The following is a 245,733-nucleotide window of genomic DNA, read 5'->3' on the forward strand; positions in this document are numbered from 1 at the left end:
GATCTAAATTTGGAACTTCGCATAAGAATGGTCCGATGTTATATATTCCCAGTACTACTTTACGGGGTCGAAGCATGGACACTGACAGAATCGCTTTTAAAAAACCTAGAAGCATTTGAAATGTGGGTCTACCGCCGTATCGTGAAGATCAGTTGGGTAGAAAGAGTCACAAACGAAAGGGTTTTGCAACGTTTGAATAAAAGTTGCGAAGTAGTGAACACGGTTAAAAGGCGCAAATTGGAATACTTTGGTCATATAATGCGTCACCCAGAAAAATATGACATACTTCACCTTGTCATGCAAGGTAAAATAATGGGAAATAGAAGTGTGGGCCGCCGTACAACTTCTTGGCTTAAAAACCTACGCCAATGGTTTGGGAAAACTAGCACTGAACTATTTCGTGCGGCTGTAAATAAGACAATGATTGTTAATATGCTGGGCAACATGAGCTGCCAACGATCGACAAGCGGTCTCGGCACCTTAAGAAGAAGAAAGAAGTCCCCCTGGATAGATGTCTGCAAAAGAAAAACAAAATTAATAACAAAACGAAATATCCTTACACCTAACTCCCAGTGTAAGATACAAAACAGTCACGCGATCAAAATATTAATAATTTATCGGGAGCTCGTTCACTTCACGGCTACCGTTTAATTATGAGCCTGCGAATCACTTCAGTACGGTGCGCCTCGCTGCTCAAGTCGGCCTGCCTCAGTTTGCGAATCAGGTCATTACGGTACACTTCGCTACTCAGGTCGGCCTGCCTCGCTTACTTCGCTTGGCTGGTGTTGGAGCCCAGAGCTTGTCGCTTCAAGACTGGAGAATGTCCGTTCGGTGGCCTCCTTAAGTATCTCTCTGCTTAGGCCGTTTCGGAGAAGTGGAAATGAGTGGGATCTCGTGCAGCGCGGATGTGGGAACTCCCAGGGTTCTAGCTGTCACACAGTGGTCCAAAAACCCGAAAAGGTGGCCAAAAGTAAAAAAAAAATTAACGTTTCGAGAATATTATTACATTTTCTAAAAGAGAATTAAATTCCCTATCCAGTGTTGGCAACCCTAGAGCTATATCTGAATTTCCAGTTCAGTTCAAAGTTGACCTTCGTACGGAACACAAGCGCAGTTAAGAATAACGAATATTTTATACGCACAGTCTTGTGCGTGTATCTCGAAAACGAAGTGTGCAAATTCAATTCTGCAAAATGGAGAAAATTCGTGGAGCCATCTTTAATAAAAGCCGATAATATCAAAATATTTGTATATGTGTTATATTTAGTAGATTTTAAGTTGAAGTTAAGTAATGAGAAAGTATATACATATTTTGAAAAAATTACATTTTCAGATAGCCAAATAGTTATGTATTCCATCGAATTACAAGACGTATTACTACAATCATCTTTTAGCTTTTATTTCGCTCTTTAAGATTCAAAAAAAAATTAGCTGCCACTATCTGCCCCTTTGGTTTTGCGAGAATTTTTTGTACAAGCGTTCTGTGCTATGAGTTTCAATATGAATCGTTAACAACGCAGAATAAACAGATGATGCCGCAACATTCAAGTAGGTAGTTGTTATGACTGTAGATCTTTATAGTTATTTCAGTATGGTATTGTAAAATCGTAGATAAAATGGTCAGGTACAGTATTGTTGAAACATAAAGTAAAAATTAGTTTGACTTTCATATGATTAATAATCGAATTCAACGTTGGAATAAAAAATTAGCAGATTGCATCCTCCATTTTATTTTTTGAAATTTCGGATTCGTAATCAGCAACCTCAAAAACCCCCAGATATCAAATTTCGACGGTATTACATACATTTAAAATACATAAACCCGCCATAGTACATCCGCCATTTTGTTTTTTGCAATTTAGACTTCGGATTTGTAATTAGCGACCTTAAAAACCCTTGGATACCTAATTTCATGCAAATCAAAAAACTGTTTCATATTTTGGCCATGTTTTCGGGTTTTTGGACCACTGTGTCGTTGCGTGCTCGCGGCGTATCATTACAATAGGGACCTGGAAAAATTACTGCTCAGAATTATACAAAAACACTTAAGGCCACGTCCCACCATCAAATAATTTGATCAAACTGGTTTGAGCAAACTGAAAGTGACAGTTAGTGACGTCACATCCTGAGTGTTCATTGTGGATAATAATGAAAAATTTTAATTTTAAATAAAGTACAAACAAGTTAGACAACTCAATACAAAAAATTTGATCAAACTAGACTGATAGTGAGAGCACAGATTTTTAGAATTTCAAAAAAACTGCAATTGTGACGTCACTTTGACGTACTTCCTCAAGTACGTCAAGTTTGCTCAAACTGTTTGATCAAATTATTTGATGGTGAGACGCGGGCTTTAAAAGATAAAAGATCCATCAGTATCAGAACACAAGAAACATGCAATCGAAGAGGCAGAAGTAAAGACGGCCCTCAACCAACTAAGAAACAAAAAACCACAGGGATCAATAGCATATCAGTGGACAGACCGGGGCATTTAGCACAAAATAAATCGATTTTTAACATCAAAATTGCATAAACATGTCAAAAGAGGTTTTTGAATACGCCATCAGAGCCGACCAGCGGAGTACCTGGTGCCAGGTTCACTGCTAAGGCACGTCATCTAGACTTTCAAGGATTTTTGGCACTAAATTGATCTGAATAGATTACTCGTGGTTGCTGAACAAGAATGCGCCATTAGAACCGACTCCCCGATGCTCCAATGTCATCAAACTCTAGAAAATAACATGCCTTAGCAGTTACCTTGGGTACCAAGTGGTCCGGGCGTCAGTTCTGACGACGAATTTGTATTCAAGGATTAGTAGTTTCTTTAAAGATAAAATATTGCAAAACCTCTAAATTTTAAAGAACCGCTTGGATTGACATGAAATCTGGCATACACATGGCTAATAAGTCAAAGAAAAAAGTGATATTGTGCCGATGTGTGCTTTTGCCCTAGGGGTGAGTTTCACCCCCTTTTGGGAGTGAAAAATATATGTTCGAAATACCTTTTGTTTCATAAAGTTTTTTCACCAAAACAAGTTAACACTTTTCGAGTTATTTGCGACTGAAAATGTTAAATTTTCTACAAAATAACCACGTTTTCAGACGGTTTATCGCAAATAACCCAAAAAGTAAGTATTTGGTCGAAAAAAAATTGTCATCAAAAATACAGCACGTAAAAAAGTGAAAAACATGGTGTATATATTAGGCCACTATACCTAGTATAAGCACAGTTATAGTTAATGGAAAATAGGATCATATTCGTCAAATTCCAAATTGAATATTTTAACGTGCCATAACCAAAAAATGAAGCACTTTTTTGGGGAAAACTCTTTTTAACTTTTTTAAAGTGCTTAAAAAATGCTTATTTTTCTTTTTTTAAAAAAATTTTTAGCATCAAAAGTAAACAAGTTACGCTCAAAATAAAGTTAGTCTCTTTTGTTTGTAAGAAATCGGGAAAATCACCCCCTAATTAGCATTTTAAATGAACTTAATTGTTACCACTTCACAAGTTTTTTACTCGCGTATGTATTTATCATATTATGATCTGTAAGTTTCATCGGTTCAAAGTTCTTATTTTTGAAAGAGCTGTAGTTAAAAGGGCTTTAACGAGTCATTAATCACGAGTGTATGCAAATTTAGAAACACCGAATTTTTAAGTTACTTTCAAAAACAGTATTTTTTCAAAATTAAAATTTTTAAAAATTTTACTTTAAAACAAAATTTTTTCAAAAATAAGCACTTGGAATCGATGAAACTTACAGATCATATAAACACAACATAAGTAAAGTAACTTGTGAAGCGGTAACGATTAATTTCATTAAAGTTGCTAATTGGGGGGTGATCTTCCTGATTTTTTTGCCAAAACAAAAGAGACCAACTTTATTTTGAGCGTAACTTGCTTACATTTGATGCTAGAAATTTTTTTTATAAAAACAGAAATAAAGCTTTTTTTAAACACTTTAAAAAGTTGTAATGTGTTTTCCCCAAGAATGCTTCATTATTTGGATATTTCACATTGAATTATTGTATTTGGAATTTTTCGAATATGAACCTATTTTTCATTAGCTATAACTCTGCTTTTGCTAGGTATAGAGACCTAATATATACACCGTTTTTTCACTTTTTTATAGGTTATAGTTTTGTTAAGAATATTTTTTCGACAAAATGCTTACGTTTTGAGTTATTTACGAAAAACCGTCTAAAAACGTGGTTATTTTGTTGAAAAATTAACATATTCACTAATTCACTTGCAAATAACTCGAAAAGTATTGATTTGGTGGAAAAACTCTATAGAACAAAAGTTGCTTAAAATTAGTCAGTTTATTCATTTCGGGACTTATCTTGGACATATTTTTTCACTCCCGAGATGGGGTGAAACTTACCCCCGGGGCAAAAGCACACATCGGCACCATAACACTTTTTTTTATTTGACATGTTAGCTATACGCATGCTAAATTTCATGTCAATCCAAGCGGTTCTTTAAAATTTACAGCAAAAACCGTGAAAGAATGTACTAAATCCCAAAAACCGTCTAGTAATCTATTTGCATATACTCGGTGCATGCAAAGTGCGTCCTTAGCGGTGATGGGGCGCCCCAGGTGCCCCGGAAGTCGGTTCTGATGGCGTATTCGTTTTCAGGAATACCAAAAACTCCCTGAGAAATATGTAAAGATCAATTTAATGCCAAAAACCCTCGAAACTCCAGAATGACGTGCCTTAGCAGTGACATTGGACACCACGCACTCCGTGGGTAGGTTCTGATGGCATATTCGTGTTCAGCGACTCCAAGTAATCTTTTTGTACCAATTTAGTGCCGATAACGCTCAAACCTCTAGATGACGTTCCTTAGCAGTGACCCTGGGCACCAGGTGCTCCAGGGGCCAGTTCTATTGGCGCTGTCGTATTCAGCGACCCCAAAACCTCCGAGTAACAGTATCTGGCCCTTAATATGCTTATTTTGACATGTTCATGCACTTTTGGATGCATTTTATGCACTTTAAAATGCAATTATGCATTTCCACCCATTTTTCTAGAATAGACTCTTTCCTGACATTCTGAACACAATGCAAAAATTTGCAAGTCTCTAGGTGCTGTATTCAAAAATCGATTTATTTGGGTGTTTTTAGTGCTAAATGTCCTGATCTACTAGAAGACTGAAAGTAATGCGTGAGATTGACATGTATTATGTAATACTGGATATCTACGACATGATATCGTCGGGTTACTGTGAAAAATGCACAAGTCCAAAATATTCAATTTTAGACTTTTTATAGCATATCTCAGCGTTATCCAAAAGCTATGTACAGCTCTGTTTTCTTCTCACATTCTATCACATTCGTGAGACATCCCAGAATAAGGTTCAGGAAGTCGCTCACGTGAAAAGTGGTCCAATTTTTTTTTAATCAAATTGCAAAAATTAATATTTTTTCCCGTACAACTTTTTGTTAGGCCTTTTCGACCATTCTGGACAAAAAAGGTCTCTTGTAATTTTTCTCTAAAGTTGATCGTTTTCGAGTTATAAACAATTTAAAATTGAAAAAAACAAAAAATGGCGATTTTCAAGGCTTAATAAATTGGTTAAAAGCTATTATTATGAAAGTCAGAAAGTGACTAAATCAAAGCTTAAAGCCACCCCTACAAGATCCTGAATAAATTTTTGTCATAATTTTATTACTAAGCTGTTATTTTTAAGTAATAATAATGAGCACCAGCACGTATTATGCGGCCGTCTATGGTGAGTGCGAGAGAGATGCCATTCCGGCAGTCCAATGAGGCATCTTACTCGCACTCACATTTACAGCCGCGTCAATACGCTCTTACGGCTTATTGTTAATAATTAATTTCTTCAGGATCATGTAGGGGGGGGGGGCCTTAAACTTTGATTTAGTCACTTTCTGACTTTCATAATAATAATTTTTAACAGTCATTAAGTCTTAAAAATGGCAATTTTTGCGTTTTTCAAATTTTAAATTGCTTATAACTCGAAAACCATCATCTTTAGAGAAAAATTACAAGAGACCTTTTTTGTCCATAATGGTCTAAAAAACCTAATAAAAATTTGTCCAGACCAAAAATAATAATTTTTGCAATTTGATTAAAAAAAATTGGATCACTTTTCTCATGGGTGACTTCTTGAACCTTATTCTGAGGTGTATTACAAATGTGATTATGCAAAAAAATCTCATGGGAATATTTTTTCCAACGAACCCGCCGTTTTCGCTTTATCTAAATAGTTTCCTAGATTTTGCTAAAATTGTGGAAATGAAATCTGTATAAGTCCGTTAATTTTGACAACCATATGAAATCTGCGCAAGTCCGCTCTTATTAGTGAACAAACCGTTCAAAAGTATTGCTGCTTATAAAATAAAAATTGTTTTTATTACAAATGGGTGAGTACAGGTTACATTGACACAACATATTGCTTAATGATTAAATTGATTACTAAAATCCTGAAATTAGAATTGGAGTTATGCACAGTTGGTCTTTTGTAAAATCAGGCATTTGGATTTACGCATTTTTCACATTAGTGAAGATCAAGAACACAGTAATTTGTTCACAGGCATGAGTGGTACGAATCAGCCTTTATTTCTATCCATAAAAAAGGATCACTAACCGTAGCAATTACAGAACCATTGCCGTTATTCATGCAAGCAAAATCCTTCTTGTTCTTACTCCTCTTTACAAGCAATTCTGCTTGTTCATTGGCGAATTGATACCTCTATGGAAGGTAGTCACTCCATCTTTTTGGACCACACATTTCTCCCCATTCTCTTTTTTATTAAGTGTCAATTTCGTTACATTGTATTCACTTCTCTTTCGACCTCTCAGCGTATTTCCTGTAATTCTTCTCAGTACTCTCATCTCTGCCGTTTCCAGTAGTCTTTTTGTTGTGGCTTTATCGGGTCTTGTTTCATATGTCATTATTGGTCTTACACTGGCTTTATAAATTCTTGACTTCGTCTCAGTGTTAATATGTCGGTTTCGCCATATAGTGTCATTGAGACATCCTGCTAGTCTATTTGCTTTTTGTACTTAATTTCTCACTTCTTTGTCCAGGTCTATGTAATTCCAAGATATTTTATTTCCATTACTTGTTCAATACTGATATATCTACAACTAAGTTCGTCACTTGGCAGTAATAATGTATTTCCACCTACCTCTACCGAAAGTATACTTTTCCGGACCTGTTTGTAGGGAGCAAAGTTGTACTTTTCCTCCCTAGGGAGGAAAATATTTTTCCTCCCTAGGGAGGAAAAGTAAAAGTGACGTCATGGTATTTCATTCATGAAATGTAACTTATTGACGCCCTGTACAATATCTATTTTTTATTACGTAAGTTTCTATACATTTTAACGTTTATTTATAAAACACTCTGTATTTTGCATAATGGTAAAAAACAGTAAATTGTTATTTTGATTTAACAATGTTTACATTATTTATTTGACTTATATTTGACAGTTGACAGTTATATATTGTACGTACTTGTTAGTTTTAGTTCTAATAAATTTTGTTGGTTAGTTACATAAATAAACTAAGTAAAAATGAAAAAATGACTTGTTATTTGAGGAAGGTGGAAAAACCATATGTATAACATGGGAGTAAAGTGCCTTTTCCTCCCTTGAATGATTACTGCCCTCCGCTACGCGTCGGGCAGTAAACTTCATTCTCGGGAGGAAAAGTAGCACTTTCCTCCCTTGTTATACAAATAGCTATTACGTCTCTCCCTCTCTCAATACCAAATAAAGCATATATTCCCCTTTTTAAATTGTATCCTTATTTATAACTGTACAAGAAGTGATATTAGATTGGAGAAATTTCCAGACGATAAAAGCGTTGATTGAAATATTATTAATATATCAATCAAAGATAAAAGGAAACTCATCATCATAAAGGCTTTTCATTCAGATTCAGGATGGAACGTTTGCCGCTCTTACTTAGAGCTCCGATTCGCGTATTGCAGTGAATCACTCCGCATTCCACTTGTGTGTTGTCAAAGTTTGTTGTATGACTTGTATGGCTTTCGTTAAAATTTTCTTCCACTCATTTCGATATGTGCATAGTTCTCCCAGTTTCTCATTTTCATATCTCTCATGACCTGATCCTCCCATCACTCTCTGGGTCTTCCCCTTGGTCTTTCAGTTTCTGGTTTCCATCACGGGATCTTCTTAATCAGGCCATTTTTCTTTCTCTCTATGTGTCTCAGCCATCTCAGTCTCTGTGCTTTTAAATCTAACTATATCTTCTCCCTTTATTATGTCTCTTAGTTCATTAATCTTCTCATTTCTCCGTTGTCCATTCTTATCGGGTCCATAATCCGTCTGAGGATTTTCCTTTAGAATAATCTCAATTTTTCTTCATCTTTTTCTGCGAGCCACATTATCTCAGCTGCGTACGTAACTACTGGTCTGATTGCAGCCCTGTATATTTTCAGTTTTGTATTTCTGGATAAGTTCTTGTCCTTCATTGGCCTATATCTTCAGTATGTTATGTTTCCTGCTAGTATACGCTCAGTTACTTCTTCACTTATCTTATTTTGACCATTTATTATTTCTCACAAATATTTAAATTGTTGAACTCTTTCAAGAGTGTAGTTTTCTATCTTGATTTCTCTCGTTCTGTCATCTTCTCTTCTAGAGCAGAGTAGATATTTTGTTTCTCCTTCGTTAGTTTCTAGACCTCTTTTCCGTACTTCCTTTGCCAGGATTGTTACTGCTTCTTTTAATCTTTCCTTGTCTCTTCCCATAAGAACTATATCATCTCCATATGGAACTATTTGTGTTGAGTGAGCAGGCTATAGTTCCTTTGGGCTAAAAGGAAACTGGATTTAGGAACAGGGAAATTAAAAATAAGTACATGCTATTTAAAGAAATATTAAAACAATAACGTATGATTTATATAGTATATTTAGCTGGTTTATGTCATACTCAATTGAATATAATAATATTAAATCTGTCTTCTGAAGTTGTCAGGCCATACACCCACAAATAAGTTTACAACAGAAATAAAGCTTTTGTAGTACTCATCGAATAAAATATACTCATAAATTAGGTATGGGATATACATCACCTCGCTCATAATATTCTTACACAAACTGACAATATTGCACAAAGCGCAGAATCATTCTGCTCGTATGATATTAATGACACAGTGAAGTAAACGCAGAAAGTACCACAAAAACACTTGAAAAAATATCTATGATTGTTTATCTATGTAGATAATGTACGTGATAGCTAGGAAGAACTAGTATGGATTTTGTGTGTTTAATCGATCACTTTGAAGTTTGTTAAGATTATCATTTAACAATAAATTTACGTAAAGAATATCGTAAATACTAAATATCTTTAGTCATGGTTCTTCTTAACCAGGGGTGGGCAAACTTCTATTAGTAAGGGACACAAAATATTTTTGGTCTATTACCAAGGGCTATTTATTACCTTAACATGTTCGAATTTTTAACTTTTTACTAATTTTGTTTAAGGGAGGGGGGCATGGTTTAAAATCAACATTTCAAGCACCTTTTCTTGAATTTTGTTTGAAATTATGGTAGAATTATTTTATTTTTAAATTAAATAAACATATTCAGTACAATTCAAAGATTATTAAAAAAAATTCAAGACCAAATATTGAAAAATAAGCCAACGGTGGCAAGTTTTTACAGGCAGCTTAAAAAAATGGATTTTGCAGTAGAACTCGTCAATGGATCATATTATGAAACACAAAATTCAAAAATATTTTATTAGTTTATGAGTTTCTCGAGGTAACGCTGTTGAGTTTTTTTAGTTTTTGACATCACTCAAAATACGAGTCAAAATAACGAATTTTTTTAAAAAAGGGTGAAAATCAACATATTTATTATTGTTAACCAAAACATATCTCGGCAGAGTTACCTCACAAAGTGTCTAAAGAAAATCTATGAAAAATTTCAGGTGGATCTGTCAAATAGGTAGTTTTTGAGTTACAATGTCCACCGCCTTTGAAAAAAGCAGTTTTGAGAAAAACGCGTTTGGTTTGACAACTTTTATTTCAATTTGTTTTTTGTTTGTCAAATCGTAAAGTGATGCACGCCGGAATATGTTTTTGAATCGCAGAGTAATTTACAAAAGAGACGGGAACAGCTGTTCTGTACGGGAACGTATCTCACTAGGCTCAAGCTACTGCAAAGCGAGTCGAAGGTAGGGATATTAAATATGCTTTTCTTCCGGTAATTTTACTCCGGTCAAGCTGAAAATTTTAGAGAGTATTCTTGAAGTTTATTTATTTATTTATGTACTTTCATTTAAAATAAAGTTTAAAAAATATAGTTATGTACTTTCATTATTTAAAATATTAAAAAAATCAAAAATATCAAATTTTAGCATTCGCACTTAATTAATCATGGTAATTCCCTTAAATATATGTGTATCTATATATTTATTTATTTTTATTTGATCTATGAACCTATTTCTTTTTTCCCTAATATTGTTCTGAAGCAATTTCCTTGTAACATCTTATGCAATTTACTATTTTATTGGGGAATAAGCCACAATTTAAGTTTGAAATTAAATTTATTTGACGTTTCGATTTCCACTTCGGAAATCGTTATCAAAATACAAAACATTAATAAATTAAGCATTTACTTAATTAGTTTAATTTATTAATGTTTTGTATTTTGATAACGATATCCGAAGTGGCAATGGAAACCTAAGATTAATTTAATTTCAAACTTAAGTTGTGGCTTATTCCCAAATAAAATAGTAAATTCTATCTTCACATTGCTATTAGTTATTTAAATATTTGAAGGGAAATTCCGTGCTTAAGTAGATGTAAACACGCATCATACGTAATATGCAACACGCGTCATTTAAATCAAAATAAAAAAAGTTATAAATTTAAAAAATCCTATGCCTGGTTGCACCAACAAATCTTAAGCTACAGCTTAGCCCAGCTCAGCTTCTAAATAGGGCCGCTTTAAGTCTCACTATTACACCGTAATTTTTGATTCTTATCTAAGCATTCTACGTGGCAATCCATTGTAGTCCTGTCGCCAGGGGGGGTACAACGGCCTCCTTAATTCAGATGGACTTACTCAAGTTTTTTTTATATATTTTGACCAGCAGAATACGAATTTTTTGGGTAACAGTCGATCCGGATGTCGATAAGATTGTTATAGACAAAGAACTTGAGGAATTACATAACAGTGATTTCTCGCAAAACAAAACATATTTTTGTATTTTCTGGGTCATTCTAGGCAAAAAATGTTCTGACAAGTTTTTTCATAGGATGCATAGTTTACGAGATAACCGCGGTTCAACTATCAAAAAATAGAAAAATTTCAATTTTTGAACCCGAATAACTTTTGATTAAAAAATAAAGTAGCAATTCTGCTTACCGCATTTGAAAGTATAAGTCAAATTATATCAGTTTTGATTATTTGCATTGCCAAAAATTTATTATTTTATTGTTAAACAAAGCTATAAACACCTAGTGCGTGAGTGATGTTTTCAATGATTTCTCATTTAAAATCGAACGAGTAGGTAGAGTAGCTACAAGTGCAAGCGAGGCAATTTCTACGTAGCATGCGTTAAAACGCATGTATTAGGCACGGGAAACACTATGTGTTTATAGCTTTTTTTAACAATAAAAAAATAAATTTTTAGCAATGCAAATAATCAAAACCGATATAATTTGACTTAACCTTTGAAATGCGGTAAGCAGAATTGCTGCTTTATTTTTTAATCAAAAGTTATTCGGGTTCAAAAATTGCAATTTTTCGATTTTTTGAAAGTTCAACCGCGGTTATCTCGAAAACTATGCATTCTACGAAAAAACTTGTAGGAATATTTTTTGCTTAAAATGACCCAAAAAATACAAAAAGATGTTTTGTTTTGCGAGAAATCGCTGTTATGTAATTCCTCAAGTTCTTTGTCTATAACAATCTTATCGACATCCGGATCAGCTGTTACCCAAAAAATTCGTATTCTACGGGTCAAAATATATAAAAAAAACTTGGGTAAGTCCATCTGAATTAAGGAGGCCGTTGTACCCCCCCTGGCGACAGGACTATTGTGGCAAGCTGAAAAATTATCTAAGACTCAATGGTACAAGGCGTATGTTTCGTAAGCTGAGCTTAAAGCACGTCTTAAGCTTAAGATCTTTTGGTGCAACCAGGCATTTTAGATTCCCTTCATTGTGTTTTTGTTTTCTTTGAACGAATGAAATAATATAAAAATATGCACGATGATTTAATCCTATTGAACGAATAATTAATAACAATATTAGTTAAAATTGAAATGACGTTGGCGTTGACTACTTGCAAAACATTTTTGCACAATATCTGCTCATGGATTAAGCAGTGAAAAATAATAACTGGTGTTCTGAAAATTGTTCATGGACGTAATCTTTAAGTTTTCTCAACATTACAATATTTGCTCCTCTTAAATTTGGTGCTCCGTTAGTTGTTACACTTACTAGGTGGTTACAGCGTTAATTTAAAATTTTCCAGTTCCACAGTTTCAACAGTTCCAGACTACTTAAAAAATATCGTTTCCATTTGTTGAAATTTCATGGATGTCATTCAGGGAGCCGACAAAACTCTGCCGGAAACCCAAATAATTGCCAGCGTTATGTTGAAAATTTGCGGAAAAATCACCCGCTGCGAAAGTGTTAATCAATAGCTTCATTATCTATATTTATTTATTAATATTAGCAATAATTAAAAAAAATCTTTAAATGAAATGATCACTTCTTTTCCGCGGGCCGTAAAAAATGTATAAAGGGCCGCATGCGGCCCGAGGGCCGCACTTTGCCCACCCCTGTTCTTAACTATAATAGTGATTACTACACTCCTGGTCAAAAAAAACTCGTTCATTTGCATTTTAAATGTTTTTAAAAATATTTCAGGGTATAGTAGTCTTAATGCGGAGGAAGTAAACATTACGGTAGGGGAGCCCAAGCAGGGATTTTTGCAGTCACTCGAGCGCGTCAGATTATTACATGGGGAGAAACCTTGTACCCTGAAGATGTACCTCAGCCATATCTTGGCTCTTAATGCAAGGGACTTCGTTAAGGGAGGGGGCGAATACTATTGTTGGAATTCCCGTTTTGGATTGACCCACGTGAATTCCCGACATGAATCCATTAGAATATTTATGGGACATTTTAGGGATAGAGATTAAACAGAGGCAACAATTGCCAGAAACGATCCAGTATCTGGATGTTTTTGACCAAGAGTGTATAATCAAATTCTGGAAGTGTGTATTTTAAAATTGATCAAAAACTCAGTGAGGTCATACTCTACAATAAAGAAGCACATTTATTTGAGTCTTTAAGCTCCTTTTTTTTCAGTTGGAACTGTGGCAGTGTGAAATGTCCGCATACGCAATCCGACTTTTTGTTTTGCGACAATTTTTTATTTTATTTTGATGGGAAAACATTTTGCTCTTAGTGCAATAACTTTGTTTTATTTAATCTGATTTTTAATTTCATTGGATTATTTTTCATAAACTTCTGTATGATTTAATTCAATACAGTGCCGTATATCTGTTTGAATGAAAACATTAATTTTGCTCAGTATGAGTTATTTGATACATGGGGAAGATGTTATAGCACCATATATGAATTTATTTTGTATAATTTGTGGAAAACGAGCATTTTTTTACTCCACACTAAGTTTTGAATTGTGATGAAAATGGTTGATTTTGATAGAAAATGACACGGTAATTTAAATTACACCAGAAAAGAAGTAAGTGAAAGAAGAGGAAAAAGAAAAGAATATCTCATTCTAGTAAAACAAAACAATCAAAACTTCGCTTGAATCTAGCTACTTACCAAATTAGACTCTTAGACGTTATGACCCAAACTCAGATATTTTTTCAAGTGTTTAATTTAATTTCCCTCAAAATTCCGTTTTGTTTATTTCTAGTCAAGGACTAGCTCAATTGTTAAGATAACAGTTCATCTTTTAGACGAAATATTTTCAATGTTCACAAAGAATTTTCATAAATCGAGCACTGTAACAATAGTTATGGTTGCATTTAGGTGCTTGAAATAATTATTATATTAAATGAAAATCGGACGTCTATATTTCTTCTATGATTTGCATAAAATTTGGAATGTTATGTATATTTTTCTACAGTTTATTCACATAAGCTTGGCAGAAGATGTAAACATTAGTTGACAGCGACGTCGTCATCAGCAACATAGAGATGATTATTTCGTTCAGTTTTTGAATATTTTTGGATAACAGTTACTTGTATAATCGCGTAAATTATTCCTTAATTTAATTAATAGAATTATTTCATTCATAGGAGATTCTGACCAAAAGAAAGCTACAGAAATAAAAATTGCAGTGATAATTTTTGTTAACATCCCGTCGTCAAACATTATGTCAGAGACCTTTCGTTACTACGCAAAAATGAATATTCAGTGGAATTAATGTTTTACAACTTGTCACAGAGAACACCAGGAAACAGGTTTAGCAAATATTCAGGTGAAGATATCAATAAAATATTAGTTAAAATGACTTAAAAACAGTTTTATTTATGAAATAATCTCAGTGAGTTACCCTAGATCTCTAAAATTATTATCGATTTGTTGCCCTCGTGCCACTTTGGACATAATCTTACTCCCCTTCGGGTCGTGAAATTAAAACTGTCAAAGTGTAACTCGGGAAACAAACCGATAATTTTAGAGCTCTCGTGCAATGACTACCGATTATTTTTTCACTACCTATGTATTCAGTGATTACAATAATTTATATACTATACAGTAAAAACTAATAATTGAGAAAAGAGAACAAATGGTAAAGTGATTTTAATAATATACCGTTACTATGGAACGAGTAGATAAATTTTGAACATCTTTACAACTAAAATCGTTGTTTACATGTCCTGCATCGCTTAATGAAAGTATAATTATTGCATCTTACACTGTATTCTTAGTTTAAATTGTCTTTTAAACTCAGGGAGAGAATATGCCTGTTGATAAATTGGAAAAGTAGATCTATGAAAGTTCGTAGCATGCTCCGTGGTTACGCTCCTTTTTTTAAAAAACTACTACCCAGAAAAGGTCCGAACAAACAGGCAAGCGGTTACTGGCATATTTGTAGCTATCTGATGCGTTCAAATACGAGAGCCAATTCAAAAGTATTCGGCCTTAATTCAAAGTTCGCGCCAAAAAGTTCCACCACCTTTTGTATTATAGCTTATGTAGAGCGGCAGTTTAATCAATAACTCTTTACGAACTTAACGAACCAGCACTTTGCAGAAAAATAATGGTTCTGGTTGATCTTCTAGCACAACACATGAGATTTCTTACGTGTGAGAGTAGAGATTGAAAATCGTGATATAACTGCCGCTGACAGTCTCTCTGTACAACTGTGCAATGACGCACAAAGTAATAGGTTTGTTCCAACATAATGAAAAAACGTCATGTAACGACGACGTTACTATAAAATAATACGTTCCATGGGTTATTTTTTCGATGTGTTGGAACAAACCCATACAGTCCAAAATGTACACTTTTGTTAATCCTGTACAGATATAATATGTAAATAACATATCAGCAATTAATTTCTAAATAGATATATTGTAATTTTTAAACACAAATACTATTAATACCCTTTAATCCTGCATAATTAAAATTGGTTTGCTAGTTTTACTAGTTTTCCTGTAAAAATTAAGAAGTTACCTCGCAATTTTTCTAGTTATTTAAACAGAGTTTAAACAACTTCTAACGCATTATTGTTTTCACGATAGGTTTTTTTATAGTACTGAACCATTTTTATAGTACACAATAATAACATAAACAGACAGTAAAGATACGACAGATGAAAGCTCTAAATTAGGAAGTCTTTTTTTGGCGCACCTAAATTAAGAGAGAGAGAAAGCATAAATAGACGACAGAAAATTTTTAAATTGTGTATGAGTATTCTGTGTGCATGATAGTTCAAACTTTAGCTATTTAAGCAATATATGCTGTTAAAGTTTGTTTAGCAGTAAATGGTTGATTTCAATAGACGGCCGGAGTGTGACGTCACAGCCAACTGCGGCTATATTCAGTGTTATGATGATCACTTCCAAACAAAGATTGTAACACTTTGAAAAGTAAGGTTTTACCGAATCTCAAGACTTTTTAATTAGTATAAAATCTAAAAAAAATTAAATAAAATATAAAATTTCTAAAAATCAAATAAATTCTAACCTTACTTCACCGATACATACATTTTATTGTTATTTATATAAAACATCATGCTTTATTATTTACACAACCTTCTAAAATTGTTGTAGTAACTATAACAATACTTACATATTTCAAAACTGTAAAAACTGAAAAAACAATAAAAAATACAAATTTGCCACACTAAACAACGTTTGTTTGGAAAACTCTGACATGACATATGTCAATAAAAATTTACACTTCTACGTCATCACTCCGGCTGTCCATTAGTGCGGTCGTAAATATTAAAATTTATCTGACTTGGCCCATTGTTAAGACCGGTCCGGAACGATAAGCAAACGAGGTAGACAGAGTTGGTCTTTTGACAATTAACACTGACTAGACGGTACTCCTATAATAAAGCAAAGGATTCACAAAATTTACAATAATTACAACTACGAAAACAAAACAAAAACGGATGTAAAATATATTGCTTTGCCTTATATACCCGAAATGTTTTCAAATGAGTTTTAAAATAAATTAAATCAACATTAAGAAATGAAGATAGACAAATTTTACCTGAAACCGGGCCTTTTATACTATTATCGGTTAACCCAGGATGTTTATAGCCGGTGCTAATTGATTTCAACCATTTACTGCTAAACAAACTTTACCTTCGCTGATGAATCCTGGTGTATGACGAATATTTTTGAAAGAATACTTCAAAGGATCTATAGATCAGTGAGAACAAGATATTTCGAGGATAATTATAAGATCAAAAATTGATAAGAGAGGAGAAGAGTTAAATTTGTAAAACCGAGAAAACTAGCGTGGAAAGAAGTTAATTCACAGGAAAATATTGTACGAAAGAATGGAATGGGGTGGTACATCAAGGAAGTGATGACTGCAGGACGTGGAGCACGATTTTAGAGTGATGAAAGACGAACGGCGGCGGGAGATTGCTAAGAGGGGAGGAAATATTTATATGGGCATATGAATACCGCATGGTGGAAAATGTGTTGGAAGTGCTAAAAAATAGAGAATCTTAGTTAAATTGTAGACACATAGAGTCATAAGTAGAAGCCTCTCTGCACTACGATCTATAGAGATTTTTATGCGCAACGACTTTATTAAGTAAATGTGTTGAAAGTCAATTTTAATTATAAATTTTTACCAAGTGGGACTAATTGTCTTTACAAAAGTCGTTTAATGACCTGAAATGAATGTTTTCAGCTAATTTCATTTAAATCTTTCCACTTCACGGTTTTGTGCTGATTGTTGCCAGTTTTTACTAATCCATCTGATATCATCTGTCTGTCCATCGTGTAGGCGGCCTTTCTCTACTGCGTTTATCTTCTCTTGATCTCCATTCCATTAGTTTTCGTGTCCATCTTGAGTCCTTCAGCCTGGCGACGTGTCCTGCCCAGTTCCATTTGAGCTTGGTAACACTTTCTATAACATCTGTGATAGCCTAATATGCATAATTGGTTGCTAATAAAATATTTTTAATACAGTGTAATATATAATAATATTATTAGATTAATAATATTTTATATAAAACACTTAGGTCCGGTTGTTCGAACACTAATCAACAATGATCACTATCAAATATTTAATTACTGTCACAACTGTCAATGTCAACTTTGGTTGGGTTGCTGAAAACATAATTGATTATAATTATGAGATTGGTTAATCAATTAACATAACAATTATTAACATAATTGATTAACTAATTTCATAATTATTGTAATCAATAATTATGTTTTCAACAACCCAATCAAAGTGGACATTGACAGTTGTGACAGTAATTAAATATTTGATAATGATCATTTTTGATTAGCGTTCGAACAATCGGCCCTTAGTAGTAGTAATACAAACGAATTAATTACATGTGTTTTGAATGAGTCAACATGACTTGCTGTTAAAAAAAAGGATCATTGAAATATTTGTGACCAAAATAGCTTAAGGGGGAGGGGGTATAGTTAATTCTGCGTTCTTTTTTGCATAATTTTAAAACATTTTCCCTTGAAAGCGGTGGGGTTGAGTTAAATGGGTAAAAGGCTATCTTAGAGAACAACACTTGAAGATTATTCAGTTACATCTTTGTTGAGAAATATTTAAAAATTAAGTGGTGGCGTCATTTTTAAGTAGACGATCCAAAAAAAAAGATGATTTGCGGTGTACACTATATCTTCGGACAGAATCATCCGAAACATACAAACCAAAAAGATTATTTTAGTTTAAGAGTTTCTTGAGGTAGTGACGTCGAGTTTTTATGATTATATTGATTTTTAAATTCATGGTATAACTTTAAAATGAAAAACCAAAAAAAAAACAGTGAGAAGGTGTGTTAGGTAAAAAGAAAAATGGTAATATAAAAAAAAGTTATTAAAATAAACAAAAACTCGACGTCACTACCTAGTAAAATATCTAAAAAAGAAGTGTGCAAAATTTCAGAAAGATCGGTGCATTACTTTTTGAGTTATGATGTACCGCCTCAAAAAAACATGTTTTTCAGAAAACGCGTTTAAAAAAATGTAGTTTTGTCAATAATACTAAGAAAATGTTTGTATATATCCATATCTAATTTTGCTCGGAAAAATTTTAAATTTTAATGGTATACTCTTGAAAATATTTACAATCGAATAAACCAATAAAAAAAATCTAAAAAAATAATCAAAAATACTATACCCCCATTAAAAGAGAACACTGGCAAAATATTCAAGACTATAATCGTGTCCTGTGGTGGAATACTGATCGTAAAAGATAATTCTGGAAGAATAATTGGTATGTACTATAGAAACAAGACGTAGAAAAGATCTACAGAAAGGTCTACACTAGACAGGACAGGTGAATTTATACAATATAAAAAGAACACCAGGAAAAAACTTGATGTAAAAATCAAGATTATAGAAAAATGGAACAAACACGAAAAATCTGCATAGAATGAATTGATACTTAGAAGATTAGTAATAGAGGAATGTGGTGATTAGGTATAGGAGTGTATAATAATGTATAGAAAGAAGGCAGTGTGGAATGATCTGGAAATTTAGTAGTCACAACTCCTGAATAGGACCTGATGAACACCCCAGAAAGACAATCGAAAGCTGGGACTGAAGTAAGACTGGAAACTGAGTAAGTTTGATTTTAGTTTTGACAATAATTTAATTTTAGGTGTAAAACTTGCTAAGACTTAAATTACTAATAATAAAAATGAAGATAATAAATAAAAATAAATGGTTTATTCTGTAATAAATAATATTTTGTTAATAAATAATACATACTTCATTAGAATTTTATAAACGTCACTTCCGTGGACTAGTCTTGAGATATGTCATCCTACAAATGTAGATTTTCTTATGTATTTGCATGTTTTATTAGTGAAAAATACCACTGTACAATGTACTTTTCATTTTACACTCCTTTGAATAGGAAAAAATTTTCTTTGCCGAGTTTTATAGAATTTGACCCCTATTTTTCTTCATTCTTTTGTTTTCTTATTCAATTGTAATTGAGGGGGTTAGAAGTAAAAGGGTTTAAGTGCACTTTTTTAAAATTTTACTGTAAGTACAGATTTGCATACTTGAATGGTATTAGAACTTGGTGGTAAAACGATTTAAGCATATTTCGCCCTACAGTCGCCATCTATCGCCATTACATTTAGTTCACTAAAAACAATTGCAATTTGCTTTGGTAGTAAACAGGTTTAACCGTGCGCTTGAACCGTTTTACCACAAAACTATTTTTAGTATTCTGTAAAAACAAATAATAATAAACGGGTTCAAGTGCACTTGAACCATTTTACCACAAAACTATCTTTAGTTGTCTGTAAGGTGTAAACACATGTTAATACAGGATTAATTTCAAGTAAATAAATATTAGATTTGTGACCAATTTTGAAGACTAATTAAGTATTATGCAACGTGCCAGTTGTAGTTACACTGTGGATAACAGCTGGGACAAAAATGATTAGTAATAGTTAGTTAACATCTGCACTTAAACTGTTTTACCAGTAAGATTTATTAACACCATGTACCGATTCAAGTACATTTTTTTAATAATTGAAAAAAGGAAGGATATAGTAAGAGTAATACGCTGCGTCTAGGTACACGCTAACGTGTACGCAAATAAAAAAGTTAGGTACACGCGAATTAAACTTCATCAAGCCAGTGACGTCATTATTTAGCGTGCGCGGTGACTTTATATTTTGGTACACGCTATTTTGATATTTTTAGTGTTTGTTGTTTGTTTGATAGAAAATATTTTTATTAAGGGAAGATGAAAGGGAAGCCAAACTATTCAGATGTTTCAAACTTTAGAAGTATATATTCAGGTTAGCAAAATAAATATTAGTTAACATGATATATACAAAATACTGCTAAATAATTTTTATACGTAAGTTAATTATACCAGTTTATATTGGTGTTTATTTTTATTTATACAGGGAGTTGAACTTGTTACGTAGAAAATTTTATGTTTTCATAGAAAATTTGGTATAACTTTGTAAATACCCTGTATAACATAATAAACCTTTATATTTTTGTGATATGGAAGTTAAGAAGATTTCGAACATAAAATAAAATATAGGGTGTTCCATTTAAAAAACATAAGTTTGGTCCGCCAGTATATTATCTAACTAATTTTAGTAATTTTGTAATATGAAGCTTAAAGTTTGCTAAAATTTTTGATACTAACTTTTATTGCTATCTATTACTATAGCGGATCTACTGAGCTTTACCACACTAATCAATCGCCCCGTATATTTTATCTTATTACTTCTGCTACCGTTAATCACGAATTTTTGTCTCTTATCTTTTTCATACTGTTTTAGAATGTTGTTAAACTCATTAAAAGAACTAAATAATTGTCCACACTGCATATAGTTAATTTAAAAAAGAACACTAAACAAGTAAAAAATAAGGAAACTCTTTAAAAATCAATATCTATTAAAGTGTAAACATAACGCCATTAGACAAATTCTAACCACACTCTGACACTCGCGATACTTATAGATACTTATTAATACCACAGCATACACGCGGCTCAAATTAGCGTGTACCAAAAAACCCAGTCATAGTACACGCTAAATAATGACGTCACTGACTTGATGACGTTTAAGCGTGTACCTAACTTTTTTATTTGCGTACACGTTAGCGTGTACCTAGACACAGCGAGAGTAATAATATACCCTTAAATTTGAAACATTTTATAGTACATTGTACAGTACACATATTTTAGTTTAATGACTTCTAGAATTTATAAAACTCAAACAACTTTGAAGCTGATTATCTCTGAACTATCAAAACTGCACTTAAACCCTTTTACGTCTGGCCCCCTCAATTATAGAAGCGTTTCTGTCAGTGAATGTTTCCCACTGTCTTGCATTATTGTGTGGTATTCCTTCAGATAAAAGACTTCTACGAATATGATAAAAATAGGAAAATATTTCCATTTTCTGATTTATTTGGTTTCATTCCCATAAAAAATTATAAAATGAGATAAACAGTATTATTATGAATAGGTGTGAAGAGTAAAATAAGCTTTGGGAAGCTGATTTCTATACTAGTCGCAGTAAATAGTATATAGGAAAAATATACAGAATTTTCTACCTATATACTATTTCTAAAAAATTATATTGTCCTTTTTCTTGTTTTTTTTTAACAACAATTTTCAGATTCACAATTTTCTCCCGTAGAACTTTACTGCTGAATACGAAACAATCAACAGTTTGTGTACTTGATGTAGTTTGGACTGTACTAATCATCGAGAAAGAACAGACAAACTACACAAAACCAAGCGGTCGACTTTTCTTACCTTTTATTTTCATCGAAAATTTTTTCGACCGGCCAGGACAGCAAAGCAATTTTAAATCTGTTTTTTTAAGGTGGAGATAATATCGTAGAGCAAAAGATGTGCATTAACACTGTATATATTTGATTTAATTAAATAATTGTAAACTGTTATCTCAACAATATAAATAATCGCATTAAAACGTATAGAACAACACTAAACAAAAGATCGGTACTTGAAATTAGATTATTTTTTGAAACAGATTTGTTTAAAAAATTAAAATAAAAGCGAGACCCATACGTTCCTCTTCTATCGACGTCTCTCTCAACATTCTTGCTGTTTAGTCGCTGTATTGTTCCTGAAGCCCGGTGGACTGGATATCTGTGAATTTATATCATTGCTAAACCAATTCAGATTCTGTTGTGAATTTATATGTGAAAAATTATTGAAATTTGGCTGTAGTTGTTGTGTGAAATTTGAGAATGCGTTATTTGTATACTCGTACGACCGAAGTGGCGGAACCCCGCCGTTCTGTTGTATCTGTTGTTGAGTACCTATTTGTGATAAATTTGTATAATCTCTAAGATGAGGCATATTTGCTAATGGATAATGACGGCTAGACGATAAAATCGCTGGATCTAATACCTTCCAATCGTTACATGTGTTGTTTATATCTAAAACAAAAAGAAAAAAAATTACTACAGCATGGCACCAGAGGTAGAGAAATTAATATCTACATTTTCAAAACGGTTATTACTATGGTCTGTTTTTAACCAAAAGGAATAATTCAAATTTACCGCGCCGTAATGCTTGTTTGTAATTGGTCCAACCTCAGGCAAGTTTACTCCACTGTTACGAAATTTTGACACTAATGACATTTATGAAATTTTGACATTTCTGTCATTTTATAGGTTAATTAAGTTATATCGGCGATTTCTTGTGTTTTTGCGGCATTCCTTTAATTTTTAGATTTTTAGTCTACTTTTATATAAAAACAATTTGTTTAGAACTCTTTAGCGACGTATTATAATAATATAATATGTATGGATTATCGTCGAAAGCCGATTTGATCAACAAAAAAAGAAGATGTATTTGGTGATTTTCTAGTGACTTTCTTGGGTGTGAATCTGTGTGAAGTTATTATAGTCGGTCAGCTGTATGACGGGACAGAGCCGGTCGGTCGGCCCCAATGAATGTATAGAGCTATTCACTATATTTTGACCCCCTTGTAAACTGCTTTATTTACAGAATTAGAAAAAAATTTAAAATACAAAAAGTATTCGATTTTTTAGTTTACTCCTCTTGGTTTAAAAATAAACCATAGTCACGTCGATAAGTTTGCAAACCTTCTAATGAACACAACGAAATGAACAAAGTGTTTTACAAACAAAGCGATTTAAACTGTCAGATTTAACAAAGTTGTGTTTGTTTCATTTTTCAGTATCCTAGTGGAGTTTTTTCATCTTTCATTGGCTTTTTTCACTGCTTCATCTAGTACTACTGAGAAGAGCAGAGGCCTCAGTATACATCCTTATTTGACACCTTGGTGTGTTGTGAATTCCTTGGATTCATTATTGTTTTAATAGAAACAGACTGTTTGACTTGTACACACTTCTATATAAATCAAAACGGGAACTGGTGTATGTTTTCAAAAACTGATAGTGTGAAAATAAATTTATTATAAATCAGCTAAGTACTTTCAGCATTTTTAATGCCATCATCAGAGCTATCCTATAAAACGACTAAGTCGAAGAATCTTATTCATAAAAAATTACAAAGGTGAAACTTACGTCTTATAATTTTGTATATATAGGTCTGGATCCCGCGTATGAAAAAAAAGTTGATTAATAGCAAGCTGAAAATTTGTTAATAGCTTAAGGGTGTCTAGTCGGACAAACTTTGATATATGGGAACACTGGAATAGGGGAAGTTTTAATTGTGGAACAGGTTAAAAATTTGGAACGGTCAGATCACGAAAACGGTACATTTATTTTGTCCGACAGAACAGACTTAAACTCTCCGAACAGAGATTAAACTCTCATGCAAAAATCAGACTGCTATTTATCACCAAATGGGCGTTTTAATGAGTGGAACATATAGAATATGTCAAATGACAGGAATTATGACAGGTGATAAATAGCAGTCTGATTTTTGCATGAAAGTTTAATCTCTGTTCGGAGAGTTTAAGTCTGTTCTGTCGGACAAAATAAATGTACCGTTTTCGTGTTCTGACCGTTCCAAATTTTTAACCTGTTCCACAATTAAAACTGCCCCTGTTCCAGTGTTTCCATATATCAAAGTTTATCCGACTAGACACCCTTAAGATATTAACAAATTTTCAGCTTGCTATTAATCAACTTTTTTTTCATACGCCGGATCCACACCTAATACCTCAAATGAAGAGAAAACTTTGAACAAACACATTCTAATTTTAAAAATTAACCCAGGGACCAAACCACTGGTCAGGGTAAAAACCCTTAAATATATAAAATAATCACATTTAATGTGTTTTAAAAATGGCTACCATTTTACAATCAACAGCTGTTACTGACAATATGCAAAGATGACAAGATGCGGACGGAAACAATCTTCCTAGCGACATCTATGTTATTAAACAATAATTAAAAATTTGAAAATGACTAAGTTGCCATACGTAGGTTAAATTGGTTTGAAGTTAGAAGTTAATATGAACTTAATTTAACGATTTTAATTTAAATTTAACTTTAGAATTTCATATTAACTTCTAACTTCAGACCAATTTAACCTACGTATGACAACTTAGTCATTTTAAAATTTTTAATTATTGTTTAATAACAAATATGTCGGTAGGAAGATTATTTCCGTCCGCATCTGTCATCTTTGCATATTGTCAGTAACAGCTGTTGATTGTAAAATGGTAGCCATTTTTTAAAACACATTAAATGTGATTTTAAGGGTTTTTACCCTGAGCAGTGGTTTGATCACTGGGTTCATTTCTAAAATTAGAATGTGTTTGTTCAAAGTTTTCTCTTCATTTGAGGTATATACAATTATGAGACGTAAGTTTCACCTTTGTAATTTTTTATGAATAAGATTCTTCAACTTAGTCTTTTTATAGGATAGCTCTGATGATGGCATTAGAAATTCTGAAAGTACTTAGCTGATTTATAATAAATTTAGTTACACACTATCAGTTTTTGAAAACAGTTCCTGTTTTGATTCATTATTGTTTGTCCTTACTATATTTCTATAATTTATATACATATTTTTAATAATTTCTATACTCCTCTGAAAAATTTACTCCTCTTTGCTCTAATGTTTTCCATATGCCCTTTCTTCGAATTTTGTCAAATGCCTTCTCTAGGTCTATGCAGTACCTATATATCCCTTTGTTCTTATTTATTATATTCTCATTAATTTGTCTCATTGTGAATATGGGGTCTTGTGTGCTTCTGTTCTTTCCGAATCAACATTGCGTGTCTTCCAATGTTGAATCTATTTTAGCCCTTATTCTTTTACCTACTTATCTTGCAAATACTTTTGCTCGTAAACTTGATATGGTTATGTCTCGATAGTTGGTACAGCTTTTTTGTTTCCCTTCTTATGTTTTGGTGTTATGTCTTGTTTTCTAGTCCTGTGATATTTTCACTTTATTGATTATGACATTGCAAAGATTAATGTAGATTAAGGTGTGCTTTCACTTGATGGAGAGGAGATAGAACGGGTAAACCATTTTAAATACCTTAGCACTTGGTTAAATGTAAATTGCGACTCGGATGAAGAGATAATAACCAGGATCGAAATATCACGCAAAGCTTTTATGACCTGGAAACCAGTTTTATGTAACCAAAGCCTGTCGATGAATATTCGCAAGAAGGTCCTGAAATGCTATGTGTGATCTATATTATTGTATGGTTGTGAGACGTGGACGTTAAAAACTATCACTTCTAAAAAAGATGTTCTCCAAATGATGAATTCAGAACGTCTGCTCATAAACATCATAAAGAGGAGGAAAACAGAATACTTCGGTCATATAATTAGAGGAGCTAAATAACATCTACTTCGCCTTAAAATACAAGAAAAAGTGGAGGCAAAGAGATGGATTGGTCGAAAGATTAGAGAATGGTGTGGTTCCACGGTAGAAGAATTATTTCGCGCAGCAGCCGATAGAGTGGTTTCAGGAACATGTAAACATGATGACAGCCAACGTTTGAATACAGACACAGCACCTGAAGAAGAGAAGATTATTTCATTCATCTGTCCTTTCTCTTCCTATCTTATCATTTCTGGGGTGATTATATCCTTGCTCGCTACTTTATCTAGTTTAATCAACTCTATTGCTTTTTCTAATTCTTCTTTTTTACGAATTCTATTTCTTGCTCTTCGTTTGTCTAATTCTTCATCTAGGTTTTCTGTATTCATGTATGTTAGTTTTTTAAAATATTCTCGCATTCTCGCCATTTCTCCATCGTGTTATATTTTCGTCTTTATCTTTTAGTTTCTTCGTTCTGTACGCCTTCTTTAGTCTTAGTTGTTTTAGAGTACCTTAGAAGAGTTTTTGATTTTCCCTGTTGTTGCAGAATACACAAGTGTATGGCAAATAATTGCTCGTTCCATGTCAGCTGGTGACAGCGCGCATGACAATGTCAATCATAATCATCATGTCGTAAGGTTATATCATATTGTAGCAGTGTACAAATAAAATTCAGTTTTTAATTCAGCATATCAGTTTTTTACCAACATTAACCATCAGAAGCAGAAATAATACTTTGTATAAATAAATACAAAACATTTTGGCGACCGTAGACAGGACAAGAAACAAATAATTACCAGAAAACCAGACAGCATTTTGGCTTTGGCGGCCATTTCGAAGCAGAGGTTAATGACCGGGCCACGCCAGGATTACAGAAAATCAAAGCAAATTATCAGAAAATCATTGGAAATCAGGTATCCTATGTAATATCCTTTTTTATAAAAAATTCCTATGCATGACTTGCATCTAATTTGTGTTGTTTTGTATTGTAACAGTAAATTTTTATAAATCATCAGAATGACAGATGAAAATACCTTAAAAACCACTAAAACTTCCTTAAAAGGTCAGTTAACGAGATTTTTTAATTTTATAAAAGATGTAGAGTCAGGTAAAGCAAACAAAGATCAGTTAGAATGCAGACTAGCAGTAGCAAAAGATTTATTGTCAGACTTTAACTCGGTAATGGTTCAGCTTATGGTATTAGATTTAGATGAGACAAAAAATAAAAGTAAGGAATATGAAGCTGAACTAGAAGAATATGAAAAGAAGTTTTTTGATTGTATATCAAAAGCGGATATTTTAATAAAAAAACAGACATTTAATCAACAAGCAGACACAATAAATACAAGTTGTAGTTCACAGTTACAAGCTTCACAAGACATAAGGTTACCTTGTATTGATCTTCCAAGGTTCAGTGGGGCCTCAGAAAATGGGGATTCAGAAAGTGGGAGCTCATGGCTTGAGTTTTATGACGGGTTCACTAGTTTAATTGGCAATGATCCTAATTTAAGTAACATTAAAAAATTTTATTATCTCAAATCTTGTTTGACAGACAGTGCGGCAGCAGTAATTTCCTCTTTGGAGGTTACGAATGAAAATTATACGATTGCTTGGTCAATCTTAACAGATAGATTTCAAAATGATAAACTCATAGTACATTCTCATGTTCGGGCGTTATTTGAGTTATCCGTGATACAAAAAGAATCACCTTCTCAGCTGAGAAAACTGATTGATGAGGTAAATAAAAATATAAGGGTATTAGAATCATTTAAACAACCTGTAAAGGAGTGGTCAACAATGTTAATATATTTAATAACTTCTAAGTTAGACAATAACACAAGACGTCAGTGGGAATCGGAGAATATAAGCAAAAAGGCACTTCCAACAATTGAAGAATTTTTAAATTTTTTAGGTCAGCGTTCTCGTCTTTTAGAAACTCTTTATGCAAATAATGATAAACAAACACATGGTGCAAACCATAAAAATAATAATCAACCACATAACAAAAATAAAGTACAATCATTCGTAAATCAAACTAATCAGAATTTTAAATGTTTTTATTGTAAAGAATCACACTCAATTTTTTATTGTAATAAGTTTCTACAATTATCCGTAAAACAAAGAAATGTTGAAGTACAAAAAATGAAATTATGCACAAACTGTTTAAGAGGAAATCATTCAATAGAGAAGTGTGTATCAACCAGAGGTTGTAAATTTTGCACGAGAAGTCACAACTCGTTGTTACATTACTCAAATTCTAGATTTCAAACAGATCAGCAACAAAGCCACATCAATATGAACCAAGAATCAGAATCATTTGGGAACTCAATGAATGAGCACAACCAGGTAAATACAGTACAGATTAATTCAGCGCAGCCATCAACATCAGTAGTTCTAAATTCAAGCGCCAATCATCAATCAGAAGTTTTATTAGCAACAGCAGTTATACATATTTTTGACCAGTCAGGTAATACATTTGAAGCAAGGGCATTACTTGATTCAGGATCACAATCAAATTTTATCACAGCAGATCTTTGCAAAAAATTGAAACTTGATAAGTCATGTATAAATATACCAGTATCAGGTATAAATGACAAAATAACTCATATAAACCATTCAGTGACTACAAATATTAAGTCTCGAGTAAATGCATATCAGATTGAAAGTTCTTTCTTAGTTATAGATAAAATTACAGAAACATTACCTACAGTCAATCTTAACAGAAATGAATTTACTATACCAGAAAATGTAACTTTAGCAGACGAAACATTTTATAAACCAGGGAAAATAGATATTTTATTAGGTGCCTCTATATTCTATGATTTATTATGCATTGGACAAATTCGACTTAACAGATTTTTACCTATTTTGCAAAAAACCATGCTAGGTTGGGTTATTACTGGGAATGTTCCATTTCATTCAAATAAACCAACCATCAGGTGTAATTTTACTGTCAACAGCATTAATGATCAGATCAAACAATTTTGGGAAATAGAAAATATTGATAATTCAAAATGTCTAACTAAAGAAGAAGAATCATGTGAAAAAGACTATCAGACATGTTTTCAGAAAAATCAAGAAGGACAAATTGTTGTTCCACTGTTAGCAAAAGACAACATACAGAACTTAGGAGATTCATTGCAAACAGCACTCGACAGATTTTCTAGTTTAGAAAGAAAATTAATCAAAAATCCAGAATATAAAAGGTTATACACAGACTTTATCAAGGAATATCAGGATTTGGGACATATGTCACCTATAACAGTAGAGGATTTAAAGTATCCCTCATACTATCTACCACATCATGGAGTTCTAAAATCAGATAATACTACTACTAAATTAAGGGTTGTTTTTGATGGGTCAGCAAAAACAACTACAGGCTTATCATTAAATGATTGCTTAAAGGTTGGACCAACTATACAGAGTGATCTTCTTTCTATCTTAATAAGATTCAGATTTTTTAATATAGTTTTAGCAGCAGACATTGAGAAAATGTACAGACAAATCTTAGTAAGTGAAAACTACCAGAACTATCAGAGAATCGTATGGCGTACAAATCCCTCAGAAGAGATCCAACATCTTAAACTTAAAACAGTAACATATGGAACAGCAAGTGCACCATTCTTAGCGATAAGAAGCCTAACCCAACTAGCCAATGAAATTGAGGAAACAGATCCAGATGTAGCAGTAGCAATCAGAAATGGATTCTATGTTGATGATTTGTTATATGGATGTGAAACTGCAGAACAGGCAAAACAGTTGAAAAATAAGTTACAGGAAATTCTTAGCAAATCAAAATTTATATTAAGAAAATGGATGTCCAACGACAAAGATATATTCTCACCAGGAGAGCAAGAACAAGTAGGTATAGAATATTTTATCTCAAGCAAAGAGGAAAATAAAACTTTGGGAATAACTTGGCAGTCAGGTCAAGATAACTTGTTATTCAAAATTAAATGTAAAGACACTGAAAAAATTACAAAGAGATCAATTTTGTCAACAATATCTCAAATTTTTGATCCTTTAGGTTTAGTAGGACCTTATGTCATTCAAGCAAAGATAATATTACAGAAGTTGTGGAAACTTAATTTAAAGTGGGATGAATCAGTTCCTGCTGAACTTCATACTTGTTTTGTAGACTTTATAAATCAGTTAACAGAATTAAATCAAATCAGTATTCCACGACATGTTACATTGTTTCAAGGGACATATACAGAATTGCATGGATTTTGCGATGCATCTGAAGCAGCTTACGGAGCTTGTTTATATATTGTTAGTCAGTATCACGATCAGAAACAGAGTCAGTTACTTATTGCAAAAAGTAGAGTAGCACCATTAAAGGTACTTACAATTCCAAAATTAGAGTTATGCGCAGCAATGATATTAACAGATTTAGTAAAAAAGGTAAGAGATTGTTCAGATATTAATTTTGCCAAATTTACATTTTGGACAGATTCAGCTATAGTTATTCAATGGATAAACAGCGAATCTCATGTTTGGAAACCTTTTGTATCAAACAGAATTGCTCACATTCATGAAAACAGCAAGGCAAATGAATGGAGACATGTTCCTTCAAAGGAAAATCCAGCAGACCTTATTTCAAGAGGAATAGACTCAAAAACATTGTCAACTTCTTCCTTGTGGTGGCATGGACCTTCATGGTTATCAGAAAGTGAAGACAACTGGCCTATACCGAAATTTAAATCAGTAAAGGATTTACCAGAAAAAAGACCTAAATACCAGTTATCAGCTCATGTTAAAGAAAAGGAACCATTTAGTATAATCCATAAATATTCTTCAATATCAAGGTTACAAAGAATAATAGCATTGCTTTTAAGATTTAAACATAACTGTCTTAATAAATCAGACAAATATTGTGGCCAAATTTCTATACCAGAACTGGAAGTCAGTTTAAATACTATTGTAAAACTTGTACAGAATGAATGTTTCCAATCAGAAATTTCACAGATTTTGAAAGGTAATACAGTCAAAAAGAATAGCAATCTTATTTCACTTAATCCATTTCTTAAAGATGGTATTCTCAGAGTTGGTGGTAGGATCAAAAATGCAGATTTTTTACCTTTTTCTCAAAGACATCCAATACTTTTACCTTCAGACCATCACATTACTACTTGTATCATTCGGGATGAACATTATAAAAACTTGCATGCTGGTCCACAACTATTGTTATCAACATTGAGAACTAGATTTTGGATATTATCAGGTTTAACTACAGTAAAACGAATTTTAAGAAAGTGCATTGTATGTTTTAAAAATAGGCCAAGTTCAGTCAATCAACTTATGGGTGACTTACCAGAGAAGCGAATTACTCCTGCTAGAGCATTTTTACATACAGGTTTAGATTATTGTGGACCATTCTCAGTTAAAGCTAATAAATTACGCAATTCAAAAATCATCCATATATATGTTTGCATATTTGTTTGTTTTAGCACAAAGGCTACACATTTAGAACTTGTAATAGACTTAACAACTGAAAGTTTTTTAAATTGCTTAAAACGATTTATCAGTCGTAGAGGTAAACCATTGACTATCTCATCGGACAATGCCACAACTTTTGTGGGGGCTAATAATCAACTCAAATCAATGTACGATTTAGTACAGAATTCCAGACCAGAAATTAACAGTTTTTTGACAGTAGAATCAATAAAGTGGCAGTTCATTCCTGCTAGATCACCACATTATGGGGGAATTTGGGAGGCAGCAGTCAAATCATTTAAATTTCATCTTAAAAGAATTGTGGGAAATCATATATTCTCAGTAGATAATTTTGGAACTTTGACAACACAAATTGAAGCATGTCTTAATTCCAGACCTTTAACTCCTTTATCCTCTAACCCATCAGATTTTCAACCTTTGACCCCAGGTCATTTTTTAATCTTTTCACCATTAACAACCTTTCCTGAGCCAGACATACGAAGAATTTCAAATCTCAACACGTTTCAACATATGACTCAAGTGCTCCAACATTTTTGGGCAAGATGGTCAACAGAATATTTAACTCAACTTCAGTCAAGATCCAAATGGAGGACTGTTAGCAACCAAGAAGTGAAGATAGACCAGCTAGTGTGTCTTAGAGAAGACAACTTACCACCTCTACAGTGGAGGTTAGGACGTATTTCAATGGTACATCGAGGCAGAGACAATAGAATACGTGTTGTGACAATAAAAACAAACAATGGTGAAGTGACAAGAGCTCTCTCACGCGTGTGCATATTACCAACAGACATTTAAGTTCATTTCTATGTTTTGATGTATACTGGGCAATTATGACCCTTTATTGTAATGTAGTTTATTGTTTTTTTTGTTTCTTTTTGAAATAGCCAGGGTATTTCAAGGCTGGCGGTATGTTGCAGAATACACAAGTGTATGGCAAATAATTGCTCGTTCCATGTCAGCTGGTGACAGCGCGCATGACAATGTCAATCATAATCATCATGTCGTAAGGTTATATCATATTGTAGCAGTGTACAAATAAAATTCAGTTTTTAATTCAGCATATCAGTTTTTTACCAACATTAACCATCAGAAGCAGAAATAATACTTTGTATAAATAAATACAAAACACCTGTAGTTTCTTGTCATTTTCTGTCCAAACTCCTCCTATGACCTCTCTTTGGCTTCTCTGGCTCTTATTTATTTGACTTTATTTCGTGTTTATTTGTAAGTTTCATAATCCATAAGAATTTTTGTGATTAAGTATCTCTTCCGTTTTTTTCTTCTTTATTTTTGCTTGTATCTCTTCTATTCACCACTCGGTTCTTCTCAAGTTTATATGTGGTATTTTTGTGTTGTCGCGTGTTTCTTTTGCTTATGTTTTTTATTTTTTCAGATTTATTTTATCTTTCTGATTGGTGGTCGTGAGCTGGTATTCTATTTTAGAGTTTCTTCTTTTTGCCAACGCTTCTTCATCTCTAAGTCCTTGCTTTTATTTAACCCATAATGGGTTACCAATCTTCTGAAGGACTGGCTTAGGGTACGAACAGAACAAGTGGGTCGAGGTGGAGGTGTAGGTCGCGGTATATGCTACTAGCTAAGTCGAGGTCGATGTCGATAGCACATAGCATAGAGGTCACCTGCGCTGTCAGTCGAGCTAGAACCACTATTAGTTCTTAGGCCCCCATATAAAATTATTATTTATGACCACACCGTTGAAACTTTTTGTGCTTGTTATTTGGGTGGAGTCGGACAAATTTGGAGCTTAGCGCAACATGGCAGTGGGGCGTTTGTCTGTCAAGCGGTCACGAAGTTGTCAATTTTATGCAAGAAAAAAATTTATAACCACATTGGTCATTTTATTTTAATTAATGGTTTTTATCATATAAACAGCAAAAACAATTTTGTCGGACAAAAATATTGGGGCATATGACGCGTCGGACACGCTAAATATGTAAAATTTATGAAAATAATAAATTTATTACCACATGGATAATTTTAACGGTATATATCATAAAACCTTTTTACAATCATGTGGTAACCTTGTCGGACAATTTTCACGGGGCATATGCGCAGTCGGATGCGCCGAAGATGTCAATTTCCTGGAATTTTTTTATTTATTACCACAGATGTCATTTTTATTTTGTACTGTTCTTTTACATGTGTAATGCATATTGGATCACTTGTCGGACAAAAATAATGGGGCGTTTACCGAGATACAGGGTGTCAAAGTTAAACTTTTTTTTATTTATTATTGAATATTTCCTGACAGGTATGAGATATCAACATGAAATTTGGTATGTGGGGGTTTTTTGGGTCGAGAAAACTAAATTCCCTACCAAAAATTATGCATTACCCAGAGGGCGCCACATACGCCTTTCAGCACTCATTTATTACGTTCAATTTTTTTTATTCCTCACTCTGTATAATTTTGACATTAAAATTTTTATTCTCCTATTAGTTTTACTTAAAAAAGGTATACTTCTTTCATCTCCCTAAACTCAACAGTTTTCGAGATAAACGCATTTTAAATCTGCGATACACCATCATTTTTAGCATAATATCATTGTAGTTAAACCCGAAAAATAATTTAAAACCATAAAATTATCCAAAACTGTATCGCAAATTTCTTCAAATGGAATTTGCGATGCAATGACATAAATTTGAGAACTGGTACAATTATTATGGTATTAAGTTATTTTTCGGGTGTAACTAATGATATTATGCTAAAAATGATGGTGTATCGCAGATTTAAAATGCGTTTAACTCGAAAACGGTTGAGTTTAGGGAGATGAAAAAGTATACCTTTTTTAAGTAAAACTAATAGGAGAATAAAAATTTTAATGTCAAAATTATACAGAGTGAGGGATAAAAAAAAATTAACGTAATAAATAAGTGCTGAAAGGCGTATGTGGCGCCCTCTGGGCAATACATAATTTTTGGTAGGGAATTTAGTTTTCTCGACCCAAAAAACCCCCACATACCAAATTTCATGTTGTTATCCCATACCTGTCAGGAATTATTCAATAATAAATAAAAAAAAAGTTTAACTTTGACATCCTGTATCTCGGTTATTATAAACTTTGTACCAAGGTAAGTTAGCTTAAATCGGTCTATTTTAACCTCAGGAACCTGAGGTTAAGCTATGGCCCATTCTTTACCAAACACCCTGTATATAAATTAAATGTATGAAGTTGAATGTATTGTTTCTCGGTTCCACGTTAAGATAAATGGTCGCCTTTCTATGATTATCTCTCAAATGATCTAGTGTCCATTGAATGTACACTAGAGTTTTTTTCTATTCGAAATAGAATAAAAAATTATTTTAATGGCCGGTAAATGAACTCGGATTGCTCTATTAAATTTAGCGTCGCAAGCACTACAACTACATAAACCATTTCGGCGATAATGGTCAAATGGATTATACTTTTGGAACTGGATACCTTCTAATCGGTATAACCGATTTTGATCACTAAATATGAAAAGTAGTGTCGGATGCATCCAAGGTCAAGTATGATAACTGAAGGTATTATAGGAACTATTGAGCTTGAAAAACCGTTTTTCCCATAGGAAATAGATTTGATCACATTTATGAAGGTTATAACTTAAAAATTCGAATTTTTCCTGATATGAGGTATACACCGTTAGACGCGTCTAGAGTCCTCCTCAGTTATTGGCGCAATTCGTAGGTTGAAATTTTGAGTAATTATCCAAAAACCAAAATTTTAAAAGATTAGTTTTTCAGTTTTTCAGCTGTACTGAGCCGTGTGTATCTCTGATCCTAACCACTTAGGCACTATTTGAAAGCTTAACTCAAAGCTATTAATTTGGTGTATTTGCGGTTTTCCTGTCTCTCCTTGAACCTAAGATATGTATGTACCCCCAAAAAATATGCCGTTTTGTACCTACCAAGTCCTATAGCTGGCTTAAGGGTGGTCGAAAGTCACAAGCTACACCGGTTCTGAATCGGCCCTGACCTCCTCTTAAAACATACAAAAAAAAATTCAGATCGGTGTAACTTTTCCACAAACATCCACACATACAAAACATTTTTCCCTTTTTAAATAGAAATTGAATAAAATTTCTGAGATCGGTAACTTTTGAATGGTATAACCAATTTTCAAAATTAAACATGCATTGGAAAGGTGATCAGTACTATAAGAAGCCGTAAAGGTCGGACTTAAATTTTCCAAATTTTTGGGAGTTTTGGGGACGAGAACGAAAAACAGACCCTAAATGGGAAGGGCCGTAAAATCCACACCCTTGGACCAAAATGGATGGTTGACATTTGGATGGGCGAGTCTTTCCCTATACTTTAAGATTGGATTTGGCCCAATTTTTTAAATTCAGTCACATTTAGAAAATAGAAAATTTCTTGTACATATATATAGTGTCACAAGTACGGGAACAGCCGTTCTCTGGGATATAAAGAAATAATAAGCATCAAGGAGGCCAAAGCGAACTATAAACAATATTTCTCGGTTAGCTCTACATAGATCAAACTGAAAATTTGTAGAAATACTCCTTATAATATAAATGCGTAACGTAGAGAACTTTCCAAAATTTTCGAAAAATTTTCCGAAATTTTCCCTTTTGTCGGATTTTTTTTAACTTCGAAAAAAAAACTACAGAACGATGTTTGTCATTGTTCGAAGAGTATGTGCACAAACTTTCAGATAAAAATTTTTCCTAAATTTTCCCTGTTGTCGGAAATTTTTTTTGGAAAATTGTGGGTACAACTCTACGTCATGCCCTTCTAAGTGTTGTACTTAGTGTGTGTACCAATTTTCAGCTAAATCGATTCAAAAGTAACCGAGAAAAACTGTTTTAAAATATTATTTCACCTCCTCGTCGATAGCCTAAAATAAGTTTTCTTTCGTTTGCCCCAACATTTTTGTCAGACCATTAGATTTTTTGTTTAAGAATATAATTACTTATAACCTACTACTTTTGTCGGAAAAATGGTTGTAAAGATAAGGGATGCACGAACCCAGCATAGTGTCAAAGTATAATTTATTAATAAAAATAAATTTTTTGTCCGACTTTGGAGTTGCCCCAATATTTTTGTCGGACACTTAGATTTTTTGATTTAGAATATAACTACTTATAACCTGATACTTTTGTCGGAAATGTTTTTTTTTTAATTCGAAAAAAAAACTATAGAACGACGTTTGTCATTGTTCAAGGAGTATGTACATAAATTATCAGATCAAAATTTTTCTAAAATTTTCCCTATCGTCGGAAAATTTTTTAAGAAAATTTTGGATACAGCTCTTCGTCATACCTTTTTAAATGTTTTACTTAGCGTGTGTACCTATTTTCAGCTAAATGGATTCAAAAATAACCGAGAAAAACTGTTTTAAATTTTTTTTTGATAATACCTCCTCGTCGATAGCCTAAAAGAATTAAGTTTTCTGTTCGTTTGCCCCAACATTTTTGTCAGACAATTACATTTTTTGTTTAAGAATATAATTACTTGTAACTTACTACTTTTGTCGGAAAAATGGTTGTAAAGATAAGGGATGTACGAACCCAGCATAGTGTAAAAGTATAGTTTACCAATAAAAATTAAATTTTTTGTCAGACTGTCGATTTGCCCCAATATTTTTGTCCGACACTTTGATTTTTTGATTAAGAATATAATTACTTATAACCTACTAATCTTGTCGGAAAAATGGTAATAAATAAAAAAATTTCAGGAAATTGACATCTTCGGCGCATCCGACTGCTCATATGCCCCGTGAAAATTGTCCGACAAGGTTACCACATTATTGGAAAAAGGTTTTATGGTAGATTCAGTTAAAATTATCCATGTGGTAATAAATTTATTTTTTTCATAAATTTGACATATTTAGCGTGTCCGACGCGTCATATGCCCCAATAATTTTGTCCGACAAAATTGTTTTCGCTGTTTATATGATAAAAACCATTGATTAAAATAAAATGACCGATGTGGTTATAAATTCTTTTCTTGCATAAAATTGACAACTTCGTCACCGCTTGACAGACAAACGCCCCACTACCATAATGCGCCAAGCTCCAAATTTGTCCGACTCCACCCAAATAATAAGTACAAAAAGTTTCAACGGTGTGGTCATAAATAAAAATTTTTATATGTGGGCCGAAGGCCTATATCAAGTGAAGTAGTTTAATGAAATTTGCATGACATAAAGACTGTGCTTTTGCGATGTTGTGTCAGTCAAGTGATGGTAGTGATGAAATGTCAGCTGTAAATAATCAGATCCTCCTTCATATTTTCAAAAATTTACTGAATTTAATTACTTTAGAAATTCAAAAATAAACTGAATACAAAAAAGGGATTATATAAAAAGTATCAACTCAGATAGCGCAGGTAATGACAACTTGGCTTTAAACGGACGAATCACACGGAAGCATCCTTGTAGGCCGCGCAGTAGACATCCATGTAAAACAAACTCATTTATTTTCAAAAGCATCGATGTAAACCTCCTGAATGGCATCGCGCTAAACCTCGACCGCGACTTACCTGCTCTGTTCTCTTCCATTCACTACAATGTGTTTGTTTTACATGGATGTCGACATCGACCTCGACCTTCACCTCCACCTCCACAGCGACCCACTAGTTCTGTTCTTACCCTAAGAGTTGCTCCTTTTTGCCAACGCTTCTTCAATCTCTAAGTCCTTACTTTTATTTAACCCATAATGGGTTACCAATCTTCTAAAGGACTGGCTTAGAAAGGATGAAAACTTTGATCTTTGACTGTTGTGCATGTCATTAGCATTTGAAGAAATGAAATATAGAGAAAAATCGGTGTACTGGAAAATTATGAACAATACGGTAGTTTTAGCAGTAGAAACAGATACTTACTTTTCTGTTGTTGCTGCATATTGGAATTATAATTACTAGGCCAATTATTTTGTGTTGAACTATTTATTTGTTGTGGACTATTAGACACATTTAGATAAGGTAAAATTTTACTACCTAAAAATTGATGCACGTCTATAAAATGAGAAAGTAGAGTATAAAAAAATTGGACTTACCAAATGAGTTCATATGTGAAGGGTTTTGTTGAACGAAACCAGGTGGCGGCGGAGGCAGATGCCCATTCTGATTGAGATTTACCCCATTAATTTGACTATGACCTAAAGAATATTCAATATTATAGATTGAAGTGCAATTTTCCCCATAAAAAATAAAAAAAGGTATCTAATATGCTGCGTAACTTAAACCTTGCAGTGAATAAAACAATAAATGTAGAAAAGCAGACCAATAAACTCTTTAAGTTATGTACACTAAGCATCAAAATTAACGCACTAGCTTAAAAATGGGACCTATTTGATGGCTCGTATTTGCTAAACCTGTTGTCCGATTTTATCTGAGACTGAGAAAAATTCTACAATAAACTCAAAAAGCAGACATAGGGAAAATATGGTGATAAAATAATAATAGCAGATTGGAATATAGGAGTAGGTAAATATAGACGAGGGCGCATCTGTAAAAATGTTAGTACATTTGGACGTTGAGAGGTGACTCAAATTTTTTTGCAGAAATTGCTTGAAAATAACTCAACTAATAATATCTGAGTTATCCTCCCTCTCAAAAAGTTCCGGAACATTGTTTAAACAATCAAAATGTCCAAAAACGAAGGAAAAATTCCATTTTTTTCTTCGTTTTTTGATTATAACTTTACAAGTATTCATTTCCGAGAAAAGTTGTACTGACATAAAAGTTGCGTAATTAAATTTCCTACAATATAATATTGGTTAATAGTTTAAAAAATAGTCGTTGTTGCAAAATAGCAATAATTGCGAAAAAAACTATACAAAAACAAGTATTTGCATTTTACGTTTTTCAACCATTTACGCTACACATAGGACCTTCATATTTTACCCAGAAAAACTTTACGATACAGTAAAACAATACTGTAAATTTCATTAAGATCGGTTTAATAGATTTTGCAAAACAAATTTTGCAATTCTGTTTTCGTAAAAAAAATTCATTTTTTCAAAATGTTACAGGACTGAAAATAAAGCAGATAGCAAGTTGAATTTTTTTTTTTGCTTATAGAAATGTACTGTATTTTTCATTTGCAATTTGCAAAATTAAAATTGATTAACTACCACGGCGTCAGGAATTTTTTTAAATAAACATTAATTATTGGTGCTACGCGCAGGAGAGCGGATAGTTTGCTCTGATTGGGCATTCCAATGACCTTTGATAATGATTGATACATTTTAATTTTTATTACATTTCGATATAAATAAACAAATTTGTTTATTGCAAAATAAAAACACATACTCTATCCTTTGAAATAACACTTTTTTTAGCAAAAATTTTCTTTGTTCATAAATTTTAACTTAGAAAATAAAAGTTTATTATTTTTAAACATATGCAATTGTTTAAACCATTTTTCACAAACAATAATAAAATTACTTTGATTTTTTTGGAATTAAAATATTAAAATACAACAAAATATAGAGTAAGAAAATAATATATTAAATAAAGAGTGGAAGAAATTTTGGTGGAAATCAACTTGTGTGAATCGAACACCGCTGTCCTGCGCGTATCACCAAAAATTAATGTTTATTTAAAAAAAGAATGTGTGTGTACTTTGTACGCACGTAAGAAGTTATACTTCTATTATATGATTTAAACGAAATGAATATACTTTTTATTTATATTTTGTTTAAATATTAAACTAATTTATACTTACTACTTCTCAAACATTTTTATTAGAACAGTGCCAAAAATTAAAATAATAAAAGAATAAAACACACACACACACATTAAACAAGCCACAAATGATGTCTGAACATTAATTGTCGAAAATTTTAACTAAATACGTATTTTCTGAAAATACAATTATATAATAAATATACTTACAATCATAAAATGTATTAAAAAAAACAAAAAAGAAAGTTTCTATTGGGACTCGAACCAGCGCTGATAAGAGCGGTTGGTATTGCAATTCCTTCGCCTTCTCCGCTTAGCCACGGACACTATGTGTCATTATTTACGAAGATCGACTAACTAAACGGATTAAACTTGTGATATTTTGATATTTTGAAAATTGATCAAATTATTTTAATTTTGAATTGAAATGATTTAGAATTGAAAAAATACAACAAAACATAGAGTAAAAAAACAATATATTAGGTGAATATTGATAGAAATTTTGATGGTAATCAAATTATATAAATAAAAGTATTACATACTATGTATTTTGGCAGATCAAATAGGTAGGTTTATACCCATGATACATTAACAATTATTACGTATCTGTTGCTTTTAAAAACTATTTAAAAGTCACTACAATATTATAAACTTTTTTGTTTCTGTCCTCACAACAATAAAACTAATATATTATACATTTGTTTACCTTTACCTTTACCTCCAAACCACAGCTGCCATATCGGATAATTTTTGACATGTCATTTGAACATCCAATCAGAACAAAGTTATAATGCGCATGCGCCGGGCTGATAGGCTTTAACATATAAAAAAATCACCCTCTATCGCCGGTAAAGAAGTATAACTTCAAAAATTTCCTGACGCCGTGGTAATTAATCGATTTTAATTTTGCTAATTGAAAATGAAAGGTACAGTACAATTCTATATGCAAACAAAAATTCAACTTGCTACCTGCTTTATTTTCAGTCCTGCAACATTTTAACAAAATGATTTTTTTTGCGAAAGCTGGATTGCAAAATTTATTTTGCAAAATCTATTAAAACGATCTTAATGAAATTTACAGTGTTGTTTAACTATATCATAAAGTTTTTCTGGGTAAAATATGAAGGTCCTAAGTGTAGCATAAATGGTTGAAAAACGTAAAATGCGAATACTTATTTTTGTATGGTTTTTCTCGAAATTATTGCTATTTTGCAACAAGGGTGACTATTTTTTAAATTTTTATCTAATTCTATATTGTAGGAAATTTAATTGCGCAACTTTTATGCCAGTACAACTTTTCACAGAAATGAACAGTTTTAAAGTTATAATCAAAAAACCAATAAAAAAATCGAATTTTTCCTTCATATTTTGACATTTTGATTATTTAAACAATGTTCCGGACCATTTTGAGTGGGAGGATAACTCAAATATTATTATTTGAGTTATTTTCAAGCATTTTCAGCAAAATAATTTGAGTCACCTCTCAACGTCCATCTCAAAACAGATGCGCCCTGGATTAATATATCAACAAATGATTAGGATACATAGCAAAACAGGGAAAAAAGTAAATAAAACGGGATTAAAATGCCAGAATTATGCCAATAAACAAACCTGTTAATGGGAAACATTTCCTGTGAACGAAATATTGTAGACAAATATTAGCCGTTAAAGAAAGCAAGGCAAAAAGTTTAATAGACTAGACAATTTATACGAGAATAAAAAGACTTACTAAGAAAAAGGAACCGAAAGTATCTAGATCTCAGAATGGTGACTAAAACTGGAGCATGGAAAAATGATGATAAGATACAAGTAGTGTTAGGGTGTCTTGCTTTTAATTCTGCAGCATATTATAACATATCGATTGTTAATATTATAAAAATATACAAGGTGATCATCTTATATGTGCAGTTTTACACATGTAAAAATTAAAATAAAAGTTACCTATACTATTATGTGATTTTTGATTCTGTTCTGTAGCCATTAACTCTGCAAATGCTTTTTGTGTCTCTTGGAAAGGATCAAATCCTAAATCGTCTTCTGAAGTTCTTGCGTTTTGTTTAACATTAGATGTACTATTATATAATGACCCATGCAAATTTCCGAATCCTCCATTTTCTCCGTTTGTGTTATATATTGGTGTATTTATGCCGTTCTGATAAACCGAATTGGAACTACCATATCCTAAAAATAAAGCCGGTCAGATTATATCAGATTATTATTATTAGTTAAGGGGGCCAGGTGATATTTACAGTGGTATTTGTTGAATCAAGTTTTACCTCTAAACAACCAATTTTCTGTATTATTTAGTCCTGGGTAATAAGGTTTTTTCCATGACACTTCAACAGCCAGGGTACTGAATCGTTTTTTCGACAGGTAATACCTATAAGAACAAATTGTAACTATTTCCTGCGTAGGTTCTGGCGGCCATTTTTATTTATAAACAATTTAGTGTCAAAAAACGGTATTTTTTCCTTTTTTTTTCTTCAAATTAATGGATAACAGTAAGACTTATGGTTTTCTTAATATAAACATCTTCGAGAGAATGGAAAAAGCTTTAAAGTGGCGTATTACAAAGTTTAATACACTCATCTATTGTTAATATAATTGCGAAAACAGGTCGAAATTTAAAAAAAAATTAATTTCGCAATAACTATTGTAAAAATAAGTGTACAGCTTTGAAATTTTTGTCAAATGAGGGCTCTTTAGTGCTTAATATGTGACAAAAATTTCAAAGCGACTCATTCAATTGTTTAAATTTTATTCAAATTGTTTATCCCAGAGAGCTTTTTTTGCAATAACATGTCAGAAAAAAATTATGTTAGAACCATTCTACAGGTGTCAAATGAAAGAGCATGAGCTAAACATTCAAAATAGTTTTAAAAAGTGAATAAAAAATGCATTTAAATATTAGTAATAAATAATTAGGCAAAAGTATGTTCAATTTTTTCTCATAAACTTTTTATTTTTTTATATAATAAATTATATACATATATTTATTACAATTTTCCATCAATTATCATATACATAACATTACTTGGTAGTTGTGCACCTAAAACACGGTAAAAATTAGATTTTTTTGAAAAAAGTTATTCAAAATGTTTATAAGGAAAAATTGACGATACTTTTGAATAATTATGTATTACTAATAAATGCATTTTTTTATTCACTTTTTTTTAAACCAACTTGAAAGTTTAGTTCATGCTCTTTCATTTGACACCTGTAGAATGGTTCTAACATTATTTTTTTCTGACTTACGTTATTGCAAAAATCAGCCCTCTGGGATAAACAATTTGAATAAAACTTAAAACAATTAAATGAATCGCTTTGAAATTTTCGTCACATATTAAGCACCAAAGAACCCTCATTTGACAAAAATTTCAAAGCTGAACACTTATTTTTTACAATAGTTCTTGCAAGATTAATTTTTTTGAAATTTCGCCTTTTTTTCGCAATTACAGGAACAACAGATGGGTGTATTAAACTTTGTAATACGCCATTTTAAAGCTTTTTCCATTCTCTCAAAGATGTCTGTACTAAGGAAATCATAAGTCTTACTTTTTTCCATTAATTTGAAAAAATAAGGAAAAAAAGGCCGTTTTTGACACTAAATTGTTTATAAATAAAAATGGCCGCCAGATCCTACGCAGGAAATAGTTATAATTTGTTCTTATATGTATTACCTGTCGAAAAAACGCTTCAGTACCCTGGCTGTTGAAGTGTCACGATTTGTATATTTTTGTCTTATTACCCTGGCCTAATTTACATTCTGTGTCATTTGTACCTACCTGTATTTGTAGTAAATCTCACAAAAAAAGCGCCAATAATGGTGAGGTGCCGTCCCGAAGGATTTAAAAATGAACTTACTGAAAAAGGAGTTGTGCATAACACACAGACCTTCAAATATACCGGAAAATCACGATATTATCGTTATGACAATGAAACGGTGACGGTTACAAGTCTCTCTGAATACTAGATAACACCAATAATAGTTCGCAGGTACGCCACTGCATGAATGCATGGCTTCCGATTGTTTCGCGCGCCGGTGGGAAGAGACTGGCAACGGGCTGCAACCTGAGCATAAACGGCGTTTATGTATTGATGGATGTAAAATGTACTAAATGATCTAAAATGTAAATTTAATGTGAATAACACGTGTAACTTGAAATATCTCGTGAAAACATGATGTAAGATCGACTTGATTCCGTAAAAAATGTTAGTCTTTAGGAGGAATTTAAAAAACTCACCAAAATAAAGATAGCGTTAGAGTACGAGGTTTGTCTTTTTAGTTTTGCATATAGCCGCTTAGAGGACGCCACCAACAAAACCTTCAGACACAAATGTAACCTCAATGTTTTGTTGACATAAATCCAGAGTTTCATTCCGATACATGTCGTGTAGACACAGTGAATTTTTTAAATTAGCAAGTCGGTCGAAAAATGGATCTTAGCCAAGAACATTTTTGAGCAATAATTTTTTACAATTTTCGGAGAGGATTGTTCCAATAGCAATGTCTCGCTGAAATGGTTTCTGTGTTTGAGAATGAAGCATCACACCAGTCAACTATTTCCAGCTGGTATTGTGAATTTCAACGTGGTCGCTCCAGTGTCAGCGACGAATCCAGGGCAGCTCCACCCAAAACAGCAGTCACACAGCAGAACATTGATGCAGTTCGTCAGCTAATTAAGGATGACCGCCGTGTAACATACTGAGAGATAGAGGCATCTTTGGGCATTTCAAAGACCTCGACCCAAAAGATCCTACATGAAGAACTGGGTGTTACAGGGTGTTGGTTTCCCGTTGGATCCCTCATTTTGCTCAGAACAGCAAAAAGTGGTTCGCGTCAAATGGTGTCGAAAATCATTGGAACGGTTCAACAAACGTTTATAGTATTGTTAGTGGCGATGAATCTTGGATTTACTCATATTAACTGAAAAGTAAACGCCAATCCGCTGTGTGGGTGTTTCACAATAAGGAAAAATCAACAAAAGTGATCCGTTCTCGAAGTGTGTCAAAGAAAATAGTAGCAACTTCTGTGTCAAAATCTGGTCATGTGGCAACAATTGCTTAAGAAGATCGAAGAACGGTTACTTCTGATTGGTATACAGGGTGTTAGTAAATAAGTATGAAAAACTTTAAGGGCTACATGAAAAAATAATGACAGTTTGCTCTATAAACGTATGTCCGTAAATGCTTCGTTTCCAAGATACGGGGTGTTGAATTTTTTTTTTCAAACTGCGAATTTTTTTTTATTGGTCTAAGACCTTTTAAGCTATCAAAATTAAATTTGGTGGGTTTCAAGAGGTAGTTATTGCGCATTTTTTGGCAAACAAATAACAATTTTATATTCATCATTGGCGCGCCTACGGGTAATGGTCTGAATTTTTTTAAAGAAAAAAATAGTACGCCACTGAAATATTTCAAATTAAAAATTATTTTTGTATTCCACGTTTAATTTATGATAAAGAACCTTTCTTGTCTTTTTTTCATATGGTGCACTGTTTTTATGCAAAAAAATAAAACATCCTTCGCGCGTATTTTTCATTTCGTAATACATTATAAAGTCCACCAATATAATATGCCAAACTAGAACAATAATAGAAAATATTTCTAAAAAGATTTTAACTATGTGCAAGGCTACAACAAATGTTCAAAATTACCTCCTTTAAAGGTGACAGAGTAATTTTATATTCACCATTGGCGCGCGTACGGGTAATGGTCCGAATTTTTTAAAGAAAAAAATAGTACGCCACTGAGATATGTCAAATTAAAAATCATTTTTGAATTCCTCGTTCAATTTATGACAAAAAATCGTTTTTGTCTATTTTCATACGAGGCGCCGTTTTTATGCAAAAAAATAAAATATCATTACGTTTACAAAGTATTTGAAATAAGTTTCTATGCATATGGAATCTACCTCGAATAATTTGTAAGAGTTAAGATGTTTTATTTTTTTGTATAAAAACGGCGCAGCATATGAAAAAAAGACAAAAACGATTTTTTGAACGAGGAATTCAAAAATGATTTTTAATTTGACATATATCTCAGTGGCGTACAATTTTTTTCTTTAAAAAATTCGGGCCATTACCCGTACGCGCGCCAACGGTGAATATAAAATTACTCTGTCACCTTTAAAGGAGGTAATTTTGAACATTTGTTGTAGCCTTGCACATAGTTAAAATCTATTTAGAAATATTTGCTGTTATTGTTCTACTTTGATATATTGCAGAGCTCTTGATAATGTATTTATTTAGCTCCGAATACCCCAGTTTAAAACATCAAGATTAGAAAATAGTTTTAAATTTATGGGAATGAAATTGTACAATAAACTTCCCGATGAAATGCAGGAGATTGCTAGTTTTAACAGTTACAAAAATAAAATCAAAAATTTATTATTAGCCAAATGCTACTATTCCGTGAAAGAATTCCTTGACGATATCCTATAAACTATTTTACACTATTTTATTTTTTATGTATAAATTGTTTTGTATATACAAAGTCTAAAATGTCTAAAAATGTTAGTCTAAATATGTTATTTTATAATATGTGTTAGGTGTTAGGTACCTATAAAAAATTGTGTAGCTAAACAATGTTAGCTTGTAACAGTTATATTACTGTATATGACCTGTCCTATACATTTGTAAAAATGTCTTAAAGGGATGAATAAATATTTCTATTTCTATTAAGAAATGAAAAATACGCTCGAAGATGTTTTATTTTTTCGCATAAAAACGGTGCACCATATGAAAAAAAGACATGAAAGGTTCTTTATCATAAATTAAACGTGGAATACAAAAATAATTTTTAATTTGCAATACCACAGTGGCGTACTATTTTTTTCTTTAAAAAAATTCTAACCATTACCCGTAGGCGCGCCAATGATGAATATAAAAATGCGCAATATCTACCTCTTGAAACCCACCAAATTTAATTTTCATAGCTTAAACGGTCTTAGAGCAATAAAAAAATTGGCAGTTTGAAATAAAAATTTCAACACCCTGTATCTCGTAAAGAAAGCATTTTCGGACATACGTTTATACAGCAAACTGCCATTATTTTTTCATGTAGACTTATCCCTTAAAGTTTTTCATACTTATTTACTAACACCCTGTATAACCCTTTGTTTACCAGAAGTTATCGCAGAACTCTGATAAACCCACACACAACGGCGAATCATCCTATATCAGGACAATGCAAGTGCTCACGCTGCCCAAAAGACAATAGAGGTTTTGGAGCTTAAAAACATGAATTGTTAAACCATCCACCGTATAGGCCCGACCTAAGTCCCAACGATTTCTTCACTTTCCCCAAGATCAACAATCCAAAGCCATCAATGCCATTAAAAGAGCTGGAATATCTGTTTTACGAATTGGTTTTGAACGTACGCAAAAGTGTATCGATCTTGGTGGAGAATACCTATCTTGAAAATCAAAAAATAGTACATTGTTTACCGGGTAGGAAAAGCTTAACATTCCTGGACGACTGTGAAGATTGCTAAGTCGAGGCGCAAGCCGAGACTTAACAACACAGAGTCCAGGAATGTGGCTTTTCCTACGAGGTAAACATACTATTTTTCCGCAAATCGTTTAAAATTCGACAGATATTGATTGATTTAAAAAAAAACGCGATAATTTTATTCCCAAATAAATGGTGCTTTGAAATTCCTAATAAAATTAGTTGGGTTACTATGGAAACGTATTGAGGTTGAATTGTCAAACTTGACGCTTATAAATTTAACACTAACAACTGTACGGAAATATCATTTCCTTACAGTAAGGAAATGACATTTCCTTACAGTAAGGAAGTCCTGACTTTTTCTTCAAGAAATTTTGACAGGAATGTCAAAATTTCCTGGCGATTTGCGGAAAAGTATATATTTTCTGTCTTTATGGCTATATGCAAAACTAAAATGACAACCCTCGTATATAAAAGCTTGCTATACTACTTATTTCCCGCGTTTTGAATAATTACCTTGTTTTAAACTAAGTTGTAAAAGCTGTTCTTCTAATTGTTTTTGTTGTAATAACATTACTCTATCTGAATTGCCCGCTACTCCAGAGAAAAAGCCCGGATGTACACCATTAAATCCATTATTATACTGTTGTTGCTGTTGTCCCGTACTAATATCTGAAAAATTTACAATTAAAAATACGAGGGGGGTTCGATATTAATCTAATATCTAATCTACGCAAACACGCACTACATTTGTTACGTTTCTCATTCATTCTTTAACACCGTCTGTTTTTCACACAGTAAGATAACTTTATTATCCCTCCCGGAAAGTAATTTTGTTGGAGCTCGCCAAATTATTGTTAATTTTCGGCTACGACTTCATCGTTCGTTTCAAAACAGAGTTCTTCGAGCTTTTTTAAGTTTGAAAAAGAAATTATCACACAAGGCTAAATCTGGCGAATAAGGAGGACGACATAGTACACGTCAGTTTTTGTTGTATCCATTGCTTGCATGTATCCTGCGAAAATGTCAACGTCAAATTGAATGACGTACAACGGATTTCAAATAAAAAGACTAATATACAATCATTCAATATCAGCAAATAAAGCGTAAAACAATATAAAGAGTATAATATACATTCTAAACGAAATAATAAAGAATTATAAAGTTAATAATGTTTAGATAGTTACCTTTATTGTTTTTGTGAAATTCCATGAAGAACTTTGACATATTTTGATCTAGGCCATTCATGCCATTGTGCGTATGACTTGGAGGAGCTTGAGGTTGTGGAGGATTTAGTTTATATGGTGGGTAAGTAGGGGGCGCCTTGACAGAGAGCATGTCCATTAAATTTTCATCTAACTTCGAAGGCATTTCATAAAATCCATTGTTATATGGTTCTACTCCTACAAAATTAACATCAAATTGTTTTAATGTATTAAATCATATATATTTAGGTTATACTACTTTAACCTTCCGCCGGTAACGTGAATTCTTGTAACATAGTTGGTAACGTCGGTCTACGACACCGATTTTTTTAATAATGAATATCTTAGGTTGTGATTTTCTGTTAATATTTTGATGTGACTAAATGTTTAATATAACTATATTTAAATAACAATATATTAAGAAATGATCAATATTTATTTATATTCGGGGCAAAAAAATGCACATTAAAAAAATTGGCTTCTTTTAGATACTAACCTAATTGACAAACAATTTACAAAAACATGTCAAGTTTTTTAATACAAAATATCAACAAACATATCGACAAGGGTTAAAATATCACAAAAAAAATAAAATTATTCAACAAATGTCCAACACAAACTGAAATTATTGTCCGCTTGTTTCCTCATTTTCTTATACACTCCACTGCACCGCACTGTACGGTTCTGGTTCGGAATTAGCAACAATTTCGTCAAAAAGTTGTTGCAACCCGACTTGTTCTCTTTCGTAATCAATATTCACATACAACTCCTAAAATTAATATCTATTATTTCAACTGACTATGGACCAAAAACGACAAAAACTTACCGTTAAGTATAACACAAATGGTAACCTCGGTCTCTCACACCGTCAGGTCAAATAACATAAGAACTATCCACACTTGGCCACCGATTTTTCAAGACTGAATAGTGTGATGAGGATTTGAAAGCTACCTGGCCGCGCGGACAAAAAAAAATGCGCATTTGAGTTTTACCGCAAAAAATCCATTACGTCGGTGTCAGGGACCGTACGTTACCACTCGAAGGTTAAATACTAAATTTCTCAATGAAAACACATTTGATAGTATCGTACTCTTGCATAACACTGTTCAACAGCTTGTGGCTCATACAGTTCAATATCTTAGCTTAGAACCTTCATCCACCTTACAGTCCCGACTTATGACTGTGTGATTACTATTTATATGGTTTACATAAAGTCACTAAAAGAGTGAGCCGGATCAATTCTGATGTACTCTAAGAGATTTCTGTTAATAAACGTTATCACAAATAACAGAAAATAGCTTAACAGTAGGCAATTCGTAGGTCTGTTCAAAGCTGGAACTCACGTCTTGATAGTAATGGATATTTCCTTTAAATTTGTTGAATAATATGTGTTTCTATCGAAAAATAATAATACTAATACATAGTTATGTTAAAGTAGAGAGATCTATACAAAATTACAATTATATCATACCTTTACTAAATCCTGTACTGTGGTTTACTACGCCAAATCCTTTCCTAAACGAATCTAACATATCTTTGTCTTCCCTTTTCCCTGAAAAATCAGAAATTTTTAATTTTTCATTATTAACTTTCAAATGAAAAATATATTATTAGACCAGGACTAATCTGTAAAAAAAACGTGTATTTTTGGATGTGAGAGGTGGCATTCGAATTTTTGCAGATAAAGTTAGGTGGCACCTTCAGTAATAATAATTGACTTATGCTCCTTCTCAAATATGCCCGGAACATTAAATAAAATTAAAATATTTAAAAATTTCGAAAAACATCGATTTTTTCTGCTTTCTTTGCTTATAACTTTAAAACGGTTCGTTTTGGAACAAAGTCGTGGGGAAATAAAATAAAGATAATTGAATTTTGTATGATATACGACTGGTAAAAAATGTCTTAAGGTATTACCTTTTCTGCAATATAGCAATAAATACAAAATAAAGGGGCAAAATACGCCTGTTGTTATTCAATGTCTATTAACCACTTTGGTGGCACTTAGAACCTTAGTAATTCGCTTAAAAAATTCTTATAACTTACTTAAATGGTCTACCAAATTTCATTAAAATCGACCTGACAGATTTTGCATAATAAATTTGCAATGTAAATGTTTTTAAAAAAGTTCAAATTTTTTAAAATCTTTCTGAACAAAAAGTGGACCATTTAGAAGTTGGCTAATTTTTTACATATTAACAGGTGCTCTACCTATATAATACACCTCAGAAAGAATTAAAATCTGATTATTTAAGGGGCCTCAGCAATGTTTTAAAATTATAAACAATTTTTTGGCTTATAAACAAATAATAAAAAAATTAATTTTTAATTTTTTTGACTTGAACTTTTAAATGCTGTCAGCAGAATTGCTATTTTATTTTTTAATCAAAAGTTTCTCGTTCAAAAATTGCAATTTTTCGATTTTTTGAATGTTCCACCGCGTTTATCTCGAAAACTATGCATCCTACGAAAAAACTTGTAAGAACATTTTTTGCTTAGAATTACCCAAGAAATACAAAAAAAAAATGTTTTATTTTGCGGAAAATCGATGTTATGTAATTCCTCAAGTTCTTTGTTTATAACAATCTTATCGACATCCGGATCAACTGTTACCCAAAAAATTCGTGTTCTACGGGTCAAAATACATAAAAAAACTTGGGTAAGTCCATCTAAATAAAGGAGCCCGTAGCACCCCCTCCTGGACACAGCACTAATTTGTTTATAAGCCAAAAAATTGTTTATAATTTTAAAACATTGCTGAGGCTGCTTAAATAATTCGATTTCATTTCTGTAAAGTGCATTAGATAGGTGGGGTGCTTCTTTATATGTAAAAAAAAAAGAATGTGTGTGTACTTTGTACGCACGTAAAAGTTATACTTCTACTACATATCATGTGATTTTTAAGTGCAATACCAAAAATTTAAAAAAGATAAAAGAATAAAACGCACACAAACACATTGAAAAATGCCACAAAGAAAAAATGATTTCTGAACGATAATAATTGTTGGCAAAAATTTTAAATACGCATTTTCTGAAAAAAAAATTATATAACAAATATACATACTTACAATCATAGAATATAAAAAAATAAAAACTTGCATCGGGAATCGACCCCGTGACTTTCGGGGCGCTTTGATTCGTAATCGAAGCCTAGACTCACTCGTCCAATTCCACATTATTTGTCATGTGGAAAAATAGGGTAACTGAACGTTTTACTGTTTGACAGTTGTTTTGAATATAATTAAATTATGTAGTTTAAATTTTGTGGAAGAAAATATTAAAATATAACAAAACAGTATGAAAACAATATATTAGATGAAGATTGGTAGAACTTTTGTTGGTAATCAAATTAAGTATGTAAATCAAAGCATTACATACCTACTAGATAAATAAATCTACGCCAAAAATCATAATTTAAAAATAAAAATCGGACCTAATTTGGGATTTCTCTCTAAAATCCCCATTCTTGAGAAAACAAATGTACAGTAGAGCGTCGATTATCCGAACGTCGATCAACCGAAAGACCGCTTATTCGAACTTTAGGCTCCCGCGTCCCGCACTCGAATACCGAGCAAGCGTTAGTAATTGACGCTTAAAATATCTTCAATTTTCTTCAATATTGTATCCAAAAATAATTATGTTGTTACAGACTGCACTTTTTTGTTTAGTTGCTAGTTATCATTATCAAGATATAAATAAATATGTAGGTATATAAATATGGCTTTTATTCACTTGTGGATAAATATGTATGACTATAAATATGTATCAATATATTGTAGTTCGATTATCCGAACAAATCGGTTTTCCGAACACCTATGTCCCCCAATTAGTTCGGATAATCGACGCTCTACTGTATTTCAACCTAATCCAAATGTATAATTACAATATGATTATAATAAAAACTACTTACCAAATTAGAATGAGTTTTCCTTGTCCAAAATAGTCCAAAAATATAGGTATATGAAAACTATTTAAAAAGGCAGTATAACTATTAACTAACTTTTGTTTGTTGTTTCTTTTCACACAAATTTTAAAACGCAACAACCATAAATAATCGAACTACAGCTGTACCACAGCCGCCATATTGAATAATTTTTGACATGTCATTTGAACATCCAATCAGAACAAAGTTATAATGCGCATGCGCCGGGATCATAGGTTTTAACATATAAAAAGTCACCCTCATATCGCCGGTAAAGAAGTATAACTTCAAAAATTGACAAATCTTTGTATGTTCTAGTTTTTGTTGTGCAAGATTTTAAAATTTTTTTAATTTTTTTAAAAAAGTTTAGATTGCAAAATTTTTATGCAAAATCTAGTAAGTCAATTTTAATGAAATTTGGTGGACGATTTTAGCACATTACAAAAAATTTCTAAGCGAATTAGGAAGGTGCCAAGTGTAACCTAAGTGATGGAAAAACACTGAATAAGGACAGGCTTGTTTTGCCCCCTTATTTTATATGTATTGCTATTTTGCAGCAAGGGTGTTAAATTAAGACATTTTTAACCATAATATCGTATCTGATAGCAAATTTAATTATCTTTGTTTTATTCCTATACGACTTTGTTCCAAAATGAATCGTTTTAAAGTTATAAGCAAAGAAAGTAGAAAAAAAAAACGAAATTTTTTGAATTTTTTAAATATTTTATTTTTTTATTAATGTTCCGGGCATATTTGAGAAGGAGCATATGTCAATTATTATTAACGAAGTTATCACCTAACTTTATCCGCAAAAATCCGAATGCCACCTCTCACATCCACCTAAAAACAGATCCTTACTGGTCTATACGCAGATATAAATATTTTTCTACGCCCTATTTAAATTATTTAGTATTTCATCAATTTTTGAATTATATTGGAATAAATGGGTAACACTAATAGAACTACAACGAATACAGGAAAAAATCTAGAACAAATAATACAAGAATCAATGGCAGAAGAGATAATAAAAGTTAATTTAGAAACTGAGATGATTGGGGCACATGTTGCAGATGCCAAAGAAAAGAAAGGTCTAAGGATATCACTGGCGGGAGAAGAAGGAAGAATAACAGAAGGGGAAGCCAAGAAAGAGATGAATGGATACAGTCTAATATTATTGTAATTATGCGAGATAATGAAATAGGGATTCCAACATAAAATATATGATGAATAATTATACATCATTAAAAAAATGAAACAGAAAAACCACTTGGCCCAAATAAAATTCCCAACGAGCTGATTAAAAAGGGAGGGGGAAAATTAATCTATGACCTAAGAGTTAGAATATGGGAAGCAGAAGAAATGCCCGAGAATTGAAAAGAAGGCAGAATTACACCAATATTTAACAAAGGAGAAGGAACGAGACTGTAACATTATAGGAATATCTCTACTGAGTAGAATATACCAAATTCTAATAGCTCTCATCAGACAAAAACTCGCCCAATTCACGGAGAAAAATTGGAAACTACCAGCAAGGATTCAGGGAATGCAGATCCACTACAGATGAGATCCAAATAATTACACAAACAATTGAGAAATGCTACGAACACAAAATAGAACTCAGGTCAAAACTTTTTTTCCACAGAGAAAGAGGTAAGTTTAACGCCTCGTCAGGTGAACATCCGTGGTTGAATTCCCAAGGAAAGAAGTGGCAGAAGCTAGCAAAAGCAAATTAATCATAGCAGAAAAAGCTCCTGTACTTGATAAGGTAGCATAAGAGATAATAAAAATAATCATTGAGGAGAAGATGAAATGGGTACAGGATACTATGGACAACCAAGAAGGTAAGAGTTTTATGGAGATTTGAAAACGACCAATCTCATACTCATCCCGAATCCGAGGAAGGAATTAGAAGAGTCTGGGGCGTACAGACCTATAAGCCCCTTAAATATTTTGAAGAAATACTTCTAATAGGGCTAGCTGGAAAATAATTATTGCCAGACTGCTGGGAGACTTGGGGATATCTCCCTATCTGCAGGATTTTATTTAGGAACTACTTCACATATCGTCTGTATCTTTCTGATACCTTGTAATCCCAAAATCACGATTGTTCAGGAGACAAGAAAAACTATTTCTATTCATACTCTTAGCAATGGGGATACGAGCTCTTAGAAACCCATTTAATAATATAAGTAATGACGTATGGCTTACAAAGTTTTTTGAACATGCGAGTCTAGGTTTACATTATACAAATCTGCAAAAAACGCACTTTCCAATTTTTGTGAGTTACGAGGTATTAGAACGACACAGACTATATAGATATATTAACAATGTGAATGGCAACTCTATGAAAACCACGGCAGGAGTACCGCAGGGCTCCTGCTCCTGCAGAGCTCTGGAATGCTCTGTGCAATAACATTTTGGAGACCGACCTGGGCATTTATGTACAGGAAATAGCATATGTGGATGATCTGGTGGTACTGGTAAAGCACAACAATGAAAACTGGGAACCCTCAACAAAGTGAAGACATGAATGGAAAGCAAGAATCTCAGGCTGGCAACCGGGAAAACCCAAATTATTATCCTCAGGGTCCAAGACCATACAGTTTTTGTCCTGGAGGAAAAGAGGATCTTACCAGCCAAAAAAGTTAAGCAAAGTAAGTCCTAGATACGAGGCAAACTTTTGATAAGTTAAAGAAACACACTACTAAGGGTAACACCTGCATACAGAACATCAACGGTGGCTATACAAATGATCGCGAGTGTGTTACCTATCCACCTGATATTGAAGAAAAGGGTGGAAACCTACGGGAAGGATGAGCACAGATGAAGTGCGGTGACAGATTACTTTTTCACACAGTTTCTCCTCCTTCAGGAAATACCGGGAAACAATAAGGAAAGTTTCGGATATAACCTTCCCCTTGGATAGAACCTTGGCCGTGTCAGCCAAGCACTGTGATAGAAACGAATTACACAGGAGCATAGGTAAGGTAAGCGCAATTTCATAATGCAGGTAGCAAGGAGCAAAAAGGCTGAATACAAGGTAATACTAGAGTCAGTAACTTGAACTGTCAGAAAGAAGGAAATAATAGAGGAGGATCTGCAGCAAAGATACGAGAGAAAGAAAAAGAGAGGCAGATACAGAAAAAAAAAATAGAGAGGAAGAGAGAAAACAGGCTATTCAGGACAGCTTGCATATTAGTGCACCCTAATATGTCTGTGTAGATTTTGGCACTGGATCCGGGCATGATATGTAACACCGTTGCCGTATCCTCTATTTTTTCATACTACCACATTACAATTTTTTGTGATTATATTTGTGTGTGAAATGTATCATTTGTGTATTTTCGGTATGTTCTAATATGCTATGTATAGATAGGTTTTTACTTGATTATTTTAAATCATTGTGAATTTTAACTTGCTAGAAACCTTGTAATATTGTGTAATGTGTAAAAAATAAGTAGTTTTAAAACACCAATTAAGTAAAGTTTATTATGTTGTTGCTTTCACCAATTTTGAAAAAATGTGAAAACGTTGAATTATCCACGTCCGTCTGTCCGTCCGTCCGTCTTGTCTGTATTTGTAAACTCAACTCCTCCGTCATTATACCAGGTAGAATGACAAATGAGGTGTCAAATGAAAGCTTATAATCCAAGGATGGTACTAAAGGTGAGAAATTTAACCTAGTCTGTCTGTCCGTCCGACCACGAATATAATTCCTTCGTCAATATACCAGATAGAATAACAAATAATGTGTCAAATTAAAGCTTATAATCCAAGGACGGTACTTAAGGTGAGAAATTTGACCTAGGCTGGCTGTCCGTCTGGCCGTCCTACCGCGAATATAACTCATCCGTCACTATACAAGGTAGAATGCCAAAAGATGAAAAATTTGACATCGGACTTCCGGTTTTAGATTTGCAACCGTAAGTACTGTTTTAAAGTCACCGAAATAGTATAAGCAATATATCATTCGACGTGCCTTACCAAGATGAGAACAAATGTAGAATTTTGATTTTTTATTTCAGTTCCGGTAAAAAGGTTCTAACCGGAAGTGCCATATTATAGTCGCAGAAATACAAGTAACACATCAATCGAAGCGTATTGAAAATTCGAGTTTGAATCTTTAATTTCGATTTTGAAGTCATTTTTGTTTAGACAATTATGACCCACAGTTTAGTAAATATGACTCAAAATTAGTAAAATCGTATATCAATCGACGCAAAGTTACAGGAAGGGTTCAAATATCGACTTCCAGTTCTACTTTCGATTACTTTGGGTGAAAACCTTGGACTTATTTATCCAATTACGACTTCGTCTAATAGGACGAAGTCCAATTACTTGTTTTTTACAAAGAGCTCAAAAGAGGGATGCTAATTATAAAAAAGTAGATAAATAATTATAATAAATTAAAAAATAGTTTTGAAACACCAATAAAGATTTTTTAATACAAAAAACTCAAAAGGGGCATTTTAGATCTAGGTTACCTTAAAATTGTTATAAAAAAAATATCAACTGATAAATAAAAGAGGTCAATGAAGATAGACTGTAAAAATGTTTTTAAATCGAAGTTAATTTAAATTGTTATAAAAAATTAGATAAATAGATAAATCAAATAGATGAATGATTATAATAAATTAAAAAAGAGTTTTGAAACACCAATAAAGTAAAGTTTTTTTTTTTCATTTGACACCTCATTTGTCATTCTACCTGGTATAATGACGGAGAAGTAAACATTCTTATAAAATTATTTTATTGTTCTTGTAGGTACATTTAACATTGATTGAAATTATGAAACAAATAAAGAAAACAGTGTGGCAACACTGTGACGCACAAGCATAAGATTCAGCTGTGGGTTACATAGGGTGCACTAATACCCAAGCTGTCCGGCTATTCATGTGATGCACTCATTTGGAGAGGACCTACCGTATGAGTATGGTGCTTCTCAGAGGCTTTTTTCAGTGCGACACCAGTGACAGAAAAAAAGGTACGTCCGTGATACATACACATTCATAACATTTATTTCAGTTGTTGATAGATGGCGCTATAATCGGAAAAGAAATGATTTAGGTATTTACCCATTATTTACCTATTTACATATCTATATGACTATAATTTAAAGTTCTTCTCAGTCTTTCAGTGTGTCATTAATGACGTAATATATGATTTTAAGAATATAGAGAATCATAGCATGACATTTTAGTTAAATCTGACAGTTGTCAGAATCGTAATCGTAATTTGGTATAAAAACAAATCCATTGTGTTTATTTCATTTATAAAAAGGTATGTTCTTTGATTTGTATAGTCTTATAAATTGTACAGATTATAGTTATATAATACATAAATAATTTTTTGTTCGATTATAGCGCCATCTATCAACAACTAGAATAAATGTTATAAATGACTTTAATCACGGACGTACCTTTTTCTGTCACTTCCAACTTAATGGGTTAGAAAGAAATCGAAAAACTGTGACGCACTGAAAGCTGCCTCTGAGAAGGAGTATAGTCCCGATGGGGGTGAGGACTTTAGTTGCTATACAGGGAGCTATGGGTGTATCTGTGAGCACGACTCCACTGGGGAGACAACACACGCCAAGTCATTCTTAACGAAACACAGCCTGGTACGGTTTCTAGAAGATTTACCACCTCCTTTCCATAAAAAAGGTATATATCAAATAAAAAACTTGTTAAGATACTGTACAGTAAGGGGAAAAAATATGTATCTAAAAAATGTATATAATTTAAGTAATTAGGTTGTTACAAAAATGTTGTTTCTACATACGCAAACAAAACAAAGGTTGATTGACGGAGTTTGTTTGTGTAACCACGCAGAGACTCACGTATCGTTTACTTTTTAAAGTCCGAATTATAAGAAGATATAAATAGCCCACAGAGGGATTAATATTGGCATTATAGTATTGTTATTATTCATATTAAGATTAAGATCGTTACTATGCTAGTTAGCAGTCATGCGAGAAGGGTGTCCTGAAGGATTACCCCGCGAAACAACATCTTAGTAACCTTATGTTGATGGATGTTGTAAATCATAAATAAAGTTATAAGTTAGAGTCAGTGTTTCAACTCGACATACCAACCCTGCAACGTATCATGGCAAACTACCAACTTAACAATACCTGCATTATTCAAAATTTTAAACCTGGTCTTTTTTACTTGTTTCTCTTTAAAACCAAATGTAATTTGTGTGTTCTTTGTGTACAGTAAAATAAAATGTAAGTCTTACCTAAATTAGCCTCCGAATGTCTAGAAAATCCAAACGCCGCCACCCAGTCTTCTGATGTGTTGATATTTGGTAGAGTATCTGTCAATATACTAGAAGGATGCGCCTCGCCATCTGTTTCTGTCGCGTGTTCCTGCGCCGAACTATTGGAAGGTAATTTTTGAAACGAATTCAGCGAAAAGAAACTAGTATTATCGTCCATCATGGGCGTAGTTAATTTCGGAACAGACAGCTGTGACTCTAGTAACATAGGAGGAGATGGAGTTTCTGCCGGTTCACTGAGAGGCGGAGATGTGTTTTTATCTTTACTGTCAGTCCTAAAACCACTATCGAACTTAACCTCGCTCTTTCCGCTACTGTAAGATTCCTTCCTCTCGCCCTTCCTACTCCCGCTCTCCCCCTTACCTTTACTCTTCTTTCCTTTCTCCTTGTCTTTCTTTTCTTTCTCCGTATTTAAATGCGGCCAGTTCTCCTTATTTGTACCACTACTGTTAGATGTTGTGCTGCTACTACTGCTCACACTACTCGACAGCGCCGCTGTCATATTATCTTTAGAAGACGATTTATATGTTGAATTTGTTGTGGGTATAGGGATAGAAGGTTTAGAATTGTCACAAGTGTTGGATTGGTTGTTGTTGTTGGCGGTGCGGAGGAGTAGGTTTTCGTGGAGTTTCTTTTCGTATTCCTGATGTTTTCCGGCGTGCATCTGTTCCTTGGTAAAACTAGCCTCTGGATCACCTTAAATAAAAAAAATGATAACAACATTGAAAAGATCAATTTTGAGAATTTTGTCAATTTGACTTCTTTTTTGTCTGTCAAATCGTAAAGGGATGCACACCTGAATATGCTTTTGAATAGCGGAGTAATTTACAAAAAAGAAGGGGATCAGCTGTTGAACGTTTCTCACTATGCTCAAGCGCACTGGAGCGAAGCCGCTGCAAAGCGAGTCGAAGGTAGGGATATTTAACATGATGTATCTCAGGTAATTTCTAAAAATTTTCATTAGTAATTACACGAGAGCTCTAAAATTATCGATTTGTATCCCGGGTGACACTTTGACAGTTTTAATTTCACGAGGGAGTGAAATTATGTCAAAGTGTCACGAGAGCAAAACAAATCGATAATTTTTAAGAGCTCAATAGTAATTCAAAGATTATTTCATGAATAAAACTGTCTTTTTAAATCATTTTAAATAATATTTTATTGATACCTTCACCTGAATATTTGCTAAACCTGTTCTTGGTGTTCTCTTTGAGAAGTTTTAAAACATTAATTGTCATTAATGTCACTGAATGTTCATTTTTTCGTAGCAACGAAGGGCATCTGACGTAATACTTGACGACGGGAAATTATCAAAAATTATCGGGTGTAATATCACAAGAGAGTGAGAATAAATTGACAATAATGCGACAGTTTTTCGAAAATTTGTTGTCTGGGAATAGAATAGAAAAAAGCTTTATTCTCAGGATTCACAAGTTACACACAAATATAAATTGTCAATAGAGAGAATGGTGTCAATTACAATTTATAATGGTTGCTGTAACAACCTACACTTAACATAAAAGTAATATTAAAATATAATAATAATAACAGTGACATTTAGATTCAGATAAGAGCCCTCAGTCTCCCTGCGGGTCAGCTTGAAGGTATTTTTCCACTTTGTGGACACGAGAGCCCGCAGGGCTCGAGTGGCTATTGCTCAATGGCAACAAATTTGAGAAAAAATGAAGCATTATTTTCTTATTTATTCTTACTGTCGTGTGATACTCGTAAGATTATTTTTTAATACTTACATATAAAATTCAAGTCTTTATATAAAAACAGTCAGTGACATTGATCCCAATTAATGTGACACACATTTTTCAACTTGTCAAGGTGAAAAGCACAGTTTAGCAAATATTTAGATGAAGATATTAATAAAATATTAGTTAATTTATTTATAACTTCAGTTTTCTTCATGAAATAATCTTACCGAAGTAAATCGAGCGCTTAAATTTGCCTATTTGTGTTCTCCTCGTGACAATTTGACATTAGATGCAGAACTAAAAGTATATTATTGATATTTTCTTAAATGTGACAGTTGTCAAAAATAGGAAACTGGTTGCAATTAAACAGAAACAATCTACTTATAATCGCTGTAATTTTTATTCCTGTAGCTTTCCATTATTCAGAATCTCTATGAATGAAATAATGTAATTTTTATTTCTGCAGCTTTCTATTGGTCAGAATCTCTATGGATGAAATAATCAGAATTCTTGAAATTACATACTTTCATTTAAAATAAAAGAGATAAAAAATTTCAAACTATACCCCCCCCCCCCCCCCGTTGGTGTCATGGTGTGGGAACGCCGTTCCCACACTGGTTAAGAAAAGAAAAAAAATAAATAGAGAATTTAGGTTTTGTAAACAAAAATTAGCAGTGCGTTCCGGCACTGCTAATTTTGCCATGACACCACTGCCCCCCCCCCTTAATAAATACTCAAGGGGATAATTTGTTACTTACCAAAATCATGCAGATACATACAGTCTGGCTTGGGACAGGTTTGGTTTTTCATAAAATGCGAACAATATTTCGTAGTTCCTAAACTTGATTTTATCACTCTACTGTCTATCGTAATATTATTGACACTTTGTATGGCCCTTAAAGCATCATCACTTTTCATATAGGTTACATAGGCACCTGAAATTAAACGTTTTCGAACATTAATCAAATGAAGAAACAATATATAAATGGATGCCACATTTAAAGTACAAAAATCGATCATTCAGTTCCAGAACTTTATAGATTGAATGGCAACGTCGCAACGGAACAGTACAATGTAAGACTGGCATGACTCTGCTGCTGTTTTATAATCCTCAATAGCTTTCTTTTTGACGAAGTTACAATTAAAAAATTATCTTAATTATACCTCCACTAAAAATGCCCGTAACACTATTTATAAAAATATGTTAGTTCCTAATTCACGGCAATCTACTTCTGATACTCAACCAGTTTGGTATCTGCCCATGTCCCAAGATTTTGAATTAGTTGCATTTATTTCTAACTTACAATTACAGTCGACTCTCGTTAATTCGAAACTCTAGGGACTCTTAAAATATTACGAATTATTGAGTGTTTGAAATATTAAATGGTTCGAAATTTGTGAGAGAAAATAAATAAAACTTCGAATAATTAAGTGTTGATTATTTACTAACTGCTACATATTCTATAACGATGACAAAAGTTTAGAGGTCCATTCGTGTACATACATAGGTACATGTATGTATTCCTAATGTGAATTAATCAATCTTTGGAAAGAACTGTATTATATTGGTTTGCTTTAAAGCACATTGCTGCTGCTCAGACTGCTTAATAATTTTTTTAAGAGAAAAAGTGCCTGAAATCACTTTCGTTTTGGACAGAAGGTTTGTAAGGTATCGAATGAGGATCATGCTTTCTTAACTGACACCTTTGCCAAAGGTACTGATGTATCGTACTCATCTTCATCGTTACTTTTTTCATTGGTATCTGTCGCAGATAAAATTTCGCCATCGGTTAGTGAACCTAAGACAGCAACATCTTCATCCACTTGAACAAAGTCAGAAAAACTCACACTGCTGATGTCAACTAATGGTTCTATTGCTGGTTCTTAAGTTCATAAGTAGTGGAAGATCTTCCTGATCTTCTTTTAAGAAACCGGATTTTTTGAACCAGTTGAGAATAGTTATGAGTGTTCAATCAGTAAAATAGCTGTCAGAACCGTGATATTTGCAGTTCGCTGCTTGTCACAATCTCTGCAACTTTGAATTGTCGAGTGTTGGACGCCGATCAGTTCGAATTAATGCGTCGTTTTGTTATATAGCAATGATATTTTTCGTTCGAATTACCAAGTGTATAAAAATGTATTGATTTAGTTCGAAATATAAAGAGATTTTGTAGGGAACTCGTGATAACTTTGAATTATAGAGAGATTCGAATTAACGCAGGTTTGAATTAACGCGAGTCGACTGTACTGCGTTCGTGCTTTTCTAAGATTATAAGTTCGATCTAGTCAGTGCACCAATCGCGACAGACTGGGTGGAGAAGTTCTCATCCCCAGTATAGCATGACCCATGGCTAACAGGAAACGTTCTACGGACATATCGGACTCTAGGGCAGGTATGAATAAGGAATAATCGGTGGAGGAGCAAAATAGATTCTAAAAAATAATTCGTAGAATCAATTGAGAAAAAGAGAGTATTTTGAATGAGTTACAATAGTTTTAAGGGGACATTTATTTTCCAAATTGAAAAAAAGGCAATTTTTACATATGTTTAAAGAAAAAAACTATTATATTTATGGTTATGTGTTATGTTCGAGGAAAAAAAATTCTGGCACTTTTACTTGTTTTTCACCATTGCAGAGGGTGTCTTCCAAAAGATGCATTTTAAAAATACATTATAATAAATTATGTGAACATTAAAGACGGATATTGCTACTGTGGAGCCATGTGATTGCCTCAAATGTGGATTTCGTTTAACACCTTCGAATCGTGTGGCTGGACATTCTTGGGTGATGTGGTGAACTGTTTGCAATGTCCCATTGGTTGAGTGATTTATTGCATACTTCATGATCTACTCTGTTCAGTTCAGTTTAAATCATTCTAGAACGTTAGTGTGGTGACTTTTTAGCCAAATTGATTACCTTTAAATTGTCTTTTAATATGTTTTTTTATGCGTCCCCTTACTTCGATTGACTTAAACGACCACCAGATCCAAACATTTTTTTCGATTTGCGAAACAATTATTTTCGATAATATAAAACACATGATCCACAAGGAAAAGAAAAATTTTTCCTGTAGTTGGCTGTATACCATCAATCACAAAAATTGAAAAAATTCTTTGTAAAAGGTATAAATTTTTTTATTAAAAATCCCTTTAAGGGCTACATCACAACAAAACGTTTTCGATTTTATAAAAAATCATCAGCAGACTGGATGCCAAATTAACAGCTTTGGATGGATGACAGATTGGATGCCAGCTAAGCCACCAAAGAAATATTCGGGTAAAAACCCTTTAAATATAATATGGATGCATTAATTAAGTATGCACCTTTAATGCATCCATATTATATTTAAAGGGTTTTTACCCGAATATTTCTTTGGTGGCTCAGCTGGCATCCAATCTGTCTAACACTGATGATGATTTCTTATAAAATCGACAACGTTTTGTTGTGATATTTTTATACCATTTACAAAGAATTTTTCCAATTTTTTTTTTTTATAAAACACATGCTTCCTTTATAAGTTTTAGAATCCAACTGTCGAGTTGCAGCTGCACAGGTAAGGCGTCGAATGTCTTAATAAAATTTCAGACCAGTCTGGTACTAAGATATGTTTATACAAAAACAACAAAAATCAATTTGAGTAAAAGTCCCTTAAATAAAGTTAAGTTCTGGAATTTCTTGATCGTTACTTGTATGTACTAATCATTCAATAAGTGTACTTATTTTAAACAGAATAAATTTTATTATGTATGTGGTGTGAACGAAAACATAAGCATGTAAAGAGTGATTCAGTGAAACAGTATGATTTGACAACGCTGCTGACGATAAAATAGAGGAGCCGCGGGCTTGCGACGTAAACGTTGTGAATCTAATAGTACATTCTTTCACAGTTTTTGCTGTAAATTTTAAAGAACCGCTTGGATTGACATGAAATTTGGCATACGCATAGCTATCATGTCAAAGAAAAAAGTGGTAGTGTAAACGAAATGCTAGTTGTACACGCTCAAAACTTTCACCATTTTTGTAATAAGCTGTCACAGCAAATGCGTGTTGTTCATAAGACCACGCCTAGCCCGATCAGGGAACAAAAATTTTACGAAAACCTCCAAAAAGATAAAGGAAGGATGAAAATTTGGAAATAGGTAGTTGAAATTGTCTATTATTATATAAGAAAAAGTTTAGAATTCTACATCCCCTCCATTTTACAAAAATTGGAAAATAAGGGGTGAAAAATTTTTTCTCGGGGGTGAAAAAATATACGTTCAAAATAAGTCCGGAATTGGATAAAATGACTAATTCTAAGTAACTTTTGTTCTATAGAGTTTTTTTACTAAGTCAATACTTTTCGAGTTATTTGCGAGTAAATGTGTTCATTTTTAACAAAAAAAAATGTTTTTGGACGGTTTTTCAGAGATAACTCAAAAATTAAGTATTTTAGCAAAAAAAATATTCTTAGTAAAAATATAGCTTATAAAAAATTGAAAAAAATGGTGTATGCGTGAGGTCTGCAGACCCAGTAGAAGGAGAGTTGCAGCTAATGAAATGTAGGTTCTTCGTTAAATTCCAAATAGAATATTTCAATGTGAAATAACTAAAAAACGGAGCACTTTTCGGGGAAAATTAATCAAAACTTTTTTAAAGTGTTTAAAAAAATGTTTATTTTTGTTTTTTAAAAATACTTCTAACATTAAAAGTAAGTGAGTTACGCTCAAAATATTGGTCCCTTTTATTTTTTGGTAAAAAAATGGCGAAAATCACCCCTTAATTAGCTTCTCAAATAAAATTAATCGTTACCGCTTTAAAAGTTACTTTACTTATGTATTGTTTATATTATCTATAAGTTTCATTGGTTCAAATTGCTCAGTTTTGAAAAAAATTGGGTTTAAAATAAAACATTTTTTTTAATATTGAAAAAAATCGTAATTGTTTATGGAATTAACTTAAAAACAATTAGGAATACCAAAAATCTCAAAGAGTAATAAAATGTACGTTTTGCTTTTCTGAATATTTTTGATTTTTTGTTTTCTTGTTAGACAAAAATTGGTTATGCTATGGCTGTTCAAAATTTGCCTAAACTCGTGATTAGTTACTCGTTCAAGCCATTTTAACTACAGCTTTTTCAAAACGAAGCACTTTGAACCGATGAAACTTACAGATCATATAAATAATACATAGACAAAGTCACTTGTGAAGTGGTAATGTTAAAATTTATATGTGATGCTAATTAGGGGGCGATTTTCGCGATTTTTTTACCAAAAAATAAAAGGGACCAACAATATTTTGAGCGTAATTCACTTAATTTTAATATTACAAGTTTTTTTAAAAAACAAAAATAAACCTTTTTTATTAAACACTTTAAAAAAGTTAAAATGAGTTTTCCCCTAAAAGTGCTCAGTTTTTGGGTTATTTCACATTGAAATATTCGATTTGGAATTTGACGAAGAAGAACCTACTTTTCATTAGCTGCAACTCTGCTTCTACTGGGTCTACAGACCTCATGTATACACCTTTTTTTTTTTAATTTTTTATGGGCTATATTTTTGCTAAGAATATTTTTTTCGCTAAAATACTTACTTTTTGAGTTATCTCCGAAAAACCGTCCAAAAACATGTTTTATTTTGTTAAACATGAACATATTCACTCGCAAATAACTCGAAAAGTATTGACTTAGTGAAAAAATTCTATAGAAGAAAAGTTGTTTAGAATTAGTCATTTTTTCCAATTCCCAGTCTTATTTTGAATGTATTTTTTTCATCTTCGAGAGGGGGATAATCCCCTCCATTTTTGTAAAATGGAGGGGATGTAGAATTGTAAACTTTTTCTTATATAATAATAGACAATTTCAACTACCTATTCCCAAATTTTCATCCTTCCTTTATTTTTTTTGGGGTCAGATTGTTCTTTGATCGGGCTAGCCTCCATGATAACTAAACTTCCCAATCTCTAGATTCACAACGTTTACGTCGCAAGCCCGAGGCTCCTCTATTTTATCGTCAGCAGCGTTGTCAAATCGTACCGTTTTACTGAATCACCTTGTATAAATAAATCCCATTATAAAAACCAATGTGTGTAAAAGCCAATCAGTGTGTATCAAAGTTTGAGTTGATTTGGACCTACTTACTTGCACTGGGCCCTTGCGAGCCAGCGTACGAAGTCGATTGATTGATCACCACCTTATGTATTTTGCCGAACTTGCCGAAGTACTCGTGCTTTTTAAGCACCTCGGGATCCGCCAACCTCATCGGTAGTCCCACAACGAACACCAGGTTGCGCTGCACTACTCTCACGCTGGCCAAGTGCTTTCGGCTTTCGGTCAACTTGGCCTTGCGCTGCTGGTCGCGCTGACGCTTCTCCGCTTTCAACTTAGCAATCTATAGAACAATCAAAATTAGTAAAACCGGCTTTCAAAACAAAAACTCAAGATACAATAAAGTAAGTCACGATATTGACATTAGATAGTATCTCAGACAAGATAAGAGAGTAATTCGAACAAAAGAAACAAAGCAACATCGACTGGGGTGAAAAATAGATTGGAAAGGCTCGAAAAGGAATAGAAAGGAAACCATATTGTAGTAACCGGAGTAGAGATTGATACAGATGAAAAGAAAATAAAAGAAGATATGACAAACTTTATAAGAATACACCTAAATGCAGAAAGAGCAATAAAACTAGGGCAAAAACTTGTTTGTTGCAAAAGAGAATATGTAGAAACAACTAGAATTATGCCAAAGTCCATATACACCAAAAACATTTTCAATATTTTTAAACATTTTCTATTATGCTTCATTCCAATGAGCACTATCATGGAAGGAGATTACCAACACCTTTTCCACAACATATTTCGATAATTTTTATACCCATTATTTTTTACAAATCTTACCTGCTCTTGAGATAAAGGAATGAAGTCGGCAGGATCTTCCGAATAAGCCTTACGGCAAGCTGGACACAATCCATTTTCATCAGTTCTAATACGATGCCAGCAAAAACGACAGATCTAGAAATAAAACAGTTTGTAAGTAAAGCGACATTTAGGGCCGGTTGTTCGAACGCTAATCAACAATGATCACTATCAAATATTTAATTACTGTCACAACTGTCAATGTCAACTTTGATTTTGTTGCTGAAAACATAATTATTGATTACAATTATAAAATTAGTCAATCAATTATGTTAATACTTGTTATGTTAATTGACTAACTAATCTCATATTTATAATTAACTATGTTTTCAGCAACCCAACCAAAGTTGACATTGACAGTTGTGACAGTAATTAAATATTTGATAGTGATCAATGTTGATTAGCGTTCGAACAACCGGCCCCTAAGGTTATTAATTTAATTTTAAACTTCAATTTGTTACATAAACAAAAATATTAGTTAGAACGGTTCCGTAGATAAGGAAGATATTGCCTTATCATAACAACTAAAGATAACTTATTACAATCAGTGTAAAGGTTTACGTGAAAATGTTTCAGAGCAATCTGGTTTTGGTCTATCCAGAAATCCCAGTATATTTCATTTCTGCGGCTGTTTTTTTTTGCAATGTCCATGTTTTACTCGTATATGTGTCATGACTGGAACATGTTCAGAGGCAAGAAAATATTACAATGGAAGCCGATAGAAAGACGAAAAAAGGGAAAGCCCAGAACGAGATGGTTAGATGACGTGGAGACAATGGAGGAGAAAGAGCACAACCTAGATCTACATCGAAGGACATAGCCAGATAGGCAAAGTCCCATCCAGGATTATGATGCCAAAAGAAGAAAAAGATCTATTTGTATTCCATTGTTTGGTCCAAAAAAATGTTTCCAACTGTAGGTCATTGTTAATGGATGATTCCATTTCAAATCACTCAATTTTGGATAAAAAAACTTTTGGATCTTCGATTTGTCTGAAAATTGGTATATAGCTTTTGCGGGACGTAAAAATAAGATATTTAAGGTCAAAAAATCTTCCTCTTCTTTTTTTTCTCAAAATGTTATTTTATGCGATTTTACAGTGATTTGGTGTTTATTTAAACAAATTTGCATTTTCTATCGTAAAGTATCGATGGAAAACATAATATTTTAATAGAAGGGACTCAAAAATGTGAGTATATGGTATTATAACAAGTTATTTTGATTCAAAACAAGTTTTTGATCAAATCTTAAAGTGTAGAAAACGTTAAAATACCGTTATTTACATTTTCCTCCATTCCCAAAATACATCTTAATCGATTTGGCTGAAAATTTGCCCACGGATAGCCAAAACATAGCACTTTACGTGGTTAGAAGGATTTGAATTATATTACAATACCAAAAATGTTACATGCAATATCATAGTCAAAAATATAGGCGTTTACTGTAAGTACAACGAACTCGGAAAATATCGACCTCACGACAAAAATTGTTAAAAATAAATTATAATAATTGTAAATACGATTTATTTGGAACAATTTCAGTTCTTACAATTTTTGTCGAAAAGTTAAAAATGGCGGAGATATTGAGCAAAACAGGTTCTCTTTTAAAATCAAGATGGCGGCTAACGTAACGGAGGAATTCATTCGCAATTTTAAATTTAGGCTACTATTGACCCACTAAAGATTAGAGATATAAAATTTTGGGCCGCTCGGCATGCAAGGCTAAATGCTATCCCGACTGGACTAATATACTTTTGAGTCTGATATTATTGCATGTAACTTTTTTGGTACTGTAATATAATTCAAATCCTTCTAACTGCTTAATGTCCTATGTTTTGGTTATCTGTGGGCAAATTTTCAGCCAAATCGATTATGATGTATTTTGGGAACGGAGGAAAACGAAAAAACAGTAAACGTTTTCTACACTATAAAATTTGATCAAAACCTTGTTTTGAATCAAAATAACTTCTGCTCTCTCACATATACTGGCAAAATAACAACAAAAATAACCAGATACATAAAAAAGAAAAGAATAACACCAGCTTTCAGAACTAACAACAACTTAAGCAAACATATTAAAAACAATAAAAGCCGAAAGAGAAAGCAACTACAGAGTGGTGTGTACAAACTAACTTGTGGTGACTGTCCGAAAACTTACATCGGTCAAACTGGCAGAACTTTTGACAAACGGATAGCAGAACACAAAAGGGCTTTCTTTCAACAATAGAAAAACAGACACTTCTACATACGCACTTCACCTTCTAGAGCATAATCATTCTTTCAATGAAGAGTTTCAAATTCTACATATTCAAAATAAAGGCCTTAAGCTATCACTTTTAGAATCAATGGAAATTAATAAATTGAAAAATACAGATATAATTCTGAATGACCAACTCGAGACAAACAGCTCCCCACTCCTCAACCTCTTCAGTTAAAGACTTAAAAAGGCAAACACATTGTAAAATATATCACTTGAGAAAGGCACTTTGCCGAAACAGCTGTAGTAATAACATAGTTGTAATAAATTTTGTGGAAGTGTAGAAAAACAAACGTTTTTCAGTGTTTTATTGTGAGATAAAATGAACTTCCATCAAGTAACGGTCGAATCCATCAATTATTCAAAATAACTTGTTATAATGCCATGTAATGACATTTTTGAGTCCCTTCTATTAAAATATTATGTTTTCCATTGATACTTTACCATAGAAAATGCAAATTTGTTTAAATAAACAGTTTAAATAAACACCAAATCACTGTAAAATCGCATAAAATAACATTTTGAGAAAAAAAGAAGATTTTTTTGACATTAAATAGCTTATTTTTACGTCCCGCAGAAGCTATACACAAAGTTTCAGAAAAATCGGAGATCCAAAAGTTTTTGCCTGAGTGATTTGACATGGAATGTACCGAATACAGCATTCTAGTTGTTCTGAAGCTATTTACTTGTGGCATTTTTGTAATCAACTATTCTAAATGGGAAATAAGCCACAATTTAACCAAAAAAATGATTTTATTAACGTTTCGATGCCCAAATCGGATGTCGTTGTCAAAATACAAAATATTACTAAATTAAAAAAAATGTTGTTGCTTAGTAAAAAATTCTAATAATTTCTTTCATCTGACTCATTTATATCGGCAATTCAGACATATATTATACATTTTAAAGTAGAAGACTTTAAAAAGATATTGCCAATATTTATGAGTTGCGTTCCTGGGACGACTTTACTAAAAGATAGTTCATTCGATTACATGAAATCAACCCCAACTCAAGAATATCCGTCACAAAAAAAATCATAGCATGTGATCTGTCTTTAAAAAGACAACCAAATGCAACGGTGGCAGTAAAATTCTCGTGTTAGAGATTACATAGTAAATCACGAGGGAAAACCAGGAAAAAACCTCGTGATACTATGTGGTCTTACATTTAGTTTACTCTCAAAACTAATACCAAATTCTGACTTTAATATATTCTTGAGTTGGGGTTGATTTCATGTAATCGAATGAACTATCTTTTAGTAAAGTCGTCCCAGGAACGCAACTCATAAATATTGGCAATATCATTTTAAAGTCTTCTACTTTAAATGAGTCAGATTAAATATATTAGAAGAATTTTTTACTCTAAGCAACACATTTTAGTAATATTTTGTATTTTGACAACGACATCCGATTTGGGCGTCGATACGTTAATAAAATCATTTTTTGTTTATTTCTATTTTTTGTGAGACATAGGAATTCTGCAACTCAGAAGTTGCTCCTATGTCTCCATTTTTCTGCTCCTATTTGACTTATTGATGTAGTTAAATTATTTGCCATTTTCGTGTCCATTTCCTGGTCAGTTTTCTTTTGATTTATTTGTTGTGTGTGTTTGTGTTAAGTTTTTTTTAAACTGTTAGTGCTGTTCCTTCCGATATATTTTTATTAATATTCCTCTTCTAAAGTTTTCTATCTATGATAATTATCTTTTGGTAGCCAATTTTTGTCTGTTATCTTTTTGTTTTTTTTTCTGCTCTCGCTTTTTTCTTAAATATGTATTATAAAAACTAATAAAACGAATATTTTTAGCCGGTATATTATTTAAAATCTATCTCCTATAGATTTATTTAAAATTAAAGAAAGTTACTTAAGAAAAATTAATAAAAGAATGGGCGAAAGGGGCCCACAGTATTTTTATTTCAAGGGTACAACAATCGTATTTGTCAATAACCTGTATCATTATTTACCTGTGTGTAAGTTTCCTCGAAATTTCATTGAATACGCCGGTCGGAATATTCTTATCTACAGATAAGTTCACTCACGAATGTTTCTTGTAGTTGTTGTAGGCATGAATTACGTAAGTATGTGGGTTGTGACACAATGATAATAAAGACAGAATACACCGCCTACATCTCTTTTACAATAAAATTCCAAAAAACGTATGTAAATTATTTAAACAGTTATAATATTATGATTAGTGCATGATACTTTTTTAAGAAGAGATTGAATACATATATTATGTACTCTATATTAAACAATGTACATTATTTGAAATAAATAAAAACTACAGACGCTTCTTTTGATAGGATAGAATAGAAATATCTTTATTCACAATAATCGGTTGACGAACAACATTTAAATGACTCCAATTAAAGTGAATATTGTCGACATACAATACTTATCAAAAATATACAATTATAATAGATAGAATAATTCAATTATAATGGTAGTCCAGAGAAATAAGGTTTTTGTAGGGACACTTGAGCAGCCAGGTTGCAAATGGATTTTTTGGGTACTATATACCTAATACATTATAAATACAAAAATGCTCGTCACAGTTCGGACGAGAAACTTAGTTATTAACAAATAAGGGTGCAAAAATGGCAGTCGTTTAAATCGCTACAGGTAAAAATAGGGTAATTAAATATCTCATTTATAATATTCTTCTTTTTGTAGATGAGCCAAGGTTTAAAATGGCACTTTCTGAATTTTCGTCCGATCCTTTCTTGTTTCGGAAAGTGCAAAATAAAACTAAAATTTCAAAAATAAAAAATGCGCTATAACTTTTGCGAAAATGGTCTTAAGACTTTTATATTGCACAAAGAGTACATTCCATATAATGCACAAAAAATTTTAAGACGATTCATCAATTAGTTTAAATTTTATTCAATTTGTTTATCGCAAAGAGCTTTTTTTCGCAATGTTATTGTTCAGAAAATAATAATGACATAGCAATTCTGTGGAAACCTCATGCAAGAATAATAGTTCTATTTTTAAAGTATTGAAAAAAATCATTAAAAAGTCGTTTTTATCACTCCGAAAAAAGTTTAGTAAAATAGAGTCATTTTTGGCTTCTAAACAATTTGAATAACTTTATTAATATTGAACATAGAGTAAATCTACTTTAGGATTTCAAAAGCTGGTATTTTTATACAAATTTTCAGAAAAAAACTTTTTGCCTAGGTTAATTAGGTTCAAAGTTAGCCACTTTTATTATTTAATTCGCAGTTACTTCTATATACATCAAATTCTCCTGTAACAGTGTTAGTTACCATACTACTCTGAAACTGCTTGGCCGATTTTTATAAAATTTTACACGTTTATCCTGTAGGACGTTGAAGAGGTTTCAATCTTTTTTTATACCCATAAGTTATAAGGGGGGTTGCCCCCTGACATTTTTTTTTATTTTTTTGGACAATATTATCTATCTAAATTTTATATGATGTAGAATTAAAAAATACATACAACCCTTAATATTCACTCTTCTATCACCAACCCCTATTTGTTAATAGCCATCTATATATTTACATCTATAAAATTCTCCTGTCACAGTGTTAGTTTCCATACTCCTCCGAGACCGCTTGACCGATTTTTATGAAATTATATATGTATATTCAGTAGGTCTTAGAATCGGTCGTAATCTATTTTTCATATCCCTGAGTGATAAGGGGAGTTCCCCCGAACAATTTGTAATGTTAGGTGGGGTTGTGTGTACATAAAGTACTCTATAAGACTACGAGTACCTATAAATTAAAAAAAAATATGATCAAAATCCATCAAGTTCCACCGATATTAATCGCAGCATATGTTTGCAGAATCAGTTTCATTTATTGAGTGCACGTATTTTTGTAATTCCCCTCCACCGACCACGAATTAATTCCGTTCGGACGCCATTTTTAAAGCTTTATTAACCACTCTGTTGAGGTTCAAAGTTTACTCAAACTTTTACACATAACCTATATATCTTCAACTTCAAAAAGGCTCTAGTTAGGTTGCTTAATTGTTATAAACAAAGTAGCCGTCAATTAAATAAAAAAAGTGGCTAACTTTGACCGTAATTAACCCTATTCGAAAACTTTTTCTTTGAAAATTCGTATAAAAATACCAGTTTTTCAAATTCCATTGTAGTTTTAGTCTACATCAGTCAATATTAACAAAGTTATTCAAATTGTTTATAAGTCAAAAATGACTATTTTAGTAAAATGTTTTCTGAGTGATAAAATTGACTTTTTAATGATTTTTTTAAATGCGTTGAAAACATGACTATTCTTCTTTTATGTTGTTTTCACAGAATTGATGTATCATTCTTTTCTGAACAATAACGCTGCGAAAAAAAAGCTCTTTGGGATAAACAAATTGAATAAAATTTAAACTAACAGACGCATCGTCTTAAAAATTTTTGTGCATTGTACGGACTATTTGACTCAACTTTTCATGCAATATGAAAGTCCTAAATTAATTTTCGCAAAAGTTATAGCAAATTTTTTATTTTCGAAATTTTAGTTTTATTTTGCAATATCCGAAGCAACAAATAATCGGACCAAAATTCAAAAAACGCTATTTTAAACCTTATCTCATCAACTAAAAGAAAAATATTATAAGTAAGACATTTAATTACCCTATTTTTACCTGTAGCGATTTAAACGAAAAAACTCTCATTTTTGACCCTTATTTGTTAATAACTAAATTTCTCGTCCAAACTGTGACGGGCATTTTTGTCTTTATAATGTATTAGGTATATAGTACCCAAAAAACCCATTTGCAACCTGGCTGCTCAAGTGTCCCGAACATGGTATATTTTTGCCTTATTTCCCTGGTGTATAGTTATTTTAAATAAACATGTTGAAATAACAAAACAATAATTAACTTATACATAAACAGGATATAAATTTAAACCAAAATATAAAATAAAACATTTCTTTAGAATAATATAAATATTAAGTAAAATTAAATGCTACAAAAAACATCAAATTTAAAAACTACATGACTATTTGTTTCCACATATTTGTTTGTTTGTATAATACTACATATTGTACATACAAAATATAAATACAACATATTAAACGTAATTTTTTTATTTTTAATAATTATTGTCAAACTGAAATTGTTTAACTCAGAACGCTTTTATTTACTACGTTATTGTGCGTAAACTATTGGGTCTACATGAATTCTGAAAGCGACAATTTAAAAGAACGGCTTATATTATCAAATCAAATAATTGAACGATTAAAAAGTTTACTCATTAGTTTTAAGCTTATAAACATTTAAAATAACTCAGACCCATCAACATGTAGGAAATTAGTTTATTTTTATTCGAAGAAAATGGTATTTTTATACGAATTAAAAAAATACAACATCCTACAACTCATAGAACACGAGTTAGCCCTTTTACCCCAGGCTGTGGGTGAAAAAACGTGATATAATTCAGGAATTTTTGAAACCTATCAGGTGTTGTAAAGGACGATGCCAGGAATAATTTCTACTAAAATGTAACAAAAATATTGTGCGCTTTTTTTTATATCACGATTTTCATTTGTTAAATTTGCAATTTTTAAAGATTTTTAATTTTGCAGCTTAGGATATTGATTTTAGAAAAAAACTTTTTAATAGAAAGTTGTAGTAAATTAAAAAACCTACAATTTGAGCTATGCTAAGTTTAATTTCGTTTATTGGTTATTGCAAACCAACCTGCGAAAGGTCCAAAATGGCCGTTTTTTACAATTACATTATTTACAAATCATTTTTTATATTTTTTAAAGCTTTAAAATGAGAATCTTTCAATTCCAAACATAAAAAAAATTGTAAAGCCAGATTAACGAATCTGTTGCTTAGATATTATAAATTGTTTATCCCAAGAGGTCAAATGTCGAAGGCTATAACTTTTTGAAAAAAAAAATCGTAGAGAGCTGGTGAAACATCCAATCTCCTTCTAAAGAGTTATATTTTCATATTCTGATATAAATAAATCCGTAAAACATTTTTAAACCTCTAATTTTTGGGTTTGAAAATAAGGGGGCAAATTTCGTTATAAACATTTAGAGCTGAAGCGGCCCTGTACATCCTATGAGTTTCTAACTTACAGATTAAAGTTGCTGAAGACGAAACGAAGATTTATAAAAAATAAAAAATTTTATACACTTGTATTAAATTTTGACAGAAAACAATTTAAATTACCATTATAATATACAGTCTGTTTACCACTGTATTTGTTTTTCTTGATAAACTTTTATATGTGAAATCTCATTTCTGAAGAAATAATATTACAAAAATCATACATATATATGAAATATATAACTATATTTTTAATTTTCTCATTGTTATATAAATATAATAATAATGTTACTTCTTATTATACAATATAAAACTTTTTCTTCTTGTAGTGACTATCCGTTTTGGATGTTGACGAACACATAATGACATTAAAAACAAATCGTCATCTGGGACTGATGGCCTCACTCTTAAAATGTTTTCTGCTCTACCTGATTGCACTTTAAACCATCTTACTACCTTAATAAACAGGTCATTCGAAACTAAAGTTTTTCCAAGCTGCCTTAAGACAGCGATAATTATTCCTATACACAAAGGAGGCGATAAAGATCTTGCTTCGAATTATCGCCCTATTGCACTCCTGCCCACGTTGTCGAAGATAATTGAAACTCTGGTAAAAAAAAGAATCTTATCTTTTCTGTTGAAATACAAATTGCTTACTCCACATCAATTTGAATTCCTGAGTGACAAATGCACGAATGATGCTATGTTCTTCCTTTTCGATCATGTTTACTTCAGTCTAAACAACCATCACTCTACAGCAACAATTTTCTGTGATTTCTCTAAAGCATTCGATTGTGTAAACTAACATCTTGACTGACAAATTACAGCACTATGGATTTAGGGGAAAGGCTCTTAAATGGCTTAAATCATATCTTAAATGAAGTCATTACGTATTTTTTATGGGAAATAAGCCACAATTTTACTAAAAAATGAATTTATTAACGTTTCGAAGCCCAAATCGGGTTTCGTTGTCAAAATACAAAATACTATTAAAATAAAACAAACATGTTGTTGCTAAGTAAAAAAATTCTTCTAATAATTTATTTAATCTGACTCATTTATATTGGCAATTCAGACGTATATTATACATTTTAAAGTAGAAGACTTTAAAATGATATCGCCAATATTTATGAGTTGCGTTCCTGGGACGACTTTACTAAAAGATAGTTCATTCGATTACATGAAATCAATCCCAACTCAAGAATATCCGTCGCAAAAAAATCATAGCATGTGATCTGTCTTTAAAAAGACAACCAAATGCAACGATGACAGTAAAATTCTCGCGTTAGAGATTCCATAGTAAATCACGAGGGAAAACCAGGAAAAAACCTTGTGATACTATCCCGACATCGTAAGTATTTGGTCTTACATTTAATCTACCTTCAAAAAACTAATACCAAATTCTGACTTTAATATGTTTAAATTATAAATAATATTAATATTACATAGATATACAATAAGTAATACTAAAATATAAAATTTGTACTAACTCGATATGTTATTGTCTTACTAATCGTGGTATTTTCTTTCTATTGACTTCCTCTTTCAGTATGGGTAACTACATCTTACTGCATTCTACCGAGGAATTTGCGACACAATTGGTTTCATTTAGCATAATTAGAGCCGCTTCTTTGATTTTTCTCTTTTTACTATCTGATCCTTTCAGGACTATACTTGAATCTCTCCACTGAACTCTATGTTCATTATCCCATGCGTGTTGACATATCTGAGATCTATCAAATTCTCTGTTTTTAATATAAGACTGATGTTCACTTATTCTAACGTTTAATGGTCTTGATGTTTCACCTAAATAAAATTGTTCGCATTCACAAGGTATTCTATAAATGCAATTCTTTGTTCTTTCTTGTTCATTGTTAGGTTTAGTTTTAGATAGAATAGATCTCAATGTGTTTGTTGTTTTGAATGTTGTTGAAATGTTGAATTTATTTCCTATCGTTTTAAGTTTCTCGGATAGTCCTTTTATATATGGTATTGTTATTTTCCTCGTATTATTTCTTGTGAATGTTGTAGGATCCCGTTCTAAGTTGTTCTGTTCAAATTTTATATTTTAGTACATATTACTTATTGTATATCTATGTAATATTAATATTATTTATAATTTAAACATATTAAAGTCAGAATTTGGTATTAGTTTTTTGAAGGTAGATTAAATGTAAGACCAAATACTTACGATGTCGGGATAGTATCACGAGGTTTTTTCCTGGTTTTCCCTCGTGATTTACTATGGAATCTCTAACGCGAGAATTTTACTGTCATCGTTGCATTTGGTTGTCTTTTTAAAGACAGATTACATGCTATGATTTTTTTTGCGACGGATATTCTTGAGTTGGGATTGATTTCATGTAATCGAATGAACTATCTTTTAGTAAAGTCGTCCCAGGAACGCAACTCATAAATATTGGCGATATCATTTTAAAGTCTTCTACTTTAAAATGTATAATATACGTCTGAATTGCCAATATAAATGAGTCAGATTAAATAAATTATTAGAAGAATTTTTTTACTTAGCAACAACATGTTTGTTTTATTTTAATAGTATTTTGTATTTTGACAACGAAACCCGATTTGGGCTTCGAAACGTTAATAAATTCATTTTTTAGTAAAATTGTGGCTTATTTCCCATAAAAAATACGTAATTATAAAAATGCCACAAGGAAATAGCTTCAGAACAACATTAAAAGAAGTCAGTTTGTAAGGGTTGACACGAAGACGTCTTCTTGCATGCCATTAGAATGTGGGGTACCTCAGGGTTCAGTTCTAGGCCCTTTATTGTTTCTGATATACATAAATGACATCTCTAGTCTGAACATTAAAGGTAAAATATGTCTCGTTGCAGATGATACTAGTATTACTTGGAGTAACACGGATATTATGGATCTTCGCAATACCATAGCTACAGACCTAGTCACCATTAAATCGTGGTGCGATTCGAATATCCTGTTATTTAACGTTTCTAAAACCAAAGTCCTACCTTACAACAGTATGATGCGACCTGTAGTACGTATTAACAACAGTCTAGAGGTAGTTGAATCGGTGAAGTTCGTAGGGCTTATTGTGGATAAGTCTCTAAAATGGAACTTGCACATTGATGCCTTACACAAAAAATTAAGTTCTGCTTGTTTTGCGCTAAGATCAGTTGCTACGGAAATGAATTTGTCAACATCTAGGACCGTTTATTATGCCCCTTTTGAGTCTCATCTTCGGTACGCCCTTCCATTCTGGGGTTCGTGTTGTGCGACTCAATTTGAGCGTATTTTTAAACTACAAAAGAGAGCTCTTCGCTACTCCCTGAGACTCAATAGCAGAGTTCATTGCCAGGAATTCTTTAAAAAAATTAAAATATTAACTCTTCCTTCTTTGTTTGTTTTTGAATCCGTTTGTTTAATCCGCAAACATGCATCAGAAGGTCCAGAGAGACCCACTCACAACTATCCCCTTAGAAACGTGGAGCAAAATCTTTATCTGCCAACCCCACGGTCTGAGCTGGTTAAGTGCTCTATACTATACAATTCGAGAAAAATGCACAATCACCTGCCATCTAACATCAAATCTATTGCAGCATTTCCCGCTTTTCGCAAGGCCTTGAAAGTTTATTTGCTTGAGAGAGCTTTTTATACAGTGAATGACCTTTTTATAAACGATTTGAATTCAGCAAATTGACTTGCAGGATTATTACTTTCGAGTACTTTTGTACATATTTGCAGCGGCATAGATCTTTTGATTTACTTTCCCTTTTCCTCGTTCGCCTTCTTTTTGCTCTGACGTTGTATACATATTGTTTGCAAAATTTTTAAAATTTTTTAATGTGTACTTAATAACTATAAAATTGTATTTAAGTAGTATAACTCACGCCATTTATTTGGTGTCTGTTTCTGTTTTTATTTTGTTTGTAGTTTTTATTATTTTTTGATTTTTATTGTATTTTTTATTTTGTATAAGCTTTGTCCACAAATTGTAAAAAAAATTTTTGACAATAAAGCATACCTACTACTAAATAGCAAGGAACAACACAGGCGTCGACAAGGGTAAAAAAGGGATATGATTTCGAACTATTTAAACAACCAAATCAATTCTATGGGATTTCCAACACCTTTTTTATCAAAAATTCACCGTGGCTTTGTTTATAAATATGTATTAGAATATTAAAAAAAATCATTATGAAAGATTAAAAGTTAAAGTTTTAAAAATAAGCCATCTATGATGCGCCAAAGATAAAGTGTTCAAAAGCGAAGCGATTTTATAATATAAATATAACAGCTCTTCAAGCCTTGGAGTCTTAAAGTCTTCTATTTTCTTCACTATTTTTTCCAGTCGTCGTGTTTTTCGTCTTTTAATCACATCGGTTTTAACCTCTTCTCTCCTGTCAATACTTTTTTTTGTATGTCTGTGGGCATCCTGCAAACATGTCCCATCCAACGTGCTCTTTGTGCTTTTACTTTTTGTATTATGCTGGGTTGGTTGTAGGCTCCATTACTTCCTTACGTCCTTATTTGTTCTTCTTCTCCATAAGCCGTTGTTGTCCTTTGTCCCTCCATATATCTTGCGTAATATCTTTCTTTCCCATTATTCCAATTTCCGCGAAGAGATTTTACTATTTCAAAAATTGAATTCAAACTTCAAATTTTTAAAAGTCGCAATATCTCCGGTTCTTATTAACGAACATAGTTTTTTGAATTTTAGGGTATCTCGTTGCATATATCTACGGTGACCATATCTTTTTAAAGAAAAAAAAGTACAAAAAACAAAAATGTATTAAAAACGCAAAAAGTATCTTGTTATTGGACAAATATAACTTTTTGGAATTAAAAATAAATTAACTACATAATATGTAGCTAAACATAAAAAATTATATCAATTAAACTAAATATAACACATTACATTAACTTTGAAAAAGTTACAAGCCTGTAATTAAGAGTTTTTAGATGAGAGACCTGGAATAGCCTCATCTTCTTCCGGTTTTTTGCATCATTCATATTCTTCTGAACTTAAAATTAATTTAAGAAGGTCCGGCTTCGACTGAAGTAAATGAAACATTTCATACAAGTCTCATCAAAATTTGCGTACACTAGAATCGCTACCTTGAGAGTGGATATATGGACATTTGTGATTTCTCCGACGTCCAATAATAATTATTTATTACAGAAAATAAACACTCGATAGCCGCACTAGTACCCGGAAGACAAAAAATAAATTCGCATAATATTTTTCAGTTTGAATTGATCTACACACTTAAAAACTTTAAGGCATCGATCCTGACTATTTTTTTCTTTTCTGTTCCACTCAGCAATTTTTTCACTTGTAGCCACGTCTTTCAAAATTCCCAGTTCGTCAAAGAGTTGATCTTCGTTTAACATGGTTGCCTTGATATAAAATTTAAAACATTCGAGAGAATAACAAACATTGTTCCCTGTTATTTCACTTCTTATGCGAGCTCCACACTCTCGCCGAAGTCGATCGAGGTTCAACAAGTACGAAAGTGTAGACGGCCACCTTGTGTAACTTTGCCTCACTTCGTTCTACTTCCATTTTCTGTCGGTCTGGTCAAAGGGATCTTTGTCGGTATCGCACCACTCTTTGTCGGTATCGCACTTCCTCGCGAAGTAGAACGAGTGTGTAAAGAGAATACTTCGGACTTCGGTCAACTTTGGCGAAGTAACTTCGCCGAGAGTGGAGCCCACTTTAGATCTATGCTTTTGAATAGTTTAAATTCATGAAAATTTGTACTTTAGTTTTCTAGGTAGATGACTCATTTTGTGTAAAAATGTTTCACTTGTGCAGTGAAGTTTTGTGTACGACCAACGCACCATAAGCCTGATGTCTCACACACTTAAAATGTTTTTAAAGATAATTCATAAACGCATTTACCAAACACTTGATATGAATATTGAAGAAACCCACTTTGGATTTACACTACTAATCCAGAGATGCTTGGATGTGAACCAGGATATGTACGTCTGTTTCATAGATTACAACAAGGCTTTCGATAAAGTCCGCCACAAAGAGCTAATGGACGTCCTCAAAGCAAAACAATTACAATACAATGGCCTTTGAATTATAACAAATCTATATTATAAACAGCAGGCACACATACGCATTAACGAACACACATCAGAAGAGTTCAAAATTAAAAGAGGAGTGCGACAGAGGTGTGTATTGTCACTACTACTATTAAATGCATACTCTGAAGAAATTATGAAAAAAGTTCTTGAGGGAGAAACAGCAGGAATAAAGGTACATAAATGGAACGCCAATTAACAACATTAGATATGCGGACTACACTATCATAATAGCAGACAACCTCCAAGACCTCCAAAAGCTAATGAACAAGATAGTTGAGTATGGTGAACAATATGGATTATCAGTAAACATCAAGACAACTAAATTTATGAGGATATCAAAAACCCAAAATAATGATAAAAGCCTGACTGTAGAACAAGTTGAAAACTACAACTATCTTGGCACAATAATTAATCACACAAGCGATTACTCCAAAGAAATTAAAGTTCGAATAGAGAAGGCAAGAACCAACTTCAATAAAATGAGAAAGGTAGTTTGTGCAAGAGAACTGAAATAATTAAGACTTGAGAGTTAGGCTGGCAAGGTGTTATATTTTCTCGACTCTGCTTTACGGGATAGAAGCATGGTCAATTAACGCGTCGACTACTAAAAAGTTGGAAGCATTTGAACTGTGGGTGAAGGTACCTAAAGATAGCATGGACCGAGCCTGTAACAAACAACGAAGTCATGAGAAGAGTCAACAAAAGAATGGAAATATTGAATGGATCAAGACACAAAAGCTGCAATACCTGGAACAGTATACAAAGAAATTTGTTTAAAAGTAGTAAAAGATAAAAATATTCATTTTTTAGAAAAAATAAGTACATTCGCGTGTCCTTAGAAAGGTTTTAAAGTACATTAGGACAATATTTAAAAATAAGTACTGTCCTACTTAAATAAGTACATATGGTCACCGTACATATATCATACAAATGTAATTAGTTAGTTTGTGAATTGTTCATAATTTTCAATAGACAAAAGCATAATTTTGTCCGCTTAATATACGCACTGTATCCCGTTTTTAAACTTTCAAATTTACCACGCCGTAATGCTTGTTTGTAATTGGTCCAACCGCAGGTAAGTTAACTCCACTAAATTATGAAATTTTGACACTATTGGCATTTACCATTCATAGGTTAATTAAGTTATACCGGCGATTTTTTGTATTTTCTGCGTTATTTCCTTAATTTTTAGATTTTTATATAAAAAAAAACGGTTGTTTTTAGAACTCTTAGCGACGTGTTAATATAATATTTATGGATTACCGTCGAAGGCTGACATGATCAACTAAAAAAGAAGATGAATCTGGTAATTTTTCTAGTTACATTATTGGGCGTGAATATATCTTTTGAGTTTATTTCTCCTAGTTCAAAAACAGGGTATAACATCTTTTTACGCGGAAAATTATAATAATTAAGAGAACATGCTATTCGTGTTATCGTGATATTATTATCATAGAAACAGATGTGCCATCAATGATAATCAAAATTTAGTTTGTACTGAACTGATGACGTCTACGTAAAAAATCGATACATTGGTACAAAATTTCCCATTTACCAATCAACGATCGGGTAGCAAAGATATGAAACCCTTTTTTTATGATTAAAAACATGGACAATACATAAAAATAATATAATACATAATACTAACATGACTTTATACCGTAACTTTTTTTCATTCATATTTTAACAGCTGCAGATAAAGATGGTCGCCCCCGTTACCTAAATTATTCAGATTCGTTTTTTTTTTTTGTACAAACTTACTCAAAAAGAGGTCCTTATAACAAATCCACAGAGTGCCAGGGGGCACCGCGCTCGGAAAATTGTTTAAACAATTTTTTTTAAATGAATTCAAAAAATCAATTTTTTTACTTCGGACCAATTTTTTTAGATTCTTGTGTGTCATTATGAGCAAAAAATGTCTCTTGTGATTTTTCTCTTAGTCCATGTGGTGAGACCGCTCCCGTCTGAAAAAATTTCTGATTCGGTTTCTTTGTGGATTCCTATTCAAAAATATCTCCCTTAACAAACCTGAAGGGTGCCGGGCGGAATTTTTGGGCAGAAATTGTTTAAACAATTTTTGTTTAAACAAATACAAAGGATCACCTTTTTTTGCCCCGAAGAATATTTTTTTAGGTTTTTTTGGGTCATTCTAAACAAGAAAGGTATATTGTGATTTTTCTCAAAAATTGATAGTTTTCTAGTTGTCGGCCATTTAAAATCTGAAAAATGCGAAAATACGCATTTTCAAGGCTTAAAAGCTCATATTTAAATTAGTATTTATGAGGTTGTCAAGTACTTGAATTGTAGTTCAAACATTCATTTTCAAGATTCAGCAGACTGATCGGGTCTAACTTCAATTTACACAGTTGTTATTTAATTGTTATTATGCGTGTCCATCCGATTTATTTGCCGGTGCGACGCGCACTTTTTCCAAAAATCTCCTATTTTCCTCCGAAAAATATATTTTTAGATTTTTATATATTTTTAGATTTTTCGGGACATTCTAAATAAAATAAGTTTCTTGTCATTTTTCTCAAAAGTTAATAGTTTTGAAGTTATAAGCGATTTAAAACTATTAACTTTTGAGAAAAATGACAAGAAACCAATTTTATTTATAGGTCTGGATCCCGCGTATGAAAAAAAAGTTGATTAATAGCAAGCTGAAAATTTGTTAATAGCTTAAGGGTGTCTAGTTGGACAAACTTTGATATATGGGAACACTGGAACAGGGGAAGTTTTAATTGTGGAACAGGTTAAAAATTTGGAACGGTCAGACCACGAAAACGGCACATGTATTCTGTCCGACAGAACAGACTTAAACTCTCCGAACAGAAATTAAACTCTCATGCAAAAATCAGACTGCTATTTATCACCAAATGGGTGTTTTAACGAGTGGAACATGTAGAATATGTCAAATGACAGGAATTGTGACAGGTGATAAATAACAGTCTGATTTTTGCATGAGAGTTTAATCTCTGTTCGGGGAGTTTAAGTCTATTCTGTCGGACAAAATAAATGTGCCGTTTTCGTGGTCTGACCGTTCCAAATTTTTAACCTGTTCCACAATTAAAACTGCCCCTGTTCCAGTGTTCCCATACATCAAAGTTTATCCGACTAGACACCCTTAAGCTATTAACAAATTTTCAGCTTGCTATTAATCAACTTTTTTTTCATACGCGGGATCCAGACCTATTAGAATGTCCCGAAAAATCTAAAAAATATATTTTTCGGAGGAAAATAAGAGATTTTTGGAAAAAGCGCGCGCCGCACCGGCAAAAAATCGGATGGACAACGGTGTAAATTGAAGTTAGACCCGATCAGTCTGCTGAATCTTGAAAATGAATGTTTAAACTACAATTCAAGTACTTGGCAACCTCAAAAATACTAATTTAAATATGAGTTTTTAGCCTTGAAAATGCATATTTTCGCATTTTTTAGATTTTAAATCGCCTATAACTCGAAAACTATCAATTTTTGAGAAAAATCACAAAATACCTTTCTTGTTTGAATGACCCAAAAAACCTAAAAAAATATTCTTCGGAGCAAAAAAAGGTTATCTTTTGTATTTGTTTAAAAAAATTTTTTAAACAATTTCTGCCCGGCACCCTTCTGATTTGTTTAAAGCAGATATTTTTGAATAGGAATCCACAAAGAAACCAAATCAGAATTTTTTTCAGACGGAAGCGGTCTCACCACATGGGCTACCTAAATTGTTGTCGAGTTATACACGATTTAAAATTTGAAATCGCAAAAATGGCCATTTTCAAGGCTTAATAACTTGGTTAAAAATTACTATTATGAAAGTCAGAAAGTGATCAAATCAAAGCTTAAAGCCCGCCCTACAAGTTCCTGAAGAAATTTTTGTCATTATTTTATTACTAAGCTATTACTTTTAATTATTAACAATGAGCGCTAAACGCGTATTAGGCTGCCGTCAATGGTGAGTGCGAAAGAGATGCACCACTCCGGCCGTCCAATGGAGCATCTCACTCTCACTCACATTGACGACCGCCTCAATACGCGCTTAGCGCGCATTGTCAATAATTAAAAATAACAGCTTGTAATAAATAATGACAAAAATTTCTTGAGGATCTTGTAGAGGGGGGACTTTAAACTTTAATTTGGTCACTTTTGACACCTGCTATTCAGAATAATAATTTTTAATTGAGTTATTAAGCCTTGAAAATGGCCATTTTCGCGTTTTTCAAATTTTAAATCGCATATAACTCGACAACAATCAATTTTAGAGAAAAATCACGAGAGACCTTTTTTGCTCAGAATATAATAATGAGCTCATAAACTTAACAAAAGACCATTCCAGGGTGACGTCATTTGACAGCGTCTGAGGGGCAAACATCATTTGTAAACACAGTACACTTAGTGCATAAACCATTGTTCAGCGTTTTGTTCAGTTATAAAGTGTTCCAGTAGAGGTGAAAGAGATAAAGTGAGTTTTCTTAGAATATCTGCCGCATTTAAAGATCGAAGAGATGTTTTAAATGGACTGTCAAAAGAATGACGAGAGTTGTGGGTCAAAGCTCTAAAAAGGGGCACTTTGTCAGAATGTTTCTTAAAAAATGCGAGAATATGTTCCAGACATTTTATGAAATAACATTATAATATTAAAATTAATAATAAAACGAGAAAACAGCAAAAAGAACACTGAAAACACAATGTTTGCCCCTCAGCCACGTTGTCAAAGTCACGTGACCTGGAATGGTCAAATGAACAACAAGGTTTCCGTACGGGAAGGTCATTTAGAGATTCGTCATAAAACAGATTACATAGAAAGCATGAGAATACAATACCCGCATTCCAACTACCCCACGCACATAGTCTCATGATTATTTGTTTCTATTTTAAAAACTCTTCTCCTGTAACTGTTTCTCCCTTTAAGGAGATTGATTTCATAATATCTGTCGTTAATGCATTATTCAAATTATGTAAGATTGACAGAATGTTTATTTCGGTATTAGCATATAATTACAATATTTGCATATGCTTATGTCGTTCGTTTACTTTGCGACTTTGTCGTATAAGGATAATTATTTAATAATCCATTCGTACAAAGTTAATGAATCATTGTTAAAAGTGATTTTATCAATTATTATTAGGTGTAAATTTTTTTCCACCGGACAAACTGGCATTCGATGTAAAGAACTGTTTAGTTCAATTGTTGAATTTCGTGTAGATATAACCATAATAAAAATTGACCAAGTAACAAGTAGTCCAGAGAAATAAGTTATTCCCAGTCAACACATATATTGGGACCGTGCAAGTTCGGAAAAGCGACACCTGGTTTCATAGCTCGACAACTTTTTTCGCACTTTTAATTATATTGGCCAATCATATTGGTCCTGATTGCTGAACAATTGCCAAGGCCGTAGCCCAAAAAAATTAAGAAGAAAAAGTAAGATTTAGGTTAAGACAATTGTATGTAGTAAATAAAATTAGTTATTAAAATGCAGTACTGCAAGCAAAATACAATTAATTAAATATACTTTTATAATATAATAATTGCTCAATATTGTGAGCAACATATAATTTTTCTTCTTCAATGACAGCAGGTATAAAATATACGTCAATTTGACAATATGAATTATGTAAGAAAGTTGCAAGATTTCTCCGCTATTCGCGCACGATCGTTTCTTGTATCCGCTCCAAGTACTTGCACACCGCGAATAGCAATTGATAGCCATTTAAAAACTAAAATTGATGTGTCTTAAGATTTTTTTGAAAGTCATCTGTCAATGAACAATTTTCCTACGGCGTAACGCAGTACGCACTATAGTCTTTTTACTACAAAAGCAAGATTACGTAGGTCAAAATTTCTGACATAAGAGCACTGTCAAATCATTAGAATGTGACTTTTCATCATGGCCACGTTAATGTCATTACTTGTCAAATAGGTATTTTCTTTGTTTTTGTTTACTGTACAAATAATATCTCTAATTCTTTATTCTAATTAATGATGCCAATCAGTTTTCATTTCTTGCTGAAATATATTAATAATACGCCGAAATATTTGTAATGTTAATTAAAGTAAATAAACACCAATTTTAAAATTCACATTTCTCTAGCATTTCTTACCAGTGTCAACATGGTCACACATGGTATTAAAATAAGAAAAACGTAATCGCGATTATATTGAGAATTTTAGAATTATATTAATTAAATAACCAAAAACATTTTAAATTATTAATAATATAAATACTCCAGAAAATAATAATTTTATTTAAATATATTAGACAATCGTACGCTACTGATGTGACAGTTCTGTGTTGGTATATTTTTACTTCATTTCGTACACAATGTGATTCAAAATAGGGCTTTAAAACACTGTACTGTTTTTAAAAATACCTAATACCTACATATTAAATATAGCTTAATTTAAAAACTATTGTAATTATTGTTGTGTACCTATTAATTGTGTTTGTATTGAGAAACATATGCCAAATCAAAATGCTTCTTTAATAGATTATTTTGAACAAGAATGAAATACTTAATGAGATTCCCTTTTACCATTAACTGCAGATAAGTACATAAGTTAAAGAATTTAGATTTCTTAGATTAGGTTTATTAGAAATAAGACTATTATTAGATTTACAGATCAGAAAGTTTTCTTATGAATTTTAGCGTTTACAGTATATACCTACTTAGTTTTAAAAATATTAAATAATCTGTTTTAATGATTATACCTACACTATGATAATATTCTAATTCAATGTATTTCGGCAAGTAATGAAAACCAATTGACATCATTAATTAGACTAAATAATTATAGATATTATTTTTATAGTAAACAAAAAAAAAAGAAAATATATCTGCCAAGTATTGACATAAACGTAGCTTTGATGATAAGTCACATTCTAATGTTTTGACAGTGCTCTTACGTCAGAAATTTTGACCTACGTAATCTTGCTTTTGTAGTAAAAATACTATACGCAGCCTACATCTATTGGAGACCACAGCCTAAAAGTCATCGGGAAATACACAAAACATTTTTTTAAAGGTGACTAAACTAATAAATTAATAAGTACCTCAATGAAACTAGTAGACATTATCGAAATGATTCATTACTCATTGTAAAAATATGTGGTTTAATCGTAATGTAATAAAGATAACGCTAGTTTGAAAGTTGTTGCAAAATAATTTGAAACTCACAAATTCAGTTGAAATTTACATTTCTTATAGACCATCTTGTAAATTAAGGTCTAAACGAAAAAAAAAAAAATAGAGGTATCTGGGTATCGATCTAGCTTTTACTGTTGTTTTATTGTTGTTACGTTGTTCTTTAACATATGCATGTAGTCTTGTGTTGTCTTTGTTCTTTGCCCGTATTGCTTCCATTTGCTCTAAATCCATTCAAATTTTTCCTTTTATATAGTTTTGCCGCTCCCTGTTTCTTCCTTTTGTACTAATTTAGTTCTTCATCTGTTACGATTTTTATCCATGTCATCCACGCTTGTTTCGTCTATATTTTTGACTTTGTTTTCTTCATCAAACCACTCCTTTGATTCACTATTTTGCCTTTGTCCTCTTGTTTCCTCTGTTGCCTCTATTGCGCTTGTTTTAAAGTTGTTGCAGTTAGTTTCTGTATCTTCGGTTTTGACTGTCTGTAGTTTTCTTATTGGCTTCCGCGTATTGTGGTCTAAATCAGCGTTTGCTCCTCTGTATGATCTGACATCTTGTTTTTTTTTTAATAAGTACATGATCTATCTGGTTACTTTCTCTTCGGTATGGAAGGAGTCATGTCATTATTTTATGTTGTACAGAAGCGTTATATTTAATATAATATTAACCTTCTTTAGTTATATAAACCGACAATATAGGAAGGCTAATGGTCCAGGGAAAACCAGAGGGAAAAATAATTTGAATGTGATCATCAACCAGCTGGGTTGAGGGGAGCACAACGAGGAAATTAGAATCAACTGGTGCACGAAAGATTTCAGCGGATGAGCGGTCAAACTATCTCCTCAATTCTTTCAGCCACAAGGTCTGACGTCTACCTACTGATCGCTTGCCCTGAACATTCCAATATTGTTTGGATTAATTCATATCTTTCACCGCTCAACATATTACCCAAGTATTGTATTTTCCTCTCTTATTTATCACATTTTTTTTTGTTTACTCATCAGATAAAGATGTTTACTCATCGTTGGTAACTGTTTGTACCCATATAATAGGGAACTTGCACTTTTTTTTATTACATAATAATGTTCAGTTTTGTATAAAAATGAGATTTCCAAAATTTCACGCTTCAAAAACTCATGATAACTTAGGAAGTACAAATTTAAAGTCTTCTTTATCTTAAAATAGTTCAAACGACCCGTGACGTCACAGAGTTTAACTATGTGGTTATGGTTATATTTACGTATACTCTTCTTCTTTTTCTTTAGTTTATTGGCCTCCACTTGCTTGGGTATTTAGCCAGCTCGTCATCGGGGAATAAAGGAAAAATATTTATATTCTAATGACATTTATCGTATGTCGTTGTAATAATATATACCAGTTTGTTGAGATTGGAGTTTGATACAATTTTTGAACAGATCAAAAACACTTTTAACGTCACATAACTGTATTTTCTACTGACGTTTATAATGTCTAATTTAAAATTATATTTACAATTGGTGTATTCTCCTTTTCATGAACATTTTTCAGTGCGTCACAAATTATAGAAAAAAAGGTAAGTCCGTGATAATACACATTTATGACATTTATTCTAACGTGACATTTTAGTTAAATCTGACAGTTGTCAAATTTTATTTTCAATTTGGAATAAAACCAAATCAATTGTGTCTATTGCATTTATAAAATGGTATTTTCTTTCATTTGTATAGTCTTATAAATTGTACAGATTATATTGATAATATTATTATTTTATTTAATAAATAATTCTTTTTTGATTATGGCGCCATCTATCGACAACTAGAATAATCACCGAACTAGAATAATTACCGAAGTATTCCCAGACGTGCCTTTTTTTCTGTCACATACAATTTAATGCGTTAGAGAGAAATCGAAAAACTGTGACGCACTGAAAGATGATCATGAGAAAAAGAATAGAATGTAAACATACAACCCCGTGACGTCACGACGCGTTTTGGGGTGGCTGGTATAAGTTGAATTTTTAGTCGTCTTTAGGGGCCAAACGAAAGACAAACGAAACAGGTTCTAAATTATGTTCTGTTGTGATTTATACCATTTTTTTCGAACTTTCGAATTTTATGTAAGTTCCCTATTCTCAGCATCCGTCTGTACATACATCTCAAAGACATCTATTCTTTTTCTGTTTCAGAGTCCATTGTCCAACTTTCACCGCCATTACATACAGCAAGACAGAAAAAACGTAACATCGGATCATTCAGATTCTGAGCTTCAGACTAAGATCTGATCTTGTAAAAAATGTTTTCATATACATGAGTGTTTTCCTCGCTTTTTCGATTCGAAAAAGAAATAAAAAAATTATAATTACTATAGTCTGCTAATAAAGATATATACAACATAGGAATTTTATCATCATAGAAGCTAATAATTTTATGGAAAGTCTTTTAAATACAACGTTTCGAAAAGTTTTACCTTAGATTCGATACCTTTTGAATCTAATTCGCGCCTCTAATACTAACCAGCACAATTTTTGCCAACCTACCGCTATGCTAATCTAAAAACAATACTACTCATACTCTACAACAAAAATAAACTCCTAGGTTGAATAATCCAATGTCATAACATACTAAATTTGGCAAAGGAAACATCATAAAATCATACTACACAATAAAACATTTTTTGCAATATGCGAAAAACTTTCTTATTTACTGTATTTATTTCGGTAACGCTAACGCTCACCCACACACAAGTATTTGCCAAGAACAGTGCACTCCATACAGGTAATTATTAATTTGTAATTATTATTACACTCGATTTGGAAATTATTGATAGCACAACTTGTACGGCAGAAATATGTATATAATGTAGGGTGACCAAATCATAAACTTGAAAAAACGGGACACATCCAAGGAGCTGTAGCGCACCTAAAATGGGAGGGGGGTTGGCTCGGGCACCGAAATTTTTTTGTATTTTTTGTGAAAGACAAGTTACATTTTCCTATTCTTTATATATTTTTCATATGCCCTGGGGAAAGAGGATTTAACCCCCAAAACCCCCCTGCGCCACTTACAAGGAGGGTTTGGGGCGATACTTGGAGCAACGCAACTATCGCGTCTCTTCATGCAACTATAACTTCTGATTTGCTTACGATAAAATCCTGGTCTGACTCTAATTAACTCTTTTAACGTGGATAAGACAGTAGCACTATCCTATAAAAGTGCTCTTCAACCCCTGCTTGTTAATAACAGCCAGATCTCTACGTTGATTCTGTAAAATTTCTAGGTATTTTTTTAGACAGCAACCTCAAATGGTCCCTTCATATCGATTTGTTAAGTAAGAAACTCGCCTCAGCCTGCTATGCTATAAGATCTGTTTCGAAAGAACTCAATTTAGCATCTTCTAAACTAACATATTTTCCTTGTTCGAGTCTCATCTTCGATATGGTCTTTATTTTTGGGGTTCTAGTACAGCTGCTCAATTAGATGTTATTTTTAAATTACAAAAAAGAGCAATAAGGTATCTGTTCGACCTCAGAAGAACACACTGCAGAAGTTACTTCAAAGATCACGGAATTTTAACCCTTCCATCTTTATATATTTTAGAAACTGTTTGCTTAATTCGTAAACACATGCATGTCTTTCCAGCAAGGCCTCATCATGACTACTCCATCAGAAATTCAACTTTTGATGTCTATTTACCGATCCCGTCCTCTGAGTTAGTAAAGAAATCTATATTATATTCCGCAAAAAAACTATACAACCATCTCCCTTTACAACTAAAATCTGCAACATCTTTCCCCAAGTTCCGTAAAATGACAAAAGCGCATCTATCTAAAAGACCATATTATTCAGTAGAAGAGTTTCTTAATGACTAACTAAGAAATTACAGTAAAGTACAAGTAACCAAACTTATCTATATTTGGGTGTCACATGCAGCAGCTTAAACCTATTAGTTCCTATGTCTGTATTTTACTTTCTTGTATGTTCACTTTGCAATTTCTATTAATTTTTGCAATATATCGGTTTTGTTTTTTTTTCTATACTTTATTAACTTATATTTTTTTTTATATTGACGATTTATAAAATTTCAGAAAATTTTATTTGTTATTGTTGTTATTTTTTTTTCTGACTTTATGTTAAGCTTTGTCCATAAAATTTGTATAATTTTCATTGACAATAAAGCTTCTATTCTATTCTATACCCAAACAGATAGGGGCGATTGAAACATTGGTCTTTCAGCTAATTTGGGACCTATAAATCCTTTTCAATTTACCTTTCAATATATAAAATTTACGTACAATCATGACTGCGAAACAGACAACACCAAAAAACTTCGCCAGAATGACATGAATCAACAACCCGTCAGAACAAAGCAGGGAAGAATACAAAATAGCGAGAAACAAAGCAAACTCAACAAATAAAAAGAAGAAAAATGACGGGTTTCGTTGGGGATATTAAAAAAGACAGAGAAAACCATAAAATAAAACAATTTTAAAACAAAGAGTAAGATAGCCTTCTGAAATTTGGAAGAAAAATAATGAGAATAATACTGGGCCATTGTGTAACACGAGAGGGAGAAATAAGAATGAAAACAAATGCCGAAATTGAAGAAAAATTAAAGAGAAAAAATATATGTAGTCAGAAACATAAAATCAACCCAATGCAAATACGGGACATTTAGGCGTCCCGAGAGACTTTTTCGGGACCCCGGGACAAATCGTTAAAAAACGGGACAATCCCGTTTTTACGGGACGTTTGGTCACCCTAATATAATGTGACTTCTTCTTCTTCTTGTGCCACTCCTATCGGAGATTGGAAATCATCACGGCTACCCTGACCTTGTTTACAGCTGACGTAAAAAGTTCATTAGTGGTGCAGCCACTATCAAGTGCTATCAATAATTTTCAAATGAACTATAATATATAGTCTAGGAGCCAGGGGGTCGAGTATGCACTTTTATGTCCTCTCGGTACCTTTATTATAGGCGTTTTTTATGTTCTTGGTGCGTAGATTCGATTTTTCGGGAGTACCAAGCTGAAATCCCAACAGATAAGTTGATATTAATAGAGTGTAGGCGCAAATATTTTACGGCTATTCCTACTTTTTCTTTCTTTACACGATAAATTACGTGTCGTAAAATTCTCGCTGGTATGGAGGTGTCAACATTACTTGACAATGACATTGTCACCATTAACTTAGAGATGGCTTTTGAATATTCTTGGATAACCGTTACTTGTATAATCGCTTTTAATTCAATTAATTAATATGATTATTTTTTCACTATGTGTTCCGTGATTACAATAATTTATACAGTCGAACACGCTTATCAGAATCCCTGTTATAGGAATATCCCGCTTTAAGGAATAGAAATTTGAGGTCCCGAAACGTTTCCACTATATAATAATCGGTTATTAGAATATCCCGGTTGTAGGAATACTTTTGTTTACCACGAAGGCTATTCCAATATGTGGGTTCGACTGTATACTGTACCTGTACAATAAAAACTAATAAGTCATCGAAAAAAGAGAAAAAGTGATAATAGTTATTTATGAAACAATTCGTGAAGTATGCTCTTTGCGAACGCACGCGATATTTAGAGTACGAGCGACAACGGAGCGAATGCTATACATCGCGTAAGTTCGCAAAAAGTACTTCACGCACAGTTTCATACAATATTTTATCTACGATAAACAAATAAAAAAACTGTAACTCTTCGTCACTGGAATTCATTTCTATTCTACAATTTTTAGAACTTTGACATTTAAAAATTCTAACTTCTTTCAAGCCACAAAACTGTCAAATTTTTTGTTGTAATTTATTGCTCATTATGTCATCACCATAACAACGCGAAAGTTAAGGATATTTGATTATATGAAAGTGTGTTAAAAACAGTGCGAAAAAGTAAATCCCATTTAAAATACATTGTTATTTCACGCACACTTTAAACCCTTCACGCACTGCTATCTATAATGACAATTTTCACAAACTAAAAACTTATACATAATATGACATAAAGTAGATAGTGTGATTTTTTTAATATTTTGTTACTATGGAACGCTTAGATTAATTTTGAACATCTTGAACAACAAAATACTTGGATCACAGAGCATACCCTTGTGTATTCTCTGCTTGGATCTTCCGTAAATAATAAACAATAAGTAACTTTTTATTACTCTCACATATTAAATCAATTATGTATCAAATACACTATCAGTATTATTTAACAAACAACTCAAAATATTCCTGAAGCCTTGTCAAATATTTAGTAGCATTGTCAACAGGTTCAGCACATTCTGTTCGACTGAGTGGGTTGTATGACAAAGATAGCAAATGTTCGATTTGGAAAATATCACCGGAAAATATCACCACAGACGTTTAATGCTTTTCGAATCCTAAAAAAAACTAATACATATTTTTGAACAATTTAAACGCAGAATGAAAGACTAAATTATTACCGACTGGTTGTCAAGTTGAATTTAAATTGGCGGCAATGGCCGCTGAAGGAAAAATTTATTTGAATTTATCTAAATAATCCCCAAAGAAAAGTTAATTTTTAGTTTGTTATAATTCGTGAAAGTGAAGTAGCTTAGTGTTGCCTGTTATAGTTATTGTAGTAAAATTATGGCATGTTAAATAATTTTCGAGCATGGTTGCTAATGTGTTTGTTCTTAGTTAAATGGAATAATGGATATTTGAAGAAAAGTTATGTAAGGTTAAAAACGTAAGTTGTGCATTGCTTCGAGCAAGACTCGCATAACCTACATACATGTACTGGGTAAATGATAGCGTATTGCATAATCGAAACCCATAAAAAAAGGAAGAAGAAGAAATTATTACCGACGGCTGAAAGTAGCTTAGAATAAATAAAAAAGAATGTGTGTGTATTTTGTACGCACGTAAGAAGTTATACTTTTATTATATAATTTCAAAGAAATAAATATACTTAACAGTTTATTTGAATTTTATTTAAATATTAAACTAACTTTCTTACCTACCACTTTCAAAAAATTTTTATTAAAAAATTAAAAAAAAAGAATATGAATCGTCCGGGATTTGAACCCGGGATCTCTCGATCTCTGGTCCAATGCTCTACCAATCAAGCTATCAAGCCCCGTGTTATTGACGTCTCGGATATAATTACACACATCACGGTGACAAATAGATCAAGTGAAGTATAAAAATAGATATTTTATTATCTTACGCCCGAGTAAAACAAATTCAAAGACACAAAAATTATAATAAATAATACATTTACTAAAAACACTAATATATTCTTTTAATGACATTTGCGCTGATACATACATAATTTGAAAGATTAGCAACGAACTACATACTGTCTGTCTGCGCATGCGCCAGAGAATTATAAAATTTCACTCTCGATCGTAAAGAAGTATAACTTCAAAAAGTTTCTTTTGAATGAGATATTTGAAATTAAAAATCACTCTAAATTGAAGTTATACTTCTTTAGGCGCGATTGAGAATGAACGAAACACTTATTAGTTTTCTCAGGATTCGAAAAAAATTAATGCATTGGAGTCGAAAGTTTGCGTATATTCCCTTAAACGAAATTTTGCATAATATAGGATAATCTTAAGGAACCTATAAAACATTGCTGATAACAGATACCGTTCATTTAAAAAGAATGCGGAATAATAAAAAAAATATTCGAGCGTAAGCGTAATGCGTACTTATGTAGATTAGTTTTTTACCAAATAAAGCATATCAAACAATTCGTTATCTATAATTTACACAAACAATGGACGGTAATCTTTTGAATACCTAACGTATGGATGTCAACATCAACGAAAAACAATATAATAATCTTTAATGGGCCCTATAAACCATATTAGTGGGAGAAAAAGTAAGAACCCAAAAATTACACCATAAAGGTAGCATAGATAATGCGTAAGCAAGCAATATAAACGAATCCAGCCTGTATAAATGGACTCCAACGGAACGTCGCACGGCAGGCATTGCGCAATAGAAAAATGTAACAGAAACGATAAAAACTGAAGACTGTAATCAAAGCAACGTGAAATAGCGTTATTTCCCTCAGAATTTTGTAATTTACAATCCTTGGACAAAGAGCAAACCCCCTGTTTATGGCTAGAGCGGCCTGGCTTGGTTTGTCCCATCGTTTGTCGGTAAATGAGGCACAGTTCAAAGAAAATCAGAAGCTGTAACAGGACCCTTCCAACTCGGCAACGGAGGTACGGTCAGTTACATGGTAATTTTGTGGTCTAACGACATTATGTCGAACAGCCGAAAATGAAGATGACCTACAAAGATTAATTAAAGAAATCGAAGACACGGTTCTCATATACATGGTGATCTCAATAGAGAAAACTAAATCGATAGTGGTATCACGCGGAACCGAGACGATGTAAATTGGTCGTAAATAACAAAGTAATAGAACAAGTGATGGAAACAGAATACTTGGGAATAAAACTGTCAAGCTGCGGAAAAGTGGAAGAAGAAGTACAAAAACAAGTGAACATGGCGAACAGAGCAGCAGGATGTCTCAACAACACAATCCGGAGAAACAAATACCTCACAATAGATACGAAAACCAGGATATATAAATCAACAATAAGACCAATAATGATGTACACAGCGGAAACAAGAGCAGATAAGACGAAAACACAAAGACTGCTGGAAACAGCAGAAATGAAAGTCTTAAGAAAAATAACAAACCAAACTCTAAGAGACAGAATAAGAAGTGAGGAAATACGAGCGAGATATGGTATAGAATATAGAAGAAATAAACATGTGGGCCAAAAGAAGAAAAATAGAATGGAATCAACACATAGAAAGAATGACAGAAAATAGAAGAGTACGAATAGCAAGAGACAAATCGCCAAATGGAAGAAGATCATTGGGACGACCGAGGAAAAGATGACCAGACAATGTCAATTGAGGCTAAAAACCGAAGTAAAACAGGCATTGAGCCTATTTATAAAGTAGGAAGAAGAAGAAGACATTATGTTATAATTTTTATCATTGTGTAAATTAATCAACCCATTAATATTTTCTAACGCCAACACTTGCGGTGTACATCGAAAATTTATCAGATAGCTCATTGAGTCGAGTATATGGAATAATGAAAACCTTAATTAAGCAATATTTTCATTAATATTATAAAGGCATTTAAAGAACTATCTTATTTTAATAAGGCTCGAGTAAAAATAGTGACCAAACTCTCAAAAAACATTAAAGTAACCTAAGACCTAAAACGGGATTGTTGTATCTCACCAATGCTTTTTAAAACATTCCTTAAACAGCCATTGAAGGTATGGAAAAGGAAATGTGAAGGAATGGACATTCCACGAAACAAAAATATACTGCGCTTCTCAGACAATCGGATAGTGATGCCACAGGACCACAACAATCTGCAATACATGACAAGGAAACTCATAAAATAATACAGTAAGTGGGAACTATAAGTAAACATAAATAAAACAAAAACTATATGCATAGAAATAGATCAAAATATTCTGAAGTTTTGTCCACTGGTTAGTTTTATGAAAAAAATATGCAATGTAATGCAATGCGTAGAGGCGGAGATGGTTTTTCCACTCAATATTTGTTAGTAATATCTGACTCATTGAGTTGACAGATATTGAGACCGATATTTGTGAACAATTCTAAATTCAGCTTGAGGATTTTAAAAAGCATTTTTTAAATGGGATAATTTTAATAAAGGACCCCGCAGAAACCTTATGGGAAATGGCTCTCTGTCAAATGCTCTAAAACTTTGGGTTCTAGTAGTCGTTGATGTGTAGAACAAAAGTCTCAATGGGTCCCTAGCTGCAAAAAATCATGGTTTCAAGATATGAGCCTCCGAGGTTATAGGTACAGTGAGGACATTTGGGTTGGAATAAATTCATTTTCTCGAGAATGGGCGACTCTGGAGACAAATTACGAATCAGGTCGATTTTTATTTGACGTCAACTACTGACGTTATCCATCTGGGCATGATGACGCAATCGATCATTTTTTTTTTAAATTGAGAATAGGGGTCGTGTGACAGCTCATTCAAAAGGTTATATTATTCTCTTTTCACTAATATAAACGTTAACATAATTATTTATACAGGGTGCCCAATTTTTTTTTAAATGTTAATTGAGACAAAAAGAAGAATGTATATAATTTATTTAATGCAAAATACATTTTACTGCTATCAGAAAACAGAAAAAAATGTTAATTTGAAAAATAAACATTGCTTTTCGCTTAGATTAAATGTTCAAACTGCTAAGAGGCAGGTGGGTGGCAGCTTTAATATTGAATTTAAGCGAAAAACAATAATTATTTATCAAATAAACATTTTTTTTGTATTCGGACAACAGTCAAATATATTTCAAATTAAATAAATTATATACACTCACCGGCACACATTTCCGCCACCCAAAATTTTTGATTAAGTTTGACAATCTATAAGTAACTTTATTATTTGTACTCCGATTTTCAAGATTCTTGCATCAGTTTGTAGGTACATATTAATGTCGTTTTTGAAGTTATACTTCTTTACGCGCATATGAGGGTGAATTTTAATAGGATTAAAACCTTTGATCCCGGCGCAGTCGCATTACAACTTTGCTCTGATTGGATGTTCAAATGACATGACAAAAATTATCCAATATGGCAGCAGTATCACAGCTGTGGAACTGTGGTTTGGTTATGTATGGTGTATGGTTGTTGCGTTTTAAAATTTGTAGGAAGAGAAACAACAAACAAAAAGTTAGTTAATGGTTATACTGCATTTTTAAATAGTTTTCATATTATATTTTTGGACTTATTAACATATAAGAGATGATTGTTGCATGTCAATGTGAAAGCCCATCAAACTGTGACTAGTATGAGTGCCGCAAAATTACTGATAAAAAACCTATTAGCTCGAAGGCGTAGAGAACTGTGGATAACAACAATCAACCGGGACGATCTACGATCTCGCTTATTCAAAGCTAAAGAATCTTACACTGGTAAGTGTTTTAAAAATAGTAGATCAAATTTTGTTATGATATTGTCAAATTTTGAAACGTCAAAATATTTATATTTCATTTATTAACATTAATATTAATAATACAACTTGCACAATTTGAAAAATGTGGTTTAAAAGGTTTTTTATTATAATTTTGTGTCTTTGGATTTGTCTTCCTTGGGAAGACATCGTAAAATAATAAAACATCTATTTTTATATTTCACTTGTCACCGTGATGTGTAAATATGTATATCTGACACGTTAATAGTATGTGCCTTGATGGTCTTGTTGGTAGAGCATTGGACCAGAGATTGAGAATTCGCGAGGTTGCGGGTTCAATTCCCGGACGATTCATACTTTTTTGTTTTTTTTTAATATTTGGCATTGTTAAGTTTTGGTTAAATTTTGGTAATAATTATTGTTAATTTTTTGTATTGTAACTGTAAAGTAGGTATATTTATTTCGTTGAAATTATATTATAATAGAAGTATAACTTCTTACGTGCGTACAAAGTACACACACATTCTTTTTTTATTATTCCGGTAACAAAAATTTTTTGTTTAGAAGGCATTATAATATGGAGATGAATGGAAGAGTTGTATTTTCTCTTAACTTTAAAAAATTCTATGGAAAAATTTTGACGTCTGATTTTGTTTCATACTCCTTTTGTATTATCCTGGAAGTATCATTAAGGTTTTGTTTTTTGAATTATCCGAATATCTCTTTTCTTGTAAAAGCTGCAAATAAAAACACTGCTTTGAAGGTTTTTTTAATTAAAAATATCAAACACACTAAAATTAACAAAACAAAACAAAATTAACAACAAAACACAACTAAATTGCGGGTATGTCCACCTCTTGCAGCAACGACTGCTCGCAATCTGTTTGGCATCGAATAAAGATAATGTGTTATCCTTACCTCGGGAATAGCCTGATATTCCTCTACCACGGCCATAACTGTACCAAATTGTCTGGAGGCCTAGAAAGACGGCGAATAGCTTTTTTAATTCATCCCATAAATACTCAATAAAATTGAGATCTGGGCTGCATGCGGGCCATTCTAATCTTATCAATCCAACCTCTATTTTTTGAGTCAATCAGTGTTTTTATTTACAGAAAATGGTACAGCTCTTACAAGAAAAGAGATATTGGGATAATTCAAAAAACAAAATTTTAGTGATGCCTCCGGGATAATATGACAGGACTATGAAACAAAATCAGCCCTTCCATTTTTCCACAGAATGTTTTAAAGTTTGGAGGAAATACAATGCTTCCATTCACCCCTGTATAATGCCATGCAAGCAAAATTTTTGTGTTACCGGAATAATACCAAACGATATCAGTACAATGTACCTACAAACTGGTGCAAGAATCTTGAAAATCGGAGTACAAATAATAAAGTTATGTTATTAAACTTAATCAAAAATTTTGGGTTTCGGAATTTTGTGCCGGTGAGTGTACATTCTTCTTTTTGTCTCAATTAATTTAATTAAAAAAATTTTTTTGACACCCTGTATAAATAATTATGTTAATGTTTATATTAGTGAATAGAGAATTGAATAACCTTTCGAATGAGCTATCACACGACCCCTATTCTCATTTAAAAAATCATCGATTACGTCATCACGCCCAGATGGATGACGTCACTAGTATGATATATCGTCGCCTCAAAGCAACAGTAGGATATGTCATATCCTACTGTTGCACGAGTGAACCGTATATGCGTATATACACACACATCGCATCGGTCCAATATCACTTAACTGGTTGATTGGTGCACTCGTGTAACAGTAGGATATTACATAATCCTACTGTTGCTTTGAGCCGACGATATATGCCAAAAAATACAGTTTAAAAATAAAAATTGACGTCTTTCGGGATTTATCTCCAGAGTCGCCCATTCTCGAGAAAATGAATTTATTCCAACTCAAACGTCATCACTGTACCTATAACTTTAGAGGCTTATTTCTTAAAACTATGATTTTTTGGAGCTACGCGCCCATTGAGTCTTTTGTTCTACACATCAAGGACTACCAGAACCCAAAGTTTCGGAGCATTTGACAGAGAGCCATTTCCCATAAGGTTTCTGCTGAGTCCTTTCTTCTGATCTCAAGAGGAGTCTCAATAGCTTCTACATACAATGGTTGTATAAGGGAAGATCTGATAGCACCCAAACATACCTTCATGACAATTTTGGAAAGTGTCAGCACAATAACACAACAAAGATGTTCCGACACAATGTTGCAACCCCACTATACTTTAGTTGTCATTCTGAGGAAATGACTGCCTTTGTTGCATCTATTAAGCATACATTGTATGTGTTGTTTCTACAGTAGTTATCAACTACAACCATACGAAATATGATTTACCTCATCCTGTCTTTTCTAAAGATCTTATCTAATAAAAGCAAAATATCTAAATAATATTGTGACAAATTGGATAAGATGTAAAGTTTCATTTTGACATATTTTATAAACGTTGTTGTACTAAAGTTAACATACAAATTACTTTTACATGACAACTAATTTTGGATATTTTCACAAAATTTCCCGAACATCATTCATGACCTTCAAAGAAAGGAACCAAGAATGTCATAGAATTAGATTTGCTGTTATTTAGTTATTCTACTAATAATCTATATTTAAAAATGTCTTACCTGATAACCACAGGTACAAGGGAAGAATGTAAGATCATCAACCTCAAGTGGTTCCATGCACAGCGGACACTCCACCTGCTCCTCGCCACTCTGATTTAATACTGACATCTTAATAGTTTCAGTAGTGATCACTCTATAGAAGTCGAAAAACTTCCTTTGCCTGAAACAAAAAAAAAAAACAAGATGATAACTTCATGTTGATTTCATTTTTTGATGATTATGACACAAAAAAAAGAAGACACATGAACTGTAGATATATCAGATTTAATTTTTCAAATAAAGCTATTAACTATAATATGTAATACATATTGTATATGTTATTTAATTTTATGCACTATTTAATATTTATTAGTACGTGTTTTTACCATAAAAACATCCATAAAGCTACATGGCAATCACCAGACAGTCAAATGAAAACTCAATTTACCATGTACTTATTCATTTTGACATTTTTCAGATGTACTGGATATAGAAATCGAAATGGAATAAAAATGCCAAGTTTCTTGTAAAAGGTATATATTAAAATACCCTAAATAAGGGTCAAAATACAAAACGTTTTCGGATTAAGGAATCCATCATCAGTGTTTAAAAGCCAAAATTTGCATGCCTGAGCCACCAAAATGTATAGGGTAAAAACCCTTTAAATGTAAATAATAATATATAAATATGTAAAACATCTTTATTATTTACATTTAAAGGGTTTTTACCCTATACATTTTGGTGGCTCAGGCATGCAAATTTTGGCTTTTAAACACTGATGATGGATTCCTTAATCCGAAAACGTTTTGTATTTTGACCCTTATTTAGGGTATTTTAATATATACCTTTTACAAGAAACTTGGCATTTTTGTGATTTATGGTATACAGCCAGCTACAAGAAGTTTATTTTCCTCGTGGAAATGGAATACTACAACTGATCCTTAACCTTTTGACTGCCACCGGAAAAAAGACGTTATTCTCCATATGCCAGTGAAATATTAGACCCATAAGATGTGTATGAAGAAAACAAGTTTATTGGTGAAAAAACATTTGTGAATAAATTCAGATATCAAACAATTATTCCATACTACAGAAGATTGAGAAGCCTTCGCAATGGTGATCACCAATGTCGGATAATTTTGATATGGCACGTGAAGAAGATGCATTTGCGACCGTGCAAGTTCGGCAAAGCGACACCTGGTTTCTACACTCAGCAATATTTTTCGCATTTTTAATTATATTGGCCAATTATATTAGTCCTGGTTACTGGATAATTCTCAAGGCCATAGTCCAAAAAAATAATAAGAAAAAATCAGATTCAGGTTATGTTATTAAAACGTAAACAATTGTATGTAGTAAATAAAATTAGTTATTAAAATGCAGTACTGCAAGCAAAATACAATTAATTAAATTTACGTTTATATAATAATTGCATATCATATCGATATTGTGGAGCAATATATAATTTTTCTTCTTCAATGACAGTAGGTATGAAATATACGTCAATTTGACAATTTCAATTGACAATATGAATTATTTAAGACAGTTGCAATATTTCTCCGCTATTCGCGCACGATCGTTTCTCGTATCCCCTCCAAGTACTTGCACACCGCGAATATGGAGAATAAGGTTCAACCACGAGTTATACCAATATTACAGAGAACGCTCTATAATAAATTATGCATAAATGCAAAGATTGCGCTGGGCAGGTCACTTTATAAGAATGGATAACGACAGAACACCTAGTAGAACGATTAGCGGAACTATGGTGGGATGTCAGCCAGTAGGAAGATCAAAGAAGAGGTAGATAGACGAAGTGAGAACCGATGCTAAAGAGATATTGAGGATGGATAACTGTGGGAGAAGAGCTAGGGACAGAGATACTTGGAGGTGAATGCTGGGGGAAGCTAGGGCTCGCCTTGGACTGTAGCGCCATAGGAGAGGGCACGTGAAGAAGACTGGATATAAGAGTATGTAGATATGCTAATATAGACCCTGGCCACTACCTTGCTAGGGCAAAACTCAGAGCTCATATCGCCGCCGCCTACGAAAAGTATAACTCCGAAAAATGCCGTTAAGAGTAGAACTTTCAATGAACGCCGCGAAAAATATTATTTTCGATTATATGATTGTGTAAATTATAATTCCTAATAAAGTGTTAGCGAAGAAATTTATTTTTGAGGAGTATCAGCAAAAAAACATCATTTCTGTTTGTGGGTCCACGAAAATTATAATTACTTAAAAGTTCCCAGAAATAATTGTTTTCGTCGGCAGAAACAGAAACAGAAAGGGAAATAATTGTTTTCGCCGGCATCTATTATGAACTAAATCTTTTCGTTATAAATATTTTGGGAGTTATAATCTTCGCGGACACGCATATAAAAAACAATTGTATCGCCAACACTTATCAAAGAGTTATTATTTTCACTGGAAATGTATTAGGAATCACTTAATCATAGGTACCAGCGATTATTTAACTCTAAGAAAATACAATATGGAGTTGTTAAAATTTGAAAGTGTTCTATTGAAGACTTAAGCATAAAAGAATGTTGGACTAAATAAAAGAAGCAATGTACATGGCGCCTAAAGATGTTTTAATACCTAAAGAGGCTAGATGAAATGAAGAGTGATTCAATGAAGAGTGTAGATCCATCAACAGAAAAATGAAGCGGAATGAAGGAAGAGGCTTCACAGGGTAGAATGCCATTAACAATGGAACAATATGAACATCTTAGGTGAGCAGAGAAGATAATTTTCAGATGAAAGAATAAACAACATAACGAAAACACCCTAAACAATATCACAATAGATAAAACTTACGCAAATTCTACAAACAAATATGTATATAGTTGTAGAAAAGAGTTAAAACTTAGTGACAAAGGGAAGATACGAACCAGATGGGTAAATCATTTAGAACAACTATTTATCAAGAGATGTTTACATAGTTGAAATAAATGAAAATGCATAAGAGTCAGTTCTCACCATAGAAGAAATTAGCATATAATAGGTAGAAGAAAAAATAACAAAGCCCCTGGTTCTCATATTCTTTATGTTAAATTATTTGAAAAGGGCGGTGATTCCCATTTGAAGCATAAGCATAAGATAATCATGCCTATTCTGTAACTCATTTCGATGATAGAAGTCAGGAAAATCGAATAGAAATAGTCAAAATCGGTATTCCATAACTCCCTAGGAATCTCTACAATCGGAATAGTGAATAGAAATGACTTCCGACACAATGAACTGTCAATACGGATGGAATGGCCCTGTCCCATTCAAATAGTGAAGCGAGATTGCCACCAACATACAAGAGAGAGGTCCTAGAGAGACACAGAGAATGTGCTGGAAAATTTGACAGGCCGTGTAATTTCAGTTGCCTATATTAACTTAAATCGGGGAAATGGACCTCATATTTTTTTAACTTGGTATCAGGGCTTATAGGCAGTATTTAAAAATTAAGTTAAGTTAATAAAATTTAAAAAATTTGAGGTTCATTTCCCCGATTTAAATTGATATAGGCAACTGAAATTACACGGCCTCTCAAATTTTTCAGTACATTTTCTGTCTCTCTCTAGGACCTCTCTCTTGTATCGTGGCTGCATTAATGTTCTTCGTGCATATTCCATCCGTACTGACAGTTCATTGCTTCGACACCATTTACCCTGTCGAAATTAGATTTCAATATCAGAATTGTGCTTGACGCAAGCGCATTGTATTTTGTTTTGACGTTTACATTTTATATCTACTAAAAATAATTTATTACTACTTATTTATCATTATTTATATTATTTTTACCTTTTGTATCTGCTTAACTTTTAGTCTGTGGTGGTATTTACTTAGGGAATTGTATTATTTAATTTAGGCATGTTGTACGAGTATGCATTCAACCTAATCTTAAAATTTATTTGGCATCTGAATGCTGAATCAGCTGAATGTTTGCCAGCCACAGTGCTGTCAACCTTTTTTTTGTTTATTTCTTGTACAATTTCAATCAATCGCATAATGTACAAGAATATATCGTACAAGAAAGTTTAAAATATAAAGATAGACTTCTAGCATTAATTGATAATTATACCAGTTTACTTGTAATTGTATCAATCAACGCTTATAGAAAAGAAAATAATTATAGAAAAAACGCTATTGTTGGGAAAAGTTGTTTATCAGTTATTTTAGCTGGAATCAAATCTTAAGATTGTATATTATTATAGTAATATCTTACATCATACATCTTATCTTCGTTTATCTTGTTTATTTAGCAGTTTATTTTCTTTTTTATAACAATTTTAATTAACTTTGATTTAAAACCATTTATCATCTTTTGAGGTTTTTTTGTCCAATATTTACACTAATATTTTATTGTTTACTTTTCAAAAGTTTTCTTTTTTGTTATTTCAAAACTATTTTTAAAAATGTAACTGTATGTAATGTGATAGTATGAAAAATTGAAGATATGGCAACGGTGTTGTATTTCAAATTTAGAACCAGTAACAAACAGGTCACAGAACACTAATTTCGCTTGACAATGCGGAGCTGCCACCCCCTCTTGATCGCGTGAAATAGAAATTGCCGATTTCGATTTAACCTGCTTACGATGTGAGTTATAGTAAAGACGGGATTCCGTTGGAAAATTTACGCTAACAAGAGCGGACAAGATACTAGCAAAATGGCAACACTGTTAAGAGTGACCAGGGTGACAATTTAGTGAACAGTAGCGTAGATATCTAATTTAAATTTAATAAAAGCTATTATTTTGCAAACATTTGATTTTAAGTGTAAATTGTAAATGAGACCATCGCATCTCCTCAAATTATGTGGTTATCAGTAAATATTTTATTTTACGAAAAAGTTTAAATAAAAAAATATCGGTGTTATCAACATCTGTGATATACCTAGGTACATAGTGATAACACTAATCGACTCGACTGAACAGAACTTATTGTAAAATAATAATATCTGTATAAAAAATTGTCAATAACATTAATTATCACATATAATTAAACAGTAAGTATGATCAAATTTATACGTTTTAGTAATACAACTGCTCATAAGTAGTAAACCTTCCTGTTTTATCTCTGATAACTTTCATGTTATTGTAATCTTTTGACTAATTGATGGACTTGTTAGTGTCCACGCTTCCAAGCCATAAAGGAGAGTAGAGAACACGTAACACCGAAGCATCCTTAGGCGTAGTTCTAACCTTATATCCTAATAACAAAGAAACTTTTTAAGTTTAATGAATGATGCACGTACTATTTCAATACGTGTCGTAAGGGGCCGTTCAAATATTACGTAAGGGGGAGGGTTAAAAATCTTCAAAAATTGCGTTACGTAATACGTGAACGCCCCATTAAGGTGCTTTTCGAAGGGGGAGGGGGGTCAAAAATCTTCAAAAACCGCGTTACGTAATACTTGAACGCTCCCTAATTTCTTTGCTTTGGTCCACATTTGATGTTATCTACGTTCCTAATTATTTGTAGTATCCACACTCTCAATTACAGTATCTTCAATAGTCAGTTGGATGTTTGCGTGTGCTAATTTAGTCATGGTCATGCATTTAGTTTTCTTTAAATGAATCTTCAGTCCGTACTCATGACAGCGTTCACTAAGGCGTTGCATTACGTTCTCTAAATCATTGTCTTAATCCGTTATTATTAAGGCCGGGACACACATATCCGCACCGAACCAGCACCGTGTGCGCACCGCGCCCGCACCGAGCAGAGACAGCAAGGCTGGCCATGCTGTCTGTGCTCGGTGTGGGCTCGGTGCGGATATGTGTGTCCCGGCCTTTACTGTATCATCTGCAACACGTAAGTTGTTCCAAAATTCTCCATTGATAGATATACCTTTATCGACCTTTAGATTGTAACTCTTTAGCGACGTATTAGTATAATATAATATTTATGGATAACCGTCGAAGGCCGATATGATTAACCAAAAAAGAAGATGTGTTTGGTGATATTTCTAGTGATTTTCTTGGGTGTGAATATGTCTTTTTAGTGTACTCCTCTTGGTTTAAAAACAAAGCTTAGTAATACTTTTCAACAGTCTGGTGCTTATCTATTAGTATCTGGATCCCGCGTATGAAAAAAAAGTTGATTAATAGCAAGCTGAAAATTTGTTAATAGCTTAACGGTGTCTAGTTGGACAAACTTTGATATATGGGAACACTGGAACAGGGAAGTTTAAATTGTGGAACAGGTTAAAAATTTGGAACGGTCAGACCACGAAAACGGCACATGTATTTTATCCGACAGAACAGACTTAAACTCTCCGAACAGAGACTAAACTCTCATGCAAAAATCAGACTGCTATTTATCACCAAATAGGCATTTTAATGAGTGGAACATGTAGAATATGTCAAATGACAGGAATTATGACAGGTGCTAAATAGCAGTCTGATTTTTGCATTAGAGTTTAATCTCTGTTCAGAGAGTTTAAGTCTATTCTGTCAGACAAAATAAATGTGCCGTTTTCGTGGTCTGACCGTTCCAAATTTTTAACTTGTTCCACAATTAAAACTGCCCCTATTCCAGTGTTCCCATATATCAAAGTTTATCCGACTAGACACTCTTAAGCTATTAACAAATTTTCAGCTTGCTATTAATCAACTTTTTTTTCATACGCGGGACGCGGGATCCAGACCTATATAGTTTTGTACTTAAAATTATTGGATTTAAGAATTAATCGAAGTATTGTTTGACATCATCATAGAGTTATTGAAAATGTCGCTTACGTTTTATTACACAGCTTTGTAAATCTTCCAATTGATTAGAGCAGCGGTTCTCAACCTTTTTGAGTGATGTACCACCTACAGTTATTTTTATTATTTTTGGTACCACCTTTAGTTTTAAATTGTATTATCAATACTTACTAAGTACTACTATTTTAATTTTTTCTGTGTTTTGTGTACCACCGCCAATAATGATATGTACCACCAGTGGTACATGTACCACAGATTGAGAACCTCTGGATTAGAGGGTTCCAGTGGCTCTTCAGCTGCAGAATTATTATTGCACCACAGACGCCACATTTGGAAAGTGTCTTCATAAGATGTTAAAAGAAATTTAGAAAGAACACTGATGAAGTCACAATTAAATTTACTTGCAGTGCACTATTTGAATTTAACTCAGTTTCTTGTTTCGCAAAATCTGCTTCGCTGCCGCAATTTAAAAATAAAATAATATAGGTACCTAACCACGTGCACACCACTGGACAGCTGCGGAAGGCCGAAAGATGACACTTTGTGATAAACTATTTTATGGCATGAACTCGCTCAGCCAAATATTGTTATATCTTGAGCGAAGGGTGAGTAGTTCTTCCGATAAAAGATAACGCATTATGATTGGTCATAACAGCAATATCCGATTTTTTGAGTGGCTCTTTGTCCACGTGGACTGATCAACAGTTCGATGAAAACTTAACTGGGTGATTGCCCATATTTTAAAATATCATACCAGGAATATCTGAATGTAGAACCTTAAAACTTTTATATTTTACACATCTTAGTCATTGATAGTTTTGCAGTTAATAACTACTCCTGGTAGGGTACTTTTACTTTCATTTTTATGGCTTGTTTTTATTACAGATACATTATATTTTTACACAGTCTCACGGAAATACGAGGCGACCATACAGAATGCCAATCCAAACACGAAAATGACGCGATAGATATCAAACATTCCGATTTTGAGTAATTACGATTCGACTTGGTCATTTCTATTCGATTTGTTAAAAGTTACAGAATAGGGCTGAATAACTGAAATCTGAAATTAGGCAAAGAAAATAAAAGCCCATGAAAATTAGGTATACTGCATCCGCTTCACAAAAAGGAACACATAATAGTGTTCACTAATTCTCCCTACTCAATATGGTATACAAAATACTATCTCGTATACTGTACTAAACTGAAAGCAGTCTTAAGAGTCGATGGGAGATTAACCAGCGAATATTACATTCAAAGAGGTGTGAGACAGGGATGCATTCTATTCCGGCTGTTATTTAACATTTACTTGGATAAAATTTTCAAACAGGCTTTACAAGATAAAGACTTGGGAGGGAAATCAATAGTGAACTGATTAAAAATCTTAGGTACGCTGATGACATTGTTATCTTATGAAATTTACTATTTTTGTTAGGAATCAGCCACAATTTTAGTGTAAAATTAAGTTTATTTGACGTTTCGATTACCACTTCAGAAATTGTTCTCAAAATACAAAACATTGTATTTTGAGCATAAATAATATTTAGTCTAGTAAAATAAAATTACACTACATGTAAATCAAAATGTAAATTCGTACAGGTTGAAACAAATTTTATATCAAAGTTTAGGTGGGTACAAAAGATATTTTCAAGAAAGTATCCAAATAATACAAAGGTATCATTGTTTAAATAATTAAAAAGGGGTCATTTTTGCAAAAAAATTACTTTTTTAGCTGCCGAGGTCATTCAATTACTAATGAAGGTCTACAGGATTGTTTTCTGCAAAGTTGAAGGGTAAATATTTTACATAAGACTTACTAAATTAAATTTGACCCCCTATTTATTTAAATAATTATACATAAAACTTTAAAAACAAATTTGCAAAAAATTATTTTTAGCGTTTTAAATAAGCACTATAAAATATCTTATTTTAGAGGAGAAGTTGCGCTATGTTATCAGTATTAATTAAAAAAAAATTGGTCCAAAAATATTTAATATTTTTTGAGATATTGAATTTGTTTATTAAATGTTAGTCTATTTTCAATTGCAAAAACGCGGTTGTTGCCAAAGAAATATTCACCTGTATTAAATCTTATTATTTTTATTTTACGTATATTTTCGATAGATGTATTGATAAATTCAAATTTCAATTAAACTTCCCCCTAAAATGGCATTTGAAAATTATTCAAATTTGTTTATAATTTATTTTTTTAATAACGTCGCGGGGATTAAATATTTTGAAATGCCGTTTCGATAATTGGGTTCCTGGGAATTTTTCACTAATTAACAAATTTTTTTGTCTTTTTTTCCTCTTCTTTTTTTTTCTTGGAGTTATATTACTACAGGCCCTTTTAGGGTTAAGTTTAATTAAGAATGTCGAATCTCTAAGTTGTAGATTCTAGACCTAAAAATATTAAGATTGGTCTAAAATCACTTAAATAAAATGTGGCTACTTACTGAGTTACAGGGTGTTTTATTTAAAAATTTTAAAATTATTTTTACCAAGTACTTTCAAACTATTTGACATATCCTTATCATACTTGGCAGAATGTGTGGGTACTATACAGTCTACTAAATTGTGATAAATAAAAGTTTCTAGCTACTACCAGAGGCGTACGAGAGGGGATAGTTAATGGTTAACCATTACCAAATTCTACGCCACTGAGAGAATTACTAGTTTAGCGAAATTTTTCGATTCTCCAATACTTTCTATGTAAATAATATACTCTTTACTGGTAACGATTAAGTCATTAGGTTTCGAGATATTAGACGTTAAAAATGAAACGGCCTAGTTATTTTGATTCATTCATTCATTCATTTTAAACTTCCAATATCTCTCAAACTGATGACTTAATCGATACCAATAAAGTTATTTACATACAAAGTATTGGAGAATCGAAAAATTTCGCTAAAATAGTAATTCACTCAGTGGCGCAGAATTTGGGAAGGGTCAATCATTTACTATCCCCTGTCGTACGCCTCTCGCACTAGCTAGAAACGTTTGTTAATCACGATTTAGTAGGGTGTATAATAGCCACACTTTCTGCCAAGTATTATAAGGATACGTCAAATAGTTTTAAAGTACTTGGTAACAATAATTTATAAATTTTTAAATAAAACACCCTGTAACTCAGTAAGTAGCCACATTTTATATTTAACCCTAAAAGGGCCCGTAGTAATATAACTCCAAGAAAAAAAAAAGACGAAAAAAACGACAAAAAAAATTTGTTAATTAGTAAAAAATTCCAAGGAACCCAATTATCGAAACGGCATTTCAAAATACTTAATCCCCGCGACGTTATTAAAAAAACAAATTTGAATAATTTTCAAATGCCATTTTAGGGGGGAGCTTAATTGAAATTTGAATTTATCAATACATTTATCGAAAATATACATAAAAATAAAAATAATGAGATCTTAAGCAGGTGAATATTTCTTTGGCAACAACCGCGTTTTTGCAATTGAAAATATAGTAAAATTTAATAAACAAATTCAATATCTCAAAAAATATTAAATATTTTTTGACCAATTTTTTTTAATACTGGTAACATAGCGCAACTTAGTCTGTAAATAAGATATTTTATAGTGCTTATTTAAAACGCTAAAATAATTTTTTGCAAATTTGTTTTTAAAGTTTTATATACAATTATTTAAATAAATAGTGAGTCAAATTTAATTTAGTAAGTCTTATGTGAAAGATTTATCCTTCAACTTTGCAGATGAAAATCCCATAAACCTTCATTAATAAGTGAATTACCTCAGCAATTAAAAAAGTATTTTTTGCAAAAATTACCCCTTTTTAATTATTTAAACAATGATTCCCTTGTATGATTTGGATACTTTCTTGAAAATATCTTTTGTACCCACCTAAACTTTGATATAAAATTTGTTTTAACCTTTACGAATTTACATTTTGACATTTTTTTATTTTATTAGGCTAATTGTATTATAATGTTTTTAAATTAACATAATGTTTTGTATTTTGAGAACGATTTTTAAAGTGGAAATCAAAACGTCAAATAAACTTAATTTGAAAGTAATCAAAAATTGTGGTTTATTTCCAACAAAAGTAGTAAATTTTACAGTAATTCAACAGTTTTGTGTCCTCAGCTACTTGAGCAGGTTGGTCTCTATGTACCTCTCCGTAGAACTCGATTAAATCAAACATGCTATGTTCCTATCCATAGAACCAACTATGCATATAACAACTGTTTATCTCGAGCACTAAGATGGGCAAATATTCACCCTGATCTAGATTTCTTTGCACCGAAGTCTGAATTCATCTCTGGCCTCAGACGTATGTTTGTTTGAGTAGTTGTTGGATAGATAGTCATTATTGTTATATATAAATCTGATTTATGTGATTAAGTTTGTGATATTTATATTTTATTGTATTATTGTTTTATTATTACTGTTTTATTGTATTTTAATTATTATTGACACATGTATTATGTATATTGGACTTATAAACTGTAACCTTATTGGGCAGTAGCCCGTTGAAAATAAATAAATAAATTTCATTAAGCTACCACAAGAAAATAGCTTTAGAACAATGTTATCTTATGCGATAGTCTCCAGGCCTTTAAGAATTATTGGATTGCATAAACACTACAGGAAGAGAAATGGGTCTAAAAATGAATGCTTCTAGGACAAAATTTAGGATATTCAGTCACCAACCTGACGACAATGCTTCCCTACAGAACGATCATCAAAATATTCAGTTACTCACTTTAAATATATGGGATGCTACATTACAGACCAACTAGACCCAAGTAAAGAGATCAAGTGCAGAATTGAAACAGCTCACACAATGAGATGTACCTGTCCCAATGGTAACATATATTCAGAGTCATGAATCATATTGGAAAGTGAAGTTGTTAAACCTAAAATTATGTCAAAGAATATAATTGCCAAATGTTAGGGGGACCTAGTATGATAACAAGTCCAACTATGAATGCACATGGCATAACTGTATGGGCCATTCCACGAACATATGCCTGTTTTGGATTACTTCGACAACAAATATTTTACTGTGCAACATAAGAAGTACGAAAGTATAAATGGCGCTAATAATTATTCCAATAAACAACAATGTAATTTGCAATTTACTTTCGTTCTTCTTATTTTGCGCAGTAAAATATTCGTTGTCGAAGTAATCCAAAACAGGCATATGTTCGTGGAATAGGGTATAATAGAGATGCTGTAGCCATTTAAACGAGACATGAGGCAGGTCACAGATATGCTCTCACCAGAGCAGATGCTGGCCTCCGCTCGCATATCACAAGTGCATTCGTTTGAGAGGACATAGTATGATACCGAAAGAAAAAGATACCTATTTCATGATTTTATTTTATGTTGCATGATTTGTTATTTTAAGAGTTTATTATTAAAAAAGTTAACCCTTTCGGCCCCCTTGGGATAAATATGTCCCACTAAAAGTTTAAAAATATTTACTGGCTCAAATGCGTCCCGATTTAAACGTAGTTTTGCTTTAGTGGTTTCTTAGTGCAAAAGCAAGAAAATAAAACTGAATTGACAACACTGCATGACTTCCGGAGTCAGTTACAGATTTATTTTCACAAGTGCTCAACATTTTAATGAGTTTATATTCGCTTTTTACCATTTTCACATCAAGATTTTTGAACAGTAAGTGAATATTTTTCTGCATTTATATCAGTGATACACCATGTTCTAATAAGGTATAGCATTTTGCTAGAAATATTCCTGATTTTCTAGGAATAACCCTAGTTAGACAATAATGACCCACTGGTATTTTTAACTGGGACATATTTAACCCATTGGGTTTTTTTGCAGTAGGTTGAAACGAGGGCTTTCTCAAAAGGAACTTCAATCTTTAGTCGATAACCTTTCAGATATTGAAAGTGAGCCGGACTGTTTTGAGACTGATGATGATAGGGACAAAAATGATGAGGCAGAGACATCTTCTGATTCGTATGATCAAGAAGACGATGCTGAATAGCAATGATGAACAACTTACCTTACCACAGTTCTATGGTACTAAGGCAAAACCCAATATGTCAAAAATTATCGATTTTTCGTTTTTAATGCCAATATTATGAACATTGAGTGATAAAGAATATGATGACAAAACCCTACATGGCTAAATGCATCCATGTAACCAGTATGATAAAATTAGTTTCCGATATGTCCACTATTACAACGACGCCGCGAATTTTTAAACTCATCTGCTGCAAAATCAGGTTTTTGACATATTAGGTTTTGCCTTAGCACCACAGAGTTAAAGCTGTAAAATTATGTTAAATAAATGTTTAGGAACACTTGGACCATTTTTTCATAGGTTACCACTACCACTGGAACATACATGTCCCAGTTAACACACATGTGCTATCTGTTAATGTCAAAAGTAACAAAAAAAATCTTATGAAAATCTATTTGCGTAACCTAATTAGGTACATACAAAAAAGCTCAGAAATTACTACTACAACTCTGTTTATTTAAGTAACAAAAGTGGGGCTAAAAGTGGGTTAAAATAGAAGAAAGCATGAGAAGAACCATAAGGGATGAAGCCAATAATGTAAGGATGAGGGACAAGAAAAATATAAATAAATTGCAAGTTTAGCAGTAAAAGTTTATTATTGTGAGTTAGAAATCCGTTTTTTATTTATTATTACCGCAAAAGCAATTAAAATAATAAACATAATAGTTCTTCTTCTTAGATCAGGCAAGACTTGTTAGTCTCTGTGAATACCTGCCTCACATCACTTAGCACATGTCTTATGACAGTCTACTCTTCCATTTAGCATTATCTGCATCATGGTTCATTCACCTTACAGTGGGAAAAATGAAAGAATACCCATGAACAATCACATCAATCACTTATTTTGTATTTGCTGTCTTTTTCTATAAATAACAAACATTGCTTATAGAAAATGACAGCAAATACAAAATAAATGATTGATGTGATCATTCATGGGTTTTCTTTCATTTTTCCGACTATACCTAGTTTGTATATGTGGTTTCTTAAATAGCAATATCCAGTCACCATTTCAATGACTGCTCTGATCTCTTGTTTACTGAGGTTAATAAATGTTAACGTTAACGTAAGTTACAGTTAAAGAAAAGAAAAATACTAAAGGTGGGAAAAGAATCACTATCGGAACAATGCAACCAATTGGTAAGAATCGTGTTAGAAGAACAAGATGGTTGAACAACTAACAAAACCCACAGTTTGTTACAACACAGTCGACATCGCCAACCATTAGTGTAATAGAAGGTCTATTTGCCTCGAAACCCAGCGAAGGTATTAATTTATGAAACAACTGTGTATGGCACTGTAGTAAAAATAGATCTAAAATTTTCTACATTCATAAGGCAAAAATATAAAATTTGGACATAAAATCATCTAGATATAAAAAAAATAGATAAATTTTTAAATCAAAACAGGTCTTAAAAAAACAAACATAGCAATTTAGAGTATTCGTAGAGTTGTTTTTATTACTGGAGAACAGCCAGGGACAGAGATAGTTGGAGGTGGATACTGGGAGAGGCCAGGGCCTGACTTGGGCTGTAGCGCCAAAGGAGAGAGAGAGTTTCTATTACATTGAACAACAGGTAAAGTTGGGTTAAGTTTGAATCAATTAAATTAAGTTCTGGACAAGAAATTATATTTTTACAACAAAACACTCTGCAGGTACATACCTAATGCTTCCAAATATATGTGCACTAAATCCACAATGAGCCAAATTACATACAATTCAAAAACATTTAAATAATCTTCAATAAACACTTTTTCAAAAAAAAAATAATGGCACTACAAATAGGGAAATGGAACGTGTGTACACTATGGCAATCACTTTTTGGATAATCCATACAATGTGACTAAAAAAATGGAAATTCTAAAAATGTTTATCACTATATCAATGTTATCATTGTTTGAGGTTACAACAGGTAACTAATTATGCCAAATTTATGTTCTAGAAATTATTTTAATAATTGTGTATGTACTTAATTATTTGTGATAGATTGGCACAGTTTTAATAGGCATTTAATAAAAACAAGATAAAAGTTTCTGTATGATAACAATTTTCTAGGTAAAGGATAAAATTCACATAGGGAGTGACTGTTTTCACTTAAATTTTCCAAAATTTCTATTAAAAACAGAACGTTTTTAGATCAGTTAAAAAGCACTTGTCTGCTTTATAATACTACTTTGATTTTTTACTTTTTGGACAACTAGGTATTTAAATACCAGAACATCATTAAGAATTTTCCAATAAAAACAAAATGATCCAGTCCTATACAATATTTTGTAATGCAAAACGTTGACACAATTACAATAATGTAAAACTCCCTTTTGATTAGCTTATCTCTAATGTGTAATGCCGATAGATCATCAACTTCTTGGAATTTCTTTGTTAGTAAAGGGTATACCCCACACTTAATTCCGTGAATCTATGTGAAATATAAGGTTTCTTTATGGCTAATGGCAAAATATACATACTTGGTCAACTCGGAACAAGTCAGTTAACTGTTTTTGATTCTATTTAATGTTATAAATTAGAAAGAATGTCAAAAAAATGGAACATCTGTCAAATAACCTGCCATGTAGCAATTTTCACTGTAGGATTTCTCATAGGTAATAACGAAATTCACAATCCTTCCCCAACGTTTATAACAAAGATATTATCAATGTATAGTAAACTACGTGCACCTTTTCACAATTTTTTTTCAGAACTCTTGTATTTTATGCAATAACTCAAAAATCGTCAAGTGTTTTCTCTTGTTAAGGGACACTAATAAATAACTACATTATACATTTACTTACGAATCACTCGATGTGGAAGTAAAATAAGCGATTAAAAGTGCGAGAAACTAAGTTAATACGTGGATAATCTTATATTTACTTACTTAAATTTCCGAATTAGACAGTTACCAATATGGCGACTTTGATCTTAAATCTTTGCGCAAAATCAGGCGCAGAATAATCTTCTTGGTCAAGGCAAGTTCACACAACACTAAAACGTATTACCGCTTAAATGTTTACCTATTTAAAAATAGAATTTACTTTCTAAACCAAAACTTCTATATAAAAAAATATAAATACCTAGCTAATCTACATAATTATGCAACATTGCAAAATGATTTAGTCCTCTACAAAAGCAATAAACCATTTGATTTTTACATTAATTGAAATTTTACCTACATTTTTTTTATTTACTGTACTGTATAATCTCGTAAATAACAATATTTATCTCCAACTCTTTAAATTTACACAATTCTAAAACACACAAAAACTAATACAAGAACAATTATAACAATATTTTTTACACTTTTAAATTTTTTTCTTTATTGGAAATGGTTATTTTTATAAACGTCAATACAATGTACTGAAAAGTAGGCAACATAATATACAACTGCGTCAAAAATGTCCATCATTGACCATTATTGTAGTCAATGATGTGGGAGATTGTATAGTTAATCTAATGTTGCTTTGATGTTATCAATGTTATTTTTATTACTTTCTTATTTACTAATGAAAAATTGAAAAAAGTATTATCTAAGGATTTTTGGTAGTCGATCAAATAAATAAATACATCCTTTCTCAATCCACTCTGCCTGTGAGACCCGAACCTGTGATTGGAAGTACATACTTCACTACTGATCGGGGTAGTCTCAGGCAGCTTCTTCTGCGGAAGTTTCAGGACTCCTGGGCCAGTTCTGGAGGTTTGAGACAGGCTAGTCTCCACATAGTGCGGCCATCCAAAAGTCTCACAGTCCAACTGCTTCTTCTAGATCATAGAAGATGCCCCTGGTGGTCAGTATGCTCACTGGCCACTGTAGACTCCGACTGCACCTTCATCTGCTTGGACTGGCGGATGGCTCACGGTGCCGTCTATGTAATGAGGAGGAGGAAACCTCCTCAAATGTCCTCTGGGAATGCTCGGCATTGGTGTATCAGAGATGGCAGATCCTGGGATCGGTATCTATGCAGCCGAGCCAGGCGAGGGAGTTGCGTTTTAAGAGACTTGTGGCTTTCTGTGAGTCCATAAAGTTTCTGGGGAATTAGACGTTCGGGTGGCATCGACAGGAGGAGCTCAGATTTGCAGACCCTGTTGATTCTGAGACATGGAAGCCCGGTGCAGCCTGGCCCAAAGAAACGCTTAAGAACCAGGTCTTCGGTCAGTAAGATGGGGGTAATACAATGGACCCGCCGTAGGAGGTCTAAGTGTCTGAAGGGCTCACAAAAGGGCCCTGCCCCGATGTACTGCCACAAACCCATAAACCCGAACTATCTTATGGAGCTAGAATGTAGTAAATCTTCTTAATTACCAGTTGTTCTTTCTGATATAATTGTACCAACATCTCAGCTCTTTCATTTTTTGCTCTGCCCAGACGAGTATATAAAAAAAGGATGTGTGTATTTTGTACGCACGTAAGAAGTTATACTTCTATTATATTATTTCAACGAAATCAATATACTTTAAACAGTTTATTTATATTTTATTTAAATATTAAACTAATTTTAATACTTACTACTTTCCAAAATTTTTTATTAAAACAATACCAAAAATTAAAAAAATAAAAGAATAAAACACACACAAACACATTGAAAAATGCCACAAAGAAATGATTTCTGAACAATAATTGTTGCCAAAAATTTTAATTACACTCACCGGCACAAAAAACTGGCACCCCAAAAAATGGGTAATTTTTGATGGCTCATTTTTCCTAAACCTGTTGTTCGATTTAAGTCATTTTTTAATATGGTATAGCCTAATTCTTTAGCAATATCTCTGTAATAATATTGTTGCTAGACAGGAAATTGTCATTGTATACCGAGTGTACCAATCAAACTGTGTTTTTTTCTAAAAGTTCGGAACACCCTGTGGAATATCCTAGCCTTTATAAAATACTGAAATTAAAACCCAACTATAGCGTCAGGTTTTCTTAACATTCTGATTTTTGATTCATTCACTTATGTGGGATAATAAAAAAGATAGGTACTTTAACAACTAGCCCTGTACTTCATCAATTCAGGGTGTTTCTAAATAAGTGCGACAAACTTTAAGGAGTAATTCTGCATGGAAAATAATGACAGTTTGTTTTATAAACATATGTACGGAAATGCTTCGTTTCCGAAATACGGGATGTTGAATTTTTTCTTACAAATTGACGATTTATTTATTGTTCTAAAACCGGTTGAGGTATGCAAATGAAATTTGGTAGGTTTTAAGAGAAAGTTATTGCGCATTTTTCGACATATAATTAAAAATTGTAGGGGAAAGGCGGGCAAAACGGGGTAGCTGCCTAAAACGGGGTACCCTTTTTTTTCAATATTACTCGCTCCATCTTTACGACGTTAATGAAATTATATTATAGACGCCTGTTTACGCCTTCTGTCATAAAGCAGATATAATTAACTGTTAGTCGATTGTTGTGAAGAGTACATGTGCGTTTTTGGTTAACCAAGTTATAATATCGGCCGAAAAATAATCCATCGTTAGTATTACTAAAACAATTTATTATTTAATATCATTACTTCCAACTAACAGTGAATGTGTTATAGAGTATTCGTTTGTAATTATGTTAAAAAATAAAAACTTGTAATAATATCAAAATCTGCTCTTTGGGCAAAATGGGGTACCACTAGTTAGGGTAAAATGGGGTACCCTTTTTACCATACCTATTGGTAGTCTTTACCCTTTTACCATACCAAGTAAGATAGCCGATGATCAAACTAAATCACAGACGAGTAAGTTATCGCAATTGAATAAAACTAAAAAAGTAGAGTCAGATTCAGAAGGTGAAGATAGTGACACTGACTTGTTCTGCGGAAACTTTTATTCAAGTTCCACAGAAGGATGGATAAGCTGATCCAGTTGCCTTAAATAGGCTAAAAATTCATGTGCAGATCTATAAGATGAGGATGATGAAGTAGTACTTGTATGCGAATTTTGTCAATAGGCTTTTCTATTTTTCAATTTGGTACCCCATTTTACCCTATACGACGGGCATAATGGGGCAATTGGTTTCTGTTTTTTCATATAATAAAAAAAACTTTTTTAAATTTAAATTATATTAATAAATAGTTACTACTATAACAATGATATTTGTCTTATTTTAAGACCTTAAAAGTTACAGATTTTTTTTTAATTCCAATTTAAACCTTAGGTACCCCATTTTGCCCGCCTTTCCCCTATATTCACCATTGGCGTGCATGCGGGTCATACTACCCGGTAATGTTACCCGTATGCACGCCAATGTTGAATGTAAAATTTTTAATTGTACGTCAAAAACTGCGCAATAACTACCTCTTAAAATCTACCAAATTTCACTTGCATATCTCAACCGCTTTTAGAGCAATAAATAAATCGTCAGTTTGTAAGAAAAAATTCAACAACCCGTATCTCGGAAACGAAGCATTTGCGGACATATGTTTACGAGTTTACGAAGCAAACGGTCATTATTTTTTCATGTAGAATTACCCCTTAAAGTTTGTCGCACTTATTTAGAAACTCCCCGTATTGATAAAGAACATGCCGAGTTGTTAAAGTATCTAACATTTTTAATCCCACATAAGCGAATGAATCAAAAATCAGAATGTTAAGAAAACCTGAGGCTATAGTTTGGTTATAATTTCAGAATTTTATAAATGCTAGAATATTCTACAGGGTATTCCGAACTTTAAAAAAAAAACACAGTTTGATTCGTACACCCGGTATACAATGACGGTTTAATTGTCTAGCAACAATATTATTATAGCGATATTGTTAAAGAACAAGGCTATAATATATTAAAAAAATCACTTAAATCAGACAACAGGTTTAGGTTTAGGTCATACGAGCCATCAAAAATGACTCATTTTGTGGGGTGCCCGTTTTCCGTGCCGGTGAGTATAAATACGTATTTTCTGAAAAAAATTATATCATAATATACCTATCTAGATTGGTGTAACAGATTTTGAGAAAAACGTCTCCCAGTTTTGAAACATGTGATTTCGAGAAAAACGCTTTTAAAGTATTTTTGCTGTAATTTTATTGAATAAAATGGTCATATTTATTTTTTTCCTCTAATCAGCAAATCCTGGTGCATACTGGGTACCATGACAGTCCACTAAAAGCTGTAAACAGTCAGTCTAAGCTTTTTTCACAATTTTGTCTTCTGTTGATATCTCGCTACTTCTTCTATTAAAGAATGAAACACCTACTTAATTCAGAATTTATTTCTGCAGTTTTTACTGATTACATACATTTATTTAATTGTCTTTTAATATTATGCTTATTTCTAAGTTCCTTCACTTCGACGGAATTTTGAATGAGCACCAGACCCAGGCAGTTTTTTCGTTTTTCAAAACAATAATTTTCGTTAAAAATTTCAATATATCAATGTTTTGGAACCCAACAGTCGAGTTGCAGCTGCACAGGTTAGGCGTCGCGCTCGCTGGTGTATACAACCGAGTTTTAGATCGGGTAATACAGCTGTAACTTGGTCTTTGTTTGGAATTTCTTAAATAAAATTTTAGAACAGTATTTCTATGTTACTAAAGAATGGTTTTACGCAAAAAAAATAAAAATCGATTTTTTTTAATGTAGAAGGTTATAGTCCCCTTAAATCCCATAAAATAAAACAATGTTTTATACAAAAGTCTTTAATAAAAAAAATATTACACCTTTGAACCTACTAATAACCAAAAAATCATTAAGCAACCAAGCACTTTTCATCATATAAATATTTTAAAATATAATCTACGGACAGCACAGTTATTAAGCGATATTTTTTCACTTTGGTTCATGGGTACACCTCTACATATTAACCTTTTTGGCAAACACTGGAAAATTCCAGCTTTATTCGATGACTCCATTATTTATTTCTCTTTATTAATTTAACATATTCTTGTAAGGTTTAAAGTTTAAATTATTTCAAATTAATGGCAGAGAAATCAGGAATTTATACTATACTTATAGCAACGAATATAGACGCATTATAAAGCACATATCCATCTTTTGGGGTCGACCCCAAACGCTCAACTGTCATCAACACGCTTCACTTCACGCGCAACTTTGATACGAGAATTATAAAAAAATATGCATTGAAATCCAGGTCCCGTAATTTTTTGAGCATTATAAAGTGAGTACAACGACATACATAATTTTTTTTGTAATTCCACCTTAAATTTACCATGCACTTCTCGTAGACTTACTGATAAGGTAGAGTTGTTGATGATTTGCTCCGCAACTTATCTTTTGGTATATGCAGTGAGGGAACATTTTACTTAATTATGTTCCTTCAACACCAGGGAGAGCTCATGTGATTCCCCTTCACCACCGCACCGTCTTTAGTCCACAAACTACTACTGCTTCTGAAATATGAAAGAGTGGGACTGGGAATGCTTATCATTAAATTTTTGCATTTTATAAAATTAGAGATCAAATCCTACCTATGCACCATATTTGATTTTGCAGAAAATAATGTTTATTTGTGTACCAAGGGCATTAAGTAGATGTTCATGACTGAGAGCGACTATCTTGCCACGAGGGCCTCTGGCCTGAGTTTTTGTAAGTCGCCCGAGGATATACACATCTATTAATGCCCACGGTGCATACAAACTTTTATGTCATATTAGTTTGTTAAAGTATCCACAATCTAAATATTTGATTGATGGATTCGACTGTTACTTGATGGAAGTTCATTTTATCTCACAATAAAACACTGAAAAAAGTTTGTTTTCTATACTTCCACAAAATTTATTACAACTATGTTATTACTACAGCTGTTTCGGCAAAGTGACTTTCTCAAGTGATATATTTTACAATGTGTTTGCCTTTTTAAGTCTTTTACTGAAGAGGTTGAGGAGTGGGGAGCTGTTTGTCTCGAGTTTGTCATTCAGAATTATATCTGTATTTTTCAATTTATTAATTTCCATTGATTCTAAAAGTGATAGCTTAAGGCCTTTATTTTGAATATGTAGAATTTGAAACTCTTCATTGAAAGAATGATTATGATCTAGAAGGTGAAGTGCGTATGTAGAAGTGTCTGTTTTTCTATTGTTGAAAGCCCTTTTGTGTTCTGCTATCCGTTTGTCAAAAGTTCTGCCAGTTTGACCGATGTAAGTTTTCGGACAGTCACCACAAGTTAGTTTGTACACACCGCTCTGTAGTTGCTTTCTCTTTCGGCTTTTATTGTTTTTAATATGTTTGCTTAAGTTGTTGTTAGTTCTGAAAGCTGGTGTTATTCCTTTCTTTTTTATGTATCTGGCTATTTTTGTTGTTATTTTGCCAGTATATGTGAGAGAGCAGAAGGTACTGGGTTCTTTCTGTGGTGGTGGATACACTAATTTCAAGGCTTTCTTATGGAGTTTTTGGTTTAAAATGTTGTTAACTGTTTGTTCGTTATAGCCATTGTTTACTGCTATTTGTCTAATGATATTTAGTTCTGTCTCGAAGTTATTTTTTGTCATAGGAATTTCTGTCAGTCTATGTATCATGCTATGGTAGGCTGCTAATTTGTGTTGTGTAGGATGGGATGATGGGTGTATAGTTGTGTCAGTATGGGTAGGTTTATGATATAAGGAGAACTTATGTTTGTTGTGTAGTCTGGTAATCGTTACGTCTAGAAAGTTTATGGAATTATTCTGTTCTGTTTCTATTGTGAACTCAATATTACTATGAAGTGAATTAATCTATGATAGAAATTGGTCAAGTTGTCTGTTAGTTCCTGTAAAGCAGACTAGTATGTCATCCACGTATCTCCACCAATATAAGAACTGTTTAAATACGGGGTGTTTAGAAATTGTTGTTTCAAGTTGGTTCATAAATATATCTGATAATAATGGGCTTAATAAATTGAAAAATACAGATATAATTCTGAACGACCAACTCGAGACAAATAGCTCCCCACTCCTCAACCTCTTCAGTTAAAGACTTAAAAAGGCAAACACATTGTAAAATATATCACTTGAGAAAGGCACTTTGCCGAAACAGCTGTAGTAATAACATAGTTGTAATAAATTTTGTGGAAGTATAGAAAACAAACGTTTTTCAGTGTTTTATTGTGAGAGAATCTAAATATTTTTAAAAATTCAATATTTTTAAAAATTTTAAAAGTTGCATCAACTTTTGTTGGTATTTTTTCCTAGACGAATAGACGGAATGTGACTGCATATTGTAGAGTGCCTTTCGTCTTTCGGCATGGTGGATGGAAGAGTATGTCTGTCAGTTCTCTTAAAATTATGTTGAAAAGGCTTCTGGGTTATATAAGCCAATCTATCAATTAGTATGTTTACGACACTACATACAGTTTAATGTTTTTAATAAAATAAAAAAACAAGTCAGCACTTTTAAATCATAAACTATAAAGATTAAAATAAAAAAATGTTGGTTTTATTTCCAGAAAGGTCAAAGGATAGAGATGTACCCCTTTTAAAAATAAAAGTTTCTCCAGATCTACGAAGTTTACACATTGGCACAATTATTTGGTCATTGTGCGTCTTAAATTTCGGACAAGACAATAAAATACAACATATACTCTAAATACATATAGAAACATATAGAAAGACCATTAAGTATTCACTAGAACATAAAACGCAGGAAAATACATGAGCTACGGTCAAGGAGAGGTTAAAAATAAAGTGTTTTGTCGTTTGGATATATTTTCATAAATAATAACTTATACAAAATGCTTAGAGCTATAAACTAGAATTTTTTTAATGATAGCTACCTTGGAAGAAGGCCGTATCTCAAAATGTGGCAATTTACGCAAGAAATACCACAACTCATTCATCAGCAGACGCTATATAAAAAATGAGTAAAATCCTTTATAATAGGTATATTTATTAAAATTCCCTAAAAAGGGCTACATCACAAAAGCAGAACTAGTTTTCGATCTGATTACAGATCATCATCAATGCTGACATGCTAATCCACCAAAATTGAAAATATTTGGGTAAAAACCCTTTGAACTTAAACAGTCATGGAAACATTGACTATAATGATATTTTGAACGGAGTTGCCAACAACCGTTCAAAATGTGAGGAACGAATTCAACTCAAGTGAGTGTCAGAATAAAGTCCCCAAAAGAAGACCCCAGAGAAAAGTCATATCTCTAAATCCAACAAAAATCAATGACTTTCAACAAAACCTAGAAGAAGGTCTTTCTTTAGACCAAGTAGATAGTGACCCTGAGAGCACTTGGATCTATCTCAAAGATAAGCAGGTAATCGAGGCTGCAAAAGACTGTGAGGCAGCGGTTTCCACTGACCGTAAGCCATGGATATCCGATAATACGTGGACTGTGATTCAACGCAGAAAAGAACATAAAACTAGATACGGAACAAACGATGAATACAGAGCGTTATCTAGAGAAATCAGAAAACAGTGCCGCAAAGATAAATCTGATTACATCTCTCAAATATGCAGAGAGATAGAGGAACATGGCTGTCGAAATGAACCGAGGGATTTATTCCAGAAGATCAAACTCCTTACCAGAGAATTTAAACCTCAAACATGGTCTGTAATAGATAAGGAAGGTAATTTAAAGACCGATACTGATGAAATATTGGAGGCATGGCGAAGCTACTGTGGCGAGCTATATAAAAATAACGAGGTATCAGCAGAAAATCAGTGGCCTTCTACCCTAGAGAACCTACTGTCTTACTCGCTGAAGTCAAAGATGCAATTAAATCACTAAAAAGAAATAAATCCCCAGGCATTGATTCAATACCATGTGAAATACTACAGTTACTAGGTGACAAAGGATTACATATCATCCATTCTATCTGTGTCGCTGTTTGGAATTCAGGAAAATGGCCATCTGATTTGTGTAGGTACCTCAATTTATATCCCGCTACACAAAAAAGGAACTACTACCAGATGTGAAAACTACCGCATACTGTCACTAATAACACATGCTAGTAAAATCTTGTTGCATATCATCCAAAACAGATTAAAAACTTATCTACATTACCAAATACCTCAGGAACAAGCGAGGTTTGTAAAGGGTAAAGGTACAAGGGAACAAATCCTGAACCTGAGACAACTCATTGAAAAGTCTAGAGAATTTTAAGTACCTATGATTATATGCTTCGTTGACTACCAAAAGGCATTTGATTGTGTAAGCTGGATAAATCTGTGGTCAATTTTAATAGAAATGGGCGCACCAATGCACCTGGTGACACTTATTAAAAATCTGTACCAGTCTAATATAGCGACAGTACGAATAGATCAGAAGTTCTCATACCAATTCAAGACTGAGAGAGGTGTTAGACAAGGATGCGTGTTGTCACCTGACTTATTTAACATTTATGGTGAACATGCATGAGGATGGTTTTAGTAGAAGGATGGGCCGGTGGAGTAACAGTAGCTGGTACGAAAATCTCCAATTTAAGATTTGCTGATGACACTACACTTATAGCGACAAATGAGCAAGAAATGTTTGATCTTCTGCGAAGAGTTGAGTACGAAAGCAATAAAGTTGGTCTGAAAATCAATAAAGCTAAGACAAAAATAATGGTGGTCGACATTCGACACTATTCAACTGACTACAGGACTACAGGAACATGTTACAGGAATACCAGATAGTAAACACCTTTATCTATCTCGGGTCTAGTATAACTAACGATGGTAACTGTGAAGCAGAAGTTCGGAGACGAATTGGTATGGCAAAAAATGCGATGAGTCGCGTAACTAAAGTTTGGAAAGACAGATCTGTCTCTCAAAATATCAAGATGAGACTGGTGAATGCTCTTGTATTCTCAATATTTCTATTCGGAGCAAAGACTTGGACTCTTCGCGCATACGAGCGCCAAAAAATTGATGCCTTTGAGATGTGGTGCTGGAGAAGAATGCTACGCATACCTTGGACAGCTCATAGGACAAACGTTTCCATTCTAAACCAACTCAATATTAAAAAAAGGCTGTCCACAATATGTCTGCAACGAATTCTGCAATTCTTTGGTCACGTGGTTCGCAGAGGTGACGACAGTTTGGAGAGATTAATTGTTTCTGGAAACGTTCCGGGGAAAAGATCAAGAGGACGATCACCAACTAGATGGTCTGACCAAATAAAGCATTCAGCTGGAAACTCATTCTGCGAAGCTCTTAGAGCAGCTGAAAATAGAGACCAATGGAGAAACATTGTTAGAAATATTGGAAGAAATCACGATCCACAGTAATGGGGAAACGACAAGAGAGAGCGTGTCAGATAGTACCCAGGGCTTAATTCATGTGATATCTAATACATCCATGTTTATTATAATAATTATAGTCAATGTTTAAATGACTGTTTAACGGTTATTACCCAAATATTTTCAATTTTGGTGGCTTAGCATGTCAGCATTGATGATGATCTGTAATCAGATCGAAAACTTAGTTCTGCTTTTGTGATGTAGTCCTTTTTAGGTAATTTTAATAAATATACCTTTTATAAGGGATTTTACTTATTTTGTGTGATACATATATGGTATACAGCCAGCTACAGGAAAACCTTTTTCCTTGTGGATTTCAGACGCCATATGATTTAAAAAATTTCTGGCTAGGATGTGGCTTAAATCATGAACATGAATCATATGGAAGTAATAAATGTTGAAGTTACTATGTGGCTATCTTCGTCTTCCCAAATACACATTTTCTTGAGATAAGGCTTTTTCCAGAGACTGCAATAATACTTAAAGAAAATACAACCAAAACCTCACGTTTTCGGTTTTTAAAACCTGGAAAATGCAGCTCACGAATAAAAAATCAGTCATTTTTGTTCATTAAGCAATAAGTGTTATTTTGTTTCTAATCTGTTAATAAAACAATATATCAGTGAAGAGGTGCAGAAAATATAATTTATTAAATGTGATTAATTTGTTAATAATACGAATAATTTGTAAACTTTTGATAGTTTACAAAGACGAAAAAGAACGGACCAATTTGTGGATTGACATTCAAAATATTGTTCTGAAGCTATTTATTTGTGTAACAATTTAAGTTAAAAAATGATTTTATTGACGTTTTGACTTCCACTTCGGAGTGGCTTATCTAAATACAAAATAATAATGAACATTATTATTTTGTAATAACGACCTCCCAAGTGGAAGCCGAAAAGTCAATAAAATCATTTTTTTAACTTAAATTGCGGCCTATTTTCCTATTAGAATAGTAAATGGCATTCAAAAGATGGTATTTCGTATCAGAATCAATCAAATCGTTTCATCATAATGCTTTTATTCCTGATTAAGCTAAAAAAGCTAGTTCCACAGCGTTCAATGACCTAAGCCAAACAAAGAGACCTCTAAACCACTCAAGTGAAAATGACATTTATTTTTGTTACTGGATTGGCCACCCAGAGATTACACCTGAAAACATTGTGGGCTTTCTGAAGTCCTGTCATTTGGTATTTGACCGACCTAGGTTTATATGTTCAGAAATATGCCCTGACGAGGTTACTGTTAACCAATTTCTGAATCTCCAGAAGGAGGGGGGGATATGCCCTTAAAACCCCACATACTGTTCAAACGTCAACCAAAGGATTCTACATGCAAATGTGCAATCATTACGGAATAAAGTAGTAAATGAAGTCTTATTGCATACTGTAACGAGCCGGTTCTGTGCTTCTCCGGCCGAGCTGTTATTTAAGAATCGAATGAATCGCAGAAACTGCGCGGGAGAAGAAGAGAGAGAAGATGCTGACACACGAATCGGGTTGGTGGGAAAATACTCTGAACTATTGTTACATTTCTTTATTATTTTATTATTGTAGTAACTATAGCGTTTGTTCATGTTTTGTTAATCACGGAATATATTATGTGGTGTGAACCGAAAGTTAGTGCATTTTACCCATAGTCCTTTTCCCCCCGCGATTCGTTATTGCTCAATATCGCCCCATGGTGACCATAATCTATCACGCGAACCCGTACTCTGTTACAAACTGGCGCCCCACGGTGGGCACCAGTATAAGGAGTTGTTAGGGATTTTGGGGTGTGTGAGTCAGGATATATATGGGTTTTGCTCGTACTTGAATTTCAACTGTAAATAATGGAAAGCACCTCACACATCAGGGATGAATAATAATAGGCACAAACTTTACTGTGAGCGGTATAATTACCGAAAGAAACAGAAACAAACTACATTATCAGAAACTAGATTACTAATAGTTCCAGTTCACACTACAAGCAGTGATGAGCCATTGAACTATTAGTAATCTAGTTTCTGATAATGTAGTTTGTTTCTGCTTCTTTCGGTAATTGTACCGCTCACAGTAAAGTTTGTGCCTGTTATTATTCATCCCCAATGTGTGAGGTGCTTTCCATTATTTACAGTTGAAATTCAAGTAAGAGCAAAATCCCATATATATCCTGACTCCCACACTCCAAAATCCCTAACAACTCCTTATAATACAAGAAAATTGATGTTTTTTGTATAACGGAACATTGGTTGAAGGAAGAGGAGATTGAAGCAGTCCATTTACAGGGATTTAAACTGGTATCTTTTTCAGCTAGATTGGATTCAGTTTACAGTTCAAAGAATACGTTTTTACATCGGTCCTTAAACAGCAATAATTTGTCCAATGTTTAAGAAACGGGAATCAAATCTTTCAGAAAATTATCGGCCAGTCTCACTGCTACCAATTATTTCGAAATTATGGAAAAGTCCATGGCATTACAAATAGTAGATGTTTTTGAGGTCAACGGTATGTTTTTTGAACACCAATTTAAATAATTAGAACAAAAAGAGCTCCAAATCAAAGAGATCTTAGTATGATATGAAAAATTTGTAATTTCATTGCTTGTAGTCTTAAACATGATAAATACTGTGAACTTAATCGAATGTCTGTTTATCTCAACAAAAAACTACGAATTGTATACATTAGATGCACTAATTGATTTTTAATTGAGAAAATCGGCTAACGTAAACAAAATTCTTTATACCATAGATTTTTGACAAATCCACAAATTGTCCAGTCTTTAGTGTGAGAATAATCAGTTACGCAAATAAAAAAACTATAACAAAACATTTTTTAACTCAGTCACTAGACTTCTACGAAATAAATTAAAAACTAACATTGCTCGACTTAATCATTTTTGGATAAAACAAGGACGTATCTTAGGCCGATAAGAGTTGCCTGATTTCTGTGTTCTCAGTTGATTCCAGATAGGTCTTACCGTCAGGAGCGACTCCATCTTTTTTGGCTCCTTTGTCTAACAACAATTTGACGCAGTCCTTGTGGCCTTCCCATATTGCTGCCAAAATGGCTGTGATGCCAAATTTGTCTTTCGTCTGAAAAGGTAAAGCATTAAAAATAAAGAAAATACAGAAAAGTAATGGATTGTGGAAGATATGTATCAATGCCAAATAGTAGTTACATAAGAATGTATCAGGAAGTAACAACTAGTGTTAATAGTAGTGGGGAGACTGATAAATTTCGTGTAAAAGTAAGAGTGCATCGAGATTTAGTCCTTGTTTATTTTCATTAGTGTTGGATCAAATAATAGGAAACTACTGGGTAACATTCCCTGATGCTTAAGGTACTAGTACACTTTAGAAGACCAAAAATAAGCATTTTTTCAAGATTTTTTTCTCAGTACCTTTATTAAAAATTAATATAAAACTTTTTAGGTATTAATATCTAACTCTTAGAGAATACAAAAAATATATCTTTTTTCATTTATGCACGTACACTAATATTGTAGAGGGCGCCAAAGTCGACGCCTAGAAAAAAAAAGTAGTTCCGATGGCGGACAGTTAACCTCAAAATTGGGATATCTGAAACAAAAAAATTGTACGGCATTTGAAAAAGGAAGGTTTCTTACGTGACAATTTATCACCATTAGTAAAAAATTCTGCAAAAAAAACGATTTTACGGAAATTTGAAAAATTGTTGTGAAAAAATCCGTTTTTCTTCAGTTTTCCTAGTTAAAAAATATTTATTTTTTATTTTTTGGTCAAACTGTGGTAAATTGTCACGTAAGAAACCTTCCTCTTTCAAATACAGTACGATTTTTTTGTTTCAGATATCCCAACCCTGAGATTAACTGTCCGCCATCATTTTTCGAGGCCTCGACTTTTGCGCCCTCTACAATATTAGTGTACGTGCATCACTGAAAAAAGATATATTTTTTGTACTCTCTAAGAGTTAGATATTAATATGTAAAAAGCTTTATGTTCATTTTTATTAAAGGTTCTGACAAAAAAAATTCTTGAAAAAAATGATTATTTTTGGTCTTCTAAAGTGTACTAGTACCTTTGTATTTATAATGAGCATGTAGTGATGATACTAAGAAATACTGTACGGGGTTAACAAAGACTGGAATAGTGAAAACAATATCTTGAAGAAAAAGATTTAAATGTACAGTAGACTCGCAATTATCCGAGGTAACTAGGACCGTGACTACCTCGAATACGGAAACTCATTTTTTTTTATAATAGCTTTGGCTTAGCCAATTAGCCAGACTATTTGTTTTTTGTATTGTATTACAATAACAATTAATTTAATCATCTAAGCCTACTTACAATCTAAATTTACAGTGTGTTATAATATTAATGGATACATTTTTCAATTTTATGTGATATGTTTACAATTGTTTTTAATTTTATTACCTAAGCCTATTTAAAATTTAAATTTACAGGACGTTACATATTTGTAGACATTTTAACGTTTGCTTATTATTTGAAAAATAATTTCATCTAAATTAATAGGTAAAGGGCAACTAGATCAACTAACTCTTCATACATTATTTTAATATTTTGTCTGTACCATCCACACTCCAATATGAGGTGCTGTAGATCTCCAATTCCACCACAGGCGCAATATGGATTATCACTGATACCTATGCCGTGTTTGTATGCTGGGGTTAGTGCGTGATTTGATCTTATTCTATTTAATGTTTTTATAAATAACCTATTGGACTCATTTTTAAAAACTCAGTTAACACTGATATTGATTATATTGATAAAAAAACACGTAAATAACCATAACTATGGATAGTTTAATGACAAAGCTAATACAGTGTACTGTCTATTGATTTTTGCGTAAGCTTCATTCCTCTTTTTGAGGCGGCGATGTTGCGCCAAGGTTGAAAGTTGTAACTCACCAGTTATGACTTTTGCCTCGGTTAACCGAGGGGCAATGCAAAGAGAAATATATGGAGGTGTGAAAATAGAAGGTCAGTGGAGAAGAAGAACCAATAAAGAATTGGAAGAACTATATCAAGAGCCAACGATTACGACGACGATCAAAGCACAGAGAATACGATACTTGGGGCACATAGAGAGAATGGGAAGTAAACGAATGCCAAAAATGGTACTCTCACGAAGACCAATACAAAAGAGGAGGAAAGGCAGGCCAAGGAAAAGATGGAAGGACAGTGTATATGAAGACTTAAAGAAAAGTAACATTGAGAGCTGGAAAGAACTAGCATTGGACAGAAGGAGATGGAGAGAGGTGGTGAAGGAGTGTATAAAAAGACTGAAGTGTATTTAAATAAAATTTACAAGTTTTATAAGTTATGTAAGTTATACTAAGTTATTTATTATATTATTTATGTAATCAGAAATGTAAACATTTTAGCCCTAGGCCTACAAGGCCTGTTGCGTTTAATAAATAAATATAACCGAGGGGCTCGGATAACCTAGACTCAGATAATCGTGAGTCTACTGTAGTAGGAAAAACCAGAATATCTAGAATGTTCACTTAAAGGTGGGGTTACTGCTACAAATAAGTTAACTTTGGATGGTAAAACGAATTGTGAAAAGTAATAGGTTGAAATACCTAGGATTGGTATTACAGGGTAATGAGGAAATATATTTGAAAAGATGCAGGAAGGATAAGAAGGGAAGGATGGTGTGTTGTGTGACAGAAAGATTCCCACAAAACTGAAAGGAACATTTAATAAAGCTGCCATAAGACCAGCCTTGATATACAGAACTGAATGTTTGGCTGTTAAAAAGAAGAGGACCCCTTTGAACTTCATTATTGAGAGGTACAACTGTTGTAATTGAGGGGATTAGATGCTAAGGGGTACAAGTGACAAAATATTGTAAACTGAGTTAAGTGCACAAAATAATACTAGACAGTATTAAAAATGTGGTGGGAAAGAGATACAAGTGAATTAAACTACTGGTGGCGACATATCGCAGGTTCGAGTTTGACTACTTACGAAATATTTAAAAGCAGTTTGCGGCAAACAGGTATAACTTCAAATGTATCCCTTTGCCTTTAAGGTGTTGGATATTATTTTTGGTGATTTGTTTAGTATCTTTGCAAATAAAGCACTTAAAAAAGTATTCAAAATAAGTGAAATAATAACACAAAATGTAGTAAGCTAAATAAAAATGTTTAATTCTTGTGTAATTTTTCTTTTATTTTAGGTTAAGAATTTAAGAAATTCGTAAGGTACTTAAGTGGCAAAGAGAATCAAGTGCAAAATTTGAAGCAGACTGGTAAAAGTGCGAACGTTTTTTTCCAAATTTCAAATATTTTGAATGAAAATAAATACTAACATTACAAAAGCTTTTACAATTAAATAAATAAAAGGTATAAAATTAATTCAAAATAAGTTCTTAAGTGATCAATTTGCTGTAGAATTTACTAAGTATGTAAATTTAACTTTGATTTCGTTTTTCTCAATTGAATCATTTTATCACTTGTACCCCTTAGCATATGTTCCCCTCAATTGTAATTCTAACTTATCTCCTGATAAAATTCAAAAGCATATTATATCAATAAATTACCTATAAATAATAATAGTACTCCCGATTGTAATTGGATTCTGCCGAATTATTACCATTCTTGTTTATTCTTTGCAATTGCTTACCTAGAGATACCTCAGGTCATCATTAACTTCATGACTCCATATGGTCCTAGACCTTTCTTTTCTCTTTTTATCACCTATACACTTAATATATTTTAGCACTTAACAATATTTTTGGCATTATAACTTAAGTCATTCTTTGGACATGTCCTAACCATCTAAGTCTTTGTGTTCTTACTACTGCAATTAGGCTCTTTATAATACTTCTTCTAACTGTGTTCATGGGGTTCCATGAACATCCTATCCTATACTAAAAGTATCTTTCTTTTCCATACTTGTAACATTAACATTGATGGCTCAGTTTTATCATAGTGCAGGTTTTTGAGGTATACGTAACTATTCCTGGCATTCTGCTTTATCTCCTTTTTCATAAAAAGGATATAGTACTGCCTGCTCCCACTTCATTGGTAGTTCTTCCTTTTCCCATGTTTTTAATAGTTGTTTTTTAACAGTGTGTATTTTGCATTTATTATATTTTAACATCCATTTCAGCAAAACTCACTAAGACCAATTCTGTTAAAATTGAGTTAAGTGTCCTGATCGATTCACAATATCAATTTTCATAGTCTGGCAGAAATAACGAAGTCCTAGAAAGTATGTAGAGATGGTTGCCTAAGTCACTGAATATGCATGTCCAAAATTACCATTTTGTTGTCAGGCAGAAGTCACTAAATGTTCCTTTTCTAAGATTTTATATTTTGGACTTAATGACTTTTGCCGAAGATTTGTAGTTTTTTAGATTTTTAATAATGATTTCATCTTCATTTAGGGACGGTGCTAGATCTTCCATATTGTAGCTTTGCATATTCATTGTTAAGTCTATGTATTCTTCATTATTGTGACCTATGTCTTCTTCATTTCTATTATCTGTACTTTCTTCATTGTGAAGTGTTATGTTTTTATAATAATGCAATGTATTATAAATTGTTAGAAATTAGAAGAATTCCGTAAGTAGCGAAACTAATGCACATATCGCACCCTCAGTGCAAAACCCTCAGTCAAAATAAGTAAGTTTCGAGATAACAGCAATTTTGTTTATTTTCATGCTATTATTGGTGTGCTAATATCGGTGTGATAGTTATATTTGGCCGGTTGAGCATTTGAAAGTTAATAAAGTTTTACACGGGATAGATATGCATGTTTACAAGCAAATGCCATGATTACTTCATTTTCATAAAATTTTTGACTTACAAGAGTTTTGCACTGAGGGTGCGATATTTCCAATGGGAATCATACATACTATGCTAATAAAAGATTGATGACATTGAAATTATTACACAAAACAACTGAAATGATTATCTACAGAACATTGATGAGATCTGTAGTTAAGTATGGTTGTGAAACCTGGGTAATGACAAAAAAAGATGAAGCTCAAGCTCAGGATATTCGAGAGAAAAATACTGAGCAAAGTATATGGCCAGGTGCAAGAGGAAGACCCCACACGGAGAAATGACGATGTTAATGAATTGAATGAAGGTGATATATGTTCATTAAAAAATGTAATGTATTTTTATAGAATTGGGCTTGCCCGTAAAATAAATAAATAAATGATGATGAATAAATAAAAATAAAATATGATGCCAAAAGAAGAAGAAGATTATAAATAGTGCCATATTGTGTAACATCCAACGCCTGTGTACTGTTTAAAGCAGCGTTTCCCAAATGGTGGGTCGCGACCCGGTACTGGTCCACGAAAGAAAAATGCTGGGTCGCGTTGTCTCGCCGTCTCACATCTTGCATTTTAAGGCCGCGCTCTGACTGACGCCACCGCTATCTTTGTGATATTTTTGACTTCTTGAACAATGTAAATATGACTTTACAAGGTAGCAATGTAAATGCATTTAGAGTACAAGAGAAGGGGGAAACTGCAACAACAAAACTTAATTTGAGGACACGTCGCACGCAAGCAGGAAATTACAAAGCTTTTAAAAAGCTATCAGAACTACAAAAAGAGTATAACGTGAATTTATTGTAGGATGAGATTTCAGTAGCTTTCCAGGAACACCTGTTCTGGAGGCAAATCTGAAGGAATATTCCCCCATCCACAGCAACAAAGTATGGATAAGGAATCCATTTACAATGGAAAGAGAATCCGAGACATTCCTTCCTGATTTAGATGATTACCACTGATAAATTATTGACTGCCTTGCCGCCAGGAGTACCCAGTTTTAGCAAGAAGTGATAAAATTTCTAATTTCTTTTGTTACGACCTATAGGTAAGACTGGTTTTCCTTAAAAATAAATACATATAGAAATAGTTTGGAAGGACCTGAGGATAATATTAATATTTTTCCTCCAAACGTGAATTTTTTAGTTAACCAGAAACAACTGCATACTTCTCATTAATAAATTATTTGATTTTTATTTTGTTTTATTACATTTTTGTTTGAGCTAATGATTCTTTATTAAAATATATAAAACTATAATAAATATTTAAATATATGTTTTCTTGTACACGCATACCAGGGTATACAAAAAAAATTGTGGGTCACGAAGGATAAGCACAAAAATAACCGGGCCACAGAAAAATAAGTTTGGGAAACGCTGGTTTAAAGCACCAAATTTACCTATCCAGGAAGTACTAAGTTTTCCGTATAGATTGACTTAAACCTTTAACTTCTGATAACAATATAATCTATGAATATTAAAGACGGGTCTATTACTCTAAGGAAAGGAAGAGGAAATACTGATAATTAAAACCCTGATAAATCCTTACTGGGTAAATGTTTACATTAGTAAGGCTACTTGGATTAATCTGAAATTTGAGTATATTTTTGACTACAGTATATTTTTGACTACTTTTTATTCACTTTACCTTCTATACATTTTTTCGCGCTGAGCTATAGTTTTTCTGTATTTTTCATTCAAAAAACTAATATTTTGACGTCAATTTCAAATCACCTCCGCCATTTTAATTGCTGTCAAGGAAGTGCGTATGCGTACTGCATACCTTTTAAAGCACTGTTGCCACATCTTTCAAAATTATTGTTTATGGCAAAATTACTAGTTCCAGTACTAGAGACTTTAGCAAACGTAAAATAAAGGATCTTTTATTCGGCGGGCGTAATTTCGGCCGGTAATCCCTTGGCCTACCTGCATAAATGCATTACACTCCTGGGGTACTCTACACTCTAATACCCGAAAGTTAGGTTTTGACGAAGAGTTAGGTCTTCCTCCTTTGAAAATTGTACTGTGTAATATATAATATAATATATTGATTTTTTAAAATTAGCAAAATATATGTGCAAATTATCATAAGACTTATAGCTTATTACAAGTATCCTGTAATAAAAGATCCTTTATTTTACGTTTGCTATAAGTCTCTAGTACTGGATGGAACTAGTAATTTCGCCATAAACAATAATTTTGAAAGATGTGGCAACAGTGCTTTAAAAAGTATGCAGTAGCATAGCCACCTTTACTTTACAAGCCATGAAGTTGAAACTTGGCAACATCTAAGCGTAGACCGGTTAATTCTGACAGTTCTCATTTATTTTTAAATGTTTTTAAATAATATTCACTGTATTTACAGAAAAACTCAAACATTTTACAATATTTCGTACTCCAAATTATAAAGAATATTAAAAGGTATGTATTAAGATGATTTTAGTTCAATATAATATATTTTTATATAATATATTTTATAGTATAATATATTTTTATATAAACTTACGTGCATATAGAAATGCGTCCACTTAAAATTTTTGTCATTTTTGATGTCTTATATTTACTAAACCTGTTGGCCGATTCAAGTGATTTTTTTAATATGTTATAGCCTGAAATTGGGACTATAACTAGTCCCAATCTTGAAAAATTATTTTTGCAGCACAATTGTCACCTGAAGCTGTTCATGTTTGGTAATGAAAAGTTTACAACATGAAGGCTTTCATTTAAATTTTGAATTTGAGTGTGAATGTGGGGAAAATGCCTTCAAAGTTTATTCTGCTATTATAAAAATTATGTGTAATATTGTTTTAAATAATTATACAAAAAACAAAAATAGCATCCATCAAAGTGATGAATTTTCAAAAAAGTATAAAAAGAAAAGTAATGCTAAGGGGAATAACAAAAAAAGAAAGTTATCGACTCTAAACTCCAACACTTCACATCAAACCATGTGAGAAATTGTTGTTATAGTTTTTTCTAGCGATATTTGTATATAATTTAAAATAAGATATTATTTATTTAAAATAAAGTATTTTACACATATTCTTGTTATTGGTTTTTTTTGTATAATAATAATAATATATTAAAACCCAACTATAGACTCTGGTTTTCTTAATAACATTCTGTTTTGTTTTGATTAATTCGCTTATGTTGGATAATAAAAAAAGTTAGCTACTTTAACAACTAGATTTTTGTTCTTTATCAATTCAGGGTGTTTCTAAATAAGTGCGAAAAACTTTACAGGGAAAGGAACAAAATGCAAAATTTTGACGCCTGTCAAAATTTTCAGTGTATTTTAAATGCAATATCATTTTGTTCGAATCCTGAGAAAACTAATAAGTCTTTTTGAAAAATTTAAACGCTGAATGAAAGATTACTTTATTACCGAGGGCCGAAAGTCCCTTAGAATGAATAAAAAGTTGTTTTTGAATGACATATTTGAAACTAAAAATCACACTAAATTTTCTTAATTTTTCGCCCCTGTAACTTATTAAAATAAACATAGAAGTTTTCAGGGACTTTCGGCCCTCGGTCCTAACGTAATCTTTCATTCTGCGTTTAAATTTTTGAAAAATACTCATTAGTTTTCTTAGGATTCGAAAAAAATTAATCCCATGTATATTCTTGTTATTGGTTTTTTTTTTTGTATAATAAACGTTACTTACAAGGAAGTACTTTTAATTTTATTTTGTACAAACTTCTAATTAATAATATTTTCTTGTTCGACTCAAAAAATACTATAAATTTTACCAGAATTTCTACTTTAAAATTGTGTTTTCAAAAGCGGTAGTCCGAAAGTCGGACTACGCACGTCATCAATTGCGATGTTGCCTTTTTCTCTTCATGGCTTGTTAAGTAAAGGTGGCTATGGCAGTAGGCATACATACTTCCTTGACAGCAATTAAAATGGCGGAGGCGATTTGAAATTGACCTCAAAATATTAGTTTTTTGAATAAAAAATACAGAAAAACTATAGCTCAGCGCGAAAAAATGTATAGAAGGTAAAGTGAATAAAAAGTAGTCAAAAATATACTGTGCAAATTTCAGATTAATCCAAGTAGCCTTACTAATGTAAACATTTACCCCTTACTGTAAGTACCTAAGTAGTATGATAAAGTAAATTAATTAATTTATGATAGAGTTCATTCATCAAAGATCCTTGATAAGTGGCATAGAATACTACCTGCAGATAAATAATTGCTGTTCATAGTAATTAATTCATGATTTTTTGTAAATATGTATATAAACTACATTGTACATTGCTACATAGACTTTTGGTTGTAGATATTCTTACATTTACGTCTGCCCCTGCGGATATAAGGTATTCTATTACATCTGCTTGACCATAATCTGCAGCATACAAAATAAGAGGACGTCCCTGCACTTCTTCATTTACATTTACAGCCTACAATACAAGATGTAATTACAGTTATACAAGAACATTCGAAATAATTCCAACACACCTTTTTCTCGATAATGTCCTTCACTTGTTCCAAATCTCCGTTTTTTATGGCCCATACAAAGTCACTACTCATTTTGATTGATTCAGTAAAATCTCTTTTCTGTGAAAATTACTCCTTTTTTTACAAATTGATGACAGATCGACGACCGTATATCATTTGACATTGACATTAGTGACATGTGACAATTGTGTAGCGCCAGCGCACCAGGTTATCAACTGCACTTTAGTGACCCTGAACAATGACGTCCACAACACTTCATCGATCCTGAAATTAATTTCTAAATAACGTATAAAATAATTAAAGTACTGTTAATATTGTAGATTTTTATTATTAGATAATATATAATATTTTGTGGTCATTAGACATATTTTATCTATCGCGCATTAAGATTAAAAGTTAAAATCTGTTTGATTCTCATCACAGAGATATAAAATTGAAATCCCGGTTATACCATTGCATTTGTTGTCAAGTTGGTACCATATTAAGAAGAAGAAGCGGTTTTGTTTGTAATGTCGTTAGTTAACATAACCTTAGATTTTTGTTAAATAAAATAAAAATAAAATTGACAAATATTTTAATTTTCAAATAAAAACTTCTTATATCTTATTATAAGAAGTGATAAAGCGTTAAAAAATATACACAATGGCCTCAGGATTGGATTCTTTTGTAAATCGTATCCTTTTTTATTAACAGCAGTCCATACTCCACTTTTGATATACTGATTACTGGTATTATTGATATTTAAATATTGTTCTTTTTTGAATATTCCTCCTTAACAAATTACTAGATATGGTTTCAATAATAACAGCTGATGGAAGAAATTTCATAGTAAGTTTAAGACAAATGTACATAGACAAACATTAATACAGTGCGCTTTTTAGGGTACTTTAAAAGGGTTTGACCAGACTATCAACATAATATTAGATGAATCGCATGAAAGAGTTTATTCAACTACCTCAGGAGTAGAACAAGTTATGTTGGGATTGCATATAATAAGAGGAGATAATATGTAAGTTGATATAGACAATGTGCCTTTAATTATGGAACCCTGGGCCTTGACCTACGTCAAATTTGTACCTACATCCCAAAAAAACATAAGTATTGTGTTTTCATCAATTTACTGTCTGAAAACCTTGAAATTCCAGAAGATTACTTGTATGGGTGCTCTGAGGGTTTTTTCTGATGTCAAATTCGTGTTCAGCAAGCCCAAAAACCCGAGTAATCTGTTTGCATCAATTTAGTGCCAAAAATCCTCAATACTCTAGCTAGATGATGTACCTGAACAGTAATTCTGGGCACCAGGTGCTTTGGGAGATTGATTCTGATAGCGTATCCGATGCCATAAACTCCATAGTAACAAAATATGACCCTTAATATAGTGATTTTGGCACAGCTGCAAATGCAATTATGTATTTCCACCCATCTTTCTATTATAGACTTTTTTCCTGACATAATATATAATCCTAACCCATTTACCCTAAGGCAGGGTCCGTTTCAAAAACCTATGACACTTCCAGGGCCCGGATTTAATGCTGCCTGTGTCTGATTGTTCTGATTTGGTTTCTTTGCAGATTCTTGTTAAGAAATATTTCCTATGAACAAATCAGAAGGGTGCCGGGCGAAATTTTTGGGCAGAAATGGTGTAACAATTTTTTTAACAAATTCAAAACATCACCTTTTTTGTCCCCGAAAATATGTTTCTAGCATCTTTGAGTCATCTTATACAAAAAAGATCTATCATTTTATCGAAACTAGAGAGTTTTCAAGCATCGAAAATGCGTATTTTCAGATTTTAAATCACTTATAGCTCAAAAACTATCAACTTGAAATATGATAAGAGACATTTTTTTGTTTAAAATCATTCAAGAAACCTAAAAATACATTTTTCGAGGCAAAAAGGTAATTTTGAACTTGTTTAAAAAAATTTTTACGCCTGGCACCGTTCTGATTTGTTTAAAGGGGACATTTTTGAACAGGATTCCACAAAGAAATCGAGTAAAATATTTTTCATACGATAGAGGCCTCACACATGGACTAATATGGAAATGAAAACTAATAATATCTGTCTGATTGTTTTTTGGTCACTGTAGACTTAAAGCTTTCCTGGTACAGTAAATATAAAAAATATAAATCCATCGTGTATTGTTTTGATGTTATTATCGGTATATTTTGAACATAGCAGTATTGTAAATTGTTACTAAGAATATTTTAAAAGTTAGAAATTTATATTTTGTATGCTAATGAAGTTTTAGACATCTTCAGTTTTGTAGAAAGGAAACTGGGGAATTTAAAATAATCATAGTACAAAATGGTAATTAACATGTTATCTTTTCTACATTAGTTTCAATGCAAACTGTTTGTTGCAAACTTATTAAATCGGAAAATTATTTCAAATAAATGCACAGCTGAAAAGTTCTCCCACTTAACATAATATTGGGACCGTGCAAGTTCGGCAAAGCGACCTCTATTTCTACGCTCTGTACTTTTATTCGCACTTTTAATTATATTGGCCAATTATATTAGTCCTGGTTGCTGGATAATTGTCAAGACCATAGTCCAAAAAAATAATAAGAAGAAAAAAATAAGATGCAGGTTATGTTTAGCAAACGTAAACAATTGTATGTAGTAAATAAAATCCGTTATTAAAATGCAGTATTGCAAGCAAAATACAATTAATTAAATTTACCTTTATATAATAATTGCATATCATATCAATATTGTGGAGCAATATATAATTTTTGTCCTTCAATGACAGAAGGTATGAAATATACGTCAATTTGACAATTTCAATTGACATTATGAATTATTTAAGATAGTTGCAATATTTCTCCGCGACTCGCGCACGGTCGTTTCTCGTTTCCCTTTTCAAGTACTTGCACACCGCGAATAGTAGAGAGGAAATGAATATAAAATAACGCACGTGACAATTTTATACAGTGTGTCCACGGATGGGGTGCCCAAGAGGAAAAACTTCTTTATTTTCAATTTTAGCGAAAAATGTCATTCTTGATAAAAAGTTTTGCTTGTTTTAAAATCCCATAAAACGAAATAAAATTCAAGGTTTTCAAAACCTGCTTAATTTTGTAGCCAATTTTATGTAAACTCCTATACATTTTTGCACTAAGTTCGAAATCGTAACAATAATCTAGTGTTGCTAAGCTACAATTTAGCTTAGTAACTCTTAACTCCGATAAATAATTTGAGAATTGTCATTTTTTTCGACAAAAATTTTAAATTTTTATTTAAAAAATGACAGATAAATTCTTTGTTGAACGCTTAAAATTGTCAAAAAAAATGACAATTGGCAAATTATTTATCGGAGTTAACATTTACTAAGCTACATTGTAGCTTAGCAATACTAGATTATTGTTATGATTTCGAACTTAGTGCAAAAATTTATAGGAATTTACATAAAATTGGCTACAAAATTAGGCAGGTTTTGAAAAACTTGAATTTTATTTTCTTTTATGGAGTTTTACAACAAGCAAAACTTTTTATCAAGAATGACATTTTTCGCTAAAATTGAAAATAAAAAAGTTTTTCCTCTTGGGCACCTCATCCGTGGACACACTGTATTACAGTTTACTTAATTAAAATTAATGATTATAGTAAGTATAACAAAGGGGAAAAACTCTTTACAAAATTAAATTATCAGAGAGAAAAATGACATTTTTGTTATGTACAACCTCTCTGAAGTTTGGAGTGAATTTAGTGCAACTGATTCTCATTAGGGAGTTGAGATATTCATCTGTAAGCTGAGATCTGGACCAATTTTTAATAAAGTTCATTCTTTATAACGCGGATTCGCACACGTAAGTTGAGCCAACCATAGTACACAATTTCATGGCCAAAAATTTTCAAAATTGCCAAACACTAGGTATATTGTTAATTTAATGGCGGTCCGCACAAAACTATCTGACAGTCCGGATGTGGACAGCAGTCCGCCAATTGGTGACCCCTGCCCTAAGGTGTTAGGTGATATACCTGACATAATACTGAACATAATGCAAAAATAATTAACTATTTAGATGGGGAATAAGCAACAATTAAATTGAAAAAAATAATTTTATTAACGTTTCGACGCCCAAATCGGGTGTCGTCAAAATACAAAATACTACTAAATTAAACAAAAATGTTGCTTAGTAACAAATTCTTCTAATAATTTATTTAAGAGGAAACAGTAGCGATCAACAGGTAGCCAAAACGCGTTCCAAGATTGCGGCTGTAATTTTGAATATTTTTTCGAGAAATTTGGCACAAGTATTCGTAATATAATAAAGAATGGCGGTACAGAGCCCAAGTTGAAAAATATATTAATATGTGGAAATTACTCTGTAATTAAATATAATATTAAAAAAACGAGCCTGTACCGCCATTAAGAAGAACAAAAAATACACTTTCTTCAAATAAACTTTTTTATCCGATGCCTAGATTTTGTGTCATTTTGGAACTACTAAAATTGTTTATTTCATTAGTAGTTCCAAAATGACACAAAATCTAGGCATCGGATAAAAAAGTTTATTTGAAGAAAGTATATTTTTTTGTTCTTCTTAATGGCGGTTCAGGCTCGTTTTTTTAATATTGTATTTAATTACAGAGTAATTTCCACATATTAATATATTTTTCAAATTGGGCTCTGTACCGCCATTCTTTATTATATTACGAATACGTGTGCCAAATATCTCGAAAAAATATTCAAAATTATAGCCGCAATCTTGGAACGCGTTTTCGCTACCTGTTGATCGCTACTGTTTCACCTTAAGAGGATCGGTACGTATTTTCGGCTGCAATTCTATTCAAATGGGGATTCATTTTTTCGAATCCTGAGAATACTAATAAGTATTTTTGAAAAATTTAAACGCAGAATGAAAGATTAGCGAGGGCCGAAAGTCCCTGAGAACTTCTATAATGTTTATTTTAATAAGTTACAGGGGCGAAAAACTAAGAGAAAATTTAGTGTGATTTTTAATTTCAAATATCTCATTCAAAATAAACTTTTTATTTATTCTAAGGGACTTTCGGCCCTCGGTAATAATTTAGTCTTTTATTCTGCGTTTAAATTTTTCAAAAATATTTATTGGTTTTTTCAGGATTCGAAAAAAATGAACACAATGCCGTGGTAATATTTTCCAAATCTATCTTTGTCTTACAACGCACTCAGCCGAATATAATATTGTCAGCATATATTGTCAGTCATAGACACTGACAATCAGTGACAATTTTAAATATTTGACATTGCATCGGGAATATTTTGAGTTATTGATTAAATATTATTGATAAATAATTGATATTTGTATTTGATAAATAATTGATTTAAGACGTGGACTTAATAAAAAGTTATTTATTGTGTATTATTTGTGGAAGATCCAAGCAGAGAATACATCAGGATAATATATTCTGTGATCCAAGTATTTTGTTGTTAAAGATGTTCAAAATTGTAACCGTTCCGTAATAATATTATTAAAAAATCACTTTTCCCCTTTTCTCGATTGAGTATTAGTTTTTGTTGTACAAATAAATTATTAAAATCACTGAATACATAGTTAGTGAAAAAATTATCACATTTATTAACTGAATTAATAATTTGCAATTATAAAAATAACAGTTATTCAAGAACATTCAAAAGCCATCTCTTTAAATTAATGATGACATTTTTAAGTAGAATGACATTCTATAAAAAAAAATAGTAATGTCTACAATATCCATGCCAGTGTGATTTTACTACACGTAATTTGCCGTGTAAAGACAGAAAAAGTAGGGATACACGTAAAATATTTGCGAATTATGTACCCATAGCCTCATGACTCATTTATATTGGTAATTCAGACATATTATACATTTTAAAGCAGAAGACTTTAAAATGATATTGCCAATATTTATGAGTAGTGTTTTTTTAATTATTTTTTTCAATTTAATTGTGGCTTATTTCCCATCTAAATAGTTAATTATAAAAATGCCACAAGGAAATAGCTTTAGAACAGCATAATGCAAAAACTTGCAAGTAGATAGGTGCTGTATGTAAAAATCGATATATTCTGGTGTTTTTTGTTCTAAATGCCCTGGTTGCCTAGTCATAGTCTATATTTATGTCTGACATTAATAATTGAAAAACTTATTTTTTAACAAAAATGCAGTCATTTACTACACTGCAGTGCAAAAAAATCGATCCACTAAAAATTTGGTCATTTTTGATGTTTCAAATTTCCTAAACCTGTTGTCCGATTTAAGTGATTATTTACCATGTTATAGCCTTATTCATTGACAATATCTCTGTAATAATATTGTTGCTAGCCAGTCAAATTATCATTGTATACCGGGTGTACGAATCAAACTGTGTGTTTTTCTCAAAGTTCGCATCACCCTGTGGACTATTCTGGCATTTATAAAATACTGAAATTAAAACCCAACTATAGCCTCAGGTTTTCTTAACATTTTGTTTTTCGATTCTTTTGCTTATGTTGGATAATAAAAAAGTTAGGTACTTTAACAACTGGCCATGTTCGTCATCAGTACAGGGTGTTTCTAAAATATTTGCACAAAACTTTAAGGGCTTATTGTACATGAGAAAATAATGACAATTTTCTTTATAATCATATGTCCACAAACGCTTCATTTCTGAGATACGGGATGTTCAATTTTTTTTTACAAACTTATGATTTACTTATTTTAAAACCAGTTGAGATGTGCAAATCAAATTTGGTGGGTTTTAAGACGTAGTTACTGCACATTTTTTGACATGCAATTAAGAATTTAATATTCACCAGTGCCGCGCAAACTGTTATTATGACCGATAATATTACCCGTACGCACGCCAATGGTGAATATAAAATTCTTAATTGTATGTCAAAAAATGTGCAATAACTACGTTTTAAAACCCACCGAATTTGATCTGCATATATCTCAACTGGTTTTAAAGCAATAAATAAATCGTCAGTTTGTAAAAAAAAAATTGAACATCCCGTATCTCGGAAACGAAGCATTTGCGGACATATGATTATAAAACAAATTGTCATTATTTTCTCATGTAAAATTACCGCTTAAAGTTTGTCGCACTTATTTAGAAACACCCTGTACTGATGACGAACATGGCCAGTTGTTAAAGTACCTAACTTTTGTATTATTCAACATAAGCGAATGAATCGAAAGACAAAATGTTAAGAAAACCTGAGGCTATAGGTGGGTTTTAATTTCATTATTTTATAAATGCTAGAATAGTCCACAGGGTGATGCGAACTTCGAGAAAAAACACAGTTGGATTCGTACACCCGGTATACAATGACAGTTTAACTGTCTAGCAACAATATTATTACATCGATATTGTCAATGGATAAGGCTATAACGTGTTAAAAAATCACTTAAATCGGACAACAGGTTTAGGAAATTCGAAACATCAAAAATGACCAAATTTTTAGTGGATCGATTTTTTTGCACCGCAGTGTATTTAGAACTTAAATTGTTGAATTTTATTTGTGTGGAATATGATAATTTAACAAATGCAATATTTTTTAGTGCCTTAGTTGGATTGATAGATGAGGATATAGACAACAGACTGAATCTAGCTAATATAAAAGCGGAACCACTAAATCCTGTTGTACATTAAGAATAAACTTTTAATTTATAAGCAATATGTGTTTTATTTCATCCTAAGTTCTGTATTTCCCTTGCAGAAGGGTATTAGGCAAGGAGAAACCATCTCTCCTAAACTATTGACTGCTTTATTACAAAGTGCTATGAGAAACAATAATTAAGAAAATATTGGAGTCAACGTAAATGGAGAGTTTCTGAACAACTTGGGGTTTGCAGACTGGGTAGATCATGCCTGCCAACTTCTTCTAGACATTTAGAGCTCTTGTACACCAGTTGGCCTTAAAATTAACTTCCAAAACACAATACATGACCAAACTTGTGCTGACCAAAAACATTTCAACTAATGGCATGCAAATTGAACAAATGTATACCTATAAGTATCTGTGCCATAAGATTAGATTAGGAAGGGACAGTTAAACAATAGAGTTAAAGCAGGAGAATGGGACTAACATGGGCAGATTACGGAAAACTGAAAGAAGTAATATTTTCCCATGTGCTGAAAAGGAAGGTCTGATCAATGTATACTCCCAGTTCTAACATATCGAACACAAATATTGACCCTTAAGACCCAGAAAAATAAGCAATAAGATACAAGTGGCATAGAAAGCAATGGGGAGATCAATGTTGAATATATCTCTTGGAGACAGAGCTTGAAATCAACTAGTTAGGAGAAAACTAGTGTTATGGACTCACTTAAAAGAATTACAAGGCTGAAATGGAAATATTGCAAGAAATAGATGGACTAAGAACATTTTAGAATGGAGACTTAAATACGATGCTTATCGTAATTGAAGACATCCTCCAACAAGATGGTCAAGGGTGTTGGACAAATTTATCAAGGAATAGGTTTAATTTCAGACTACCAGATCTCATATCTTCTTAGACTTCAAAAGTATTAGAAAGACTTCAAAAGTATTATCAAAAATCCAGTAAAAAGATATCCTTCAAGAAATAATATGTAATAAAAACAGTAAAATTTAAAGGCCTCATTAATGAAAATTTAATTTAAATAAATATAGTACAAACAATATCACAAAAACACAGTTCTATGGTTCAAGATTTGAGTTATCTATCTATACCAAAAAAGAAAATTAGACTATACATAAGATTCCGTTATTTATTAAAAGAATATAAAGAAAATAATTTGAATTTATTCTTGATGCTAAAACCCTACGGCGCCCCTAAGCGTCTAGATGGAGAACTAAATTTTGATCATTTCCATGGACATAGCCACCTTTACTTAACAAGCCATGAAGTTGAAACTTGGCAACATCTATTGGTAGACCGATTAATTCTGACAGTTCTCATTTGTTTTTAAATAATTTTCACTGTATTTACAGAGAAACTGAAACATTTTACAATATTTCGTGCTCCAAATTATAAAGAACATTAAAATGTATGTTATTAAGATGATTCTAGTTCAATATAATATATTTTTATATAAACTTGCGTGCATATAGAAATCCGTCCACTTAAAAATTTTGTCATTTTTAATGTCTCATATTTCCTAAACCTGTTGGCAGATTTAAGTGATTTTTATAATATGTTATAGCCTAATTCTTTAACAATACCTCTGTAATAATATTGTTGGTAAACAGTTAAATTTTTATGGTGTACCGGGCATTTAAAAAATACTGAAATTAAAACCCAACTATAGACTCCGGTTTTCTTAACATTCTGTTTTTTTGATTAATTTGCTTATGTTTAACAACTAGATTTGTTCTTTATCAATTCAGGGTGTTTCTAAATAAGTTCGACAAACTTTAAGGGGTAAGGAACAAAATGAATCATTTTGACGCCTGTATTTTAAAGGTAATCATTTTTTTCGAATTCTGAGAAAACTAATAAGTATTTTTGAAAAATTGAAACGCAGAATAAAACATTACTTTATTACCGAGGGCCAAAAGTCCCTTAGAATGAATAAAAAGTTTTTTTTAATGACATATTTGAAACTAAAAATCACACTAAATTTTCTTAGGTTTTCACCCCTGTAACTTATTAAAATAAACGTAGAAGTTTTCAGGAACTTTGGGTCCTTGGTCCTAACGTAATCTTTCACTCTGCGTTTAAATTTTTGAAAAATACTTATTAGTTTTCTTAGGATTCGAAAAAAATGAATCCCGTTTATATTCTTGTTATTGGTTTTTTTTTGTATAATAAACGTTACTTACAAGGAATTACTTTTAATATTATTTTGTACAAACTTCCAATTAATAATATTTTCTTGTTCGACTCAAAAAATACTATAAATTTTACCAGAATTTGTACTTTAAAATCGTAGTTTCGAAAGCGGTAGTCCGAAAGTCAGACGTTGTTCGGTGGTCAGACTACGGACGTCATCAATTGCGACGTTGCCTTTCTCTCTTCATGGCTTGTAAAGTAAAGGTGGCTATGCCATGGATTATAAGCACAGATTATATACAAATTGACAGTGCGACTGACAGGAGCGTGCTGTGGAGAAATGTCAATGTCAGCTTCGCTTTGCTTTTAGGTTGACAAGAAAAATATAATTTTTTTTTCGGATTGCTTGGGAATGGCAATACAAAATAAGCGTGTAAACAACTTTTATTAATAATTCATGTGTCTGTATTTCTTTAATAATATTTGAAATTTTACATATAAGTATAAAAAAGAATCCGTTTAGAAATTCTGTAGATACTTTAATAACAAATAGGAGCAATTGATACCGGTTAGGTTAATACTAATTCTTTATAATGGAAGTGAGTGAAAATGATCAAGATGATTGTATGGAAATTGATGATTCTATCCCAGAAACCTCTATTATCGAACGTAAATCAGATCAATTTGATTCATCAAATGAGGGAGACACCAGTACCATGGAAAAGGAAAAAAGTGATTCTAATGAAAAAATGGAAGAATCTAGTGAAGACAAAACAAATGCTGATGTAAATACAGATTTAACCACGGTTACGACTGAGCAACCTGCAGATAAGCCGACAGAAACTGTAGATAAGCCATCAGAAAGCGCAGATAAGTCGGCAGAAAATACAGATAAGCCAGCAGAAATCGCAGATAAGTCTGCAGAAAATGTAGAGAAGTCGGCAGAACATACAGATAAGCCAGCAGAAACCACAGATAAGTCGGCAGAAAATAGAGATAAGCCATCAGAAAGCGCAGATAAGTCTGCAGAAAATACAGATAAGCCAGCAGAAAGCGCAGATAACTCTGCAGAAAATGTAGATAAGTCGGCAGAAAATACAGATAAGCCAGCAGAAAGCGCAGATACGTCAGTAGAAAATACAGATAAGCCTGCAGAGAATACAGATAAGCCTGCAGAGAATACAGATAAGCCAGCAGAAAATGCAGATAAGTCAGCAGAAAAGACAGATAAGCCCAACACATCAGAAAATCAAAAACAAGCACCTAGACCACCTCCTAGAGATGATGGTGAGATTGTTATATTAGATGATGATGATGATGATGATATGCAGCAAGGTATGTATTTAGTTCAGTATGTATTGGTATTTATATAGTAAGTTTCTCAAGATTTGTGCTTATAGATTAAACTTAAAGAACATGTCTTTGGTGGAACTAAGGTCATGGTTAAACATCAGTTTCCTAGAAGACTATAGAACTAAATGTGTTTAGTTTTTCTCTATAAACGACATGACCATACCACTGACTGTTTGATTTATTAAGTCTTATCAACTTTAGATGTAGCACTAGAATTCTTAGAGAATTGCTTTTGTTTTCTATGAAGCACTATCACACTAATGGCCGATTTCACTAACAATAAATACAGTAGAATCCACTTATATAGAAGAATAGCCTTCTTGCCAATCAAAAATATTCCTTATAACCGGGATATTCTAATAACCGATTCTTGGTAGATAGTAGAAATGTTTGGGGACCTCAAATTTTTACTCCTTAAACCGGGATATTCCTATAACCGGTATTCAAATAAGTGGATTCAATAGTAGTAGTTTATTCTATGAACAAAGTTATTCGACCAATAAACTGACATATTTCCATTTTACTATGGTTTGTTTTTAAACCAAGAGGAGTAAACTAAAAAGACAGATTCACACCCAAGAAAGTCACTAGAAAAATCACCAAATACATCTTTTTTGGTTGATATAATAGGCCTTCGATGGTAATCCATACATATTATACTATACTAATATGACACTAAAGAGTTCTAAAAACAACTGTTTTTTATATAAAAATAGACTAAAAATCTAAAAATTAAAGGAATAACGCAGAAAACACAAAAAATCGCTGATATAACTTAATTAACCTATGAAATGCCAGGAGGGCCAAAATTACATAAATGTCATTAGTGTCAAAATTTCATAACAGTGGAGTAAACTTGACTGAGGTTGGACCAATTATAAACAAGCATTATAGCGCATTAAATTTTAATTAGTCCTCTTGGTTTAAAAACAGACCATAACATCACATAAGACTTATTTTATTTATTTGTCAAATATATACTTACTTTTCAAATAAATTGGCAGATAATCTCGCTATAAATATTTTTAAGAAAGTAAATTCCCCAGTTTTACTTTAAATTATCAAAATTATATTAAAACAAAATATCGTGGGGTTACTGGGAAAATCCAGTAACTCCATTTTTTTCAATTTTGACATTTTAATACCATTAAATCCACAAACATCAATATGTTAACCGGAAAAATTGTATATCTCCAAATTCGTCATCCACTGTGCTTAAATCGGTACATTCAATGACAAAGAAAATCAACTAACTCCATATTTTTATCCATCAAGTTTTCATGAATAAAATAATGATTTTCCAAATTTTTTGAAGATATTCTTCTTTAGCGGCGAATCAATTGAGGGTAAAATTTGATTGATCCGCGCGCATGCGCACACCGACAGTATGGTATTAGTTGTTATATGGGCTCTGATTGGGTGTTGAAATTTTGAAATGATCTGTCAATAATTGTCCAATATGGAGGTTATCGGTAAACAAAAATATTGTATAATATTAGTTTTTATTGATGTGTGGACAGAAATAAAATCAAATTTATAATTATAGTGACTTTTTAAATAGTTTTGAAAAGCCGCAGGTATGTAATTCTAAATGTTTCAGTTGGAAATACCTAATAGTTTCAATACCTATCTATTTGGAAAATGTAAACAAAATAATGTAGTTACCTATTAGTAGGCAATGCTATTTACATAATTTACAAATTTACATAATCTGATTACGAACAAACTTTCTACAAATCTTCATCTCATATATCGTTTTCTTACTCTATATTTTGTTGTATTTTATTTCAACAAAAATCAAACTAATAATTTTATTAAATTCATATAAATTTATGGTGTAAACGTTTAGTGTGTATATTCCCACATGACATATGCGAGAGTTTGGTGCAGTTTGAAATGGCGTCAACTTTCGTACGGCGCGGTAGACGTGAAGTGGGTTCAAGCCCCAAGCAAGTTATTATTTTTTTATTTTTTTTTATAGATTTTATGATTGTAAGTATATTATTATATAATTTTTGAATATATTCTTCTTTTTTGAAAGTGGTAGATAAGAAAGTTAGATTGATTTTTAAATAAAATAAGTACAAATAACCTTTTAAGTATATTTACTTCGTTTAAATTACCTATTACAGTGGATCCCCGTTAACTCGGATTAATTGGGACCGCGGCCGATCCGGGTTATCGAAAATCCGGGTTAGCCGGAGAAAATGGTAAAAATTAATAAAATATGGTATGCTTACAGATAAACTCCGTTATAATTGTCACACAGACACTGGTAAACCACGTTCGCATTCCACACAAAACCACCCATACAAAGCGTCGTCAAAAGTCTCATTCTTAGCTTTATTAGCTTTGCACCGATTACCGATTAAACTGTCTTTTGTTATCATTTTGAAAAAAAATTCTTCGATTTTAGTTCTATTTTTCTTCCAATCCGATACTGTAGATGTACCGACACCATAATATAATGCTGCAAGATTCACCTTTATCAATTCTACTTAATGCTTCTAGTTTCTTTTCCATTGTCACTACAACATTTTTACGTTTTGTTGCCCTTATAGACAAAAGACACACAAACACAAAATCTGAATAAATTTACGAACGATTACAAAACGGAAGCGAACAATAATACGACTTTACTACACACAATACCGTCTCTGATGTTATGTTATTTAAATAACAGTGATGACTAAGACCATTGTTAAAAAAAGAATTTTAATAGTCTTTTCTAAACAATGCTAACACAGACAGTTTCAAAAAAATAAAGGACTATGGTATATGTAGTTCAATCCGGTTCCATTATCTCTCAAATATTATATTACATAGAGTTGGTACAAAACCTCGTGAACCTTGAAAATGCGTATGTATAACCGAAATAAAATGAAGCCAAAAACATACGACTATTTTATTTGCTGCGAATTGCGCGACAGGGTCCCATCTGCACCCTGATATTTTCAGTAATGTCGGATTCATCAATCGTTTCGTTCGTATATTGACGTCACCAAATGAATGAATTAGGTTCACGAGATTTTGTAACAGCAATACATTTCTATTGTTGAAATGTTTGTCTGATAAAAATCGGTCCGGGTTAGCCGGAGTTCCGGGTTATCGGGGGCCGACTTATCGGGGTTCCACTGTATATAATAGAAGAATATCTTCTTACGTGCGTACAAAGTACACACACATTTTTTTTTTGTACATGTATGTGCACACCACCTGTGGTTAACATCCTTCAAAATCATATCCAGGTACCAAGACTTAAACAGCCAGTGTACCCGATTTTTAAGAGGTAACCATAAGGTATAATAATGTTTAAACACGTTTTTCTCAAAACTTTACTTTTGTGAGTTAGTCTATTTTCCCAGTACGCCCACAGTATAAATATAAATGTCTAATAAATTTTAATCAACACATAACTTCATTGATTTATTTGATGTTGGTGAAACCGGACCTAATAGATTTTATTCCACTAATAACTATTCATTGATTTATTTGTTGTTGGTGTAACCAGACCTAATTATGGCAAATTCTCTCCTATTAACAGAATTCAGATACTGAGAAATGGCTTTAGTCAATCTTATGATCTGGTGGATATAAAATCTGTAAGATTTAAGCACTGTTTGACTGAGTATGTTAGGAATCAAAGATTAGTGACCTTTAACTTGGAGTATTAATTTAGTTTTAATAAGATTTTCAGGAAAATTTAATCTAAAGTTTGTTTAGAGTAAATGGTTGACTTCAATTAGTGAGGTCGTAAATATTATTAAATTTATCTGACTTGGCCCATTGTTAAGACTGGTCTGGAGCGATAAGCAAACGAGGTAGACAGAGTTGGTCTTTTGACAAATAACACTGACTAGACGGTACTCCTATAATAAAGCCCAAAGGATCCACATAGTTTACAATAATTACGACAAAAACAAAAAAACTGATGTAAAATATAATAATGCTTTGCCTTATATACCCGAAATTAATGTTTTCAAATGAGTTTTAAAATAAATTAAATCTATTTTAATTGCTAAGATTATAGAAAAACAAACATTCAAACATATTTAAATTTTACCTGAAACCGGGCCCAGTACCTATACTATTATCGGCTATCCTAGGATGTTTATAGTGGGTACTATTTGAAGTCAACCATTTACTGCTAAACAAACTTTAATCATTTGTTTAACAATATTTAATTATTATTTAATATTTAGTTTTAGTATTTGCCTTATGGTTACAATATTTTATTTTTGTTAAATTTTTGTAAAAATGGGGACATCCCATAAATAAATAAATAAATAATGCGAAGTATTTTCTTGTTTCTTCTACGTTTTTAATGTTTATGTTTAATGTTTCTATGTTTCTTCTACGTTTTTAAGTCTCAGATATTACTAATTTAATCACATTTTTTTTTTCAGATACCAATAACGTTATTGCCATTGATGATATCATCGACCTGGTCGATAAACCTATCAATCTCCGCTGTATCAACAACAACTGTGACGGATCACACGCTGATTTTATACTTGCTCCTGATTTTTGTCTTTCATATTACAGAGTAAAGCGTTCGAAAAGTAAAAAGGAGGAACTTTGTTTGGGTTGCTATGATAAAGCCGTAAGTAATTTCGATGAACTTACGACTAACTTGAAAGAAAGCAAATTGATATTAAAGTGTAGTTATCCTGTAATGAATGAAACACTGCAAATTAGTGATAGCGATGAAGAAGAGGAGGAGGAAAAAGAAAATGTGAACTGGAATCAAAAGAATGTCAAATTTATACGTACTCACTTCTTTGATGTTATCAACAAAACAGTGGGGAAGCTGAACGGTGAAGAGATAATAAATATGGAAACAGCATATGTAAAATTCGAGAGTAATCAGTTAGAAGGTAAGTTTTTTATTTAGATTTTATACATTGTTTTTATATTAAAAAAACCCTTTCAAGCTACATCACAGAAAGTCTTTGGAAGAAAAATTCCATATAAAGTTGTTATAAAGATACATTTTTGTATAAAATTCACATTCAAAATTGACCTTTAATACTTACTAATACTTACTATGTTTTAGTTAATCAGAAGGAAGTGTCACGGAAAGCTTCCGAACTGAGAAAGTTTTTTGATAAAATCCAACTAAATTTGTACAACCAGTTCAGACCGGAATTAAGTCCTCTAAAAGCTCTTTCAATAACTGATGACTTCAACATCTCTTCCTCCTTACTAGTAAGAACAGGTAAGTACTAATTTTAGCCATATATTAATCTAGGGAAAAAGATGCAATGATGGTAAAGTGAGTCAAGTGATAACATATATATTATACCGGTTTTATAGCGTTCTATGCCTTTCCGTTCCTAATCGCCACACCTTTTTATTGTGGCAGTCTTCCTCTCTTAGATTTCTTTCCGACATCGCCTTGGAGATGCCCTTTATCCATGTAGTTGCTGGTCTTCCTAGTTTTAGTTTTTCTGTGGGGGTCCATTTTAACACTTTTTTTGGGGATTCTTTTTTTGTCCATTTGCCTTACATGTCCGTACCAAACTAGCTGTTTTCTTTAGATGTCATCTATGATTGTTCTTTCTATTTCCATTTGTTGTCTAATGTCATCGTTTCTTATGTGTTCTAGTCTAGATCTTCTTGCTGACCTCCAAAAATCCATCTCAGTGGCTAGTAATTTACCTTTGTACTTATTTGGTTAATTGCCAGACTTCAGCTCCATATGTTAACACTGGTTTTAATATTGTGTTGTAAATTCGTTTTTTATTTTCTGTTCTTATATTTTTTTGCCACTGTACCGAATTCAGGGCTCCTATCACCTGTTTTCCCTTTACTATCCTTTCTTTAATATTTTTTTTCGTTTCGTCCTGTACTAGTTAGTTTTATTCCCAGATATATGTATTCATTGCATCTTGTAATTGTCTCCTGTTCCAGGTTCAGATTCTCCGTTTCTTCCTTTTCTACCCATAGATATTGTGTTTTTTTGGTATTCGCCTCCAGGTCCCATTTTCTATATTCCTTTATTAGTTTCATTGCCATATATTCAAGATCTTCCTTGTCCTGTGCAATTGCAATTTGGTCATCTGCATAGTGCAGTGCGTAGAGTATCACATCTCCTATCGGTAGTCCCATTCCTTTGCACTCTCACGTCCTCATAGACACATTAGTGTCACATATCCTCTGGATGCACTGCATACAATGAATGTACGTGATGTAACCGACAAGAGATGGGTAAAAGGCGAGTTCCTGGCGCCTAAAAACTGGGACAGATCCGCTAAGGGAAGAAACCCCTACAGAAAATCAAACGGAGCAATTGGCCTGCAACCCATTATCTGTATTTTTATAACCCAAAAAATCCTAATCCCCTTAGTGATAACATAAATTACATAAATTATCGGGCTCATAGAAAAAGATTCATATTTTGTAACTAGTCATAATATATTATAATACCAAAGGTTATAACAGGATAATATAGTCAAAACTACCCCCACACCGATCAGCCCCATGACTTGATCGATAAAGCATATAAACACATGTCTTCATACAAAATTTTAGCTTTCCTTTTAGAACCCCTTAAATTGAGAAAAGAAGCTTTTTTAAACTTTACTTTATTTTAGGTGCAGTTTTGCTTTTAAAAATCAGAAAAAAATCAGGGAGATGTATCTTTTGAATGAAAACGTCCTGATTTTTTTCAGATTTTATATTGAAAATGGGACCTAGGAAAAGTTATTGAAATTTTCAATAATTTTTTAGATTATGTTATTAAGTTTTGGGTGACTTAATTTTTTGTGTATTTTTTTCTTTTTTTAGAGGTAGAATTTTTAATTTCCGAGCGGAAAGGAAGAAAAAATCTAAAAAATCGTTTTTTACCCATTTAATACCCTCAAAATTCAGTTGCCAATTACACGTTTTTTAACATTTTTCCTTCATCGTCATCAGATCTAATTAAGTCCCCATTTAACTCTTTTACAAGAGTCGAAAAAACGACATTTTTTATGCTTTTCACACTTTTTGCCTCAAAATCAGACAGTTAGATGAATAGATTTCCATCTATTCTCTGACAGACTATGAATCTTCATTGTCAGAATAATTATTTTCAACCTAAAAATTCCCAAAATGCAAAAAAATCGTTTGTTTTCTAATTTTTTCCCACTTTTTTCACTCGTAACTTCAAAATTAGAGGCTAAAATAAAACTGAGAGGTTCAAAATTATGGAAAAAATTTATTTTTTCGAGAATAGGACACTTTGGAGGAAAATCTCGAGACAAGTTGATTTTTATTTTTAAATTATGATTTTTGACATATTACATCATACTAGTGACGTCATCCATCTGGCTTGATGATGTAATCGATGATTTTTTTAAATGAGAATAAAGGTTGTGTGCTAGCTCATTTGAAAATTTAGTCAATTTTCTATTCAGTAATATAAACATTAACATAGTCATTTATACAGGGGGTCCAAGAAAATATTTTTTAAATTAAAGTAGCTGACACAAAAAGAAGAATGTGCGTAATTTATTTAATTCAAAATACATTTTACTGTTGTCATGAAACAGAAAAAAAAGTATTTCACAAATAAACATTGCTTTTCGCTTAAATTAAATGTTTAATCTGCCAAGAATTAGGTGGGTGGGAGCTTGAATATTGAATTTAAGCTAAAAGCAATGTTTATTTGTCAAATAAACATTTTTTTTTGAAGTTATACTTCTTTACGGGCGTAATGACGGTGAAATTTTATATGGGAAAACCTAGCGACCGGGCGCATGCGCATTATAACTTTGTTCTGACTGGATGTTCAAATGACATGACAAAAATTATCCAATATGGCAGCTGTGGCACAGCTGTGGGACTGTGTTTGGTTATAATGTATGCTTGTTGCGTTTTAAAATTTGTAGGAAGAGAAACAACAAACAAAAAGTTAGTTAATGGTTATACTGCCTTTTTAAATAGTTTTCATATTATATTTTTGGACTTATTTACATAGAAGAGATGATTGTTGCATGCCAATGTGAAAGCTCATCAAACTGTGCCTAGTATGAGTGCCGCAGATCTCGCTTATTCAAAGCTAAAGAATCTTTCACTGGTAAGTGTTTTATAAATAGTTGATCAAATTTTGTTATGATATTTGAACATAGCCACTTTGCACGACGCAAGTGATTGCGAAATGTATTAGTCGTTATACGGGCTCCAATACCTACCTTGAACCTACCAAAATACATAAGTAGTATGTAATACTTTTTTTTACATAATTTGATTACCATCAAAATTTATATCAATATTCACCTAATATATTGTCTTCTTACCCTATGTTTTGTTGTATTTTTCCAATTCTAAATCATTTCAATTCAAAATCAAAATAATTAGATTTACATAAGTTAAAAATGTCAAAAGGTTAATCTGTTTAGTTAGACGATCTTCGCACATAATGACAAGCTGCCTCTGTGGTGCAGTTTTAATGCGGGTGAATCCCAATACAACGCAAATACCAGCCGCGTGGTAAGTTGGTTCGAATCCCAATAGAAACTTTTATTTTTTTATTTTTTTTATACATTTTATGATTGTAAGTATATTTATTATATAATTTTATTTTCAGAAAATACGTATTTAGTTAAAAATTTTTCCGACAATTAATGTTCAGAAATCATTTGTGGCATTTTTAATGTGTTTGTGTGTGTTTTATTTTTTTATTATTTTAATTTTTGGCACTGTTTTAATAAAAATGTTTGAGAAGTATTAAGTATAAATTAATTTAATATTTAAATAAAATATAAATAAAAAGTATATTAATTTCGTTTATAATCATATAATCATATAATCATATAATAGAAGTATAACTTCTTACGTGCGTACAAAGTACACACACATTCTTTTTTTCTGTTTTCTGACATTCTGACGGCAGTAAAATGTATTTTGAATTAAATCAATTACATACATTTTTTTTGTAACAAATAATTTAATTCAAAACAAATTATTTTGGACATCCTGTAATGGTTAAATAATTAGGTTAATGTTTATATACTGAATAGAGAAATAAACCTTTCAAATGAGCTAGCACACGACCCCCATTTTCATTTAAAAAAATCATCAATTACGTCATCTCACCCAGATGGATGACATCACTAGTGTGACATACAGGGTGTCCCCGAAAATAGTGCGTTCCTTTAAGGTATGGATATAATAATACACAATTTAGAACAAAAAAGTCCTATAACATTTTTTTCTAAAGTTAACCGTTTCCAAGAAAAAAATTACATTGTTCTCCATAATATGTAAGTGAATTTTTGATTAATTATTTATATGGGAAATAAGCCACAATTAAAATGAAAAAAATAATTTTATTAACGTTTCGACGCCCAAATCGGGTGCCGTTGTCAAAATACAAAATATTACTAAAATAAACTAAAGTGTTGTTGCTAAGCAAAAAAAATTCTTCTAATAATTTATTTAATCTCACTCATTTATATTGGCAATTCAGACATATATTATACATTTTAAAGTAGAAGACTTTAAAATGAAATTGCCAATATTTATGAGTTGCGTTCCTGGGACGACTTACTGAAAGATAGTTCATTCGATTACATGAAATTAACCCCAACTCAAGAATATCCGTCATAAAAAATTATAGCATGTGATATGTCTTTAAAAAGACAACCAAATGCAACGACAGTAAAATTCTCGCGTTAGAGACTTCATAGTAAATCACAAGGGAAAACCAGGAAAAAACCTGTGATACTATCCCGACATCGTAAGTATTTGGTCTTACATTAATTTACTCTCAAAAAATAATACCAAATTCTGACTTGTAACATGTTTAAATTATAAATAATATTAATAATACTAGATATATAAGTAAGACTAAAATATAAAATATGTACTAGCTCGATATTATTGACTTACTAATCTTGGTATTTTCTTTCTATTGACTTCCTCTTTCAGTATGGGTAACCACATCCTACTGCATTCTACCGAGGAATTTGCGACACAATTGGTTTCATTTAGCATAATTAGAGCCGCTTCCTTGATTTTTCTCTTTTTACTATCTGATTCTTTCAGGACTATACTTGAATCTTGAATGGAGTTATTGACTATACTTGAATGGAGTTATTGACATTATGTACCCATAATACCTATTTTCAACTAAACAATGAATTCTATAAACAAAATTTTGGTCTAGCAATGGGCTCTTCTTTATCTCCATTATTGGCTAATATATTTATGGAGGATTTCGAAACTAATATTATTTCTAAACAAAATTTAAAACCCACAGTATGGTGGAGATATGTAGATGATGTGTTTTCAATATGGCCTCATGGATCAGAATTGTTGGATACATTCCTGAATATTATAAACGATCAAGAAGAGACAATAAAATTTACAATGGAAAAGGAATACAATAACAGCCTACCTTTCCTCGATGTTTTGATCTCAAAGAAGGATATTGGATATGAGACTCAAGTGTATAGAAAACCAACACACACCAACAGATATCTCAATTACAAGTCAAATCACAACATCAACGTTAAAAAGGGAATCATTAAATCCTTATATGATAGAGCCAAAATTACTTGTTCTAACGAAAATTCCTTTTTAGCAGAAAAACAATTGTTAACATCTGTTTTATTAAAAAATGATTATCCTTTATCGTTTATAAATAAGGAATTGTCAAGATTGGATCGAATGGAACAGAACAACTTAGAACGGGATCCTACAACATTCACCAGAAATAATACGAGGAAAATATCAATACCATATATAAAAGGACTATCCGAGAAACTTAAAACAATAGGAAATAAATTCAACATTTCAACAACATTCAAAACAACAAACACATTGAGATCTATTCTATCTAAAACTAAACCTAACAATGATCAAGAAAGAACAAAAAATTGCATTTATAAAATACCTTGTGAATGCGAACAATTTTATTTAGGTGAGACATCAAGACCATTAGACGTTAGAATAAGTGAACATCAATCTTATATTAAAAATAGAGAATTTGAGAGATCTCAAATATGTCAACACGCATGGGATAATGAACATAGAGTTCAATGGAGAGATTCAAGTATAGTCCTGAAAGAATCAGATAGTAAAAAGAGAAAAATCAAGGAAGCGGCTCTAATTATGCTAAATGAAACCAATTGTGTCGCAAATTCCTCGGTAGAATGCAGTAGGATGTGGTTACCCATACTGAAAGAGGAAGTCAATAGAAAGAAAATACCAAGATTAGTAAGTCAATAATATCGAGCTAGTACATATTTTATATTTTAGTCTTACTTATATATCTAGTATTATTAATATTATTTATAATTTAAACATGTTACAAGTCAGAATTTGGTATTATTTTTTGAGAGTAAATTAATGTAAGACCAAATACTTACGATGTCGGGATAGTATCACAGGTTTTTTCCTGGTTTTCCCTTGTGATTTACTATGAAGTCTCTAACGCGAGAATTTTACTGTCGTTGCATTTGGTTGTCTTTTTAAAGACATATCACATGCTATAATTTTTTATGACGGATATTCTTGAGTTGGGGTTAATTTCATGTAATCGAATGAACTATCTTTCAGTAAGTCGTCCCAGGAACGCAACTCATAAATATTGGCAATATCATTTTAAAGTCTTCTACTTTAAAATGTATAATATATGTCTGAATTGCCAATATAAATGAGTGAGATTAAATAAATTATTAGAAGAATTTTTTTTGCTTAGCAACAACACTTTAGTTTATTTTAGTAATATTTTTTATTTTGACAACGGCACCCGATTTGGGCGTCGAAACGTTAATAAAATTATTTTTTTCATTTTAATTGTGGCTTATTTCCCATATAAATAATTAATCAAAAAAATGCCACAAGGAAATAGCTTCAGAACAAGTGAATTTTTATTTTCATAAATTTGAATGACATGGCAACGTAGCCTATTTTTTGTGGGAGGAGGAAATCTTCATAAGACCGTCAGGTTAGACCGCAGCACCTTAAGAAATTGGTGTTCTGCCCTCTACCCTGGTGTGTGGGATTCAGTCCGCTTGCCCTATTCAGACACCCGTGAAGCCGAGCGAATCAATCGTGAAAACGCAACTGCCTACCCACTAAAACCCCCCTCATTCCAGCCGTGGACACCCGGTACGTATTTTTAACAAACGTTGCTTCGGATGTCCCGTTGCTGACCCTATCTCTACTCCATGTCGGTGGAGCCGATTGTGAGGAGTAGTTATTCTTTTATTTGTTAGTGAAATAAAACATAGAGTACTGTGTACAAAAAGAAAAGTACATGAAAAAAGTTAAAATAAAATGAAGCATAAGTTTACACAACTAAAATAAAATGAGATGAAAATAAGTATTCATAAAACAGTGTAAAGATAAAAATGTATAGATAAAAGATGTATATATGTAAAATAAGGGATAAAATATCCTTAATAATGTCTTCTGTCACTCTCTCATCTCCCATCTTGCCTCGCTCTCTCTCGCGTTTCCTTTTTTATTATCTCTGTTATTATGTCTACTATCACGTTTCTTTGCTTTGCATGGCTACATTCATTATAGTTTCTGGTGTTATCTCACCTAGTTTTGTTCTCATGTCTTGTTGTTTATCGTGGAAAACGTTGCAATGGAATACACAATGCTCTGCGTCGTCACGCATTCCACATTCTATACATAAGTCATCTTCAGTTTTCCTTATACGATATGTGTAAGACCTGAATGAGCCGTGCCCGGTCAGGAATTGAGTAAAAAAGTAATTTGTTTTTTTAAACCTACATTGGTACCACTCTTTCACATCTGGAATTAGTGTTTTCGTCCATTGTGCTTTTTCTATTTGTTGCTCCCATTCTTGTTGCCATTGGTTTAGCATTTGCTCTCTTACCTCGGCTTTCACCCCTATTGGGTGGCCGTTATCATTTTCGTATATGATCTTACGTTCTTTTGCTAGGAGGTGAATGGAGAGCGTACCCACAATCACCTGTAGGGCTATCGTCGATGTAGTCCTGTATGCACTTACTACCTTCAGGAGGGGTTTTCTTTAACTTCTCGTTAATATTTCCTCATATTTTTTTAATCTCAACACTTCAAGCCATACAGGTGCCCCATATAGGAGGGTGGAATGTCCAACCTGGAGATACAATTTTCTTTTATAGTTACTCGGTCCGCCTATATTTGGCATAATCTTTGTCATAGCAGCATTTCTCTGTTCAGCCTTCTGAACTGCATTTATAAGGTGTTTCGTGTATCTCAAACCTGAATCAAGGTGTATGCCCAGATATTTAGCACAGTTACTCAGTTCTATAATGCTACCATTTAAATCAAAACTCAAAGTTGGTCTCTGTCTTGGTCCCTTTAGTATTACTATATCTGTTTTGCTACTTGCCAACTCTAGGTCATTCTAGGCAACGTAGCCTAGAAGAACTTGCTGTGACTGTGGAAATTTAACCCAATAACCCCTTGTTTATTTACTTTGGGGTGTGATATTTGGGGTTGTTGACATGGTAGGTACCTACCTGCAAAATAATGGATTTACATTATTTTACCTACCAGATGCAACTGACCTACAAACCTACTTTTTTAATCTTTAGATTTTTGAGTTGCGCGTTGTTGCCAGACTTCAATTTGCATATCAAAATGTATTTTCGTTTTTTGGTCAAACGGATCAATTTAGAAAAAAAATGTTATAAGACTTTTTTGCTCTACATTGTGCCTTCTATCTATACCTTTAAGGAACGCACTATTTTCGGGGACACGCTGTATATATGCCAAAAAATCTTGATTCAAAAATAAAAATCAACCTGTCTGGGGATTTTTCTCCAAAGTGGCCTATTCTCGAAAAATTGAATTTATTCCATAATTTTGAACCTCTCTGTATAAGAAGCGTGTTGTAGACAGAAGATAATATTTTCCACTTTTTATGATTGTTTAAAAAATCATAGCTAAATCAGCTGTACATCTTTAACCCGCGAGTAGTCGCGCCGTTAGATAGAATCTCACATTTTATCCTTTTTCGCGATAACTTGATGAAAATTTTTGAAATTTTGAAAAAAATTTGTAAGTGCCTCGAGGAAGGGTGTAGTAATGCGTAGGTATTTTTTTTTCTTCTTCTTTTTGTGGAATTTATGGCTTTGAGGAGAGCCAATTAGCTTTATAATTGTTAGAAATAATATTTCTAACGTAGCAAGTAAATAAAAATACTATAAAATAAAAATTTGTTGTAAATTCGTATTGTGAGATGAAATCTAACACGCAACTATTCACGTTACAGAAGTGTGCGCGACTACTCCCGGGTTAGGGATTTGTTATCAGCTATCCTTCATATACCTTTTAAAACCTTACAAAACCTGTATAAGCTCTTTTTTCTTTACTGGCCTAAATCCTAATAATATTCCATAATCCTATGGTTTGTTTTTAAACCAGGAGGAGTAATTCAAATTTACCGCGCCGTAATGCTTGTTTCAGACAAGTTTACACCACTGTTTTAAAGTTTGACACTAATGACATTTATGAAATTTTAACACTTCTGGCATTTCATAGGTTAATATATTAAGTTTAAAGCAGGTTTAAGTACTCCCCTAGACTTAAATGTACTATTAAGTGAAGATAACATTAAAATTTTTAAAATAATTATGACATTTCTTCAAAAAATTAAATTAAGTGTGAATGTAAAACTAAACGTTTGAATGAATAGGTATTTCCTTTATATTATGTAATGTATGAATGAGATATTTCCTGTAATTAAATATATTATTTCGTAACCTATGTATGTTCGAAAAAAAAATTATTTAAAAAAAAAAGGTTAAAAAAAATAATAAAAAAATATATATTATAAAAAAAATAAAAAAAAAATAAAAAAAATAAATAAATCACTAAGAGGTTCTAAATCTCCGAAAGGATGAATCGGATTTAGTTCCTACCGTAGTGAAGAAAAAAAATTATTATAGTTGTATTTATTAACATAGTAAGTAGACATTGTTATTTGTAAGTTTTATTTTTTATTATTCTTTATTTTTAAGTGTATACTGGACAATTTTATACTTATGAACGAGTAATAATTTTATATGTAGTTACGTGGCTAAAGGTTCTAAACCAAGGCCAGAATCAAAACATATATATTAAGTTATAATATATTATATTATAATTATATAATATATATTAAGTTATCTCAGCGATTTTTTGAGTTTTCTGCGTTATTCCTTTAATTTTTAGATTTGCTTTTAAATAAAAAAAGTTATTTTTAGAACTCTTTAGTGACGTATTAGTACATATAATATAATATTTCTGGATTACCGTCGAAGGCCGACATGGTCAACCAAAAAAGGTGTATCTGGTGACTTTCTCGGGTGTGAATCTGTCTTTTTAGTTTACTCCTCTTGATTAAAAAACAAACCATAGCAAACCAGGTTTGCTTAGGATATATATCATTAGAGGTATTCAGGCATGGTCTTACGAATGCCAGAAAAACAGTGTTGCCAATTGGCGTTAAACTGTAAGGAATATGGCCAAATAGAGGGATAAGCTTGGGAGGGTTGAGTCGGATCAAACAAATTTTAAATTATACGCTTGTTACACTTAAATCTTCAGTTGTATGTGTTTGAGCAATATTGGCTTCAGAGTCAATGTCCATTCGCCATCTTACCTTTATGGGATTATTTTGTATTTTTATGAGGAAGCTCTAAAAGAGTGCCCCTTGCTTTCTTCTCGTTTGTTAGGTAGGTATACGATCATAATCCTGCTCTAATTTTACAAAGATATATACTTATGTTGTTTTATTTTTTTTTTCCTTTTTTTGTAGTTTTGCATTTAATTTTTTTTTAAATCTTCAGTTGCAAGTCTTTCTGATAATAAATAATGTAAAATTTTGTCTGTTTTAGAACAAAGCATGGAGATGAGTCCTAGAAAAAGTTCCAGATCCCACAAACCTGTTTCCTATGTTGAACTGGATGATCCTGGCAATTCCAATAGTCCTAAAGTGACTATGTCTCCAGAGGTGGAGATGCCCAAGGATTTGCCACCTGTGGGTCCGGTTGTTGAGATCGAACCAAAAATTGGTAAATTATTTGCAGAAGAAAATTTCATTAATCACTTCATTTTCTCCACAGAAACAAACACTTTATTGACAAATATAATACACATACATAAGCAATACTTAGTTTTTAAAGTTCAACGTACTTAATACTTTTGTTTTTTTCTCTTTGGAAGGTCTCATGATAATCCAAATCGGGATAGTTCCCGAGAATTGGCTGTATAACATTTAGTTCAAAACTTTAACATCGAAATAAAAAAAACTTCTGTTGTAATAATTGCTATACTGAATTCGCTCTACCGAGATTCACTTTGACACATTCGGAATAGGAAACATACAACACAAAAATTCCTACTTCACAATATTAACTGCTAAAATCTACTGATGTTGATTATAGTTACTTTCGAGTATTCGTTACAAATCGTTACTTTTGTATAAAGTACAGTAGACTCCCGTAAGTTCGGCCACCTTGGGACCGGACCCTAGGCCGAACTTAAAAGTGGCGGAACTAACCGGTGCTTATCTAAAAAATGCCCATTTATTGTTTGTATGGATCTAGCAAAAACAAAACACTTGTACATTAAGTAGAAGACAACACAGAGGAATACTCTGACATATATTTAACATAATATATGAAAAGATAGACCGTTACAAAAATACTATAAAACAATACTTACAGAACTCTAGGCCTAATAAAATTTAAAAATATTGCACATTGGTGGTTTGGCTTCTTAAACACTTAAAAAAAGTCAGTAATTTTTTTCTGAATTTTTTTTTCTAATGATTTTTGATGTGCAAAGTGTGTGACTAATGCTCAGAGAGCCGGCCGGACTAAGCGGAGACCGAACTAACCGAGGCCAAACTTACGGGAGTCTACTGTAATCATTTAAAGTATTCGTTAATTCGTTACTTTGATTACTTTTGTATTTGAGTACCGGTAATCATATCGAGAATCGCATTTCTCAGTACATATTTTGTATTAGTATTAGTAGGATACTTTGATTACTATGATTACTCTTGTATTTGAGTACCGGTAATCATATCGAGAATCGCATTTCTCAGTATTGTTTTCACCCAATTTTGAAAAAATGTGAAAACTTTGGATTATCCACGTCCGTCTGTCCGTCTGTCTGTAACCACAACTCCTCCGTCATTATACTAGGTAGAATGACAAGTGAGGTGTCAAATGAAAGCTTATAATCCAAGGATGGTACTAAAGGTGAGAAATTTGACCTAAACTATCTGTCCGTCGGTCTGTCCGACCGCGAATATAACTCCTCCGTCATTATACCAGGTAGAATGACAAATGAGGTGTCAAATGAAAGCGTATAATCCAAGGATGGTACTAAAGATGAGAAATTTGATGTTGGCTGTCTGTCCGTCGGTCCGTCCGACCGCGAATATAGCTCCTCCGTCATTATACCAGGTAGAATGACAAATGAGGTGTCAAATGAAAGCGTATAATCCAAGGATGGTAGTAAAGGTGAGAAATTTGACTTAGGCTGTCTGTCCGTCGGTCCGTCCGACCGCGAATATAACTCCTCCGTTATTATATCAGGTAGAATGACAAATGAGGTGTCAAATGAAAGCTTATAATCCAAAGATGGTACTAAAGGTGAGAAATTTGACTTAGGCTGTCTGTCCGTCGGTCCGTCCGACCCCGAATATAGCTCCTCCATCATTATACCAGGTAGAATGACAAATGAGATGTCAAATGAAAGCTTATAATCGAAGAATGGTACTAAAGGTGAGAAATTTGACTGAGACTGTCTGTCCGTCGACCGTCCGACTTCCAATTCCACTTTCGATTACTTTGGGTGAAAACCTAGGACTTACGAAGTCCAATTACTTGTTTCGTATAAGTATAAGATCCGATATAACGACCTTCACCGATCTATTTAATGGATAGAAATTAAATGATATGTAATTGTTCTGTCATTGCTGCTCCACAATATCAGTAATCTCGAGTAATCTGTTTGCATCAATTAAGTGCCAAAAACAAACCCTCGAAACTCTAGATGACGTACCTTAGCAGTAACCCTGGGCACCCAGGTGCTTCGGAGGTCGGTTCTGATTTCAAATTCGTGTTCAGTGACCCCAAATACCCCGAAGTAAGAAAATCTGGCCCATAATATACTGGTTTTAACATGTTTATGCATTTTTCGATGCGTTTTATACACTTTAAAATGTAATAATGCATTTCCACCTGTTTTTGTATTGTAAACTTTTTTTCAGACGTCATCCTAATCTAAATACAATGCAAAAAGTTGCAAGTCTCTATGTACCTACAATATTTAAAAATATATTTATTCCTGTGTTTTTAGTGTTAAATGCCCTGGTATAATAAAAACAATGCCATACCTACTAGTGTAGAAAACAGAGGTTGAACCTTGCAAAATGGACACAAGTCCGGTTTTATTTTTTTTCTGGCATATCAAGGGGTGCTTATTATAGGACTAACTTTTTCTGAAAAAATTTCGCCCCGGAACCCCCCTTTTCACCCCTCTAAAGGGGGTAATTTGTGGTTTTTGCGGAACGTAGCCCTTCCTGTACCTTTTACAAAAAATTTCTTTTATAGAAATATGAAGAGGACTATATTTTCTACGATTTATTTCTGACAGCATCTCTCTATCATCCACCGTTTAGCAAGGGTGGCGCCCCAAAGTTGACAAGTTTTTAAAAAAGATGTTTTTAAAAAATATATATTTTTCCCTAACTGCAACGGAAATTAAAAAGAAATTCTGCGAAAATTATTCACAAATAGATGATTGATTTTTTGGTATAGGTTTCACTTAAGGATAATTGTCCTTTTTTTAATTACAGGGTGTTACATTTTAAAAAACCCCTTTTTATACCATCTGAACCGTTTATGCTAGAGTAAAAAGACTTTCAGCGATTACCCATGTACTGGTGTTATTTACAAATTTGTATAATGCACCCCCACTTTTTCCCCGAAACCACCCCAAAAAAAAAGAAGAATTAATAAATAAAGTGATTTTCTTGGAATCCTTCACACACAATGCCCTTCATTAATATGCTTCATATATCATTTTGTGCACGTTATTATTACCCATGCATGGACACTAAAAGCGATTTCCTAGTGCAACCCCTGTAGCAAAAAAAAAAATAAATAAAATGGGGGGTTGAAATTTTTTTTTTGTTTTTTGCTTTTTGATCCATATGGGCATATGCTTCATCAATAGTGCTTTTCAAAAATATATATGGTTATTGCAACATCCCTGCGGAAACCACCCCTATCCTTGAAAATATACTGCAGAAACTACCCCTATACGTTGGCGAGCATGTTTTTACGATTTTCTCATTACCTATTCATTTTTTTTAAACAAAACTTATACAAGGTTAAAGACCATTATTTACTCTAAAAATTAGATCCTATTCATTTTTTTCGTTTAAGCAACCGTTACGGCACAGTGACGCCGTAAACCTCATATATGCTTTGGCGGGCTCCAGTTTTTGTTTTTTTTTTGTCATCTATTCGTTTTATTGATAAAGTACTTATGTAAAATAAAACAACACAGTGTAACCTACAAATCATGACCTATGCACATTTTACATTCTTTGCTCCCCAAAGCCACAGTGGTGGCCCAAAATAGATTTTTTTATATTTTCGCCACCTACACGCATTTTATTGCGTTAATGCTACCTTAATAGCACAATATTCACCCCTAAGCGGTCGCTAAGCAGTGGCGGATCCAGGGAGGGGTGATGGGGGCGATCACCCCCACCTCTCTCAAACCAAAGTGATATTATATTTGATGATTATAAAAATATTCATTTATTTTTATAGAAAAACTTATATTATATTAATATTATTTTTATAAGAATGACTTTTTATGCTTTAGCGACAGTGGCGGATCCAGCATCGTTAAGAGGGGGTGCCAATTGGTTAAATTTCTATAAAAATAAATGAATATTTTTATAATCTTTGAATATAATATCACTTGGTTTGAGAGGGGGGAGGTGATCACCCCCATCACCCCTCCCTGGATCCGCCACTGCTTAGCGACCACCTAAGGGTAAATATTGTGCTATTAAGGTAGCATTAATCCAATAAAATGCGTGTAGGTGGCGAAAATATGCAAAAATTTATTTTGGGCCACCACTGTGGCTTTGGGGAGCAAAGAATGTAAAATGTGCATAAGTCATAATTTGTAGGTTACACTGTGTTGTTTTATTTTACATAATTACTTTATCAATAAAACGAACAGATGACGAAAAAAAAAACAAAAACTGGAGCCCGCCAAAGCATATATGAGGTTTACGGCGCCACTGTGCCGTAACGGTTGCTTATACGAAAAAAATGAATAGAACATAATTTTTAGAGTAAATAGTGGTCTTTAACCTTGTATAAGTTTTGTTTAAAAAGAATACATAGGTAATGAGAAAATCGTAAAAACATGCTCGCCAAGGGATAGGGGTAGTTTCTGCAGTATATTTTCAAGGATAGGGGTGGTTTCCGCAGAGATGTTGCAATAACCATATATATTTTTGAAAAGCACTATTGATGAAGCATATGCCCATATGGATCAAAAAGCAAAAAACAGAAAAAAATTTCAACCCGCCATTTTATTTTTTTTTTGCTACAGGGGTTGCACTAGGAAATCGCTTTTGGTGTCCATGCATGGGTAATAATAACGTGCACAAAATGATATATGAAGCATATTAATAAAGGGCATTGTGTGTGAAGGATTCCAAGAAAATCAATTTATTTATTAATTCTTCTTTTTTTTGGGTGGTTCCGGGGAAAAAATGGGGGTGCATTATACAAATTTGTAAATAGCACCAATACATGGGTAATCGCTGAAAGTCATTTTACTCTAGCATAAACGGTTCAGATGGTATAAAAAGAGGTTTTTTAAAATGAAACACCCTGTAATTAAAAAAAGGGCAATTACCCTTAAGTGAAACCTATACCAAAAAATCAGTCAATTATTTTTGAATAATTGCCGCAGGATTTCTTCTTAATTTCCGTTACAGTTAGGGAAAAATATATATTTTTTAAAAACATCTTTTTAAAAACTTGTCAACTTTATGGCGCCACCCCCGCTAAACGGTGGATGATAGAGAGATGTTGTTGGAAATAAATCGTAGAAAATATAGTCCTCTTCATATTTCTATAAAAGAAATTTTTTGTAAAAGGTACAGGAAGGGCTACGTTCCGCAAAAACCACAAATTACCCCCTTTAAAGGGGTGAAAAGGGAGGTTCCGGGGCGAAATTTTTTCAGAAAAAGTTAGTCTTATAATAAGCACCCCTTGATATACCAGAAAAAAAAATAAAACCGGACTTGTGTCCATTTTGCAAGGTTCAACCTTTGTTTCCTACACTATACATGTAAAATTAAAGTTGATGATCATAGTCTAGAAATATTATCATTTCTACATATTTTCCGGTCAATCTAAGCTATTTTTTTCTAGGCCTGATAAGAATAGTGTGTATTTATTATTAAAATCTAATGTGTTACAGTTTTATTTTCAAAAGAACTAACATCTGTGAAATTCTGTGAATTATCTACCTCGACAAATCGTATAGACATCTGTTTCTGGGTGCATGCTTTGTTAAATGATATACCTTCTCTGTTTCAGCTACTTCTCAGCGCCCTGTAATCCTGTAAAACTCTTCATAGCCTTCGCCCTTCATAGGTAAAATTTTAGTTAACTGTACTGATACCGAACACTCGTGGAATTCCGGTCCGACTCCCATATCAACCGAGTAGATACAATACTCAAAATCAAAATAGATACTCGCTCTGATACGATTGGTACGAAGTAATCAGAGTAATCAAAGTAACGATTTACCTCTCTAATCGTTACTTTCGGTATTCGTAAGTAACGAGTACTTTGTAACGAATAGTTACTTTTTCAACATCACTACTAAAATCAACTTAATCTTTCATTAAAAAAAGAAGAATTATTAGAAATAGTGGGAGTGTCTACTAATCTCATAAAATTTTGTGGAGTTTATTTCTAAAAAATATTTTTATTTTGTACAATAAATAATTTTCTCATTTGTTGTCAATACATTATAATGGTGTAAATAAATAATTATTGATTGGCGTAAGGTTTATGTTATTTCTGTTTACTATTAATAATATTGGCTATGCGCAGGTGCGTTGGTGGTGTAATAATTTCCAGTCACTTCTGACAACTGAACTTCCCAAAAAAGAAATTACTAACGTCAGTGTCAAAGTGAATCTCGATAGAGCGAATTCAGTATATAAGTATTTAATTAACAATTTAATTGAAAATCGAAATGTACTACAATAGTCGTTCAGAATGAACGTTTTCGGACTTATCCGTCCATCTTCAGTGAATTTAGCACTTACGCTAATATCTATTCCGTTGGTGGGTGTGTTGACGAAAACAGTTATATAAAATAATATTAATTAGAACTCAAACAATTGTCAATAATATACTTATTTATTTTTGGGAAAACAAGCGTGCTTCGTTTATTATCTCGTAAGGGTTTTGTTGTTGTTTTAGCGAGGGTGTGTCTGAACCGCGCGCCTGCTGTGTGTGCCACACTAATAGAGTGTGGTGCGAGACTACCACACTCTATTATGTCACCATGCTTGCGGTTTTACAAAATGGCTAGAAAGGCAATAAATTACTACATTTGCGTTTTAAAAAGATGAGAACCTTTCTGTATTTTAAGAAGTTGACATAAAGAGATCGGAAGCAACCTCCTAATGACCACCCTAATTAGGATTAGTCATTTGACCTCATTTGGTATTATTTATTGATGTATTATTAATAGGTTCTAGAAGTTTGACCGGCTTAGAATGATTAGTTTAAAAAAAAATGGAGTTAAAAGCGAATAACGAATTTTTGTAGTTTGTAACGAATATATGAATTTGTAGCTTATTTAATTCCCAAGAACCTGGTTTGCAAACATTTTTTCTACAGCAAAAATTGAGTGAGCTATTGACATTTAAAACTTGTAATAACATGAAAAAACCACCTTTACCAACCTTTTCAAAGTCGCCTCTTTTTGCGACTGAGGATTTTAAAAAGATTTACTATTAATAGACTTGTACACTATACAGGGTGCGCCAAACCTCTGGTTTTCTTTGATTACGGCTAAATTGTGGGATATACAAAAAAATGTTTTTAACAAAATTAATGTATATCGAAGCCGTCTATAATTTAAAATTATTTTGATTATACAGGGTGAGTCAGAACGGCGGTACGAACCAAAGTTGTGTTCTTTTAAATGGAACACCCTATATATTAAATCATTTTTGAATATATTTTTTAAAAACGTTAAGAATTTATATAAAGTATTATAGGCCTAAAGTTTCCCAATTTTCGAAATATTTACACTTTTATTGAGAAAAATGGTAATATTCAAAGGGCTGTGAATTAGACTTTTAAGTTAATAAAAATTTAAATGACATGTCAAAGTTTTTCTAGTATACTGTTATTTTTAAATAAATTAACATATTTGACATATCACCATAAAATATACAGTGGGATCACTATTTGCAAATACAAAATTTTCTCATTTTTTTTTAAATGTGACACCCTGTATATTCGTATTGCCTTTTGTAGTAAATATTACAACCTTTCTTTTGGTATAAGGTTGTATGTACCTAGTATGTTTCGTTTTTTGATATTTAAAAAAAACTATAGATTTTACGTATTTGCGGATTTTTTATTAATAAACTTTTTTGCAAAAAAAATAATTATCATCTGGTTTTAGAAACATACATTAAAATATCAAATATGAAAATAAAAACGTATAAATCGTATACTAGTACCTACAATTCAACTGAATTTAATATCTAACTTAAAATTATTTTACAAAAAATATTTTACCATACTAATGAATGCATAAATTAGTTACTAAATTAAATAAACAACCAAATTTGATATCTACCCTAGTAATGTTTCTACCACAGCAACTTTCCTGTACCAAATTAATTGTTAGTTATATTGTACATATGTATTTACGAGTAAGATCAGTTAAACTTTTAATTTACCTTTTAAAACTTACATCTTGAGAACATAATTATAAAGTATGCAGTATGCTTTGAAACAAATGAATGTTAAATGTATCAGCCAAATTAATTATTAATATAAATAGTATTAACTGGTGTCACAAAAGCTGGTAATACTTTTATAGTTGAAATTTTTGTAACAATTTTTTATATTTTAAATTTTAATTTTTCAACCGAACAATTGGTGGATATGACATTTGTTTTGGGCGAAACCATTAGAAATTATTAGCAGCTTTTGTGACACAACTACATATATACCATTTACTTCATAATATACTTCTATAACGTTCATTTGTTTCCAACCATATGTATACGTTCTCAAGATGTAGGTAAATTAAAAAGTTATTAACTGATCTTACTCGTAAATACAATTTAACTAACAAAATTGGGTACAATAAAGTTACTATAGAAAATTATAGGGTAGAAAAATTTCTATGGTAGATTTTAAAATTGGTTGTTTAATTTAATAATTAATTTATCCATACTTATTAGTATGGTAAAATATTGTTTGTAACATAATTTTAAAGTTATTAAATTCAATTAAGTTGCACTTGCATACGTTTTATTTTAATCTTTAATTACGTTTTTATTTTCAACTTTTAATTAAAATTATCGCGGATATAAAATATCCTTCGAAACGTAAAATCTATAGTTCTTTTTTTAAATATGTATTTACAAAACTAAACATGCTATGTACATACAACCTTATACCTAAAGAAAGGTTGTAATATTTACTACAAAATGCAATACTAATATACGGGGTGTTCCATTTAAAGCAAATGAGAAAATTTTTTATTTGCAAATAGTGATCACACTGTATATTTTATGGCTATAAGTAAAACATATTAAATTATTTAAAAGTGGCACTATATTATAAAAACGTTGACCTACCACTTAAATTTTTATTACCTTGGAAACATAATCCACAGCCCTATAAATATTACCATTTTTCTCAATAAAAATGTAAATATTTCGAAAATTATAAACTTTGGACCTAAAGACCTTGTACAATTTTTTCATATTTTTAAAAACTATATTCAAAAATGATTTAATATATAGGGTGTTCCATTTAAAAAAATACAACTTTGGTTCATACCGTCGTTCTGACTCACCCTGTATAATCGAAAATAATTTTAGATTATAGACGGTTTTGATATACATTAGTTTTGTTAAAAACATTTTTTTGTATATCCGATAGTTTAGCTGTAATTAAAGAAAACCAGAGGTTTGGCGCACCCTGTATATTGTAAGGAGAAATCCAATTGGAAGCATAATAATGTAAGTTAGCGGTGTTTTTAGTCATTGGTCATATTCATTCTTCTTTGTTTATACATTATTAATAGAGTCTAGAAGTTTGAAGTTTGACTGGCTTAGAATGATTAGTTTTTAAAAAACTGGAGTTAAAAGCGAATAACGAATTTTTATAGTTTGGTAAAAAATGCCATTTTCTTCAGAATAAAAAGATTAGCATCAGAGATACGAAAAAATGTTAAAATATGAAATTGTAGATTATTTAATTCTTGGTTTGAAAAAAATTTTTCTACGGCAAAAATTGAGTGAATCAAATGAAATTATCGAAAAAAATTGATTTTTTCGATATAAAACTAACACTTTCGATAGCGAATAAATCGAAAACTATTAATTTTATCAAAAAAAAAATGTATGGAACATTTTTTGCTAAGAATTAATGTTTTTATCAAGTTTTGTGGTCAAAATATAATAAAAAATTTCTACCCCCGAGATGGGGTGGACTATCCACTACTTATTCTCAAATTTTCAAGCAAATCGATCCATTCTGTAAAAATTGCGAGGTGAAAAGTTTCGGTTCCTGGACTATGTAATCTGTTTCTGGATTTTTAATTTAATATTTACAATAATTACAACAGAAGATTTTTACTTCAATGTAAAAGTTTTTCGTGACAATTCCACTTTTGATTGTTTTTAGGTGAGATTTACTACATTGTCCGAGAAAACTTCCAAACCAGTTGGATCAGAGCTCGCCTACAAACGAAAATACCTGCAGGTGTCCCTCACAATGGCAAAGTATACCCGACCACGCTTTACAAGTTAGTCGAACTTAAGCAACAGAAAGAACGACTTATCAATGGCAAGTATATAGCACAACTCCATCACAGCAGAGAACGCTTGTTGATAGTCGGTACGCGAGTCATCTCAGTTTTTAGAGAGAGCTCGACAGATGAGATGAAGAAGTCCAGAACTGATCCGTACTATGCTGGAATTGTGGCGGAACAACCCTTTGAAGGAAATAAATATCGGTAAGTACATACATTCTTAGTAGTCTGCGTAGATTATCGGAATATAGGCCATTTTTGGGAAAAGATATTTACCAGCAATTTTATTGCTGGAATCGAATCTTATGATTCTATAGATTAATAATATATTTATGCAAAGTCCGCAGATAGTGTGCTACTTTTTTTATAAACAAAATGGCGCCCGAAAATCGTGTTTTTTTCAATTTTTTGCTCTATAATTCCAAAGATTTTAACTTTACACCAAAAACACTTGAATAATACTTCACCGTAATTAAATTCTGCATAGAGACATGTTTTCCCCGATTTACTTCGACGAAAATTTTAGATAAGTAATTGTTTATCAATAATTAAATAACTTGGTAATATAAAACTCTTTTCGTATAGGTTATAATTCCAGAAGACGATGGTAATTGAATGAACAGTTTAGCAACAATTGAATTGGTAATTAAAAATTTACGGTCGCTATAATAACCACAATAATTATGATACATAAGAATAACTATGATTTTTGTATAAAAAGACACTGTACCTATCTAATGTACTTTACAGAATTGAAATTGGACTATTTAAGCGGCATCAGGAATATTTTAAAATGAAACAATTTTTTGGCTTATAAACAAATAGAATATCTGGGGAAACATTAAATTAAATTAAATCATGAAAACGGAATTTGAAAAAAAGCGACATGATGCTTCTTTTAAAAGAAAAAACGTTTAATTGTGTTGAGTGGTTTCTTAGATACAACCGGTCAAAGTTGACCGGAATGTACGGCAAATATATAAACAATAGGATCATAATTTTCGAACTATCACCTTTTTATTTCGGTCCTCTTTCTCCACACCAATTTTCATATCTTTAAAATACTCATAACATATATTTTTTATAATAAAAATTATCAATATTACGAGTGAAAATTGCCAAAAATTCCAATCAAAAATTACGTTGGAGAAAATGTAATCTCAAAGTTCAAAATCGGTATACGTTAAAAAAAATGCATTTTCTCGGCTTCCCATGGAGCAATTTGCTTCATTATGTTTTTGTTCCCAAGTAACTCGAGTAGAGCCATCTAACTAACGTATTATTAAATGTCAAAGTTGCTCTTGTTTTGTTATAATAAATTTATTTATTATAACAAAAAATTTTAATTTGTTTAAATAAAGATTGTTTAAATATCTAATTATACAGCTTTCAAATGAGAATATTTGTGTTTTAACGTTAAAAGGTACACTTGTAGTAAAAGTTTATCTAAAAAAAGTCTACAAATGGAAAAAATATGTATTTTTCTTTTCTTATAAATAAATTAATCTATTATAACAAAAACAAGTTTGACCTTTAATAATGTGTTGGTTGGATGGCTCTACTCGAGTTACTTGGGAACAAAAAAATAATGAAGAAAATTGCTTAACGGGAAGCCGAGAAAATGCATTTTTTAACGTATACCGATTTTGAACTTTGTGATTACATTTTCTCCAATCTAATTTTTGATTGGAATTTTGCTATTTTTGGCAATTTTCACTCGAAATGTCGATAGTTTTTATTATAATAAAATATGTTATGAGTATTTTAATGATATGAAAATTGGTGTGGAGAAAGACGACAAGAATAAAAAGGTGATGGTTTGAAAATTATGATCCTATTGTTTATATCTTTGCCGTAATTGTTGGTTTAAGAGTTTTAAAGCTCCACGTAAATATGGGCATGCTTGCTATCCAAGTCATTTAGATAAAATAAATGTGATTGAAGACGATAATTGCAAACATTGCGGAAAGCAGGGTGATCTTGATCATATCTTTTTTTGAATGTACTAAGTTTCAACAGCATTCAAACTCTCTCTATAAAAATTTAATTAAACTTGATATGCATGTACCATTCAATATCCAGTCTCTGCTGGCTACAGGCTCACAACAAATATACAATATCATTATAGATTTCTTGTCAGATACACGCACGGTCCTATAAGATTTGTACTCGGGCATGATAAAAGTTATATCACTTTATCAGAAATCCATTATTGTTTTTATTACATTATTATTGTATTGTATTATTTATTGTATTACTATATTGTTTCTGTTTAATTTTGTATTAGGGCTAGGATTGTATATTCTTTATTGCAACTGGCCGAATGACTAATGTCTATGCCATGCCGGTCAACTTTAACCGGTTGTATCTCAGGAACCACTCATCACAATTAAACGTTTTTTCTTTTAAAAGAAGCGTCCTGCCGCTTTTTTCCAATACCGTTTTCATGATTTAATTGAATTTAATATTTCCCGATAATAAAATAATAAATATTTTAATAATATATTAATAATATTTGTTTATAAGTCAAAAAATTGTTTATAATTTTAAAATATTCCTGAGGCCGCTTAAACAGCCAATTTCAATTCTGTAAAGTACATTAGATAGATACTGTGTCTTTTTATACAAAAATCATAGTTATTCTTATGTATCATAATTATTGTGGTTATTATAACGACCGTAAATTTTTAATTAACAATTCAATTGTTGCTAAACTGTTCATTCAATTTCCATCGGCTTCTGCTGGAATTATATTCTATACGAAAAGAGCTTTTATATTACCAAGTTATTTAATTATTGATAAACAATTACTTATCTAAAATTTTAGTTGAAAATTAAAGATTTTGTTGGAAAAACCCGCATTTTCTGGGGAAAATTTTCGTCGAGGTAAATCGGGAAAAACACGTTTCTATGTGTTTTTGGTGTAAAGTTAAAATCTTTGGAGTTATAGAGCAAAAATTGAAAGAAAAAAAGATTTTCGGGCGCCATTTTGTTTGTAAAAAAAGTAGCACACTATCTGCGGACTTTGCATACCTACATATATTATTAATATATAGGATCATAATATTCGATTCCAGCAATAAAATTGCTGGTAAATAACTTTTCCTTGTATTTTGCTAATTAGACCAGCGTATAGCATAATATCTTCATCATCACAGCATCTACGTTCCTAGGGAGTGTAACAGGTGGGATGAAAAGTTAGTAGGCTGACACTGACACATAGATGGCACTACTGGTATTAAATCCATATGATTTTTAGTCAGCCCTAACCTTAAAAAAATGCGAGTATAAATTTGACAGCTGTCGAACTATTAGTTTATGAGATATAGCATTTTGAGTGAAGCAACTTGTGTTAGTTTAAAAAAAAATGGATAAATAGCTATTTCCACCTACCTCTACCGAAAGTATACTTTTCCGGACCCGATTGTAGGGAGCAAAGTTGTACTTTTCCTCCCTAGGGAGGAAAAGTAAAAGTGAGGTTACACTATTTCATTCATGAAATATAACTTCGTTAAAATATAACGAAATATAAAATCGTAAAAAACAGTAAATTGTTATTTTGATTTAACATTGTTTACATTAATAATTTGACTTATATTTGACAGTTGACAGTTATATTGTACCTCCTTGTTAGTTTTAGTTTTAATAAATTTTGTTGGTTAGTTACATAAATAAGTTAAGTAAAAATGAAAAATGACTTGTTATTTGAGGAAGGTGGAAAAACCATATGTATAACATGGGAGTAAAGTGCCCTTTCCTCCCTTGAATGATTACTGCCCTCCGCTACGCGTCGGGCAGTAAACTTCATTCTCGGGAGGAAAAGTAACACTTTCTTCCCTTGTTATACAAATAGCTATTTGTATTCACCAGATATGGCTCCCAGCGACTACCACCTGTTTGCTGACCTCAAGAGAATGCTCACTGGAAAGAAATTTAGCATCAATGAAGAAGTAAGCGTCGAAACTGGGGCTTCTCTCGGTTGGCATGTTTCTAGTTTGTTCTCAATTACGGCAGTAGTCCAAGTAATGAAGATTAAAATAGGACAAAACCTCGTAATTTTTACAGAATGGATCGATTTGCTTGAAAATTTGAGAATAAGTAGTGGATAGTCCAAGGATCAAAATCTATATAATGCCGAAAGGCGTTTTTACCATGTGGGTGGTTACCACCCCATCTCGGGGGTGGAAATTTTTTATTATATTTTAATCGCAAAAGTTGGTAAAAACGTTAATTCTAAGCAAAAACGCTCTATACATTTTTTTTTTTGATAAAATTGATAGTTTTCGGTTTATTCGCTATCGAAAGTGTTAGTTTTACATATATCGAAAAAATCAATGTTTTTAATAAGTTTTCTGCTAATAACTGCAAAAGTTTTCGTTTTATCAAAACAATTTTACTTAACACAAATGTACCTTGTGAAAAAATAAACAAAACCGTTTTTTTTTTAATTTCCTTTAAGACCAATAGTAATCGAGCTATACTTTATTATGTTGGCTCTTCATCGTCAAATGCTAAATATTGAAAACAAAGTCAAAAGACGGGAAAACTATGAATTTTTCGAGGGCAACCTGTTGAAACTAATTTAAAGTACTTAAAAATATCTATCTCCAGAAATAACAAAGTCTCTAGCTCAAAAATTAAGGACTTATAATGAAAAGAATGTCAGTCCCTATTTTTTTCAGTGAAAAATGATCGCAAGCAACCCCCTAATCACCACCCTAATTAAAATTAGTCATTGACCTTATTTGGTCTTTTTTATTTATGTACATAATTATTAATAGGTTCTAGAAGTTTGACCGGCTTAGAATGATTAGTTTAAAGAAAATGGAGTTAAAACGAATAACGAATTTTTTCAGTTTGGAAAAAATGGCCTTTTCTTCAGAATAGCAAGATTGGCATCAGAGATACGAAAAAATGATTGTTTAAATATGAAATTGTAGCTTATTTAATTCCCAAGAACCTGGTTTGCAAAAATTTTTCTACGGAAAAATTGAGTGAACTATTGACAATTAGAACTTGTAATAACATGCAAAAACCACCTTTACCAACCCTTTCAAAGTCACCTCTTTTTGCGACTGAGGATTTTAAAAATATTTAATATTGTAACGAAAGAGAACTCTTGGCCGACCCCCGTATAACGGTACAGAACTCGAGAATGACGCAATCGAATGTTCGAGGCATCGGCGGAGAGAGTTCGAGAACGTACCTCAAGTAGGCGTGATGAGCTGATAGCTAGAGATGAGCGTGGATTGTTCCAGAATAACGGCTGGGCTATAAATAGGAATCAATTTTGTAAATAGAGTTAGTTTTAAGCTAGAGATTTGTAAAGAAAACTTGTATAAATAAATTAATAAAGTCGTATATAAATACGAACGCTCGTTTGAATATTACAATATTAATAGGCTTATAGATCTTGTAAACACATACAAAGTTATTTTTTACCAAACTTTCTAAGATAAAAAATAAAACAGTTACGGTTAAAAAATCAATATATTTTTTTGAAAAAAAAAAGGAGAAATCCAATTAGAAGCATAATAATGTAAGTTAGCGGTGTTTTTAGTCATTGGCCTATTCATTCTTATTTATTTATGTATTATTAATAGACTCTAGAAGTTTGACTGATTCAGAATGATTAGTTTTAAAAAAACTGGAGTTAAAAGCGAAATTTTTGTAGTTTGGTAAAAAATGTCATTTTCTTCAGAATAGAAAGATTAGCATCAGAGATAAAAAAATGTGTTTAAACATGAAATTGTAGGTTATTTTTTTCCCAAGAACTTGGTTTGAAAAAATTTTTCCTGCGGCAAAACATGAGTGAATCGTAAATGAGTATATCGAAAAATATTGATTTTTCTATACAAAACTAACACTTTCGATAGCGAATAAATCTAAAACTTAATTTTATCAAAAAAATGTATAGAACATTTTTTTTCTTACAATGAATGTTTTTATCAACTTTGCGTTCAAAATATAATAAACAATCTGAAAATGCGAGCATTATCATAACGGAAACTTTGTTTATTTACGTATTTTAATTCAAAATATGGAAAATTTGCTATTATGAAAAGTTGTTCAGAATTAAAAATTATGTTTTAATGTGCAATTATATCATTATAATTTAAATGTTGTGAATTATAAAGGTACTTTACTCTTGATCGAAATTCATATTTTTTATATACCTCGTAGAAAATTAATAAAATTTGATATATGATGGTTGCATCATAAATCTTAGACCGTGAAGAGCTTTTTATGAAGAATAACTTTTCTTCGTCAAATTAAAAATAAAAGCGTTATAAATGAAAATGTTGTTGGTATCCATAATTTGAGAAAAATCTTCAAATATTTTTTCCATTAGAAGGATGTAATTGCACATATCAGACTATAATTTTTTATTCCAAACAACATTTCATATAGTCGGTTCTCTAAACTCAGACATAACTGGCTAGTGATTTTAGTCAGTAATTTTGCCAATTCGACAAAAAAATAATTACTAAATAGTTAATAATTACTAAATAATTAGTAATTTTGCCACTTTCGGCAAAATTGGCAAAAAACAAAAAAATTACCTACTAAAATCACTAACCAGTTGTGTCTGAGTTTAGCGAACTGACTATAATAACAATTTTCATTTCATAATAAATGGAACAGTACATTTATCATTAGGTAGTCCCATTAAAGGGGAGGCGGTATACTCGTATAAACCTTTTTAAAGTTAATAAATTATTGCTCTCAAAATATACTCAAATTGTATTTTTGAACATCTTATTTATTTTATATAATAATTAAGAGGCTACAGTAGCGATCAACAGGTAGCAACAAACGCGTTCCAAGATTGCGGCTCTAATTTTGAATATTTTGTCGAGATATTTGGCACACATATTCGTAATATAATAAAGAATGGCGGTACAGACAGAGCCCAATTTCAGAAATATGTTAGTACGTGGAAATTACTCTATAACTAAATAAAATATTGAAAAAGGAGCCTGTACCGCCATTAAGAAGAAAAAAAATTAAAGTTCTTCAAATAAACCTTTTTATCCCATGCCTAGATTTTGTGTAATCTTGGAACTACTAAAATTTTTTATTTCTAACAAGAAATCGAACATATATTATAACTAAATAACTAATTAGGCAACATAGAGAAATTATCACTGTCATTTTGACAAACCTGCGTCAGATTTTCTCTAATCGGTTCTGTCATCTTTATCGATATCTGTACAGTGCAGTAGTTTGTTAATTTAAGAATTCGTTTTTATTGTTTCATAGGAAAGTAGTGTTTATTGATAGTTAATTTATTATATATTTGTTGTTGTTGTTGTATAAGTTGTTGGCCTCTTTGAAAGAATAGATTGTTGTTAATGGTGAATTTTAGTTATATGTAGGTAGGCAAGTATATTTTACGTAAAAATATTTCGAATTCTAATGCGAGTATATAAAGTTTTAGGAGGATTTTTTATTCTAAAAATGTTATCAATAGTTTAACAAAATGGAAAAAGTAAATCAAACGAAAAATAAAGTGAAACCTTCCAAGAAAAAGTCCATTAAAAACCGTGCCAAAATTATGCGAAAATCGAAATTGGTTTCGCTTCACAACAAAAAATGATTATTATTGTTTTATTATTAGATATTTCATGCAAATACCTTTCTAAATACCCATCTTAACATAAAATTTTCACCCATTTTGGTTTATTTTTATAAATATCTATTAATAATAAAATCGTTTTCTATTACTTCCATTTAGCTCGACTATGATATTGTCAAAATATTAATCTTAGATAATGTCAAAGATTACCACTGTTGCCAAAGTTTATGATACTATCTCCAAAAGTTATATTTTGTTGCTACCTGTTGATCGCTACTGTTTACTCTTAAATTCAATATCAAATGTCATTGATATTTTATTAATACTAAAATTAAAATTTAGTTTGACAATCACGAAATGTCAAACTCAAATGTAAATAACCTATGCTTTGCTTAACAAATTCAGATTAAAAAAAAACTAGCCTACTTACTATAAACGATTTCAGCTAACGTTTAGTGTGTCGGCGGAAAATAAAAGGATTGTGACGTCACATTTTAGACTTTGAGGTCGATTATCTCGAAGACGTTTAGAGATATCGAAATGCAGTTTTCAGATTTGGATTCAGAAGACAAAACTACATAAGTATCCATCGATAATTCTACTCTAAGTATTGCAGGAGCGGCGACGCAATAACACACAGACTTTGCGAATTTATAAACGAAAAGTTTTCGTTGAAAATTTCCACCCCCGAGATGTTATGACAACCACCCCCATGGTAAAAGCGCCTTTCGGAATCATATAGACTTTGATCCTTGGACTATCCACTACTTATTCTCAAATTTTCAAGCAAATCGATCCATTCTGTAACATTTGCGAGGTGAAAAGCTTCGGTTCCTGACCTACAGTGATTATTTGAGCAAATGATTTATACAGGTGGTTTAGAAGACTGATTGGCTTATAGTTTTCAAGGTCTGTTTGATCTTCTTTCTTATGCATGCGAAGCGTTACAAAAGCGTTAAAGAAACTACCATTATTTTCAGGTATTTAATATTCTTCGATATAGGATATTCCCAGTATGTTAGCTTTCTCAACGTAAATCGAGTTATCGAAACAAGCCCGAACGTGTGGGACGACGTAGATGAAGGATGCAGAGTTTTCATCAAGAAATATTTAGAAAGCCAAGACAGGCCTATGGTTAAGCTGATCAAAGATCAAACTATAAAAGTTGAATACAATGGTAAGTAATAGGCCTGGATGCCGCGTACAAAAAAAAATTGATTAATAGCAAGCTGAAAATTTGTTAATAGCTTAACGGTGTCTAGTCGGACAAACTTCGATGTACCGGAACACTGGAACAGGGGAAGTTTTAATAATTGTGGAACAGGTTAAAAATTTGGAACGTCAGACTACGAAAACGTCCCATGTATTTTGTCGGACAGAACCAATTAATTTGTCACCCTTTCATTAAACTTTCATGCAAAAATCAGACTGCTACGTATCACCAACATAATTCCTGTCATTTGACATGTTCTACGTGTCGGACTTATTAAAATGCGCAGTTGGTGATAAATACCAGTCTGATTTTTACATGAGAGTTTAATGAAAGGTTAACAAATCAACTGGAAGTTATGTCCGACAAAATACATGGGACGTTTTCGTAGTCTGACTTTTCAAATTTTTAACCTGTTCCTCAATTAAAACTTCCCCTGTTCCAATGTTCCCATACATCAAAGTTTGTCCGACTAGACACCGTTAAGCTATTAACAAATTTTCAGCTCGTTAATAATAAACTTTTACTACTCTCTACATACCACAATTTGTATCCTTCACCTAGTTCTTTCGCCCTTTGCCCTTTCCACCTAGTTTCTTGAATACAAGCAATTTGAACTCTTCTTCGTTTGAGCGCATCCACTAACTCCAGACTCTTACCTGTAAGACTACCAAGATTCCAAGACCCTATCCTGATTTTTCTAACCTGTAATGGTGTTCCCCCTGAGATAGTCCTCACCCAGAGATCCGAACGGAGGCTCATTTTACTTCCGGAATATTTTACCTCAGGAGATGCCATCATTTCAGTATAAGTTTTTATATCATTGGAGAAGGTCTTTTCATTATTATGGCCTGAAAAGATTTTGTTTGGATATTTGATGCCTGACTACCTTTTCTATCAGCACCATACCTTGCCCTGCACGTTTAGTCAATACGCCACCAATGCAACCAAAGTGCAGTATTACCCCACACCCGCCAGCATTTTTCTGTATAGGCCAGGATCCCTACTATAAGGACGGCCCTATAAGCCAATGTATTGTTGCCCGTACCCCGCCACTAGGAGGCACGTGCTTTATTCGGGATACTACTATGTACAGGCACGTACCTTAGTATAACCTCAAAAACTTTTTATTTTTTGATATATCTTTTAATTATGTTCTGTTGTGATTTATAGCATTTTTTCGAATTTAAAATTTTATGCAAGTTCCCTATTGAGCAAATAACGTCACATTACTAATAATCACATATTAAAACAAATATATTAATATCACATTAAAATATAAAAACAATACAAATTATATAATGCTGATCAAGGCTAATAGGCCAGGTACTCCACCACAGTATAGGACTCAATGTTAACCAGGTGTTGAAAAACCGTTCTTTTAAAAGCTTTATAGCTGGTTTCCTGTTGAATGTCAGATGGTTGACTATTGTAAAATTTAACACACGCATACAAAGGACTCTCTGTTAGAGACAATCTGTGAAGTGGAATATTCAAATTAAGGCTTCTTGTATTATATTCATGAGGTATTCATGTAGGTAACTGAGAAAGTGATTATATTGAGTGATTTGAATCGGCCTCTAAGGATTCTCCCCACTTTAATCCCAAGATCACCTGGACTTACTTTTTTTGGCCCATGAAGACAGTTGAGCTATCCACTGAAGCACCCCAGAAGATTATTCCATATCGCATAATAGAATAAAAGTCCGCATAATATACTGATAGTAAGATTCCCTGGTCTAGATAGCTTTTCAATACTCTTAATGAGTAGCAGGCTCTGTTTAGTTTTTTTGTCGCTTTTTTATTTGTTCCCCCTAATTCAGGGTCTGGTAAATACGAAGACCAAGAAACCTAACTGATCTAGAAGGCTCTGTGTTTTGTGATAGAATATTGACTGTATCTGGGAACTGTTCTCGTGATTGGCTGGTTCTAAAGTAAATAAAAACAGTCTTATCAGTTTTAAGAACCAACCTATTTCCACTGAACCACTGTTCAGCTTTGTCCAGAGTTTGTTCTGCCACTGTGAGGAGTGTTTCTAATGTTTCTTCCCAAAACAGCACATTTAAGTCATCAGCGAAGTTTACAAGGTTTGAGGAACCACTAATCACCGCATTTGGCAGGTCATTTATATAGACCAAGAAGAGAAAAGGCCCCAAAACGCTCTCCCGTGGTGTGTGTGTGTGTGTGTGTGTGTGGAGAGAAAGAGATGGCATTAGACAAAGCGTCTTTTTGCCACAGAATTTTGTTATAGATATGTTTAAATTTTTATCTTAGAATCATTTATAAACTTGATTAAGATATTAAATATAGATTTGTCAGAATAAGATAAAAGATTGCTGATGCTAACTGGAAGGCTAATGTTAAGGTTAATTAAACCTAAATATAAGTTTTGAGTCTGATCCCTATGATTAAGACAATCCAAGAATACATGGTTCAGATCCCCGATGGACTCATAGTTACACGGACAGAAGGGAGTTTCATAGATTCCAATCCTATGTAGATGCTCTGGAAAAAGGCCATGGTTAAGTTTTAGCCGGGTTATTAACTCTCCCGTGGTATACCCAATTTTAAGTTGATCGATTCAGAGTAAACCTTACATCCATGTTTCTCCAAGCATACATTTTGTGATCTATCTGTGAGAAATTATTTTTTCCATTTCAATGCTGGTCCCTGTATTCCATAACGATATAATTTTTGTAATAGAGGAGCATGATCTAGGCTATCAAAAGCCTTAGGTAGGTCTAAAAAAGCACCTAGTGTTGTCATTTTGACTCTAGTTTTTCTAAAATTTTTGGTATAAAGTGATAGGTAGCGGTCTCAACTGACCTTGATTCTTGATTTGTCATTTAAGAATACTATATCGTAAATAAAAATTTATACCATTTTTATTCAGTTGCAATGCGAAGCCAAAGCTGTCTTAATTTTTAATTAGTTAAGAGAGCGTAACTAGTACTCTTATCGACGATTTCACCTCTTGTTAGAGGCTCATTAGAGAATGCATAGGTGGCCATCTCTGACTCAAGTTTAAATTATCCAATCTATTAGTCCCTGCATCGCAACTAACGTGATGATAGTAGGTGCCTAGCGGCATCTACTAGATACAAGTCAAAGTTTTCAACTTAATAATATATTTAAAAATATAATATCAAGTAAAAAACTTATTGGATCATTTTACTGGTAACACCTACATGGCGTCTAAAAATTGCAACGCAGATGGATGCTGAAGCAAAGAAGCCACGAGGGAGCTCTACAATTTGCAATTCACAACCCCGTCTGTTCAGTGTGGTAAATTCCAATGGAAAATGGACCAATGTTACTCCATAGGAGTAATACTAATAGAAAATAAAAATGTATACCATTTTTATTCAGTTGCAATGCGAAGCCAAAGCTGTCTTAATTTTTACTTAGTTAAGAGAGCGCAACCAGCACTCTTATCGACGATTTCACCTCTTTTTAGAGGCTCATCAGAGAATTCTTAGGTTGCTATCTCTGAACCAATTTCAAATTACCCAGTTTATTAGTCCCCGCATTGCAACTAACGTGGTGGTAGTAGCGGCATCTGCTAGATTTTTAGAATTTTTAGAAGCCGTGGAGGTGTTACCACGAAAATGGTCCAATAAGTTTTCAATTTGATGTTATATTTTTAAATATTTGATTAGTTAGGTTGAAAACTTACTTTTATTTAGCAGATACCGCTAGGTACCTACTACCGTCACGTTAGTTGCAATGCGGGGACCAATGGACTGGGTAATTTGAATTTGCTTCAGAGATAGCAACATATGCATTCTCTGATGAGCCTCTAATAAGATAGACCGGGCAGTATCGTCGCCCCCGCTAGCGAAATTATTCCGATTCGATTTTTTTGCACAAACTTACTCAAAAAGAGGTCCTTATAACATATCTACAGGGTGCCGTGGTCGAAAAATTGTTTTAAACAATTTTTTTTAAACAAATTCACAAAAATAATTTTATCATTTCGAACAAATTTTTTTAGATAAATTGGCTTATTCTGAGCAAAAAATGTCTCTTGCCTTTTTTGTCTAAAATTGATTGTTGTCGAGTTATATGCGATTAAAAATTTGAAAAATGCGAAAATGGCCTTTTTCAAGGCTTAATAACTCGATTAAACATTATTATTATGCAATTCAAAAAGTCACCAAATCAAGTTTCAAATCCCTTCTTCAAGGTCCTGAAGAGATTTTTGCCATTATTTTATTAGAAATCTGCTATTTATTTTTTTAATTATTAACAATTAGCGCTATAGTCCAGGATTTATTTAACTGGGTGCCTCAGTTAGTGAAATTATTCCGATTCCATTTTTTTGCAGAAACTTACTCAAAACGAGGTCCTTATAACATATCCACAGGGTGCCGAGCGGTGACGTGGTCGAAAAATTGTTTAAACAATTTTTTTTAAACAAATTCACAAAAATAATTTTTTCACTTTGAACAAATTTTTTTTACATAATTTGGGACATTCTGAGCAAAAAAGTCTCTTGTGATTTTTTGATTTTTTCCTAAAATTGATTGTTGTCGAATTATACGCGATTTATAATTTGAAAAATGCGAAAATGGCCATATAACTCGACAACAATCAATTTTAGAGAAAAATCACAAGAGACCTTTTTTGCTCAGAATAACCCAAATTATCTAAAAAAAATCGTTCGCAATAAAAAAAATATTTTTGTGAATTTGTTTAAAAAAAATTGTTTAAACAATTTTTCGACCACGGCACCGCCCGGTACCCTGTGGATATGTTATAAGGAGCTCGTTTTGAGTAAGTTTCTGCAAAAAAATGGAATCGGAATAATTGCACTAACGGGGGCGACGATAAATCCTGGACTATAGCGCTAATTGTTAATAATTAAAAATAACAGATTTCTAATAAAATAATGGCAAAAATCTCTTCATGACGTTGAAGAAGGGATTTGAAACTTGATTTGGTGACTTTTTGAATTTCATAATAATAATGTTTAATCGCGTTATTAAGCCTTGAAAATGGCTATTTTCCCATTTTTCAAATTTTTATTCGCCTATAACTCGACCACAATTAATTTTAGAAAAAAATGACAAGAGACCTTTTTTGCTCAGAATAAGCCAATTTATCTAAAAAAAAAAATCTTGTTCGAAATGAAAAAATTATTTTTGTGATTTTGTTTAAAAAAAATTGTTTAAATAATTTTTCGACCACGGCACCGCCCGGCACCCTGTGGATATGTTATAAGGACCTCTTTTTGAGTAAGTTTGTGCAAAAAAATCAAATCGGAATAATTTCGCTAGCGGGGGCGACGATACTGCCCGGTCTAAGAGGCGAATTCGTCGATAAGAGTACTGGTTGCGCCCTCTGAACTAAGTAAAAATTAATACAGCTTGGACTTCGCATTGCAACTGAATAAAAATGGTATATCTTTTTATTTTCTACTAGTATTATTCCTATTGATGAGTAACATAGGTCCATTTTCCGTTGGAATTTACCACGCTGAACAGACGGTTGTGGATTGCAAATTGTAGAATTCCCTCGTGTCTTCTTTGCTTCAGCATCTATCTGGCTTGCCATTTTTAGAAGCCGTCAGGAAAATGGTCCAGTAAGTTTTCAATTTGATATTATATTTTTAAATATTTTATTAAGTTGAAAGCTTTGACTAGTAATACTAGATTTAGGGCCGGTTGTTCGAACGCTAATCAACAATGATCATTATTAAATATTTAATTACTGTCACCAAAACTGTCAATGTCAACTTAGTTTGGGTTGCTGAAAACATAATTAATTACAATTATGAGATTTATTATTAATTATGTTAATAATTATTGTTATATTAATTGATTATAGTCTCAGAATTGTAATTAATTATGTTTTGACAACCCAGACAAAGTTGACATTGACAGTAATTAATTATTTGATAATGATCATTGTTGATTAGCGTTGGAACAACCGGCCCTTACTGATTATTTAAAATTGATTATACAGGCTGAGTCATGAGGAACTGTACATACTCCTACCTCGTATAGAGGCCCCTATGGGGAATAACAAATGACCATTAAAAAGTGTCTGCTCCCATTGTTTAATAATATACAGGGCGAGTTTCGCATTTTGACAGAAATTTGTATTCGTCATAATTTTTGAACGGTCAGATCGATGTGTCTCTTATTTTGGTCAATCGTTAAACTATTGCCACCTAATCAACTGATTTATTCAAACTAGAAAAAAATCAGGTCCGGCTTTAAAAAAATTAGTTCGTTTGGGTCTTAGAAAAAATTTCACCTTGTATACGTTTTTTGAAAACTCTAATATGAATTTTACAAATAAGACAAGTAGGCAATTAAAACGGCATATTTATTTTTTCCCCACACGATTACTTATTTTTTTATTAAAAAATCAAATTTGATTATGAATTAAAAGTTTGGTAAAGTGAACCATAGATTTAACAAAATTAACTTTTATTACCAAAATTAATTTTTTTTGAACAAATATTTAATTTATGTTACCACCAATCAACTGATTTATTCAAACAATAAAAAAATCAGGCCCGGATTTAAAAAATAAGTTCGTTTTGGTCTTAGAAAAAATTTCACCCTGTATACGCTGTTTGTAAACTCTAATATGATTTTTACAAATTAGACAAATAGGCAATTAAAATGGCATATTTATTTTTTCCCCACACGATTACTTAATTTTTTATAAAAAAATATCAAATTTGACTATGAATAATTAAAAGTTTGGTAAAGTGAACCATATATTTTAAAAAAAATAACTTTTATTACAAAAATGAATTTTTTTTAACAAATATTTAATTTATGTTATCACCCAATCAACTGATTTATTCAAACTAGAAAAAAATCAGGCCCGGATTTAAAAGATTAGTTTGTTTGGGTCTTAGAAAAAATTTCACCTTGTATACGTTTTTTGAAAACTCTAATATGAATTTTACAAATAAGACAAGTAGGCAATTAAAACGGCATATTTATTTTTCCCCACACGATTACTTATTTTTTTATTAAAAAATCAAATTTGACTATGCATAAAAAGTTTGGCAAAGTTTTTGCATAGATTTAAAAAAATTAACTTTTTTTACAAAAATTAATTTACAAAAACAACGTTTTTCTTAAAATTAAAAGTTTTGCCATTTTTTTTTTCTATAACACGTCTAGATCTAAAACTTCCCATAACACTTCTTTTGGACTCTATAGTTTAACATAGACGTGATCAAATTGATAAATTTTAAATTTTTCCATCTAATTTTTGCGATTTACAAGTTTGCAACTTTTACAAGAAGAAGACTGAAAGTCTACAACAACTTTCATAGTCTTCACAATGGTAAGAGGTATGTGCTGTAAATATTTCAGAAAAAAAAAATATTAAAACGGAACAGAGTTGTAGCGAGTTAAACCGTGAGTTCATTTTTTTTTCATTTTTAGGTTAAAATTCCGATTTTGACAAATTTGATTTTTTAATAAAAAATTAAGTAATCATGTGGGGAAAAAAATAAATATGCCACTTTAATTGCCTATTTGTCTTATTTGTAAAATTCATATTAGAGTTTTCAAAAAGCGTATACATGGTGAAATTTTTTCTAAGACCAAAACGAACTAATTTTTTAAATCCGGACCTGATTTTTCTCTAGTTTGAATAAATCAGTTGTTTGGATGGTAACATAAATTACTTATTTGTGCAAAAAAAATTAATTTTTGTAATAAAAGTTATTTTTTTTAAATCTATGGTTCACTTTACCAAACTTTTAATTCATAGTGAAATTTGATTTTTTTATAAAAAATTAAGTAATCGTGTGCGGAAAAAAATAAATATGCCATTTTAATTGCCTATTTGTCTAATTTGTAAAATTCATATTAGAGTTTTTAAAAAGCGTATACAGGGTGAAATTTTTTCTAAGACCAAAACGAACTAATTTTTTTAAAGCCAGATCTGATTTTTTCTAGTTTGAATAAATTAGTTGATTAGGTGGTAATAGTGTAACGATTGACAAAAATAAGAGACACATCGATCTGACCGTTCAAAAATTATGACAAATACAAATTTCTGTCAAAATGCGAAACTCGCCCTGTATATTATTAAACAAGGGGAGCAGACACTTTTTAATGGTCATTTGTTATTCTCCATAGGAGCCTCTATACGAGGTAGGAGTACGTACAGTTCCTCATGACTCACCCTGTATTAAAGTTTTAATGAAATTACAGGGAAATGGCTGATTTGTCGAGTGATTGATGTGGATTGTTCGCTAGCACAAGTGTCATTTGAAACGATAAAGAGAACCGAATGGATATACAGAGGATCTACCAGATTGAGCCCTATGTTTATGGAAGAACAAGCAGCGACCAGTAGGCATACAGGCGTACGGATTACAAGAAAGTTAGGACCGGTAAGATATTTATTATTTACACGTATAATATACAGTAACACATATAATATACAGTAGTCTAGGCGCCAGAGGGGTCACCGTGTCCTTTTCAATTCTGATGGACAAACTCAACGGTTTCTTATGGATTTTTGGCTGCTGATTACGAATTTCGAGGGTGGATTTCGATCCGAGTGATCAAAAAATTGTTATAAACAATTTAATTGTTTATAAGGCTCTGGCTCATAAACTAAAAGAGATAAAAAAAAGAATGTGTGTGTACTTTGTACGCACGTAAGAAGTTATACTTCTATTATATGATTATATGATTATAAACGAAATTAATATACTTTTTATTTATATTTTATTTAAATATTAAATTAATTTATACTTACTACTTCTCAAACATTTTTATTAAAACAGTCCAAAAATTAAAATATTAAAAAAATAAAACACACACAAACACATTAAAAATGCCACAAATGATTTCTGAACATTAATTGTCGGAAAAATTTTTAACTAAATACGTATTTTCTGAAAATAAAATTATATAATAAATATACTTACAATCATAAAATGTATAAAAAAAAATAAAAAAATAAAAGTTTCTATTGGGATTCGAACCAAGTTACCACGCGGCTGGTATTTGCGTTTTCACTCGCATTAAAACTTCGCCACAGAGGCAGCTTGTCATTACGTGCGAAGATCGTCTAACTAAACAGATTAACCTTTTGACATTTTTAACTTATGTAAATCAAATTATTTTGATTTTGAATTGAAATGATTTAGAATTGAAAAAATACAACAAAACATAGAGTAAGAAGAATCAAATTATGTAAATAAAAGTATTACATACTACTTATGTATTTTGGTAGGTTCAAGGTAGGTATCGGAGCCCGTATAACGACTAATAAATTTCGCAATCATTTGCGTCGTGCAAAGTGGCTATGTTCAAATATCATAACAAAATTTGATCAACTATTTATAAAACACTTACCAGTGAAATATTCTTTAGCTTTGAATAAGCGAGATCTGCGGCACTCATACTAGGCACAGTTTGATGAGCTTTCACATTGGCATGCAACAATCATCTCTTCTATGTAAATAAGTCCAAAAATATAATATGAAAACTATTTAAAAAGGCAGTATAACCATTAACTAACTTTTTGTTTGTTGTTTCTCTTCCTACAAATTTTAAAACGCAACAAGCACACATTATAACCAAGCACAGTCCCACAGCTGTGCCACAGCTGCCATATTGGATAATTTTTGTCATGTCATTTGAACATCCAATCAGAACAAAGTTATAATGCGCATGCGCCCGGTCGCTAGGTTTTCCCATATAAAATTTCACCGTCATTACGCCCGTAAAGAAGTATAACTTCAAAAAATGTTTCAAATAAAATGTGTTCCTAAATAAAAATCGAAGAAAAACATGTTTACTAAACTTAAATCCAACAATTAGAACTCGAGATATTATAAAAATTGTGCACAATACAAATTGCAAATTGCAAAATAAGTATTTTTCGAAGCTTTATCGATCGTAACTCGGCTTCTACGCATTCAAATGGGCCTTTGAAGATCTCATTTTAAAGCTTAATTAATAGGCTTCCAAACAAAGTTTGTTAAATTATTTTATCTTCATTTGTTTTAATGTTATACCCGTTTGAAGTTATAATTTTCTTAAAAAATTCTACATTAATTTGTTTATAGGGGTTTCAAACAAAAAGCTATAAACAATTATAGGCACTTTAATTAACAATACTGATAGACAAACTCAAGAGGAATAATTTGAGCTTATGAAAATGTTCGTAAGTGTATTTTTGGCTAAGATGTCGATATTTTAATGGCGCGCTATGAGGCGCAAGATCGGCTCATAGTCAAGTAAGTGACGAAATTGGTAGTCAAAATATCGATATTTTGGCCAAAAATAAACTTACGAACCTTTTCATAAGCTGAAATTGTTCCATTTAAGTTCTTCTATCATTATTGTTAATTAAAGTATAAATAATTGAAGAATCTCAGATGCAGAATCCACCAATTTAATAAATTAAAATGGTAGATAGTATTTTAAAACTGAGATTTTTCGTGTTTGAAAGTTCTTACTGGTACATCCTTAATCTGCGACTTTTTCAATTAATAAGACAGCAGACGACGAATATAGAAAACGAAAGGAAAACGATCACATTTCGCTTTCATTCGTCTAGGAAAAACTGACAGCAGAGGAACTTTCAGTACTCAAATCCGAGTAAAGGAAATAAAAATAATAAATGATGGTTTTGCTTGTTTTCGATTCAGAGGGTTGCACACCAGCTAGACAGGCACTGTTTCTACCCTTTCAGGCGTCATCAGAGGTGGGCACACTTTCGAAAGCTACTGATGACGCCTGAAAGGGTAGAAACAGTACCTGTCTAGCTGGTGTGCAACCCTCTGAATCGAAAACAAGCAAAACCATCATTTATTATATTTATTATATTTATTATTATTATTATTATTATAAAGTATAAATGTTTATAACTCAAATTTGATTGAAACCCTTATAAACAAACTAATGTACAATTTTTTTAAGAAAATTATAACTTCAAACGGGAATAACTTAAAACAAATGAAGTAATTTAATAAAGTTTGTTTGGAAGCCTATTAATTAAGCTTTAAAATGAGATCTGCAAAGGCTCATTTGCATGCGTAGAAGCCGAGTTACGATGGATATAGCTTCGAAAAATACTTATTTTGCAATTTGTATTGTGCACTAATTTTACAATATCTTGAGTTCTAATTGTTGTATTTAAGTTTAGTAAACGTTTTTTTCTTCGTTTTTTTATCTCTTTTAGTTTATGAGTCAGAGCCTTATAAACAATTAAATTGTTTATAACAATTTTTTGACCACTCGGTTTGAAATCCACCCTCGAAATTCGTAATCAGCAGCCAAAAATCCATAAGAAACCGTTGAGTTTGTCCATCAGAATTGAAAAGGACACGGTGACCCCTCTGGCGCCTAGACTACAGTTTCGGCAATTTTTTAACTACCCTATACGTTATTCAGTATATGGAACAAATATAAATATTTAATTGTTTGAATACGAGTGAGACACAATCCACTCATGTTGTGGATCGTGTCCACACTCCACTAAGTACTGAGTCTGACATTTCAACAGTGTTTATATATTTCTCTTATGGGCCATAGGGTTTTTCATCGATTGTCATTTGTTTCGAGCTTCTGTCGTGTGTCACATAATATTAATGTATCTACGTCATACGTCTTTGGTTTGTATCATTGGAATATATCAATAACGTATGACGTAGATATATTAATATTATGTGACACATGACAGAAGCTCGAAACAAATGACTGTGAATGAAAAGCCCTATTCCACGAACATACGCCTGTTTTGGATTACTTCGACAACGAATATTTTACTGTGTAACATAAGAAGTACGAAAGTAAATGGCGTTAATAATTATTCCAATAAACAACAATGTAATTTGCAATTTACTTTCGTTCTTCTTATTTTGCACAGTAAAATATTCGTTGTTGAAGTAATCCAAAACAGTATATATCATTCCTTCTAAAATATTAGTCGGATATATGAATGTAAAATAATATTTAAATCCGCAATAAAAATTCCCTGGACGACTAATTTCCACTCGAGGAACAATACAATGGCTCCCTAGATCACCAGATTTAGCACCTTTGGATTTTTATTTCTCTGGTATGCTAAAATCAAAATTATATCGACATGCAATTGCAAGAAAAAATTGTACGTGAATAAAATTACGTGTATGTATTTTTTTATACTATTACTTTTTTAGAATGAATCTGCTACCGTTGTGCAATACACGAGAAAGGATGAAAACAACAGTTCTGTGCAACCCACTACCGAAAACAGTGTCGAAGCTCCGCCACCGATAAGAGCCGTAGCAAGGAAAAGTACCACCAGACCACAAAACACCACTGCGACTGCAAAACCATTCCTTCCCGAGGATGTCAGAAACACGAACAACACTAATGGGCCAACCAGTAAGATAATGGTAAGAGTAAATCATTTTTATAGCCTTGAGGTCGCTAGTTTTTATTTTCTTCTTCTTCTTCAAGTGCCTTGTCCGTTGCGAATGTTGGCAATTAACATGGCTATTCTGACTTTGTTTTCGGCAGATCAGAATAGTTCGTCAGATGACAATCCGAACCATTGCCGCAAATTTTGGAGCCACGAGTGTCTTCTCCTCCCTGGACCTCTTCTGCTGTCTATTTTCCCTTGGATAATTAGCTGAAGTACTCTATATTTACTGTGTGCCATAACGTGACCCAAGTATTCCAATTTTCTTTTCTTTATCTTCTTCTTCACGTGCCATCTCCACGATGGAGGTTGGGAATCATCATGGCTATTCTGATCTTAGATGCTGCTGCTCTAAACAGTTCGGTTGATGTGCATCCGTACCTTTTCTTTATAGTTATTCCCATAACTCTCTCTTTCCCAATTATTAGACCGGGAGATAGTGTCAAAATTGACCGGGGCATTTTAGCATGATCATCATCAATGGCGTTAAAACTCTTCGTGAGTCTTTGTCGCGTTTGCTATTGCCTTCCGTGTTTGTCGGTCCTGTGCCACTAGTTCCCATTGTCTCACTCTCATTTTCTCTAGATCTTCTTTGAATGCATCATTCCACCTTTTTCTAGGCCGTCCTACAGACCATAGCATGGCTGTTTTTTTTTATTTGGTTGGGTGCTCCAAAGCTTATTAACAAATGATGTGTCAGCTGGCCCAAAACAGCTTTAGGCAAGGAAAGATAAAATATGAAAGTACATAGATGGAAAACCCTACAACTTATATATCAAATATTTATCTCCATGACTTACATCCATAATGGCTTAGTGCTTAGTGGTTAGAATACCAGGCTCCTGGCTCGCTCCCAAGCGAGTCAGGTTCGATTCCAGGCGTCGCAAATCTTTTTTGTTTTTAAAATTTACATTTTGATTTGAAAAATAATCGTTTTTAAGTGGGTAAACAAGATAAGTACCCCTTTCTTGATTTCAACTTTTTTCAATGTAGATCCTAATTTTACTTTCGCTGTTTGACCCCTATAGAAACCTACTATTGTTCGAATCTTTTTGTATTCGATTCCGATCTTATTGAATAATTCAATTCTCTTTTCGTGAAGAAAAGATGAAAAGTCCAGATGCAAAATTTATTAAAAATAATAATACTCTGGGCTAATTAGCAAAATACAAGGAAAAGTTATTTACCAGAAATTTTATTGCTGGAATCGAATCTTATTATTGTATGTATTAATAATATAGGTATGCAAAGTCCGCAGATAGTGTGCTATTTTTTTTATAAACAAAATGGCGCCCGAAAATCGTGTTTTTTTCAATTTTTGCTCTATAACTCCAAAGATTTTAACTTTACACCAAAAACACCCAAATAAAAATTCACCGCAATTAAATTCTGCATAGAGACGTGTCTTTCCTGATTTACTTCGATGAAAACTTTCCTCGTAAAAAGCGGGTTTTTCCAACAAAATCTTTAATTTTCAACTAAAATTTTAGATAAGTAATTGTTAATCAATAATTAAATCACTTGGTAATGTAAAAGCCCTTTTTGTATAGATTATAATTCCAGAAGCCGATGGAAATTAAATGAACAGTTTAGCAACAATTGAATTGTTAATTAAAAATTTACGGTCGCTATAATAACGACAATAATTATGATGCATAAGAATAACTATGATTTTTTCATAAAAAGACACTATACCTATCTACTGTACTTTACAGAATTGAAATTGGACTATTTAAGCGGCCTCAGGAATATTTTAAAATTATAAACAATTTTTTGGCCTATAAACAAATAGAATATCTCGGAAAATGTTAAACTAAATTAAATTCTAAAAATGGCATTCAAAAAACAGTGACAGGGAGCTTCTTTTAAAAGAAAAAGTGTTTAATTATGATGAGTAGTTCCTGAGATAAAACCGGTCAAAGTTGACCGGAATTTACGGCAAATATATAAACAATAGGATCATAATTTTCAAACCATCACCTTTTTATTTTTCTCCTCTTTCTTCACACCAATTTTCATATCCTTAAAATACTCATAACATATATTATTATAATAAAAACTATCGATAGTACGTGTAAAAATTGTCAAAAATAGCAAAATTCCAATCAAAAATTAGGTTGGAGAAACTGTAACCCTCAAAGTTCAAAATCGGTATACGTTAAAAAAATGCATTTTCTCGGCTTCCCATGTAGCAATTTCCTTCATTCTTTTTTTGTTCCCAAGCAACTCGAGTAGAGCCATCGAACTAACGCATTCTTAATTGTCAGACTTGCTTTTGTTTTGTTATAATAGATTAATTTATTTATAAGAACAGAAAACTACGTATTTTTTCCAGTTGTAGGCTTTTTTTACATAAACTTACTACAAGTGTACCTTTTAAAGTTAAAAACATAAATATTCTCATTTGAAAGTTGTATAATTATTTAAACAATTTTTATTTAAACAAATTAAAATTTTGTGTTATATTAAATAAATTAATTAATTACAACAAAACAAAAGCAAGTCTGACATTTAATAATGCGTTATTTCGATGGCTCTACTCGAGTTACTTGGGAACAAAAAAAAGAATGAAGGAAATTGCTCCATGAAAAGCCGAAAAAATCCATTTTTTTAACGTATACCGATTTTGAGCTTTGAGGGTTACATTTTCTCCAACCTAATTTTTGATTGGAATTTTGCTATTTTTGGCAATTTTCACTCGTAATATCGATAGTTTTTATTAGAATAATATATGTTATGAGTATTTTAAGGATATGAAAATTGGTGTGTAGAAAGAGGAGAAAAATAAAAAGGTGATGGTTTGAAAATTATGATCCTATTATTTATATATTTGCCGTAAATTCCGGTCAACTTTGACCGGTTGTATCTCAGGAACTACTCATCATACTTAAACATTTTTTCTTTTAAAAGAAGCTCCCTGTCGCTGTTTTTCGAATGCCGTTTTTACAATTTAATTTAGTTTAATATTTCCCGAGATATTCCATTTGTTTATAGGCCAAAAAATTGTTTATAATTTTAAAATATTCCTGAGGCCACTTAAATAGTCCAATTTCAATTCTGTAAAGTATATTAGATAGGTATAGTGCCTTTTTATGAAAAAATCATAGTTATTCTTATGCATCATAATTATTGTCGTTATTATAGCGACCGTAAATTTTTAATTAACAATTCAATTGTTGCTAAACTGTTCATTTAATTTCCATCAGCTTCTGGAATTATAATCTATACAAAAAGGGCTTTTATATTACCAAGTGATTTAATTATTGATTAACAATTACTTATCTAAAATTTTAGTTGAAAATTAAAGATTTTGTTGGAAAAACCCGCTTTTTACGGGGAAAGTTTTCGTCGAAGTGAATCGGGAAAAACACGTCTCTATGCAGAATTTAATTGCGGTGAATTTTTATTTGGGTGTTTTTGGTGTAAAGTTAAAATTTTTGGAGTTATAGAGCAAAAATTGAAAAAAACACGATTTTCGGGCGCCATTTTGTTTATAAAAAAAGTAGCACACTATCTGCGGACTTTGCATACCTATATTATTAATACATACAATAATAAGATTCGATTCCAGCAATAAAATTTCTGGTAAATAACTTTTCCCAAAAATGGCCTATTCTCCGATAATCAGCCCAGACTATAAATAATAATTTACATGAAAACTTTTCGTGGAACTACTTTCTGGTAACATCCTAATCTCTGACTTTTACAATTTATAAGACAAGAGATGACGAATACTCTACAATAAATAAAGGATAAAGGAATAAAGGACTCTACAATATGCAGTCACATTCTGCCTCATTCGTCTAGGAAGAGGTCCGAAAGATAGTTCCGAGTACTCAAAATCTGAGCAAAGATAAAAGTGAAGAAAGTTAATTATTTTTATAATTCTGCTTAAATACGCAGTTTGGTTTCTTTTTGATTCAGAGGTGTTCATGTAGCCCCACTGAACCCACTGAACTAATGTACCACTATGGTGGTACGGGGGTAGTAACCCTCGATGATGGGGTTGATTAAGTTGAAGCACTGACTACTGAAATATATTTATTTAAGTCACCATGTACGACAGTAACTAGTTGGTGTCGGTATGGATAATGTCTCTACTCTAACCACGTCGGTTTCGGAATAATTAATAATCCTCTTCTTTACTTTCTACGTATCTATAAATAAATCCCAATTGTTTGTTATGATTTCATACTTGAATGTGACTGTGAATTACTAATATTACATAATTGCTGACTCCGTTGTTTTCAAAACGAATGGCCTACATTGCAGAAGCAATGTCACCCATTTACGTAATGTAAACAGTACATGTAAATAATATTTGTTTGACACTTTTAAAAATTAAATCGATATGGATTACTCTTATTTTGTGGTACACCACCTCTGAATCGAAAGGAAACATAAACTTTCTTTCACTTTTATCTTTTCGTGCTTTACATTTTCGAATGCTTGTGCGTTGTCTATTATTAGTATTATTAGTTTGGCGTAGTTATTGTTTATTGTTAATAAATATATATTTTCCTCCACAGTACTTCACCCCTCGGGACCAAGTAATCATAAAAAGAAAGTATAAATTGCACACGTGTTCCCACAAGTGCAGAGAGCTACAAACTTATGACTCTACTAAACTTCGCGGCCACAATCCTCTATCGAAACCACTCTTATGCGGCTGGGGTCGACTGACAGTTAAAAGTAGAGGCCGAAGAGAGATCATATACAAATCTCCATGTGCTAGACTGCTGCGAAACATTGCCGAAGTGCATACTTACCTACGAGTCACCAGGAGCGAGTTGACCATTGATTTGTTCGACTTCCATCACAACGTAAGATGCCTGGCTGAGTTTAATGTGGATTGTCCGCCTGATCCCGCAGATCTTTCCAAGGGTAAGCTTTTTTAGAGTAATTTTAACAGTTTTTTAATTTATTAATTATTGATTTTAACATTTAGTTTATTTATTTACACATAGTTTTTATTTATACAGGGTGTCCAGAAACTCTACCGACAAACGAAAACAGGAGATTCCTCAGATAATTTTACACCTAGTCCGAAAATGCTTCCTAAGGGAGCTAGAGTTCTTTGAAGATGGCGCCATGTAATTAGTTTTTCTTAAATACTCATACAGAAGTAAAAAACTTCATTTGTACAATGGTATAAAAAGTTTATTAAAAGTCATCCAAAAGGATCTGCAAAACGTTTTCGATCTAGATCAGATCATCTTCAGTGCGTTCTGCCTAGTACATGGAACTAGCAACCTTATGAAAATGGTAACATCGAGAAATATGGTTTACATGTTAATTCTATAATATTTATAGCGACTCCAAGTCGATGTTAAAGGATTAATTTATGTGTTAGGAGTGCTCAAAGGGCAACATGGTTCCCTGCTCGATAAAAAATCGTGGTTCTTGCCAGTTCAATGGACACAGACCAACCAGTTGGTACTGGATTATTAAATACAAAAAGATACATTTTTGATACTGGATTATTAAATTGCGAGGTATTCTAGTACTAAAAGGCACTCTTACTTTAAGTCGGTAGGACACACCGTTTTCTAGAAAAATCGATTTGAAAGTTTTTAGTTTTGGGAATTGAAAAAAAAAATGAAAAAAATTTAAAAAACGATGTATTTTACCAACTTAAAGCAAGAGTAACTGTTAGTACTCGAATATCTCATAATTGAATAATCTAGTGTCAAAAATACTTAAAAATTAAATACAATAAAATTATACTATAAAATAACTGTTGACCTACCCAAAACGGACGCATATGACCGGTAGTAGAAATTCGCCATTAATGAAATCGATTAATCTCTGGAAAATAAATAAATGTACCAGTTTTCATCTTTCTAAATTGTTTTTTTTAATCTTTTTTTGACATTCAAAGAACGAAAAATTTTCAAATCGATTTTTCTAGAAAACGGTGTATCCTATCCACTTAAAGTAAGAGCACCTTTTAGTACTAGAATACCTCACAATTTAATAATTCAGAGTCAAAAATGCTTACAAATTAAAGACAACAAAGTTAGCCGATAAAATAACCGTTGCCCTACCCAAAACGGACGCCTATGACCGGTACTAGAAATTCGCAATGGATGGAATCGATTCATTTCTGGAAAGTAAATACGCATACCAATTTTCGTTTTTCTAAATAGAAGCGTTCTGGAGGTATTTAAGAAAAACTAATTACATGACGCCATCTTCAAAGAGCTCTAGCTCCCTTAGGAAGCATTTTCGGACTAGGTGAATTGGGTTAAATTGTCTTAAAATTATCTGAGGAATCTCCTGTCTTCGTTTGTCGGTAGAGTTTCTGGACACCCTGTATACACAATTTACATACACAATTTATTTACACATTTAAACATAGTTTTTATTTTAATTTATTTACACTTATTTTGAATTTATTTATACTAACACTGTTTACACTAAAACATAATTTATATAATACATTTATCTCCCGATAATAATACGCTCTTATATCAAATACGATTTTTATATTCAGACTGATTCTAAAATCTAAACCGTTATACAGCATGTCCCTGTAAGTTGTATCCACATGGAAAACTTTTTTATTATTAATTTTACGAAAAAAAAGTTATTCTTTATAAAAAGTTCTGCATGGTCCAAAACCCAAGATTTAACCATCAGATATCAAATTTTATGAATGTTATACGAGGTATGTAAGTTTGAATTTCACTCAAGAGTAAAGTAGCTTTATTTTTCACAATATTCAAAAATTGCTATTATGAAAAGTTGTTTGGAATTAAAAACTATATTCTGCAATTACATCCTTTTAATTGAAATTTTTTTTTTGAAAAATTATGGATAACTAACATTATTTTCAGTTCTTTCAATTCTGATAACTCTTTTATTATTAATTCTACGAAAAAAGTGATTTGTTAATAAAAAGTTCTGGATGGTCTAAAACCTAAAATACAACCATCATATCAAATTTTATCAATTTTATACGAGGTATGCCAAAAAAGATAAATTTAGATCAAAAGTAAAGTACCTTTATAGTTCAGAATATTTCAATTAGAAGGATATAATTACATACTGAAACATAGTTTTTAATTCTAAATAACTTTTCATAATAACAATTTTCGATATTGTGAAAAATAAAAGTATTTTACTCTTGAGCGAAATTCATATTTTTTGACATACCTCGTATAAAATTGATAAAATTTGACATAAGATGGTTGTATTTTAGGTTTTAGACCATGCAGAACTTTTTATTAAGAATCACTTTTTTCGTAAAATTAATAATAAAAGAGTTATCTGACTTGAAATAGATGAAAATAATGTTGTAGTTATCCATAACTTTTCAAAATTTTGGTTTTCAATTAGAAGGATGTAATTGCATATTAGAATACAGTTCTTAATTCCAAACAACTTTTCATAATAGCATTTTTCAATATTATGAAAAATAAAGCTACTTTACTCTTGAGTGAAATTCAAAGTTTTTGACATACCTCATTATAATATTCAAAAAATTTGATATTTGATGGTTAAAAATCTTACGTTTTGGACCATGCAGAGCTTTTTATGAAGAATAACTTTTTTTCGTAAAAATAATAAAAAAGTTTTCCATATGGATACAACTTACAGGGACATACTGTATATTTTCTTATATATTTTTAGTTTATAATTTTTTTTTCAGGAATGGAACAAACTCCTATTCCGGTTGTGAATGGAATCAATAGAGAAATGTTAGACTTTTGTAATTATTCAATTAAACGAGTTCCTATGGAAGGCGTTGATATGAATCTCGATCCAGACTATCTGTGCGGCTGTGATTGCGATGACGATTGCATTGTAAGTATTTTGATATGTTTATTTCCTATTTGCGAACGCGTTATCACACTCTTCGGAAGGTACCAGGATAAAGGGGGAAAGAGTAAATAACATCCGCTATGCAAGTGACACTGTTTTAATGACTGATTAGGACCATTGTCTCTAGATACTGTTAAATAGGGTGACTGAGAGTTGTGAAAAAATGGGGATGAAGTTCAATACTGCGAAAACTAAAGTTATGAAAATACCAAAGAACAAAAATTTACTTCTTCCAATATATGTGAACCACCAACAGGTTGAATACGTAAACCAATACAAATATGTATCTCGGCTGCTGGTTCAACAATCAACCTGATTATAAACAAAAAGTAAGAGAATAGAGTTATCCGGATAAGGGTTCATCAAAATGAAAAGCTTTTTTTGTAACAGTAGCATTAATATCAGTCTTATATGTCGTTTTCTACACTGCTATGTGTGGTCAATACTTTATATGGAACGAAGTATGGTGGTACGGGAGTTGTTACACCCGATGATGGGGTTGATTTGTTAAAACACTATTTACCAGAATATATTTATTTAGAACACTAAATACGACAGTAACTAGTTGGTGGACAACGTCTCTGATCTAACCACGTCGATGTCTGAATAATGAATAATCTCTTCTTTACTTTCTTCGTATCTATAAATAAATCGTAATTGTTTTGTTATGATTGACTACACCCGAATGTGACCGTGAATTCCTAATAGTAACATAATTGCTGACTTCGGTGTTTTCAAAACGAGTGGCCTTCATTGCAAAACCAATGTCACCCATTTACGTAATGTAAACAATACATGTAAATAATATTTGTTTAAGACTTTTTAAAAATTAAATCGATATGGGTAACTCTTATTTTTTGGATGCTAATATAAATCCTGTACATATAAAGCCTGGACGCTCAACATAACGCTGATGAATAAGTTAGAAGCCTTTGAACTCTGGCTTTATGAAAGAATCTTGAAAATACCTTGGACAACCCACATGAATATTGATCATTTCCTTGAAAATCCGTTACACGTAAACCCGTAAATCCCCGAGTAAAGAAATAATTTTAAAGTAGGTGTACACCTATACAGCTACAACGGTAGAAAATGAGAAAAATTTATTTAAAACGGCATAGCAATATTTGTTGTCTAAAATACCTTCCACATGTTTTAGTATATTATTGTTTAATGTATTTTAAGGATAAGACGAAGTGCGCTTGCTGGAAGCTCACTTTAGAGGGAGCAAAGTATACCGGAAAAGATGTAAATCCTACATCGGTCGGATATATTTATCGAAGGTTGCCCGAACAAGTTATTACAGGAATATATGAATGTAACTCCAGGTAACGATTTTATTATTAAATTTTACCACATTATTTACGCTTTTTAACAGCGTGCGTGCAAAATTTCGGGCCAATGCTTTTTAAATGCATCTTTTTTCGAATCCTAAAAAAAGCTAACAATAATTTTTGAAAAATTTAAACACAGAATGATAGATTACCTCATTATCAAGAGTCGAAAGTCCCTAAAAACTTCTATAATGTTTATTTTAATAGATGGTGGATTGATCACTTGAGGTATGGAGAAGCAGGCCTACGTTCTCTCCGATGAGACTCCAACAAGAGTCGAAAATCGTCGATTCAGAGGACTGGACTGCTCTCCGTATTTTAAGTGAAAAATAAGACTGTTTTGCCTTCGCATTGCAACTGAATAAAAATTGAATTTTTATTTTATTTTTATATTGGTCGTTACTTCTTTGAGTAACTTAGGTCCATTTTCTGTTGGAATTTACCAGCTGAACAAACGGGGTCGTGAATTGTAAGTTTTTTGAATTCCCTCTTGTCTTCTTCGCATCAGCATCCATCTGGCTTGCAAATTTTAGAAGCCATGGAGGTGTTACAAAGAAAATGAACAATAAGTTTTCAATTTAAAAATCTTTTAGTAATGTTTTAATATTTTTAAATATTAATAATAATGCTATTAGGATTGAAAACTATTTCATCTTTCAATTGCCAGATGACGCTAGTCACCTAGTCCATTCACGTCAGTTGCGGTGTGGGGGATAAACTCTTGGTGTTGATCACTTGAGGTATGGAGAAGCAGGCCTACGTTCTCTCCGATGAGACTCCAACAAGAGTCGAAAATCGTCGATTCAAAGGGCTGGACTGCTCTCCGTATTTTAAGTGAAAAATAAGATTGTTTTGCCTTCGCATTGCAACTGAATAAAAAAAAATGGAATTTTTTTTTATTTTTATTTTAATAAGTTACAGGGCCGAAAAAATAATGAATGGTTACAATGAGTTTCTTTTGAATGAGATATTTGAAGTTAAAAATCACACTAAATTTTCTCTTCTTTTTCGCCCCTGTAACTTGTTAAAATAAACATTATAGAAGTTTTCAGGGACTTTCGACCCTTGGTAATAAGGTAATCTTTCATTCTGCTTTTAAATTTTTCAAAAATACTTATTAGTTTTCCCAGGATTCGAAAAAAAAAGGAATTCATTTAAAAAGCATTGGTCCAAAATTTTGCACCTACGTTCTTAAACTACTATTAATCTACATGTCTTGTATTATTTTCTGTTGTGCTTATATAAGTCACTTTTAAATTGTTTTTTAACTTATTAGTCCATGTGGTGAGACCGCCCCCGTCTGAAAAAAAATTCTGATTCGGTTTCTTTGTGGATTCCTATTCAAAAATGTCCCCTTTAAACAAATCTGAAGGGTGCCGGGCGGAATTTTTGGGCAGAAATTGTTTAAACAATTTTTTTAAACAAATACAAAAGATCATCTTTTTTTGCTCTGTAACATATTTTTTTTAGGTTTTTTTAGGTCATTCTAAACAAGAAAGGTATCTTATGATTTTTCTGAAAAATGGATAGTTTTCGAGTTATAGGCGATTTAAAATCTAAAAAATGCGAAAATACGCATTTTTGAGGCTTAAAAACTCATATATAAAATAGTATTTTTGACGTTGCCAAGTACTTAAATTGTCGCTTAAACATTCATTTTCAAGATTCTGAAGAGTTATCGGGTCTAACTTCAATTTACACCGATGTCCATCCGATTTTTTTGCCGGTGCGGCTCGCTCTATTTCAACAATCTCCTATTTTTCTCCGAAAAATTTTTTTTAGAGTCTTTGGCACATTCTAAATAAAATAGGTTTCTTGTCATTTTTCTTAAAATAGTTTTAAAGTTATAAGCGATTTAAAATCCAAAAATGTGTATTTTCGGTTATTTCGGATTTTTATTTATTTTTTATCTTGAAAAATTACCATCACAACGAATTTTAAAAAACAGAAGTATAAAGTATTTATTCTTTGCAAAGTTATTAACGAAAAACCGTATAAAATAAGAATACAGTAGAACCCCGATTATCCATGCTTCACGCGACCGGACATGGCATGGATGATTGAAAAGCACGGATAATCCGAATATTTTTTATGTGACACAGATACATACCTACTTATCTTAAAAAATAACAGAAAAAATAAATTCCAAAGTTTAAATTGCATAAAAGAAAGTCAGTCACTTTGACTTGTGTTAACCATCGTCGAGTTTTTAAAGCACGGATAATCCGCAGCCCGGATAATCCGCAGCCTGGATAATCCGCTCACGGACAATCGGGGTTCTACTGTACATGTAATAAAATTTTATTGGACTGGGTTACACGTCATTTATTTGTAATAAAAAAGTGTCGTATTTTAGGTGCAAATGTTCATCGACGTGTCTAAACAGAGTGGTGCAGAACCCTATGAGTTTGAAACTTCAAGTATTTAGAACTCACAATCGCGGTTGGGGTATCAGGTGTCTCAATGACGTTCCTCCAGGCAGCTTTATCTGTATTTATGCTGGTACAATACACACTGAAGCTATGGCGAATGTGGTAAGATATCTTACAGTTGTATCTCAATATTGAAGTAATCTATAAATATTTTGCTGATTAATATTTTCGAAAAACCTTAAACCGGGTCGAAACCTAAAATTTGGATTATTATCCTCTGTGCTTTATATGATCTAAATATAAAGCAGAACAGGGTGATTAATTAATGCATAAGGGAATCTATAATTGCATTCACGACTTGTCGTTCACCGTGATAATAATCTTTAGCGAACTAGTTCCTTTATACCCACAAAAGTGAATACCAATAAACTAAAAGTAAATGATAATTGAGATTTGCTTTCAGAATAGGACTTACACTATGTGCTTATGCATATTTCGATTTCATAAATCTCCTCAGAGCTGCTCTTTAGAAGCACTGAACTGGAATCAAATCTTTCTCATCGTTCGGTGTGATTATTAAAATAATTACAAAAAATGCCACTAGCACCATCTATGAACCATAATACTCTGGGCTAATTATCAAAATACAAGGAAAAGTTATTTACCAGCAATTTTATTGCTGGAATCGAATCTTATGATTGTGTATATTAATAATATAGGTATGTAAAGTCCGTAGATAGTGTGCTACTTTTTTTATAAACAAAATGGCGGCCGAAAATCGTGTTTTTTTCAATTTTTGCTCTATAACTCCAAAGATTTTAACTTTACACCAAAAACACCCAAATAAAAATTCCCCGTAATTAAATTCTGCATAGAGACGTGTTTTTCTCGATTTACTTCGACGAAAATTTTACCCGGAAAATGCGGGTTTTTCCAACAAAATCTTTAATTTTCAACTAAAATTTTAGATAAGTAATTGTTTATCAATAATTAAATAACTTAAAAAATAACATAAAACTCTTTTCCTATAGATTATAATTCCAGAAGCCGATGCAAATTGAATGAACAGTTTAGTAACAATTGAATTAGGGATTCCAATGAACTGTCAGTGGTGGCCGGTGGATGGCTAAACTGACATGGCCATAGACATAGTTAAGGGGGGTGGTCATGGCGTATCTAATGTTTACATTGAATATTGACAAATTTGTAAAGAATATCCTGTTTGGTTTTGTTCTTTTGTTAATTGTGTAGCGAAATTTGTGAAATTGTGATAGCAAATTAAATATGAAGTGGTTTAAACATTGGATACGCCTATGGATGACAGTTTCGCCATCCAGCAGCCATATTATATCACGTGATTTGGAATGCCTAATTGTTAATTAAAAATTTACGGTCGCTATAATAACCACAATAATTATGATACATAAGAATAACTATGATTTTTGTATAAAAAGACACTATACCTATCTAATACACTTTACAGAATTGAAATTGGACTATTTAAGCGGCCTCGGGAATATTTTAAAATTATAAGCAATTTTTTGGCTTATAAACAAATAGAATATCTCGGAAAATATTAAATTAAATTAAATCGTGAAAACCGTATTGGAAAAAAAGCGGTAGAACCCTTCTTTTAAAAGAAAAAACGTTTAATTGTGATGAGTGGTTCCTGAGATACAACCGGTCAAAGTTGACCGGCATTTATGGCAAAGATTAAACAATAGGATCATAATTTTCGAACCATCACCTTTTTATTTTTGTCCTCTTTCTCCACACCAATTTTCATATCTTTAGAATACTCATAACATATATTATTATAATAAAAACTATCGATATTACGAGTGAAAATTGCCAAAAATAGCAAAATTCCAATCAAAAATTAGGTTGGAGAAAATGTATTCTCAAAGTTCAAAATCGGTATACGTTAAGAAAATGCATTTTCTCGGCTTCCCATGGAGCAATTTTCTTCATTCTTTTTTTGTTCCCAAGTAACTCGAGTAGAGCCATCTAACTAACGCATTATTCAATGTCAAACTTGCTTTTGCTTTGTAATAATAGATTAATTTATTTATAAGAAAATAAAACTACATATTTTTTCCAGTTGTAGACTTTTTTATAAACGTTTTTATGTAGTTCAATAGTTTGCGTCAAATCTTTAGACGTTAATTTGACTGCCTTTTCTCCAATGCAAATGAATGAAAATTTGCAGACATATGAATTCGCGGGAACAATACACGAATAATCAATAAAAAAATGTTTTTATGCTTTTTAATTGTTTAAATTAAAAAAAAACGATTTTAATGGAAAATGCTTAAATTCTCCTGTTTTTTACAATGTAAAAACTTAAAAGTTTTGCGGATTGTAGCTAATGATATGAACTATACATAATTTCACTTTTTACGTTAATTGTTTACGTTATGCTTCATAAATAAACAATAAAGTTTCAAATTTTTTGCCGACTCCGACTACTTTTCATGTTAGTACATCATATGCTTTATATATATTTTAATAAACATGACGATATATTTTAATGTTTGAAAAGTGTAAGACTAAAAAGTAAAAAATAAAAAAATATGAAAAAAAAATTTTAAGAAACGCTTTTCTTTTGTTACGAGTGACAAAAATTAAAAATATAAAAAATCAACTAAAAGGCAAAAAATAAAAAAAAATTGAAAAATCTAACACATTCGTTAAAGAAAAGCGTGGGGCGAAAACCGTTTATTCGATGAAGACGCGCCACGTTTTCTTTGACGAATGTGTTAGATTTTTTCAATTTTTTTTTATTTTTGCCTTTTAGTTGATTTTTTATAATATTTTTAATTTTAGTCATTCGTAACTAAAGAAAAGCGTTTCTTAAAAAATTTTTTTCATTTTTTTTTTGTTTTAGATAAACTTACTGCAAGTGTACCTTTTAACGTTAAAAACACAAATATTCTCATTTGAAACCGGTATAATTATTTACACAGTCTTTATTTAAACAAATTAAAAATTTTTGTTATAATAAATAAATTAACTTGTTATAACAAAAGAAAGACAAGTTTGGCATTTAATAATGTGTTAGTTAGACGGCTCTACTCGTGTTACTTGGGAACAAAAAAACAATGAAAAAAATTGCTCCATGGGAAGCCGAGAAAATGCTTTTTTAACGTATACCGATTTTGAACTTTGAGATTACATTTTCTCCAACCTAATTTTTGATTGGAATTTTGCTAGTTTTGTCAATTTTCACTCGTAATATCGATAGTTTTTATTATAATAATATAATATGTTATGAGTATTTTAAAGATATGAACATTGGTGTGGAGAAAGAAGACCGAAATAAGAAGGTGATTGTTTATATCTTTGCCGTAAATGCCGGTCAACTTTGACCGGTTGTATCTCAGGAACCACTCATTACAATTAAACGTTTTTTCTTTTAAAAGAAGCGTCCTGCCGCTTGTTTTTTCAACACCGTTTTCATGATTTAATTTAATTTAATATTTCCCGAGATATTCTAATTGTTTATAAGCCAAAAAATTGTTTAAATTTTAAAATATTCTTGAGGCCCCTTAAATAGTCCAATTTCAATTCTGTAAAGTACATTAGATAGGTACAGTGTCTTTTTATACAAAAATCATAGTTATTCTTATGTATCATAATTATTGTGGTTATTATAGCGATCGTAAATTTTTAATTAACAATTCAATTGTTGCTAAACTGTTCATTCAATTTCCATCGGCTTCCGGAATTATAATCTACGAAAAGAGCTTTTATATAACCAAGTTATTTAATTATTAATAAACAATTACCTATCTAAAATTTTAATTAAAAATTAAATATTTTGTTGGAAAAACCCGTATTTTCCGGGGAAAATTTTCGTCGAAGTAAATCGAGAAAAATACGTCTCTATGCAGAATATAATTACGGTGCATTTTTATTTGGGTGTTTTTGGTGTAAAGTTAAAATCCTTGGAGTTATAGAGCAAAAAACACGATTATCGGGCGCCATTTTGTTTATAAAAAAAGTAGCACACTATCTACGGACTTTGCATACATATATTTTTAATATATACAATCATAAGATTCGATTCCAGCAATAAAATTGCTGGTAAATGACTTTTACCAAAAATGGCCTATTCTCCGATAATCTGCCCAGACTATAAGCGTCTATAAGTCAAAAAGGTCTGAAACTCGGATTTATCTTTATATATTTCTGTGTTTATTAATTTGTATCCATTTTATTATTTTGTAGAATTTGTTCTTTAACTGTCTTCCATTAATTAAATATTTTTGTGAAGATTAACTGTTTCTATCGATTTAAATCGTAATGATCTTTAGGATGGTGTGGCGTTCGGAGATGAATACTTTGCAGAATTGGATTATATCGAAACCGTTGAAAAATATAAAGAAGATTACGAAGCGGAAGTCATGGAGGAGGAGGAAGAACAAAATAAGAATAAACGTCGAAAGGAACCCGAAGAGGAAGAGGAAGAAGAAGAGGAATCCGTAGCGGTGATCTCTAACAGCAAATACAAAAGGTACAATTATGCTGCAGATAACGATTTTACACCTAGTCATCCCGACAGGATTGTTGCGGGAGATGCACCAATTAGGTAAGTCTTCTTCTTCTTCTTCTCAAAGTGCCCTCTCCTCAGTGGGGGTTGGCTACTACAATTGCAAACTCTTCTCTGTCTTCATCTGTTCTTATTAGCTGTTCAAAATTTAGCCCTGTCCATTGTCGGATGTTTCTTAGCCACGATAGTCTTTCCTTCATTAGTTGAAGTAAGTCTTAATGTTAAAAAGTAAGTCTTCAAAGGTTTCTATAGAGGAGGCAACGAAGCATTAAACCCAGGAATTTTGTGCAGTAAGATGAATCGTCATGAAACTTTTTGCATTCGATTTGAGAGAGTGTTAGGCAATGTTGTGAACTAAATTGATCTCCGGCAAAAATTTTTGTGCATGAGAAATTGCATCTTTAAAGAAAATTAAAAAATTAGGACTCACGAAATATTGACGCAAATGAGTTCAATTTTTATACTTGGAGGTTTTTGATGTCACTGAACACGAATTTCATGACGGCGATGGTCTCAGGGTGGAACTCGCCGAGAGGACGACCGAATAATTCGTGGGACGATTGAATAATTCGCGAAATGAAGATTGGATCGAAAAATTGAAAAAAACGTGTTCAATATTTTTCAAAAATCTATCGAATGACACTATACATGACCCCCCACTCCACCCCCTGAAGGTGGAGTGGGGGTAACTTTAAAATCTTAAATATAAACCCCATTTGTTATTGCAGATTTGGATTGTTTACGTAAAAGTAAGCAACTCTTATTCGAGACATTTTTTCGAATTGTGTATAGATGGCGTTATAATCGGAAAAAACGATTTTTTTGTGATACCATAGGTAAATTATAGAAACGGTCTAATATCTCAAAAAACCAAAAAATACGTGTTTAATATTTTTTAAGAACCTATCGAATAACATAAAACACGACCCTCCACTCCACCTCCTAAAGGTGGGGTGGGGGCTAACTTTAAAATATTAAATAGGAGCCCCGATTTTTTATTGCAGATTTGGATTCCTTACTTAAAAATAAGCAACTTTTATTCGATACATTTTTTCGAATTATGGATAGACAGACGGCGCTATAATCAGAAAAAAAACTATTTATTAGCGCCATCTATCAACAATTCCAAAAAAAGTTTCGATTAAATGTTATTTATTTTTTCACGTTGAATCCAAATCTGCAATAAAATATGGGGATTCCTATTTAAGATTTACAAGATACCCCCCACCCGACCTCCAGGGGTTGGAGTGGAGGATCGTGTTTGATGTTATTCGCTAGGTTCTTGAAAAAATATTAAATACGTATTTTTTGGTCTTTCATTTATAAGTGTAATTCTCGAGATATTAAACCGTTTCTATAATTTACCTATGGTATCACGATAAATCGTTTTTTCCGATTATAGCTCCATCTATCCGCAATTCGAAAAAATGTCTTGAATAAAAGTTGCTTATTATTACATAAACAATCCAAATCTGTAATAACAAATGGGGGTTTCCATTTAAGATTTTAAAGTTACCCCCACCCCACCTCCAGGGGGTGGAGTGGGGGGTCGTCTTTAGTGTCATTCGATAGATTCTTGAAAAATATTGAACGAGTATTTTTCAGTTTTCGATCAAATCTTCATTTCGCGAATTATTCGATCGTCCCGCGAATTATTTGATCGGCCCAGGCGACGAGCTCCACCCTGGGCACCAGGTACCTCAGAGACCATCGCTGTCATGAAATTTGTGTTCACTGACCTCCAAAACCCCCAAATATAAATATTGAACTCATTTCCATCAATATTTCTTGAGTTCTAAATTTTTCATTTTCACTTTGAAAATGCATTTTCTCATGCACAAAATTTTTTGCCGAAGATCAATTTAGTTCACAAAATTGCCTGACACTCTCTCGAATCGAATGCAAAAAGTTGCATGACGATTCATCTTACTGCACAAAATTCCTAGGTTTTGGGCTTTTTAGTGCGTCGTTGCTTCGCCTACTACTACTAGGATTTTGATTAAGGTAATATAGGTTAAATCGATGTAGTATTGCATCCACTAACTACTGTTTCCGTTTGGCACGAGAGTTTCTAGACACCCTGTATAAGAAGTAGGGCGAATCAATGGGGAACTTGCACATTTTTTTTATTACATAATAATGTTCAGCTTTGTATAAAAATGAGATTTGCAAAATTTCCCGCTTCAAAAACTCATAATAACTTAGAAATACAAATTTAAAGACTTCTTTATTTTAAAGTAGTTCAAACGGCCCGTGACGTCATATAGTTTTACATTAGTTTTTTATATGGTTATATCAGTGATGTGGGAGGGTTATATGTAAGTATATTCTTCTTCTTCTTCTTTAGTTTATTGGCCTCCACCTACTTGGGTATTTGGCCACAGCATCGTCGCGAAATATGGGAAAATATTTATATTGTAATGACATTTTTTATCGTATGTCATTGTAATAATATAAAAAATATACCAGTTTGTTGGGATTGGAGTTTACAGTTTTTGAAGGAAAAAAAGAGAAAGATTAATATGGAAAATAAAGAAAAACTTTATAAGTATTGTTTAGTGACATTCTGTACAAGTACAAGCATTCAAAACCCCAATAAAAATACTTAAAAACACTCAAATATATCAGAAATAGAAATTATCAAATATATTTATAAAACTTAGTGTCAGTGTCAAAACGAATGCCAAACCTATGAGGGAACTTACACATTTTTTTATTACGTAATATTATTCAGTTTCCTTTAAAAATAATATTTCCAAACTTTCACGCGGTAAAACCTCATAATAACTTAGAAGATAATTTAAAATCTATATATTTTTTTCTGTTTTCTGGCCTTGGTTTAGAAGAACCCTTAGCCAATGTAAAATAGTTCAAACGATCAAAAACGCTTGTGACGTTACATTACTGTATTTTCTACTGACGTTTATAATGTCTAATTTAAAATTATATACAATTTTGTTTACTTTGTTGGTGCAGAATGTACATGCACAACTATATGACGTCACTATGCGTTTTGGACCACCTGTTTTAATTTGAATTTTTAATCGTCTTTAGGGGCCAAACGAAAGACAAACAAAACTTTTTTATCTTTGATACATGTTTTAAATTATGTTCTGTTGTGATTTATAACATTTTTTTCGAATTTAAAAATTTATGCAAGTTCCCTATTGCTGGTGATGAATATAAAAATAAAGGCTCTATATCTCAGGTTACGAGGACGGGTCAAAAAGTCCAAGACTTTTTGAATGAAACACAGGTTTTTTTTTATTAGAAAAGTTATTTTATGTTTCAACATAGCCTCCTTTGAGTTCTCTCCATTTAGTCCAACGTTTCTCCAATTTTTTTATCCTTTCCGAAAAATATGATCTGTCGAGGTCATCAAAATTCTAAATCGTCATTTTTTGTTTGTGAGATGATTTCGTTGTTGAACTCTTAATCTCTTTCCCCCGGGCCATTTCTTCATGTCTGGGAACAAAAGTAGTAACTAGGGGCCAAATCTGGAGAATGGGGCGGGAGCAATTCGTAGCCTAATTCATAAATTTTTGCCATGGAAACTGCACATGTGTGTACCCTTACATATTCTAGTGGAAAAGAACTTTTTTCTTGGCCAAATGTGAACGTTTTTTTTTCAAATCATCATTGAATCGACCCAATAAGTTGGTATAATATTCACCATTGATTATTTTCCCCCTTTTGAAGGTAGTCAATGTGGATTATACCGCGTGCGAAAATTCAAAGAGACGCGGACTTACTGACCCACCCTCGTATGTCAGCTTCAGTGTAGCATCGGAGATGCGGTCGTTGAATAATATTTTAGCTATCTTAGAAGAACTCTGCTTAGCAACCTCTGGTGGTAATTACGAAGAAGAAGCAAACCGAATATCTAGGTTCTCTTACTTATCCATCTGGCGTGTGGTCGTTGAAAAATCTCTTAATATCGTGCCAAAAGTCTGTGAAGTAAACAAATGTGGGTTAAACAGTTGTTGCAAAACACCATCCAAATATAAACATAAACTGACATTGGTAGGCCACGACTCTTTGGATATTAATAGGTAAAAACCAGTACCTACAAGAGTTTGTTGTTTATATTATTTGTGGTCGGTGACCGTTCAATAATATAAACAAGTCAGTAAACTAACATTATTACCAATGGTGCTACAGCCCTATGAAGAGACTCGACCTTCCCAAGTCTATTACGCCTGTCAGTCCTATCCATTGCCAACCGTTGCCAATTTGCTGAGCCTATTTTTCTCCCATCCTCATCTACACCATCCTTCCATCTAAGTTTTGGCCTACCCCTATTTCTACTTCCCACAGATTGCGACATAAGGATTCTTCTAGGAGGGTTGTTCTGCTGTGGTCTTGCTAGATGTCCTGCCCATCTTAGTCTCCTATTCTTATAAGAGATCAGTAAACTAACATTCATTCATCAATTCACTAAGCGTTACAATCCCTAGTAGATCAATCAGGTTAGTAAAAAATAAGCCGTTTTTCGACATAATTGAAAAGACGAGGTTTGACAGTTGAAATGTGTAGTATGAGATATTACAAAAAGGCTACCATCTTGGGATTCATCAATTTTTTAGTGGAACAATTTTTAAATAAACAATCAAAACGTCAAACTTAGTTTTGTGCTCATAACTTAAAAACTTGTTTATTTAGAGATTTAACGTCCACAGGTAACTTTTTTAGAACAAAAAGATACATCGAATGAGATACGCTAAATGAAAATCGGTTAATAAACAAAAAAGTTATTGCAAAACGGACGACAAAATCACTGTTTTTGAATATTGTTAATAACAATTTTATTGTTTATTAAAATATGTTTAAATATACCTAAACTTGCGGGCATCATGGTGTTTGAATGGTGTGCAAAAAATGGTCCAGATCTGTTAAATAGTTTTCTCAAAATTGAATTTGTTTATAAAATTTTTTGAAAAACGAGCTAAGTTCTGAGGCTGGTCCAGTTAATATATCTGAATGTATCTCAATAATCCGGGGCTCATTTCCTTCGTTAAGATGTATACTAACAGCCTATGAAAAAAAAGTAAAAAAAATTACATGTACGTACACAAAATTATTTGTTAATAAATAGCAGTTTTTAAGCTTATAAACAATTACAATTATTTCGTAGAAATTAGATCAAATTAAATAGCAATAAAAATATGGAAAGCTGGTTAAAATACACAACTTCTAAAAAAAAAATTTTAGGTCCTACGACCCTTGGGGTCTAAGATAGCCCCTTTTTTTTGAAAAAATCACTGTTACGTTAATTAACAACACTAAGATCTCAAATTAACCAATCTTTTATAAGAAAAGTCAAAGTTTTTAACAACGTTTTTAGCAAGAAAAAATGTTAAAAATTGTTTAAACAGTAGTGTTATAAACAAAGAATATTTTGCGTTGCGACTATAGTAAAAAAAAAATAATGGGCGTAGCCGAATGAGAATAAATTCGCGGACTACCATTAGCTAGCGCTAGACTGTTGCAGCCCATTTTTATCATTGACAGTATACCGGATTTCAAGCTTAATATAATATTTATATATTTTGGTAGAAACTTAAATTTTATGAATATTATTATGTTGCACATTTATTTAGTAAAATTATATTTTAAATAAATAAATTTAAAAAATAACAAAAAGGCCACTTAAAAAAAAAGGTTTATACATCCCATTAGCTGCTTTGTTTTGGATAATTTTGCAATGAAAATAAGATAAACGTTATTATTTTTATGTGGTACCATAGATAAAAAAAAATAGTAAACTTGTACAGTAGAACCCGATTGGTAGGTATAGGCCATTTTTTCTTCTCTATTTTGAATCCGTGTGTAGTCCTGTACCGTAGACCCCATTAGGTAAATTATTCCGATTCGTATTTTTTGCACAAACTTACTCAAAAAAAAGTTCCTTATAACAAATCCAAAGGGTACCAATAGCTACCGCGGCCGGAAAATTGTTTAAACAATTTTTTCATTAGTTTTATGTTTACTTAAAAAGTTGGGTGACAAACTGTTTAGTTTATAATTTTAATCAACGCAGCATTAAAACATAGGTCCTGAAGAAGTTTTCTGGAAAATTTCAAGTCAAAATATGCATCAGAAAAAAAGTTACGCGACCTTATAGACGAGTGGTGCTCCCCCCCCCCAAAAAAAACGCTCATTTCTCGAGATATCAACCACGGTGTGGTGAATGGCTAATTTGATGGTGCTGAAAACGAAAATGAGTTTTATTTTGAATTTTAGATGGGGAAACATTGTCAAAATCGCAATTTTACCCTAAAAATAAAAAAAATGAAATCACGTTTTTCTTAAAATTAAAAGTTACACCACTTTTTTATTATAAAACATTTTGTTCTCTGTACTCTAGATTTTAACATAAAATTAATTAAACAGCTAAATTTCAAATTTTGTCACTCAACTTTTGCGATTAAACTTTGCAATTCAAGAATCTGCACCTTTTACTTCAAACAATTTATAACTTTGAGAAATATATACTATAAAAATTTCAGAAAAAAAATATTACAATGGAACAGAGTTGTAGCAAGTTAAACGCAAAAAACGTGATTTTTTTTATTTTTAGGGTAAAGTTGCGATTTTGATGTTCCCCCACGTAAAATTCAAAACAACCCTAATTTTCGTTTTCAGCACCATCAAAAATATAAAGTATGACCAAAATTAGTATCAGTATCTCGAGAAATAAGTTTTTTTTTGGGTGTGCCGCTCGTCTATAAAGTCACATAACATTTTTCCTATTGCATATTTTAAATTAAATTATTTTGAAAAACTTCTTCATGAATTATATTTTATTTCTGTGTTAGTTAAAATTATAAACTAAAAAGTTTGTCACTCAACTTTTTTAAGTAAACATAAAACTAACGTAATCTGACGACAAAATGTTTAAAAATTAATAACTTCTCTTTTAATGTGTTTAATAATTTTGGACAAATCTCATTGTTATCTAAATGCTTCAAAGATAACACAGTAAAATTTTCAAAAGGAAATATTTACAGCGACCAAAAATACAGTGAGCTAAAACTGAAAAATCAGTCAGTCAGTCGACTACGCCTGCTATTTTTTACTTTAGTCGGAACGCAAAACAGTCTTTGTTTATAACACTCCTATTTAAAAAAATTTTAACATTTTTTCTTGCTAAAAACTTTGTTAAAAACTTTGACTTTTCTTATAAAAGATTGGTTAATTTCAGCTCTTAGTGTTGTTAATTAACGTAACAGTGATTTTTTCAAAAAAAGGGGCCATCTCAATCTCAGACCCCAAGGGTCGTAGGACCTAAATTTTTATTTTAAAAGTTGTGTATTTTAACCAGCTTTCCGTATTTTTATTGCCATTTAATTTGATCTAATTTCTACGAAATTATTGTAATTGTTTATAAGCTTAAAAACTGCTATTTATTAACAAATAATTTTGTGTACGTATATGTAATTTTTTTTACTTTTTTTTTTCATAGGCTGTTAGTATACTTCTTAACGAAGGAAATAAGTCCCGGATTATTGAGATACATTCAGCCATATTAACTGGACCAGCCTCAGAAATTAGCTCGTTTTTCAAAAAATTTTATAAACAAATTCAATTTTGCGAAAACTATTTAACAGATCTGGACCATTTTTTGCACACTATTCAAACACCATAATGCCCTCAATTCTAGGTATATTAAAACATATTTTAATAAACAATAAAATTGTTATTAACAATATTCAAAAACAGTGATTTTGTCATCCATTTTGCAATAACTTTTTTGTTTATTAACCGATTTTCATTGAGCGTATCTCATTCGATGTATCTTTTTTTTCTGAAAAAGTTACCTGTGGACGTCAAATTTCTAAATAAACAAGTTTTTAAGTTATGAGCAAAAAACTAAGTTTGACGTTTTGATTTAAAAATGTTCCACTAAAAAATTGATGAATCCCAAGATGGTAGTTTTTTTGTAATATCTCATACTACACATTTCAACTGTCAAACCTCGTCTTTTCCGTTATGTCTAGTAAAAACCTAACTTGATTGGCCTATAGGGATTATAGCTGACGTCATGGCGTTCAAAATCCTATTCTTGGGTGAGGTGGATTACTCCTCTATATCATTTACAGCTTGCTGTGTGTCTTTGCTGCTGTGGTGACTCTTTTCCATTTCTTTCTATCCTTGCACTGACCTTTCCAGTTTTTAATATACATTTTTGTTAGCTCAAACATCTTCTACATCATCCAGCCATTTTCTTCTAGATCTTCCTATAGACCTGGGTCATAGTTGCGTCCAGTCAGTTTTCCTTCTCAACATATGAGTATGGACGTCTCTGTATATGTCCTATCCATTCTAAGCAAAGAGATTTTATGTATTTGACTATATTTTCTCGTCCGACGCTCTTATAGGACATAAGGACAACGAGAAAAAGAAGACTATATTTTCTCCTTTAATTCTTCTTCAGTTTTGGCATTTATCTTTCTTTTTTATTTCTCCCTCTCTTGTAAAATTGTAGCCCAGTAGCGTTCTAATTACTTTTCTCTCTAATCTTACTCTTTCTTGTTAGTCGTCTTTGTTTCGGTCCCATATGTAACAACAGGTCTTATATAGGTTCATCTTTATTCTCTTACTTAGATTCTCGTATTGTATATATTGTATCATTCCATACGTTTTTCCCTTTCACAATTCTTTCCGCTCTTCTCTCTTATCCCTATTGTTACTCCTATTTTTTTTCCTATTGTTACTCCAAAGTAGCTAAATGTAGATACAGTCTCAAATTTATGGTTCTGTGTTATTTGATATTTCTTAGTTGTTGTGTCGTCCTTCCATATCGTCATGTATTTTGTTTTGTGCTGGTTTATCTCTAGCCCTATTCTTTTTACTTCCTTATCTAATTTTTCAATTGATTTTATGTGCCACCTTCGTCTTTGCTATGATGACTAAATCATCTGCATAATGCTATTATTTGAAGTTGATCTGTAATAATGCTTTTGTTTGCTAAGTTTGACCTCCTTATTATTGCTTCCAATATCAGGTTAAATAGTGTCAGTGAGATAGAGTCACCTTGTTTCACGCCTTAAATTAACATAATGAAATAAAATACAGTTTAAGATGTAATTGTAACAACCCTTACTGACATAATTTATTATTACACTGGATTTGCTTTTCACCGTATTTATCACTATATTAAAACCTTTTAAAAATAAGTTTATTTCTTTATCACTAGTGACAATTTTTCAACTACAAACTATTAAAATGTTTTTATCTATGTTGATTGTAGAACGCGTCTAAGAAAGAGAAACAAAGATGACGCTAAAGATGAAGAGAACGAAGTGAAAGGCAAAAAAGAAGACTCAAGGAATGAAATGATGAAAATAAAACAAGAAATATCAAATAAAAATAATTCAGAGTCTAATCAATCAATGAAGGCATTAATCGAAGGACTGTCTGATAATATCGAAACTGTTACCATAAGCGACGAAGAAGATGGTAAGTTTTTACCTTTAATAAATATGACTAATTCATTCTTTTCCAACGCAACAATAGTATTACTCGTATTCACAGTTTTCTTACTTACTCCATGACATTTCAACCCTTCGTGGGTTTTAGCCAACTCGACAACATGCTTCCATTCCTTTCTGTCTTGAGCAATCTCCATCCAATTATCCACGTATTATAGCTTTAAGATTTCATGCTATATTAGCTCGCCACCGAAGTCGAGGGCTTCCACGTGGTCTTCTTCCAGTTGGGACTTCTTTCCATATCAGCCTTACTGTTTTTTCGTCAGAATGTCTTCTGCCGATATTGTCATTGCTTTGGTGGTCTACCCTGTGTTCTTTTACCTACTGGTTTATTCGTTTTTGCGCTTTTAACGAGTCTGTTGTCCTCCATTATCTTTATATGTTTGTTCCAATATCTTCATCTCTGACTGACCGACCTTCTTATGCCCTGTATACCACAGTTTTGTCTGATGTCTTCACTTCTATTCTGTCACGTACCTATTCGCGGTGTGCAAGTACTTAGAGGCGATACGAGAAACGATCGTGCGAGAATAGCGAAGAAATATTGTAACTTTCTTAAATAATTCATTGTCAATTGAAATTGTCAAATTGACGTATATTTCATATCTAATGTCAATGAAGAAGAAAAATCATATATTGCTCCACAATATTGATATAATATGCAATTATTATATAAAGGTAAATGTAATTAATTGTATTTTGCTTGCATTACTGCATTTTAATAACAAATTTTATTTACTACATACAATTATTGTTTACGTTTTAATAACATAACCTGAATCTTATTTTTTCTTCTTATTATTTTTTTGGACTATGGCCTTGACAATTTTCCAGCAACCAGGACCATATGATTGGCCAATATAATTAAAAGTGCGAATAAAAGTGCAGAGCGTAGAAACCAGGTGTCACTTTTCTGAACTTGCACGGTCCCAATACAGGGTGATTGATTAGTAGGGTAAAGCTCAATAGATCCGCTATAGTAATAGATAGCAATAAAAGTTAATAACAAAAATTTTAGCCACCTTTGAGCTTCACATTACAAAATTAGTTAGAATGTTACAGGGTGTTCGATAACACAGTGGCAGACCAAACTTATGTTTTTTTTTTAATGGAACACCCTATATTTTATTTTAAATTCGAAATCCTGTTAATTTCTCCATCACAAAAATATAAAGGTTTTTTATGTTATACAGGGTATTTACAAAGTTATAACCAATTTTATATGAAAATCGTAACAAGTTCAACTCCCTGTATAAATAAAAATAAACAAAACAGCAATGGTTTATTAATGCCATATGTTTTTACGTATTGCCAAAATTTTCAAAAATGATTGATATTGCTAATTTTCTTTATATCAAATACAGGGTGAGTCAAAACGTAAGTACATTATTTTCTCAGTAATTTTAAATGGAACACCCTGTATTTTATATCACTATTGAAAAGTACCATTATCGTACTTTAATTTTTAGATAACATTCCCTATGTCTAAATTTATTAGTTTTCGAGATATTTTCATTTTTCAATTGACAAGTAGCGTGGCCACCCAAATCACCAGAATTTAATAAACTGGACTGATTTTTTTGGGGTTACGTTAATAATGAAGTTTATAAAATACCTCCAACAACAAGGGATGATATGAAAAATAGAATAAAAAGTGTATTTCCATGTGTTAATTTACAAATGCTTCGTATAGTAAGTAGCTCATTCAATGATCGTTTTTAGGCGTGCATAAATGTGTTAGGAGGTAATTTTAAACACCTTATGTAATCAAATATTAAAAATATTTTATTAAAAGTAGCTTCTAATATTTTCAAACATGTTTTTTTGCAAAATGTATTACTGATAAATTATTTTTCGTTCTTTATTTGTTACATTGTTACATTTACATACAAAAGTAGTGTTTAATTGTCTTCACAAAATGTATTTTATGTTTGTGTGTTTTTTTTTATAAAATTTATTACTAATTTTCTTTCTTTATTTGTTACATTTACATAAAAAAATAGTTTTTAATTGTTTCAAAAATCTTGCATGTTGTGGTTGTGTTTTTTTTTGTAAAATGTATTACTAATAAATTATTTTTATTTCTTTATTTGCTACATTGATTACTGGATTGATAATCAGTCGTCAATTGTCAATTCAGTCATGGCTTACTTAAAATTTAGATAAATTTAGACACCTAAAATAATTTGCTCTGAAAAATGAAAATATCTTGAAAACTAATAAATTTAGACATAGGGAATGTTATCTAAAAATTAAAGTACGGTAATGGTACTTTTCAATAGTGATATAAAATACAGGGTGTTCCATTTAAAATTACTGAGAAAATAATGTACTTACGTTTTGACTCACCCTGTATTTGATATAAAGAAAATTAGCAATATCAATCATTTTTGAAAATTTTGACAATACGTAAAAAAATATGGCAATTAATAAACCATTGCTGTTTTGCTTATTTTTATTTATACAGGGAGTTGAACTTGTTACGATTTTCATATAAAACTGGTTATAACTTTGTAAATACCTTTGTAAATGCAGGTATAACATTTCACTATTATACCTGTTCGCCCCAAGAAAATAGCCGCAAACAGGTGTATGTTCTCAAAAAAAATTTTGATAGTGTGTAAAAAAAAGTTTTATTATCAGCTAAGTACTTTCAACACATAACGTGCCATCATCAGAGCTTCCTAAAAAGACATTTAAGATAAGATTTTTTTTTATAAAAAATAAGTGAAAAACTTACGTCCTCTTATAAAACCTTCATAGAAGAGCAATTGCTAAACGACACAATAAAATACATGGATACTGGGCAAAAGCCACAGATATCGGGTATAACAACCCCTTAAAATGAATAAATTCACATCTAAATTCTTTTATATATTAAAAAGACAACATGGCTGAGTCAAACCATTTTGAGCCCACGAGAACAGCTGAGGAAGACTGTCATTTATTAAAATGATAAAGAAGGAACCACTATCTTATGCGACTTCTATATTCGTAAATAATAATTAAAATGAATTAAAAATTGAAAATGACTAAAAAGCCATGTATAGGTTAAATGAATTTTACGTTAAGATACTACATTTTAAAGATACATTTTCAAAAAATTACTAGTACTAAATAATAATACTAAATAATAAAATTACTAATACTAAATTTTAAAGTTAAATTTAGTATCTTAACATAAAATTCATTTAACCTATACATGGCTTTTTAGTCATTTTTAATTTTTAATTAATTTTAATTATTATTTACGAATATAGAGGTCGCATAAAATTGTGGTTCCTTCTTTATCATTTTAATAAATGACAGTCTTCCTCAGCTGTTCACGTGGGCTCAAAATGGTTTGACTCAGCCATGTTGTCTTTTTAATATATAAAAGAATTTAGATGTGATTTATTCATTTTAAGGGGTTGTTATACCCGATATCTGTGGCTTTTGCCCAATATCCATGTATTTTATTGTGTCGTTTAGTAATTGCTCTTCTATGAAGGTTTTATAAGAGGACGTAAGTTTTTCACTTATTTTTATAAAAAAAATCATATCTTAAATGTCCTTTTAGGAAGCTCTGATGATGGCACGTTATGTGTTGAAAGTACTTAGCTGATAATAAAACTTTTTTTACACACTATCAAAAATTTTTTTGAGAACATACACTTGTTTGCCGTTTTGACCTACTTAGAAGTGTGTACAAGTCTTACAGTCTTTTCAATTTACTAGGTTTTAGTCTGTGGTTTAGCCCTTGTTCTACCATTATTTCTAAGCCACCAAGTAGACGGTTTATATAAACTACCCTCCGCACAATTTACAATAGTTTTCATACAAACTTAATGTAGACAAACCTTTCTGTACCTTGCTGTTATGTAATCGATACAAACTTTTTATAGAGGGAAGAGAAGTATTAAGTTTTAATCCACAAGCGAGTAACTTGGACGACAAAGCACCCAATTACACCTCTGTCCGAGATCTCTACGGAAAAGACGAATCTGTTTATGTGATGGATGCAAAAAACGCTGGAAACATTGGAAGATTTTTGAATGTAAGTTCATTATATTAACTTTTAACATCACTCAGTTAAATTAAAAAAAATGGTACAGTAGGATGTACTGTAAAGCCAGGAGTCCAACAAGGATGGATGTTATCACCTCTTATATTTAACATGTATACAGTAAGGTCTTTTTCAATTCGAGTCCCTTTCCATCCCCTGACAGGTATTTCTAGGTTCACCCGTTATCAAAGAGGCTTTGCAAGAAGAATTGAATCGAAACGCACCGACTGGTTGGTAAATATATCTAAATATTGTACCAACGTATGCGTTTAGCGATCTCTAACGAGGGAAGATGAAGTGAGAGTCGATAACGATTAAAGTAAACTTAAAGATGGTAGAAATTTATTCCACTAATGCATCAAACAGTTTACCCATATAAACTGCTATCATATTGTCATATAAACCGCTATCAGTCTTCTTGCAAAGCCTCTTTGATAACGGGTAAAACTAGAAACACGAATTGAATCAAAACGAAGTCATCTACACTAAGCATCAAAATTAACGCACTACCTTAGAAATTGGACATTTTTGATATCTGGTATTTCCTTAACCTTTTGTCCGATTTTAGTGATTTTTTTAATGTTACAGCTTTTTCTTCAAGAATATCGATGTAATAATATTGTTGCTAAACAGATAAGTGTCATTGTATACCGGATGCAACAATAATACTGTGTTTTTTCCTCAAAGTTTGGAACACCCTGTGGAATATTCTAGCGTATATAAAATATTGATATTAAGGCTATGGGTACATAATTTGCAAATATTTTACGGCTATCCCTACTTTTTCTGTCTTTACACGGCAAATTACGTGTAGTAAAATTCACACTGGTATGGATATGTAAACATTACTAGAATGTCATTCTACTTGAAAATGTCATCATTAACTTAAAGAGATGGCTTTTGAATGTTCTTGGATAACTGTTATTTTTGTATAATTGCAAATTATTAATTCAGTTAATAAATGTGTTAATTTTTTCACTAACTACGTATTCAGTGATTGTAATAATTATTTATATGTACAACAAAAATTAATACTCAATCGAGAAAAGAGGAAAAGTGTTAAAGTGATTTTTTAATAATATATTGTTACTATGGAACGCTTACAATTTTGAACATCTTTAACAACAAAATACTTGGATCACAGAACATATTATCCTGATGTATTCTCTGCTTGGATCTTCCACAAATAATACACAATAAATAACTTTTTGTTAAGTTCACGTCTTAAATCAATTATTTATCAAATACACTATACAGGGTGGTCCTTAAGTAATTTTACAAAAAGAAACAGTAGATTCTACACTCTAAAATATTACGATTTAACCCAACTTACTTTAATAAAATATTGATATTAAGAAAGATACAGGGTGGTAAAGTTAAACTTATTTTTTATTTATTATTGAATATTTCCTGACAGGTATGAGATAACAACATGAAATTTGGTATGTGGGGGTTTTTGGGTCGAGAAAACTAAATTCTCTACCAAAAATTATATATACGCCTTTCAGCACTCATTTATTACGTTCAATTTTTTTATCCCTCAGTCTGTATAATTTTGACATTAAAATTTTTATTCTCCTATTAGTTTTACTTAAAAAAAGGTATACTTCTTTCATATCCCTAAACTCAACCGTTTTCGAGATAAACGCATTTTAAATCTGCGATACACCATCATTTTTAGCATAATATCATTGTAGTTACACCCGAAAAATAACTTAAAACCATAATAATTGTGCCAGTTCTCAAATTGTCATTGCATCGCAAATTCCATTTGAAGAAATTTGCGATACATTTTTGGATAATTTTATGGTCTTAAGTTATTTTTCGGGTGTAACTACAATGATATTATGCTAAAAATGATGGTGTATCGCAGATTTAAAATGCGTTTACCTCGAAAACGGTCGAGTTTAGGGAGATGAAAGAAGTATACCTTTTTTAAGTAAAACTAATAGGAGAATAAAAATTTTAATGTCAAAATTACACAGAGCGAGGGATAAAAAAAATGAACGTAATAAATGAGTGCTGAAAGGCGTATGTGGCGTCCTCTGGGCAATACATAATTTTTGGTAGGAAATTTAGTTTTCTCGACCCAAAAAAAGTCAGGAAATATTCAATAATAAATAAAAAAAAGTTTAAATTTACCACCCTGTATCTTTCTTAATATCAACATTTTATTAAAGTAAGTTGGGTTAAATCGTAATATTTTAGAATGTATGTAGAATCTACTGTTTCTTTTTGTACAATTACTTAAGGACCACCCTGTATATCAATATTATTTAATCAACAACTCAAAATATTCCCCATGCCATGTCAAATATTTAAAATTGTCACTGATTGTCAATGTCTAACTGACAATATTATATTCGACTGAGTGAGTTGTAAGACAAAGATAGATTTGGAAAATATTACCACGGACATGGTGTCCATTTTTTTCGAATCCTGAAAAAACTATAATATACTTTTAAAAAAATTTTAACTGAATTATTACCGAGGGCTGAAAGTCCTCTTATCCTCTGAAATTTTCTCTTAGTTTTTCACTTCTGTAACTTATTAAAATAAACATTATAGAAGTTCTCAGGGACTTTCGGCCCTCACTAATAACGTAATCTTTCATTCTGCGTTTAAATTTTTCAAAAATACTTATTAGTTTTCTCAGGATTCGAAAAAAATGAATCCCCATTTGAATAGCATTGCAGTCGAAAATACGTACCCATCCTCTTAAAACTCAACTGTAGCCTTAGGCTTTCTTAACATTTTGCTTTTTGATTCATTCGCTTATGATGGATACTAAAAAAGTTAGGTACTTTAACAACTAACAACGTTCTTCATCAATACAGGGTGTTTCTAAATAAAAGCGACAAACTTTAAGGGATAATTCTGCATGAAATAATAATGACTGTTTGCTTTATAAACATATGTCCCCAAATGCTTCGTTTCCGAGATACGGAATGTTGAATTTTTTCTTACAAACTGACGATTTATTTATTGCTCTAAAACCGGTCGAGATATGCAAATTAAATTTGGCAGGTTTTAAGAGGCAGTTATTGCGCATTTTTTGGCATACAATTAAGAATCTTTTATCCACTTCAATGGTGACTATAAAATTCTTGATTGTATGTCAAAAAATGCACAATAACTATCTTAAAACCTACCAAATTTCATTTGCATATCTCAACCGGTTTTAGAGCAATGAATAAATCGTCAGTTGGTAAGAAAAATTTGAACACCCCCTATCTCGAAAACGAAGCATTTGCGGACATACGTTTATAAAGCAAACTGTCATTATTTTTGAAGTTATACTTCTTTACCGGCGATAGAGGGTGATTTTTTTATATGTTAAAACCTATCAGCCCGGCGCATGCGCATTATAACTTTGTTCTGATTGGATTTTCAAATGACATGTCAAAAATTATCCGATATGGCAGCTGTGGTTTGGAGGTAAAGGTAAAGGTAAACAAATGTATAATATATTAGTTTTATTGTTGTGAGGACAGAAACAAAAAAGTTTATAATATTGTAGTGACTTTTAAATAGTTTTTAAAAGCAACAGGTACGTAATAATTGTTAATGTATCATCGGTATAAACCTACCTATTTGATCTGCCAAAATACATAGTATGTAATACTTTTATTTATATAATTTGATTACCATCAAAATTTCTATCAATATTCACCTAATATATTGTTTTTTTACTCTATGTTTTGTTGTATTTTTTCAATTCTAAATCATTTCAATTCAAAATTAAAATAATTTGATCAATTTTCAAAATATCAAAATATCACAAGTTTAATCCGTTTAGTTAGTCGATCTTCGTAAATAATGACACATAGTGTCCATGGCTAAGCGGAGAAGGCGAATGAATTCCAATACCAACCGCTCTTATCAGCGCTGGTTCGAGTCCCAACAGAAACTTTCTTTTTTGTTTTTTTTTTTTAATACATTTTATGATTGTAAGTATATTTATTATATAATTGTATTTTAAGAAAATACGTATTTAGTTAAAAAAAATTTCGACAATTAATGTTCAGACATCATTTGTGGCTTGTTTAATGTGTTTGTGTGTGTTTTATTCTTTTATTATTTTAATTTTTGGCATTGTTCTAATAAAAATGTTTGAGAAGTAGTAAGCATAAATTAGTTTAATATTTAAACAAAATATAAATAAAAAGTATATTAATTTCGTTTAAATCATATAATAGAAGTATAACTTCTTACGTGCGTACAAAGTACACACACATTCTTTTTTTCATGCAGAATTACCCCTTAAAGTTTATCATACTTATTTAAAAACACCCTGTATTGACGAATAATATGGCTAGAAGTACCCAACTTTTTTATTATCCAACATAAGCGAATGAATCAAAAAGGAAAATGTTAAGAAAGCCTAAGGCTGCAGTCGAGTTTTAATTTTAATATTTTATATACGCTAGAATATTCCACAGGGTGTTCCAAACTTTGAGGAAAAAACACACTATCATTGTTACACCCGGTATACAATGGCACTTATCTGTTTAGCAACAATATTATTACATCGATATTCTTGAAGAACAAAGCTATAATATATTAAAAAATCACTAAAATCGGACAAGTTTAGGAAATACGAGACATAAAAAAAAAATGTCCCATTTTGGTGGTGCGTTAATTTTGATGCTTAGTGTATTTTTATTTTGTTTCACACTATACTCGGTGCAGAGTACAAAATGATTTATTTATTTATTTATTTATTTATTTTACGGGCAAGCCCAATTCTACAAAAAAATACATAGTGTACAGAAAAAAAAACAATAACATAATATAATATAAAAAACAGACATACAGAAATATAAATATAATATTAGAAGTAAATATGTACTATGAAATAATATCATAAAACCAAGTTAACAAATTACAAAACCAAGTTAACAAATTACAGACGGGAGTCCGGTCCTGAACATGGTAACACAAACTGTGTTTACATTTCAGTCCCAAAAAATCATCTTTTTTCAAGTAGTTTATATCCAAATAAACTTGAAAATAAGCAAAAAGTAATAGTATATAGTGCAGTTACCTTACGGAATAAACCAGTGAGTTTTTATTATTTATTTATTCAAAACATTACAAAGCATACCGTTTGTAAGGTTAAGTGACGGCCGAAAGGCCAGTTCTCGGAACTAGTTCTGGTTCTGAAACTGGTTCATAATTACTAATGAGTATACCAAATGATACCAGATCCGACCTAACTAACTTGTCAACAATCATGACTGAAGATCATCAACAACCTCAAAACAAAACCTCATATTCAACTGTGCTTAACAATGCTTCTTCAATTCAATTTCCTTCAAAGCTGCAAGCAATTTTATTTAATTCGCTACCTGATACTAAAATAGAAGAGTACTTAATAGCACTTGGTGAAGTTGTTCATCCACGGAATATTTTATTTTCATCAAGGCTATCAAATAACAGAATATGTATTTATCTCTCCAGCGAATCCCTGGTGGAAAAATTTATGTCCGGTCCAGCAGAAATAACAATTAAAGGCGAAAATCTAAAAGCACGAAAATTGATAACTCCAAACGAAAGACTGTTACTATCGGGTGTTTGCCCTTCTTTTCCACATATTCTAATAGAGAATGAGTTAACCAAATTCGGTCTTAAATTAATGTCACCTTTAACCTTCCTTAGAATCGGTAGTCAACTTCCAGAATTTCAACACGTCCTCAGTTTTAGAAGACAAACTTATATTCAACCACTTGCAGATATAGACCTTCCCTCTTCTTTCTTAATGACATATGATCAAACTTCGTATCGCATATATTTAAGTTTAGATAAACCTTCATGTTTTATCTGTAAGAACACAGGTCACATTGCAGCAAATTGTTCAAATCATAATCAACAAAACGATTCCTCTCATATCCAACACCAACCGCAACAACCAATACAACAACAACCAATACAACTACAACCAATGCAACAACAACCAATACAACAACAACCAATACAACAACAACAACCAATACAACAACAACCAATACAACAACAACCACAAGAATCCCCCAAGTCTATTCCATCACCCCTAGAAATGGAACCAAATCATCCAGTCGGTAATTCTAATGCCGAACCTTCACTTAACCAACAAACAGATACTAATTTAATGCCCCCCGTATTAATTATGGAAACTAATTGTATATCTAAGGATCAGTCAACGACCAATAAGAGAACAATTTCGGAAATTAATACTACTCCATCTCCCACTGAAGAATTAAATAAAGAATTTAAAGTACCAACACAAACCAAAAAGAAACAAAAAAAGCAAACTGAATCTACCAGATCAATTCAGGAAATAATGATGCCAACAAAAACAGTATTTCACGATACGTCAAATAATTTTAACTTAACATATGAACAAACACTTGACTTTTTTGAAAATTATACTAGCTCGACTGATCCCATTAGTTTATTACAAACATACACAACGGATATACCCAATTTTATTTACATGTTAACAACAATTAAGCCATATTTTACAGAAAAAAGCATGAAAACCAAATGCACTAAATTAATAAACAAAATCGAAAAAATGCTAGACGATCCCGCTTATCAAGATAGTGATTGTTCGACAAATTCAGCTCCAGAAATAAACTAAAATCTTCGAACCGATACTACAAACTCCTCCGCCCTGGACCTTTCCTCCCGCAATATGTGATCTAACTCTTTCTAAATACAATAAGCTTGATACCCCTTATGCAACAATTAATCAATCTTTTCTCAACATACTTGCTTCTTTCCCAGATCATTGTTATATTTATACAGATTCATCTAAGACTGCTGATGGTGTGGGATCGGCAGTTGTAGATTCAAACAATATATTACAATTTAAATTATCTTCCACTTGCAGTATTTACTCTGGAGAACTATATTCAATTATGCAAGCCCTCATTCACATTCGTACTCAAAAAATTCAAAAATCTGTCATAATTACCGACTCTCTCAGTGCATTACATACGATAGAACAGTTATATACAAGTAATCCTATAAGTATTTTAATAAAAGAACAATTACATTTACTGAAGAACACGATGCAGCAAGTAAGCTTTATATGGGTTCCATCACACATTGGACTTCAAGGAAACGAAAAAGCAGATTTCCATGCCAGAGAAGCAATACACAGTGCGTCTTCAGTGTTAGTGAACTTAGTGCCTGTTTCCGATTACAAACCATTCCTTAAAGAAAAAGTGTTAAACAAATGGGAAAACGAATGGAATCTTTCACAATCATCTCTACACACAATAAAGCCCTCAATTGAACCTTGGTGTGAGATAGACCTAAATCGCCAGCTGTTTGTGAAGCTAAATCATTTACGCATAGGGCATAGCAGACTTACTCACAGCTACCTAATCTCCAAGTCAAATCGCCCTATTTGTGACCTGTGTAATTGCGACATCAATGTAACACATATATTAATAGAGTGTCCTAAATATCTTAATGAAAGACAAAAACACTCCATACCTCTCAATATAAAAGCAGCCTTAGGATCACACTGTAAGCTTACGCATTTGTTTAATTATTTGAAAGACATTAATGTTTTAAACAAACTATAACCACTGTTAACATTTTATAAACCCCATTCTTAATTTGTAAATTATTATATTGTTTCCTAAATGTGAACTTATGTAATACCTAATCAAAATGCTATTAGATTTAAGTAACCATGTATCAATGACAGTACAGCTAATAACCCAAAGTGGTTGATGCTGATAATAAAAAAAAAAAAAAAAAAAAAAAAAAAAAAAAATTACAGACGCTTCACTCAAATATTGATCCCATCTAAATTTCTTTTAAAACGACTGATGGAGTTGTCGAACAGTTGTAAATTGCAAAGGGAGTTTGCTAAATTCAAGACTCTGGGTACGAATGAAAAAAGTGAATAATTAAACCTGTGGAATGGTACATAAAATGTTCGGACTTGTCTAGTGGTGCGAGGTGGTACAAACAGTGCGATCTTATTAAGTAGTTGAGAACAACTGCATATACCATTTAAGATCTTGAATAATAGCAAAAGGTCCCTTTGTTTTCTCCTGCTTGCAAGAGAAGGGACCTGCAGTTGATGCTGCCATACAGCGTAATCTTGATAGGTATGAAGCTTAAAAGCAATGTAACGGAAGAAACTATTTTGGACTTGTTCAAGTTTCCTAATGTAGACCAAGTAGTGTGGGGACCACACTGAAGAACAATACTCAAGGTGAGACCTGACCAAAGAGAAGTAAAGAACTCTAATACTGGATATGTTTGTAAAATCACGAGTTGTTCTTTTTACAAAACCCAGCATTTTCATAGATGTTTGAATGACATTGATGATGTGAGTATTGAAACAAAGAGAGTTTTCCAGTGTAATCCCCAAGTCCTTGATTCTATTAACAGTGTTGAGCAATTGGCCATCAATGTAGTAGTTTGATAATATTGGGTGGTGAGTACGGTTAAAGTTAATTACATGACATTTGATTGAATTAAGGTTCATACCGTTAAGTGAACACCATGCAGAGAGGTTATTCAGTTCTGATTGCAATATGGCAGCATCATAATGATTTTTTATAACTTTAAAGCACTTCAAGTCATCAGCAAATAGCAAGGCGTTACAATCGTGAAAACAGTTGGTAATATCATTAATAAATATATTAAAGAGTAATGGACCCAAATGGGACCCCTGTGGTACACCTGACTTAACTGGAAAGGTTTGTGAGTAAAAGTGGTTTACTCGAACTTGTTGAAATCTTTCGGTTAAATAACTCTGTAACCACTGCAACAAAGGTCCACTTATGCCATAGGAGCTAAGCTTTTGAATCAGGAGTTCATGATTTACTCTGTCAAAGGCCTTGGAAAAGTCAGTATAAATTGAATCAACTTGAAGTCCCTCCTCCAAGGCTTCAGACAGAAAATCAACATAGGTCAACAAACTCAGTTCAGCAGACTTACCTGTAGTAAAACCAAATTGCTGAGAGTTTAGGATCCCGGAGCTATCGAAGGTGAGGAAATCAGTTATAATACTCTCAAACACCTTTGGTATAACACTAAGAATAGATATAGGGCGGTAATTACTAATATTAGATTTATTACCAGATTTATATATTGGTGTGACAAGAAAGTTTCCAAAAGTCTGGAAACTGACCTACATCCAAAGATTTATTAAATATATGAAACAAAGGTCGCGATAGTACAAAACTGAATTCCTTAAGAAAATTAGGTGGTATACCATCAGGCCCAGGACCCTTGTTGACACTTAATGATGAAAGCTTTTCGTAAATTTTGGAAATCTGGACACGATATGATGAGATATTGAGTTGAGACTGAATATGGTCAACATTGCAATTTAAAGTAATATCACTATAAACTGATGAAAAGTGATCTGCAAATAAGTTGGCAATATCATTGCCACATGAAGCCACAGAGTCATTCAGGGTCATTGAGTCAGGTATACAATTGTTTTCACGCTTGCTACCTACAAATTTCCAAAAATGCCTTGCGTTATTTTGTATAGAAAATTCGGTGAAACGTATGTAATTGTCATAACAGCATTTAGATAGATTTTTACAATTTGTTCTCAGATGACAAAAATCAGCATAGCTTTCAGGAGTCTTTAAGGTTTTATAAATTTTATGAGCTTTTATTTTTTCCTTTAACAATTGCTTAAGCTCAGAAGAATACCAACAAGGAAATTTCTTAGTACTAAAATATTTAACTGGAGTGAAATGTTCAATGAGAGAGTAAATAATGTCATAAAACATAGCGATCATGTCGGAAAGATCTCTACCATGAAACAGGTTATCCCATTCTATATATTCTAGACATTGGTGAATTGCTGGAAAGTTTGCATTACGGAAATCATAATAATATTCGTTACCAGAAATTGACCTATCAAAAACATTAAGCTGCAATGATGTTAACAGAGGAGGATGATGAGAGTCAGGTGAAACCAGAGCATCGTCAGCTTCAGAAATGACAAGCTCTTCTGGGGCCAGGATAAGATCCAGAATAACACCCCTGCTATTAAATATAAAGTTACATTGAAAAAGATTATGATAAGCACACATATTTGAAACAACCTCAATGGCATCAACTACAGCTAGAGGTGATGAAGTTTGTGAGGTTGCAGAAGAGCAATAATCTTCAACTCTCCACCTAGCTGAGGGGAGATTATAGTCACCAAATAAGTGAAATTTCAGGGATGAAAACTGTTCACTTAGAAGCATCAGTTGGTCAGCATGAACTTGATAGGTGTAGGCTGGAGATTGAGGTGGAATGTATAGAGCTCCCAGAATAAGTTTGCCGTGGAACCGTACAAACAGCTGTTCAATAGAAGGATCAGATTGGATTCGTAATGATGAATATTTCTTTAAAATAGCTATTAATACTCCACCCCCTCTAAGAGATGAACTAGAGGCAGGTGTACGATCCTGTCTATAGATATTGTAATTGACAAGACCAATTTCAGCATCAGCAATGTCACTATTGAGCCAAGTTTCTGTAAGAATGATAATATCATAGGTACAATTAAAAACATTGAGGCTTAATTCAGTAAGTTTTGTTCTGAGACCCCGGACATTTTGGTAATAGACTGTAAACTTGCCCAAGTCAGTAGAGTTTAAAGGTTTTTTTGAATGATTTTAGGTATGTTATTGAAATACTTAATCGTGAGATTAACCTCTCCAGCATTTTGTCTCTCTGAAAGCTCGGACCTAAGACTATCTAAAAGCTTTCTTTGGTTAGGGGTTTGATCTAAAATAAAATATATCTTTTTTTTACGACTAACTGTTTGTTTGTTTTTAATAACATGAAGAGCATCACTTGCTGAAGAAAAAATTACTTTAATGGGACGATGTCCATTCTTGTTCACATTTCCAAAGCGTAAGATTTTGACTTCATTTGTGTTGATGGAGGCATGGGCCTTTGATAAAATAGATTTTACTTGAGAAGCATCTTCAGAAGTGTTACTTAATTCAGGAAGATTAAAAATGAGGATGTTTTTAGATCTTTTTTCCCGTTCATGAAGCTCGTTTACCACATCATCAACAGAAAATGAATTAGCACCTTTTTCAGCCTTAAGTTTTAACATGTCCTGTTTCAAAGCACTAAGTTCATTTTTAAAATTGTCAATTTCCCTAATAAGTTTGGGTACACTTTTAAAAGATAAACGACAATCAGCACAAAAATACATTAAGGTTCTTTTTTGGATAACAACAGCGCGTAGTTCAGAGGCGCATAAACCAGTACAGTGTTCAGACTGGTGCACAGTAACATGGCAGCTATCACATGCGACAAACTTGTCAAGAAGATCATCATTACAACTGGAACATTTGCTAACCATTTTAAAGTTGAATTGGAGATATTAAGTTCACTAATGAAGCAAAATCAAATTAACACCTGGCCTATAATGAGTAAAGGTTCTGCTTGCTTAAATTAAATCCATATACAAGCCAAACTCATTAACTGGCCTATCTTCAAATTACCTTATCAGAACTAGTTTTTTGTAGAATTAAAATTTTTAGTATTTTATTTTTAGCAGTATATTGCAAATTACACAAATACCTCAAAAATAGGACAAAAACGGATACAGCCACTGTATAACTCACAACTTTGTCCACAAAATGATATTATTTTCAAAATAAAAGACTCACTTTAAACTATGAAATTCAAAGAATTTTTAGGAGCAGATGTTTTGTGTCTGTTGTTGACAATTAGTTTTTTGTGACTGAATTTTTGATAGCGGTTTGTTTATATGGGTAAACTGTTTGATGCATTAGTGGAATAGATTCCTAGCATCTCTCAATGGCTTGGCTAAGCCTTGATTATATTGTTTACTTTAATCGTTATCAACATTCACTTCATCTTTCCTCATTAGAGATCGCTAAACGCATACGTTGGTACAATATTTAAATATATTTGCCAACCAGTCGGTGCGTGTTGATTCAATTGAGTCTTCTTGCAAAGCCTCTTTGATAACGGGTAAACCTAGAAACACGTGTCAGAGGATGAGAAGGGACTCTAATTCAATCAAAATGAAACCGTCTATTTTTTATTTAATTATAACTTTGTTTTAGCATTCCTGTTCGCCAAACGTGTTCGTCCAGAACGTTTTCGTTGATACTCATGATCCCCGTTTCCCGTGGGTATCATTCTTTTCGTTGCACCATATCAGAGCAGGAACAGAACTGACGTGGAATTACAATTATGACATTGGCAGCGTTCCCGGTAAAATGTTGACCTGTCATTGTGCCTCAGGAGAATGTAAAGGGCGTTTATTGTAATCTGACAGAATTTGTACTGTTCTGCAGGTAAGTGTTGTGTTTCAAAACTGTCTTTTCTCCGTTCTTTTAGGCACTAATGTTTAGTTTTAGTTGACTTTATTTTTAAATTTTTTAATTTCTAAACAAATGAAAAACACTGAATTTATATCCTTTATTTTACAAACTACGATATTTAATTTATTTATTACACCAAATCTAATACTTTATCTACATAATTACAATTTCAAAAATATACCGCGCCCGATACATTTCAATGTACACCGACGTATTCAAATTCACAACTGCCCTACTAATTCCAAAAACCCCCTATTACGGAATAATTCATCTTATTCTAGAATAACAATCGAAGGGTTATTTACATAAATATCAAATAAGTCTTTTCTAGAATGAAAAAGAAGTATCGAGGTGTGTACCTGTTAAAAAGGTCCACCTTTTAAAAGCATTCACAAACAAATAGGGTTTGTCATAAATCAATCAACCACAGCTGCATAGATCACTCTATAAAAAAAAGGTTCTTGGTAAACATCTTCGCCGTCTGTTAGGCAGGGAGCTGAAAACAGTCGGTTGACATAATTATGTCACAGTTGGTATCCTATAGTTGTAGTGGGGATCAAGCTGACATTATTTTTGTACAGCGTTGTCACATTGTCGAAATTGTAGACAATACATAACGCTCATACTCACTATTTTAGATTTGCTTAGATTACACAAAATTTTGTCAATCATCTAATCAAAGACAACACATATTTATTATCTTGTTGTAATGTGTTCACCCTTGTACTATATTATTTTTATTTTGTTTCAGGCAATGGAGATGTATTATTTCATACATTACGTAATTATTTATACCGTTTATAATAGTGTGCTGTATTTTATTAATTTCGTGTATCAAAATTCAATATTTCGTTCATTGATTTTGTCTTTCATTGTGCAAGTATTAGAATAATATATAATTCACTAGATAAATAAAGATTTTGATAAGAAAGTATTTTTTTAATATCCCTCCTTTACCTTCAAAATCTACCCTATGCCGATGTATGCTTTTACATTAGAGGTAAAATTCAACCTAAACTGTAGGGATTGTATTAAAAAATAACTTCAATATTCGACAGAACAATATATTCTATAAGTAAAACGTGTTCTAGAGAATTTCTTTGAAAAATCAATACTTTTAGACTTGATTAGACAGTTCAGCAAAAAATAATACTAAAACCTAATCAGCAGGTTGCTGCATGTAAGAATGAGCTAGACGTCCTTCTAGTGCTTAGTAGGTCTGAGAGGGTCTATAGCGAGGGTTACAAAACAAAGAAGTAGGAATACAATCGTCTCCTGAGCGATGCAAGAAGTGCTCATTATGAAGAACGTATAACAATGAAAGCAAATCAAAATGTGTTTTGGCAGAAGAAACTTCGAATATTAGTGGTAAGCCTGAGGATATTTCTAATAACTTTAACAAAGGCTATAGCGGGATAAGATGGTCAAAAATGCCCCCGCACCGATCAGCCCCGCTACTTATGTTTTTGATAAAGGATATAAAATTATACCCTCGTGCAAATTTTTAGCTTCCCAGAGGTCGTAGAACCTCTTAAATCGAGAAAAGAAGAATTTTTAGGTTTTATTTTTTTGTGAGCGCAGTTTTACTTTAAAGAATCTGAAAAAATTCAAGAGGATGTATATTTTGAATACAAAACAGCCTGATTTTTTTCAGATCTTATAATAAAAAATGAGCCAAGGAAAAATGTTTGAAATTTTCAAAAAAAATTTAGGTTATGATATGATTTGGCCAACTTTTGAATATTTTTTGTCGTTCTTTGGAATGGCAGAGGCAGATTTTTTAATATCTGAGCGGAAAGAACGAAAAAATTGAAAAAACCGATTTTGGCTGTCTCGAGATGCACCTCGGGACAGCCAATTTTAGGATCCTGACTACAACAACTGAAAAAAACACTAAAAGTGTGAATTTTGTCATAAACGTGTGAATTTTGGTATGTGGGGTTATAATAATATTTGGAACAGCTTTTCCAAATAACTTTCTTCGATATCTCTAACGCGGAGCAAATCGAATCGCATATCGATAATTCACCCTGTTTGAAAATTCGCAGTAGACCGCGTTTAAAATTTAAATATCAGTTGACTCTTTTAAAAATTGTGAACCATCAACCAGTATGACTGTGACAAATTTTAAATCTGTATATATTTTGATAGCCGAAATGTAGGGGTGTCTTCATCTTAAATGCGACACACCGTATATTATCAATTTGATAATTTATTGCAACTAATAAAGTCGTATTTTTCATACCTACTTAGATTCAAAATACTTACTAATTCACTAATTTTATCATAAAAAGTTCAAATTTATTGCATTGAAGTATTGAACCAATTAATGTTTAATAATATACAGTCGGAAAGATTACCCATGGACGATCACATCAATCACTTATTTTGTATTTGCTGTCATTTTCTATAACAAACGTTTGTTATTTATAGAAAGACAGCAAATACAAAATAAGTGATTGATGTGATCGTTCATGGGTAATCTTTCATTTTTCCGACTGTATACTATTACACAATGTTGATAAAAAATTGGCTGTCCCGAGATGCATCACGAGACAGCCAAAAACGGGTTTTTCAATTTTTTCGTTCTTTCCGCTCAGTTATTAAAAATTCTGCTTCTGCCATTCAAAAGAACGACAAAAAATACTATTTAAGAGTTGGCCAAATCATATTTTCATAACCTAAAAATTTTTTGAAAATTTCAAAAATTTTTCCTAAGCTCATTTTTTATTACAAAAATCTGAAAAAAATCGGTTGTTTTGTATTCAAAATATACATCCTCTTGAATTTTTTTCAGATTTTTAAGCATTCGCAAAAAAATAAAACCTAAAAATTCTTCTTTTCTCAATTTAAGAGGTTCTAGGACCTCTGGAAAGCTAAAAATTTGCATGAGGGCATAATTTTATATCCTTTATCGAAAACATCATCATAGCTATCGCTATAGCCTTTTAAACTCAGAAGCGCTCTCGCCAAAATTTTAACTGTCATTTTTAATTATTATTGGAATATTACCTGACATGACAAAGTTTTTTGATTTGATTAAATGGTATTTTGATTATATCTATAGGTTTTTCACTGAATAGTTGTTAGCGTATGTATAGCGTTTAATTTGTATATATTTTTAACATATTTAAAGTAAAATTTCATGAAATTTACTACACTGCGCGTCAGAGAAAACGGGCACCTAAAAAAGGGTCATTTTTATGTCTCGTATCTCCTAAACCTGTGGTCCGATTTAAATATTTTTTTTATTATGTTCTAGCCTTATTCTTTAGCAATATCGCTGTAAAAATATTGTTGCTAAACAGGTAAACTTTCATTATATGCCGGGTGTACGAAATCAAACTGTGCTTTTTCTCAAAGTTCGCAACACCTTGTGGAATATTCTAGCATTTATAAAATACTGAATTTAAAACCCAACTATAGCCCAGGTTTTTTAACATTGTGTTTGTTGATTCATTCGCTTGTGTTGGATAATACAAAAGTTAGGTACTTTAACAGCTAGCCATGTTCTTCGTCAGTACATGGTGTTTCTAAATAAGTGCGAAAAACTTTAAGGGGTAATTCTGCATGAAAGAATAAACCCCGGCGCAAATTGATCCTAAGCCAGACACAACCTGCGTCGGTGGACTGCGTAGACCGTTCTGCGCATCCTACTATCAGTTCATGCGTTCTCAGGTCGAGCTTGGGAAGGCCTGTCGTCAACGTACAGTTTTCTGGGCCTTGGGACGGGTGACTCACCGCCAGATGTACATTTTTACGTGTTTTTGTTTGCGAGATGGAAATATCTGAAATGAATAAGCGGCGATATATTTTACACTATCTTGAATGAATAACATTTTATTACTCTGTTGTATCAATCAGCACTACTCTACAAATTTTCGTTTATTCGTTGTAATATTTTATTGCAATAGTAGGGAATATAATATATCTGATTAAAACAGCGAATTTTTTACATGTTAATTATTTTTAATTTCTTGTGAAGTATCTAGTTAGTGTGGCTTTAGCCAATAAATCAAAGTTATGCGTTTACAAGAGCATATTATTTGAAAAATAAGGAGTACCATAATGTGTCATAATTATAATCTCCTTTATACAGATCAAAAAATTGTTTAGTATGTATTTCTAAATCCACACAATCATTGGAAAATGATTCATGGTAAAAAATATCTATTAATGACACTGTTATCGACAAAGTCGATCAATTTTAAACTTGTCATCATATATTTATTAGACTTTTGTTTATCGTTAAAAATTAAATGATGGTTGTGAATTGTATTTTTGTGTTATTTAATATTTTAGCAAAAACATAATCAGCAAAAATCTTATTTAAAACATGCGAACCGTTTTTGCAATCACAATCAATGCAGTGTTTAACTTATGCTTGTTATTATAAAGGTATGTAGAAATATAATACTCAGTGTAAGATATCTTTTTATGCACCCGCTTATGATCAAATTCGATGTTTTCGAAAGTCATACCGCTACGACTACTAGGGACGTGTAAGATATTTTTAAAACGTTACTAGTTACATGTACGGAACTACCGTTTTTTAGTTGCCTACTCAATTCAGTACAAGGATCAGATACATCATTTGTAATCAGTATTTGTACCGGTATCAATAGTAACCGTTACACGTTTGCACTTATTTTGCCCGTCTCTATTCGTTACGGCGACAGCCGACGGTCGGGTTAGCTTGTGTTCAATATGCGGCACGCTAGAAAAATAACTGCACAGGTCACCC

The 245,733-nt window shown here is 32.1% G+C and overlaps 4 protein-coding genes across 11 annotated transcripts; 2 read left to right on the plus strand and 2 right to left on the minus strand.

Moving 5' to 3' along the window:
• Positions 1-8,885: 8,885 nt before the first annotated feature.
• On the minus strand, positions 8,886-118,312 carry LOC114328287 (CCR4-NOT transcription complex subunit 4). Of its 8 annotated transcripts, none has more exons than XM_028277101.2 (13): positions 118,191-118,312; positions 102,624-102,783; positions 67,484-67,597; positions 66,725-66,974; positions 61,363-61,539; positions 58,863-59,597; positions 50,172-50,252; positions 48,683-48,898; positions 48,012-48,167; positions 41,985-42,224; positions 38,411-38,512; positions 38,238-38,351; positions 8,886-22,598 (listed from the first exon to the last, which is right to left on the minus strand). In XM_028277101.2, the coding sequence occupies exons 2-13, from the start codon at positions 102,729-102,731 to the stop codon at positions 22,249-22,251; spliced, it is 2,643 nt and encodes an 880-aa protein (XP_028132902.1). In that variant the 5' UTR covers positions 102,732-102,783; positions 118,191-118,312; the 3' UTR covers positions 8,886-22,248. The 8 variants fall into 8 exon arrangements, with proteins under 8 accessions (XP_028132902.1, XP_028132903.1, XP_028132905.1 ...); XM_028277102.2 differs by having other exon boundaries at positions 118,108-118,245; XM_028277104.2 differs by lacking the exon at positions 118,191-118,312 and adding an exon at positions 117,994-118,011.
• A 4,603-nt stretch (positions 118,313-122,915) lies between these two features.
• LOC114328294 (myotrophin) lies at positions 122,916-140,878 on the minus strand. Its single transcript, XM_028277116.2, has 3 exons — positions 140,703-140,878; positions 140,534-140,644; positions 122,916-131,539 (listed from the first exon to the last, which is right to left on the minus strand). Exons 1-3 carry the CDS (start codon positions 140,772-140,774, stop codon positions 131,366-131,368), a joined length of 357 nt encoding a protein of 118 aa, XP_028132917.1. The 5' UTR covers positions 140,775-140,878; the 3' UTR covers positions 122,916-131,365.
• Positions 140,879-140,973: 95 nt separating this feature from the next.
• Positions 140,974-148,327, plus strand: LOC114328295 (U6 snRNA-associated Sm-like protein LSm8). Its single transcript, XM_028277118.2, has 4 exons — positions 140,974-141,375; positions 141,490-141,530; positions 141,584-141,711; positions 148,212-148,327. The coding sequence occupies exons 1-4, from the start codon at positions 141,345-141,347 to the stop codon at positions 148,300-148,302; spliced, it is 291 nt and encodes a 96-aa protein (XP_028132919.1). The 5' UTR covers positions 140,974-141,344; the 3' UTR covers positions 148,303-148,327.
• A 2,447-nt stretch (positions 148,328-150,774) lies between these two features.
• LOC114328293 (histone-lysine N-methyltransferase eggless) lies at positions 150,775-241,920 on the plus strand. Its single transcript, XM_028277115.2, has 17 exons — positions 150,775-151,745; positions 156,170-156,640; positions 156,820-156,981; positions 167,597-167,773; positions 177,713-178,043; positions 186,399-186,595; positions 194,821-195,002; positions 198,789-199,007; positions 203,563-203,917; positions 206,688-206,842; positions 208,046-208,188; positions 210,551-210,728; positions 214,883-215,157; positions 224,372-224,580; positions 228,497-228,648; positions 240,729-240,962; positions 241,741-241,920. The coding sequence occupies exons 1-16, from the start codon at positions 151,004-151,006 to the stop codon at positions 240,933-240,935; spliced, it is 4,155 nt and encodes a 1,384-aa protein (XP_028132916.2). The 5' UTR covers positions 150,775-151,003; the 3' UTR covers positions 240,936-240,962; positions 241,741-241,920.
• Positions 241,921-245,733: the final 3,813 nt, after the last annotated feature.

Source organism: Diabrotica virgifera, chromosome 3, assembly GCF_917563875.1.
Source record: "Diabrotica virgifera virgifera chromosome 3, PGI_DIABVI_V3a".
NCBI classification, from domain to species: domain Eukaryota; kingdom Metazoa; phylum Arthropoda; class Insecta; order Coleoptera; family Chrysomelidae; genus Diabrotica; species Diabrotica virgifera.

What these genes read in the sequence shown, in the direction of transcription:
- LOC114328287 (XM_028277101.2), bottom strand. Translation starts at nt 102,731, where the DNA reads ATGTCAGTATTAAATCAGAGTGGCGAGGAGCAGGTGGAGTGTCCGCTG. An exon ending in CTCGCAAGGGCCCAGTGCAA is followed by an intron (nt 61,540 to 66,724) that starts GTAAGTAGGTCC and finishes GTTTAATTTCAG; the next exon opens with GTGCCTATGTAACCTATATG. An exon ending in CAGTACAGGATTTAGTAAAG is followed by an intron (nt 48,899 to 50,171) that starts GTATGATATAAT and finishes TTAATTTTGTAG; the next exon opens with GAGTAGAACCATATAACAAT.
- LOC114328293 (XM_028277115.2), top strand. Translation starts at nt 151,004, where the DNA reads ATGGAAGTGAGTGAAAATGATCAAGATGATTGTATGGAAATTGATGAT. An exon ending in TTACAAGAAAGTTAGGACCG is followed by an intron (nt 195,003 to 198,788) that starts GTAAGATATTTA and finishes TTACTTTTTTAG; the next exon opens with AATGAATCTGCTACCGTTGT. An exon ending in CATAAGCGACGAAGAAGATG is followed by an intron (nt 224,581 to 228,496) that starts GTAAGTTTTTAC and finishes AACTTTTTATAG; the next exon opens with AGGGAAGAGAAGTATTAAGT.
- LOC114328295 (XM_028277118.2), top strand. Translation starts at nt 141,345, where the DNA reads ATGGCCTCAGGATTGGATTCTTTTGTAAATC. An exon ending in CTGATGGAAGAAATTTCATA is followed by an intron (nt 141,531 to 141,583) that starts GTAAGTTTAAGA and finishes TGCGCTTTTTAG; the next exon opens with GGTACTTTAAAAGGGTTTGA. An exon ending in ATAATAAGAGGAGATAATAT is followed by an intron (nt 141,712 to 148,211) that starts GTAAGTTGATAT and finishes AATATTTTTTAG; the next exon opens with TGCCTTAGTTGGATTGATAG.
- LOC114328294 (XM_028277116.2), bottom strand. Translation starts at nt 140,774, where the DNA reads ATGAGTAGTGACTTTGTATGGGCCATAAAAAACGGAGATTTGGAACAA. An exon ending in AGGACATTATCGAGAAAAAG is followed by an intron (nt 140,645 to 140,702) that starts GTGTGTTGGAAT and finishes CTTGTATTGTAG; the next exon opens with GCTGTAAATGTAAATGAAGA. An exon ending in CCGCAGGGGCAGACGTAAAT is followed by an intron (nt 131,540 to 140,533) that starts GTAAGAATATCT and finishes TTACCTTTTCAG; the next exon opens with ACGAAAGACAAATTTGGCAT.